At 46.3% G+C, this 234,311-nt stretch overlaps 1 protein-coding gene across 9 annotated transcripts; it reads right to left on the bottom strand.

Annotated features, from left to right (window-relative positions):
- Window positions 1–40,050: 40,050 nt before the first annotated feature.
- On the bottom strand, window positions 40,051–218,545 carry STOX2 (storkhead box 2; the record flags this gene model as incomplete). 9 transcript variants are annotated; one of them, XR_013998189.1, is made up of 6 exons in its annotated part: window positions 218,497–218,543; window positions 217,895–218,332; window positions 61,486–61,638; window positions 51,846–54,111; window positions 46,244–46,530; window positions 40,051–43,163 (listed from the first exon to the last, which is right to left on the bottom strand). XR_013998189.1 is itself a non-coding variant. In XM_081128763.1 (6 exons), the coding sequence occupies exons 2-5, from the start codon at window positions 218,244–218,246 to the stop codon at window positions 51,676–51,678; spliced, it is 2,778 nt and encodes a 925-aa protein (XP_080984889.1). In that variant the 5' UTR covers window positions 218,247–218,332; window positions 218,497–218,545. The 9 variants fall into 9 exon arrangements, 8 of the variants coding, with proteins under 8 accessions (XP_080984886.1, XP_080984887.1, XP_080984892.1 ...); XM_081128763.1 differs by lacking the exon at window positions 40,051–43,163 and adding an exon at window positions 51,634–51,682 and having other exon boundaries at window positions 46,452–46,530; window positions 218,497–218,545; XM_081128760.1 differs by having other exon boundaries at window positions 40,051–46,530.
- Between the last annotated feature and the right edge of the window lie 15,766 nt (window positions 218,546–234,311).

Here is a 234,311-nt window from a genome sequence, read left to right as displayed (position 1 = left end):
TTGGAGTCTATCTTGTTCAGCAAAGGCCTCCTGAGACCCTCCTCCAGCCCAGGTGCTGTGCTGTGTTTGGGGGATACACAGAAAAGCAAAACACTGCTACCGCCTCACATTGCCTACAATGCGGTCACTTCATTTCTTCCATTTTTGAGCAGAACTGGATTATCATTTCTGTGGAATGAAATGTTCTGGTTGCTATAGGCAATGCATGGAGAGAGTTTCAGAGAGAACAGGTCACACAATGAAAGAGGGTGTCCCCTAGAGCAGAGGAGCTGGAGGCAGGAAGCTCACCCACTGTCCTGATGGCGCAGGGTCCACCGCCACCTTTGGGATCTTGCTCTGGGCCATTGGATGTCCGCCCTCCACTCTCTGCTCTTTGCCTGGCTAATTATCTTGCAGCAAAAGCAAAGATGGTCACATGACTCACCTAATTAAAACCACCCTTGTCTCTCATTCCTATAGAATTAAATTCCTACTTCTGCCTCCAACCCATGTTGGTGGTTTGACTTTCCCCTATATGTCCCAATGTGCCATAGCAAATTTCCCAGCCGAGGCCCCTAAATGTGCCATCCTCTACTCTCTTCCACTGTCCCTGCGCCCAGGATGCCCCACCCCACTCTCTGTCTGGCAGACTTTCACTTATGCTTCGTGGCCTAGATTCCTGTGAAGCCCTTCATAGTCTTTCATTGTTTCCTTTATTACAACTAAGTCACAGCGTATTGTGTTTTTCAAATTTTTTTTCCTTTCTATTGAATTGATTGGGGTGACACTGGTTAACAAAATTATACAGGTTTCAGGAAGGTACAGAATTCTACAACACATCATCTGTACACTGTGCTGTATGTTCACCACCCCAAGTCAAGTCTCCAACACTATTTACCCCCCACACTGCTTCCACCGCCCCCTCCCCCCTCCCCCTGGCATTGCATTGTAATAATTTGTCTTTGAGTGTCACCATCTAGGCCATAAGCAAAGCGGAATGCTGGAATTGCATCGACTCATTGTTGGAGTCTCCAAACAAAGTCCGGAGCACCAACGACTCTTCCGCAAAATAACTGATAATTGCCTGGTGAATAAATGAATGAATTATTGAACGAATAAATGAATGAAGTGAAAAGATCAGGACACTCTGGTCAGAAGATCACCTGAGTTTGGACAGAGCTCCCCGTACTAGCGAAGGGTTTGGAAAATCCTGAGGGAGGGAGCGTTTTCGTAGGAAGTAGCAGCATTTGACAAATGACTAGCCATGTGACACGGGATCCCGCGGGCAAGTGTTTCTTTTCCAGAGTTTCAGCGGCCCCCTCTTTAGCCATGAACAAGAGGAAGTGAAACAGATGGGAAGACGGGAAGGAAAGATAAATGAGCTCTGTCTTCACCATGTTTAACTTGACTTTCAACAGGGCTCCAACACAAGCGTGTGCGTCGTTTCCCTGCAGCTGGGAGGAGCTCAGAATCACAGCCTCTGGGCCCCATCTGCCTTGGACTCGGGGGTTGATGGCAGGGGAAGGTGGAGAGGAGCTTTCTGAGGGAGGAGAGCGGTGTCTGAGAAACCCCTTCCTGGGAAAGCCTTGTTTACGCCTCTCCTCTCTCCTCTGCCTTCCTGCCGCTTCAGAAAGTCTGGTCTTGGGGGTGTCAGGGGGACACCAGGGAGCTGAACCTCCACCAACGCCAGAACCAGGTGGGGCTCAGAAGGGCCCCTCCACTCCCACAGTGGGTAGCGGGGGTCAGGGGGACAGGGCTGGGGGCAGGGGCAAGAAACAAGAGACGAGGGGGCCCTCTGCCTGCCTGTAGACAAAAAGAGCAGAAGGACCTCTGGAAGCTCATCATAGAACAGACCACAGTTCAGTTCAGGGCAGTGAGAGGGACTCGGGGCCAATGAGTCGTAACTTTATTTCCCTGGGCTGCGCCATCCCTGGGAAGCTGGTGAAGTGGTGGCTTGTGGAGGCTGTGACAGCCCAGGATCCAGGCCGCTCTCTCTGCCTGAAGCCCTGAAATTAGCATCTGCCTGGTGCCGGATATAAGGAAATGCATTAGACACTAAGTGTCCTTGTTTGTGGCAGGCAACTGAGGAGCCGGGGAGCCGAGAGACTGAATGACTTGCCCAAGGCCACACAGCCAGGGAAGAGATCCTAGTTAGTGTGACTCTGGGTGTGAAGAGAAGCATCTCAGCCCCGGCTTAACGTGCCCAAACCCACCAACCTGCATCAGCACCCCTCAAGCCCCAGCACCCTCAAAGACATGCAAGCAAAGTCAGAGCAGGGTCTTGCTTTGTAAACAGCTTTGGACATTCTCTTAGCGCCCACCACCCCAACCTGTCACCCACACTATTCCTGGAGCTACCAGTGATGACCCCAAAGCCCCATCATATGACCTCTATCAGCTCCTAAAGAAGGAAACACGTTTACGTCTGTGTGGACTGCGCAGCAATCTCAACAAATTCAGTTCCGATTTGGGGCACCGGGTTTCAAACTTGGCCACCTGGAGCTGCGTGAGGAAATTATTTAAAAGTACTGATGCCCAGGCCCCACCCTGGAGATGTTGACTCAGATGGTCTGGAGGGGGCCCAGGTGTTGGTTTTTGTTTTTTTTGTTTTTAAATCTTCCTAGGTGATTCTAACGTTCAACCAGGAATGAAAACACCCGGAAAGGAGAAAAAAATTAGTAAAAGAAGAAAAATATTAGTGGAGATTGGGCCCTTTTAAGAATGTTAAGGGAGCATGCACGGCCTGCATAATGTTATTTATTCATTTAAATGTTCAGATGTCAAGCTTCGATCTTCATTTTTTAATTAATGAATTAGTTTATTTTCCGTCACCATTCCTCCCCTCCCACCTCCACCCCCAACCCGCCACCACAGTCACCACACTGTTGCCCATGAGCCCTCGCTCTTTTTTCTTCTGTTTTGCTCAGTCCCTCCCCTCCCCTCCCCCCTCCCCCCCAACTCCCCCCCCCCAGCTGCGGCCCGCCCCGCTCTCCGCCCACGAGTCTGTCTCTGTTTTGCTCGGCAGTTCACTTCGTCCATAATTTCAGTGCTAGAATGCATCCAGGTTAGGAAACTCACCGTATTCTGCCGTGAGGGGGGGACTGCATCGGCCAGTACACTGGACGCTCTCTGTCCTCTATGAGAGACGGCAAAGCAATCGAAACCAGCTAGAAAACGGCTTCTGTTCTGGAACAGGCCACACTGGAGACAACACTCACTCCGCGGGATCACAGGAACTTCGAGCGGGTCCGAGGACTGTTCCCGAGTCCTGTGGGAAACACCTACACGCCACCCGAGAAACAACCCGTCCACGTGGCCCGGACAAGCTGCTTGCGAGACACAGTTGGGAAAGCAACGGGCCTTGCTCCGGGCCACGGAGAGGAAATCTCGAGAAGAATGAAATTTAATGGGTCTTTGTGGGAAATGGTCTCACCTGGTTTAAACGTCGGTTTGAACTAAGAAAATCAATCCAGCAATGAAATGAACGCGGATGGCATACATCCAGCAGGGACCAGACAACATCACACTGGGAGAGCTACTGAGAGTCAATAAAATGTTCTGTGCAAATACTCAGCAAAGGGCTTTTGTATCTCGAAAAATGAGACCCCCCTACTTTCTAGGGAAAGGCCATCCTGGGAGCAGCTCTCCCATGCAGGTTCAGTGCCGATCAGATCATGCAGAGGGGTCTGCCCTTGGGGGACCCCCAGGACATGGGAAGGGCCAGTGGAGCACAGAGGACAGACGTGTCAGTGTTGAGGGGACTCTTCCCCAATTCATTCATTTTTAGAGCTCACATCACCTGCCTGCCTGCCACGATACACGTAAGCGTCACTGTTTCTGTCCCTGTGAACATGGACTGCTTGTCCCAGCAGAAGGCTGCTACCCAAGCGAGTGCCGTAACGAAACTGAGTCATTAAACCCTCGAACTCTGATGTGGGTGGTGCGAGGGGAGAGATGAACTTTTAAAGCTTAAGAACCAGGGCGGCAACTATAAAGGAAGCGTGCAACATTTAAACTTCTGTGGCAAAAACTAAGCAAATTCAAGCTGATTCCCAACCAACAAAAGAACACACTGAAAAGAATTACAATAAATATGATAAATGGTGAATACCCTCAATCTTTAAAAATCCCGTATGAATCAATAAGAAAATCATTTAGACCCCAATAAGTAATGGATAAAAGGCATAGATTACTGTATACTGGACAAATATCTAATAAACAGATGAAATAATCTTGTAACTTCACAACAGAAAGAGGGCTCTAAATAAATTAGAAAGACTACCTGAGCTACATCTCCTTCTAAAGTTTAGAAAAACTAATTTTAAAGAAAATGTGAAAAGTATTGAAGTCAAATCCTACACTAAGATACTATTTTAAAGTGAAAATAAGGAGCAGAAAAACAGTTGGACAGACAATGAAAACATGCCAGAAAAACATGGTCACGAAACTAATCAAAGCCATAACTACTATTTCAAGATGAGCCAAACTACATTGAAAAGCATACCAGATATGAAAATACAACGTAAATCAAATTATAAAAACTCAGAAAGTGTTAAATTCAAGAACAAATAAGAGATAAACAATTCCAGAAATGAGAGCTAAACTAGATGGAATGAAGAATTAATAATCACAACAGATAATACTTTAAGGGAAATAAAAAGTAAAGAAGGAAAGAAATTTTTAAAATAAGAAATAAATTAAGAGATAAAAAGATTCACAAGAAAGTCACAAATAGTGAAGAGAGGCAAAGACCATCTAACATAAAGTAACAGGAATCCAAGAAAAAGAAAACCAAAGCAAAGAAATAGGACAAATATTACAACTATAAGGCAAAGAGACTTTCCTGAAATTGAAAGGAAAAACACTGACAGGATAGACTGAAAGAACCCTGCACATACCTGAGAACATAAACCAGAACCGCTAATATCAAAACCAAAATGCACTGGATTTTATGACAAAGAAAACATCCTTCTGGCATAAGCAAAGAGAAGTGATTTATAATGAAAAAAACTTTTCAAACCCAGGACTTTATGGCAGAAGAAAATGTACTAACATATTTGGTATACTCATGGAAAGAAAACGTGAGCCAAGGATTTAATATCCAGCAAAACTGATTTTCAAGTACAAAACGTTCGAACTGTTATCAACATGAAAGAATGTAGGAAATAGTCGTCTTTTCTGGTGAATCTATTAGAGAGCAAGCTTCAGACAACCAAAGTGACCCGAGAAACGTGGGCATAAAGCCTAGCGATGAACGTTAAATGAGCAGCTACAACACAGCAAGGAGAGAGCGCAGGACGCAGGGCCTGTACGCACTGACAGCGGAGACGTGGCGTAACTGCTTTTAAATGGGGGGGAGGCAGATGGGGAAAGAATAGGCAAAAAAATGAACTGTTGTGAGCAATCTTACTGGTGCTGGGAATATTTTTCCTGCTAGTCTAAAACCATTACAAACCCAGCCAGCGGGCTCAGCGGTTGAGCAACGACCTATGATCCGGGGGATCCCAGGGCGATTCCAGGTCAGGGCGTGCCGGCTCCACCCCCAGCAGGGGGCGTACAGGAGGCAGCCGATCAATGGCTCTGGTCACTGATAACCTTTCTATCTCTCTACCGCTCCCTTCCCCTCTCTGAAATCAATAGATATATTTTTAAAAAATAAAACCATCACATAAGTAATGTAGAAGAAAGCATATAAGCCAATGTGACATATTTTAATTCTGGAATTCCTGTATTATTGAGAATCAGGATTTTCAGTGTGGAAGAAAGGCCGTAAACCAGAAGGGGTTCAATTAAACCTCTATGTCCTCAATTAGAATTACAAGCATCAGTAAAAACTCCTAGAGATTTTATCTTGAAATATATATGTTTTAGCTCTGTCCACTCAAAAGACTTGGAAACAATCACATTTCCAGTAGCATTTCTAGTGTCTGGGTTGTGGTTTTTTAAACACTGTGCCAGTTCCCACCGAATGAAACCAGTGCTTCTTAAAGAAAAAGTTGATTTCATGTCATCTCGAATATGTACCAAAAAAACCCCACAAAAAAACCTAAAGAAAATAAAACACCAAAATATTAGTGGTTGCTTCTGGGAAATGTAGGTGATTTTAATTTTCTTCATGATTTCAGTGTTTTATAAATTTTATCTAATAAACTTATAAGTGAAAAAATGGAACTTTAAGATAAAAAGACAGGGAACAAAATTATGTTATGAAAACACTTGTATAAAAATTAATATATTAAAGTATATGTTTTGAAAGAGAATCATCAGCCAACCAGAAGATAGGAATTCAACATGGTTTTTAAAGGAGCCCTTCTCTGAGGTCGTTACGCACACATTTGTCTCTCTTGACAGAAGATTCAAGTCTATAGGCAGGAGGGGCCTTGGGAGCACGTTGCAGAATGTGTGAGTCTCAGAGCTCTCCCAGAGCACCGCACTCCTGAATTAATAATGTCCTATCAGCTCTACTGGGGAGCAAGAGAGTATAGACGGGGCAGGACATCTGCTTTCATTTCAAACGCTTCTCAGTTGGCTCCTGGGAATCGGGATCCCTAGAGAACTTTCCAGAAGACATGGTATTCCAAATAAATATGAAATGGAAGAACATACCTCCCACCTGAAGTCTCCCGACATAGGTACAAATATCCCAACCTCTTCAACGGAGCAGAGGCGGGGCGTGGGCACACACAGCATCTTGGGGAAAATGTTCTTCCAGAAGGATTTCCAGGGGGGTTCCAACCGCCGCAGCCGATTTCAGTGGTCAGAGGAGGGAGGGAGGCGCAAGGATGGTGGCCAAGTGGAGGCACAAGGACAGCGGCCAGAGGAGAAGGGATTTGGCCGTTGACTTGAGACCCTGCTGTCTTCACAAACCAATTACCAAACACCTCAATTTCCGCCCCGCGCCACGAGGGCAATCTCACGTGTTGTGCGTTTCGGGGGATGCGGGGAGATAAATGAGAGGCTATCCACAAACACCCGCAGGCCCCTGGGGACAGTGGTTGTACAACCACAAGGTGTCGCACACGCAGGGCGACCTCAGCACATACGAAAAGAGAGGAGCGAGTCTGAAAGGAGAGTTTGAGTATTAAAAACACACCGCAGAGCCATGTCTCAGGACATAGGTCTCCGGGTGCAGGAGCGAGGCAGCTGGAAAACACAGGACAGAGACCGAGCAGCTGCATTCTGAGCAGGCCCCACCTGCCCTGGCTGCTCGTGGATTCAGGTCTAAAGGCATGAAGTCTGTGTCGCATGAAGCGGAACAAAGGCCCCAGTGAGGAAAAGCCACAGTTCCTGGAGGAAGCATCGTGAGCTGTTTGAGGGTCGGTGGTGTGTTCTCAAGCTTCAGGGTGGATTGGAGTAGGCTCCTTCTGGATAACACCGGGGTGCCCAGAGCCCCTTCTTCATGTCCGTCTTAGCAGGAGTGACCAGATTGCAATGGCCCCTCAAGAGAGAAAAGAGGAGACAGGCCTGGCCCAGCTCATTTGTTAGTCCAAAAAGCCTGCCAGACACAAACACCCCCACAATGCAGAGAAAGAGTCAAAGGATATAAATAGATTAATAATTTAAAAGGCAATAAAAACCCCAACAATATCCAAAGCTAGTGACCACTCGTGTGCTACAGAGTAACTCTATCTCCTGGTGGCCTGCTTCCTGTTCTCACGGGGAAGGGGAGACTGGGGAGGGGACCGGTGCCCCAGCTCTAGGGAGGGCAAGAGCAAACATGGGCCACATCACTTTCTCCTGGGGTAGACCTTATACCTGGTACAAGTCCAGCCAGTCCTACCTGAGTGACTTTCAAATATATTTTTGAAGCCATTACATTCTTGCCGAGGTTCTTTTATCACGGGCCCAGATGCCAATAAAGATACGATTAAAGCACCAGCAAAATTATTTGCAAACGAGAGAACAAGCAGAGATAAATTTGTAAGTTATTTGGGAGCATGACAAATTTTACACCCAGAGAAAAGTGTAAGAAAAAGAGATTCTCGCCTTGTTAACTGAACTAGAACTGAAAAGAAAGATTCCGAGGTGTTCTGACTTCCTGGCTGCTCTGGGTGCTGCGGCACCCTAAAATTCTGGAAAAGTTCCCACACCCTCCGCCTTTCCCGAGAGCTGGTTGGGTGTCTCTGACTTGTGCCTTCTGCCCTGGGGCTTGGCAGACGCCACCGTGGCCTGACACGCTCTCCGCCTGCACCCCAAGCTGGTGCGGTTGTTCATCCCTGAGTGCTGAGCCAGTGGCCTTAGCGACTCACTGAGTCACCCAAATTGTAGCTTCTATATTTAGAGGCAAGAGCTGCAATTCATGAGGGGAAACACAACAAAACACAAAATTTCAAAATGCAGAGTTCACAGCATCTTGTCAGGCCTTGGATCCAGGTGGGATCCCATTTGTCCAGCAGAAGGAGCTGAACCAGACTAGAAATTATATGAAATCACAGAGAGGGACACTGTGCTTTTCCTGCCTCAGAGCAGCCACCTCGGGGACAGAGCCCAGGGGGCCGGCGGCATCTCAGCCCGCTTGCCCGAGCTGTCCTGAGCTGAAGGTGGCCGTCTGGTTCAAGCAGCAGCGGACAGGGGAGACACAGACGCGCTCCCCGGCCGTGTCCTCCACGCGGCGCTGAGCTATTCTGTAGCCCTACGGGTCAGAGGCCAAAGGCTCTCCCAACTCCACCATTTTTGTTTGACTTATTGTGGATTTTCTGACAGGAAATGGGAATTTGGTTGATAATTACCAGGCGTACAGATACGGTTTCCTCATTAAAGTCTCATAAAACCATGAAAATAAATCATTGCAAGTGGAAAGAGAAAGAAAATCTTCTGTTTAGACTTTTCCATGACCATTTAGGCCAATTATTTCTGCTCTTCCAGCCTGGTGACTTGATTTTCGGTGAGCACAGGGCCTGATAATCAGAGGAAAGAATTTCAAGACCTCACAGAACTTTCCTGACTCTAAGTTAATGGCTTGGTATGTCAAGGACAGGCCAAGCCTGGCAGAATAAATTATGAAAGTGCAGCTGAGGAAACACAGTAGAGGAAACCCACGTAATATATGTCTGCAGATATGATAGAAACATAAATAAATACTACAATTTCAAGAAAATCGAAGGGTTCATTTGGCCTGTCTGGGAGATGAAAGCTGTCAGGAGTCACAGCAGCAGGGACAGTCCCAAATGAGACTCCACCAAGAAATGAGAACAGATATCCCCTCCCACCCTCTCTCCAAGGGTGTTTCTTCCTTCTCTGAGCTTCAACACTACGCATGAGGGACCCCAATGTAGTTAAGTTCCTCTTCAGGGACTTTTCAACTCAGCCACAAACCCAAGAGCTTTCTAATTTTCCTGCCATAATTTCTCTTGTCTCAAGTCCCAGCTTTTCCAGCATTTTGCTTTCTCCAGAGTTAGTCTGGCCAGCCAATCAGAATGATGGCGACACTGTATCAATATATGTCAGCATGGCCTTCAAGGTTTCACCCAGGGCTCCTGAAAAAATCTGACCCTTACCTGGGTGGAGCTGGTGTCTGTTGCCCTCTTTCTCATTAGAATGCCTTGCAAGAGGGGGTAAAGAAACACACTCTAAAGTCAGTTAATAATTTTGGACTGAAATTAATCTAGATTATTTATAAACTAAGTTATTAAAATGAAGATATTCAGGGCAGATTTCTGGGTGGCAGGGTGACCGACCATCCAGGTTTACCAGGGACTGAGGTGGACTTCCAGGGCTAAAACCAGACAAAGCTGGATGCATTGGTCACCCTACTGGGTGGACCAGCAACAGTAACTAAAACCAACACAGTGCTCATTTCGCTCTTTCCTAAGAGGCTGAAACATTTGTTTGGCAGTGACTACAAAGTGCCCAAATATAGGTTTGATTTAAGTCTATAAGCCTATTTCCTCGCCTTCAGTGACAGGTACAACACAGTCATGAAGCTCCAGCTGGAAGGCTCCATCTGCCTCCAAATGTCTCAGTGTCTAAGAGTTATAGTCTCAGTCTGCTCAGCTGCCATAAGAAATTACTAGGCTGGGTGACTTAAACAAGACATTTATTTTCTCACAGTTCTGGAGACCGAAAGTCTAAGACCCAGGTTCCAGCTAGTTCTGTTTCTGGTGAGATCTCTCTTCCTGGCTTGCAGACAGCCACTTTCTCACCGTGTTCTCACATGGCCTTTCCTTGATGTATAGGGACCAAAATAGAGAAAAGGGAGCTCTCTTGTGTCTCTCAGTATAAGGACACTAATCCTATTGGATCAGGGCCCCACCCTTATGACCTTGTTTGACGTTAATTACTTCCTTAGAGGTCACATGTCCAAATACAGCCACACTGGGGTTAGGGCTTCAACGTAGGAATTTTGTGGAGACATAAACATTCAGTCCATACAGTTATGTCACTCAATCAGAACTGACCAATTTCAAGTCCCCATTTGTAAAGATCCATTGAGAAAGTGGATATGACAGCCCTTGGTGGACCAGAATGCCCTGTGTAAGTTGATCATATTGCTATGACCAGGGTGGTATGGTCAGCCATCTGGATGGTGTTTTCTGTCTTCTACTGAAAACACCCATTTCTTCCTGTCCCCCTTTCTAAGTGTATTAACTACTCAATGGCTTTTATCTGTTGCTTGTCAACTGTCATTGGGGCCTTCCTATGAGCCCTACAACTGCCTCCCCCAGACCCAAACTACCCGGCCCACTGCCACAGACACCCTCTCCCCCCACACATGCTGCTCTCCCTGCCCCCTCTGGTGCTATAACCAGAAGCGTGGGTCAATGGAGAGAGAAAAGGCAGCATTTGGAGTCCAAAGTCATGACCACGCTTCCCTTCTGCTACCCGGCAACACTTCCAGATGCTCTGTCCTGTGCATCCCAAGCTCCCAGCCCAGGAAGTTATTTTCCATATAATTGTATAAAGTCTCCAGCTAACTTGATCCAATTCTCTTCCGGTCTTATTTGATAAGGAGGTGAGCCTATGTTCCTGTCTTTTCAGAAATTTGTACTAATGACAGGTACTAGATTCAAGGAGTTATCACTGAAGACTCTGAAAGAATTACCGAGTATGGTGAAGGGGGCCTGGGCGCCATCTCTCTATCACCTGAATTTATCTTGTTACCCTTTATCTAAAATCAAAAACCTTCAGGCAAAACTTTATTCCTAAATCTAAGTGTCACAAGCCCAGAGTTAATCCCTCCTTTGCCTGAATTTTCATGGAGGTCGCAGTGAGACTATTTTCATAGGTTTTGCAGCTATACCTCTGGGCTACCATGACCTGACATGAATTCCATAAATTCCCTCGCTTTGTTGAGGGTTGTGAGCGACACGGCAGAGGAGCCGTCCCTGTTTGTCACAGGCGCTTAATTATCCAGTTAAAGTGCCCTTGTGGAACCTCGGGCCCAGTGTAGGGAATGTTTGTTGAATGACTACATGAAGATTGGACGCTGCTCCCTGTTCCTGCGTTCATGCTCGGGCTCACAGTGGCTGTGATTTCACAGCCGATACATCTGGCAAGTTTTAGATAAGAATCCAAGCAGAGAAGAGCTGGTGACTATTCCCGGGAGCACGTCTGGAGTGCCAGCAGGACTTAGCTTCTCCTGTGGGGGGTGGGGGTGAGGGGGGCCTGCCCCGAGCACACGGCTGCAGCTGTGGCCTTTCTGAGTACACACAGCCCCTGAACTCGGCAGCCTCTGCTGGGACTGCTGCACCTCGGGACAGACAGCAAGGCCATTGAGGCCTTCAAGGCTGGCTGTGCCTACACAAAGCAGCCATGGTTACATAAGCAGTGCGGTTTAGTCATGGGAAAAAGAGTTTTTTGAAATTTAAAAAAAGCCAGGAAGGAGGAACAAAAGAGTAACCCGACAGTGGAGAAACCTGACAAACGCTGCTTAAGCGAGGTGACCAAGGTCAAGATCAGCAGTCGTAAATTATGTTGAAAGGTGTCCTTGATACGATGTGATGAAAATGGCACTTTACATCTGCGACCTTCCTTTCAAACACCCAGAACCTCGGTCTGATCCTGAGAAAAACATCAAACAGATTGCAACGGGGCATCCTACCAAAACCCGACCAGTACTCCTCAAAACGTCAAGGTCATTCAAAACAAGGATAGTCTGAAAAATGGTCACAGCCAAAGGGAGCCCAAAGAGACAAGACATCTAAATGTAATGTGGGACCCTGGCTGGGTTCTTGGGACAGAAAAGGGACTTGAGGGAAAACTGAGGAAATCTGCATAAACTACAGACTTTAGTTAATAATAATGTACCAATGTGGGTTCATGAATTGTGACCAAGGGACCTTACTGATCTAAGAGGCTAATAAGAGGGCCCGGGGGAAGTCTCTTCCTGTCTTCCCTCTGTCCTAACTCTCTGTACCACCTGCTTAATTTTCCTACAAATCTGAAACTCTTCTACAAATAAAGTCTATTAACAACAACGATATTAAAGCACACACAAGGCAATGGTACTAGCTTGCCAAGGTGGAGGGATGTGTCAAGAATAAATAAAATGCTTGTTTTTAAATTTATTAAACCTCATTGGACCTTGAGGGCATGATGCTAAGAGAAATAAATCAGGTAGAGCAAGACAAATAGTATATGATCTCAGTTATATGTGGAATCTAAAACAAACAAACAAAACCCTACAAACTCAGATTCAGAGAAGAGTTTGGTGGTTGTCAGAGGCAGGGGGTAGGGGTGGGACAAATGGGTGACAGGGGGGGTCAAAAGGTACAAATTTCCAGTTACAAGATGCTGAACAAGTTCTGTTGTTTTGTTTTGAAAGAAGAAGAAATAAAATATCACCACACCCTTGAAAACACAAGTTGGCTGAGGAGAGGGCACTGAATAATCTAAGTTTTAAGTTTTCTACTTTATGTACTTCTTAATGTACAAAAGATGCTTTAAAATAATTCATGGAGAAGTCAGACACGAAGCTCGCATGTTGCATGACTGAGTCATATGAAATATCCCAAATAGGTGAATCTAGAGAGACAGAAAGCAGATTAGCGGCTGCCAGGGCTGGAGGGCCGGAGGAATGGGGAGTGACTGCCGGTGGGCACGGGTTTCCTTTGGGCGATGACTAAAAGGTTTTAGAACTAGACAGGGGTGATGGTTGCCCAACAGTGCGAATGTACTAAATGCCACAGAAGTGTTCCCTGTAAAATGGTTCATTTATGCTAAGCAAAGTTTACCTCAATCAAAAATAATTAACGATCATAAAATAAATTAAAAATAAATAATTTTAAAATAAAATAATGTAATAATGATAATAAAATAGTAAGTAATGAAAGTAAGTAATAATATAAACATTGTGCTTTTTGTCTGTCTGCTGTTTTCTCTTTGTCAGACTCTGAATGTTACTTTAGCATTATTGTAAAACTGTAAATGACCCAATAAAATTAAATGACTCATTTTCATTTGGGGGAAAAAAAAGTCAGGAAGCAGTTATACATCAAAAGGGGATCTGACCACAGGACGCCATTTATGTGGGTGGACGGTGCGAGCAGAGCGGCGGGCGCTGCGCTGTGGGGAGCCAACCGGGCTGGAGTTTCCTGGTGTGGGGCCTTCGATGAACCCCACGGTTCTCACTGTCTTTGTTCATAAATGGAGAGAGGGGGCCAGCGTGCACATGAAAAGATCCTGCCAGGGAGAAATATCCAAGGGTTTTCAAACAAAATGTTAGAGATTGGCCTGTGTGAGTCGTGGTGAGAGGCGGGAACGGGCCTCGCGCCAACAGCCAGATAATTGACGGCCTCGCTGATGGCCTTGACCAAACTGACCGGCCCGTTGTTTTGGCCTCGTGTAAACCCAGCGGGGGAGCTGTGCCGGGCAATGTGTGAGCTATTACCTACCACAGGGCCCTGTCTCATCAACTTCTAGAGGCACTCGGACCATGACAACGGGGCCCGGCAGACACTGAGTGTGCGCCCCGGGGCTGGGGCTGAGGCTGAGCGTGTGCCCGGGGCTGGGGCTGAGGCTGAGTGTGCACCCCGGAGCTGGGGCAGAGGCTGAGCGTGTGCCCGGGGCTGGGGCTGAGGCTGAGTGTGCACCCTGGAGCTGGGGCAGAGGCTGAGGGTGTGCCCGGGGCTGGGGCAGAGGCTGAGCATGTGCCCTGGGGCTGGGGCAGAGGCTGAGTGTGCACCCCGGAGCTGGGGCAGAGGCTGAGCGTGTGCCCGGGGCTGGGGCTTAGGCTGAGGGTGTGCCTGGGGCTGGGGCTGCTCAGGCCTGGTCCGCACCTCCCGCCTCCCGCACACTGAAGACCAGCGTGTGAGAGGCTTGGGGGCCAGGCCCTGGGTGCTCCAGAGGCGGCCGCTTCACCTCCCTCTGCAGCCTCACGCCCTTTTCTGAGAGGTGACGCTGAGTGATGGCGGATGCACCTCCCCTGGGAAGGGAACTAACCCTGAGGGTCTGACGGAGCCGCGGGAAGGAGCTGGGGGCTGGCAGGTCTTTGACCACACAGCTCGGTGCCTCCTCCACACACAGGACTGTTCATGGGCTGAGCTGAGTGCTGACACCTGCTCCCTCCGGGCTTCCTGTTCGTCTCTCATTAGGGTTTAGGGAGGGTTCGGGAGTGGGGAGGATGGGGGCCAATGGGGGAGAAAAAGGGGACATCAGATAAGTTAAAAAATAATAATAATAAAGCAAGGCAGAGCTTCTTCACCAATGGCCGCTGTTCCCTAACTCAGAGGTCCCTCTTCTGTCATCCCGTCTCAGTCCCAGATTTGGAACTGGGAAGAGAAAGCCAGCACTTTCAGGTTCAGGTCAAGAAGTTGGAACTAAAAATCTTTACTGCCTTCAACAACAACTAAACATAACAGAAATCATGCACGGATTTACAAAACTGAGCAAGAGGTAGTTGTAATTCACCTTCTGAAATGTGCCATCAGAAGGTTCCAAAAATAAGCCTAAATGAAAAACTGCTGGATGCTATTAAAATGGGAATAAGTTATATAGTCAGATATAATGGAAATAAGAAAATGTCATCCTTTCAAAGTCACCATAATAAAAAAAAAATCTCAAACACTTAGCATACCTTTCTTCTAACACAAGAGAGTATTATAAGGGTGGCATCTTTTAGATGTGACTATTCAGACTCTCGTTTATTCAGTCATTCAACAAACACGTTCAAAGGTTTTGGATGTGCAGATTAGGGGGGCAGTGGGTCTTGTCACTGCCCAGGCTGATGGAGGCTCTGCCATATTATAGCTGCGCCCACATGAACTAGGGAGAAAAGACTGGAGAGCCACATACATCAAGGCTGTTATGACCAAACCTTATTTCCACCCACATCTCCTTAGTCAGAACTCAGCCACCTAGGCCCAGTCTAACGGCAAGGGAGGCCGGGAAACACAGGAGGGCACATGGATTTTCAGTAAACACGGAATGTTTCCGCCATACCTGAACTGTGATGGGAAAGGTAAGTTGATGAGGTAAATAGGGGCAAGATAGCAAAGCATTTTGATGTCCAGGGGAAAGCGTCAGTACATGGCCCTAGGGGCATCAGACAGGCATAGCCCAGGGACGGATAATAGTGTGGGAAAGTCCCGGGGAAGCGGTGGGAGCAGGGTGGAGGGGGCCAACGGGGGAGGAAAAAGGAGACATCTGTAATACTTTCAACAATAAAGACAAAGTTTTTAAAAAGTGTTGCTTTAGAAAATTTAAACTAATCGCAGTGTGAGGGCTGGATCAGGAGGCGGCGGCCCTGGAGCCAGGGAGACGAGCTAAGAAGAGGTCATAGTCTTGGCATTCGGTAAGAAGAGCTGCATGAGTATGACCGAAGACAGTGGAAAGTAGAGACGGACGCTACGTTTTCTGTACAAGATTGATTACAAGCAATGTCAGGGCTGGAAATCCAGATCTGGGGGTCAAGGGGAGATATTTGAAACCGGGAGAGCCTGCGGAGGGAGAGAGGAAGGAGGCCCACCAGCGCTCTGCTGCCCCTAAGCCAGCGAGGGCAAGAGTCAGCTCCCTCCAGGGAGGCGGGTGTGGAGAGGACGAGATTGAGATTTGGGCATTCTGTATTTTTGGAAATTTCTTATGCCATTTTAGGATGAAGATTAAAGGGACTGAGAATGAACGTTAAAGATTTTTCTTTCCGTATCAGTTGGGGACTTTCTGTTTTTCCCAGTTTATGTGAAAGGCAGATATGTTACCTGTCTAATAAGGTGAGAGTGTTCTTAGTTTTAAAAAGAAGCGAAATGTCAAATTAAAGGTAGGTTCCCTTCCCCACCAACTCTAACACCGATAATTCTTCCCTAAGAATCACAGGAATTTAAGTCCTGCGACTCCCATCCTGACACATTCCTAGGAAGCCGACACCCATGGGAGTGGGTGTGATGTTTCTATACGGGTGACACAGCACATACACGGACATAAACACACACAGCACTGCTAGGGGAACAGTGGCTCTGACAGTCTGTTTTTAAAACTAGATTTACTGAGGCAACATTGGCCAATGACGTTATATAAATTTCAGGGGTGCAGCATTATCATTTGACGCCTGCATAGTTTATTGCGCGCTCACCGCCAAAGGTCTAGCTCCCTTCTGCCACCATCCTTGTCGGTGTTTATAAAATCATTCTGTGACTCATAAGTGGGTGAATAGAAAATATCACAGTCATGGCCTCTATGAGAAATGCCCCCTTTCTAGTCTTTCCAAACTCTCCCTTCAGGCCGCCCACCTCCCATCTTATTTAATAAAGCTACTCTTTAAATGCCGAGCGCTGCGAAATGTGGGCTGCGGGCACCAGACCGGTGGCGCCCGCTCAGAACACAGATGAACAGGCAAAGCCCTCCCACCGCCGCTCGACCGGCAGAGCTGAGACCTGTCCTCACACACGAAGGGTGGCACCCTCGTGGACACAGCGTCCCGCCCTTATGCTGGACATTCTCACGCCCCGGGTGACGTCGGCGGTCTCCTACATCAACGCCCGGGTGAACACGAGTGGGAAAAGGCCAGAGTAGCCCAGCACCGTGATCTGAAACACTGGCTTTGGATTTCATCAGACTGGGACGCAGAACTTGGCTCTGTCTCTGGGCCGGTCGCCGAGCTCTCTGTACCTCTGCTTCCTCGCCTGTGACATGCCAACAGTGACCTCCGCCACACAGGGTGGCCGCAACGCCGGGAAGACACGCGCATGGGAGGACCCGTGCCCCGCACAAGGAGCCTCCACAGGCGAGGAGCCCCCTCGGAAAGGCCCTTATAGACGGGACAGTGAAGCCGGGCTCTGAATCCTTCGCTCGCCTGCCAACCTTACAGCCTATTACAGGCCTCAGGCGGAATTCCAGCTGGGAAAGGGATGGGGTCATGACCATTATCCCGGGAAAGGGGTAGCTATTGGGGAAGCACTGGAGAATGTGAACTGCGGAAAGGCCTCAGGCTCAGTACGCAGAAACCTCTCCCCCCACCCTGCTTCTGTCCATTCTCCGCGCAGGACGGCTCCCGATTCCGCGACCAGCTCCGAGCCGTGGGAGGCAATCTGTAGACGACCAGCAGCGAACAAAATCTGACTCCACGCCCCAAAGCCTTCCCCTTTGCGCATCGGATCCCCCATAACACCATCTCTCGTAATCCAATTTAAAGGCCCTGCTGCCACTCACGTCTCGAGAACTGTGTGAGATAAACATTTCGGAAGACACGACCGTGCACTTGCTCTGGCCTCCTGGCTTCTGGATGCAGTTGCTCCACTGCCTTCCGCCCTGCGGCTTCCTAGCCCGAGAATCCTTCGCGGGACCGCGCGGGACAGATGAGAGTCCGTGGGTGGAGGGGTGACACTGAGGAAGTCACCGCTCCACCCTGCACGAGCGAGCGGGACCCACTGCCCTGCTGGTGGCAGGGACAGCCACTGCAGGGCCCTGCGCGGCGAGGATGTCAAACCGTCTTCTTTAATCGGACACCCGCGCTGGACATGCTCGGAATCTATGACACTTGCAATGAAATGCCCAAGGTTACTAAACGCGAGTTCAGACAGGGCTAATTCAGAAATTACTGTCAAGATTCCCCGAGGAACGGTCATCATTTGGGAGGAAAAAAGTTCCAAATAGCAAAAAGTCCCACACGGGGGCTGTATACACGGTTTTCCTGTTTAGAAATTAAACTGAGGGTCAAAGGCATTCACTTCATTTAGGCTAAAAGTTGAAAAGGTTAAAAGATGTGTGATTAAGAAGAATCTGCAGTCGCGCTTTCCAGAGAAGAGGTGCGATCTCTAGCAAGAAAAAGGGGGAAAATGCAAATACCAAACCTCCCTTCCTCCCTGTGTTTTCCGAAAACACAGAGTTCGCCTCTGACTCACATTTTGTGTTAACGTCGACTTTTTGCTTGACGCTCACGTTGACATTTCTCCCCACACAGAATAAAACTGAGACAGGAGGTGGTGAACGGTAACAGCGTTAGCGAGGAAGCCAAGATCTATCCCACGACACACTCAGACTCTCCAGGAGCCGCAAGTGTATCCCAAGCCGTTCTTTAAAAAATAAGAAAAAAGAGAAAAAAAACCCCACGGAGGACCACTTTTTGTCTCTTACAAATTATGGAAAACATTTTCCCTCGATACCTGACCTGGCCACGTGCAAAATCTGTGGCCCCGTTCACAGAGATCGCCTGAGTCTGTTGCAAATATTAGTGTTCAGAGTACAAAGAGGTAAAGCATTTTTGAGGGGGCGTAACTAGGGGGTGAGAAGGGAGGTTAACACGAGAACATTTTGTGCAACGTAGTGAAAAACTAAAACCCAGCTGAGACCAGACACGTAGTCTTAGAAGAAGAGTGAAACAACCCTGCGCATTAAACCGCAAAGTTGAGTTTTCGGTTCGGCAGCCTGTGTTTGGACGGTGGCAAGTTCAGGCCCCACGCGAAGGTGGACGCGGCACGGAAGGAGACGCCCGCGGAGGGGATTAAAACGTGAAACCACCTGCATCTGCCAGCTAACGACGGCTCCATAAAGACCTTGGGGAGCCAACAAACGGGGAGGGAGGCCGACGTGACAGGTGCGAGAGGTCAGGCTCGTTTCCCAGAGTTTCACACACAAAATCCCACCAGGAAAGAAAGGACTGGACCCACCTGTTCTCCAGAGAGGGCTTTCCCTGCACAGGAGAGGAGCCCTGACTCCAGACACAGGGACACACGGAGCGTGGGGTCCTGGGAGCCAGGCTGCCTACTTCCTCCCGAAAAACCATTAAAACGGAGCTGCTACTTGTGTTAGACATTCCTGTGACCACTTTAAAGACACTATCTCTCCGTTTCAATCCTCAGATTACCAGCTCAAGTATCATCAATGCAGGGTGTGCCTGGGGCAGAATTGTAAAGCAGGCAGCCGGGTTCTTGGGTGGCCCCAGCTGCCTCCATCTGAGCTGTTTTCATGATGTGTCTTTCCTGTCTGCTTCCAATGTGTTGGGGTCTGCATGTGACCCCCCACAGTGGTGGTGGGTAATTTGCTGGTGGCTGTGCGTCATATTCGCCTCCACGATGCTGCTGCTCTGGTCACGTGGTATTGATGTTACACCTTGTGCTGGCCCAGGGCCCCTCCCTGCATGTAAGGGTGAAGGGCCTGGCCATCAGGGGAGGGAGCCCATCTCTCAGATTTGAGCCTGAAATATGTAAGGAGAGCCTCAGACAGGACAGAGAGGGACTCTGGTTCTCTAGGCCTCCTGTTGACAGATTAGCATGCTCCCTGGAGACAAGTCAAGAGCTGGGACGCAAGAACCCAGACAGGGGACTCAGCGGGGCCCATGTCTTTGGGTCTGGAAAGTGGAGAGCTCAGCCTTAGAGGCAGGGCTGTGGTGCTCACCTGGGCTCTGCTCTCTTTTCCATCTGCTTCACCTTTGGGAGCAGTGTCTGAAGGGCCCAGCTGCATTAAAGGGAACACAGAGAAGGCAAGCGTGACAAGGCATGGGCAAGAACTTCCAAGTATGTACCACCCCCTCGGGGACCAGGGACAGCAGCAGAGCTCCAGGAGGTAAGAGCACCAGCAGAAGGTGGAACCCCTGCAGAGGGAGCCTTGGTGTCCCCATCTGCGTGGAGGTTCTCCTAGGCCTAAGTGTGGATTCTGGACTTTGGATTCTGATTCTTGGTTCTGGATTTTATTTTATCTGGATGTTACATTCCAGGCTCTTAGCTCCCAAGGGGGGAAAAAAATCAGACCTATTTAATCAGCAAACATATTCAAAGCTTATTGTGCACCAAGCTCCAGGAATGTTCTGGAGGCTGCAACACAACCCGGGGCTGCACCACGACCCGCAGGAGGCCGAGCCTCCCACTCGTGAATGCTATCCTCCCCCAGCCCCCCCCCCAGCTAATTCCATTCTGAGCCGTGTCTCTGGCTGTGAATGGAAAGGCCTTATCTTCCGTGACAGGAATATCCGATGTCACCCGAAGGTCGAGGCCAGTTTTCTGGCCCCTGAGATCTTTGTGAGGCCACTTTTGGGCACGGGTCCCAGCTGACTGCGTTCTCTTTCATTATTCATGGTAGTTAGCACATCACCGAGTGACTCGATCTCCTTGCCTGTGTGTAATTAACAGGCAGAAACTTGTGGTGTCCCAGCTGCCAGACTTGTAACTGCGCTAAGTCTTAACAGTATGTTGCCCACTAAGGAATGTGAATCGACAAAGAGTACTCCGACAAAGGAAAGCTATACTAAATGACGGTGACTTCTCTAGCCTTTGAGAAGATAAATATGCTAATGAAGGCTTCTTCTGAAAGGTGTGAAGGTAAAAAGGAATTGTTCCCAGCACTCCACGGGAAAGGCAACACCCCAACAGGAAGAGAGTAAAGAGGCACAACTTGAAAATAAAGAAACACAAAGGTATCATCAGCGCAGATACACATCAAAGAACAGGATGTCCCATCCTCCCAGGAGGAAAGTCTCAACTTCCAAGCCTTCTGTAAAAGGTGTCGCTCCCTTTCTCACACCTCCACTTCGGCCTCAGGCTCAGTGCCCCTGCGCTATGCATTTTTCAGTGCTTAGAGGACACTGAAAAATTAACTGCCTTAAAAATGCAAAACTAATACTACATGATTGAATTCACTCAGGTCCAATCATATATCTATCATACTAGTTGCTAACACAGGTGTGGGGCTTAAACACTAGAAATGCATGTTCTCACAGTTCTGGAGGCTGGAAGTCCAAGATCAAGGTGTCAGCAGGGCTGGTTTCTTCTGAGACCTCTCTTCTTGGCTTGTTGATGGCCGTCTTCTCCCTGTGTCTTTCCTGTATGTGTGTCTGTGTCCTAATCTCTTCTTAGAAGGACAGCAGGGAGACTGAATTAAGGCCCATCCATACACCCTCATTTTATCTTCATTACCTCTTTAAAGGTTCTATCTCCAAATAGTCACATTCTGAGGTACTGGAAGTTAGAACTTCAACATGTGAATTTGGGGGAGACACAAGTTAGCTCACACAATGTCCCTATGATTCTTAAATTTAGAACTCACAAATAATTACTTCAAACAGTTTGTAGTTGAAAAGTTCTCACTTTGTAAGAATTCCTGGCTGTTCCCAATGGTTATTTCAAAATTACACCCAATCGTGAATTCAATGAATTACTTGTAGACAGGCATTCACAGAAGCAATTCCTATTTCTAGCCCGCACATCTCTGCCCTGGTAGGATCTAACTCCCCGTTTGACACTGGGCGCCTCTGTGACATCTCAGCCCCCGCAGGAAGGACCCCCCCACCTGCTTCACTTGCAGTTCCCGCATCGTCCTGGAGGCGGCACCATCAGAGCTCAGGTCAAAACCCACGAGTCCAGTTCTGGATGCTGAGTTTTCTCTCAGCCTGAATCGGACAGATAAAGAAATCCTGCTAGCTCCAACTTCAAAGGACACTCATATCTGCACACTTCTCACCACCTCCCCTGCTAGGGGGCAAGTCACCCTTATCTCTCCTGATTGCGGCTTTGGTCCCCTAACAGTCTCTCTGCTCCCACTCTTGTCCCTCCACAGTCTACTCTCAACACGGCAGCCAGAGTGGTTCTTGTAAATGTAACTCAGGCCATGTCAAACCCTGTAATTTTCCATTTCACTCAGAGTGAAAGCCAAAGCCCCAAACTGACCTACGAAATCTATACCGTGTGCTCCCTGCTGCCTCTTAGAGCTCCCGCCCGCCCCTCTCCCTGCCCGGCTGCACGGGCCTCCTGCTCTTGCTCAGTAACTCCCGCCGCAGGGAACAGCCTTCCTCCGGGTGGAGCAGGTCTAACTCCCCAGCCTGCTTCATCTTAGCTCAAATCTAACCTTCTCTAAGAGGCGTGTCCAACCTCGACACGGGAGACGGTCCCCACCCCTCTGTGGGTATCCAAATCGGCCTTCCCCTGCTCTGCCAGTCCTTCCCTCGCGGCCCCTCCCGCCGTCTAACAGGCTGTCGGGTGCTGTTGAGAGTTCTCGCCCCCCCCCCCCCGCCACTCCCTGCCCCAGGTGAGCCCCAGGTGAGCCCAGGTGAGCCCCAGGTGAGCCCCAGGTGTTCTTCGTGAATGTGGCCTTCCCCGATCTGAAGCCGCCACGCAGCGGCACCCGGCAGACGCTGTTAAAGGAATGGGTAGGTGAGTAAATGAAAGGACACAATTCTTTTCAGTACTTTCAACACTACATCGAAAAGTGGCAGTTAGCCTGGCCGGGTGGCTCAGTTGGTCGGAGCGTCATCCCATACAAGTGTCATCCCAGAGAAAAGGTTTCGGGTTCGATCCCAGGTCAGGGCTCCTATGGGACACAACCGAGCGATGTTTTTCTCTCTCTCCCTCCCTCCAAGCCTAGGAGAGATTCCTTCAAAAGAGAAGAAAAATTAAACTGAACTTAGATTTTTTTGGTTACGTTATATACCAGAAGAAATAAAGTTATAATTATAGACATTTTGGGTAATATGATTGTGGCATAATATTTTCATTCTCAGTCCAAAAGTTCTTTTTCTTTTGCGAAGGCATCAGAAAAACTACCCTGTACATTCAAGGACTCAGAAAATCTACCATCTATGTGCCCTTCTTAAAATTTTTTCCAAAGGTACACTACAATACACTGAAAGATACTTATAATTCCAGTCCCAGGGCCAGTAACTTGTTGGATAAAAGGACTGGCCACTTGTCATTAAAATCAATTAACAACGTTACATCTCAAATAATCATTGTAAATAAGTAAGTGCAAATGAAATTTAGATTTCTCATAGTTACAGGTGATACATAATGTAAAACAATGTAAGAAACAACAAGCTGGATTTTGTTTTCATTAGGAAAAAAAGTGTTTATTAAACACCTTGCTGGCTGGCTATTTCAAGCCAGAACTCACCCATGTGGCTGGCTACTTTTCTGTACTTGAATATTAAATTTAAGCATCTGAAAAAACTTAAATGTACTTTATTTTGTCATATCTTACTTATCTTTATATTACCATATGTCAAAATTAAATATATTGCCTCTAATATTTTTTAAATATTTTATTAATTTTTTATATACATATATTTTTAAAACAGTCTAGAGTGTTCTTTTAAAACTCTACATCGCTTTCAGATCTTAAAATTACATAAATGAATGTAAGTTCAGACACGAGTTAACTTGTGACTGCTCAGCAATGTTCAGACACAGAAACACGAGTATACTTGTGACCCAACAGCAAGAGCTATACACTGAACACTCCTATAAGTCTCTGTGGACACACAAAGCCCATTGTCATAGCACAAGGTGAGGACAATGGCAGAATAAAAGATGCTGGGATGGATGGAGCCTGGGAGGCTGGAAATGAGGTAATGATTACAATAATTAAAAACCATCACCCTAAGTTTACTCCTTAAAGCCACACTCAGGAGGAGGCCCTGGCCCTCAGGGAGGCAGGACACAGTGGGGAACAGCCTGACAGGAGGCACTGGGAGCAGGATGGTGGGGAGCTGGGAAGGGCCAGATGAGCACACACCTCGAGGCCCTGGAGAGACCTGAATCCCAGTGCGATACTCCAGACACTTGCGTGCCTGGGAGGCGACCCCAGATCCAGGGAGGATTTTTATTAACAAAATCTGGAAAGCTGGTGATGAAGGAAATGGTAGCATGGGAAATTTCTCATTTTATACTGGGGAAACCAGAGGATAATGCTTAATCTGGACTTCGATAATTTGCGAAAAGTAAGTCGAAAAATAGAGAAAAACTAAAGGGCGAGTGAAATGAAAAGAGAACATACCTGGTGATATGGACAGTCGCTGGTCTTGAAGGAGACTTAGAGCGACAAAAAACTCTCCTGCTGACCAGGGTCCAGAGCAGCAGGGACCGTTGCTAGAAAAAAGCTCCTGACTTGAGAAACTCAGCAGCACTTGAAGGACCCGGGCACATCCCAAAGCTGTTTGGAGCCTATAGAAGCTTCAGGGGAGCATCAAAAGTGAAGGATCTTAAGATTTATGAGAGAAGCGAGGCCTCCAACAAATATTCTTCTCCTTTTGAGGGTAACAGCTCCTGGCTTGCCACTGGGTCCTGGGGGACAACTGAGCACGGGCCACCAGGTGACCAGACCCTTGACACCCACCATTCACAAACTGGGTGTTAACTGATCTACTTGGCCATAAAATTGGAAATCCCAAGAGGTGCTCAACCACTACGAAAAGATGATCTTTACAGGTCAATGCGTGACAGTTTCTGAAGGCCCACAAGCATGTAGCGCACACACCCAGCATGCTCACCATGGCCACACTGGGAGCCTCGCCCATACCCGTGGCCTCATGGCAAATTCCCAACAACCCACTGACTACAGAGGAAAACAATTCCGGCCGGCTTTAGATGGCTCTGTGCTGTATGTCAGCACCAGCCCAAAGTGGACTGTTGCAGTCATTACAGACCCACTTAGGGGTAGCGCTGAACACTGGGGAAAGAAATCCTCCCAGTGGACAGCACTTAGCCTGAAAGAGGAGATGGCCTGGGGTGAGGCCCTGCAATGATCCATGGGGTGGCTAACAGCTGGCCATATGGTCAAAGACAATGTCATGGTTAAAAACCCCACAACTGTATATGTATATTAGTCTGACTCTATTTTTAAAATATATATTTTTGTACACACATATATAGTTCTATATAGTTCTATACCTATATAGATATGTAATTATATATATAATTGTAAAATTAAAATTATGTATGCCATAATGGTAATATTATAAGTGGTTTTTATTTTCTTTCTTATATTTTCCTAGATTTTTTTCCACCGTGTATTGCTTTCACAAACAGGAAAAGAGTTAAATATTGTTCTAGAAAGGAACCTCCTTATGGCTCTGCACCATAGACAGGCGTTGGGCATGCTCTGTGGAGTTTATTTTGCTCTGAAGTCTGTCTTCTGTAAGCAACACTGTGGTCAGTCTGTGGACACGTCCCATCGTGACCTTTTGTGAGTGTGGTTTGGCAGAGCCCATACCACAGACAGTGGAATCATGATCTTTATAACCTATTCAGTCATATAAATAGATGCAAAATAAGAGGCTTTCTGTCCGTCTAAAAGTATCCGAGGCAGCATGGCCTCACTGAGCGGTTGAGGCTTTGGGGTGAGATTGGCAGGCACTTGATTCCTGACTCTGCTGTTCACCAGACTTTGGACAACACTACTGACCTCCAAGTCCAGGCTTCCTCTTCTTGAAAAGTGGAGGATGCCAACCCCTTATCCTAGCCTTATGGTGTGATCCAAATAACTCAAAGTGCTGGGTTAGGGAAGATACCTATCGACTGGTGCCTAGCACATGGCAGGACCTCTGCATCCATTCGACACATACACACAGTAAGGCAGAGTGGATGGTGGAGATGGAACAAGGGGCCAGCCCACCCTTTCCAAGCCCTGAAATACTGCTGACTTTTACCAGCAGAAATGGAGTCAAAAGTCTCAGATTAGCCCAGCTGGTGTTGCTCAGTGGTTGAGCATCAACCCAGGCACCAAGAGGTCGCCAGTTCAACTCCTGGTCAGGGCACGTGCCTGGGTCGTGGGCTTGATCCCTACTAGGGGGCGTGCAGGAGGCACCAATAGGTGTTTCTCTTTCACCAATGTTTCTCTCTCTCCCTCTAAAATCAATAAAAAATATATATATTTAGAAAGTCTCAATTTACCTTCTGCCCAACAGACTATGATTGACTGGGTCACGAGCATGGGTCGGCTGAAAGAGAGGGGCAGGAGAGCCTTGGTGAGCTCCCCCTCCCTCGGAGCCCTGATTCCTCAGTAGGTTGCCCCAGTCGTGGGTGTGACTGAACCTCCAGTCACCATTCACACTCCCCCGGCCAGACGGGAGCCACAGGATGGACAGGAGCGTCTCCAGCTTCGTGAGGCCCAGCAGCGAGTCTACGCTGGCGACAGCCACCGGGAGAAGCGCCCCCCGCAGCCCCTGCCTTCCAGTCTGTGCTCCATGTTAGTCTGGGAAATGCCTTCACTTGACAAAAATAAACTAGCACATTCCATTCAGGTGGGTGAAGCTGGAGAGCAAGAAAAGAAACAGCCTTGGAGTCTGAAAAGCATTTTCTGAGCTCCGTAGCCACAAGCAAGCCCTGCGGCCCATCTCCGTCCGGTCCGTGTCCCTCCCCGACATCGCGAGGAGGCTGCGGGACGGGTCACAGGGACACAGGCAGGTGCGCTGAGCCCACAGCTCCAGCCCCCAAGGCGACGGTGCACCTCTCTGCCCAGCTCTTCCGAAGTCGGCCGCCTGGGAGAAGCCCTTCCCGTGGACAGGCTGGGGCTGGCAGCCGGCTCCCAGTCTACCAGCTTTGTACCCCAAGACCACGTGCTCGTGGCCCTTAGCCCTTCGTCTCGGGAATGAGGGTGATGAGGCCACCTTGAGGTCACCGCCGCCAACCTGCTTCAGGTGCCTAAGAGCAGTGAAGGGGGAAAGGAGGCTGGGCTCTCAGCGAGCGCAGTCCCACGGCAGCCGAAGTTTCTGGAGTCGCCAGGGAGGCCCTGGCAGCCTCGGGTGACGCTCCGGCAGCAAGGCCAGAGCCCGCGGGGAGGAACCGGCTGCAGCTCCCATCCGCAAAGCAGAACTGCGGGGCTCAGCGAGGAAGACCGGGAGCGGCCCCCTCCGCCTTCCCGTGTGACGTCCACGGTGGTCACATCTGAAATAGCTCCACCAAGCAATGGCTTTTAGCCCTCGGCGCCCGCGGTCATGGCTGAGGCGCGGGCAAGTTATTCCATAACCTGAGGCTATCAGTCAGCCTTCAAAGCTTGTGAGTGAAGAAAAGAAAGACAAAGGGGGGGGTGTGAATGTGTGTGTGTGAATGTATGTGTGTATATGTATGTATGAATGTGTATGTGTTTGTGTTTGTGTGTTGTGTGTGTATGTGTGTACGTGTGATTGTGTGTGTGATTGTGTATGTGTGTATGAATGTGTTTGTGTGTTATGTACATGTATGTATGTGTGTGTGATTGTGTGTGTGATTGTGTGAATGTGTGACTGTGTGTGAATGTGTGTTTGTGTATGTGTGTGTATGTGTGTATGAATGTGTGTTGTGTACGTGTGTGTGATTGTGTGATTGTGTGATTGTGTGTGTGATTGTGTGTGTGAGTGTGTGTGTGAGTGTGTGTGTGAGTGTGTGTGAAAGAGAGAGACAAGGAGAACGAGGAAAGAAGGGAGAGAGAGGAGGAGGGAGGGAAACGCACAGCTCCCGGCTGCGGGCTTTCCTGCGTCATCCACAATGCGCGGGGCTGACAGTCTCGCAGAAAGCCTGGGCCCCGTCCCTGCCCTCTGCTGCACCAGAGGAGGGGCGATTTCTGGATGTTAACCTGACCCGGGCGCTCCGCAAGCCCACCGAAGGGGCAGCAGGCCTTCCTCATTTATCGTGCCAGGTGAGAGCATTTAGAGGCCCGAGGGAAAGCTTTCGTTGCCCTGTCAAGGTGGGAGTCTGCGGGCGCCCCCCAAGGTAAGCGGCAGCCCGGGCTGTTCCAGGGGAGACTCGGGCTGAGAAACCAGCTCCCACTCCCTGATCCGCGCACCAGGCTCTGAGCCGCTGGGCAGCTCGAGGGGGCGCGAAGGCTCCTTACAACCGGGCTTCCTTCTGTAGACATTTAGGGTTCCCTTCCATCTCCACCGGTCGGGGACATTCTGAAATTATTTCCGCGATGCCTTGAGTTCCTTCTATACAGGAGGAAGCCTCGGGTTCAGGGCGCCTCCAGGACTATGGTCAATATAATGGATAAACAGGCGATTAATAACCAGAGGAGACGTCAGCATAATTCCCAGGGAGAATAGTATTTGTTCCCTGTGTGCGTAGAAAAGATGGTCTCAAGTCCAAAGGCGGCTGAAAGAGGCAGTCTTTTCTTTTTGATGACCTAAAAAAAAAAAAAAGAAGAAATATTTATAAGGTTTTTTAAAAGCAATCATTTGCTTATAGCCAAGAAATTTATTTGACTGTTATTTTAAATTGGGACAAAAAGGTCTCCAGCTTTTATGTGTTAAAAATTGTAACTGTTTATTGGGGGCACGGGACCAAAAACTCTCGTTTTATTGAAGCTTATGACACATGCTCGGCTATTAACCTTTCCCAGTGAAACGAGAACATTCCTTCTACGTTGTAGCATTCAGCGAGAATCTAAACATTTTCCCCAATATTCTTTTATTACAGACAATTTCTGGTTCAGTGAAAGTGTACTGCGTTACAAGACATTCAGAACGCTAGGGGGGAGGAGTTTTAAACTATTTATCACCCGATGGGGTTTGATCTTCTGCTGGCCGTTATAACTTGAGAACAGAGGGCCTCCTCTGGGCGGAGGGCGCTATTTGTGAATAGTCTGTGATTCGGACCAGCTGCTCTTTCCCGAAGATCGTTCTTTTTTTTATCAGCACATTTGCACGGAAAGTTACCACTAATAAGCGGATGCGGGCTAAACAAACTACGGCAGGGCTGTTACCTTGAAAGAGAGATGTTGGATAAAGCTCCTCCAGCCTTAAGCATCCTTGAGTTTCTTCATAATAAATCGGAAAGCCTGTTGCATCTTGGGCGTCTCATGTCACCGACAGAGAGGGACACTGTTGAGTAGTTTCTATGCGGCTTTCATCATGGGCTAAAATGAAAAACATCTTAGACGAGCGAGGCTGCATCCTCAAGCGAATTAGAAATGCTTTTTATTCAACCCAGACAAACAGGATGGAAATAACTGGGTTGTTTTGTAAATGTTTCCCTGCCGAGCTGAAGCCAGATCGTCCTTGCGCTGTGCTTGGGGACTTGAGAACAAGAAAGTGGAAATAATATATTTTTTTATTGAATTTATTGGGATACAGGTTTTGAGTGCACAACTCAATAAAACATCATCTGCACAGAGTCTGAAGACGCTGCTCCTGGCCAGGCAGATGGAAAAGATGGAAAAGCAAAATAATTACTTTCTCTCAAAATATTTATGGTTAGAAATGACTAATTCAGTTTCCTATGGTATACTTCTAGAGGTGTGAGGGTCAAGGAATCTTTTACCATAAATCTGTTTTACTAAAACTTAAGAAATGTGTGGAATCTCACCTGTCGAAGAGTTTCACGGGTTATACACCAGAATCCAACCCTGGGATGCAAAGAAGAGAGGACTGGACACAGTCGCAGAAGTACCAAAATGAAAGTGACCTTTAAATGTGCTAGGAAATAAATTTTATAATAACTGCTGACGGGAGTGTAAGTGGACACAACACGTTGTGAAGGGTAATTTGACCATATATTTTAAAAGCCTTGAACATGCAAATAGCTTTGACCTAGGAATTCTAATTCCAGGAAGCCTTCAGAGTCTTTAAGGATGTTCGTTGCGACCTAAACTTCAACATCGGGAAAACATCTAAAGAAATGCCTGGCAATGAGGACCAGAAGGCAAACAATTTCAGGAAAGACACACTGTGCAGCCCCTTAGAGGGATGTGGCAGAAGAATATTTAAAGACGCGACAAATGTTCACGAGAAAAAGGCAGTTGCTAAAGAGTTGGGACTGTATGGTCCCAGTTTGTTGAAAAACACACAAAACACTGAAAGGAACTACAGTATGTCGAAATAACAACAGTCCTGTTAGCACATGTGAGCCCACACGTGTGTGCTGGACTCTTCTTGGGCCGTGACCAAGAGGTGGTACAGGGCTCAGCGATTCAAAGACGAGGCAGGGGATCATTCGGGGCAGATTTGTGGTATAAGCTTATTCTAACTTTACTCAAGTTATTTTCCAAATATACACATATGTTCTATCTCAAATACTTTTCAAATATCAGTTGTTTGGTTTAAAAAATATTGATAATGATGCCTCCCTAGGAATGCTGATAAAAATACCCCATGATTATAGCAGTTCTGCAGCCTCAGATTTCACTTGGAAGCTTCTTGGAAGAGTGGACCTCTATCTCACAGGCTCTTCCTTTAGCTATTTAAACTTTATCACAAAACAGAGTCAGAGGAGTGACAGGTGACTGTGACTGACCTGTGACTTTGTCGAAGGTCACCCTCCCCCAGTGCCTACATTACTCTCATGTACACGTTTCTTCTTGCATCTGTTCATTCACTAAATGCTGATGTCTGTGTCAGAGCAGAAAACACCAAGGTGACACAGCCCCTCCCTACAGCAAGCCTGTGACAGACCCCTGGGAAAGAGAGACACCTGAACAGAGAGACCCCTACAAAATTACCTGGAAGGTCACGTTCCCTGGCATCTCCCTATCGTAGGTTCTTCTGCAATATAAACATCTTTAGAAAAGAAGACTTTTCTGGAAAGTGACTGGCTTTCCTCCTGCACACGATATAGGCTATAGGGGGAAAATGAAGGACAGAAAAGAGAAAGGTGGCTCTAAGACAAATTCACCTGCTTCCCAAGTTGATCAGGGAAAGGCAGCCTTGGGCAGGGCTTTCTCTTCCATAGAAGCATATTTAGAGGGTGCGGGTGACACCGAGTCCAGAAGCAAAGGCTCCAGAGGTCCGTGCTGGAGGAGAGAATGTGCCGGGGCCAGCATGCTGCTCACATTAGCAGAACCTTCACATCTCCACGTAGTCATGACAAACCCAAGGCCAAGGATTTCAGTTTAATTAGGATTCTGTAACTGTGGGAAGGGATTTTTTTAAGGATGTCTTGTTCTCAGAAAATGTGAGTGGCCGTTTGGAGAAATCACCACCAAACTTCAAACTACTTCTTTGGTAGTGAAGGAAACAGACTCAGTCTTAGGGACTTTTTTCCAAGTAGCTGAGCCTGGGCACCACCAGACTCACTGAATCGGAATCCTCAGTGAGTAGGGTCTTGTTGGGCCAAGCACGTGTCCTTGAAGAAGTTTCTCCAGGAACTAATTCATGCCCCCCCCCGCCCCCATGCACTGATGAGAACCACGGCTCTAGACATTCGAGATGGGGCGCTACACAGTCTGCAGGAAATCAGCGGTCCATCGGAGAGAAAAGCTTTCACTCAAAGACCAGGAGTAAAACACGGAGTCAAACGGAAAATCAAGACCTCGTGACGTGCAGCTCATGAACTTATTCAGCAAATGTTTGCGGAGGTCCTACTATGGGCCAGGCGCTGTGCTAGGCTCTGCAGGTGCGATGAAGATGAGGGAGTCTCGGTCTTGGTCGCCACAGAGCTCACCGTCCGGGGAGACTGGTCCCTCCTCATCACTAGTCTGAGATGATCTGGAGGCTGCGGGGACCCTGAGCAGCGGTTCTGGCCTGCGCACCAACAGGCCAATGATGGGCGGTTAGGGCAGAGGGAGAAAGGTGGGGACCAGGCCAGGAGGGACCTCATAAGCCCTAGTAAAGAGGTGGGTCTGATTTACATAATTTCGACCACTGAAAGGAGTTAGGCAGGGGAGTGACATATGTAGAGTTGTATTTTGAGGTCAGAATCAAGTTTGGTATTTAACCGTTTCAAGTCAAAGATAAAACAGAGCAAGGTCGTGGCATCTTCACTTTAAAGACTAAAGACTCAGCACAAAACCACGGGGGTCTCGGAAGTCCTAAAAATACACTGGCTGTTTGTCTACCCAAGTACAAGTGTATTGCTTTGTGACTGATGCTCCAAAACCCATGAATGGAGCCCCCGGTGGATCTGACTATCCTAATTCGGGGTCATGTTAACACCAGGCAGGGAGAAGAGCACCAGCCTGCAGTCGCCGCTCTGCCAGGCTCTGGGGGGTGACACGGGGAAGCCTTTCCAACTCCAAGGGCCCAGAACCCAACTGGGGCACACAGTATATATGTGGGAATAGGAAGCACAGCAAAGAACACCAGTGTTAAAACGACCAGAGGGGATGGACTACGACAGAGGACTGCCTGTCGAAAGTCAGGCTGACGACACTGAGGAGGAGGGGGCGGGGTGACGGCTCCATGAGCAGACACAGGCACGAAGCAGTGGCATGCGACAGTGTTCCAGTGCGACACTTTCCAATGACCATTTTTAATATTCTGTAGCAAAATTGGGTTAGCACATGGAATACTATGCAGCTATGAAAAAGAAGGATCGCTTACCCTTTGAGACAGCACAGAGGGACCTGGAGAGTACTATGCTAAGGGAAGAAGCCAGTCAGAGAAAAGACAAATATCACATGATCTCACTTGTATGTGGAACCTAATGAACAAAATAAGCTGACGAACAAAACAGATCCAGAGACATGCAAGCATGGAACAGGCTAACAAATCTCAGAGTGGGGGCGGGGGGCAGGGAGAGAACAACTGAAGAACTTATATGCATATATGTATAACTCATAGACACAGACAATAGTGCTGTGAAGGCCTGGGGGGTGGGGAGCAGGGTGGAGCGGGTCAGTGTGCGGGGGAAAAAGGAGACATCTGTAATACTTTCAACAATAAAGATAAATTTTAAAAAATTGTGTTGGAAAATTTATATGTGATGTTAGCTCCCCTTCTCCCCCACATGCACTTACAGAATTTGTGATGATAAACGTTGAGTCTAACAGATGAATTATGTACACTCTCTGTCTTCCAAATGCATCTTTGCTCCTGCTTTTAAACCTTTGTTATCAATGCCTGGAATACTCCTCAGGCCCCTCGGTCCTTACCTTCCTTAAGGGTCCACCTTAAACCCCAACTGTCGGTAAGAATGTCTCCGCCACCATGATAGAGCTCTGTCCCCTGACCCTTGCAATGGCACAAGGCTGGTTTGACCCCTTACCTAATGCGTGTCGTCTCCGTGGATCTCATGCAATCCTCACAGACGTCCTTGTGAAGGGGGGAGGGCAGAATCCATCCCATTCTTGTCACAGACCAGCACGCCGAGCCTCAGAGGTTAGACGAGCGAGGCTGGCTGCCAAATCCCACAGTTGGTGAGCAGGTGGGACGGCTCTGGAACCTGGAGCTGCCCCAGGCAGGTGCACTCTCCCAAGTGATCGTCAGCACTCTGCACCCTGGTTGCGTCACGCTTTTCCAGGCACAGGGGTGACATTCTCTCCTGAAGGCCCTAGAAGACAATGATCCTGACTTTTACTCTGTGTCCCTGGAAGCTGCCAGGATGCCCAGCAGCCAGAAGAAAAGCACTGACCATTTGCTGCATAAAATACCCATTTATCGGATGAATAATCGAATGATATAACAATACACGCAGATGTATTTGTGCACAACCTTTCTACTCACTTTGGTTCCTTACTCAAATGGTAAAGTATTTATTTCTGAATTTAGAAAAGCAGCATTCAGGGTACCAGCAAATCTAAACTTCCTTTATTTATCCAGCTTTGCAAAACCCTGATCTTCAACAACAAGGCCCTGGATTTTAAAAACGCATCCCCTTTCATGGCCTGCCTTTTGGGGTGGTGTCTCAAGTCTATGATTTAGAGGCATGGATACCAACTGATGAGGGTCGTTCAGCCGCAACGTGAACCGACAGGCCTGGGTTTCAGGGCCCAGTAGGAAGTATCTGGAGATTCACCGTTAGGTTCTAGGGAAAGGGTTAGCTGTGACGAATGGTGTGGGGAGAATGTGTAAGCGCTAAAGTAACAGCTGATGCTGGCTGTAAGTGACTTGCTGGCTTCCCTGCATGGTGGCTTTTGCTCTGTGTCTAAAGGAAGACACTGTCCTTACCTTTAATCCCATCTTTTCCCCTCTGAGTCCTACCTCATAGGACGAAACTCAGGAGCGCACGTCACCGACACCAGGAGGCCGTCTCTGCTCTGGAAAGCAGGGAGCACAGCACGTTGATCTGCAACTTTATAAAATTAATAAGGGTTTTTATACTTGAGAGAAATCTGCGCGCTTCGGGGTCCAGCCCCTATCAGAGGCGAAGCGGCCAGAAGGTGCTGTAGAGAAAGGAAGGACTGAGCTGACCAGAAAGGATTAAAGCAGAGGACACGCAGAGTCACAGCTGGTGACTTTTCTTCTGGGTATGGCATTCATAAACATTTCTCATCAACTGTGTTCTGAGTTTAAGATAACATATGCTTGCTTATTGTAAAAAAGAACTGGCGCGTACAGAAAGCCAAACTTAAGAGGTGTCTTTTTGGCCGGGCTAGTGTGGCTCGCTGGTTAGAGCGCCCGTCGGCCTGTGCACAGACGGGTCTCAGGTTTCCCGGCCAACAGCACGTACGTACCTCAGTTGCAGGTTCGATCCCCGGCCCCGGTTGGAGCCCGTGCGGGAGGAAACCAATCAATGAGTCTCTCACATCGATGTTTCTCTCTCACCCCTCCCTCCCTTCCACTCGCTCGAAAAATCAATGAAAAAAAATATCCTCAGGAGAGGATTCACAACAATAAAAAGAGGTGTTTTTTCACAGAGGCAACGCTCTCAAGAAGTGTGAATTCAGAAGCCTCCGTTCAGCTAACCCACAAGGCCACGCAACCTTTGGGAACTGGGCCCTGTGGTCACTCAGTGCACCCTGACCCACAATCACACCGCGGGGCAGGACCCCAGTCACGGCCTGTGAACCCCGGTGCCTCAGAGAATAACTTCATTCTAGCGCTACTGCTGAACACCCCAATCCCAACACCGCAGGTAACCAGAGCTGGGGGGGTGGGGGGGGACTTGCAGTAAGGTATCAACCCAGAGCAAGGCTTTAACATTTTTTATTTTATTTTATGTTCTTATTTTTAGCTAACCTGAATAGTTTGTTGGAACTCCCCAGTTAAACTTTTAAAACAGTCACACTGCAGCTACAGAATGAGTTAGCCACCGCTGCGGACTGTTGCAGGAAGATGTAACAGAGATTATCAAGAAATCAAAACCAAGAACTTGTTTTAAAAGCTTGTGACGGGCAGAGGGAGAGAAATGGGAACATTAAAATGAAAAATTAGCTGTAGCCAAAATCTCACAGATGCAAAAAGGAGAAGGAGCGGGAGGTTGGGGGAAGAAATGACAAGAAACAGAAAGAAAAACATGTGGCTAAGGTGGGGGCGGGGGGAACCTGAAATCAAGAGGGAGAGAAGGAAAATTTCTTGTTATACTTTCATGGAAAGTTTGCATAAATAATAGTCCGCTGTCTTTAGATTTCAGATATGGTTAAAAGGAAACAGATTGTGATCACGGTCTTAAATACGCCCCCCGCTTTGGGGAGAGCCCCCGCGAATGAACCCTGCGCCCCGCCCCTCAAGGCTGCCCCTCACGCCCACAGCTGGTCCTGACCGAATTCATGGCTCTGACCACCCCTTTCACTCCTCTCCCACCTCCTGCTGCACACACACGCTGAGGATGCTGAGTAGAAACAGTTCCTCCGAGCCCCCAGCCCAAGGGCCAAACCAAGAAGAGGCTAAGGCTTCCCACCCAGCTTTCAATCTTTTTTTCTTTTTTGGTTAATCCTCACGGAAGGTATTTTTCCCATCGATTTTAGAGAGAGTGTGTGTGGGGGGGGACATCTATGCAAGAAAGAGACATCGATTGGTTGCCCCCTGCATGCACCCCGACTGGGGCCAGGGATCAAACCTGCAACCCAGGTATGTGCCCTCGGTTGGGAATCAATCAAACCCGAGACCCTTTGGTGCGCAGGCCGATGCTCTAACCACTGAGTTCACTGGCCAGGGCTCAGCTTTCAATCTTTTAACAACTTTTTGGCATTTCCAAAGCCATACCCCGGTTGCTGGTTTTCTCTTGTAATCGGGAAGACACACTTCCAGCAGCACAGCGAGCCCACTTCTAGGCTGCTTAGGTCAGAAGCAGGCTGGGCAAAGTGCTCCACCCTTTGCAACCCTGCTTGAGGCCAGCACACCGGGCCCCTTTCTTGCACAACGGAAGATTCCAGAGCTCACAAGGGCCGTCGAGAAACAGTGACAAGAGGAAGTGCCTCCCAGGAAACCCAGAAAATGGTGTAAAAGTGGCATAAATTGTTCAGCTGAGGCCATGGTCTTGGGCAGGAGTCTGAACTCCTGACCTTAAGACAAAAATGGGAGAACAGGGTCGGAAATGACAAATGTGAGGGAGGGAAAGAGACCCTCCTTAGGCAGGCAGGAAAGTGGAAAGTGGGGTTCAGACAAGCCCTGGGGAGAGGAAGGCATGTGATCGAGGCCCTGAAATATGGTTAACATTTAGATATGCCGAGGCCGGGAGTGGGAGAAGGAAACGGGCTTACCAGACAGATGGTGTTACTATGAAGTCAACACATCACTTTCCAAGTACTGACAGTGCGACATGGGGTAAGATACACATTAAATAATATTAACAGTGACCCCTTTCGCTCTGAACCTTAAAATTCTTTAGAGCTATCCTAGTGGGACCCAATAATTCCATGAATAAGCGTATGGTCACCGTTCTGTCGAGCTAAGTAGCCACCTACTTGGGAGAAGTTGAGAAAATGTCCTATTTTTTCCCATCGGTCAAAAATATCATCCATATTTATCTACCCGGTTTTATAAAGTGCAGTGGATGAAGTACCATCCACATACACTGCAAGGGAACAGCTAAGTGAGCGAGCGGCAGGTGCGGGGAGCCAGGGTCCTCACGGCTGGGGTAGGAGGCCGCAGGTAAGCGGGGGGAGCGGAATGGTCTGTACAGTGATGGATTAGCGCTGGGCGCATGAGCTCGCGGGGGCCTGCTAGGACACAGAGGCTACACATGGAGATATTTATAGACACGTCTAGATACACAGGTTAGACCTCCTTGCTCTATTTCCTGAAGGGCCTAGAAATATTGGCTCTCCAGAGCAATGGGCTTACCTAGCACCTCGTCTTTGTTTCTAACACCATCCCCCAATAAAAGAAGCCAGGGCTCCTTGGAAAAGTGGCTGATTCTAAGGCTGGGGCAGAAAATACTCAAGTGATCCTAGAGTATTTTTAAGTACCAGAGCCCTGGCCAGTGTGGCTCAGTTGATTGGAGCATTGTCCTGTACACCAAAAGGTGGCAGGTTCGATTCCCTGTCAGGGCAGATGCCCGGGTTGGGGGTTTGATTCCCGGTCAGGGCACATGCAGGAGGCAGCCGATCGATGTTGCTCTCACATTGACGTTTCTCTCTCTCTGTGTCTCTCCCTTCCTCTCTCTAAAATAAATAAATAAATAAAAATAAAGTACCAGAAAGTTCAGAAGTGTAAAAACACAACAAACACATACCCTTATCATCGTGGTTGGTCGGGAGCCACACTGTATCTTCTTGCGTGACAAATCTCTTTCTGTTTCATTGCCACTTACAGACTATACCAACACACAGATCTTTGGTCTAATGCAATATCTATCTATCATCTATCTATCATCTATCTATCTATCATCTATCTATCTATCTATCTATCTATCTATCTATCTATCATCTATCATCTATCTATCTATCTATCTATCTATCTATCTATCTATCTATCTATCATCTATCTATCTATCTATCATCTATCTATCTATCTATCATCTATCTATCTATCATCTAACATCTATTTATCTATCACCTATCTATCATCCAACTATCTCTGAAAGTTGCCAGTGATTTCTCAGGCCTTTGATGAAACAGCTGGTCATACATTTCTATATAAATGTTGGAGAACAGCCCGGCCAGAGTGGCTCAGTGGTTGAGCATCGACCTAGGATCCAGGAGATGGAGGTTTGATTCCCGATCAGTGCACATGCCTGGGTTTCGGGCTCGATCCCCAGTTGGGGGTGTGCAGGAGGCAGCCGATCAATGACTCTCTTTCATCATTGGTGTTTCTATCTCTCTCCCTCTCCCTCTCCCTTCCTCTCTCTAAAATCAGTAAAGACTTATTTTTAAAAAAATAAATAAAAATTAAAAATAAAATAAATGTTGGAGAACAAAATGCCCATAGTGCAAAGGTGAGAGGAAATTAAACTGGAGGAAGATCGTGGCCTGTGGATACAAAGAGGGCAAGGCAATATAAATGTGAAATTTAAAACGCTAGTAATCAACGGCAGTTGTGTACATAACAATTATGTATATGAAGTATACATTATATATATTCCTATATTATTATGTTAATTTAGTAATAAATATTATATATCATTACGTATGTATAACAAAGACCAGGAATGAGTCTAAATAAAATATTAATAGACAAGATAGCGTAACAACAAACAAAAATGACTGGTTTTATGTAGAGAAAAATCGGTTTATTACCTAAAATAAACCCTAGGTAATAGAAAAGTAATGCATGAAACTGTACAACAAAGAGAAAAACAGGGGACACGAAGGAAGGTCACCTGGGAGGAATGTGTTGGATGGAATCTGGGGTCACCCACCGAAGTGGTCGCCTGGACAAGCCTGGCTGCCCCAAGGTGCAGGACGTTCCCTGCCCCCGATCCGCAGGCCTTGGCCCGAAGCCCTCTCTCTGCCGAGAGGGGAGACCGTTCTCTCCTCTGGGCACCAGGCCCTCTTCGCCCTGCGCATCCCAAACTAACTCCGCCGGCCCTTCTCGCCTCATCTGCGGCCTCGCCCCTTAGCATCGCTCCCGGCGCAGCGCCCCCACCCTCCCGCCTGGCCTGGCCTCTTCTGGAAACTCCTGCGGGGCGCTCAACGCGCGCTGTGCATTTTCATCACGCGTGGTGCCCTGTGCGTGGCATGATCGACGACTTGCTTTACAGGAAAAGCCTGGGGCCACCGAGCCCGGGGAGGTGGAGTATCCCCGAGCCCCGTGTTCCCGCGGCAGGCCTGAGCTGTCGCAGCTAATGAGTCACTCAAGGCGGGAGGGTGGCTTCTTTTCAGTCTCCGGTGGCTCCTGATTTCTCAGCTGGAACAGGGCTGGGGTGAATGGCGAGCTCTCTGCTTGGATTGTCTTTATGGAAGGAAAAAACCCCACTGCTCTGAACGCTTAGAAATGGGTTAAAACCAGACCGTCTCCTCTGGCTAGAAAAGATTTTTATGAACTGTGACTATGCTCTCACAGGCGTCGGGGGCCTGCCTCCACCTTCGCAGTTCCTCCCCGCACGTCCTCCACGCGTCCAGGCGACTGGGCCGCTCTGAAAGGCACACAGGCGACCCTTCCTTCCCTCAGCCCTGCGGCCTTGGTCTAGCGTAAAACGCACCACGTGCTCCCAGGAGTCCTGCTCCCTAACTTCATTCTTGAAAAATGAAGTGTCTGCACCAGGACGGTCTGAAATATAGACACAAACTCTTTCAGCTAAAGTAAGACTCGTCCTCCACGGCTGTCGCCTGGGTCGCCCACACGTATCCGAATGGCACGGCCGGGGTTCGGAGCGGTGAGCCTGCTGGGGGTTTTGCCTCCGCTAGGCAGCCAGGCTCGACTTCAGAGCGGCATATTGGTTTTGATTAACAACGTTGTCTCCTAGCTTAATCGTTTGAACAGATCACTTCTGGTTCCAGAAAAGGGAGTCCATTCTCCCAGGACAAAGATTTGCCACCACGGAGGACACTCAAAAGAATGTGTAATAGATTCTGAAGGCAGTTAAACGTGGAGGGTTCAAATCTGTGCAAGGGCCTCATCGGAAGATGGGGGTATCTCCAAGTGTTTACTGGAGAGGGGATCGCATTTATTTGGGGATAGAAGTTGTGTGAAGTGCTAACAAAACAACAACCACATGCCTTTATAATCTCATACAAAAACTTAATTATATGCATCTCTAAAGCTCAGTCTTTTACATTTGAATAGCTACCTAAAAATGTGATTTCTTTCCAACATTCCTGGAAAAAGATTTTGATCGGAAATTTCCGTTTTTTAGTTGTTTTAATTCCAAAGCTCTAATCATGATTGTGCAATAAAATTCTGTTATAAAATCATATTAATGCAGGAGAGGAATAAATTGGCCTCACCTAAAGTATTTTCTGTTTACCAAAAAAAAATCCACTTAGACATATAACCAAATGTTATTTAATATCTTAAAAAGTAACACAATCCAAAATGGATATTTCACACAACACTACATAAACAACATGAACACAATATTACCATATGGAGGGACTTTCAAATATAGACTTACAAAAATCCCTGTGCTTTTTTTTCCTTTTAAGTTATTATACTAAGCATGACAAGTAACCATCCTGTACAATATGGCACACTGACACGATAGAAACCATGTTACAAATGTGCTGTTATAAATCAGTAACATTAGGGAAGACATTTCATGAACTGTAATTATTTCATATGAAATACTATACAATATAAACAGAACATCCATCTTGGATGACCTTTACAGCAACCAGAGACCAAGTAATTTAAAATTTTTTTTTTTTTCAGTGCAAACACATTTTATTCAAGGCAGTCTTGGCTGCAAAACTCCTTTCTAACATACAGTAAATCCCACTTGCACTTCTTAATTCATTTACCCTAATGCAATAGTCACATTCAGTCACTCAGAGAAAGATACCTGCAGAATTATGATCCCTTTTAAACTGAACGTTGAAATTTAATTCTCTGCTAGAAAGCTGTATCTATGTCAACTACTCTAAGGACCTTAATTTGTAGCTGTCGGTACTTACAGGAAGGCGACCCGAGGTTAGCTCTGGAGCTGCCCCGTCACGTGTGCGCAGTACCACACACTATCTCGCCCTTCCGACGTGGAAACCGCGGCGGTGCACGGGTGTCTGGGGGGGGGGGAGGCAGGGAGGACCTGCGGCGAGGACAGAACTGGAAGGCGAGGAGCTGCTGAGCGTGTAGTTCACGACAGGTTTCCTGTAACTGCAGAGGACTGATATTGGAGATCTCAGATCTCAGATTTGGTACCTCTTTTTGGTGGGAGCAAGGGAAGGGGGTGCCAAGGTCAGCCTTTGGCCAGGGAGGTAGGCAGCTGTGCGTGGACCAGCCAAGCTTCTAGCCTCACGTGGGCTTCCGGTCATCACTGCCTCGCTTGGGAACAGCCCCTTCCCTCGTTGGCAGGGGGTGTGCGTGTGGGTTTGCATTTGAAGCCAACAGGAGCGATTTAAAGCCCGGTAACTGATAGTATACAATCATAAGAAGGAGGTTGAGTCCCCCTTGAGCCTCGTAGAATTCTGAACCTTGCAAATCAGCAACTGTAAGTCAGAGAAAACACAACTGTGAAAACACAGGCTTATGTGTTAGGGGAGCCATCACCGGGGAGTCTCTGGGAGGCTGCTGCAAGAGATGCCGAGATTAACTCAGTCGGGGAGATGCCAATGTCTGTTTCAAACGCACCAGGAAATTTAATAATGAATTATATATATATATATATATATAATTTATGAAATGTGTGCTAAATAAAAATCCACGGGAAAATAATGGATGTATCCTTAATACTGTAAACCCTTCTCGGAGAGTGACGGAGTGACAGCTGATTCTTTTATCTTACTTGGCAAAGATTGGACCGATGGTAATCCCTTTCCTGCCCATATTTTACTAACCCAAAGCAAAACAGTATTTTCCATGGCTTTTGCATTCATTTTTTTCTTGTGTTTTAGCTTCCCCAAGCCCTACACATGTGCAGAAGATTCACTTGGGAACAGAAGAGTATTGGCTGTCTTGACAATGGGTGGGACAGTCCTGGGGAGAGGAGAGGAAACAGTCACTTCTGCTGAGGTCCAATGTCGCCTGCCAGCACACAGCCGGCGGGTTCTGTGACTGACCTGTAGCAACAGAGAAGGTACCCGTCAAGGATCAACCTTCTCCTAATTTGAGAAAACACTTGGAACTAGATCGGCTCCCTTGGAAATCCAGATTATTCGGAGTAGAGCTCGATAATTGTACTGAATTTCTGTTGTGCTAAGCAGCACTGTGAAGAGTACATGATACAGTTTTTAACTGAAATTTCTGTCAGCACCTTCCACTGCCAGGAGCGGTCATGCTCCTGAAAGATGGCGTTTTAGCACAGGGATCAGAGAAGCCCGATATGAAACTGTAAACAAGGGTGTATGTCTAGATATACTTCTGACCACAATGGCATTTGAACGGACTGGTTGACTTCCCCACATCATAAATCAATACCAGTAAGGTGTACACTGAGGTGTACAATTCCAAACGCCCTGAACTTTTTGAATGAAAGTGGACAAAGGTGTCAAGTTGTATTTGTTTTCTTTGACTTTATTAGCACACATCAGAAAAAATAGCATTGTACTGAGTGATTTCTCAGGATGGTCTATCAAACAGATAGAAAAGAGATAATCGATAGCTGCCACTGTGTTCTGGGTAATCTTGTCACTCCTTCCGTCTGTTCATTTCAAGTATGGGGATTACACACAGGACCTGCTGGGTTAACTGTTTATGAATCGAATGCTTTGGAAGCACTTTGAGATGCCAAAATGAACTTGCAAAGTCATTATATAGGTTGTTGTTGGTTTGTAATCAAGTCCCAAATACTGCCCATGTTATAAATGATGAGACTTTTCAAAATATGATCGCTATTGTTATTGTGAGCAAATGTCTATCATTTAAATTAAAAAACTTTACTTTCAAGTACACTTTGTGGTGATAAGTGGTTCATCCTGGGTAGAATTTTGCAAAGCTAGCTATGCCAACCAAAAAACAAGAGAAAGATGCTTTCGTTTTCATGGAAGAGGGTTTCTTTTTCCCCAAGGTGACTGCAACAGAATTGAAATTTGCATTTTAGAAATGCTGGTTGGGCTGTGGAAAAGGGAGGCTTGGGAACAGCTGGTGTTTGGATCACTGTTACTCCAGATTAACTTTCAATTTCTGCTTCCTGAACTTGAGCTTCATGAAGTCAGGAAAGCAGTCATTTTCATGTTATCTTTATCCAGCTAGTCCCCTTTCAGCTCTCCCATTTATTTTCTCTATCCGATGGCACCCCCCCCCCATTTTCATATGCTCATTTAGGTCCCCTGAGATGTACAAAATATATAAAATGGAACACAAACTATGTAACAGAAGCTGAATACACAGCACTGCTCTTTTCATCGCAGCGACGTTTGGGCTCGATAGGGTAGCATGGGAGTGAAGGCAGAGAGGACCAAAGTGCTTCGAAGTCCAAATTTCTCATGTGTCTCCTGTTCCTGAAAACCTAGAATTCAAATCAGATTTTTACAGGAGTAAATCGCTTGCTACGTTTTGTTTACCAACGGGCTCTTCACCAGGGGGATCTTTTTGAGGGAGCTTTTTGCAGGGACTGGGGGACTGGGGAGGAGACAAGAAATTTAAACTTCCTATATAATCCATAACAAAATCAAGTGCGCCTCTGTGGGGAAGAGGGGAGAAACGGGCTTACATCTGAACGTGAAATGATGCCGTAAAAGAAAACCATGGCCATGAAGAAGTCATGAGTCCACGTGGGCAAATCGCCGCCACACACACACAGAACGCCACAGCCCAGTGACGCACAAGTTCTGAACTTGGCTTTTCCAAGCAACACACCTGAACGCGCTGCTGCTGCTTCATCGAATTTATGGAGGTAGTTATATGCAAAAATAAAAATTACCATAAAGTAATATGCTGCATCATAATAATACATAAGTGTGCAAAATGCCGGCAGATGGGTTGACCCTTGAAAGTTGAACGCTACACAGAGATTCAACCAGATTCAATTTTGTAAACCTTTCCGCTGATAAACTCTAAGTGGAGACTCTATAAGCAGCCACGGAACACAGAGCAGTCGTTTCACTGGAGGAGAGGGTGTCGGTGAAGCCTGGCCACTGAGAACCTCGCCATAGACCACCCGGGGTCACACCTGTATGTGCTTCCTGCCCCCCTCTTGCCCCCCTCAGAAATCCCGAAGAGATCAGACGGGGCTGTTACTAAATATCTTGTATCATCTCTAAAGTCCATCGTTCCTACGCTAACGGCTGCAGGTCTAAGGGAGTTTTTTGTTTTAATCATGTACCCCACAGCATCAGGCAAAAAGTGTACATGTTTTATCTGAATAATACCTTCTGTAAACCTATTTCTGGTGAAATAGTGATAAATTCATATTTTAAAGCTTCTAACGGTAATGTTTTCTTTTCCTGGTCACACAGCATTTGATTATTACAATGGCTACGTCCAGAGGATCAACCAGAGGCTGATGGACTGTTTCAATGGTTATATTATTTATGAACTGAGAGTATGATAAACACTGGAGAGCAGGATTTTGGAGGGGGGAAAAACAAATCTAGACAGAAGAATTTAGTAACCGTATGGTATACAGCTCCCCAAGGAAGCAGACTCTGTATAGAGTCTCTTAAATACATTATCATTCCTTCTGGACATATTTAAGCAGTGAGACAAATAGTGCATTTCTGAGGAATCGAGGCATGCCTTGCAGGAAATAAGGCATGACACCGAGAGCCAACTGACTTGAGCATTTTAGCGGTGTGGGCATTGACCAAGAAATGTAGTTAGGTTTCACTCTAAGCACAGAAAAGGAATCTAGACTGAACTTGATGCATCCGGTTCCCGATGCAACTTCCAAATATCTGAAAGAGCGTGAGGGAGCACCCTAATGTTTCCAGAATCAGACCGACCACGTGTGCGACTGCATTCTTTCAACAGGCCGCTGGCGATTAAACCTCACACCGGAGCAGCAGTGCTTCGCCAATGCCATGCCGTTGACTGCAATCCGAGGAGAAAATCTTTTAGACTGATTTTGGGGAATATATTTTATGGTCTATGACTCCAAACATCACATGCCACTAAACTAAATAAACCCTTTGTTGGACCCTTTACTTGTGTCCTATGTAACCCTTTTGCAAATAATTTTTTTATTATCTACAGATTGATTTCCTTGTTCCCATAAAATAAAACACGGGGACTTGAAAAATCTCCTTCCTAAAAGGCTGAAGCTTATTTGTCACCCCTCTGCTGCTCACCGGCTACTTTGTATTCAACGTGACACTGTAAACCGAAGCCAAATGTTAACAAGCCGTTTTGAAACACGCTGGTCTGATAACCATACATCCACCTAGAAATGCCTCCTGAAACTGGTTACTAAGTCTCTGTAAACATCACTCTGGCATAGTTCCTATATGCATAATTGCTATCCTGGTCGATTTTAGGGGAGCACAAGTTAGAATCATACCACAATCGCAGAATGAGCACATTCTGTTGTTAATTACATGGGCACATGTATATTTTCTGGTCAAAAATTACTTTAAAGTTTTCTGTATAGATATCTTCCCAGGAATAAAAGGCCTGAAGTTCAACTTTCCCTAAATCTTTCTCTTTTCTATAACCACTAAAAATGATCTCCCACAGCCTAATTTAGGCATTCTATTTAAAACTACATAAAATAGATTTATGTCCTTCCATTAGAAAGAATAGCACCCCCAGGCCATACTCTTCATTTGTATCACAAAGAACATTTTGCTTTTAAACAAACTAATTATCGTATCCACTATAGCAAGATGGGATCGTCATAAGTATCCCAAAGAGGAAACGACCTTCCTCACATATTGGGCTCACACCTTCTAAAAGTCCACGTTACCTCTTCCATCACCCAGCGCTGTGTCCCAGCCGGACCGGGGACCCCTTCCTTTTTACCCCTTCAGATTCAAAGGCCTATATTCCTGCTTGTGATTGTGGGAGGTTAAAACTCAGACAAGCATCCGTGACACTTAGAAACAAAAATCCTGACAACACACACTCCCAGTATCTCCATCCCGACCCCCTCGGACACACTTCCTCGGGCTCCTGCAAAATCGCGCCACGGAAACTCACAGTGAAAATGACAGGTGCGTAAGCGACTCACACACAAAGGGCTGGGGTCTCTTCTCGGCTGTTTGGCATTGATTTCCCTCACGGTGGGCCCTTGCATTTGACATTCTGTGTTGGCCTCATTTGTTTTTGTTTGTTTGTTTGTCTGGAAGTGGCAAGAATCAGTTCTGTGGCACCATCTGCCCACAGACTGGGAGCAACACGCACCTGTGGCATTTAGAAATGGAACTGGCAACCGCATGACATTGAAATGCATATTACACTTACAGTGTCTAGACTCTCCTATGTGTGCTCAGTTACAATTAGTGAAGCAAAAGTGTACAGATCACCCCTACTGCTATTCTGTTGCTACAGAGCCGCAAATGTGAAAAGCAATACTCGGAAAGAAAGACGTTCGTGTTTTGCTCTAGCCTACTTAGCAGCACAGTTTAAGTAAACACGAAAACTGTGGCATACATGCTTGTCTTCCCGAAGATGTAAACATCAGTCCCAGGGTCGTAAACTTGGCCGTATCGAACGAGACAGGAGATCTGAGGCAGAACAACGGTCACACGCTAGTCACAGAAGCTTGCAAGCAGTTGGAAGGTTTCTGTAATTTCTCGGCTTCGCTGGCTGGGGGGTCCGCGCTCGCTCGGAAGCTGAAGGCCGGGCCAGCGCCGCCGTGGGCCGGGCTCAAGGTGGGGTTCTGGCGGCGGTTACTCTCAACAATGCTTGACGTGTTGGAAGCCAGGCTCTCCCGAGTGCTAAAAGAGTAAAAAGGGTTGGTTTTGTTTTGTTTTCAACATAAATAATTATAGAGCGAGCTCCGGAGGAAGAGCCAATGATGCAGTTAATGGATTTCCTCTGTTGGTTCCTAATGTCACGGACAGAGCAGCTCACGCTGATTATTTACACATGCTCCCCGTGGCTCCGGAGCTGCGCGGACGGGGCACCGCAGCACACGGCACAGAGGCTTTTCTGCGGCCCCGTGCACCCTCCCTGTCCTCCCCTCCTGGCCCACTCAAGGAAACTACTTCAAAATCTGATGTGGTCTACAGCTGGTTTCTAAAAACACTCATAAACATACACCTGTACTGATTTCATTTCAGGCTGAACATTCACTGATACAACTGCTCCTTACCAAACCCAATCATCGTACCCTAATGATTCTGTTTCCAGTCTCCATGAGCAGAGTTTGACTTGGGTGGACTCCAAGCATCCTATTGGCTAATTTGCAGCACTGATAGAAATAAAATTTTTTAAACACCTTCCAACCTGTGTTCAAATGTCAACAGGTCAGTGAAAATGCATTTTATTTTCAGAGGAGGAATCTAAGATGTTAGCCATTCATTTGTGAAGTTTACATTTATATCCCCCCACACACCTCCCCACCCCGGACACACACACGTTGGTAGGAATATCTTATATTTTAAAGGATTCTTACAGAGGAGAGGTGACTTAAAGACATTAGTATTTTGATTTCTCTTACTTTTTCTAAGTTAGAAATATTGGAATCTAGTTTACTGCTCCAAGAGATTTAGATATTAAAGATTTCAAATGTGTAGGGCAATAGCAGAAATAGGATTACTTGGTCTGATTGGTGGTAACTGAACGGGTTTCGTGTTCAAGGCCCTCCAAATGGTAAAAAGGAACTCACCAGCTTAAAAGAGGCGGAAGAAACCATAACAATGCTCAAAACACCCAACCTATTGGATAGATTCAAGGTTTATGAAATATTTGATGACAGCTGGTCCCCGGAGCTGATTTAAGCCTGCTGAAGCGAGTCTACGGGTTAGAGTCCTAGGGTGGACATCCTCACTGCCTCTCAGTCTCATCCGAAACTGATGGCAATTTTGTCTGAACCCTAGACCCCGGCAGCCCTTATGAACAGGTTATTTCATCCAAACCCCTTGTGGCCTTGAGTTTGCTTCCATCAAGGAGCCAAGAGTTCACTGTTCAAAAGAAAATGTGTTCGTTGGCTACCAAAAAGACACCTGGGCATTTCATGACTGCAGGGGGCACCTCCCAAGGTTAATACATTCATAGAAATAAGTCAAGCTGTTCCACTGGGCCTATGGTAAATCTGGGCATACCTAAAGAATACATGAGTTAAAAAAAAAAAAAAAAGAATACATGAGTAAAGGGCTGGGAAATGCTGGACTTACCTGCTTACCTGACCCCTTCCCTAAGAAAACTCATCGGTGGCTTGCCAGCCCTACAGCTGAGGTATAGTCAGGTGAAGGAAGGAAGAAAGGAAGGCAATAAACATGTAGACCCCAAGATTGCATGACACATTCTTTCAGTTTCATTCTTAATCATGATAATATCCCCTCCACCCACCCCCCCGTCCACCGGTATTTAACTTTCTCATTTCTAAAATCAGGAGAGTTACATTATTTAGCTACTCACAGAGGAACCATGAAGAAGAAACACGTCGATGAAGAATTGGTACACTGCAAAGCTAGATAAATGTAAATCATTTCTGTTCTATATCTGGCATGTAATACATAAAGTAGCTACGATGGGTTGGCTTGGGAATCTACTCATTACTAATAACATCATTTTCTACAGGGAAATACACTTGAAGGTCCAAGGAACCCACTTTTAAACCAGCTTTTGAGGCATGGGCTTAACAGGTACCTGCTATGTGCCAGGCGCTGTGCCAGGCACAGCAAACACAGCTCATCGCGAGGGATCACCTACCCTGGCAGCCGTCTATGCTCTCGGATGCCTCTTCCCCATGGCCAACATATTAATCCTCACAAATATATACAGTGCTCCAGTTTCTCCAAAGGATACATTTCATTACTGCTGTGATAGTGAGTAGAGTGTGTAAAACTCCTATCGAGGGCTCTGGATCTGATGATGAAAAAGTTAAGGGAGATGGAGTGTCAGCCGTAAAAACATCCCTCCCACTCAGACATTCTTACTTTTGAAGTATGAGAACTAATGGAGCGCCGCTTTAAAAGTAAGATCTGGGGATTTTACAGGCAGAAGCCTTGACCCCAGCTGCTGTGTCATCCGTCCACCGGGGGCCCGTGTTTTGTGCGGCCCCCTGGCACCGGCAACACACGGCCCGTGGCCCGTGAGGCAGACACATCCCGGCAGTGCTGGTCCCTCCGATTCTCATGCTATGTTTATCCACCCGTTTTTGGCCTCAGATTTGGAACAGCAGGCTTTTCATGTCAAAAAAAAATCTCATTTTCAATATCAGATCTATGGCATAGCTTAAGTTTCTAACTTTTCCCCTTTGCAATCCCCTTCCAGTTCCCAAGAAAAGGGACTGAGTAAGCCTGGGAACGTGGCTGACCGTGATCAAGCTGGCGCTGAAAGTTGAGAGTGGCGGTCACCGTTTTTGTTGTTGTTGCTTTTTTAGCTGAATCTTAGTTGCTCAGTGAATTATTTACTGAAAGACCCAAATAAACGGCCCACTTAAGGCTGCCGTATCTCACAGCAGCGGGGAGATAATGCTACTTGGCTAAAATACTCCTCACGCTCGCCAGTAAAACGCCCTATAACTCAAATATTCTCCTCCGTAGACTATCCTCATGCATTAATTAGAAAGGCAGCTCAGTGAATTTACTGAGGTGCACAGAAAATACAGCTTAAACATGGGTATAGGAAATGAGTTTGTCATCTAGCTTCTAACCATGGGTATTAAATATGAAAGGGACACAAGAAAGAATTGCTATGTAGATTCTCAAACTGCGTGAAATTTATGGGTGCGCTACGCATTCCCATAAAGAAAATTCTGCCTAATTAACAGTGGACAGACACATAGCTAATTTGTGAAGGTTGTCTCCTAAGAGCAACCTTTACCTTCTACCATGACAAAGCACTTAAATGCAAATAAACGTATTTCAAGAAATAATCCCATTCATAAATTCTGTATTCTGCAACTCAAATTTAGAAATAAAATATATTCTGTGGAGAGACTGGTTCAATTCTTTAATGAATATTTCTGTTTCTTCGCCCCCAAACAAAAAACTTTCAATATTATGCGGTGGTAGGTTCTTGAGTTAGAACCATTAAGCTACTCCCAATGTCTCCTTAGCAACTATCTCTAGAGTACTAAAGCTTTCTCTCAGAGGAGGTCCCGGGGCCAAGAGGCAACATGAAGGGCTGGAAACTGCTGCGTGAAAAGCATTAGGTGAGTAGGGTCTTAGTAATAAATAGTAGAACATAAGGTAAGGCAAATAAACCACACCTTCCATAAGCGATGGTTTCCAACCTCTACCACTGATTCTAGACCTTCAGTGATGCCTGCATGGTATCCATTGTTAGAAATTCAAGAGGAGAAAAAAAGAGTAGATGAAAGGAAAGGATATACAGAGTAACTGGTAAATAAATTAAGATTTGATTTGGAAAATATTGAGAAGTTATTTCTTACGAAGTCAATTAACAGGCCAGCGGTTTTCAAACTGAGTGCCATGCTCCTCAAGGTCCCTTAGGGCTCCTCAATGATTGGGCAGCAGAGGCTGGGGACCCCTGGTCTCTCACCCACTTTAACCAGAGTGCCGGCTCTGTGGTCTGTTTAGATGTTGGATTTCCACACAGGTTAACTTGGAAAGAAGGTTACATGGCGATGATGATGATGATGATAAATAAAGAACTAGTCCTTTAAGAAATAACAAAGGCCTAATATGTGACAAACAGATTAATGATTCCCAATTCTAATTTGGGGATGCTCTGCCCCTAAATTATCTAGAGATACAAGTGAAATGACCACAATAGAACTCATTATAATTCTTAATAATTAAAACAAATATATGAAATACATAATCACATCTGGATACTTGTTAAAATTATAAATATTGTAAAATCTTGGGAATCCCAGCTAATGAGAAATGTCCATCTCTCAATGGTATTTCTGCATCTCAGAGTCACCAATCTGGAGTAGAATTTAGAAGGGGAATGAGGTCCCGAGTTGCCCTTTGAGAAGGAAGAGTTAAGGAGGGAAGAGGGAAGTTGCATAGACGCTCTTTTGCTTCCTGAACCCCTGAACCACTTCAGTGCCCTGGACATGACCATCAGCATTCCATACTCCCAGCTGTCCACCCTTCACTGAGTTACCCACTGAAAACAAGGGACCACGACCAGAGGACTCTGGTTGGTTGTATCAGTTCTGTAGGAGGAGAAGGCACAGTGCTGGGACATGCTTTGATCTAACAGAGTGGAGGCCCCCACTCTTTCTGTGGCAGGAACAAGGTCCATTTCTCTGTAGACACGTGAGTGGTGAGAGGAAGCTGTGTGAGCAAGGTGGGGCGGCCACACGGAAAGTCAGCGTTAAAGTGGCAAGTAGCTTCCAGATTCACTGGGAAGGTTTTGAGATCTGCTTTTACAGTTGACCCTTGAACAACACCGGGGTGAGGGGTGCTGACTCCCCTGCACAGCCGAAATACACGTATAACTTTTGACTCCCCCAAAACTTAACTACTAATAGCCTACTGTTAACAGGAACCATTACCAATAACAGTCAATTAACACTTACTTGTATGTTATACACTGTATTCTTACAATAAAGTCAGCTAGAGAAAAGAAAATGTTATTAAGAAAATCATACGGAAGAGGAAATACAGTCACAGTATTTATTGAAAAAAAATCTGCCCTTAATTGACCCCCACAGTTCAAACCCTTGTTGTTCAAGAGTCAACGGTACATTCTCACTAGAGGGACCCCTCTTCTCCTGCGTCAGTCAATTTATTCCCAACCCCACTACCTACTCATTCCACTCCACTTTTGAAGGACTTAAAAACAAACACCTTTCTTTATCAGCACGGTGGCAATGGAAACATAGAAGCAAAAATACTGGGAAATGTTGGTCTTAGATTGGACTGAGGCCAGGCTGAGGGGAGGAGCCAACCCACCAGTCCAGATTGGTGATCTCTACAGCTGCAGAAACATTTGTTTCAATTCCTGCAAAAGAAGTCAGAAACAGGTTGTTAACAAAGCAACTCGCGCAACTCTCAGCCCTCAATCACAGAACCGAGGCTGCGAAACCAGCAGCTTCACCAGTTACCCGCATAAAGCCCCAGGCCCCGGGGGGTGTATGCGTGTGCAGAGCGCTGCGTCTTCCTACCGTGGGGAGTTGAATCCACTGTCCACGGTGATGCTGCTGCTGTCCATGCTGTCCAGGCGCGCCGAGTGGGTGGTCCTCGGGTGGCTGCCGCTGTCAGTTTCTTTGGGGGCAAGGAGGGTGAGGTTCTTCTCGAATTTCCTCTGCAAGTCTCTTTCCTTCTCCCTCTCAAGGAGCCACTGCATGGTGCCCACATCGTCTCTGTTTTTCTCCTCCTCGGTGTTTTTGTTTGCCCCTTCCTCGGAGTCGTCGTCATCGGAGACGTTGTAATAGTCAAAAGAGGCTTCCTGGTTGCCCCCGGACTCCTGCTGGCGCTGGAGGGCTGGCATGACCTGTGCCGCCGGGGTCCCCAGGGACGGCTCCAGCTTCTCGCATCGGCCCGGCAGTGTGTCGGCAGGTGTCTTCGGGTGAGATTTGAGGAGGGACAGGCTGGATTTGTGATAGCTGTTTACAGACAAGGTGCTGTGCAGAGGTTTGAACAGTGTGTCTTTGCTGAATATCTCTTTCCTCTTGTCCAGGCTGCTGGGCTCGGCGCTGTGGTGCTGGATGAGCCGCCCATTGGCCATGCCTTCCGCTGCTGCGCCCGAGGCAGCCGGGCCCCCGCCTGGCCCTTTGGGCGACTCCTCCTTGTGGCCTCCAGGCTCCCTGGAGGAAAGCGGGGTCTGCCTATCCGACAGAGGCAGCTTTTTCACCCCTTCCGCCAGGGTCAGAGTGTCATGGTCCTCTTTATTCTTCCCCAGGGGCGACGGCGCCGTGAGCACCGTCTCGCTGGAGGTGTTGCACTGGAAATAGTCGTCCGTCGCTGTTTTTGTCGGACAGGAGTTGAGTTCACCGTAGGACGGCAAACTCTCCGGTGGTTTGCCTGGCTCCATGAGGCTGCAAGCACTGGGAGGTTCCTTGCCGCTGCCGACTATTTCTGGAATACACAGCTCTTTATAGCTTGTGGACAAAAGGTGAGCCCTTTGATGACCGGCAGTCTGCGCAGGCCTTAGAGTGCTGTCGTCAATGTAGGACTGGATGGGGGTTTGGTCATCCTGGCTGCAGCCTTCCGCAAGGTCATCAGGCGTCCCCAGGGAGGACGCGCCCAGAGGGCCCTTGGAGTTGTCCATGGACCTGGACCTCTCCTTGGCTTTGTTGGACCTCTCATTCCTGGACCGTCGGTCCTGGGTATGGCTGTGGCTTCGGTGCACTTTTGAGTGGGAGCTGCCCCTGGAAGGTTCGGGAAAAGGCATCTCAGTCCTCCTTTTGGCCAGTTCCCCGGACACGTCCCACTCCGGCGTCATGGGGAAGTGAGGCTCGAGCACGTTGGGGTTGCTGTGCATGATGAAGTTCTCGCCTTTGTGTTCGATGATGAAGCACCCCTCCCGGGGGGCCCTGGTGAGGGGATCGCAGAAGTCATACTCCCTGTCCCCCGGGATGTCCAGGTGAGAGCCGTCGGACGGGTCTCCCTTGGACGCTCGCGTCTTGCTGTGCGACCGAGACTTGCCGTGCGACTTGCGATGCGTCCTGCTCTTCTTGCTCCTCCCGCTGTGATGCGCGGAGGAGCCGGCTTTGCTGCGATGCGCCTTCTCCTCCTCGAGCTTCTTCATCAGCGCCGTGTGCCGCATGACGTTCTCCACGGTCAGGTCGGGGTTGATGCGCCTGATGATCTCCACCTCCACCTCCCGAGGGATCGTCGTGGGGGTGTCCTCGTCCCGCAGGGGCCACTCCTCGGGGGGGAACTGCGCGGAGAAGTTGGCGAGCTGTTTGGTCTTGTCTTTCTTAAAACTCAGCCGGAACAACTTGAGCCCAAACTTCTTGGACTGCTTCTCACCGTCCTTCGGTTTCGAGAGGGTCTCCGTCTTGTAGGAGAAGTTGACAGTGCTTTTGCTCTTCTCAGTGGGTGGCACCTGGCAGAGGGAGGGTGGGCAGTACGGGTCCTTGCAGTCCTTGGCGGGCTTCCTCTGCAGAGTGGACGCGTGCATGCTGTGCATGTCCTCTCGGCAGCAGTGGCAAGAGTCGCAGTGGTTTCGGGGCAGTGTCCTTTCCCTGACGCAGCCTGAGGCAGAGGGCGTTATGGTTCCGGGCTGTGGAGAGGTGCACTGGGACCTGTCGGGGATCCGCTCGTCCAGGTGGTACCATTTGCTGTTAGTCCTTATGAGGGAGGGCGTGATGAAGTACGTCTGCGGGGTCACGATGAAGTAGCCGTCGGGGGTCGGGTAGATCTTCCTCTCCCGCACCAGCGTGTTCAGGGTGTGCCGGAGGATTTCTTGGCTCGGGGTGGGGACACCTGAAAGCGAGAGAACACACTTGTGAGAACGAAGAGGAAGCACCGGCTCCCGACGGTTCAGCATCTGCTGTGGGCGGAACGTCCGTGTCCCGCCAAGATTCACAGAGGCAAGCCCCGGGCCCCGACGTGACGGCCTCAGGAGGTGGGGCCTTAGGTTTAGAGGAGGTCACGAGGGTGCAGCCCTCAGGATGTGACACTGTGAGGAGAGAGCAGAGCCCTCTCGCCCTGAAATGAGAGGATGCCGCTGTCTACAAGCCGGGAACACGCTTCTCACTGACACCAGAGGTGCGGGCGCCTTGAACTTGGACTTACTTCCCGGCCCGCAGAACTGTGAGAAATGAATGTCTGTGGTCGAAGCCACCCAGTCCGTGGTATCTTGTTACAGCAGCCCAAACGGACTACGACAAAATCCTATTACTTTGGCCAAGCTTCAAGGTAGTATCATATTGCAAGTAAACAGCATTCAGAGGTGTTCATTAAGTTTAGTGGGAATCCCGGTTTTCTCCGATGACTCTTATGGGCATTACCACCTATGAAATGGGAAAATGTAAGAGCTGGGAAGAGGCAGAGGGAAGCTGGGCGAGGTAAGGTTGCTACTGTTGTTACAAACCTTTACTGAGCTGAATCATTAAAAAGGGAATATTTTTAAATGAGGGGAGAAATGAAAAATGTTTTACACGATATGATAAAAATGAACAAAAAAGACTTTTCCAATAGAAGCAACTAGGGAAACAGGGTTGAAACAGCCCTCGTGGTATTGGAAAACAAATCTAAAATATATAGAGGCTACCATACATACCTGGAGGAACTCCACATATTTTTTAAGATTAAGTTTACCCAATGAACTGAATTTTATAAATTATATAAAAGGGCACCTGGACTTTGACCATGGTTTATGATGTAGTGCGCTCCAATTTTCAAATCATCACCTTCGATTTTGAATGTGGATTATAGCCTGGTGGAATTCAGGTCAGAGCTTCCTTCCTCTTGGCATAAGTCAGAAGGATGGACGTGATTTTCCTAATTCGGAACCAGAGAGCCCTAAGAAACACACTCGAGAGAGCTTAAGACCTTCTACGTCTGTCTGATCACTGTTCAAAAAACGGCCATATTTGCTAGAATAGAAATTTCAGAAGAAAACCATAGGTACTCCTTTGTGCAGTAGCTGATACTGTTTCCGAAGGGTTTTATGTGCGTGCTTACGCCCTGTCTACCTTAAGAGACAGAATTACGAGGAGACATACTTAAGACAGTGTCAATTCTCCAGGCCGCAGTGCATTTACTTTATTTCTCAGGTGTTCTCCCCTCCTCATTGCCAGGCACACTGAGGGTGACGATATATTACAAGACTGACCTGAATGACACAGTCACGCATCACTCAACTACAGTGATGTATCCTGAGAAATGCATTGCTAGGCCATTCTGCCATCGCCCGAACATCCCCGAGGGCACTTACACAAACCTGGACGGGACAGCCCATGCACACCGAGGCTGCATGGTGTCTGCAGCCTCTTGGTCCCGGGCTACAGGCTGCACAGCATGTTACTGTGCTGACCACTGCAGACGACTTAACACAACGATAGTATCTGTCTATCTAAACGTAGAGAAGGTCCCATAAATTATGGTATGAAAGATAAAAAATGGGGGGTCAGGGGACTGGGTGAAAGATGGGAGGGCGTTGGGGGAGGGGTGAAAAAGCTAAAAGCACAAATTGGTAGTTACAGAACAGTCACGGGGATGAAAAGTACAGCACAGGGAATGTAGTCAGTAACACTGTAATAGAACTACGCATGCTCTCAGATGGGTACAAGATTTATTGGGGCGATCACTTAGTAAGTTACGTAATGTCCAATCCCTGGGTTATACACCTGACACTAATATAATATTATATGTCAACTATCATTGAAAAATAAAAAGTTATTGTTTTAAACGGGGCACCTGTACAGGACACTTACCATGAATGGAGCCCGCAGGACTCGACGTTGCTCTGGGTGGGTCAGTGAGTGAGTGGTGAGTGAATGTGAAGGCGAGGACATCACTGTAGACTTTAGAGACACTGTCCCACAAGCCCTCTCCCTGTTTCCTTCCCCACAGGGTCAGAAATAGAACATCGAACTGTCGATGCCACTCCATGAACAGGGGTGTGGGCTGGACTGATTGGAAACACCGAGAAGAAACTGCTGGGTAGGGCGCAGATCACCAACATAGTGACAGTCAGGAGGGACTGGAAGGTGGCCTGAGGATCAGTGGGAATGAAAATCAGGATGGAGAGAGAAGGAACATAGGGGTTGCGATGGAGATGTGGTTTGGCTACTGCACGGTGGTGCGGTGGTCAGACTAAGGAAATTGTGGTCACAAAAGGAGGGTGTTAAACATGGAGAAGGTGCAGAACTGAAGGCTCAATATTTTGACTTTGGAAATTTGGTTCCATTGACCTATTGGGCACAAAGGGCTCTCTATGGCCTTGAATTGATGGAAGAAAGAAAACTAATCTATGCTTTATGTCATTACAACCTGCAAATATTTCCCAAGTCCAGGGACAGGATGGCTCCACACTGCCATACAGAGCTTCCATAAAGGGACAGTGGCACTGAATACCTGTTAAGGTAGCTCCCGTGGACCTGTGTCCCTGTATAGGACCTCAGGTTCTCGACAAAGAATTTACAGCAATGTTTTCTGAAGACCATCTGACTAGGTCTGGGAGGCTTCTGAATATGCAGCAGTGGGGGACGGGCTCTTCTGCGCCGAGGCAGGTCAGTGGCTGACAGACTGGGATGTAATCTGTGCACTCAGAATTGAGGTGCTGTGAGCGAGAGGGAATCTACTGCCAAGTCCCACAGATATCGCTCCCATCAGAGAAAAAAATTCTTCCTGAACCACATGTTCTTCCGTTTCTTACAGGAAATTCAACTCCATTATAATGTTATGGGGACCACCATCCTATATATGGTCTGTTGTTCGCCAAAACATCATATGAGGTGCGTGATGGTAGTTTGGAAACAGGTCAGGTTGAATCATACGGCCAATACTCAACGGTGTCTGACCCCCCCAAAAACACAACTTCAGTGGAGACTGAAAGCTTGGGCTCCAGGGCCAGACTGCTGGATAGAAATACACTGCTGTTCATTGATTGACAGGCTGAATTAGCCCCCACCCCCGGCCATTCATATGCTGAAGTCCTAACCCCCAGGACCTCAGAATGTGATCCTTATTTGAAGATAGAGTCTCTAGAGCTAATCAAGTTAAAATGAGGTCATTTGGTGGGTCCTAATCCAATATGAGGACTCAGAAGGGAAATCTGGACACAGAGACATGCATAGAGGGAAGACAAGAAGAGAACTGGGAGAAGACAGCTATCCACTAGCCAAGGAGACAGTCCTGGAACAGATTCTTCCCTCACAGCCTTCAGAGGGAACCAACCAACTCTACTGACACCTTGATCTTGGACCCTCAGCCTCCAGAACTGTAAGACAATATATTCCTGTCCTTTAAGCCACCTATACTATGGTATGGCTGCTCTACGAAACTAATACAGCTGGTATCATCTTAGGCAACTTACTTAACCTCTCTGAGTCTCTATTTACTATCATCAAGTGTAGATCATAATAGTACCTATCCTCACAGGGTTGCTGTGAGTTTAAATGAGTTTAATGTATGTAAACAGGGCCTGACATACAATGAGTTTTTTGTGGTGTTTTTTTTTAATATATCTTTATTGATTTCAGAGAGAGGAAGGGGGGGGAGAGAGAGAGAGAAACATCAATGATGAGAGAGTCACTGATCGGCTGCAGCCCGCAACCCGGGCATGTGCCCTGACCAGGAATCAAACCCTGATCTCCTGGATCCTAGGTCGATGCTCAACCGCTGAGCCACGCCTGGCTGGGCCAGTTCTTAATACATATTAGCTATTAGTAGTCTCAACTTTGGGTCAGGACCCATGGAAACCTAGATTGCCTTCAAAGTACACTGTATAGCAACTTAAGAGCAGCAGCGTAAGCTGAGAAATTTGGGTTCCCCCAATCTTTCCAAAACTATGGAGGTGGGATAGGAACACATTAGAAATGGCCTGGAGTCCACAAGGGAAGAGAGGCCAGGAATACGATATAACACACCGCCGTGTGCGTCACCACCTTCGGAAGGCATCCTTAGTGACCCACGTAGAAAAGGTAACATCGCCCATGAAGAATGTGTTATTTCACAGAATTGTTTATCGACCTGCATGCTTTCCTTTCCATCTAAGCTCTACTCCTGAGAAGCATACATGGTTTTCATGCAAATGATTTCAAGACTGGGATAATCACAATTTTTCCTTAAATTTCATGAGAGTATCTGCACAAAATAAAAACAAAGTCCCACTGAATTACTGGTATAACCTAAACCGTATTTACTCAATTCTTGAGAGCCAGCCTAAAACAAAAAGTGCCTTCACATGAGAGAAGCAACCTAAAAGGGCTGCTAAGCTCTACTGACAATCAGGACCTTCTGCTGAACAACTTCAGGGGGCGCCATTCACACAGAATTCAGTCCCTGGGATGAGAGCGCAGTCTCATTCTCATGAATGGCACCCCCTGGAGCTGTGTGGCACAGCCATCCAGATCACAAACCCACGTGTAAAACTGAGTGTAGCTTATGTGGTAGTACACATGCAATCAATATTAAAATAGGAAGAAGTTTTTCAAAAAATGGTAAGGTCAATTTATAAAACTTCACAATTGAGTTTACTATGCGCTATACTAAAGGAAAGGGCTCAATTCATAACAATAGCTATTACTACAAAACAAAACTTTCACTGTAGTCTAGAATTTGGTGATTGTAGGCCTTCCAAGTGATGGTCTCAGAATCCTTACAAAACTACGCAGAGTCATGACTACAAGGTAATCATTCCTTCCCATTAAGAATAAGCTCTCTGATTGTCCCCAAAAGATGGAATGAGAAGGAGTTTCCACAGGGACTTTGTATCTAAAATGTTTATGTCTTGGATTTGCAAGTATATCAATCCGATTATGTTTAATTTGGAAAAACAAACTAGAAACATTCCCTGTTCAATCCATTTTCTATACTTCTACCTGGGCATTTTTGAAAGCTTTTCCTGAAAGTCACTGATATTGATGACGATCATTTTATCATTTTATTAGTAATGACTGCTATTTTGAATTATCTATGAAATCTAGGGTTCCACTAGGTATCCGGTAGGGGTCACCCATCACCTGAAAGAGATATGGTTGTGATGGATATCTGTAACATTTGCATGTCCCATCACTTCCAGATTCTACCCCCGAAGTTCATCATGAATTCAGATGTTGAGAGTTTAAAGAACAAAGACAAGCTTTTCATCCACGCTGGCCCCTCTCTTACCTTCCTACTGAAAGGGAAGGGGTTTGCCCGAAGCTAACAAGGACAGACAAACAGTCAAACAGGGAAGAACATTCAGAGGTCATAAACTGCTATAAAACTTAAGATTAATTTATAGGTTGTGAGGGTGGGTTCCTGGAGTTTTTAAACAGTACACATAATTTCACACATATTAATTGGAAACCTGAAAGGGAAAATCACCAGGCAAAGTGGGGAGACCGAATATGGTCAATCACTACTTAGTTTAGAAGCAGTCTTTCTGCCCTCTCCCCACATGGGGTCATTTCTCCACACCTTGACTTGGAGTTTGGCAATGAAACGCTAGTGGGTGTGGCATGACCAAAGGGCTGAAGAGCCCTTGTGCAACTGTGGGGGGGGGGCTCTCTTGTGCCTCTGCCGCCTCAGTGCACAAAATAGGACTGTGCTTGTCACCTCTTTCAGAGAGGATGGGGTACAGGTAGAGCAGAGCCACTTGGCTGGGACCCGTCTGAACTGGCTGACTCCGGAGAACCTACAAACACATTAGCTAAATAAATGTTTATTGCTGTATGCCGTTGATGTTTTGGGATTGTTTGTTACCCAACTTTTTTGCAGCAAACCCTAACTGATACAACCAACAGTTTATATAGGATGTGCCAAAAAACGTATACACGCTTTAACAGCTGATAACTCACTGAATCGTCCCTCCTTTTCAGGTTTAACTGATTTGAAATAACAGGTGAGGCCAGACTAAGCTTTGAACAAAGAAAATTTATCCTAAAGTGCCACTAAACTTTTTTATGGGGACATATAAAAGATAAAAGTTTATGGTACAAAACCAACACAGTCGATGAATTGAGGGCGCACAAACACCAAACGAAATGATTCTTGATGTTTGCGATTCCACTGCTTCACATTATCAGCAGCGCCTGGACCAGAACGGTCATCAGCTTGAAAACAGGCACTGATAAAAAAAAAATATTCATTTCTGTAGGTTCTTTTACATTTTGAAAATGAACTGCATGTTAATAAACACTGACTTTATAATCATTCAAGGTATATATACATTTTTGGGGGGCACCCTGTATTTACTAAGGTCTCTTCTCAGTTGAACGAAAAAACACGTGGAGCATTTGTGTTTAATGTAAGCTCTATTTCAACCGAGGTGTAGGCTGCATCCAAACCCAGCTGGCAAGCTGGTGGCCCAATAACATGTATTATTTGACTTGCATGTCATCGGCAAACACGTGGTAAAATGTGCACGCACACGACTGCCAATATTTAGGGTAAAGTACAGATGGCACATAAAGCTGAATTTCCAGATTCCCTTGAAAATGAGATTTGGCAAGTCTGGCAGGGCCCTACATTTTTGGGGGGACAGGGAATAACATACTGCGGCTGAGCAGCGGGCTGCCTCTCCTGAGATGGGCCGCAGTCCTTAGCTTACCCCCGCGCCTAACACCTTCTAGCACCAGAGGCGTCACCTGCCCCCACACAGCAGCTGGGCTATTGCCTTCTTATCATGACCGTTAACAGAAAACATTTTATTTTTTTCTCTCGCCATGAGACCTTAACTAATTTACCAAATATCATCTTCTTAAAGCTCATCCGGCCATGACGTAAGCATGCCAGACAAGTTTATTTTTGACATCGCTCTCTCCTCGGTTGCATCTCTCAGGACTAGAACTTTCCGTCACTTCTGATTCGCTCCCACGAATCCTGACGTTCGTGTATTTAAAGGAGGCTGTGCTGCAGAGGTCACACGGAACCTCGGGAATTTCTGCCAGAATTCCTCACGGATTCCAATCTAATTTCTTTTTCTCGGTGCCAATTAAAGAAGTATTACGGCTGAAGAAGGGAAATTATTTTTGAAGTGACACGGGTGCTTTAATTTTTAATCACAAGACTAAAGAACGTTTCTGGTCAGTTTCGGCAAAGATTTATTTTTCTGTTGGGTTTAAACACGAGGGGAGGTGTCCGTTCGCAGTCCCTGCGCAGCCAGAGCTCGTCCCTTTGGGAAGTGCTGCATGCGTCTCCCATTACCTGGGAAGCACGTGGTCAGGTGCTCCATCAGCGCTTCTTGGGTGACAGGTTTTCGTGCCGAGTTCATTGCTGAGATGGCCAAGCAAAGGATTTCCCCAAGTGGAATAAACTGAGATTGACTGATGGGAGACATACTGATTGGTGATACATCACCTGCAGAAAGACAATTTTCAAGTGAGCGGCTCATTGAAAGATCCGGCCATCTGTCACTCACACACCTCGCACACCCACGCCCCTCCCATGACTCCTGCCTAGTCCCTGTATCATGAGTACGGTCACCTCCAAACACTGACGCCCTTCACACAAGCACAGCCCGTCCACTCAGGTGGAAAGACCTGCCCAGAACAGCGGAGGCTCCAGTGGCCTCGACAAACAAAACCTGCCTTTAAAACCTGAGCGCTCGTTTAAACGGACATATTACCAAAAGGCTCAAAACCGTGAGACTTTGAGAAATGATCTTGGCTTTTATTAACTTGGGGCCGATTTCTTTATTAACTGCCATCCACATCTGGACAGATGCATCTGTGGTAACTTGAGGATTCATTCATTCATTCAAATGGTGAGTGCCCTTTAGGGTCAGGTGTCTGCTGGGGGCTTGGGAACTTTAATAAGGCTCCTTCCCCAAAACACCTCAAGGAGTTTCTATTCGAGTAGAGGAGACAGACAAGTAGAGTTCAAGTGCACCAGAGGAGGCTGAACACCAAGGCTCAGGTGTGTGTGTGGGGGGGGGGGGGCTCAGAAGCAGGAAATGAGAAGTTTTGTTGAGGGTCTGCAGCCTGAATCCAGGGCTGAGGTAGGAGTGTGTGGGCGGCTGGGAGGGGAGGGGAGGTGATGGAGGGGGTGGTAGGCCCACAGGTACGTAGCAACCGTCAGAGGAAAGAGCTGGGTGCTCAAGGCCTTGATGCTATGAAGGATGGTGAGCCACAGAGGGAATTGAAGGAATGACACAGCCAGATGCGAATTCAGAAAGATGACTGTTGGCCGCATAAAGAACGGAGCAAGGGAGCAGGGAAGCGCAGATTCCATCCAGGAGGGGCTGTGGCCTCCTGCACAGGTTTGCATCTAAAAGATGCAAAGGGAGACTGGGGCTCTGGAAGAAGCAACAACAGGCAATGCACATATGTCTTCGTTCCTGCCATCTCCACGTCACAGTGTGGTGATTTTCAAGTTCTACTCTAAGACTTCCCAGCCCCCAAGAGAGGGGGAGGCTGGGAGAGCAGGAAAGTCTGCTCCTGACACCCGGGTGTCCCCTGTTTCGTACTTTGGGGTTCTGTAAGGTTTCACTTGAATAAAGGCACGACAGAAAGAGGGTGAAACCTATGAGCAGAGGAGAGTATTTGTGAGCTTCTAAGTTTATTTCCCACATGTGCTGACATCATCTCTCCTCTCCTGTTTCCTAAGCATGATTCCTCTCTTATAATCAGCTACCACGGCTAGCCAGCACCGAGACTCGGGTCAGCCTGCAGCATTAAGCAACACCATCCCCCGAAGGGGGTGGACCAGCCTCCTCACTGTCAGGCACTTAGAGCTGTGTCCAGCCCTACCCTAGTTTGATGGGAGTCCAGAGTCCCTTTGGGAAAGAATGTGAACCCTGCTTCGATGGGCTGAATGGGAAATGGTTTGATGGACGAAACCAGGCAACAGGGCCTGGGAATGAAAACCACCAGATGAGGGCGTAAGTCTAATAGGTGCACCAGACCAATCATCAGGATCCCAGAGTCAGAGGCCTCAACGCCCCCTGCCCCTAGCTCAGTTCAATGCTCCCCTCTGTCCTGCATCCCTTGGTGCTCCAATCAGCTCTGTGGAGGTGCCTTTCTCTGCCAAATGCATATGAGGAGAGTAAGATACTTTCCCCAAAACCAGAGAGAGCGAGGAGAACTGAAATTCAAAACAGGATAAGGCCAGCAGAGATAAAAATCAGCAGAAGCCAGGAACCAACCTAACTTAGAACCCACAAACTTCGGGGCCTTTGGGATGTAAGCATCATAAAGAGAAGGCCTCCGGCTAGGGAGGGGGTGGGAGTGGGGGGGACAATGGGGGAAAAAGGGGGACATTTGTAATAGTTTCAACAATAAAGATAAATTTCAAAGAGAGAGAGAGAGAAAGAGAAGGACCTGAGAGATTCATGCAAGTATCTGATGGGATAGCAGTAGGTGAAGCTAGAACACGGAACCGCAGGCCGGTCCTGTGGATATGAGTTTTGCTCACTGGCTGGCGACGCTCAGTTCATTTGGTGACTCAGAAATGGCAGAATCATGTGGCTGGACCACTTCAGTAGGCCAGTGTGCTACTCTCTGGAAGAGTAGATTTAAATATTTAAAAAACGGTTGTACCCTTAAATTCAAACAAAATCTTGTTCTAAAGCCTAATGTGTAGGAGATGGACTAGTGGGGCCGTGAATGAGGAGAGGGAGGAGTTTGGAGCTGCACCTGTTCAACTCCCCACTCCCCTTGGGGGGCCTGCAGCTCAGCCACGGCCACTCCAGAGATCTCTCCTGAGACTCCTTCCCTCCCTCCGCCTTCTTTCTGCAGGAGAGGACAGGCTTCCCGATGAGTTGCTAGGTTGGCCATGCGGACAACCTGCACAATTAAGGACTTCTCAGAAGATCCACAATACAAAATTACTAAATCTGAGTTTTTTAAATGTAGGTCTATTTTCTGATTTTGTATATGTTGCAGGGAACTTGATCTCTCTGTAAAAAAGAAATAACTATTAGCAAAATTAACTAGTTTAGGTCGTGTTTGCCCTTGTGCTTTTAGCTGAAATTATTTGTTTAGTTTAACTGCCGTCTTCTAAGCGAATGTCTTTTCGTTCATTGCAGCCACATTTAAGAGACAGCATGCTTTAAGTGTCTGGATTGCATTTGCTTTGAAAAGCAAATAATAATAAAGAATATATGCAATAACTTTTAACTCGGGATATAGGACAAAATGGAATTTGGAGGCTTTTAGTGACTATCTCCATGTCATCTCGTGTGTATACTGCACTCAGATAAATTAATTTCCACTCCCTTCCCACCCAGCCCCATCGGCAGTCCTGTTTACTCTGAGTCCAAATGCTTCCTGGATCTCTTCCCTTTGCTCCATCCCTGCTCCAAACCACCACCACCTCTGCCCTAGCCCATCAGATCAGCTGGGTGCGCAGCTTTCCCTCCTGCCCTGACACTCCCTTCTTCACAGAGCAGCCAGGCCTTCTTACAAAAGCATAAACACGCCACTCCCCGCCTAACACCCTACAGTGACTGCCAACTGCACCTAAAAGATCGGACTGTCAGCTGTCCGCTGGGACCTTCCCCACAGCTCCCCACCTGGTGTCTGAAAATCGCTCGGAGGTGTAGAAAAACCACACACACTGGAACTGGTACCAGACTCTCACCAAGCTGCTGTCTTCACTCCCTGAGAGTGGGTGGGTGCGTGTGTGCGTGTGTGCACGTGTGTGTGTCCTGGTGTACTGTCTGTCTCACCCACAAGAATATAAGCTCCTGGACAGCAGGAAACATGAGCCACGTTCCCACCACTTTCCCAGTGTGTAGAGTAATGCAGAGCTTACATCAGACACCCCATAAAAGTTTGTTGAATGAATGAATATCCATTTATAACATTATAACCCAAGAAATTTCTCAGGGTATTTAAAGGACTATGACTGTATTCATATATTTGCTCAATACCTAAAAAACAAACAAAAATTAATAAAAGACCAACTATACCTAATTTACATGCAATTTCTAAGACTCCCCTTATTACTAATAATAATTCCCCCAAATATAGCAGTTAAAATAGAAAACTAATATATGCTAAGGAATGGTTTAGGACATGCATTTAAGATCTGTACTAAAGAAATCATAGGTATCTTTCAAACAACACAACACATAATTCAAGTTTACCACAATTTTCTGTGGATCTTTTATCAGACTTGCTTAATGAGTCAACTAGTCATTGTTAAAATATAGTACCAGAAAATTCTTCCAACTGGGCCACATTCACACTCAAAGAAAACAAGGGGCTCTGATACTGCTAAAACGCTCTTGGTCATCAGAAACTACCACATTTTGCATAAACTATGAATTGCTGCTTGTCTATAATTTATAAAGTTTCCTACTGTCAGAATTAGTTCTGACACATTCGTAAAGACAACTCATCTAAAAGCTTATAGCTACTTTGTAGGCTAACAAATTCTTTCTCAACTGCAGTAATTCTGTCCGACTGCTCTAACAAGAAGGGGTAAATAGGTTGTATTTCAGCTTTATTTTCTTACAAACATCCATTTAGGTACAGTCCTCGGGGAACATTCGTCAAATCCAGGATGATTCAGATAAAACCAAGCACGGTGCCTTGGACAGAGTAAGCGTTCCATAAATTTCCAGTAAGTGAATTTAAAATGTGAGAAGACATGAAGATGTTACCACGGTAAGTACACATCTCTGCTTATAAGGGCATTTAACCTCAAATGCAAAATACCTCAGTGAATACTTGGATATTGCTTTCCTCTAGGGTGCCACTTAGCTGAGAGGCATGAGGACCGAGAGGAGTTTGCCCAGTGGTAAGGATGGAGACCATGGGAGGTGAGAGAAAACACGTGCGGAGCACAGAGCAGCATGCCGAGCCCCGGGGAAGGAGGGGGGGCTGGGCAAACTGGCACCACTGGGGCAGGCCGGTGGTGAGATGGAGAGAAAAGCAGAGGCCAGATCCTGGTTGACCAGAAGGCTTCAGTCTTATCCTAGAAGCCAGACCCTGGTTGACCAGAAGGCTTCATTCAGTCTTATCCTAGAAGCCAGATCCTGGTTGACCAGAAGGCTTCAGTCTTATCCTAGAAGCCAGATCCTGGTTGATCAGAAGGCTTCAGTCTTATCCTAGAAGCTAGACCCTGGTTGACCAGAAGGCTTCATTCAGTCTTATCCTAGAAGCCAGATCCTGGTTGACCAGAAGGCTTCAGTCTTATCCTAGAAGCCAGACCCTGGTTGACCAGAAGGCTTCAGTCTTATCCTAGAAGCTAGACCCTGGTTGACCAGAAGGCTTTGATCTTATTTTTGATGCTGATGAGGAACCATTACATGTATTTATACAGAGGAATCGCATGACATAGTTGTGTTAGAAAATCACTCTGTGCAACTGTGGGGAGCAAACCAGTGACCATGACAATCACCCAGGCAACTGACAAGAAGGGTCTGGACGACCGGCGGGAATCAGGCGTACGTTGACTTCTCTGTCTTTCACTGTCTACAGCTCGTTACCAACTCATAGCTTCCTCACTCACATACATGTTTACTATTTAAACCCCTCCCTCTTCTCCTGTCCAACTTTTGGCCAGATACTTTAGCTGGAATTATTTCAAAAAATTATCTCTCATATAATTCATCCTTTCAAGAAATACATCTGAGTGCCTATTACATACCCAATACCTTTAGGTACTCAAGCTCCAGAACTGTCCCTATCTTGGTTCTATTTGGGGGTAGGGAAACTCTACAAACCATACAGTAATAAAGCCCTGTCCTTTATGAATGCCATTTTCTTTTTCGGTCATTGAGTTCTCGGTACTCAATCTTTACATACAAGGGAGGACAACAAGACTCCTAGGATGTGACTTTCAGGACAACCTCCATGCATCCCCTCCCAAAAGATACCCATAGCTCTCCAAAAGACACCTACTCAAAAAGCAAACTTAAATCTATCTTCTTCCATCTAAAGTGCCCATCTTCGTACTAATGTATAAGGAACCACAACATAATAAATCACAACCTTGAAGTACCCCAAAGTCCATCTTCCACTTTAGCCTTCTTAATATTTTTATTTTTTGTTAATCTTCACCCAAGGATATTTTCTCCATTGATTTTAGAGAGAGTGGAAGGGAAGGGGGAGGGAGGAGAGAGAGAGAAACATCGATGTGAGAGAGACACATCAACTGGTTGCCTCCTGCACATGCCTGGACCGGGGCTGGAACATGCAGCCCAGGTATGTGCCCTTGACCAATAATTCAACCCTTGACCCTTCAGTGTGTGGGCCGATGCTCTAACCACTAAGCCACACTGGCCAGGGCTAGCCTTCTTTAAATAATCATTTTTTTCAAGCACCAGCATTCCTGTTTCTTTCTCAGTACTATTTTTCATCACAAATGTCAATTTATCCTGTCCTCTGGATTGAACAGTTACCTTTGACTCTAAGGAAGTTCATGAACCAAAGCAACCTAACTATACTTGCAAGTACATATCTGAAACTGCACTGATTTGTAATTGGGAAGTTCCCCATATGAATAGGCACTCAGGAGATGCTGTGAAAGTGCCCCGTCTCTCACAACCACGTACAATGACCACTCTGCGTCTGGCTCCTCATCTGAGACGACAGCTTGGGTGAAACGACTTCAAACATTCCTTCAGGCTCTCAAATGCTCAGATTCCACATCGAGGCAGCAGAATTCAGGCACAGAAACACAACACAGGACTCCCGTCTAGCTGCATTTCCATCTTGCTGGAGACACGATTTTAATGCTTATCCAATCTGAGGAAGTAGGCTTGAATTTTAAAAAGAATAACAAAATATGGGGCTATTAATTTTTCCCTTTTAATAAGGCTTCATAATTTGCACTTTCTAACTCAAAGTCTTGTTCAGCTTTGTTCCTCGCGACCAAAGTGAGCCTGTTTTTGTTCCCTGAACTGCCAGAATTAACACTAAAGTTAAAATTATAGATGCCAATAAAATTACCACATGCAGTAGATGCTGTGACTCATAAAAATGGTCCAACTTGCTTGTAAAATGTGCAGGCGCACAGCAACAATACAACCCTATTCCTTTCAACAAGCCAGTCACAGAACTACTAATGGGCCAAGTTTTACCTTAAATACCCCTGGGCTTGGGGAAATCCTAAGCTCTCCGAGGTTAAGTAAACAAGTTCTCTGATGCCAAGCATCAGACAAATCTTGTGTTTTACAATTTAGTTCAATTTATTAACCCCAATTTTATGTATAAATGTCGTTCGGTTCTTTTAACAGACGGCCTACTACGATAATTTTTTTAAAAGTTGTTCTAAAGAAAACACGTTCCCTTCCTCTGCGCCCTCGCAGGCGGCAACACCCTTTCAGGGCAGAGCGCGCAGCGCCCAGAGCCCACAGGCCGCTACGTTCTAAGCAGCTCTCCTGTGAAACCAAATGACTGTACTTGGCTTTCCAATGTTTGTATTTGAAATTTAAAAGAAAACTGCCACTGAAAGAAGGCACTTTTACCCATTTATGGTGTGTTTGGTTTAAATGCCACTGATCTCAGAAATTTAAGGCGGGGCCCTCATTGCAAAAGTCAGTGGAGGGACAGCGGACATAAAAAGGAATTTCAGGACATTCAGAAATTTTTTAAGAGCTTCTCTAAAGTTTGTGAACGTTTTATTTCAACCCTTGATGGGTCTCTTAAAGAAGATCCAATTCCTAAGCTATTATTTGAATAAATTATTTTAATTCGAAGGACAATGTAAGTAATACTGAAGTCAATGATGTCCGGTGTCAGCTCTGACTTACTAAGAAACTTCTAATGAGAGTAGGTCTGAGCAAGAGCCAGAGAGATGGCATAGGTTGTGCGCACCCCCCCACCCCCCCCACACACACCCCCACCCCTCTCCCCTACAGGTTATGTCTACCACATCGCCTGAATCTTTCTGTCTAACACAGAGAGGTGTCTAAGGCAGCCAGCTGAGACGACAAATCAGTCGGCTCCTTGGTTTGCAAAAGAAACCCATCATCTCCCCCAGTCTATGAGTTTCCACTCGTCACGTTAACCACTGCTCTTGCTACTGTGACTTGACCCCTGATAAACAGCTGTCATAAGATGAGCAGAGACAGACAAGTGAGAAAAAGTGGAGGCTCAGGTAGAGAAGGGCAGGCAATGGGCACTGATGGGTGAGGCCCCCTTAGCCAGGAAGCCGATGCCGCCACCACTAGGATGGTGACTGATCCCTTCTCTAATCATGACCAGCTGACACCTTTGGACCATTCTGCTACTGCAATAGATTTGTAGTTTAAAAGTTACATGCTTCAGCCCTGGCCGGTGGCTCAGTTGGGTGGAGTGTCATCCCGCGCACCAAAAGGTTGCAGGTTCGATTCCCAGTCAGGGCACATACCTAGGTTTGGGCTTGACCCCAGGTCGGGTGCACACAGGAGGCAACTGATCGATGTTTCACTCTCACATCAGTGTTCCTCTCTCACAGTGTTCCTCTCTTCTCCTTCCTCTCTCTCTGTTGAATAATCAGGTACTATGCACAGAGACGAGGCAAGGAAGACCTTGCCAACTGCCAAGATGTTTCCCATCACCAGCTGGCACCTCGCTCTCCAGTCCCTCATCCAGGGCTGAGTTAAAGCCATTTACCACCAAGGATAAAATCATGATGAAACACCAGTCCCCGCTGACAACAATTAATAAGATCTCTCTGGTATCACACCATTCTGTAAGGCGCTGGCTAACGAGTCCCTGTGAAACGCAGTGTCTTCCTTTACTTTATTAAAAGGACGCCGTGCAGAATGGAACCTAAGCTCCGATTTTACCTCTCTTCCATCCCCCCCGGATATCAGAACCCAGCCTAACGCGAGAGACATTAGATGCTCCGATTCCCATGGATGGTATCTCTCAACTACAGTTTAACGAATCAGTCTAGGATCTCCAGGGTCATTTCTGTCCCCTTTCTAAGTTACAGTCACCATAGCTGGTTTTCAAAATTGTGTCCTTTGCTTCATCAGTTTAGGAATCATAACTTAACTGGGACTGATTTATGTAAAACGCAACTGTGATAGAAGAAGGCCTAACTGAGTACAGTTGGGACATGTGTATGTCAGTGGGTCCCAAATGAACACAAAACCACGCTGAATGGTGCTACTGACTCCCCAACAACTGAACGCCCCCCACCCCTTCTGACTGCCATGGACGTGGTTACAAAAGAGCCACACGCTGTGTACAGGGATGAAACGGCACAGAGGGCAGAGCAGACACACAGAGAAAACTCCCGACTAACTGTACCTACAAGCAACCTTTCTCTCCAAAGTTCGGCACCCGAGACTACGGCAGAGGCCATGAACTTTGCCATCACAACCTTAGGTTCAGAGCCCACTCCCGCTCCTCAGGCGTTGTGTGAATTGTGGTAAATTATTTAATTTTTTTTGAGTCTTAATTTCTTCTTTTATAAAGTGTCCATAGTAATGTTTACATCACAGAGTCACTGAGGGGATTAAATGGCATAATGGATGGGAGTGCTGGCACTGTCCCTGAGACCTAATAAATATTTAATAAATGGTAGTTAGTATTGAAAACTGTCTTCCCCTTTAAAAAAAAAAAAAAAAAAGCCCGGCCGGGCGTGGCTCAGCGGTTGAGCGTCGACCTAGGATCCAGGAGATCAGGGTTCGATTCCCGGTCAGGGCACAGGCCCGGGTTGTGGGCTTGATCAATGACTCTGTCATCATTGATGTTTCTGTCTCTCTCTCCCTCTCCTTTCCTCTCTCTGAAATCAATAAAGATATATTTTTAAAAAAAAAGAAAACTGTCTTCCCCAAGGCTATCTGAATTTATTCAATATACTCTTTTATGGTGCTTGAATTTCTACCAATAGAAAAGTCATCTGGTCCTAAAAAGAAACCTGTTTTTTAAAAAAACAGAGACATCTGTGGGAGGGCCAAGAGGCCAAAGGTCTTCCTTACGTTACAATTAATTAGTTCAGTCAGACTGCTCACCTCCTGATTCTTCTCTGTGAGCACGTGCACAGAATGAATGGAATATTTTGACCGGGAGGCAGAAAAGTTAATATTTATAAGACATATAAACATACAGCATTTGGGATGTATTACCGGGCCGGTAGAAAGGGGTCTTAAAGCAAATGAGAAACATGCATCACGTGAGGACTTTGGAGAGAGAAGGGCACTAGGAGATGGGGAAACACGAGTAAAGAGTCACAAGAGTATCAAAAAAATCAAAGAACGTCGGTCTCTTTGGAAATTTTGGCTGGACCAATCTCCCCCCTAAAAAGGAAAAGGGCAACTCAGCACTTAGGTAAGTGCCGTCAGTACTGAGGACCAGCGCACCTGGAGCCGAGCAGCTCGGACAGCACCTGGGTGTCGCAGTCACCTGGGTCCTCGCGTCCAAGGAAAACGTCCGGCAGGATTAAATACGGCATCTCCCACACGGTTTGGGAATTACCACACTCCGTACTCGGGCATGGCCTGCCCAGTACGATCCCTCCTGACTCGGGAAGCCATGACGAAGGTCCACGGCTGAGGGCTGGCCGCAGCGTGTCCCTGACAGCGCTGACAACCCTCTACCAGCGGCAGAGGCGCCGCCCGCGAGCCCGTCTCGGGGGCAAGCACGCGCCTGCCCACGGGGACGCGCGCAGCTGCCCCACGGAGGCTTTTACAATGAACAACACAGGTCACTCTCACCCTTTCTTACAAAGAAACACTTTTCAAACCGCCTCTCCTCCTGATCAACTAGTTACTGAGGGCTTCCCGTGCGTAGGGAACTCGGGAACTCGAGGAGATGTGAAATGTAGGGAAAGGCATAAATCGTGACCCCTGCCTTCAGTGAGCTTCAACTTGGGTGGGGAAACAGGATATAAATGGGTGAGAAGAGAAGCAATTGTACTGTGTTCGAATCACTGTTTTAAATGCCCTCAGAAGACACATAACAAGAAAATACATGAGTGACCAGCAAGTTAATTCCATCATAAAAATTTATTAATATGTAATTATACATATAGGTATATGTATATGTATATATACACACATATATATATATGTGGTCCCCAAAATATGCATACACACTTTGAATAATTATTAATTCCAATGGGTTAAATCTGAAAAGAAACACCAATTGAGCTGTTAAAGTATGTATACTTTTGGGGGGACACCCTGTATATATATACAAATAAAGAGAAATTAACGCTATCAGAGGGCTAAAAAAGGACCTCCAGTTGGGAGTAACCAGGGAAGGACTACTTTGTGTGGGAAGGAGACTTTGAATAGGGTCCTTGAGGATGAGTAGAATTGGTCGGGGTGGGGCCATGATATAATTATATTCTCAACATATTATGCTTGTATTTTTCCTGACCACACATCCTTGGAAATGGAGCCCACATCCTCAGCTTTGCTGTGAAGACGCCAAGTGCGGTGCCCGAGGAAGAGCCATCGCCGCCGCCGAGGAAGGACGCTGCTTCCCCTCCTCCCACGGGAGGGTGGTTAGGGGATGAGATGGGAGCGAAGAGGAAGAGATGCTCTGGGAGCCCAGCGATACACACTCTGCATCATGTTCCAGTGTTCTCATTATTATTGCAAAGTACGTAAGGGCTTTAACGCTCTCAGAAATGTCTTTAATAAAAAAGTGCCAAAGCTATAAATTTGATGGGGTGGTAACACCATGCTTCTAGATGGGCCAAGTTTCACTTCGGAAACAGAGCCTGCAATCTACTTGTGAGGGCCGCACTTTGGCATCTCACTATTCAAAAAAATTGAAATAAAATTCATTAAAAAGCTTTTGTGTGAAAAGCCCATGGATGTTGTAAGAAAACAGCGCTGCTGCAATCTGAACCCTCCGGCAGACATGGATGAAATACCCCCGCTTTCTTAGGGGTTAAACAGCAGCCTCGATGCGATGGCAGTAACGTCGGAAACAGTCCTGAGCAGATAAATCAGGCATTCCTGGATTTTAGTACATTGTGAGCAGGTTCACAGGCCAAATCACACAGCGCATTTCAGAGGCTAGATTAATGGAGAAGAAAACATTTCCAATAATATTTACGAAATGCCTCCCATCAGAGGAGGGAAGAGATACTACAGCTGATGGGAATCTGAAGCAGTTTGATGATTTCCTCTGTGAACATCCCACAGCTGCCTGACTTCCCAGTTCTGAGGTGTCCCTCTGGGAAGCACCACGCTGGCTGGAGAGGCTGCATCTGGAGGGCGGCCTACAGGGGGCATTTGGACTGCTCCAGACTGAGGGTGCGGGAGATTATAGCAGCGAGACCACTTCTCAGAGGACAGTGCACCCTCCTCAAAGGGGCTGTAGGCATTTTACCGTATTTCTTCGCACACGACAACTCTTGAAAGAAAAGCAGGGGCAACCTACCTGACCCTTTCTGGACTGGCTCCATCCCCCAGGTAGCTTTGGCGCTAAAGCCTGGCGCATGCTAGGGGTTTGCATCCAGGCGCAAGAAGGAGCCAGTGACAGAAACGGACGTCCTAGAATCTGGAATAAGAAGAAACAGTAAACTTGCGAGTAATAACATCCGAAATGAGCATTTCAGATTGGCTGCTGGGGGCACGTGGAGCACGACAGGAAGCTGGTACTTTACCTGCGTAGGTCTACTTTTAAAAAATGAGTTCCAGGACTCTCAGCTCTTCTTACAATTCAGGGCTGGAGATAGGGTACCGGTTCAGTTCAAAAGCACCTTCAACAGACTGTGTGCATGGACTTGGCTGGTGACAGTTTTAGGGAATAAAATCCTCTGTACCATCCTTTTATCCTATTTGCATGGCACGGCGGGAGTCTGTCCCATGCCGAGCCCACAGATCACAGCCCCTGCGCCGAGCCAGCATCCCACTGCAGAGCCTGGGGAATCTGCAGTGTCACTCCTCTTCTGCCTGGCTCTCTGCAAAGTGAAGTCATCCGGATGGATCAGCCAACCTGACTTCTCACTACCCTGCCCAGAATCCTTTGTGAACTGGAATGAGTCATCGCTCCAAGAAAAGCTCCGGCCTCTGGTGTGTGCAGGCTCCTTTGTCTGTGCGCTGCGGGGACACGGGGCTGGGAATGCACCCCAGGCCCAGGGCTGCATGGGGCATGTCCTCCGCTCCAAGGGGCCCAGGTCCCCTCGCATGCATTATTCGCACCGACTCTTATTTTTCTAATCATTAAAACAGGGAAAAGGGCACATACCTCCGGAAGCTTGAAGGGAAAAAACACACATTAAAATTGCTCTAGCGTCATATACTCACCAGTCTGTAATGATAGACCTAACACATTCTCTCTCTCTCTCTCTCTCTCAAGCCTGGCTTTTCATTGTAATGAAGGACGACTCTCCCTCCCGTGTGTGCCAGGCGGCTCTACTGTGCACTGGCTCAAAGTTTAGCTGCAGTGAGCCATTTGTCATGAATTCCAGTTGCGTGCAAGTCCTTGCAAGCCTGGGTCTATGGCAGCCGCCCGCACAGCCGGCAGGCTCGGGCAGCCCCGCCACTTCGGCCCCGCGCCGAGGGGAGCGCGGGAATGAGGTCACTATGTCAGGAGCTGCTCGCGGACGCTCCCTGAGCTCACGGCACCCTGAAGCCCACGGGGGCACGAGTCACAGGGCTTTTTTATATCGCTGCTTCATCTGCCTTTAAAAAAATTCTATGTTTAAGATCAGTAAGGCAAAAAATAAAAATAAATCCATCATACATCTGTGTAGAAACGCCCCTTCGCTGCACTGTTTGTACCTCAGCGCTCTCATTATTTGCTCCACACCGAACAACTCCTGCATATACACGTGTGCATACTGTATTTACACACACACACAAGGCACTTCTCGAGGCAGGACACAGAGAAAACGATGTGCCTCTATGCGGAGCACAAGAAATAACCCAAACACCTCAGGAGGAAAAGGGGGGTGGGAGTTGGGAGAGAGGAGGTAACGACAGAAATATCAGCAGTCACATTAAAACCAGAGAAAAATGGAGTCCGAGAGGAAAAGATTAACCCAGAAAGAAATGAATTCTGGTGTGTTAGTAATAACACTGCCCAAACTCCCCCAAACGAAATAACACCAAAGGAGGCGCCTCTCACTGTCTCCATTCGGGAACCAAAGAGAGAGCGGTAAATTAACCGGTACTCAGAAGCTAAACAGATTTGGGTAGCAGCTGATATTTGTACAGCCAGTTCTCCCACAGCCTCACGAACACAGTAGCTAAGTTACGATGAATGCAAAGTGCAGGGCACAGCCAGAGCTGGGAAGAGCAAAAACGTAGCAGCCGTCTCAGTAAGACTGTCCCAAGCCTCCCCCAAGCTAGAATCCCACCAGATCGTACCCTCCCCTAACTGCTGGCACCGGGCCTGTCTTCAGGCCCCTCCTCCCACAGAGCTCTGGTGTCATCCAAGCCAGTGCACACCCTCCTGTGTAACCCTACACAGTGAGTCCCACTCCACTCTCGGAAAGCTGAGAAAATGCACAACCCCCTTCTGCCTGCGATACCTACAAATAATAGCCCAGTCCCTACGGTCCAAGTCATCTCCTCTAGTTGCACACAGATGGGACACTTAGAAGGAAGCAGCACGCACTCTCTACGTCCATTCATTGATCAACTGACGGCACATTTGGTCTCAACGTTATTAAATAATGCTTCGTCAGCTCCTGCAACTCTGACACTTTCAGATCCTTTGCCCTGTTGGCTCCCTCTCTGGTATATCGATTTCTCTCTTCAAATGTGGTATGAAGAACCGGCTATCTTCCAGCTGAGCTCCACCCACGGCCCTGCCCCCTCCCTGGTTCTGGACTCTCTTTCACACCGTCTAAGACCACAGTGGGTTATTGGCTATTGCATCACACTGTCAACCCCCAGACTTCTTCATGTGAACTGCTGTGAACTCAGGTCTCACCTGTGCACTTAAAAAAAAACACCTCACCAATAAAACCTTGTATGTTTTTTCAGAAATGGTTTGTTCTTGACTCTCCCTTCCGTATGATTGTCTCTCTTCTGCTGTGCTGTCTAGGTTCCCATCCATCCTGTAGACTGAGCCCACGGCCCAGCACTAGGCCCCTACCCCGGCAGCTCAGCTTCACTCGACTCTATTGGAGCTTGGTTGTGTCGTTAGTTATAAATCCACCTAAAGCCACCTCACTCAGTCCATTCCTGCCGGGCACTGCCTGATGGCCGCCAGGTCAGAGAGTATGCCCACCAAACACCTGCACCCTAGGAATGCGGCGACGTCGCTATGTAACAAACGGATCAGAGATGAGCATCTGAACAGAGGTATCTTTGGCTCTGGCAAAGTAAGAACCTCTGGGGAAGCTCTAAGTCATTGGACCACTTCTTGATAGCTAAAAACTCAAGTTTCCTCTATGATACAGGAAAGGTTAAATAAGTGGATAAAGGAAAACAGCAAACACTCATACAAAAGGGATGGAAAAAATACAAAGAAAATATATTCGAACTTTCTAATAAACGAACACGGCGCTTCTGTCTATTTATAGACCTACCACACACATATACCGAAACTCATCTAAATTTTACAAGGACCCAATAAGGTAAGTACCATTCATTATTACCCCCATTTAAAAAAGAGGTCACTGCCTTCCTCAAGCTCCCACAACTGTTAAGTGTCTGAGGCAGGAGGCCCCAGAGTCTGTACTTTCTATTTTTTAAATCTTCACCCGAGGATATGTTTATTGACTTGCGAGAGAAGGGGGGGGGGGGAGAGACATATATCGGCTGTCTCCTGCCACAACCTAGGTATGTGCCTTGACCAGGAATTGAACCTACAACCTTTTGGTGGATGGGAAGATGCTTCAACCAACTGAGCCACCTGGCCAGGGCCAGAGTCTGTGCTTTTAACTACCATCCATACTGCTTCTTGACTATTACAGTAAATAACCACTAGAAACAATTTTTTAAAACCTGTAGCTCAATTTTGACATTTAAATTGAAACCCATTCACTCTGTCAGCACGTGAGGCCAGTGAGGTTAGGTTCCCAGGCTCTGTCCCTTTAGTGGCAGTTTGCCCAGTTCTCCTGCCCTCCAGCCTCAAGCCACAGACTACGGCTAAGTGATCATGTAAATGAGTATAATTGACCAGTCAAAACCATAACCATAAGCTGGTGTTGCGGTCTTACCAACAGCAAGATGACTTTTCTGATGGATACCTATTAGCGCAACACAGAAATGAAGGTGAGAAAGACACTGCTGTTTCAGGGAGCAGTCTGCGATGGACAGAGGAGCTCAAGAATCAACGACAGCCGTAATCAGCAGTCCTCCTCCTCTCCCTGGTGCCTCTTGCTCCTCTGAATAACAGCTTCAGTGTTACAAACATGATAGATTTACAAACATCATAGAGAATATTGCAGAGGTGGTGTGCTCAGTTGGTGAGCTGTGGGCAGAGGCTGTGCTTGGCACTTGGCTGGTCCCCGGGCACAAGGTTAAGTAGCAGCAACACACAGTGACACAGTCATTCAGGGTCTTAAAAAAATGTTTTCAGTACTAATGCTGTAGCCCAATCTTAGAGCTACTGTACTTGATACAGCAGAGAGCAATAAAAACCCTTAAATCAATTAAAAATATTCACTGGGAGCCCAATTGCAAATGCGTAAGACAGTTGAGATAATGCAGAACATGTACATTGTTACACGCAAACTTTAACATGAACCAATGACACAGTCTCTACTCTCATGAAGCTTATAATGCAATTGAGGAGCTAAGGTACTCACACAGAAATAGTGCAAAGAATACAAGACAGTGCTTGTGAACAGGGAGGAACAGGTAACAGGCACCCCTAAGAATTCAGGAGAAAGAACCTGAGCTGAAACAGGGAGGAGTGGCTTCAAGGGAAAGGCAAAGTTAACCTAGAATCTGGAGAGGTGAGAGAAAAGAGAAAGGGCATACCACAGGGTAGACCATGAGCTCCATGGAGAGAGGGATTTTTGTGCTTTGTGTTTACGGATGTATTCCTGAAAAGCGCCCAGCCAGTGGTAGGCACTAAATGAATATGTGTCAAGTGAATGAATGAGTGAGTGAATGACTTGGACAAAGAAAGAATGAACCAAGGTATGGGGGTATTGATGGGAAAGGGGTTGAGGAAACATGAGCTGGGCCTGCCTGGGGCAGACGGTTCATACTGGGGAGTTGAGGGAGAGGAGGCAAGAAGGGCGGCCTGACAGCAGATTAAGAACAGTCTTTAATGGATAAGAAAATGACCCACCTTATATTTGCAAATGAACTTCACTTGGCATTAGTTAATCTCCTCCCTAAGAAGCATTATACCCCTACATGAACCCCGTGTTCTCCAAAAACAAGTATTTATAAGCTTATGGCAGCTCGTGTTGACTATGTGGTCAGATGTTGCTTCCCCCAGGGGCTTCTCTGCCCCCATCACCTCGCAGAAGTCTGTGATGCCAAGACTCTCTCCCCTTTGCAAAAATGTAGCAATAGGGGAGGAAAAATAATCTTAATCTGTCCCAATACCAAACCTACCCTAATTCAAAGTAGTTCAAGTCAACAAACATATACTAGATACAACGTGTAAGACACGCTGCTTGCTGCTGAGGTCAGAATAAAGATGAGGCAGTCACAGCATCTGTCCTCAGTTCTGCATCAGTATCTGAGTCACTCTGTGAGTCATTCGAGGGAAAGAGTACCAAGAGAACAAAAAAAGAGGGTTATACGAGAGAGGGTGAGGAAACGTGGGGGACACTGGCCAGCACTTCAGGAAGGATGCGCAGTTGAGGCGGGCCCCAAAGGTGGGCAAGGGGGAGGGAGAGAAAAGTTGGGGTGTCTTTCGGCAGCGAAGCAGCGTGCAGAGACAGTGTGGGTGAGAGCACAGGCGCTCTGGGGGAGGGCCGGTGGTCACCGAGCTTGGCCAGCATGGTCGGACACATGAAGGAGACGGCAGAGGGTAAGCCGAAGACTCGGTCAGGCTGACAGAAGATTTTGGAGAACGTGAAATTGTAGGAGAAAGGCATTCAGGGTGTTTACAAGGGTAGTGATGCTAAGGAGGCTGAAAGTTTAGGTTACTCTGGCAACAGGGTCCAGGATGCATCGAAAGAGAGAAGGTAATTAATTATGGGGACAAGGAAGGAGCCTATTGTGAGACCCTAAACAAGATGCAGAGAGGAGCTCGGGGATAGGAAATGCGTTTCTGTTTCACGGAGGGGCTGTCCAAAATTTCCAGCATGAAATAAGAGGGTGCAATCAGAAATTCACTTAGAGAAGTATCACGTACACCTATGCTGCTTGCCCATAATCTACTCAAAAGACTGTCTGTGCCGTGGGGAGGGTAACATTCAGAGTAGTGCCCGGGGTAGACGAGTAGTTCAAGGTGAGACACAAAGTGAGGAGGAGAAGTCCTTTGAACAGAACCCCTGGGCACCAACAACAGATCAGACTTTCCTGGTTGCAGGAAAGCTGATAAAAAGGCACAAATTAAAAATTCAACAGAAGTGGTTTTTAAAAGAAACAAAAACAGAAAGTTCCAAAGTTTTCAAGGCCTTAACAGCCCAGGATTTACGAAGTTAAGTGCATTTCTGTTATAAGAAATAATTTCAATTACAGTTGAATTAGATGCAACAGGTGTAGACTAGGAAACTAAATACGTAAAGACAAACTACACCTGGTATCCATACAGGTATCAGAGAGCATCGATATGAACACGGAGTGAAGAGCAGGGCTGTTCCTTTACTCACTAAAATTCTCAAAAGTGTTTGGATCGGATCAGTTCTCACAGGGTTGGGAACATAGAATCATGACATTTTAGAGCTGCAGGAGACACTGGAAGTCATCTAGTATGATATTATTTGAAGATAATCCCAGGGTCTAAATGGGGAAGCTGACTTGCCCAAGGTCGCAAAGAGCTCTTCGCAAAGCCAGACCCGGCACCCAGATCTCCCGGATCTCGGTGCGGACGTCTTTCTGTTGCTCCACAGGCCTTATGAAACTTACTAGAAGAAAATTAAACTCGAACGCTTCTCCAGATGCACTTCGGATAAGATATTACACATTAAGCAGGCAGATGTCCAATTTTCCACACTGCGCTTGCTATGATATAAATTATTCTTCTACCCGGGTTCCTCTAATCAATGTCCAAGGAAGTCAAGGGAGGAAAAGATTAAAGTGAGAAAAACTGGAGAACCTGTGAGTTTTCAGTTAAAAAGACAGACTTTAAATTTGAAGTTTTTATAGTAAACAATAAGGAAACTGGGAAAGCATAGGAAACTGAGATGTCACTCGTCTCCATTATAACTGCATTACAATGGCATTTGGATTTCTGGATGCTTCCTTCCTGACCTCCTGGGTGAAAACACCACTGAGTGTGTCTCAGGCATTTCTACTTAGTATTTCCCACTGTGGAGGGCAGAGATGGTTATGTCTGCGGAAGCCCAGAAAAAAAAGATTCTGTTTCCAAGTGTCTCTGGACACTATACATATTAGACTCTGTAACATGCTGCTTTTTGTCTTAATAGCAAAATTTTTAAAAACTGTTTCTATTGACTATCATTCAACACTGCTTTCCAAACTTTACACGTGAACTGACCCTGCAGGCAGACCGTCCACGTTGATCGCGAGGTTGTATAAACCCGCAGCGTGAGGCCCAGTCCCTGGAGGCAAATATGCCCCCGATCTGAGAAGCAACAACAAACATCTGAAAACACACTTGAAAGCGGCGTTTCCCGATTAGTTTTCAAAGTTATGGTCAGTATCCCTGTAGCTTTAGAGGTAGACCATTACTGAGTCCTAGGAGCTCTTTTGGCTGGAATTAGTTAGAAGGTCAAGGGGCAGAGAAACTGAATTACTTTATCACCGGCTTACGTAATTATGGCCAAGTTATCCTCTCTGTGGGTTGCATTCCAACTCTGCAAGATGAAATCAGGAAAAAACTGTATGCTGCCAAGGCTGCCATATTTTTACAAAGGAGACATATCTATAGAACTAACCTCTGACCTCAAGATGCTTCCAATTAACTAAGGAATGAAAGTAAACACACGTGAAAAGAAGGTATCACAATATTTTCCCAAAAAACTATGAATACAAGGGAAAACTTACTGCAAACTAAGTCCAGACGGTAAAGAAAAGAAATACTGGCCAAACATTTGCAGCCCAGCGCTGGCCTCGGTGCGCCTGGGCTGCCCTGGCATCTCCCACAGGCCCCAGCAGAGCCCGGTTGGGAGGGACAAGCCTCCAGCCCAACATGCTCCAGGGCAGCGGAGGGACCTGCCGAGCGCTGCTTCCCCGACACTTCAACAGGCCCTGGCCTGACCCCTCATGTCTACTCTGCTTCTATTTCCACCGACGAGAAAGCGACCAGGATTCAGACTGTATTTCCAGTACCCAAAACAGTGGTGAAAACAGTGGTTTCGGCCCTTCAAACGGTCAAATAATTGTCAACTCCAAAACCCCACATGCTTCAGGCTTTCATTTCCTCCACATGTTCGTTCTCACCAGCTTGTCATCTGCTAACCTCTCGCTGGCGCTGGGCCGGTCCTCAGCGTCACCTTCATACATCATCCCACGGAAGTGGGCTCACACATCTGTATCAACGGAGTGTTTATAAAACCAGGGGGCAGGAAACTGTAACGTCCCGATGTCAAAAAATACAAACCAGTCCTATTCTCCTTTGTCTCTCTCTAATGAATGGATGGAAAATGAACTTCTTTGCCGTCTAGGATCACAGTGATTATACAAGCCCCTATATTTGCTCTGTCCAATACAGTAGCCATTAGGCATGCATGGCTATTTAACTTGAAGTCAATTTATATTAAGTCAAATTAAATTTTTAGTTCCTCTCTTCCAAGTGCTCAACAGCTACATGGTCTTTACCGTATTGGGCACAGCGTATACAGGGTGGGGGAAAAGTAGGTTTATAGTTGGTCATATGGAAAATAATACGATAATTAATAAATAATAATACAAGAATAAACTCTGTTTTTCGAGTACTCACAGCTGTAAACTTACTTTTGCCCCACCCTGGATAGAACATTTCCATTACCTCAGAAAGTTCCATTGGACAGCACCAATCTAGTTAATCAATAAGCAATCACAAGAACATCAGGCACCGTTCGCTTTGACCATGAAAATCTATAATTTTTTTAACATAATTTTAGAAATTAACGCATACAAAATCAAGGCCTTTCTTGAGGCAGGTTCTGTGAGCTTTAACACATATGTAGATTTGTGTAACCACCACCCCAATCAGGATGGCGTCACACAGAACAGTTCTACCATCCCCAAAACTCCATGATGCTCCTTACAAACCCCTAGTCCCTGCAAACAACTGAGATGCTCCTTGACCCTACTGTTCTGTCTTCTCCAGAATGTCGCCTAAATAGAATCATACAGTACATAACCTTTTTATTTTATTTCATTTTCCCCATCACCATTTATCCCCTCTATGGTCTCTTCCACCTTTACCCAACCCCCTTCCCCCACTGCCATTACCACACTGTGGTCCATATCCATGAATTCTCTTTTTCCCCCTTTTTCTCAATCCCACCTCCCCCAACCTCCCCCTTCCCCTCCCCGTGCACACACACGCGCGCACACACACACACACACACACACACACACACACACACCCCCCCCCACCAGAGCTGTCTGTCTGCTCTCTATCTATGAGTCTGTCTCTATTTTGCTTGGTAGTTCAGTCTGTTCATTAAATTCCACATGAGTGAAATGACATGGTTACAGAATGTACCCTTTCGAGACTGGCTTCTTTCACCGAGCACAGCGCTACTGAAATTCTTCATGGTTCACATACTTGGAGCGGGACTGCTGGGTCATACGGTCAGGGTGGTTTTATCTTTATAAGATAAGAGACCACCAAACCATTTTTCCAGATGGGTTGTACAGTTTTTGCAATCCAATCAGCAATGTAGTTCTAGGAGCTCTTTTGTTTATTTCTTGGGATTCTCTATGTAATCAATCATGTTGTCTGCAAATAGGGACCGTTTATTATAATTTGTAAGCCTTTTGGTTCTTTTTTTAAGGAATTTCAGTATGATGTTGAATAGGAATGTGAGAGTAGACATCCTCGCCTTGTTCCTAATCAAGGGGAGAGTATTCAGTCTTTATTAAGTATGATGTTAGCTGCGGAGTTTTGCAGATGTCCTTTATCCTATGTTAAGGGAGTGGGCTTCTATTCCTAGATTAAGAGCTTTTTATCATAAGTGTATGTCGAATTTCATCAATTGCTTTTTCTGAATCAATTGATATTATCATGTGATTTTTCTTCTTTAGTCTGTTAATATGGTGGATTACATTAATTGATTTTCAGATGCTGAATTAGCTTCGCATTCCAGGGCTAAGCCCCACTTGGTCATGGTTTATTATTTTTTATGTATTGCTGGATTCAATTTGCTGAAATTTGGGGGTAGATTTAGCATCTGTGTTTATGAGGAGATTTGGTCTGTAGTGTTTTTATTGTATTGTCTGTCTGGTTTGGGCATAAGGATAATGCTGGTTTCATAAAGCCAGTTGGGAAGTGCTGCTCCTCTTCTATTTTCTAGAAATGATCATGTCAAATTGGTGGTATTTCTTCCATAAATGTTTGGTAGAATTCTTCAGCGAAACTATCTGGACCTGGTGTTTTTGGGTTTGGGTTTCTTGGGGTAAAATTTTACCTATAAATTAAATGTATTTAAAGGATATAGGATTATTCAGGTAATCGATTTCTTCTTGAGTGAGTTCTGATACAATGTTCTTTCTAGGATTTGGTCCATTTCATCTAAATTGTTAAATTTATGTGCATAGAGCTGTTTGTGGCACTCACTTAATACTTATCATTTATATCTTACTTCCTTGTCAATTTGGCTAGATGTTTATGAATTTTCTTTCTATTTTTGAAAAAACCAGCTTTTGACTTCAATGGTTTTCTCCATTCATTTTGTTTTCAAATTCACTGATATCCACTCTTTATTACTTCTTTCCTTCTGCGTGCTTTGGGTTTATTTTGCTCTTCTGTTTCTAGTTTCTTTCAGTGAAGGTACAGACTGTTCACTACAGATCTTTTTTATTTTCTAACATAAGCATTTAATCTATATATTTCTCTCTAAGCCCTGCTTTGTCTGCTTCATATGAATTGTGGTATGTTGTATTTTCATTTTTGTTCACCTCAAAATACCTTTTACTTTCTCTGAGACTTCCTCTTTGATCCATGGATTACTCAGAAGCACGTTGTTTAATTTCCTAGTATTGGGGGATTTATCCAGTATCTTTCTGTTGTTGACTGCTAGGTAAATTCCATTGTGGTAAAATAACATACTTTGGATTCTTTCAATTCTTTTAACTGTTTTTAGGTTTGTTTTATGTCTCAGAATCTCATCTATCTTTGTGGATGTTCTCTGAGGATTTGAAAGGAATGTTTTTGGATATGTTTAGATGACTTACATTCAATGCAGTTTTTAAATGTTGGGCTTTATATCTACCATTTTATTATTTGTTTTATATTTTTACCATGATTTTGTTCCCCTGTTTTCCTTTCCTACTTCCACTTGGATTAACTGGATATTTTTTAGTATTCTATTTTAAATGATCTAAGCTTTTAACATATCTCTTTGTATAGCGGTTTTAGTTGTTGTTTTAAGCATTTTGGTATACATAAATTTTCACAGTCTGCTTAGAATTAATATTTCACTGCCTCAAGTGATAAACTTTACACTATATTGGCCCTTTTACCTTCCTCTCTCTATAGTTGTCATATGTATTACATCTATATACACTGAAAACTCCATTACATTATATCTGTTTTCCATCATTATACAAAGATAAAAATGGTTCATTATATTTATCCAAATATTTACCATTCTTGCTTTTCTTTCATTCCTGATGCTCCAAATTTTCCTCTGGTTATTATTTTCTGTCCATCAGCATTTCTTTTAGAGCAGATCTCTGGCAGTCAATTATTTTTGTTTTATTTTTATCTGAAATGTCATTATTTCACCTTCTTATCTGAAAGATAAGTATTGGATACTTTAAAAATATTGTTCCACTTCAGGCTGGCTTTCGTGGTGTCTAATTAAAAATCTGCAGTCACTCAACTTGTTCTATTGTATGTTATATACCATTTTTCTCTAGCTGCTTTCAAGATTTTTCTCCTTTTTGTTTTCAGTCATTTGTGATATGTCTGAGTATAGATTTCTTTGTTATCCTCTTTAGGCTTATTTGGGCTTCTTGGATCTGAGAGTTTATGTCTTTTACCAAATTTAGGAAGTTTTAGCCATTATTATTTTATACTTTTTCAAATCACACCACAGCTTTGATGACACAAATGTTAGACATTTTTGGTATTGCCCCATATACCCCAAGGCTCTGTTTACTTTTTTCAATATTTTATTCTCTGTTGTTGAGATTTGATAACTTCTACTGATCTATCTTCAGATCCACAGACTCTTCCATTCTCTCCATTCTATTATTGGGCACACCCATATATTTTAATGTTGGTTGTTATATATTTCAGTTCTAAAATACCCACTTGGTTCTACATTATAGCCTCTATTCCTTTCCACTTTCCCTTCTTTTCACTAGTGTTTAAGCACACTTCTTGGACCATAATTAGAATAGCTGACTTAAAGTCTTTGTCTAATAATTTCAACATGTGAAACTTCAGCATTGTCAACCGTTGATTGTCCTTTCCTATATAATTTGAGACTGTCCTGGTTCTTTGTACGCTGAGTGATTTTGCATAATGTTGATTAATATGTTATGAAAATCTGAGTTTTTAGATCGTAAGGAAAATGTTGATTTCTTTTTTTCTTTGCAGGAGGCAATCAATTTGGTTAAGTTCACGCTGCAATTCCCAAATCACCTTCTGTCAGGTGTGATTTGAATGTCACTGTGCTCAAAGCCTTTGCAATGCTATCTCAATCTGTCTCATGTGTATACCATTCAGTGGTCAAGCTGAGGCCTCTGTGGTGGTCTAGTTCGTATTTCAGATCTCACTGTTTGAAATGCTGCTTAGGATCAGATGTACACATGCACAGCTCAGAAGTGTGATATCTCTCTTGAGTTCCCTCCCCTCTGTGATCTCAACACTTTACAGTTCCCTGGGGCCCCCTTTCATGGTCCTTCTGCCAGAAGACTGAGGCTTTAGTTTCCTTGCTCAGCCACGTACTTCCAGCAACTATGTCTCAATCTGGTGCCAAGTGGTGGGAGCAGAGATAGAGAGAAAAAAGTAATGGGAATTCACCCGATACTCTTGGGATCACAGTTACTCTCATCAAAGAGGATTTTCCCTACCTTCACAGGTTTATATGACTGCCCAGACCCCACTGCTACTGTGTGTCTGTAGGACTGAGTACAGGTTGGATGGGAAAGAATGAAAAGAAGGACAAGAGCAGTGACTTCCCTGCACACTGTGAGTCCTCTTTCCTGCGCCTCAGGCCAGAAAGTGAAGAATCCTCTTAAAGATCTTTCTGTCCACACCAGTGTGTCCTACGGGGGTCTGAGTCTATTCCAGGTGATACCAGAGTGAAGATAAACAGGAAACTCACAACCAGAGTGATGGTACTTTGATTTCTGGTCTCCTTCCCCAAGGTGCCTGCTACCACCTACCTTTTACAGTCCTTGGATACCTGCTCCTTGCCTTTGGTCCAGGGTTCCAGCTATGTTCAGGGGGAGAGACAGGGCAGAGTGTGCTGACTCTACCTTGCTCAGAAATGGAATCTTCTCTTTAGTGTAATTACTTTTTATTGTTTAAATAACCATAATAATAATTAAGTACTTTTGATAATAGAAGTAGACATGTTAACTTTGTTTTCCTTTTATAAAGGCTTACTTTTATTTTAGGGAATATTTAATTGAGATTTAAACTTTTTTATTTTAGTCTCAAAAAGATATCATTTCAGTTCATCCATTCCCCACATACCAAACCCCTCCCCCTTTCCCACCTCTGTGATGATGGTAGACAGACACGGTTAACTAGAATTTACTTCCTTTTTTGTGGTCCCAGCCTCTTTGGCCTCAATATATTCTTTAGAATTACTAAGGAGAAGCTAAAGTAATTGACATGAGTGCTGCTATTTCATCCCCCAGCCTACCCTCTGGCACAAGGACTAATGAGTTTTCTTAACAGTATTATATGAACCAGGAGAAAGGAGGCACCTGCAGTACCCACAAACCAGATCACTGCCATCAAGTGTAATTTATGTTCATCGCTTCCCTTTCTGACCCTCTCTTTTATCAGCACAACACATGGAAGAGTAACAGGTACGTCCAAGACCCCTCCTCAGGCTTGGCTGAGGCCATTATATCTGAGACGGGAAATGAGCATGGCCCGAGACTCAAGGATATTCACTCCTCCTACTTTCCCTTCAAACTGTTGCCATTTGTGGTTCCCAGAGGTATGTCATTCCTATTTGTTCAGAATATGAGCATGACTAGCTTCTGAACTCTATCAACTCAAAAAATTCCACCAAAAGAAAAACTCTCAAACATTACATCTCAATAATTATTCTTGCATCCATAAATAACTTGACCCAGAAATTCTCATGGCCTTCTCACTGGGGGGTGGGAGGGTTATTAGTCACTGAACACATCAAGAGGAGTTCTATGAAGACAATGTTTATGTCACATACATCATTCACTATGACACAGCTAGGGCAGGTTAGTCATAGAACAGCAAGTGCCTGTGAAGCAGAAATCTTCAGTGGACGGCACGGTGGGTGGGCAAGGAATATTTATAATGCTGCCTTATTACGAAGTAAAATCTGAAAGTCACATCTGCGGCGCGAGCAGATTTGTTAGAAAAGGCTTACGTGCACTGGACACACTTTCCCGTTCGGTCCAAATGAGGAGTTAGAGTCTGGCTACTGGCAGCAGCACTCTGAGGGGCAGGGTGAGAGGAAGGCCGCTTAGTGCAAACTGCTTCACGCGGATGACCCCTACTGTCAGTGGGGAGTCACCCAAACATTTTCCTTGAGCATAGGTAGTGACCACCCTTCCTTCTGCATGATACCCCCATGAAACTTGAGGGGTACACTTAGGCAAGGACTTGGTGGGGCACAGTGATGTGACCTGGATCAGGGAATGGGGCCCCAAGGGCTCCCGTCACAGAGTGACAAGCTGTGCTTGGTCTGCTCTGCACAGTGGGCCACCCAGAGCAGCTCCCACCCAGCGGAGAAGACACAGCTTTCACCGTTCACCCCGGGGCTGGGGAACCATTTAACTTGAATCAGGTGTGGACATCTCTGATGGGTAGTCAGAGGGCAAAGGCCACAGGAGATGTCTGAGATGTTACACACAACCCCACCGTTCACAGGAATTATAAAGTGAGGAAAATCTGATTTCTAACGCAAATTCAGGACAGAAAACTCAAATCCAATCACACACACACACAGAGTTATACAGGGGGAACAAGAGAGCCAACGGGGTGGTATAAAGTGCTCTCTCATGTCTGGGCAGAGGACAGCGAGGCAGTCTACACTGAGGGGTGGGTGACTGATCAGCTCCTTTATACTTTGTTTTGTTTGGATCTGTACTCCTAGATCAACAGTTTCCACAATACCAGACACATAAACTTACTTCCCTGCCCTGGCCCGTGTGGCTCAGGTGGTTGGCGCCTCCTCCCAAACATGGAAAGGTCACAGGTTCAAGCCCCGGTTGGGGTGAATGAGGAAGGCAACCGATCGAGGTTTCACTCTCGCATCAAAGTTTCTCTCTCTGTGTCTCTCTCTTCCTTCCTCTCTCTCTAAAATCAATAAAAGCATGTCCTCAGGTGCGGAATGAAAGAGAGAGAGAGAGAGAGAGAGAGAGAGAGAGGGCAAACCCTGCAAATTACAAAACCGGAGTAAATACACCAGGAATAAGTACAACTCAAGCTGATCTTAAAGTAAGTAAAAAGTAAAGGTTTCTGAACATTAAGTTGTTAATATAAAGCATTCTAAGTTTATCAAATGTATCCACGAGTTATTCGTAAGCTCCTTTATAATGAAGGAGTCATCGTGTATTTTCCCCCCACATTTTAACTTTTACCCTTTTCCTTGTGGACAAATCACGGCCCAGCTTTTAAACTTTACCATCTTTTTTTTTTCCTAATGTCTTTTTTTAAGTAACACACACTTTGATAAAGGAGACTGTACTCTTAATGATCTGTTCAGATTAGTGAATTTTTCTAACTTAAAAAAAAAAAAATTAGTATGTCTCCCATGTTCATGCTTTAAATAATGGAGTCATTCTCAGAAGAATAGCAAAACTGTCCCCTTTAAAGTCCCACACCCCATAAAATGCTTATTTCAAGATCAAACGACTGATGAAGAAAGATGTGCCCGTTGTGATACTATATACTATTACTTTACGCTAGAATCTAACATTCTTGCGCAAATAGCTTAAAGTCCCATATACTTAATCTCTGTCAGTATTTAAATTGTCACCACCTTGTGTTGTTACTGTTCACCTTTTATCCCTCTACCCTCCCCCCACCCCAACCCAACCCAACCCGGTCTCAAGAAAGAAAAAAAATCCCCCGGTAACAAAGATCCCTTTGATGCATTGGCTTTGGGGCACACAGTGGTCCAGAAAAAGTGTTAGTCTTTCCAGCTCTGAGTTTTAGCAGAAGTGGCAGGATTTCTGTCTCCTGAGCTGTCCTGGGCTGGTCACCTGGGAGCCAGGAAGGTGACAGCTGGGCCAGTACTTTCCAAATTCTGGTCTTCCATCTGTGCTTGTGTGGACAGTTATCTCAACCGGTTCATGCTAGACCTGTTGATTCTAGCATAAAGGGCAACACAGTAAATTTTTCATAAAGAGAACTTTACTTGATTAAAAAACTGTCTTTTACTTATGTTCGTCTTCCCTTTTGCATGTGTGCGTGTGTGAAATGCCCCTGCTTTTAATGTTAAAAGACCCCTCTTTTATGGTAACAGATAATATACATATATTTTAAATCCTCACGCAAGTATATTTTTTCCACTGCTTTTCAGAGAGAGTGGCAGGGGGAGAGAGAGGAACATCAATGTGAGAGAGACACATCTACAGGTTGCCTCCCACGTGCACCCCGACAGGAGCGGGGATCAAGCCCGCACCTGAGGTACGTGCCCTTGGCAGGAATCTAACCTGGGACCCTTCAGTCCACCAGCCGATGCTCTAGCCACTGAGCCAAATCAGCTAAGGCACAGATAATATTTTTTTTGAGTCCTCACTTGCCAGGACTAAAAGCTGGTGATCTTACGTTGGTCCACCACACGTTATTGAAATGTTTTGGTCTGTGCAGTGCCAACATCTTGAGAAGCCTTGGGCTGGATCTCAGTTGGGCAAGAGGGGAAGGGCAGAGGTCTTTACAGTCCCAACACACATTCCACAAGCATCCCCCAGCCCTTTGGTGACGTCCAGGGTTTTGAAAGCCGAGCGTTACTGACCCTGGTATCTTCTTGATTAATGAAAGGCACTGTGTTCAGCTATTGCATTAGTGGGTACTAATCAATTTCTTTTTAACAGGATCACCTCATTATTTTTCCTTAAGCTGTGTGTTCTTCATTTTATCTTCTCTTGCCTTAAAAAAAAAAAAAAAAGGGACTTTCGTATTTCAATTGCCAAGACTGACATTACTGAGTCACTGTTTTATAAGTTTTAATGTTCCATACTTTTTTTAGCAATGGATCCTATATAATCCAAGGCTGACAGTCTTTTAAATCCTAAACAGGGCTCTACCTACTTTCCTTCTGCACATCACTGTTTCACCACATCCCACAATCCAATGTTGTCTGGTTTCAGTAAATGAACAGCACGCAAACAAAACAATCAGAGCACAGGGAAACAAAGGATCTAAAGCTGGGTACACCTTGGGCCCCAAATATCCAACCGTCAGGGATGGAAACGCCCCTCCGGTGGCCAGTGTGTGTTCCAGCGTCTTCCCCACCCTTCATTCATTGCAAAGGACACCAAACGCCATCACATTCCCTTTTCTTCCCCTTGTGCCATTTCCTTTTCGGATAACGCCACCATAAGCACCTCCCCTGTGCACACCCCTGCCCCCCATTACCTTAACCACTTTCCTCTCCCTTCCAACGCCTACCCAGGACCTCGGAATATTTCTCCCCACCCTCCTGCTATTGATAACAATGTCTACACTTTCGGGCAAGGCTCTTTAAACATGCCATCTCACTTACTTGTCATGACAATACTATTATCTCTATTGTATGGATGAAACCCAGGAGAATTAGGTAACTTGCCCAAGGTCACAGTTAATAAACAGCTTTAATGATAGAGATGCATAAATAACTACGCTATCGATAGAGTTATACCGAAGGGGAAAAGTTTTGAAACAAAATTAAACGAAGTAAAGAACAATTTGCTTGATTTAACAGCTCTCAAAAGTAGTTAGGAGACTAAGCCACAATTGCCACATGAGCCCTAGGTCACTCCCTCTTAATTATACACGGATCACTCTGAAGATGGACAAAAGCTTTTCATTCTATGCTCCTGTTTTAGAGCTTAGCACCTTCTGCTTTCCACAGCCATCTGCAGAACCTTCACGGAAGGCAGAGGGATTGTGGTTTGGCCTGAGTGCACAGCCCCCGAGCACAGCTCCTGCAGAGTGCGCGTTTGTCACTGGGAGGGTGCGGGCGGCGAAACAGCAAAGGTCTCCCACTGACTCCGAGACCCACCGGCCTGTCAGTCAAGTGCAGACGGGCGGCATTAGATGGCTGTGCTTCCTTCCAGCTTTGGCTTTTCACTTCCAAACAGTAAACTTATCAATTTCTTTGGGGAAACCAGTCATGTGTAAATCGTTAAAAGGAAATCTAGATTCTAAATTCATGTGGAAGGTCTGAGTTTCTTCTGTCAGTTTCCAGAAAGGAGAGCTGGCCAGGGCTCTGACCTCAGCTCTCCTCCAGCTCCAGCCCCAGCCCCGGCGCAGGCACTCCCACCCACTACCCTAATTGTACCCCACAGCTATGTGCAGTTGATGAGAGCCAAACCTCCCTCTCTGGCCCTAAAACTCTCCCCTGACTTCCAGACCTGCCTCTCTCTCTTTGCAGACAACTTCATCTAGATGTCCCCAGGGCCTCAAACTCAGCAGGTCCAAAACTGAGTGTGTTAGCTTTCTCATAAATCCTGCTACCTCCTGTATCTCCAGCTTAGGTTACACACCACAATCTAATGCAGCCATGTGACCAGATTCCTGTCTTTTCTTCTCTGTCCATCCCCCCCCCCCCCATAATCCAAAGAGTCAACAAAGCTAGTCTACCCAATGTCTGAATGTTGCCGTTGGCCAGCTCTCTGCCTCTTTGGTTTGCACCTGGACCACCAGCAAACCTCCTGCTGGCTTCTTCCACCCATCGCCCTAAGCACAGCTGCCAGCCTGTGCCTCCTGCCTGACGCTCCTGTACTGATGTGATAGCCTCAGTTTCATCCCCTTGAAAGCAGGGATGTGCTCGATATCAAATGCTCTAAATATGTTGATATCCGTTACATCCCTATTTTCAAGTAGATAAAACCAAGAATATTACATAAAAGTAAGTGATAAAAATTACTTATCATATCAGAAAAATCTCTCTCTAGAATAGCTTATCAAAGGTGAAGAAAACAAATCATTTTCTCCTGTCCCAGCAGGAAAGATATCCCATTAAAGCTAAAAGAATGTGGTCATTGTAGCAAGTAAATGCCAACAGGAGGTAAAGGATACTAACACTTACTGAGCACCCACTACCCGGCAGGTACTATATGCCGGGCACTCTATGCAGGTTGTCTTAATTAATACAGCCCCGTGATATAGGGATAATCCTCACTTAAACAGCCAGGACTCTACTGTTCTCTGTCTCCCAGTGAGTAAGTGGCACACTCAGGGTTCAAACATGATTCTGGTCAGTATCCCAGACCCTCTCCCATCCCCTCTCTCACAAAGGCAATGCTGACGCTTTTGGTTTAATTTAAATTCCACTGCATTTCTTTTTTTAAATTTCAGATTTTTCAGAATATAAGACTTTTATGTTAAATAAAAGGGGAATTGCGTAAAGACGAGAAACTCTACTTGATAAGAGGAAAATTCAACTGGCAACCTATCTAAGATTTCATAGGACCCTTCCACTTCCTATGTCTGAGTTTGAGGGTAACTTTTCCATATAAAAACCCACCAAATTTCTTAACAACTAGATAAGATACATGTATCAGTACCTGTTTTATGCTGAGCGCTGGGCAAGGTATTATGAAGACAAAGCCACGATACCTAACCCTACAAGTAAACCACCAACTCAGGGAACCAACAGGAAGATGTAAAATTGATAAAGGCAGCCTTTGCTGCCCCGACATTATACGTTACATACAACCTCACCCTATATTCAACCTAAGCAGCAACAGCTCCAAGAACAAAAGGACTGGACCTATTAACACCAAACAAATGTGCAAATGACACCATAATAAAGGAGAGTAAGGAGATTCTAGATCATAACGATCTGAAAAAAAGTCCTTTCTAAACATATTACCTGAACACTCATCAGCTGCCCATGAGCACCTGCAGAGCCTCGGAGCGCGCTCCCTAAAGCAGACAGTGTCCCCGCACACACGCCCGTGTGGCCAACTCGCCAGGAGACCCCTTCGGGAAGGAGACGGGGACATTTCCTACCGGCCCCCGTTTCAGCGGCTGACTCTGAATTAGCAGGCTGTGGCTTTGGAAGGTCTTATTTTCACCGTATTAGAAATAACATTTTTAAGTGGATGACATCCACATGCAGCACTGAGTTTCTGATTCCAAAAAGTTGTGCCACTTGCGAAAATCGTTTCAGTGGCACCTTATTAACGAAGTGAAGTGGGACACGAACGTGACTCTGATGCCATAAGGAAGCCCCTGAGAACAGAGACCACGTTTTTCTCAGTTGGGGCAACAATCACTCCCCGCTCCTCGTTTCCAGGTGAAGGCGCTTCCCGTGAATGAAGACCCAGGCGTGTACATGGGCCCCCTCACTCCCACCCCCGGGAGGCAGGGACTTTGTGACTGGTGAGTATACCAGAAGGGTCAACTTAGGGAGGGGAAGTGACCAAAACTTCTGCTGAAGGAAGTGGAACTAATTAATTAGGGTTTTGTCATGTAAGTGTGGTGGGCTTGTGATTTGTTTGTCAAGGGTGAATCTTTAAAGAAAGCATATTTTTAATTTCTTGAATCCCTCAATCTAAAAGCATTTTTCTTCCCTCTAGATTTCTCCAAAGGGTCGAATTTTTGAAAACTTTACCAACCACCTGTATCATCAATTGCACATTAGTACTGAGCAAAGCCCTCTGCCGAGCTACGGGCTTCACCTGATAACATCGGCGATGAAAGCGGGCAAAGCAACCGCGTCTGCCATTAATCTCCGGGCGCATCACTCAGAAGTCATTTACCGTGAGCCTGTCGAGGGATATAATGACTCATGCCAGTTGGAACTTGCAATCTCTCCTCTTCAAGAGGGCTTTTGAACTAGTAAAAAGCTCGTGAAACACTAAATTCAACAGGAAGTTTTGGTACTTTTCACTTTACTTAATCTCTAACATGTTCATTTGGCACATGTTAAATGCTCTGAGATGATTTAATAATGAAGATCTGGGGAGATCATAATCTGACCCACAGGGACATATTAAATCACCTCAATAAAAGACTAGAGTTTTGCTACTTGATTAAAGAAAACAAGTTAGCTTATAGTTACACAAAATACAGACGCCTTCTTCCTACAAGGATGAATAAATATGATTTCTAAATTTTAAAGCAAGGATCTTTCACAGCCTGCCAGATAACAAAGGGAACCGATCTTGCCAGTAACAAGTGGACTGTTCTACAAAGCATCCAATCTTATGAAAGCTGAATCATTAATGAACCTGAAAACTGTTTAAACGAGCAAAGCATGCCTAAGATTTGAGACCACACCATTAATTTCTCCCCAGAGACATGAAGGGAGCAGAACATCAAATTTTTCATAGAGGAAAAAGTGCCAGTGTTATCAACAGGTGGATTTTTCCTGCGTTCTTCACGGGGTGGCTGCACCCTGCTTTGTTTTAGACAAAGGACTCCGGCCTCCTCTCAGAGCCTCCCCATTCACGGAGAAGTGCAGGCGGTTGGCTCTGGCGGTTATGCCATGAGACAGAATGGACGTGGCTGTGAAGTCACACCCCACAACCCTATTTGTGCCACAGGTATTTGGAACTGATGACAGTACTTAAAACCCAGATATACTATCACATATATTCATCCTTGGTAAGTCTTCCTTTGCAAAGATATATAAACAGAAACCATGCAGACGGTCAAATTAAAGCAAGCTTTAAATTCTTTAAAAGAGTAAAGAAAATGTGCTTTGCAGCAAGACCAGGTAGTGACTCCTGCTGCGTGGTCTTGCATTTTGTAAACTGTGATGGCTTCAACCGCATGCCCGTGGCCTGACCTCCTGCAAAGCAAGGGAGCTGGCAGAGTTGGCCGGACTATGCAGCAGCAGCCGTAGAAGCCATTCGTTATTGTTCGAGGTGTTTTTATTCTTTGTTTATCCATTTAAAGGCTTATAAATTTTTATGAGCTCTTTGCGAGGTAAATACAACAGGGTAGGAGGATGACAGCTCCACGAGCTCTGTCCAAAAGCTAAGTCACATGCTCTCCATTTGTGGCACGATGACCCGGGTCATCCACTCGGCTCCCCCCCCCAGTGATCCTTACAGCATTGGGAGATGCTCTCCCAACCTTTCCAGGGCACCGGGTCACTGTTTATGAATGTGATGAAACATTCTCTAACCGCCCGAAAAAGCCCTGGAGAGAATCCACGTCACTGCCTCGCAGACGACCAGAGCGAGGGCTCAGGGTTGAGCTCCAGCGTCTCTGTCACATCAGCACTTGGATTCATTTGTTTCACACACAGCCCATTAACATTTCTGATCTCTGCATCTGTAAAAACAGTGTCCCCTTTAGAGCTTTAAGTTTCAACTGTCAAACCCATGATCTAGTAGATAATTTTGGAGCAGTCGAATATTATGTTCAATTAATGAGAAACTATATATGATCAATATTAGGCTATAAACCGGCCAACTTCAAGGAATCTAAAATGAACTAAACCTCCTGACCAAGCAAATCCGACACTCTTTACAACCGCCTTCCTATCTATCAGAAGACATCATAAATAAAAGACTTCAGAAAGTAATCAATGCCCAAATATCCTGTACAAATGAACAAGTTTGCTTACCCAACATAAAAGCACTTTAATATATCATGTATCCATCAACAGCTATTGTCACTGACGCCAGCAGTCAAAAGAAATGTTGACTCTAAGCAGAATGACTAATATGGAGGGTTATCTCTTTTTTTAGAAGGCGCTTGAGATTCTATATGCAACATGCACACGTGTTAACTTATCTATCACATACACACGCACGTATAGCAGAAAGAAGAAAAAGCAGCTGTAAAACTTCTTAACATGTTACAGTCAGCAATTAACGCCAATAGGAATGAAAACACTCTAGACTGCAGTCTTTTGGAGGCAGGAGCTCATAATCCCCAAAGATTCAGAAGCATTACCTCATTGCAGCCTTGAGACAAGCTGAGCATTCACTCTAGGTCTTACCCAGCATCCTCCGGTTCACACAAAGACAACAGAGGCGTGACCAATCACATTGTGGCTCGCAGGCACTGTTTCAAAGCCCTCTCCCAGCATCACCCATTGACATGCTCGCTGGCAGCCTGCTGAACTGGTCGTCATGGCAACACATCCAGCTGCTCACCCAGGCTTGTTATATTACTTTTCCTTTTCAGCACTCACTTAGCTAATTAAAAATTTAGGACCATGTTTTGCATGTTGGACGCACACTGAAACAAGAGTAACAATGCAGGGTCCTTTCTCTCTTTCTTTTTTTTTTTCAATGGAGCTTTAAAAAATGCTGGGAAAAGAGATTTGAAGGACACTCCCATGAAGTCCCAATATAACCAATCAATAGAGAGACTGCATGGAGCTCCAGCCAGATGGAATTTGTCGCCTAACCTAATCTGCAGCAAAGCAAAACCAAACCGTGAGCGTCGCTAAAGATGTTCGTCCTGTTTTGAAATCGCCAAGCCAATCAGCAGAGATGATTTATGTTGAAAGATTCGCATCATTCCCGGTCAAAATGGTTCTTTAGATATTTTTATTTCGCATGATTCTGATTTAAAGCAGCTTTACCCACAATGCCACCATGCACGCAGAGCAAATAAATAAATAAAGCACCGGGGAAAGGATCCCGTAAAACGGGCCAATATGGCAAGTGCGGAAGGAGGCGCCGGCGGAGAGCGAGCCTGTGGACCCGCCGTACGTCTGAGATCTGACCACCAGGACGCACCACTGCTGGGCAGCTCCGCAGCGGAAAAGCCACGGAGGGAAGGTGCCAGCTTTTGTTTACCAAAGCTCAGAGCAATCAATGAAACCTGCCCACTGCTTCAGAGGCGGTGGCTGCTTCACATACATCATCTTTTTTTTTAATCTTCAGCAGAGGATATTTTTCCCATTGATGTTTTATTTTTTAGAGAGAGAGTGGAAGAGAGGGAGATGGCGGGGGTGGGGGAGAGAGAGAAACATCGATGTGAGAGAGACACATCAATTGGTCGCCATCCATACACACCCTGCCCGGGGCTGGGATTAAACCTGCAGCCCAGGTATATGCCCCACTGGGAATCAAACTCGCGACCCTTCGGTGCCGGGACCGACATTCTAACCCCTGAGCACCACCGACCTGAGCTCACATATATCCCCACCCTAAAAATCCCTCTTGTACCCCTAGTTATCCCTGAAATAGGAGTGGATACCAAAGGCATTCTTAGGATTCTAAGGTGAAATTTTACTTTTTCTTTCCTTTTTTTTTTTTTATTCAGCCTTCTACTCAACCTATTTCCTAGAGTAGAAAGAAAATTAAAATTGAAAACGATGTTCACTGTGAATAAGCAGAGATAACAGACATCAAAGTGGTTTTGAAAATCCAAGTGTGACAGTTTATGGGAAAAGTCTGTTCTAATTTCAATTAAGTGAAAAAACCAAGATATCGAAACCAGATTGGAGAGGCAGTGTGGCCTGTGCTTCCTCCGGGCAGGTCTGCTAATTCTAACCCACGTCACCCAGGACGCCCCAGCCGGGAGCATTCAGTCCTCAAGTGCGGTGCAAACATGTCATCAGACCGCGGGCCACATTCCCTCTAGTACTGCCCACGTCTCTGAGCTTTCAGGTGTCACCAAGTACCAGTGAAAAGGAGCCCCACCCCTGGGTGGCGAGAAAGAAGTGTCAAAGGGTGCACAGGATTCTAATTTGCCTGCGAGGCTCCAGGAGAGGCCTGCGGCCGGGGAGGTGAAGGGGGGATGAGGGACAGAGCTCCTTGGGGTGCTGAAAGTAACAGTGCCCACTCTCTCCCTGTCTTCTCACTTCCAGTCGCCCACAGAGGGACCCCCCCGGTGAGGCTGCCGGGGGAACAGGGAGATTGTACACAGGGCTCCCGACGCCCACTGCAACGGCAGCGAGAGCCAGAGGAGAGAAAAGATGAAAGCAGGCGAACCATCGATAATTCTGGAAGCTGGAAGAACAGCAGACGGATGGGCGGGAGCTGAGTGAGGAGAGTGAAGAAAGTTTAAATATACAGCCAGGAGGAGAGGGAGCCACGGAGGCGGTGTGGGGGCGATTCCCAGACACTTGTGTGCGCACAGGGAGGGTGAGGAAACTAGAAAATACCCTGGGGGAGGAATACGGGGAGGCCCTGGGGAAGGACAGAGCCCAGGGACACGCAGGGTCGCGGCTCCCCAGCTGGGCCCACCCAGCGGCTCTGGGAGCAGCGCGACCCCCGAGGCAGGGCACCCACACAGCACTCGTGGTCTTGGGCTCAATCTGTGCCCCGCCAGAAACAAGGCGCTCCTTAGAGAAGTGACTGATCCCCGCCGGCCGCGGGCAAGCCCAGGAAGCAGCAGCGCTGTTCTGTGCCAGGGAGCAAGGAAAGGCTCCACACCCGGTGGGACACCCCGGAGGGCTCAGGGCCAGACTGACGGGCCTCCGCAGCCGAATCGGGAAGAAGCCGGCCGTCAGCGAGCAGCAGGCAGAATACTCTCCCACGCCGACCCAAAAGGAATCCGTGAGCCCACTGGGATGGGAAAACCACCAAAACCACAGGGTGTGCGGGAGAGGATGGTGCTCTTTCCCCATAAACAAAAGCCAACTTCTAACTTCAGAAGAAATTACAGGATTAGAATGCACCTTTGTAACCGCCACTGCGACAAAAGTGATTCGTGCAAGAATTATCGAAGCAAGATAAAACACAGGGTAAAAGATTGTTGGGGGACAAGCTACTCCTGCAGTCTCAAAATACCAACAAGTAGATTACTTTTTATTCAAAAGGGGAAGGACAGTGGTACACCACCCTAACCCAGCGTCCCAACTTAGCCGCACCCGTGACCCAAGACCAACCCTGGGCCTCCACATGTCAAGCACCGAAAACAAGACAACATAACCTGTGGAGTATCCCCCCTCCCAAATGCTTAAACTAAATCTAATCATGAAGAAATAACTAGACCAACTTCAGATGGAGGAATATTCTACAAAACAACTGGCCTGTAATGTTTAAGAACATTAGCATCATAAAAGACAAGAGGGAGCTGGGGAACCGTTCTGGCTTAAAGGAGACTGAAGACACATAACATGTGACGTTTGATTAGAGCTAAGAGTCAAAAACAGACAGGACATTATTGGGATAATTATATGGGGCAAATATGAACTGTACACACACTGTTCATTATATCAATGTTCAACTTTCTGAATCTGGTGATTCTAGTTTCATTACATAAAAGAATATCCTGTTCTTGGGAAATGTACCCTTAAAGATGAAATGTCATGATTTACAACTACTCTCAAATGGTGCAAAAGATGGATACATGATGGATGGAAGGATGGATGGAAGAAATGTAGCAAAATGTTATATATCTAGGGGAAGGGTACACCGGTGTTCACTTCATTTACTTTAAAACTTCTTTGTTACAAGAAAGAAATTAAGAGCTGAAGAGGGAAAAGAAATCCAGAAAGTCTCTGGAATGCAGTTGTTGAAGGTGAGGGATGGGACAGACTGAGAGAGGACTATTGCTTGAAAAACTTTATAAGGCCCAGTCGGGCGTGGCTCAGCGGTTGAGCATTGACCTAGGATCCAGGCGATAGGGGTTCGATTCCTGGTCAGGGCACATGCCCAGGTTGCGGGTTGCAGCCAATCAATGACTCTCTCATCACTGGTATTTCTATCTCTCTCCCTCTCCTTTCCTCTCTCTGAAATCAATAAAGATATATTTTTTAGAAAAAAAAAAAAAAAAAGAAAAAGAAAAACTTTATAAGAACTTAGGGACTCAGTCCCACTCCTCCACCTAATTTAGCTAACTCTCAACCTAGGCAGGCAACAGAAATTTCACTTTCTGCAGAGGTTAAGCCAGACAGCTTTTTAACTTGGGGACCCCAAGCATAGCTGGGGGAGGTAATCAGATTCTGAATAAAATGGGGCTATGTGAAAAGTGCCACACCTCGCTCAGCTCTAAAATACTTGTGGCCGGTCTGGATTCTGCCACACTCTTCTGGGGACACTGACTGGTAGGAGAGAAAGACCCTCTTCACAGGAGCCCCTCCAGGTCTCCCTGCAGGGAGGCCCAACAAAGGACAAGCTCTATCCCACACAGAACTTCCAAACTGCACCTAGAGATCCAAACAAAAACTAGAAAATAAATTTTAAAGAAACAAAGACAAGGCACAGAGACCTTAGAATTAATATTCCCAGGGAGCTCCTGGAGATGCAGCCTAGCAAAATAAGTAAACCAGGAACATGAGACATGGAGCCTAGAGAACAGCGGGTCCAACAGAGGAGTGGTAAGAAGACTCCCAGATAACAGCTATCTGCCAGCCCAGAAAGCAATTAGTCCAGATCGGTGGAGGACAGGATGTTCCCAAAGGAAATTCTCCAAGAAAACAGGGAAATGAATCAACTATTTGAAATACTAGACCACTCTGAAAAAATGAGTACTGGTGAGCATATGGCTCATCTGATGGAGCATTTAGAGAAAAAAATTAAAGACAGATATATAAAAATCTATGAAAAAAAAAAAAAAAAAGACAATCATTAACTCCAGGTAAAACAAATGGCTGTATAAGAAAGCAAATGTTCTCATAGTACAATATTTGGTCCTTTAAAAAACAGAAGTTATACAGGCATCATAATATGAACACTGATTACTGATTTACCTTTAAATTCTTATATAACTACATTGACAGAATAAGGGGAGTATATAAGGAAAGCTAAATATTCATTTATCTTACCAAAAAGACAAAAGATGAAATCCATAATTAATAAAGATAAAGCATCACAAGCACATTATTTAGAAACTACACAAATACCAAAGAAACAACTAAATGAGTCTTAAAGGATTGCCCCTGGGAAGTGGGACTCAGAAATGGAGGGAGATGGAGAGTGACAGGTGATTAGTATTTTTCATTGTACTAGATAGAGAGTAGGGGTGTGTGTGTGTGTGTAGGTGTACTTACTATAATAGTTCTGTTATTTAACTTCTTAAAATATATACATAATTGCCTTTGCAAAAGTCAAAATTAACTTATAAAAACAAAACTATGACGACTAGCATAGGCTTGGGTAGGGTATAAATCAATCCATTAGTCATACCTTCGTTGAGCACCACCTACCGGCCCAGCACTTCCTAGCTTGTGACTTTGGGCAAGTTTTTAACCTCCTAGTGTCTCAGTTTCCTCCTCTGTAAAAGGGGTATGATAGTAGCACATACCTCATCAATAGCATGTGGCAAAGAAAAAATGCTCAATCAAGCAAACTATTATTCTAACCATTACGGGTAGGGCCCTGGGCTTGCCACTGTAGAACATGAGCAAGGGACAGTTCCTGCCCTCCAGGACCCCCTGGGAAGGTGGCAATAAATAAGCAATCACAACACAAGGCCATACAGGGGTAAAGGTGTATGGGGCTGGGAGACAAATTCACATACCCAACTTCTGCTCAGCACCCCACATGAAAGATCAGCATTTCCAAAGTAAACTTTAGAAAACACTAGTCCCAGTAAACATTTCTTAGAAAAAAGTTTTGTGGTCAAATCAGCCTGGGAAACTATTAGTTATACATCCTTTGGGAGAACAAGCACTCGTATTAGCGTATTTATAGCTTTAAGCTTCCGACAGTAAAGAAAAAATGGTTTAACTTGGATTAATCCAATCTTTCCCAAACAAAGTTCACCATGGAACCCTTTTTCTAGTCCAGAGACCCAAATGCCACAAAGCTAGTCCTCCAATGACACATCCTGGAACCTCGGCCATAGATCGTAAAACTGTCTATTTCACAGCCTTTTAAATTCCCTTGTCACATACCCCAATTATTCTGCCCATCTGAAAAGTTTACAGATTTTTAAAGCAGTGAAAGTATTATTTAAGGGAAACTCCCCTAACTACATTACTTTGGTGCAAAGGAACTTAATGTGTTGATGAGATCTATATATACTTCTGAAAATAATCGTATAGCTGATTTCAAATCATTCAGAACCAAGGACAAGCTCCAATGAGATGTCTAGAACAAACACAGAGTCAGTGATCAAGTCTTCACTCTCATGTTTAGAAGAAAGTATGAACCATCAGTCATTTGTGGAATGGGACATGCTATGGCTTTTAGTGTATATGCAATGATTCTGTATCATAAGACTTCCCCTAAAACACATTTTAAAAAAAAGTAGCATGTGGCTTCTGGAGCAATTTTTCTGTTTGAAATATGTACAACTTGGATTGTTTCACATTTACTTGCCTTTTGAGAAAACTCAGGCCTGAAGTTTCCTGAGACAGAGCAGCCAGAGATCCCGATCTATTTACCTCCCAGAAAATAATACTGTTCCAATTGCGTGAAAAGAAAAGGAGTTCTGGGAGGAGCATCAGACAATGAAAACAGCCAGTCACCGACTTTTTAAACACTGGATAAGAGACGGTCTTCAAGACATCACTAACCTGTGGGTCCAGGAGGGACCTCTGCTCACCAGCAGAAACCCCAGCACCTAGACCGCGGCCAGGCCACAGTCAGTCACCATAAAGGGGTGCTGAGTACATGAGTGAATTTTTTGAAGTGTCTTAATCTACCTGGACAAATTAAAAGAAGAAGAAATTCAGTTAGCCATCCTTTCTATGAAACAGCAAGGTAATTAGTAAAGCAGGCTGCTGTACAAAAGGGAGGAGAGCACGCCCAAAGTGAAGATGCCACGACTCCATCCGAGCTACGAGCCAGCCAACTAGCCAACCAGCCAACTAGCCAACCAGCCAACCAGCCAACCAGCCAACTAGCCAACCAGCCAACTAGCCAACTAACGCTGGGAGACCTCAGACCCCTCAGACGGACACTATGTGAGAAAAGGGGGAGCAGGGCCATGGACCGAGGAGGAACATAAATGCTCGATAAAACGAAACACGAAGTGTAAAGTATAATTTGGCTAAACTTCTAAATTTCTAAGACCCTCAGCCTGAAACAATAAGAACTCAAAAAAGAAACATGACTTAAAATATGAAATTATCGGGTGTCCCCCCCAAATGTATACACACACTTTGAATAATTATAAAGGCAGTGTTTATTAAAATACATTTCACTTTCAAAATTGAGCTATCAGCTCTTAAAGTGTGTATACATTTTGGGGGGACCTGCGTTTGGTGAAAATTTGAAATACACTGGTACAAAAATTAAGGAAAATACAGCAAGTCACACATTGAAATTATTAGGACTCTGGCTGCAGGTTCCTGAAATTAAAGATAAAGGAGAGGGGAAGTGAGACGGCAGCTTAGAGAGTGAAGGCACCCTTGCTGTGATGTGCGTACTTGTTGAGTCACTTGGCTCCTGAGCTTTTAGGACTCGAGACCATTCCCGAGCCGCCCTCACGTCCCTTCTTCCCTGGTGCCTGACCTGGAGGCCTGCCTGGCGGCGGTGCGCGCGGCTTCAGCCCAGCCAGGACCCCACTACCTTCAGCTTCCCCATCAGGACATTCAAGAAACGATCAAAACGCTAACCCCGCTCCTGCGCGGAACTTCAGCGGGCAGATGTCACGTACATTCTCTGTCTCGGGACCTCGGAGAGTTAGGACTTTATTTCTGCAACGGAAAAGCTGGGGCGATGGGAAGACAGACCCGAGGTTTACTGAGCCCACTGAAGTACCAGGGCCGGTGCGGCACGTGCTCTCCCATTCATCGTAACAGCCACCCGGGACCTCGGTCCCGTTGTCTCAATTGTTAGAATGCAGCACTGCTGAGCTCACAGCTTGTCCAGAGGGTACCCGGACCCTAGAGGACCAGCCCGGAGCGCCTGGGTCCCCGCCACTCCCCAAGCCGTGCGCCGAACCCGCTACCCAACGCGCAGCCACCCTGGAGAGCACGGAGCCCGGCCATTCTGAAATGCTACCTGCCGGTTTAAGGCCAAACCATAAATGTGCAACCTAAAAACAGTCTATTTATTGGCCTCCGCTTCTGAAAGGAAACAGGCCCCACGCGCCTGTTAAACCTCACTGTCTGCTCACCCTGGAGCACGGGCTTGTTGCGACAGGGCCTCGCTGGAGCCACGCGGGGCGGCACGGAATCGAGTCCAAAGCCAACCAGTGACAATCCAGCCCGCCGCACCACGGTACCGAGACACACGGGGGGACACGCGCCACTCTGCCTGGAAGAACCCTAAAGAAAAATCAGAGGAGGCGCGCCCGCGGAGGGGTGTTCGGGAAGGAGGAACGGGAAAGGCGTGTCGAGCCAAGAGCGGGTGACACCAAAACCGAGCGAAGGACCTGCTCCCTGATTTCCTCACCAGCCAGCGAGGCGGTCCGATCAGGACTCACTCTTCACGGACCAGGAAAGAGAAGCACAAAGAAATTAAGTGCATGCAGCTAGTGGAAGGTGGCGTCTGTGCGTCACTGAAGAGCTGAGACAACAGGGCATATCTGGGGACGTGCACTGGACGGGGCGCAAGAGACAGGCCGCCCGCTGACCACGCAGCACGGAGTGAGAGCGGAGGCGACGGGCGGTCTGCCTGACTCCGTCCTCGCTGCGCGCTCGGCACTTCTCCCAACTCCCCCTGTAGGCCTCACAGCCGCAGCAATCTCCGCGCTAGCTGTCCTTACGACAGCTATTTTACAAAGAGGAAATTACGGTGTGAGACTTGCCCGAGGCCACACAGCAAGTAAATGCAGGATCCGGGGCTTGGAATCAAGTCAGTCTGACTAGAGAGCCCACGGCTTGAATCACTAGGCTACCCTGCAATTTCATTAAACGCTGAGAGGTCATTGCATACAATTAAAAAGTGTTCGTTACCTCGAATTCAGCCAATGCCTCGTATTTGTTCTAGAACAAGACCGGTTAGACCTAGGAAACACGACTGCTCTTGTACCAAAATCATTTACCCTGAGTGCCCATTTACATAGAAAATATTTTAAATTGTTCCATTTAAAAAAAACAAAAACACTGCAGTCCTGAGGGAGCTATGCAGCTACATTCAAAATGTATTATTCAGATTTAGAACATTAAGCATTTCATGACTGAAGTTTTTAAAGAGCCTAAAGAAATACATTCTACAAGAGGACAGGATGACTGTGGTTCGTGGCAAGGAGAGTGAGAGCGATGTGTCCGAGCAACGCCAACCAGAGATAAAAGAATATACGCCGGTGAGGGCAGGAGACCATTTCCAAGTCTTGGAACCTACAGTACAGTGTCCCTCCGTCCCCACTAGAGTGGTATGCTTTGGCCTCAGGGATGCAAAACCTCACTGTTCCATGTTACATGGTTTCCTCAATGCTCTGCAACACTCACAACCCCCCAAGAAAACTGAAGCTTCTTTATTTCCACAAAGCGTTTTCTCCCAAGAAACGCAACGGGTTCCAAGTTGAATGCAGGCCTATCGGCTCCAGTAGCAACCTGTGTCCATTAGAACTAAGGTGAGCACAACTAACTTTTGTTCAAAATACAGATGCAACCTGGAAATGATCTGTAAAATCTAAAGATAAAGTTACTTATTGTTCTAAATAAACTGTTCTAGTCAGTAAATAATCAACATCATGTATCTTTTGCTTTCTCACCAATGAACGGCTGTACTATCATGGCTCTCTCCTCAGTTAAAACGAATTCTGTCTTTGTCTCCCCCACCTCTACCCTCCAAATTCTGCAAATAGGATTCTCCTGCATTTTCCCCTTTTGGAAATACAAAACTGTTGCATATTTTTAAAATTAAAAAAAATTTTAAATACAAGAGAAATTTTTTAAAATAACAAATACCTGGATAATCACCACCCAAAACTGTTGGAAATTTTGTCATAACCTTTTCTAGGGAAAGCATGAAAACTTTCAGGTAACGGTGATGCATTCACTGTCTCCATACCCAGAGGAAATCATGCTCATGAACTTGATGTCAATCTTTGTGGTGCATTTAAAATACTTTTACACATGTGAATGAATGCACCCATGATGTTTGTGGGTTTTCAGGTGCAAAATCAGAAAGTTAACTAAATTGTATCATATTCTTATTGTTCTGCAACTGTGTCTGTCTTCTCTGTTGACGTGCCCAGTATCTGGTAAAAAGTCTGGACATGGTAGATATTAGATTAGTATTTGCTGAATGAATGAAAGACAGGTTTACAATAGGGCAGGTCCATTATTTGCTGAGTACACAGATTTTTCCAAACATTTTTGACTCGCAGACATCTTGGTGCTCAAATGCAAATAGAGAATTTATGCTTAAATGACTTTTTCACCCATTTTAAATGCATGCTCAAATGCTCAACATCACTAATCATCAGGGAAATACAGATCAAAACGACAATGAGATATCAGCTCACACCTGTCAGAATGTGGAGACAAGAGACAACAAGTGTTGGCAAGGATGTGATGAAAGGAGAACCCTGTGCGCTGCTGGTGGGAATGTAAACTGGTGTAGCCACTGTGGAAAACAGTATGGAGGCTTCTCAAAAAATTAAAAATAGAAGCACCTTTTGGTCCAGCAATTCCACTTCTGAAAATTTATCAGAAGAAAACAAAAACACTAATTTTAAAAAGATATCTGTACCCCATGTTTATTGCAGCATTATTTACAATAGCCAAGACATGAAAACAACCTAAGTGGTCCATCAATGAATGACTGAGTAAAGAAAATGTAATATATATGTATTATTCAGCCATCAATAATAATTTATTAAATACTGCCATTCATGACAACATAGATAGACCTACAGGACATTATGCTAAGGGAAGTAAGTCACAGAGAAAGGCAAATATGATATGATCTCACTTACATGTGAAATCTGAAAGACAAAACTAAACAAAACCAAGCTCAAAGATATAGAGAGCAAAGGTAGGCAATTAGGGATGGACACGATGGTTGAAGGGGGTCAAAGTTCCAGTTATAAAATAAAAAGTCATTGGGGATGTAATGTACAGCATGGTGACTACAGATAAAAACACTGTATTGCATATTTGAAAGTTGCTAAGAGAGTAAATCTTAAAAGTTCTCATTATAAGAAAAAAAACTATAACTACATGTGGTGATGGATGTTAACTAGACTTATTGTAGCGATCGTTCTGCAATATACGCACATACGGAATCATGTTGTGTACCTGAAACCAATATAATGTTAATGTCGAGTATACTTTAATATAAATAAATAAATTTTAAAATTTAGAAAAAGAAATGCATGTTCAATAACTACCTGATGAGGAACATGATAATGTTAATTGAGTTTGGAGGACTCACAAATCAGGACCCCGGGCACTAGTCCAGTTGCGCATGGGGCTCATGGCCTGTTTGGGGAGGGGAGGGAGAGCCTGTCTTCACGACACAAGCCTGGCCAAGGCCGGGCAATAGGGATGGACTAACCAGCAGCTACTGCTTTTCTCTGGTTTAGTATTGGCAGCTATTCTTTGATGTCTTCCCCACCTTCCTATGAAGGTGTAGTTCTCTCCTCTCTCCCTCTGTATATGCTCTGTTAGAGCATTTATGACACTCTAATGTAACTGTTTGGGGTACATATCTGTCTTCTGTCCACCAAACCATGGGTTTCTTTAATCCAGGGCACTGAGCTCAATGCTCAGTAGCAGCAACAGTGGCATGAATCTCTTGGCTGATTGTAACATCGTACAACTCGAGAATGATTCTGCGCTTCCATTTCTCCTCATATGTTTTAAATTCTCGATTGCTTTATTTCTCTATATTTTTATTTTTAAAATATTTTTAACATGAAGAATTCCAAATATTCAGAAGTTGAAAGAATAGGACACTGAACACCCCTGTGCCTACTGGCCGGCTTTGATAACTAATACATTTCACCCGTCTCTGCAGACGCTGGAACTGGAAATCAGAGGTGATGTCTTACAGGTATGATTCATTCAAGAAAAACTACACAAACTCATGCGCAAAGAAGGGCCCCTGACCCTACATTAAGAAGAGACTCTCATTTAAAAGAAAATATTTTAAATCTTTAAAAAAATGACTCCATGCTTTGCCTAAGTTTATCGACTGAACAACTAGCTACCAGTCCTATTCATGAAGAGAGTGTTCCTGGATTATCAACCTTGCAAACACATGGCCATTGTCCCATAATATCATCTACCTACAATTAATGCAAGAGAGGTGATTAGATATATTTAATAATGAAGGGTCACTATTGTCTTCCAGCCTAAACTTTCATCTGGAATAATGAGCCTCGTCGTGTATGGAATCTCACGGTTCCTTCTGTGTGCCACTCTGAAAGCTGACTGCATCACAGATAAGCTTCCAGAAGTGTTTTCTAAACGTTCTAACTCACTCCTGCCAGAAGGGATTCAAAGCCCCAGAGATCAGATGAACTGATAAGTAATGCTTATCAAAATACAAGGAAAGAGGCCTGTTTCTTTATGAAATGAAAAGATGTGACTAGGACAGTAATAATAACTAATTTCAGGTCCATAAGAACTGCTTTCAACACTTAACTATTTAAAAAGTGTTTTGTAAAAGCCACAAGACAGAGAAAATCCTTGAAAATGTCACGTCTCTCCATTCCAACCTGACCCAGCCCTGCACTTCTGCAAGGCCTGGCTGACATTTTTCTTAAGTTGAAACAGTCATTGGCCCGTATTTTACGAACAAGAGCTTCCCCCCCTCCTTTTTTTAGAGTGCCCAAAAAGTCAATTTACAGAAGTAAATTATACAATATGGATTTTTTTTAAGAAAAGGAGAAATATAATGGAAGGGGAGCCAGAGGACCAGAGGGGTATGTGTCTAGATTACAGAGATGTTAAGTATCTCACAGACATGTCCTCGGGGGAACCAGGGCCTCTTCGTGACCCTTCACGAAGACCTAACAGCCTGAATCCGGTCCGATGGAGTGAGTCATGAGTGGTCTGCAATGATCTACCTTTATTGTTGTTTTATTAAGCAGGAAGCTTTGCACATATGTATATCACAAAGAGGTGAGAGATGTGTTTTACAGGTGTCTACTAAACTGAAAGGAAATTAGCTGGCTGATCAGTCAATAGTAAATCGGATTGTGCCTCTGTTGACATGTCTACTCCCGGTGTCAAAGTTTATTTGACTGTTGGCTGATGATCTGTTAACATCAAAATTACATCGATTGAGCCAAACTCAGGGTCCTCTGCTGTTTACACATTAGGCATGAAGGCTAATTACTTACTAATCCCTGAGGGGTTTTACCACTTTTGATGTATTAAATATCCCTGAGGACTACACATATTTTTTAATGGGTTGAGGACAGATCCTTCAACACATGTGTAATCTGGAGACTGAAGAGCAATGGTAGGTTGCCAGGCACGACAATCAGACGACTGTCAGCAAGGCAATCATTGTCTCGTCACAGAGGAGTCCCTGTTTCTCTCTCTAGCCAAAGTTTACAATAAAATGTTCATGAGCTATTGATTTATATTTCATCTCTGTGTTCCTTCTGGTAGAGCTTTTTAAAAATATATGTTTATTGATTTTCAGAGAGAGAGGAAGGGAGTGCGAGAAACATCAATGTGAAAGAGAAACATCAATCGAACCCACAGCCTTTCAGTGCATGGGACAGTGCTCAACCAACGGAGCCACACCGGCAGGGCTGGTAGAGCTTTTAATGCATAAAACACAAACTTAATAATAATATTAATTCCATTTGCTGATGACTTACTATGCGCCAGGCACTGTGCTAAGCACTTGAAGCACATCAAGTGGTATCCATCCCTCTTGCTTATTACCATGTGCTCAGTACACTCGGTAGGCACAGGGCCCACGTACACAAACACTGGGCGCGCAGGAAATATTTTCTGGATCAATGAAGGAACTGAAGAGAACCAGACGACTGGGTGAGAATGAATATTATGAACAAACACATATTACTAAAGACGCTATCAGTACGTTGAATCCACAGTTCAGTACAGTCACATCATAATTAACTTGGCCCATGGAAAGATCAACTAAGCGACCTAGTGCTTTTTTACTAACGCAGCACCCCTCTCTCTGGCCTGGTAAAGGAAGCGTATCAGAGCCTGTTTCCTGAAAAGTGGCTGGTCAGCCGCACCAGATGTCTCTGAATGTCACTGTTGGCCTGAATGAAAAGTTGTTTCTACAAGGTACCCATCAACAAGCATTTACGGAGCAAGTATCGTCTGCAGGAATTATGAAACAAAACTTTAAAACATTAAAATCAACGGGGCTGGGAATTTTTAAAAAGCAGTAAGTTTAGAATAAAATATATAAATCACTTAGGATACTGAGGACTAGGAATTTCTTAAAGAAAAGAAAGTCAGACTTGTACACTGCTGACTAGGGAGTAAATTTAGTCTAACCAAATTAGATAACAATACTTGACCTCTGTCAGACGTGATGCCAACACCCAGCCTGGGTTATCTCAGAGCTGGTTTCAGATTCGACTGCGCTCCACTCCCAGCGGCGGCAGCACCCGAGAAGCCGCAGCGCTGTGTACAGATCGACGCTGAACACAGGCCGGGTGGCGGGGCCCAGTCTCCTGCCCAGGGTCGAGGAGCTGTGCAGGGCCCAGCCTGTGCACACATCTCCTTAGGAACTGGAGTTACTACAAAAGATTTTCAAATTCTACTAAGGTTTTAGGACATCATTTAAATACTCATTTCGTTATTTGGATCTAACTAGTAAACAGAACATGAGGTTTGTGGGGGGTTGTTGGTTATTATTATTATTATTACTATTATTTGTCTTAGAAGTGCCAGGAAAGACTCACGCATAAAAGGGACCCTGAACCCACAAAGTCAGGAACCAGTAGTTGATTGATTTCAAGGGCCCCCTTGATTTCAGAAATGATAAAATAAAATGGTCCATCTTCAAATAAGGGAATGCCACAATTATGATCTCCCCTGATGCCTCTACCACACTGTTGGGGGATTTTCAGGAGTATGACATCTCTTCACCATGTCATTTTACACATGAAGAAGCTGAGAGGCAAAGCAGTTAAGAGGCATATGGCAGGAGGACACTAACCCGAAGTCCAACCCAGGACTTACTCCAAAGTCAGCAGTCTTCACCCTACCACAGCTCACACTTCTCCAGCAACCACTATCCCACATTAAATACAACACTCAAGAGATGCTCAGGAATTAATAAAAAACTGTTACCATCTGTGGTGGATTGAGTGGTGGCCCCTAAAAGGATATGTCTAAATCCTAACCCACAGAACCAGTGAATGTGACTTTATTTAGAAAAGGGTCTTTGTAAATTAAGGATCTTGAGATGTAAAGATCATCTTTAAATCCAGTGGCAAGTGTCCTGGAAGACAGAGAAGAAGAAGAGGCCATGGAAAAACAGGCAGAGGTTGAAGTGATGCAGCTGCAAGCAGAGGAATGCCTGGGCCACCAGAAGCTGGAAGAGGCAGGAAGGATTCACCTGAAAACCTTTGGAGGGGGCATGACCCTGCCAGCACCCTGATTTCAGACTTCTGGCCTCCATAACTATAAAAGAAGAAACTTCTGTTGTAAGCCACCCAGTTTATGGTACTTCGCTAGAGCAGCCCTAGGAAACTAATCACCATCCTTCGGTCCAAGTTACCAAACAATTAAGTTTCTTATAAACCACTTAAAAGTCCATATTATCCGGTTAACTACTGATAGCTTTTACAAGTCCACAATCTGAAAACAGACTTCTTCTACCCAGGATACACCAAGGAGCTGACTCGTTTCATTAATTTTACCACATGGCTCTCACTTTCAAAATAATTCATTTAAAGAAAAATACTTGTAACTAGTAGCCTACTAAAAGACCAGCATTTTTCATCAGAGCTAATATAATGTAATACTGTAAGTTGAAGGCTAGAAAATCTAAAATGCAGTTCAAAACAAACATCCTAAAATTAGGCAGATTGTTGTCTCCAAGGTGACCATGAGTTATAGAAACCAAAGTCACCATACAGAAGCCGCAGAATCTGAAAGAACAAACTCCAGGAATAAAATAGATTCTCACTGTAAACAAACTGATGGAAAAATAACTTGAAAAAAACCCCGATTATTTAAAAAGAACAGAAAAAATGGTAGGGACTCTCTATGTCACAGGAAAATCACAAGGCACAGGCAGTCACTAAAAACTCCTAGAAAAAAGAATGTTTGTAAGATGAGGTATAGTCAGTAATATTGTAATAACTACGTATGGTGTCAGCTGGGAGCTACACTTATTGGGGGGATCATTTCATAAGTTATATAAATGTCTAACCACTATGCTGTACACTTGAAACTAATATAATATTGAATGTCAACTATAAATTGAAAAAAAATTTTTCAAGTGCCTATAAACTGAATAGATCCTTATTTCCTCAACTGCAGATGGATTGGTTGTACTAGTGCTTCTCAAACTACCTGTGGCAACGGATACTTTTGTAAAATATAATAAAAATGAATTACTGGGGGGAAATGAAATGAAAGACAAGAAAAGCAAGCCTACACTTTTTCATTTTTCCAAATTTTTATTATTATATGCAGAGATAAAATTACATTTCAATAAACAGGATCAGAACAAATAAAACATAGGAAAAAAACAAAAGACAAAGATTACACACTATTCATTGAAAGTGTGTCCATAGATGATTCATTTAGAGAAATGCTATTATACTCATAATTCTCTGTCATTTTGTAATGGTAATGAAACAAAATTTATGAGAAATAGGAATCCCTATATTAAATGCCTACACTCACACCCTGAACACACTAAGTATATCAATGAAGTTTTTAATGTGACAAATGAGTCTGCTTCGTGCTTGTTAATTTCCTAATCTAACTTGGTTGGATGGCAATGCCATTTGCAGGGATAATGTTATCTAAAATGCTTCAGTGTTTTGTTTTAATAACAGTCATATTTGAGAAGCCAGTCTCACAAAATGTATGTTAATGGGAATGGAAGACGATTTTAAAGCAATCTCAGCCAGCTTGCAATATTTTTTCTAACTTTTACTCAAAAGAGCGCCAGGGATGCTGGATTTTCAAAATTCATCTTTAATCTTTCATCAGTAGTCAATGCCAACAATTCATTCAGTGAAGTCAGAAGTGAGTTTAAATCATCTACTGATGAAATAAATGGTTTGCAAACTTCGTAGCCTTTTGGGTTCCAGAAACTAATGTTAAAATGGGGCATGTCATAATGGCATCCTACTATCTCAGCTCACACATAGCACACCTGACACGGCAAGATAGTCCACTAGCAACGTGCTTAGGTGTTGCTCAGACGTCAAACTGCCATCAGCTTTTAGATGCCTACTTTCAATTTTGTAAATATTTTAAATGACTTTATTGAGGTATGACTGACATACAAAAAGCTGAACATATTTAATATATATAACGTGATGGCTTGGGAGATAAGTACATACCATAGAACAGCATTAACGTCTATAGTTTACAACACTGTGTTGTATACTTAAAAATTTGCCAAGAGGATAGATCCTATGCTGTGTTCTTATCACACACACACACACACACACACAAAAGAAAATAACAACAAATAAAGAGGCAGGAAGTGATGGATATTTTAAAATTTTTATAGCTTTGATTTCAAGTCTGTAGGCATGTAACTCACAAACTAAGGAGTAAAGACTTATGAATATGACAAGAGACAAGACTATGTTTCAGATGACCTCTATGAACACAATCTCCAGCTCTGCCTTCAAAGGAAGACGATCTCTTTTTCTTCTATTTCAGCTTCACCGTAGTGGAACCGACACACACACTCTCTGTTTTTGAAAGGGAGTCCTCGCGGACCTGTCCACCAACCCCACTCCTAGCAGCTCTCAACACAGTGCTGACATCCCTAGGCAAGGACCACGGCCTCGGCTATCAGAGGAAGGGCCATGGCTTCCTGTGCCAACGTTGGGAGTAAGACAAGAGGACGCTTCTCTCCACTGGAAACTCTCTCCTGGTCAGAGGAAGGACTTATTCCAGCCTTTCAAGAAAGCTGTGTACGGGGAGCTGGAATTAACCAGGAGGGCTCTGATTAAGAATGTTCTTAATGACAGGCTTTTATCTCAGCTGAAGCATCACACAGGTTGAATACAGGGTGTCCCAAAAACACGTATATGCACTTTGTATGATTATAAAGTCAGCTTATTAACACACAGTTCATTTTCAAAATTTAAAAGAGTCTACAAAAATGAGTAATTTTTTTGTCAACGCCTGTTTTCAAACTGATGACCGTTCTGGTCCGGGCGCTGCTGATAACTTGAAGCAGTGGAATCGCAAACATCAAGAATCGTTTCATTCAGTATCTGTGCGCCCTCAATTCGTCCACTGTTGCCAGTTTTGTACCATAAACTTTATCTTTTGTGTATCCCCATAAAAAAAGTCTAGTGGCACTTTAGGGTGAATTTTCTTTGTTCAAAGCTTAGTCTGGCTTCACCCATTATTTCAAATCAGTTAAACCTGAAAAGGAGTGGAAATTAAGTGAGTTATCTGCTGTATATAGTCTTAAAATAAAGTAAAATAATTTATTACAATAAAGCAAAATCGTGTATTCCATAAATTTATGATCCACTGTGAAAGAAAAAACCATGCCAAACCCCTACAGGAGAAAGATAAAGTGATGTCCATCAGTCAGAGCCCTATGGACAAAGCAGAGCCATGCGGAGGGCGATCAGAATGAGCGAATCGGGTGGGCAGTTCATCCCGGGGGCTTCAGCAGGACAGAGAGGAAGGGACCCAGATGGACAGCAGCCTCCGCCAAGGCCAGGAGGAAGGCTGCGGGGGGGCCTGCTTAAGCTTAAAGTCCATCTGAGGTTGGTAACCCTTAGGGAGGTGGATTGGAGTGGCAAGGATTTCAGGTTTAATTTTATTTACAAGTGCAGTGTTTGAAATTTCTACAGCAGAGTATTTCTTTTGTAATTAAAAACAAAATAACCTTTTTTTTTTTTTTCCTAAGGAATGTTCTGAAGTGTAAAATCCAAATCTGAAATGCAGAGGGCGCGCTTCAACGAAAATTCAGGATGCTGCAGGGCACATAATGCACCGCTTATCAGGTTTTCTACCTCAGAAATTAAGAACCTAGAAAAATTTCACCTAATTGTCAGTCTTACATCCCCTCCTGGAAATGCAAACACCATCACTATAAACCTCCGCAGGAGAGGGGGCAGAGGAAGCCAGCAGCTCTGAAGGGCAGCCTGGGTTCCAGGCAAAGCGATTACTCCACCACGTTGCCACCCCCTTAATCCCCACAACAACCACATGAGGCATAAGCCACTGTGTTGCAGATGAAGAAAGAGACTCGGAATTTAAAAGGATTTTCCACCACACACCTGTCAGAATGGCACCATCAACAAATCAACAAATGATACCTGCTGGGGAGGGTGTGGAGAAAGGGGAGCCCTGGTACACTGCTGGTGGGAATGCAGACTGGTGCAGCCACTATGGAAAACAGTATGGAGGTTCCTCAAAAAATTAAAAATGGAGCTGCCTTTTGACTCAGTGATCCCACTTCTAGGAATATATCCTACAAATCCTGAAACACTAATTAGAATGAATATATACACTCCTATGTTCATAGCAGCGCAATTTACAGTAGCTAAGGTCTGGAAACAGCCCAAGTGCCCATCAGGAGGTGAGTGGATAAAAAAGCTGTGGGACATTTACCCCATGGAATACTACGCAGCTGTAAAGAAAAAGGATCTCTTACCCTTTGGGACAGTATGGATGGACCTGGAGAGTATTATGCTAAGCGAAATATGCCAGGCAGAGAAAGACATCACATGATCTCGCTTATATATGGAGTCTAAAGAACAAAATAAACTGATGAACAAAATAGATCCGTTCACTTAGAAGCATGGAACAGACTGACAAATCTCAGAGGGAAGGGGGGGCAAATTAACCAAAGAATTTATATGCATAAATGCATAACCCATGGGCACAGACAATAGTGTGGTGAAGACCTGGGGTGGGGGGTGGGGGTGGGGTAGAGGGGGTCAATGAGGGAAAAAAGGGGGACATCTGTAATTCTTTCAACAATAATTTTTTTTTTTTTTTAAATTAAAAGTAAAGGATTTTCCCAGATCACACAGCTCCCAGTGCCAGGACTGGGATTCAGTTTGGTTTGATTTCCCTGAGCTACCAAACCACTCTGCCCTTGTGCCCAGCCTCGGACCACCCACCCCACTTGTGTCCCTCTCACCTCAGTTTTTCTTCTATTTTTGCTGGAAAAGAGAGATAGACTCATTGACCCTTCTCATTCTCTAGGGAGCTGACCCCCAAATGCTACATCCCAGGCTAAGGGAAAGAAAACCCTGAAGATGAACTTGAAATTGCTTCTTTTCATGTTCCTCCCCTCTCAGCAGGATGACACCAATTAGAGAAGTTTTGAACATCCGCAAGGCAACTGTGTTCATCGCAGCACGGGAGAAGGTGCCATCGTACTCACAGGTTAAGGTTCCACAGTGCATAGGGAGGATCCCAGAATGCGTATTCCTGCTTCCCGGTGTCCTACTAAGCATCCACTTTGTAAATATTTATTTGTAACTATTTTCACTTAGGACAGAATTCCATTTTACACATGAACACAAAGCTTTAATAAACACTGCATTTTCAAGGATTACAACAAGAGAGGGAACATCCTTGGCTTTGTTGAAATGTTGCCTGCAGAAAATTGTGTCACCAGTGGCGATGGAGATTCCTGTTGGGGCCACCCATGCAGCTCGGCTGGATCGGCTGCGTCTGAACTTTGTGGTGAGGCCCCGACATGTGCCGGCCTCTGACGACTCCTATCTTCTCACGAAGCCCTAGCTGAGCATTCGCATATTAAAATACACATTCCTTTGTTATGAACTACATTCTCATTTCCCACTTCTTTTACAATTAGGTAACACATTGATTTTTTTTTGAAATTAGGTGTGTTGGTAAAATGATATTTCTGGGTAGAAAAGGAAGTATTACCACGGAAGTATTCCAAAAGCAAAAAAAAAGCAGGTCAGTTGAGGCCAAGAGGATTGAAAAGTCTAAATCAAGGGGTTGTTGAATAAAAGAATTTGGAGACAGTATTTGTTTTAATTAACTGTCACTACTTGCTGTATAACCATATAAATCAGTAAAGGAGACAGAACTAAAGGACAGGTTATATAAAATTTAAAAATAACTATACACTTACATGAAGGTGCTTGAGTAAGTCTTCTCCTGATTTAAGAGAATGGGGGAGGGCAGGGCATTCAGGAGAGAGGGGCAGAGATTATTTAATTAAATATCATATTTATATCTTTACCTTTAAATAGGCTACAATCTGCTTTGAGTTTCTTGTTGCTTCCAGCACTAGATCCCCTTTTTGTGAATTCTTAACCACTCCTGTACTTTCAGTTTACTTTCCTTTTATTCTCCCTTTGTCCATTTTTTTTTTGCCATTTATTTCATTTTTAAAATCATGTTATATTTAAATATTTTCCTAAGACATCTCAAATCCTTTGGGGGAGGAGGAAGAGGGGGAGGTGTAGTATAAATAAGTAACAAATGCTTTTCCAAACAGAAGATACTACAATTTTTACTACAGTACTCAAAACGGAAATCGTTATAATACCCAAGTTGGGCACCATGTATTATGACCTAAAACTCCCTTGTTCTTTGGTACAGATTTTTATGTAATCACTTTAATTTCAATATGATTAAATACTTAAGGAAAGCCATTCCCAATAATGTCTTTTGCAAAACCTACAGTATCAAATTTACAATTAACCACTACCATTTAAAACACATGGGGGAAAGCTATGATATTCAAATAAATGTTGGATGCAATCCAGATAATCTGCTTCTGAAATTATCCAGAAGCTTAAGGAGAAACCCAAACTGATGCACCTTAAAAATGTAAATACCAAAATAATATAAACATGAACCAGTAAAGCACTCAGAATGCACTGACATATTCATTTATTTATTTAGTCATTTAGAATGAGAACCTGCCTCTTGCCAACTTCATATGGATGCTCTAAGGATATATGGGAAAACACAGGCAAGCTCTTTAGAATAAGAACTTTATAAAGACTAGGTCAATTTCTGCAAGAGGCTATAAATGTTCAAATGAGGAGCTCTTGTGTAAGACATTTCTTGAGTTCTGAAGCTGCAAAAACACCCACATCTCCTACGTTCTGACAGGCGGGTGGGAAACGGCTGCTGCAGGAAGCCGGGTCCCCCGTTTCACAGCCAACACATGCACTGGAGAAGTACCACGTCTATTCCGCCAAACCAGTGTATCCTAAACACACTACTTAAAACTGCTCCATACAGGTCAGGGGGATTATAAGTACTGGCACTTAAGCCTTTCCTGCCTCTAAAAAACCAAAAACCAAACCAAAACAAAAGGATATAGCACTAAGAAATAAATGACCCCTTTTTGGAGACCCAAAGCTGCTTATTACCATACTCAGACCATAAGCTAATTATTAATAATAATAACTAATAACTGTCACTGAGCACAAACTATGTGCCAGGCACTATTCTCAAGGTTTTGCATTTATTACGGCATTTAATCCTCAGAACAACCCCACGAAGAGGTGCTATTCTTGTCACATGTTACACACGGGACACAGAGAGGCCAGGCACACAGCCGCTCTCCCAAACCTGGGCCGAGTCACCAGTTGGCGCTGGCTTCTCTTTCATCTGAAAACCAACTTTGAAAAGTCTGTGTGCAAAGAATTGATAACTGGCTAGAAAAAGATCAGGGTCAATGACTAACATTCATCAAGACGTGTTGTTGCCCAGCCGGTGTGGCTCAGAGGTTGAGCATTGACCCAGGATCCAGGAGATCGCGGTTCGATTCCCGGTCGGGGCACAGGCCCCGGTTACGGGCGCGATCCCCAGTCGGGGGCGTGCAGGAGGCAGCTGATCAATGACTCTCTCATCACTGATGTTTCTCTCTCTCTCTCTCCTTTAAAAAAAAGAAAAAAGAAAAAAAAGCTGTGTTGTTTTGATCCTCAGGATATGCTACCTTTTTTGTACTAACCCCCTTTTTCTTTCAGTTAACAGTTTGTTGATGTTTCCATCGCTGCCCGGTTTCCATCTCCTAATTCTCTTACAGATCTGGTTAAAAATCCCATTTGCTTTACTATAATTCTACACTGGAGGGTGAAGTACTTAAGGTTTTTACTAAGAAAACTCAGATCCAAATTTGAATCTTAACTCTGTATACAAAGTTCAAGCTCAGATTCCTCATCAGTAAACTGATATAATCATAGCACCAACTTCATAGGATTGGCTGTTGTGTTAAATGAGAGAATATAACTGACGTCTAATAAGCCCGCAATAAATGGAGGGCGTTATTATCACAAATTCTAACATAGTCTTTGGGGGAAACATTATGTTTATTATTTATTTCTTCTGGGGCATTTACTTATCATTTTGAATGTTTATCTTGAATGTTACACTTTTTTAATTTTTATCATTTGTTTTTACCTCAAACATCGTCTTTTTCTATTTTACTTTTTAAATGTATCTTGAATAATTTATCTTTAATAGCTATTTATGTATTACGTATTTATGTGTTATGATTCCTTAATGTATTATTTGTGAATTTTAAAAATACATCTGCTCTCGTATAGATGATAGCAATATACATTTCTTTTTGAAAAGCAAGCAGAGGACCCCAGATGTCTTTAAGGAAGCAGAATGACCTCATCCTCCAGTATAACAAAATTTCATTTCAATTTGAAATCTGCCAATTTGGAGTTTGGGGATTACGGGATAAGACTAGGCTGAAGGTCATCTTTAGTTAGTACGAATAAGTGGCACAAATAAGGTTTCAAGGGACCGCATTAATAATTGAAGAAAGAAAAAATAACCTATTTTCAAATACTAAAGGCGCAATCTCTTATATGGCAACAATTGATATGCTGATGATAAATAATTTATCCATTCCTTAGATTGCCTAAGGACATGAAAGCAATGACTCCATTTCATTAAACCTTCTATAAAATTTAAATCTTTCAACGTATTTAGAGAAGTCTTCCTCTTAATTATCCCAATTCTAGTCCTGGTTATATTTATTACATTAACTAGTGCAAGGGGGGAATATCTGGCCCCTGGGCTGTATATGGCCTGAGGAAATCATTTGGTCTGGCTCTGCCAAGGCAACCACAGGTGGGACTAGAAATTCAATAAATCTAGGAGTCTTTTTCATAGTTAATTTTTAAGTTGATAATTTTGTATGGCCCGTGAATGATGTTATAAATATCCAAATGGCCCTTGGCAGAAAAAAGGTTCCCCACTTCTGGTAGTGAAAAGTTATATACATAGCAAGTCCCCCATGACAAAGGCCTCACAAGATGATCAATTGTTCTTCGCCAGAGCCAGAGAAGAACACTGGTGGTCCTTAAGAAAAAAGTCCTAGTGACACTATACTCACTGAATTATTCTTGAGACAGCTTTACATGTGAGTTTTGGGTGACTCAGTTTGAGAAAAAGACTCCTATTTTTGCTATTATATTTCTTTCGCATTTAGATTAGCCGCCGTTTCGGTAATCGGAATACTGTCACCAGAAAACCAGCCAGGAGATTAAGCAGAGTCCACGGGTGACCTTCTCATACACCGCCCCGGGCCCCCATCAAGCCCGCAGCCCCGGGTGAGGTGTCCAGCTCTGGCTCCCCTCCCAGGTCCCAGCACCGGGAGATGGGCCTCGGCCTCCCTACGCCTGAGCCCGCTTGGCGAACTGCCAGTCCTAGAAAAATTCGAATGTCTAGTTTTCCTACCTCTGCATTCAGATTAAAGAGCACGAGCTATGAAATTCACTCCATCCAATTAAATTAAATTACAAATGAAATGCCACCACGAATTCACTGCGTCCGGCCTCTCCTCCAACTGGCAGAAGCACTACACGCAGCTCACGCTTTCCTGTGAGTCACACTCACCACGTTGTCATGGGTGACTGAGCTCACACCCTCGACCACTGGAAATCGAGCAGAAACTGTTCAGAATTTCCTCAAACACTGACCCTCCTACGGGGAACTGCAAGGACACTTTGTTCTTTCTCCCCCAAACTGAAGATTTTACAATACCCCTCTTATTTACTCTGAACCATTAACTGGTTCTTATCAAAGATACAGTCTATTTACCCAGGTTTAACCATCTATGTTTTTTATTATATTCACCAAAGTTCCTAGCTTATTAATGTCTTGATTACCTTGGACTTAATCCTATTTCCCATCCTTCAGACCCATGTAACTCCTCCCTCTTTGCCCCCGATACCATTATTTTAAATTACTGCGCTGGGTACTGCTACATTCGACTATTTGGATCCTGGCCTATTGTTATACTCGGAATAATTTCAGTAAAACAACAGAATGCCATCTTAGAACAACAGATGGCAAAGACAGACTGCACTACCTCCAATGTTTCCTTAGGAAATTTTCCTAAGTTGAGAAGAATACAAGAGAAAATGAGTCAGCAGCAGAAAATGGTTTACGAGTGAATGAAATGATGTTCGGAGGGCGGGGGGACTTCTTTTCATTTGAAGTTTCAAATTCTGTTGTCAGCTACCTTTGTGCCAAACAAGTTAAGCCCCAGGAACCGGGCAACGCCAACGACTTCCACTCCACCAGGAAGCAGGGCTGCCCCCTGCACGACCGACGCTCTCTGGTAACACTAGGCCAACTGAGACAGCGGGGGGCTCACGGAGAAGAACCCCACTCCGAAGAGAAGGGAAGAAACAGCGGCAGGAAAATATCCCAGCAATGCCCACTCCCCCAACCCCCAATCCTCTGCCAGCTTTAGGAGACTCTACTGCTCTTTGGGCGAGGCACGGTAATTCCCAGACCTTCAGCTGGTAGAGTAGAGATTATTTTCAAGTAATATACACAAATATTGGAGGTTAGACTCATTAGAATATTCAGGAATTCTTACATCTTTCCTCTCCGTACAACAGAGGCCTCTCAAGCAGGGTCCCTAGAGAAAGTGAGATGAACCCCTGGGGTAGTGAAAAAAAATATTTCATAATTGCTTAAAAATCAGAAGTTAATTTTACTAACAGTTGACATATAAACGTTGAATATATACATGATTTCAAGTACGTGTGTGTGTGTGAATAAAATCTCAGTTTTGTCATCTGTGCTGCTTAAAATATTAATTAGAGATTGCCACTGGGATTGTTCTGAGACTAAATAAGGTCATTCTTCTGCACTGGCTGGTACCAAGTACATGCTCAATAAACAGTGGTTCCCTTCCTTGGAGGGAGGGGAAGGGAATTGGGGGTTAAAAGGCTCCCTCTCAGTATCTGCATTTCAGGAGCCCTCGGGAACTCTATTATCGTGTTAGGAAACCTGTCCCAGGCCCGTCCACCCCTCCCCATCACCAGGCTGAGCAGAAGCCTTGCAGGGCCCGAGTACACAACAAAAGCTGAGTAACCCTTCACACCTCCTGGGAGCCCACAGCCTCAACCCCAGCCTAATGACACGCTACAGGGCTGCCCTGGAGAGACCGTGCTTTCTCACCTTCATCTCATTTGATGATGGAAACTTCTACTTCGGGCCCTTCGGGATGATATACGGCCACTTATTACACCTTCTGCATCCCGAACAAATGTTCTCTGACATTCTCCACATGTGTAAGTCACCCACCCCAAGCAGGGCACAGCACACAGAAAAACAAGGTCTGTAGTCTCCAAAAGCTAGGCTTTAACCAATAAAAGCCAGTGCGTTTGCTGTATTTTGGAATCTTAATTAGAGGAGGCTTTCGAAGCTCAATTAGTGACAACCATGCAAATAAAACAAGCTACTCAACACCCTCTGGTTCTTCTTTAGGTACTTTCCCCTTGACTTTGTGGAAGGGGAACTTGGGGCAGGAGGGGTGGGGAGGGCAGAGTACTGGTAATGAACAAGGGAAATGTAGACACAGGAGTAGTGGGAAGCTGGGAAGCTCCAAGTTCCCAGATCCTGGCTGGTGGTGGTTTCCAGGCAGATTCCTGGTCTGCATGGAAAGTGAGGGGAGGTGGAGGTGGTGGCAGCTCTGAAAACTCCTCCCCCAGCTCAGGCTGTCCCCCTAGAGTCCCAGGTCCTGCTACTGAACCAGCTGCTCTTAGGAAAGCTGCTGATGTAGTCACATGTGATAAAAGGGCCCCTCTATCTCCAAGCCAACACAGAGGACGTCCTGACCTGATGCCACAGGACCATCACTATGAAGGAGGAAAATGCACTTGGTTTGAGAAGAGGCCACTGGGCTTTACCTTCCAGACGGGCCTTGAAAGAGGGACCTGCTCTCACAGCTCTTCTCTCCCACCCTGCGTTTCGGTGACATTTTTAGTGCATACGCCAGCACCCACAAAATACAGCTCGACCCTCAGCTCCAAGAGGCGAGTCTCCATAGAAGACTCTCAGATTAAACAGCTTCCGATCGTGCAGAGCACCAGCTCCCTGGTTTCAGGGGAAGCCAAGTTCTCTGCGATTTCTCTCTCACAGGAATGTTGACTACATGAGATTCTCTACCACTTTTCCTAAGATGGAAATTCAAGGACATGCAAGCCCACTTAAGCAAATGAATCATTCTGGAGATTTCTTAGAGGATCTCATACTCAAATCGACAAGGAATGGAGTATTTGGTTTCTGATGAAATGAGTACCAAGTCTAAGAAGCAGATTGGACTCCAGTTGTTGTAAGCTCTACCTGACCTTAGACAAGGCGCCTGTTATCCCCCCTTTCTCTATATCCTCAGGTGTAAAACATCAGAAAGGAGCCGATCCCGTAGAGTTCTGTCCCAACAGAAATAATAATACAGTAGCAAAAATGGACTAAGTTCTTACTGTGTCAGGCACTATGTTGATTACTTTGAATGTATTTGCTCATTTAATCCACATAACAGTTATAAATCAGATAAAATTTTACTCTCATTTTACAGACAAGAAATAGGGTAAGCTGATCATATGAAATGCCGAGAACACACAGCAAAGTGGGAACCAGGGCACCAAATCACCCAACTGTGATCCAACGCTCTGCTACAAGAACCTACAACTGAAGCCAGTGTTGCAAATGCAGGAAAACCCATCGGACACTATGACCGCACCCACTGTCCGCCTCCTCTGGGCTTGTTCACTCCCTGGCCAAAAAGACCTTTTAGAAGCATTTTTTGAAGTTTATCAACAGCTATCCATCGTCTTCATTATAAACAACCAGGTAGGAACTGTGGAGAAAAAAATGTCTAAATAGTCTTTTCAATTATTTAAAACCACTCAAAATGAAATTTCGAATGAGTTCACTGGGTTAACAGGAAGCCCCATTATAATTATAAACTTCAGCACCTAATCTAAAGTGATGTTATATCTTAGAAGTTTAGCGGACTCAAAAAAAGCTATACTATTTTATAATTTCACCAAAGACTCAAGCTGGAATTGTTAAATCTCAAGACAGAAGTCCATATACGTACAACCGGGGGATCGGTAGATCGCTAAACTGCCTCAGTTCACTCCTCTGGCCCCGTGGGAATGGATCAAGATTACTGATCCGGCCACAATCGCCCTGGAGGCCTCTTATCATCAACCCTCCGGGCACCAACTAGGGCTGTGGTCAAAGAAAGGAGGGAGACACAGAGGTCCAGATGTCACTGTCCCTACCGGGAATGTCAGCATGACAATGGGTCCCCAGATTCAGCTGAAACTCCTACTGCATACCGGCTACACACCCGGCACTTGCTACAACAAAACCAAGCGAGACACGAGCCATGTTCTCAAAGGGCTTCCAGTCTGGAGGGAGGATCAGACAAGAAAAAGAGGACCAACTTGCAAATGATCTCAGGTGTGCAAAGGAGCAGCTCAGTCGCTCCACCAGGCCGCAGTGGCGTCCTACAGAGCTGCGAGCTGGGCTGCAGACTGGAGGAGGTCGCTGGGTGCACAGGAGGGGGAAACTGGGCGTCCTTGGAGAGGCCCTGCGACAAAGGGCCCTGGAAACTTGTTACAAAATGAAGGCAGCCTGGTTAAGTAAAACTCAACCATACTTCTGTAGGTTATATGCAATTCCCCCTTTACGTCAGACTTTGAAGGGACAGCTACTGGGATCCTGTTGAGATTCTCTGTGTCCTCTGGGATTCTCAGTTATGTGAGAGAAACCAATGCTAGTTCTTTTAATAATACGTATGACAAATAATCCAGATAGAATGTTTCCTTTGTGCCAAGCTTTACGTATATTAACTCACCAAAACCTAATAGGTATGTATCATTATTATTCCCATTTCCCAGATAAGGAAAATGAGGCCCTGAGGAAATAGGCAACCTGTCCAAGTTCACCCAGTCAGTGACGGGAAGTTTTGGATCATGACACCATCCAGCTTGTGTCTCTGCTCTAAATCATGGCCTTTCATTTACTGAAATGTCCTGGGTAACTCAGGACTGCAGGGAGGCCTGGACCTCCGCAGCCACCACTACTTCAGTGAGGACTCTTGAGCAGCCACCGGCAGGCACAGACACTGCAACTGGCACCACAGAGGACACTGTCCCCACTGCCTCCGAGTGCCATCCTCCTGCAACATCGCTGCCACCCCGGGGAACTGGGCTCCCAGCCCCACAGCGCCAGATTCAAAGTCTGGAAGGGAGTGTGTCATTGGTGAGACCAAGGTCACACCCATGCACTCGCGGTCAGGCAGTCCAAGAAAGCAAATCCCAGGGCCAGTTCAGCATCTGCACAGAGAGATGAGGTCCTGCCTCCCACCAAGGGTCATACGGTGGGTGCATCAGTTCCCTGATCTGCTGAAACAAAACACCACCTCCGGGTGGCTGAAGACAAGGGAAAAGTACCCTCTCACAGCCTGGGGGCTGAGGTCACTAAGTCTCTGCCTCCATCTTCACATGGCCACCCCCTGCATCTGCGCCTCTTTTCTTCCTATGAGGACACCAGTCCTATTGGATTTAGGGGCCATCTTACTCTGGTGTGATCGTATCTGAATTTCACCTGCAAAGACCCTATTTCCAAATAAGGTCACAGTCACAGGTACCAGAAGCTGGGACTTGAACAGGTCCTTTGGGAGGACAGATTCCACCCATCACAGTGAGAAATTACACAGACATAGGAAGGGGGTTCAGATGACGGGCAGCCAAAAAAAAAATGACAAATATTCAATGTACCTCAATCGCTTTGGGGGCCTTCATTTCATCCACCAATGAAATGATTTCAAAGCAAAAGCTGGATATGCCAAAAGCAATAAAAAGTCTAAGAGCTGTCTTAGGGGAATCAGCTACATAGGAATTTGAGTTGGGGTACAGTGGGGGGTGAACTGTGGAGTTAGATGGCGCCTCCCTCCGAAACCACACCCATCAGGAGGACAGGCGTCCGCCCCTCCAAGCCCGACAGGCATCTGCCAAACACTCTCTTTCATCTTCAGAAAGAGGAGACTTGGCCTGGAGGGGCCATCATGGATTTAAGCAGAAAGATAAATGGAGATTTTAACTGTGAGTATGAGTTGCCTAAGCCATAATTTTTCAAGTGAATAGGTATATGACAGATGTTTAAAATATACATTATTTACAGAGTTGGTCTGGTCTTTTGTGCTGCTACTCGAATTGCTGTAACCCTTTTTAAACCTGACTATAAATATCAAACGCGTATCCCGTTTATCAACAATACAACAGCTTCTGAATGAATGCAAACCCTAGTAAAACAAATCCAAGAATTAAAAAGCACTTTGCTTTTAGAAACAAGAGAGCAGTGGGTTTCCAAGAAATTCTAACCCCCACCGTCCAGGTTCTCAGAAACCCAAGTAGGACTCAAGGTTACGGGCATCCAACCGACCCTCCATCTGCCAGAAATAAAAACAAGTCAGTCATCTGCCCCCCTCTAAGATGCGGAACATGAAGTACAAAAAGCTAAGCTATTCTCATGTTCCCAACTAGCGTGGCGGATGGGTGACCTCCAGCTACCTCTCTAACCTTTACTGTTCACTTGTGTGCCTACAGGACCCCTCTGCTTGGACGATCAACCTGTGATGTCCCAACGTGGGGGTCGGTCCCCCATTGTCTGCTAACTGCTTGGCCCCATCGCCCCCTCAACTGCCTCCCAGGCTCCGGGCCCTGAGACTCTCCTCCCTGCCTCCTGCCCTCTTCTCTTCCAGCTACATCCTGCACACCATGGCCAGGCACCTCTTCCAAAAATGCTCCTCCCATCAGTTTTCTCTCAAACTCACAAACCTCTATATGACCAAACTCATATAGATGTTTTCTCCCCCAGCTTCGTGTCCGGGTTCCCACTGTTTCCACAACCTTGCCCCAATATTTCGCCTTCTCTGTCTCTGAGTCCTCCCAGTCCTTCACAACACAGCAAGTCCTCCCTCCAGGCCGTCTTTTCTAATTGACATCCTTCTGCTCTCTGAGCTGCTACTCCATTTACACCAATCACATCAACCACCCCGCTTGACTCTTGATTATATGCTATTATTTACTGCTTCCCAATGGCCGACTCGGTGGGAGCTGGTCCTGTCCACCACTACGACGAGGTCCTTGAAGAGCAGAATCTTATGCCTTTATATATATTTAAGCACATGAATATTTATGTGTTTTCCATAGTTATGAAGACTCACACTAGCAGTTTAAGATTTCCTTCGTCCAACTTTTTAAGAGCAGCCAAGTTTCATTCATTCACCTAATAAACATTTACTGAGCACCTGATGAGTGCCAAGCTCTGTGGTTCTGGCAAAACGGAGATGTGAACAGAATACGTACGGCCACTGAGGAGCTTGGGGGCTGGTACAGGAGACACGCGTGAACTCCTGATGCCACACAATGGGGCCATGTCGCCATAGCACAAGGACCTAACGAACGCCATGCAAGTGATTCCCTCCAGAGAGGGTCTGGAGGGAGACTGGGAGAGAAGGGGCGAGTGCCCGGTTCTGAAAGGGAAAGTTCCCAGAGCCTGGAGCACAGGGCAGTGGGGCAGAGAAGCAGTAGGAACGGTGGATGGTCACGCCATGAAGAGCCTTGGTCCAGAACGTCATCCCAGGCAGCAGAGACAGTAAAAAGAGATGTAACGTGACCAACTTTGCTTTAGGAGAAATTTTAAAAAATAAAAACCACCTCTGGGGACACGTGGAAGAGGAACTGGACTGGAAGCAAGGTCAGTCTGGAAGGTATTATAACAGAACAGAAGATGTAAACAACAGAGATGAAGAGGGAGGGGCACACTTTAGAAACATCTAGGGGGTAGGAATCATTAGGATTTTCTGACCAATTCATTGTGCATTCCACTGTCAAATAAAAAGAGTCCAGGGATTAACTGATTAGGAACTGACTTATTACCTACTTACAAAATTACCCATGTCATCTCCTTCTTGTGTCACTGTGGCCAAGGTTAATTAAGAGTTGACTATAGTCTATATCCTTACAAGCTACAAGAACCTCTACTTTCTACCGTACAGAACAGGTTCACACAGTTCCTATGACTGATCTACGAAAGCCTGTCCTAAATTCAAAAGGCAACATTTGTCCCAGCAGCGAGGATCTATCCAGATTTTGCTCCTTGGTTGTATCTGCACTAAGCATAAGTGATCTTGTACCAAAGAACATACCATTGTCTGACTGTCCCCACTCTCTAGAGTAGAGGGAATTTAAGCCAGAATTGCTCCGGAGGTGCAAAAATGCTAAGGGTTTTAGACAATATACTTATATTCCTTTTTTCAAATAAAAACATTCACAAGAGTGTAAAAGATATTGAAATACCAAGAGAAGTGACCTTTTGTGAGCACACTCATGTTCTCCTGGGAAATAAAGAATAAAGTCATTCACCACCAGGCGTAATATTCTTCACGTCCACTCGCCCGGTGAAAGGCATCAGCACAGGTAGTTTCAAATTAAAACACAGGAGGCAGCTGGGCTGCAAACGGACCTCTGCAAAGAGGGAGAAGGCAACGGGACGCTGTTTATTGAAACCTGTACACGATCACAACTTACCAGGTCTTTATCCACCATCTCCCCACCCCCATTACTCGGGTCACCAGACCAAGCCCTAAGGTGCAGACATTTAACGTAGCATTTGGGGATGACCAGAAGTAAGATCCCCTTGCAGAATGAGCGCCTATCCCACATACCCTACAGACAGGGGCACACGACTCCAACAAGCAGAAAGGGCAAAGGTCATTTCTGACTAGCATCTTCTGTGTAAGCGCTCGGACATCCTGCCCTGGCTCCTTACAGAGCCACTGCCCAGCCGATTCTGTAGTGGATCGGGGACCAGGAGGACCCGTTACACATGGGAAGGGGGTCATGTTACTCGCCAGGAACACAGCTGGTTCAGGGCAGACCCACATCAGAATCTCAAGTGTCCATTCTCACTCCCAGAAAACTCTCACGTCTCCTAAAATAACAGAACATGGGGAACTGGGACACAATCCACTGTGCCTCAGAATTAGTTTCTATAAAATGAAAACTAATAATCTAATCAAGGTGGCGTGCTGCCCAGTCCCCTCACTGTTTATGTTAGACTGGCAGAAAAAACTGATTTACATTGTCTTAAGATGTCAGTTTGGGGCTTTTGTTTTCTCTTTCCTTTCAAATCCTTTAAAACTATATTATGAAGGTATTTCCTTTATTGTTCTGTTTAGCAGCAAATATCGAACTAAAAGTACCATGACTGGGGGGGGGGGTCTCCTTCATAAGTAGCACATTTTATGAACACGCTCTGTCGAACCTTCATAGTGGAAAAATTACTTTCCAGTCTTGACTAGTAGGATGCCCAAGCTTGGTGGCATTCCATGTGGGAGATAAAGCAGCACCCACCCCCAGGGCTGGGGGAGAGGACAGCGAATACAATGAAAAGTTAGTAGCATCACTCATGCAAAGAGAGGTAAGGTCCTAGTTCACACACTTCTAACAGAGGAGGCTCCCACAGCTCCATCAGCAAGAGGTCCGGGGCCTGGAAAACCCTCTCATGGAGGTACATGAGCATGATTTATCTATAAAGCACTAGGGATCACAGGTGTTTCCCTTGTGGAGGGGAGGTTAACTTTAACTCTAGTTTTGGGAAATGAAGAATGATCCCACATCCACTTGGTCTAACCCCGCCTCTTCTTCAGGTGGTGAGTGCCCGTTTTATTACTCATCCCGAGTTGAACAAAAGGCAAGACTTCCCACCCCCTTCTGCCCAGGAACTCTCATTGGGAAATTAATATTCAGGATGAACAGTGAGCTCATCTCTTGGCCTGTGAACTTGCTGGTTGCCAGGCCTGTGGATTCTTAGGATTATTTTAGATTTGGTACCATCAATTAGGGGCTTACACAGTCCTATAAGGCATGGTCGTCAAGATCTGAAGTTTCAGAATTTTCTATATAAGCGTCCTTTTGCAGGGTATTTTTAAGTTTTAAATGTGCCTACTCCAACCTCTTGAGCTTAAGTGTAGTTTATCCTGAAGGTGTACCAAAAAAACAGGCTAAATGTCAAGGGTACAGCTGTAAATCACATTTCAAGCTGGTAATTACTTATTAGTGGAGAAAAGACTGTTTGAAAGGGTGCCGTCTCATTAGAAAGCTATCACAGAATGCCTGCAATTTTGCCTTAATAAACAGAGTAAAACTTGAAGTACCTACTGTGTGATAGGGACGCCAGACCAGGAGAACAACTATTAATAAAATTCTTAAGGATCTCTCCTTACCTAAAGTTGTTTGTTTTTTTTTAAGTTTTTCCCCATAGTTTTTTAGGAATATTTGTTGGGAGATTTCTAAAAATAGTCTCAATGAAGTTATTTCATTTAGTACATCTCTCAAGAGGCTTATCTTGTCCTTTGAACCCAACAACAAAAAGTCCTTTCTACTTAAAATGAAGTATGATAATACCAGTAGCTATTAGGCTAAATGACTGGACAAGCAGAAAGAAGAAATATGAAAAGCCTCATGTGTTTCTAAGCTGCTTCATTTTCTATTTCATTTGATGTGACAAAGGTTCTGTTTGTGTCCGGAGTGACCAACTTGATACAAGTGAATTTCCTCTACATTCTTAAAAGGAAGAGACCTACTGGTACATGATCTCGAAGTGTTTCAATGTACCATCTATTCCCATCAACACTCCTATTTGGAAAGGAGTCATATTTGAAAAGCAAATTGAGAAGATACCCCCCCCCATAAAAAAGATGCATATGAGAAAGCTTCCACCTACTCTCCCCGGGTTCATTGTAGGTGTCTGAACATTTACTATTTCCTTCCATTAACACTAACACCTTTTCTTACATGAATTAGCTAACATTTAAAATGAAGAATAAATAACAGCCCTTCCTCCCTGGACAAAGCCAGATTATGTCTGACCCTGTAGCCCCAGGAGAATCTAGCAAGGAACCCTGCTCTCAGGGGGCGCTTCCAGAAAATGCTGAATGAATGGCATAGCTCTCCCCCCCCCCCCCTTTTTTGGTTTTCTTTGCTCAGAAGTAACCTAACATTGAATCTGCCACCAGCCAGCCTGAAACAGCATATCCTGCCATAATATCACCATGAGACCTGGTTACCATTGGCAGGTCAAGAAAGGAAATGAGAAGAGAGAGTCCAATAAAAAATGCCTGGCAGAACTGGCAGTGGCAGAGCAGTTCTTTAGAAAAGATTGAGAATGTGACCATGTCTATGCCAACACAGACAAAGTAGGCTCCCCGCGAGATCATGCCCGAAATCACTGAAGAGTCTTACAGGTCTATGGAAGAAATGACGGCCACCTGCCCTCCTGTAGCTTTGCACTTGGTATGAGCACCCACCAGGGGCACCAAGAGAGGGGCACTGAACTATTCAGTGTGGAATGAAGACTTTCAAACCCCTAAGCGTACAAAACCTGGATTATCTGAACACTCAGTGCAGACATGGGTTTATGTACAAATGTGTTTTGCGGTTAGACTTAGGTGTATTTCAAAATTTACTGTACAAGTAGGAAGACGAGAGCAACCACAGCTGTGATGGACTTAAATTACTGAAGTATAAACTGTAGCTGTCACTTCCTTCACAAATTTGGCTTTTCATGAAAGAGAAAAATCAAGGGAGCCTTGCTGCCAACATCCTTGCTCGCCAGCTTCAGCAATAAAAAAGATGGGTCTTTTATTTAGGTTTTAAATTCATGGAAATGTGGTCGCAAGACATTTTTAAAGCATGAGATACAGCCCTGGTGTTTAAAAACTTGCTGTTTTAAGAGGAAGACCGTAGTCCTAGGCTCTAAGTACCAACCACAAGCTTCAGGCAGTCTCCCCAGTTAAGAGAGGACTTGCAATGACTGGGCAGAGATGTGCTTCACGACGCTGCGTTTAGAAGAAAATTAATTCTGCCAGGATGAAAACCAAACAAAAACGGGTGTCCCACACACGATTCCATACAAACGGTCAACAGTCAGCAGGGAGAAAACCAGGGAAGAGCGCCAGCATTTGCTTCCTGCAGCGTTCCCTCCAGGGTCTTACCCCGGGGTGCCCAAGTCGCACGCAGGCCACTCGGCGGCGCCTCCGCGGGGGGCCGGCTGTTTGGGAACCGCTGCGGACAGCACTGCGCTTTAAGATGAAACCTGTTTCGCAGCCCTCACTGCCAGGCACCGTTTCTGCTCGTCCTTCCCGCCTGACAGGCAAGATCCACGATACAGCCTCCATTCTTGCCATACAACCGAACTCAAAGCAACACATGAGAAACCCACGCCGAGGGCGCGAGCACTCGGGCGCACGCACACCGTGGCCCCCCAGGGCGCACTCGGTGAGCTCCAAGAGTTGGCTGCGTGCACGCGGGACGAGCCAGAGAGGGATGCGGGGCTCTTCCCTGACTCGCACCATTCGGGGCTGTGCATGGAACCTGTTCCCTTTTCCAAACGGGGGGCGGGGGGCTGTTTAAAATGCGCACTGGGATAACTGGCCACCATGCAGGCGCCAGCACGCCGGGTACCGCGGGCAGCGCGGGACGCAGGCTCCCCGCAGAGCTCCGGGAGGCTGCTGCTCGGGCGGCAGTCCTGTCTCCCCGCAGCCCTAACGCCGGCGCGCCCCCTCCCTCATTTCACCTACCCAAGAGCTCTCCAACCCCATATTGGGAGGGCCTGCTGTGGATCTTGCGGAGGTACAAAATGGTGGATGTGCGCTCATTTTTCCTGCTCTCCCCCGTAACTTATCGCATCCATCGGCGCCCAGCTCCCCTGCCAAGCACCCCAGGAACGGCGCGCGGGGGGAGGGGGGCGCCCCGCGGCCCAGGCCCGGGGACAGCGGCGCGGTCACCCACCTGATGTCATGTAGCCCCGCGAAGCCTGGGGCGCGAAGGCCGCGGGGAAGCGCTTGTGCAGGCGGTAGTCCTTCTCGCTGCGGGACCTCATGCGGTCCGAGGCCCGGTCCGAGAAATCCGAGCTGGGCCAGGCTCGCCGCAAGGTCGTGCTCCGCGTCTTCTTCATGGTGGGGAGGGCGACCTGCCGCCCCGATCCTGGGGCCTCAGTGCCGGGGCGCAGCGTGCGGCTTCATCCGTCTACGGCGGGCACGACCCGGGCGCACTCGGCGCGCATTTTCCCAGCCCCTCCTCGTCGGCGTCTACACAGCCAGCGCGGGTCTGGCCCTCCCCACGCCCCCACACCCCCCCACGGCGAAGGCTCCGATTTTACACACGTCCCACAATGCATTACACTTCATTTGCAATCCGCCCGGCTTATAGCTTCCAGATTCCTGGGGGGGAAAGGCACGTTAGGAGGCTCCCCGGCCAGGAGGAGGCGGGCAGGGGGCGGAGGGGTGGGGGCGCCGAGACTTGCAGCGTGAAAGCAATGGGAGCGCAGACAATGGCCCGATTCAGCGCAGGAGTGCTTAGCCAACTGTGAGCCCCGGCACAAAAGACCCAAACAAACGAGGAAGCCGAGGCCTCCGGGGCTGCCCCGGGATCGGGCGCCCGGGAAGCCCGAGGGGCGTCTCAGCGCGAGGCGTGGGGATGACAGTGTCCGAGTCGTGTCCCCCTGGGCCTACCAGCCGCGCGGCCCGCAGTCCCGGGCGCGGGCGGGCTCGGCCTCCCCTGCAGTCCTTGGGAGGCGGTCTTCATTACCGAGGCTGGAACGGGGGGCGCGCGCGCATACGGGTCCGGGTCCCGGCAAGCTCTGCAGGCGGCGGCGGCGGCGGCGGCGGGTGGGCTGCGACGGGCCCGGGAAGAGCGGGAGTCGTCCTCGCGGCTGCAGCGGCTCGTCGTCAGTCTCGCTCCTTCCCAGGCTCGGGGCGGCGTGCGTGCCTGCGCGCGTGTGTGTGCGCGCGCGCGCGCGCGTGTGCCCCGACACGCATGTGCCCCCTACACAGGCATGCTCCTACTTACTGGCCGAGGCGGCGACGGGAGCCATGGCCGCCGAGGATGCGGAGCCTGACGATCGACACCCGCACGGTGGCACCGCCGCCCGCTTCCCAGCGCGGAAGGGCTATCCGAGGGCAGGAAGCAGGGCAGCCGCCCAGTCTCACGCTAATCACCCAGCTGCCTTAAGCGAGAGCACGGATCCCGGATCCAGGCAGGCTTCTTATTTTCATGAGAAACACCCTGCGGCGGCAGCACATTGGGACCTTGGCTGGCGCCCCAGCCTGGAGTTGGCGCTTGGATAGTCACATATTTTCAGGATGGTCCCTCCCCCTGGCAGAAAGGAAGAGAAAGCCCGGTGGGAACAGAGCGCGGCGGTGCCCTGCTCTGCCCACCTGCTCCAACCCTGAAGTCAGATACAGCGGGGGAGGGGGCGCCACCGCGAGCTCCTCCGACGGCTGCAAACGCCGGGGCACCCGGTCTGTGCGCCCGGACCCCGCAGCGGAGCTGGCCTGGCTCTTCCTCGCTCCTGGAGCCCCGGGTGGCAGTCGCCGCCGGCCCGCTACCCCGCGTTCAGGTCCACAGCTGCGACTCGCGGCGCCGCTCCGCACAGCTGTTGCTGGTCCAACAACCAATCGCCGAAGGACAACAATGCGCCGCGCGGGAGGGGGTGCGCCGCGCCGCGCTGGGGGGGGATGCGCCGCGCGGGGGGGGGGCGCCGCGCTGCTGGGGGGCCGTGCTGGGGGGGGCGCCGCGCGGGAGGGGGGGCGCCGCGCTGGGAGGGGGGTGCGCTGCGCCGCCAGGCCCAGGCTCGGCCGGGGCTGCGCCGGGGACCCGGAGGTCGCCCGAGCTGAAGGCGAGCGGCCACATGGCCGGGAACACCCCCCCTCCCCGCTGCTGCGCGGCTTCCAGTTCTTCACCAACACGCATCTCCCCGCTTGGGTTTCCCAAAATGCTTTGGTGTTATAAACAACAAAAATAAGCCTGGCTTGTCTTTCTCAACATCGTCTTTTATTTTACATGTTTGAGCGGTTTTCGCATTTGTGACGATGCAACGTTCAAAATCATTTCCTTCATGCTGTTGTTTCATAATCACAGGTGCCAAGGTGCGGAGGCAGGGATGGATATGAAATGTATGTGGCTATGATGTTAGGCGGATACCGCAAAAAATATATATATATATTAATTTTAAAAAGCCAGTGGGTTCTAAGTTAAGATTCAGTTCCAGCACCATTCGGTGCTGTTCCAAGGTGTGAGTTCTTTGGGGGACAGGAAGGTTTTTGGAGAGCCTGCAGCGCGGGCGAGGTGTAAGCCCCAAGCCTCATGGGATCCAGAACTAGGGCTCCCCCATTCAATACTTCCAGCTGCCCTCTGTAACCTGGGGCTAGTGTAACTAATCTCTCTTGGGATACCCGGGGTATAAAAACAAACAAATAGAAATCACTACGTATCATATGGAACTTATATTGACACTAATCAAAATGTATGACTAACTGTAAACCAATTAACGTGTTCAGTGACATTTTTTTTACAGTTAGGAAAAGGATAGTCCCCCCCCCGAAAAGACACATTTTGCTAAAATGTCTTAATGTAAGAGGACTACTAAGAACAGAAAGACCACAGCTGTAGGAGTTGTAGAAGACTAAATGTGTAAAGAAACAAAGGAAATAAAAGATATAAGTGTATTGCCTGGCCGGCATGGCTCAGCGGTTGAGCATAACCAATGATCCAGGAGATGGCAGTTCTATTCCCCATCAGGACATACGGTCGGGTTGGGGGCTGTATCCCCCACTGGGGGAGTGCAGGAGGCAGCTGATCAATGACTCTCTCATCATTGATGTTTCTCTCTCTCCCTCTCCCTTCCTCTCTCTGAAATCAATAAAAGCATATTAAAAATAATAAGTGTATTAATGAATAAGGAAGATATTGACATTTAGGTATCTCAATTCAATTCAAAAAATAATTAGTACCTCCCATGAGCCAAAAGTGGTTATATGAACGGTTACAGTAGTAATGACTGAAGGCTAATGGTGATTGCTGTGGCAACTGTGATATTTATTCATTCAGCACATAATTATTGACTGGTTAGTATATGCCAGCACTGGAATGGGTGCTGGGCAAGCAGAACACCACATAGCCCCACAGATTATGATCTAAGTAGTAAGCAAATAAATACACAAATTGAGTGCATTCTACAAAGAAGAATAGCCTCTCTGGGAAAGTGACAGTTAATCTGAGACCTACAAGATGCAGTGTCATCCCAGCAAAGAGCAGGGAAAATGATGTTTCAGAAAGTGGGCACAGTATATACAAAGGCCCTGAGGTAGGAAAGAGTCTTGGCTTCTGTTGGAAGAAGTGAAAGAAGGCCAGTGTGACTGGAATTGGAAGACAAGAGAAAGGAGTGTGATGAGGTCATGGAGAAAGGCGAGAGCCAGATCATGCAAGGACTTGCAGGCCATGTTAAGGGTTTGGGATTCTATTCCAAGTGCAGTGTGAGCCACTGAAGGATTTTAATCAGAAAAAAAAAAAAAAAAAAAAAGAGGCAATGTTTTAGGATTTCTGTATACAAGGGGCTTGAGGACGGAATCTGTTTGATCGAAGAGATCAGCCCAGGATTTTCTGGAAAGTAAGTTTGAATTGTACTTGACTTAAAATAGAAAATATTCATTGTTCATATTAAAGAATGGGAAAGGGTGGCGTGATAGATATTTTGGAAGGATAGCTATACCTCCTCCACTCAAGCACCTCTGACTGCAGGCCTTGAAGGGAAGTGATATCCAGTGTCCATACTTTCAACAGATGCCCTTGGAGCCAAAGCCAAAAAGCCAGACACAGAAGATTCAGGCAATAAACAGGTTGGGGTGGCTGAATCAGATCAGGGAGTAAAGTCGGAGAGGAAAGGGCAGTTAAGCAATTTAGCCATCCAAATCATGTGACAACATCAAAAGAGGTTGCGAAGGTAAGGCTTGAATCCAGCAAACAGCATGTTGTGAGACCAATCCTTTCTGAAGAAAGTGGATGTGGAATTCCAATTATAGCCACTGTTAAAATCTGACTCCGTGTCCATCTGTCCTGTGGAAAGATTCGCTGGTCATATGCAAGCCTTATGTCCATAGTCCTAGTTTCAAATCTGAGGACCTACTAGAGACCATCTGAACTGTCCATCAGGTAAGATCAGGTGCATAATCCCAATATCCAATAATAGAGAAGTTTAAAATTATATAGAGAAATGACAAAGCAAATCCATTTTGTAGTATTAGTAATTTTTAAAAATCAGACAAGAATAATTTGTACATTTGGTAATTCCATAACAGCTAGATTAGAAACACTAATTAGACACATTTGCTTTGTGATTCTAATTCAAATGTATAATTGATTTTAGACTTGCAGTTTTGAGTTGAAAAAAGTATGAGAATTTTGACTTTGAAATTCTCCTCATTTAAAACTTCAGGTTATCAGATTTGCAAGAATTGAATGAATTGAGGAGCTACAAGAATGCAAACCCCATGAGGGCAGGGGATGTTTTCTGTTTTCCGCATTGTCATTCATTGTTCTCTTGTTCACAGTTGTATCTCCAGTGGCCAGCAATGTCGGCATGCATTTGATGAGTAATGACGCCTGACTAAGTACTCTGGGAGATCTGATTCAACACCTTCCCAATCACACATACTAAGTGCTTTTTAAAAATTAAATATACTAAATTTATAAATGCAATGTAAGTTTCTAAGTGAGGCTGTTGACTCAAGAGACTCTAGTCTTCAGCTTGAGTTGATCAAATGGTTTTCAAAGCTTCCCTGAGAGCTACAGTTTTTATTTTATTATTTAAAAATTACTAAATTTAGCCCTACTGGCGTGGCTCAATGGTTGAGAGTCAACCTATGAGCCGGGAGATCGTGGTTCTATTCCCAGTCAGGGCACATGCCCGGGTTTCAGGGCTCTATCCCCAGTAGGAGACAAGCAGGAGGCAGCCGATCAATGACTCTCATCATTGATGTTTCTATCTCTCTCTCTCTCCCCCTCCTTTCCTCTCTCTGAAATCATTAAAAACATATTTTTAAAAAAAATTTTTTAATAACAAATTTACAAATAGAACAAATTGAATTCAAGACTTCAGGAAAAAGTGATTTTCAATTTTTATCTCTAGTAAAGGAAATTCTGATTTTTTTAATTTGCACCCTAGTATACTGAACCTTAATTAATGACCTGAATATCTGTAAGTGATATTTGCTGTGCACAGAAAGCCCACCTCGGGCACTGAGAAGCCCACACTGACTCTGTAGACTGAAGGATGTAATAGATGAGAGAAACAGAACTACTGAAGTGAGAAGACAGAAGATTGATGTGAGTGAAAATATAAATGTAAGAGGTAATAGGCCTGAGCCTTGACCTTGTAGCCTTGAGAAGATTAATTTCAATCCAGGACCTCCTAGGCACACAATACTCTGGGGTACACAGACACCCACTGATATGACACTAGCAACCCCAGTAGTATATCAGACTCATCAAATTCAGGCATTCCATTTAAACTGTGACCAAAGTTGCCCCCAGCCTCCTTTTTCTGCCAAAGTACAACTTTGGTACAGTAAAAGACCTAAATACGCAGAAAAGAAATAGGTGTCCATGGATGGTTGGATGGATATACGCACCACACTTCGTGATTAAAATATTTGTTATATAAAAATCAGAATTCTAAGTCTGACAGTAATTTATCTTCCTGCTTCTTCCTGAAACAGGATTTGCAAAATATATTAATAGTGTAATTTGACAAATGTGTTGCTAAGTCAGAAAAAATACACATCTACACACCTTGAAGTTGGGAGTTGTGTGGCCCAGGTTACGGAGCTGGACAGAATCTGGAAGACAGCAAGTCTTCAGAGGGTGAAGGCTTTCAGAGGCTTGTGAGGTGGAAAATTGGGGGAGGGTCTTATGTGACATGTGCCTACACCCTTATATTCAGATATGTATATACACGAGCACATCAAGTGGCCTGAGGTATTTTGGCCTCCTACAGCAGCTAACTGGGGTAGGTAGCTGACCAAAGCTTTGTCCCCTGGGCACTTTGGAAGATAGGTTTTGTCTTCCTTACCTTAGACTCCAAACTGTCAGATACAATTTTGTCAGAAAGTTCTAGCACTTGGGGGTCTGTCTTAGAAGATGCTCTGTCCTTGTGCAGACCCTGCTGTGTTTGCCTCGGCAGTGGTCACATGGTAGTATTTGGATCTGCAGCTCCCTATAAGGCTATCTTAACAAAGGTGACTTGAAAAGAGGGTTCCATTGTGAAGTTTAGGAAACGTGTTAACATTAAAACAGGCCTGCTGGACCTCTTAGGGCCATTAATGTGCTAATGCACCTGGTAAATGTGCCAAAAAGTGCTAAGGAAGCTCTAATCATAGGACACTAACTACAGCACATTTTGGGAAACAGATCTGGACAGATAGCATTTGAAACACCCTGGGAAGCGATCGATCCAAAGGGTAAGTCACGTTTAAGAGAATCCCTAAAAATGCTGAGAATGCATATATAGGGTTCTTTCCATCCGTACAAAATCTGAGTTGAATTTCTCTTATGTAGGTTGTCACCTATAACCCACTCCTGACAGGGCTAGAATGAGTGATGGTCGTCAACAAATTCTACTCCCAAAGAAAGCAATGTTTGGGGATGGAAGGACTCACCATGGCGAGGGGCCTGGGTCTTTTGGAGGGCTGTCGATGGAGTAAGTTGTCACAAACCCAGGCTATTTCCAGGCCAGACTAATCGCAGTCAGAGCAGCAGAAGGCAGAGAAGTGTAGTGATGCCAAGGAGGCTGCCACTTCATATCTTTGTTGGGAGCCTGGGAAAAGTTAGTCTTTGAGTTCCTTTTTGTCAGCTGTGATGGTAATAATTCCTCTCTTAAAGAGTTGCAGTGAAGATCTAATATAAATATATCAGTGTCCCAGCTCACAGCTGGCAGTAGAAGGCATCAATAAAAAAAAATTGCCAATCTTATTGTTACTATTGATCACTACGGAGGGAAACTATTTCAAACACTTGAATCCTTTCTAGATCCTTCTGTTCTATAAACTCTGCTTTGTATCAAAAAACAAAACAAGCTGAATTCCGCTGGGGGCCAAGGATGCTGCCAGCTGGTAACACTGACATGTAGGTGGTGTTGAATCAGATAGTTGAGTACACAGCATCCTTAAACTGGTTTAGAAAACAGAAAGACAGCAACACCCAGCCCAGCTAGAGCGTACTCAGGAGCTGTGACACTCGGTGGTGCCCAGCACACCTTGATCCAAGTAGAGAAGTTACTGTGAGCAAGAACAGAACCCAGAGAAGGTGGAAACAACCCAAGTGTCCATCAACAAATGGATACACAAAATGTGGTGTATACATACTGTGAGATAGTAATCGGCCTTAAAAAGGAAGGAAATTCTGACACATGCTATGACATGGTTGAGCCTTGAAGACATTAAGCCAAGTGATCTAAGCCAGACACACAAAAAGACAGAAACTGAGTAATTCCACTTACATGAGGTACCAAGAGTAGTCAAGTTCAGAGACAGAAGTAGAATCAAGGTTGTCGGGGCCTAGGGGGAGGGGGAAGAGGAGCTGGTGTTTAATGCAATGTACAGAGTTTCGGTTTGGGAAGATGAAGTTCTGGAGATGGATGGTGGTGATGGTGGCACAGCAATGTGAATGTACTTAATGCCACTGAACCGTACACTCAAAAACAATTAAAATGGAAAATGTTTTATATATATATATATATATATATGATCAAAATTTAGAAAATATAAAGAACAGGGTGCAAGAATCAAAGCCACAGTTGAGAGGCGGCCTTGTGAGTCCAGCGTGTGGAGGACCAGCTCTTACGGACTGGTCTTTCTCCCCGCTCACACTGGGTGCACATACCCTCCCCTTTATTATCTCTGAAAACAAACAATCCGTTAGGCCCTGGCCGGGTAGCTCAGTTGGTTAGAGTATCATCCTGATAAGCCAAGGTTGTGGGTTCGATCCCTGATCAGGACACATACAAGAAGCAACCAATGACGCAGAAATAAGTGGAACTACAAATCAATGTTTCTCTCTCTCTCCCTCTCTCCCTTCCTCTAATATATATAGTTAAAGCCGGTCGTTTACAAAGCCAGGAGCGACGAGGCATAAGCTTCCTCTAAAAGGATCTGATATTTTTCTGAAACCCAAATAGATGAATGATAGGTTTTCTCATATGAAATCCATTAAGGTTCAGATGAAACAATAGGTGACTTGAGTCACTGTACTTCACAAGTTGAGGGAGAACAGGTAGGAACATAGTGGCCTGATTTACATGAGTGACAGTGTTAACAATTCACTGAGTAATTTTTCCAGTTTTCTGTGTCCATCTCCAGCTTAGCCTGGGGACACAACAGTGAGTGACCTCTGCTTGTAGCGCCGAGCTCGGCTCGGTAGAGGAGTTCCCTACTGGACCACCCAAGACCTCAGCCCCAGCTTCACACAGCGTGTCTGTGGACTTCTTTGTTCGGCTCAGAACTGACCAACCACAGAAGCCTCGCTGCAATCCCAGGGCTGGTGGCCCCGCGGGTCGCAGGGAGGGCACCAACCTTGTTGTATTCAGAAGAGGTAAGCAAAACTGTAACTTCCATCACTTTATAAAGAGAAATGCACTCCTGATCTTTATGTTGAACGACTCCTTCAAGCATTTTCCTACCAGATACCCAGTGGACTTCGTAACCCTCATCACATGACAGAACTGTGACGATCGCGTGAGCTGGAAACCCACTTGCTGAGCTCAGGTAAAGTGCAACAGGCAGTCATACCCTAAGTAACACATGGCACGGGCCACCCAGAAATGGCCTCCACCTGCAGGCTCACAGACATCCCCGGGTGACTCGGGCCCTGCCTCACCCACACAGTGATCCATCTGTGAGCTCCCACATTTTCTCCCGACGGCCCCATGAGTCACCTTGGGCTCTCACTGCAATGGGCGGAGCATACTGAACTGTGCCCCCCTCTCAGCAATGTCACTTGCCACCTCCAGGTCCGGCTGGAAGCTGCCCAGTTTGCCCAGGATGCCTGTCATCTCCCCGGCCTCCTGGAAAGCCCTCATTCACCCTTCAAGATTCAAATGGCAGCCGGATCTGTGAGGAACTTCCCCCCTTCTCCCCCGCTCTTCGTGCCGCAGCCTCCTGGGGGTCAGAAGCCCTGCTCGGCCTGTGCAGGGACCGGTGCCCCCGATCACAGCGCTCGCCGCTGCTTCCCCGGCCCTGTGCTCCTTCAAACCAAATGTTCGCTGAGCACTTGCTACGTGCCAACAATGGCTACGAGTTCTGGGATATGAACGTTTAAACACAAAACAAACTAACAGCAATAAGAACAAAACCTTCTGTCATTAAGGCGTCTACATGCCAATGAATACAAAGAGATAAAAACAAGTAAATTAGGAAATTATACAGAAGAGGAAATAGCCATAAGTATAATGGAAGAAAAGAACACAGGGGAGGGAGGCTGAGACTGGAGGTTCTTGACTTAAAATGGGGTGGCCAGGTAATACTCCATCGTATATATGTTCCAGATTTCTTTATCCAGTCATCTGTTGATGGCACTTAGGTTGCTTCCATATCTTGGCTATTGTAAATAATGCCGCAGTGAAGGAAGGAATGCATAGATCTTCTCCAATTACTGTTTCGGATTTCTTAGGACCCAGACATGAAATTGCTAGGTCCCAAGGTAGTTCTATTTTTAACTTTTTTAGGAATTTCCTTACTGTTTTCCATAGTGGCTGCACCAGTTTGCCAAGTGGGTACCAGACTTATCAGGGGGATCACTTATTAAATTATATAAATGTCTAACCACTACACTGTACACCTGAAACTAATATTCAAAAAATATATTGAATGTCAACTCTAATTGAAAAAATAATAATAATAATTAATAAATGGGGTGGCCAGGAAAGACTTCACTTTATTAATCATTTGAGGCCCTGTGCCTTTCCAGAAGGAGGCCCTCAGCACCTGTGCGTGCATATGCCAGTGTCAGGCCCCCTTCAGTGCTGTGTTGCTAGCCAAAGCGAAACAAATGACCCCGGATTTATACAGTGGATTTGGGACCGTAAAGGAACTAATATTATACCTACTTCCCTTTCCCTCAGATCCATTTGCAGTTAAGGAATAATAAATAATGCCTTACTTTTGCCTAGGACTTTACAGTTTATTGAGTCTTAGAAGGTCTGAGGTCAGCAAGGCAGGAGTTATCATAATTAAAGATGAGAAAAGTCAAGGCTCAGGGACTATAAGGGATTTGGGCAAAGCCATGGTCCGGGATGTTTTTCGGCCTCACCCCGCTGCATCTGTAATGACTGGTGTCAGCAATGTAGGAGTGCTTGTTCATTGCTTTTGTGTAGAATGAGTAAAGTTTATCTAAATCTTTATAGTGCTAGAATGGCCCCAAATTTCTCAGTTACCTTATGAAGTACTTTATGAATATAAGTGCACGTAAAATAGAAGACAAGTTTCTCCAGATGACTCGATGACTCCCTCGGTGGGTTTCTACAGATGACGCCTGAGACTTAGAGTTACATCCACACACACCCTTCAGACTAATCAGACTTGAAGGTTTTCTTCTCTCGGTTCTGTCTGCAGGTCACGACAGACCTGCTTCCCAGGCGGTGAAAACCACACTGACACAGATGGATTTGCTAGGGTGGGTCTTTTTCTAACACGTGGCTTCCTGTAATTTAAGGAAATGCTATACTGGAACAATTAAAATCATATATCAAAAATGAAGCAAAGCTCCTTTCCTTTTCATCAAATTGTAATTTAAATTCCAGACTCTATTTAAGAAGAACTACTTGAAGTCCCAGTGAATAATAGGACTTGTATGTGACATCATTTAACAATTACTAACATTTTTAACTTTAATGCAGAAGGTAAAATACACACATGTAATTATTTAATAATTTTTGCTAAGTCCATCTGAAAGATTTTTTTTAAACTTTCTTTCAATATTTCGGAGTCATCAGGCTAATAGATAATGATCTTTAATCTTCTACTGTTGTTCATTTGGTGTATTAAGATGCTGTGGAACTTCTATTGCAAGCACAGGTAGATTAGCTCTAACCTAACCGTCATTCCAGTAGCTTTTGTTAGGGTCATTCATTATCCAACTAGGACACGTTGTAAAGTTCAAAAGGATGCTGTTGATCACACTAGCACAAAACGCTTAAAGCGCTACCCTTCTGGCAAAGGGGGACATACGGTTACCCTACTTTTAGTGATAGGAAGCTAGTCAAAAAATATAAGTTTTGCTTTATAAGAGGAACAAATAAATCTAAGTGGGGAAACAAGAAAAATTACCAGTAAGATATTTTTGTTGTTGTTGTTAATCCTTACTCGAGGATATTTTTCCATTAATTTTTAGAGAGAGTGGAAGGGAGGGAGGGAAGGGAGAGAGAGAGAAACATCGATGTGAGAGAGGCACATCGATCGGCAGCCTCCCGCACGCACCCCAACCAGGGCCGGGGATCGAGCCTGCAACCCAGGTACGTGCCCTCGGCCAGAATCAAACCCACGACCCTTTGATCCGCAGGCCGACACTCTAACCACTGAGCCACACCGGCCAGGGCAGATATTTTTAAATGCAAAGTAGTACTATTTGGGGGGGTTCTCTATCTGTTCTTCCCTTTCCCCTGGCTGTAAGGGTAAAGATTCAAAGATCTGTGGCAAAAGTTTTACTGGCGGCAAGGCACTGAACTGATTCTGTTACGACCCTGCCCCATGAACATGGTTCAGGTAACTGCATATGAAGGCAAGGCCTTCTTGTAACAAGCACACGGATGCAGCAGACTTTGCATCACCCGGACTTTCTTCCCCTCGCTTTCCCAGCTCCCGCAGGGGCGAGGCAATATGCTCTTAGGGAGCCAGCAGTGACTCCTTCCAGTCTACTGAGGACGCTGGCAGCAGAGAAAGGGACAAGTGCCAGTCCCCACATTACACACGCGCACGCTTCCGAGCACAGGCTGGGCTGGATCTAACGAGCCTCAGGATACAACGGGTTTCCTGCAACCACCTCTGTGCCGGCCAGGAAAACGCTCCCTACCTATCTTCTCAGAGGCAAGGAGGGAAAATATCCTAGAAACGGGAAAAGGCCGAACCCAATAAGAAGCTACAAGAAAGAGGCAGAGGCATTAACAAGAAGAGAAAGTTGAACCCAGAGATAAGGTCGGGGACACAGTTCGAGAAACAGTTTCCTTCCAGAATCTCAGAGACAGGCTTCCCAAGGACATCGTAGCTTGCTTCCAGCTCCGGACACTGTGTTTCAATATCTGCGAGTCCTTGGAGAGAAGCCTTCCCAGACTTTCCCGGAGTCACCATATATAGGGTGTCCCCCAAAAATGTACACACACTTTAACAGCTGATAACTCACTCAGTTTTCACTCCTTTTTGGGCTTAACTGGTTTAAAATAATGGATGAAGCCAGACTAAGCTTTGAACAAGGAAAATTTATCCTAAAGTGCCACTAGACCTTTTTTTATGGGGGATACAGAAAAGATAAAGTTTACGGTACAAAACTGGTAACAGCTGACTAATTGAGGGCGCACAGACACCGAACGAAATGATTCTTGATGTTTACGATTCCACTGCTTCATGTTATCAGCAGGGCCTGAACCAGAACAGTCAACAGTTTGAAAACAGGCATTGACAAAAAAAATTATTCATTTCTGTTGGTTTTTTTAAATGTTGAAAATGAACTGTATGTTGATAAGCAATGACTTTATAATTATTCAAAGTGTGTCTACATTTTTGGGGACACCCTGTATATTTAAACCTAAATTATTTAAGTTTTAGGCACAAGGAAATCCATCCATGTTCATTACCAACAAAAAAAACTATTCATGGAACAGGTAACACTGCCAGTATGATATTTTAAATGGAGATCCAGTAACGATTGCAAAATAACCCACTAGGATGAGAGGCTGCCTACATCCTGAGTGTGTAGTAAGTATAAGAATATCCATTTGCTTCCACATGTCATTACAGACTATTACCTTCATCACCACAGCCTCAGCAGCTTTCAAGAGAAAGTAATTTTATGCACACATCAGAATTCAAGAACTGCTGCCCATGAAATCAGGGCACAGGGTCCCAACCGTTCCTGCTTGGACAGGAGAAGGGAGGGGAGAGGCCTTGAGCCATGAGGGAGGGACACCCTTCTCTCCAGGACCCCTGCAGAATTTTGCCAAGGCAAGGGTTTCCTTGCAAGGATTTTGCTCAGGCAGGAGAGTTCAGGAGTTACAAGTGGACGCTGTGAAATGCATCTGTCAGCATTTGTGTCCCAGATCTCCACCTCCTAGCTGGGCAACCATGACCGTGTCCTAGAAACACGCTTTTCCTCGGGTCTTCCTCTGTCACATGGGAAAACACCAACCTGATGGGGCTGTTCTGAGGATTCAGTGAGGTACATGTGAACAGCTGAGCATAGTTCCTGGAATTAATCAGTGCTCAGTAAATGTTAATTATTTTCATGAACACCCTGTGCCTGCTCCAGGGCTACACACACAGACAACTTCTTACTGGCAGTCTTCTGACTGCCAAGCCAGGTGGCTAAGCCTGGAAAGCTCGAAAAGTTCTTCATCATGTCAAGTTAAACAGTTTAAACCCTCTCTTCCTCTCTTAATTCCATCTCTTCCTCTCTATTCTTTCAGTGGTTACCCTAATATTTTAACATTCCTAATTTTTTTTAATATCTAAAATTAATCACTGTTTCCATAGTATTCCCAACAACACAAAGACCTTAGAGGGACTCGACTCCGTACTGGCTCCCAAGTCACTGTCCCTCCTCCCGCTTCCTTTCCTCATCTCGCCTGCCTTCCTGCCTCCTGCCTCCCTTCCTTCTCCTTCCTTCCTTCCGTTCCTGCTGTGAAGAGTCCAAGTTTGCTGCAATTTCCCCCACTTACCAGTGTCCTTGCTCAGCAGGCCAGTCCTTGGGATCCGAGTTGTGAGCTTAATGGGAATGAAAGGTGGGTGGAGCTGCATTTGTGTTTTATGAGATTGAAAAGCTAAGAAATACTCTGAGATATTTCATCTGGAAGTGTGTGTGTGTGTGTGTGTGTGTGTGTGTGTGTGTGGTGTTGATCTGGGGGTTTTCAGGGTATCTAGTCTGCTATATTGCTGGAAATGGAAGCAAACTGTTCACTTTTTCTTTTTTCTTTTTTTTTTTTTTGGTCTCTAAACAGGAAGAATCCCTTAACAATCAATTGTAAAACTGAATTTTTTCACCCCCCTCCCCCCAAAAAAAAGAAAGAAAAGAAGAAGAAATAACATGAAAAGAAACACACACACACACTCGTGGAAGCCAAGCTCCCAGCCGTCGTGTTTTCAGCCAGCCCTGCGCGCTGTGGTGGAGAGCCAATCTCTCCCCCCCCCCCTCGTGCATTAAGGCTACAGGGCCACTGTGAGACCTCCGGAAAGGACAGTCTCTCTCAGGCACAGCAGGACACGTGAGATGGGCGGGGTGATGGAAGGCACGCCAAGCCAGTCATCAGAGCTCTCAAACTTCTGCTACCAATTTCCTTTGCCACCTGGAGCAAGTGCCACTAACTTCTCCGAGCCTGTGTGCCTCCACCACGGCCCTCAGTGAGGCTCTGGGATCAGCCGGACTCTGGAGCAGAGCAACGAACGTGGGCGCAGAACACCGGAGGCGACTGCGGGAACGAGCTCCGTGCCAGCCTCTAAGGGCCCTCGGATCCAGCACCTCTGTGAGTGGCAGCGTCTTCATCTAGCAAAGGTGGGGGCGTGTCGATGCCACCCAGCAGCCGTCAGAAACCCCGCCGTGGCCTGCTGGCCTTCACGCCCTCTAGAGCCCCTGCTTCTGCCCCCTGCGCCTTAGTCCCTCCAGAACCCTCCGTGTCCAATCCGTCCTCTGGGCCCCAATCTTTGGGGACAGGAAGTCCATCCCTCCGGCCAGGGTCTCAGAGGACAGGCCGGGGAGGCCCGGGTCCCTGGAACTCACAGAGGACTTTTCCAGGTCAACGCTGTTGTAAAGGGGCGACGGTTCCCCTCTGTCGGGAACCTGGTGGTTTGGGGCCTTGCGGGTTGGCCAACGGTAATAAAAGCACTTTCCAGAAATGCGCAGGTTTAAAGGAGGGCTTCCCACAATCCCCTCGGCAGAGTTACCCTCCCGCAGGTTTAAGGGGCAGGCATGGGCAAATGGACACCAGTGAGGGGTACACAGACCCTCCTCACCATCGGGCGACGTCCACACGGCTGAGCTTCCAGGCGCCGAGGCGTTTGCTCTCCCTTCCCCAGCAAAGCGAGCGGGAGGCGGCAGCTCCCGCAGACGAGAAGCCTCCCTGTCCCCTCCCGCGAGACCGGAATCCCCGTGACTCACACTCGGCCCCGAGGCCGCAGACGGAGGCATGAGCACAGGCGTCGGCCTCGGGAGGGCCCAGTGCCCGCCCTCTTCGCAGAACAGCTGTTCCGGCCGTCTGACTTAGCAGACACGTCATTCCTCCCTCTTTTCTTTACTTTGAAACACTGGTGCTTCTTAGACCAGCCGAGACCAATGGCAGAAAGAAAAGGTAAAACAAACCAATGTACAACAACTACAACAACCAACATACAGCTACAAAAACTAACACACAACAACTACAATAACCAATATACAACTACAACCAACATACAACTATAACCAACACACAACTACAACCAACAACCCGACTATAACAACCAGCAACTACAACAACCAACATACAGCTACAAAAACTAACACACAACAACTATAATAACCAATATACAACTACAACCAACATACACCTACAACAACCAACGTACAACTATAACCAACACACAACTACAACCAACAATCCGACTACAACAACCAGCAACTACAACAACCAACATATAGCTACAAAAACTAACACACAACAACTATAATAACCAATATACAACTACAACCAACATACACCTACAACAACCAACGTACAACTATAACCAACACACAACTACAACCAACAATCCGACTACAACAACCAGCAACTACAACAACCAACATATAGCTACAAAAACTAACACACAACAACTATAATAACCAATATACAACTACAACCAAGATACACCTACAACAACCAACATACAACTATAACCAACACACAACTACAACCAACAATCCAACTACAACAACCAGCAACTACAACAACCAACATATAGCTACAAAAATTAACCTATAACTACCACCAACATACAACAGCAACTACAACAACAACAACTACTGTATGAAAGGTAAGGAAGGACTTTTTCCAAATCCGGACAGGCCGTGGGGAGACGGCTAATGACTTGGATGGGGGAGTGAATGGGAGAAAAAATCTTAAGCAAACCACAAGATGCGCCTGTGGCCCCAGCGACTGCCTGACGCTGGTTCTGTGATGTCCCAGGAGTCAGTGTGATCTGGATGGAGCAAGTGTTAAGCTAGTGTCAGGTCCCAGGTGTGTGAGGACTGGGAGGCGGCACCCAGGCGGGGCTGGATGCTTCTTTCCCGCCGGCTGGCTCACCCGGGGCCTTCCCGACGGCCTCTTTCGGGGAAACCCTGCTTCCCGCTTCCCGCTCCCAGGGCCCACTCTCCCTAACCTCCCTCCAGGGAAGCAAACACCTCCAGTGACCGCCGCCGGTCTGGTCCAGCCAGCTGGACAAAAGTCACAGCGTTCTCATTACAGCAGACAAGCAAGGAGGAAATTTCTGTTTTGTCCGTGTCCTGCCACATAAAATTCCCTGCCAATCTGATGTACTAATGAGATGTAATATTCACTGAAAACCCGCTCTTGGCTTCCATCACTAAAGAAATTGAAAATGAGAAGCTGAAGAATTATATGCATTATCAACCGCGCCCCCACAAAGGATCAGCCCGTCTCCCCTAAAATGCGTTTCCTGGAATATGACTTGTGGTGAACAGAATACGTCTCTAACCGTAAAGTATTTTATGTCCCGCGCTAATAAACTCAGCACTAGGGGCTCAGGGGATTCACATCTGCAGACACGAAGGAAAAACCAGTTCCAGGCCCGCCACCAAAAATAACCACAACTCTCTCCTTTTCTGCGGTGACACTGATACTTAAGGGGACACAAAATAAAGCAGTTGCGATGTCTTTGGAAAACATCATACTAAATCTACTAGTTTAGGTAGAAAGAAGAAATAAAACACTCCAAAATCGAGTAAGTGTCTAGTAAATTCCTCAGTGGCTGTAAGTCCGGGCACGTTTCGTTGGTGATACTCAGTCCTTCACATCTCTCTCTTCACTGACCTACAACACCCACCATTCTTAAAAGAGTTTGTTTCACCCTTGGGGTAAAAAAAGAAAAACATACTTGAAAATACAATGGTCACACAACATTTTTAGTAGATTTTTTTAAAGACTATAGGACATTTGACAAGATTATGGAATTACGCTCTAATTTACTTAGGTTAATAGTATCATACTTATGTTTTTAAAAAGCATGTTAATCTTGTGGAGAGGCATAGTGAAATATTTATGGGTGAAATATGATGCCTGGGTTTGCTTCAAAATAATCTGGGCTGGGAGGGCAAGTAGGGATGCTGATGAAACAAGACGAACCATACACTGATCATTGTAGAAGCTGGCTATTGGCTCTGTGTTTCTGTTCTCTCCCCTTTTGTACACATTAGAAATTGCGCATAATTTTTTAAAAAAGGGAACAGCTATGTAAAATCATCTACTTTTTTTAAGTTTTCAATTACAGTTGACATTCAACATTATATTACTTTCAGGTGTACAGCATAATGCTTAGACATTTATATAACTTACAAAGTGATCCCACCGATAAGTCTAATGCTAAAATGGTCTGAGTTTTAAATCCCCAACAATAACATGCATTCCTTGGAAAATGTTCCTCCTGACTCTGGACAGAGGTGAAAAATATCACTAAGTTCTATTCAGAAATAAGTGACCAAAAACACTGGAGCAGAAGTTAGGAAACCGGGGTGCAGGTCCTGGTTGGGTCATTTACTGGTTTTGTGACCTTGAACAAGTCTCTTGACCTCTGTGGGCTTCGTTGCTTCATTTCTAAAACAAATGGGCCAGACCAGAAGTTTTCCAAGATCTCTTCCAGCCATAAGATTCTATGAAATATGAAGCCTACCTAACAATTAGCAGCAAAGTATGTCAGACGAGCAGTTTAATGTGCAATCCCGGCATAGTAAATCCTAACAGCTGCTACAACCCTGCAGTCCATTTGTTCAACTACCAAAATTAAGCATTCAACCTAAATGTTGGGAGAAAGATATTTTTCTGACATCGACCAAAGTCTTGGCTTTGTTCCTCTTCCTGTAGCCAGAGGCAGGCTCCAGAACTGGGGTAGCGAAGGGATAGAATTTAATTGCAATGGGTTTCACAGAACTCTTGCTCTATCCCAGGATTAACTGACCCTCTGGGAAATGAGAGTTTTATGTCTGGGAAATGCCCTGTTTTCTCTTTTATAATTGCTTTAAAAACTGGGAACCCAACACTCAGGAACCCATAAAGATCAGTGTGTATGCAGAGGAAAGGGCCAATGAACAGAAAACTCTACAGACAGAAACACAAAAAAGGGTCGAACTGGGACGAAGGGAATGGCATTTCATCCCAGGGATGCCGGGGCCCAAATTCCATGTCAGGAGTCCTCGTAAAGAGAGACCAGGCTGGATGGAATCCGTTTTAGGACAAACATTCTCACTGTGATTTCTCATAACAGTGAGCTGGGTATTTCTGTACATTAGACACGAAGTCCTAATACGGGTCTCTTGCCCATACCTCTCGCACTGCTCCGTCGGTCATAAAGCACATTACTGAATGGCACTTCAGCAAGAGCCCTCGTTACATGTAATTAACTCAGTTCTAGGTCAGTTCAAGCTCAAACCAGTTAAAATTAGTTATTTTAAAAGTTGTTTGTTCAAATTAAGTTCCACCTCCACAAGGAAGGATGCCAAAACTGTCTCAATCTATAATAATTCTGGTCATTATAGGTCAGTCGTACAAAGCTACCTGTTTGATGGCTCACATGCCACACAGAGCATGAAATCAGATGGAAAATTTAAATTCTGTTATGAAATAGGCTTGAGTGGGGGCCAGAATAACATAATGAAATATAAAAATTATTCTTTCTGCGCATGTCTGCCTAAAAATCATCTTACACAGGGATTTCAATATTTTTATTAGCCCTAGTCAGTTTGCTCCGTGGTGAGAGCGTTGGCCTGTGGACTGAAAGATCCCAGTTTTGATTCTGGTCAAGGGCACATACCTCGGTTGCAGGCTCAATCCCCAGCCCCACGTCTCTCTGTATCTCTCTCTGTCTCTCTCTTTGTCTCTCTCCTTCCCTTCTACTTCTCTCTAAAAAAATCAACAGAAAAAATATCCTCAGGTGAGGATTAACCAAATATATATTTTTTTAAATTAGGTTTTTCTATACACTCCAGGGAATAATTTATGTTGAATTCTAGTTTTCTAAAAAACAATTTTATTTAGTTATTTAACAAATACTTAGCCAAAAATGTGCCACAGTGACGTCCTTTCAGTTCACGGACCAAGCCTTTCCTTGCTGTCCATGATGTGCCCTAAGATTTTCTCTCCCTCTTGATGCCCAAGGTTGTACTTCTCTCCTGGACAATTTCTGAGCTCATGAGTAACTTAAGCAGCCCTTGGAGTGCAGATAAGACAATTTACTTTAGTGCCACCAAAGGCAGAAAGGATCTTAAAGAGGTCTGCACCCCTCCCACAGTATCATTTGTTATGTTTAGAGAAGTTTTTCACCCTCGCTCTTCCACTTAGTATCTGAGGCACGAATAACCCAGCCGATGAGACAAAGGTAACTATTACTCGAGTGGCCAACATCCAACAATAACATGTATCCCTTGGGGAGATTTCTTCCTAAGAGTCTGTACACAGGTGAAAAAAAATCACTAAATTCTACTTAGAAATAAGTTACCAAATAGTCAAAATTCTTACCCTACGGTGTTCCTATCGGTTGGGGTTAAGACGCTAACATTTTCTTTTGAAGGTTCTCGCAGTATCACGCTGGCAGGTGTGGCTCAGCTGGCTGAGCTCCGTCCCCAGCGCGAGAGGCCGCGGGCTGGATTCCCAGCCTATGCCCCTTCCATCCCCAGCTCCACTCCCAGGCAGGGTTTCGGGCTCACTCCCCAGTAGGGGGCGCGCAGGAGGCACTGATGGTTCTCTCTCTCCCTCTCCCTTCCCCTCTCTCTAAAACACCAATTTAAAAAGACTTATTTAAAATTCTCACAGTACCTTTCAATTCTTCTGCGAAACGAGCATAGTGATTGACCCTCCACATCAAGACTTTTGGTTGCCTTGGTTGGTTGGTTGGTTGGTCGGTTGGTTGGTCGGTCGGTTGGCTGGTTGGTTGGCTGGTTGGTTGGCTGACTGGTCTATGCCTGGATTCATTAGTTCAGAATCTAATAGTCTCACAGCCGGGAGAGAAACTGGTAAAGCTCTGCTCCTACACATACACTATGTGGGTGAAGAAACGAGGCACAGAATGACTCCGCCAAGGCCATGCAGCCAGTTGGCAGCACAGAGTGGACTAGACGGTGGGTCTCTGACTTGGGCTCGGTGCCGTGTGCACCATGTTGTGCCACCACTTTCCCAGCCTCCTTCCCATGCCCCTCCCCGCTTCTCCAGAACAACTGGTCCCTGCGCTCCCGATCATCCTGCCCGTCCCCTGAGCTCCCTGTGAAGCCAGCCGCGGTGCCCACTGACCTCTCCACCAGCTCAGCAGCGGTGCCACCTGCAACCCCTCCAGCTGCCCAGATCTCTCCAAGAAGGCAACGCACGCAGCTGGCCATGGGAAACGCGGGAGGGCTTCACAAATGCGAGGGATGGAGGGGGTCGCGGGGCCCACGGAGGTGTAAAGGGCGCAGAGGCCACGCAGCTGGCTTTGACTCGTGGCTACACAAGCCCTGCTGACATTCCCGCGTCAGGACACTGCAAAGTGCATCCCGCTGTCCCGCCGCATTCCCAACTCACTGACGTTGCACAAGAGCTTGTGAAACCACCCACTGAGGGGTCTGTGGTTTCCCCATGGCCTGCTCCTGGGAGTTTTTACTCTGTGGGGACATCGTGTTCGACGTCTTGACTGACAGTAGGAAAGTGTGGGAGTGGTGTGTGCAGGGTCCATGGAGGAGGAGACGGATGGGATGGACAGGGGGTGGGGACCAATGGGATGGACAGGGACTGGGGACAGCAGCTGCTACCCGCGGGTCTCTTGGGCAAAGCATTGGCGGAGGCTGGACTGAGGCTGCTTGAGGCACCACAGCTAATTGACACCAACCCCTCCCCTGTCATCCCCTTCAGACACTGAAATAATGCCTCGTGTAAGATAATTTGAAGGATTTCTGGCCCTTTATCTTTTATGCACAAGCACCCATGGCACAGTTGATCTGTGAGTGTCCTCTGATTGCTCCAGCTATTACTTTAATGACAGACACCATTGTGCAGATTTCATCTTAGTTTAGTGCTTAAAAAAAAAACAAAAACTATCAATATGTACAGAACAATTCCAAAGAGTGGAGCTTTCTCTGTAAGTCTTTGGAGAAAAGAAACACAAAGCAAAAAAAAAAAGAGAAAAATTGGGCTTACCCTTATGGGCTATCCTTTCTGTTCTTAATCTCAACACAAAGGTTAGGATTAAAGGCATTGGCATAAAAATTGCCTGCAGTTTGGGCTTTGAAGTCTAATGATGACAATAGCTGAAACCTTTGGCAACTTTTGAGAAGGCAGAGCCCCTCGCAACCCTTTGAAATGTTAAATATAAACTGAAGAGGTCGTTATGGAGGAAAATTTCTCATAAAAGGTGCACAGTGAGCATGCTTTTTAAATTCACACTCGTTCAATTTTCTTTCAACACCAGGACTGCATGTATGTTCCCAATTTACTATTGTCTGCAATTCTAATCCCAGCTCAGAATCAGGACCCAACTTCCTGGATGAAGCGCAGGAAACCACTGCTAAAACATAGTAATTGGTCCTTATGAACTGACAAATACTTCCCATTTGGGAGCCGCTCTCATTTTTTATTGGGCAAACCCGCCCGTGAAGATCTAAGAAACAGTCTTTCCCACAAAGGAAGAAAAATTAAAATAAAATGAATAAATTGGAAGCAATATTATAAGGCCTGCATTTTAGTCGTTCCTGGAAATTCTACACGTGGCACCTCGGGAGGCAGGGTCACTGAATGTGAAGGTGTCCCCAGCAAGGCCAGGCCGTGGCAAAGGTACATAAAAGAAGCTTAACCTGTACCAGTCCTCGGGGATCCAGCTCTCCTGGGTACAAATCACAGCGCTTCCTCCTGCGAGCAAGTGGCTTCGCGTGGTTGCCAAGCTTCTGCAACCCAGTTTCCTCATCCCCAACCCGGGCAGGGATGGAAACTGCAACCCAGGTACATGCCCCTGAGCAGGAATCAAACCCAAGACCCTTCGGTGTGCTAGCTGACACTCTAACCACTGAGCCACACTGGCCAGGGCAGAATTTTGTAAAACTAAAAAAGAAAACACACACACACACATATATTTATCTTCAACCAGAGGCTCTGAGCTTCCATGTAGCCAATAAATCGCCCAGAGAACGCAGAACAACATGGCAACCTCAGTCACAGGCCTACTTTTCTCCTTTCGTCAATGCAAATCTTCAAATATTTTGACCTAGGTCTTCTTTCACTCAGCAAATTAGTCTGAAGACTGGAGCCACGCGTCATGCGAACACAGTGGTAAGTGTCCACATTGTCCCCCACTTCCCAACGTTTGAGCAGGACCTTCGCTAAAAGGATGGAGCCTAGTGCTTCTCCAGCTACTGCCTGGGATCTTGTTAAAAATGCAGATCCCACAGGTCTGGGGAGGGGTCTGAGAGTCTTCATTTCTCTCGAGTAGCAACGTTCTAGTTCAGGGGCAACAAAAATCAAAGACCCATAGAACTTGGAGCTAAATGAGAACTTAGAGATTGTTTTGTATCGCAAAGACGGAAAACAGGTCAAAACCAACTCATACATTGTTTTAATTTTTTGAGCCTCATAGTGTTTTTAGAAATTGGGGAATTTTTACATATTCACAGCACCAAAAAACGAAAATCTGAAGATCTCATAGCACAGGGCCTTTATTCCTGAATAGCAATGAACGCTGGAGCTGAGGGGTAGTCCTGTGGATGGGCCACGTCTCTCCTGGACCCCACAGCTCCATGGTCCTCCCCACCACAAGGCCAAGGTCACTGGCTGAATATCATGATACCTGCACTGTTGTAAGCTTTCCTCACACTAGAGAGATACTTCTCAATTCCCAAGTCACAACATTACTCAGAGGGCCACGTGTTTTGAGAAACAATAGGTGAAAATGTCCATTTGGGCACTTTACTTGTTTGTATTACCTACCTGGCAACCCCTGATCTGCCCCCCTCACTCTGAAGGCAAGAAAGTGGGGGGCACAGCAGTTCAGGCTGGCTCAGGCCGCAGCTGGCCCGCAGAGAGAAGGGGAGGTCCCGGGGCCCCACTGGATGCTGACAATGACTAACAGCTGGGCAGGCGGCCCGAGGGGTGCCGGTGTGCAGGTGGGGCCTCTTAGCACCTCTCAAATCACTTTGCGTTGGCAACCTCTCCTCCTCCAGGCTCAGCGTGACTAACTACTTTCATTTTTAAAAACCGCCTCTCTGGTGGAGCTCCATTTCTGGTTATTAACACTATAAACAAGGAACAGCAAGAAGCCTGTGTGTCATCCACGCACTGGTCAGAGCCAACCAGGTGGGCTGCTGAGCCAGCGCTGGCATCTCCCCGAAAGGACACGCGGCTCAGGCTCCCCAGGCGGCCGCGCGCCCTCCGGAGGGCCGGCCCTGCGGCTCGGCTGGGAGGCTGCCAGGAGCTTGGGGCCCGGCCAAGCTGGGGGTGATGACTGGGACTGCTTGGAGTCTCCCCTTCATGTTCCAATTACAGACAAGGTCTCTGTCAAAGACACGTGTGGGTTGGGGACAGGGCTCTCGTGTCCCCAAGAAGAAGAACTTGGGCCAACAGGAGGTGTCTGCTTCTTGGGCAGCGCTTGGGGTTCAAGGTGAGCATCTGCAAAATGTGACTTTGAAAATTCTAGCCAACTTGGGGTCTCTGGGTCCACACTGTCTAGAGTATTGACGTTACACTCAAATAAGCAAAACTCCCTCCGACTCAAAAGCCAGATTTTGTTGTTGTTGTTGTCAATCCACACCCAAGAATACTTTTTCCACTCATTTTTAGAGAGAGTGGGAGGGAGGAAGGGAGAAAAAGAGAGAGAAACATCAGCATGAGAGAGACACGTGGATTGGCTGCCTCCTGCACACCCCTGACCGTGGCCGGGGATCGAACCTGCAACCCAGACATGTGCCCTGACCAGGAATCATACCACGACCTACTGGTTCATGGGTCAACGCTCAACCACTGAGCCATGCCGGCCGGCTGTGACTCTACTCTTGAGTATGCACAGAAACCAAAGATAGCCCACAACATGCCGATTTAATTACACTGTAAAACTGCAAGATATATGTGTAGTCTCTGCATCTGCATGTGTGCAGTTCTACAGATCAAGAAAAAAATGCCATTAGAAAGAGCTCCGTACAATTGCTGAAAATAAGTACATTTTAAAACACTCAACAAAGTGATAAAAGCTCTAAGATTAATAATCTTCAGTCCTCCTCAGACTCTGAGCTTTCCAGGAGTCAATCCGAGATTGCAGCTGCTTAGAGAGAATTCTGGAAATCTAAGCTGGGGCCACACGGCTCTCCCCTGCTCTAAGAGCCGGTAAATACAAGACGACTTTCTCATTCAGTGCCCACTGCCGGGAGGGCCGGGGTTGAAGAGGAGAACACGCAGGCGCGCACAAAGAAAAATGACTTAGACAGGGTCCCTCTGCCCACGGGATGAAGACTTTCCCACAGCGTCACTGATGAGGAAATATCCCAACTGGAGTTGCAGCTCCAAACGGGGATGGGTGCACTGATGCCAGTTTTCTTTTTTCCTTCTGCAAGTCTCTGCAGTCTGTCTCCTGCCATCTGCTACGATACTGGTACAGCCACGTCTGAATCGGAACACCCTTGTCTAAGGAAGATGGATGGGCATCCACTCACCGTTCACCTAACAGGAGCCACAAACAAACCAACTCAGATCTCCAGCCGACATGGGAGGAAGGGTGGGCCCGAGGGCCCCTGGGCCCCTGGACAACAAAAGGCAAAAGGCTGGACCTTAGTGGAAAGGGACAGCCAATTTGGAGAAGGGAGGGCATCCACATGCTCCAGTCTGAGATGTCACTGCAAACCCACAGCGAGCACTGGAGCTACAACCCAGGGAAATGAAGCCATTTCCACGCAGGGCAGGACAGTCGCTGCCTCACGGTGCAGCGTCCCTGGGAATTTCTGGGGGAAGCACAAATCATAATGGGGGTGGAACTAATTACATGCCTGCTCTAAGTAGCGCTTCCGGGGAGCTCCCAGGCTATTCACATACATGGTCTTGCCGACCCTTCCACGTACCTGTGCAACAGTGAAGGGGTACGTTATGCCCGGTCCCTGTGAAAAGAGTCCCCAAATCGCAGCATCTCAGAAGGAAGGCTGCCTGCCGTATGTGCGCCTAGGACAGTCACTGCTTAGAAGTTGTCAGGCCGCCTTCAACACCCTCCTGGAAACCCAGAACAGAGCACCCCAAAAATAAACCAGCCCTCCGAGTTTTCCTATGTGCACAATGCAAAATGCTCACAGACAGATCTGAACGCTCCAACAGGATGGAACACGTCGAGAAAAGACATACGACTCCCTTTCTATTAAAAATAAAAAAGGCAGCTTCTGAAAAACTAAGTAACACCTTAAAAGCCTGAGAAGTAACATTCACAGCTGATACACAAATCCGGGAACGCGGCTTTCTAGATGTGTGTGCCTCCTGCCTGGTTCCCGGGCTTGGGTGCCTCTTCAGACTTTCGCCGAGAAGCAAACGGCAGATCTGCACGAGGTGACTGACTGATCGCATTTTCGCAGCTCTGAATTCCTTAGTGTCCGATACACAGATACGGCAGGGTGAGAAAACACAGGATTAAAAAAAATAAACAGACGGTCAATGAATTGTGAGGGCCGGAGCCATGCGTGCGCGTGGGTTCATCTTGCTTGTTGACTGAGCGTCTGGCAGGCGCAGTGCCCTTGCCCGGCACCGGCTTTATCACCTGCTTCTTAGGCTACGATACACCCAGCTTCTCATTTTAAAAACCGCCACTTCGAAATCTGCAAGAAACCCCTTTGTGATGAACGTGAAACATGCTATTTCAAGCCTCGCACACAGAGCCTTTGTATTTCTCCCTTGTACTGAAATTCTTTAACGCACCCGAGTGTGGTTTTTTAAAGTACATATAATGTTTACACATATTCTGGAATCCGACTCTAACTCTCCCTGTAGCGTCTATGCTTCAGTATCAGCCTGGGCTGGAGATATTTCTAACAAATAAGTCACCTTGAAGGAGATCCAAATGGCTCCCCCTTGATGCCATGAGGTCTCGGTACAAGTTAGAGTTTATCCGAATGACGGGGTGGGGTTTTTTACCCTGCGACACTTCATAATACATTATTACACTAATATACGAGGTACAAATTTCCATCCTTACAAAAGTAACCAACTAGGGTCCGTAAGATCTGCTATCTTTCCATTATAAACCCATATTTCTAGAGTGAATTACAGCTGCACTTTTTTTCCTATTGAATGTTTCGTAAGAAGAGCTCACGGTCTGTCGGAGAAATTTTCCAAACGATAACTTATTACATAAGGAACTCATTTCCCCCCCCTAAAAAGAACTGGGCCTGAGGTGGTAGTTACAAGGCAGAATAATCACAAGCAGATGTAAAAATACTTGCACACGGTAAAAAAATAAAATAAAATAATAAAATAAACTTTGTGTGTTTTGCTCCTTTAAAGAAACGTCAGATACGGCAGGCGGGACGTTGGCCCCTGATTGTCATTAATTGCCATTATTATGTGCTGCTGATGGCTCCTAATGGCACCATTTTTCCGAGCAATGGTTTTATATTATTTTTCTGGCACAAAAGCCTGTTCACAGACATCACAGGGTTCTCAGACCAAAACTAAAGTGACTGCGAGATTAAAAGCGGCTCGTGTAATTTCACTCACTGGCATTAGTACTGAAAAGGATCAGGATACACGTTTCTCGAGGTTCAGAAACTTTTTCAAGTTTAGCGAGATTTGAAAACAGAACAGGAAACGCATATCAGAGGCACTAAAATAAGACATGGCCTGTGAAAGGCAGCCGAGAGGAGAGCAAAGCATTCTCACTCCCTGAAGAGATTTCACAGTTGTTAAAAGAAGAAAGACAGCTGAAAAATAAAAACCGAACCCAAAAATCCATGGGCACAGCTGGCAGGCCAGGTCTGACTCCAAGGTTTAGCGACTGTAGCTGCCCTGTAAGGACGACCCCTCTGACACCCAGCCGGGCGTGGTGCCCGCTGGCCAGAACAGTAGTCATGGTGACCCCACGTCAGTAATGCAGATAAGGGAACCGAAGAACAAAAAGCTCATAAATAATTAGGCAACCATCGGTAAGCCACATATAGCCAATATCTGCATGATTTCTAGGTTTCTTAAGTTTTTCAGGACAAAATCATATAAGGTTTCAAGTAATAACATGTTTACATTTAGTAAACTCTGCGAATGTGGGCTTGCGAGGGGAAGTACAGCTGGAACTCACAGAGACCGTGAAATTAAGGATAAAGCTCTGTCCACAAACAAGAGTCTAGTAACCAGCACTTTCCCCCTCAAAATAGTGATAAATGAAACTCTTACTACCCTGCTCAGGGTAACAACTGGAATTCATAATTATGATATAGAAACACCCTCTAACAATAGAAATGCTATGAGAATCGCTGAGTTTTTAATCTGGGGCTTTTTATTATTAAGTGGAGCGAAGTCTCATTCTCATAATTCAAATATGTACACAGGTGTCCCTTGACTTAAAAAATGTATAAACCACAATCCACTGCAGAATGCACCGTCGCAAGAAACAATATTATAAACGGTAATTCACATCACAGTCCAGAGGACCAGAAGCCAACATAATCCCTAACGCAGGCGAAATAACTACTAAAAGCTATTGCATTCACACTGGTTCTAGTTCTAGCAGACAGTCGGAGAGCATTCTAGCTCAGAGCTATTAGCACTAAAACATCCCAGCTGCACACAAAATGAAACAGGCACTGGTCAGCTAGTCTAAAAACTTACTATTTTAAATGTGTTTTTTTTCCGTTGCAAATACCAGTTCTGAAAAGATCCAAGTCAACTCATGAACAAATTTTGGGGAAGATCCACGTGCCACCTTGTGACCTGCCTGTTCATCGGAAGCCCATTCTCTGGCTTTGCCATGATAAAGCCTGGAATTAAGACATCAGGAGAAGAGTAGCAAGGGAAAGCAAAGAGTCTCCTGGACTGCCTTAGACAGACAGGAATGATTTTTAAACAGCTTCCCGGTGGTTTCGAGTACAGGTGACCTTCCAGAGAATGTTCTCTGCAGTAGCTTTCGATAGTCACCAATTGTTCCTGTTTACACAATTATATCACCTAACAAGCCGTTCACAAAACCCATAAAGGTAAGCCTCGTCCCACTTTTATCCAAATAACCACAAAATTTAAAATTAGACCAAAGCTAATGAAGGTAAATTCTGAGTCACTAAGTTAATAGTGTGATAAATGACTATTCTGCGCATTCTGACAGTTCTGCCCAATTCACCTTTACTGAGAAATAAAGCCGTTTCCTATTTTCAAACTGTGTGATCACACGGTTGATATATTAATACACATTACTTCCAACGATGAAAATGTAACTGAGCCAGTTGAAAAGGTGATACATTAACGTTTTTAACCTTTCCGTGGAATTCCTCTGGCTGCGGTAAAAACGAGCCTCGAAAACCCCCGAGAACATCTGTTTCCACCCATCCATCCCCACGCACCACTGACAACAGACATGGATCCCGAACAGTTTCCAGTGACGGTGGGTTTCCAGCTGCGTTTGGTGACGCGGCGGTGGTTTCTGCTTTCTTTATTGTCTGTTTTCTTTCCTTTGGTGGCCAAACGGTGGTGTCAGATCGCAGAGCTTGCTTCTTACGTCTGTCATGGATACTAAAAACAGTCTGCCTTGTATCCGACTGGCGGACTTTCATGTCACTAACCAGAACCTCCACATAGCAAATGAACAAACAATCAGGGTTTCTTTCACGGATTAAAGTTTACAGAAGATCATCCGAATTTACAAGGCCTACATTCTCACGTCGTACCCCGAGGAGGGTACCAAAGTCAAATGAACCTAGAGAAATCCTCAACGCACCAAAACACCGAACGAGAGTCTCGGGTGTTCACTGCATTGTATTAAAGTCATATTTTCACGGACAAGGGCAGAGAAGGGGGGAAAAAAGGTTTATTTTTAATATAAGGACTTGCTCGTTCTTAAAATACAAGGGTTTACTCTTAATAAACCAGAAACTTCAGCGAAGCCAGGCCCCTTTTCTCCGCTCACTTGAGGATTTGCAACATTTCGCGTGTATTGGATGAAAAGACAGCATTGCTGCACTCGGGACACAGCCTGAGCCCGGGTCCTCGGCGGCGGGGGTCTCAGCACAGCTGCCACGGGCCCCGCCCGCTGGATGATCGGCTCCTGGTGTCCCCAGGCCTCCTGCGCCCCTGCGCGCCCTTCGCCCAGCGACGACGCTGACCTTTGCAGGAGCTTCTGCCGCCTCACCGGCGTCCCCAGATGACCTGGGGGTTCAGACGACCCAGGAAGCTTCAAGATTCAGCGAGGTCTTTCCTTAACCTACCTGGAGGTGTGGGAAGGACTTAAAGAAAGTCGTCCATGGCTCTCTGGGCCTCCAGTGTCTTCTTTAAAAATGTCACTACACTGTATTAGCAAAACCGTCTCTGTGATGTATTGGTCCGATGTCCAGACGTTTTCCTAACATTTCACCTGACGCCACCGAGAGGCTGTCGTCATGGTGACCGTGCTGCAGAGAGACATTTAGGTAAATACAGCCCCGCTGAACAAACCTCAAACCCCGGACCTCGGACACGCTCCAAAGACCCGAAGACGTCGGCGGGCGCAGCGCAGTAACCCGACCCCGCACCATCCGGATGCCAAGCTCCGCCAGCGCGACGCTGGAGTGCTGGCTCCCACGGGGTCCTCCTGCCTCGGCGCCCGACTCGCACCTGGCTCATCGCCTCCCTGCCTGCTTCCCGCCACGGGGCGGGGAGGGGTCCCGGGGGGAAGCGACTGCCTCTCCGGAGCCCAGCGCAGAGCCTGCAGCAGCCACGGGGCTCAGTGAGCAATGACAGGCGGAGAGCAATTACACGCGCCGAGAACCAACCGGATGGGGCAGGAGCCTGGATGGGACACATTCCCTGAGTTACCCAAGGGAGATCGCGGCTGAATGGGCCACTGCTCTGAGCGACAGTGACATTTTTATACGCGCTTAACGATAACCTGACCGAGGCAAACTGAGACGCAGCATTCACCGGGAGCTCCTCTGGCGATGCTGCTCTCAGCCACCCTGGCCAGAAAGGGACACGTGGACCCTTCACCCTCTCGGCCATTGCTCCTGGGGCTCTTGGGCTTATTAACAAGTTCTATCCTTTCACTTACTCTTCCTATGTCATACTTTTTTAGATCTCTCTTTAAACCCTCAGTAAATAGTCCCGGTAAGTTTTAAAGGCAATCCGGGAGTTTCAAGATTTTGGTGAAGTTTCATAAAGTGCAACTGGTAAGTGAGAATGGACATTTAGAGGAAGACTGAGGAAGACTGTTGTCTAAACACTCGGGGCCGGGCACGTGGGATATGCGTGGATAGTGAACACACCTGGCTCGATCCACCCAAATCTATCCAGTTGTTTAGAGGCGGCTCTAGGGCTAAAACACAGTGGCAAATCATTTGGCCACCCATTCCCTGACACACAAAAGAGCCCCTATTCATGGAAAAAAGAGCTATGAACCAAAATCCGCCCTTTTTTCTCTGCTCTAATTTGTGCACAGATATCAAATGCAAGGGTGAGTTGCTTCAATTCTAGTCATGTGGATCCACAAAACAAAATCCACCGATCATTCCTATACCACATTTAGGCCTATATGTACTCCCGCCTCGCCTCCCCCAGCTGTCTGTAGCTAATGTTTATACCCCTTAAAGAGAGTGCACAGTTGAGTCCATCAACTCAGCAAAGGAAAAAGTTTAATTTACAACCAAACAGGCAGTCCGAATGTATTAGTCATAGACAGCAAACTTCAAAGGCTTCTACTGACAATGCTTAGGCCCAGGTGATACCATGTTTACCTGTGTCTAAATTTTACTCTATTCCTAGATATTTTTTTCAAGTAATATTAGAGAAAAGTTAAACTTAGAGCAATAAGAAGGGGTCCCAAAGAGGGTGTGAAATGCCATACAATGAAATGTGTCCTTTTTGGTGCCATAATATATCAAATTCTCATATCTTTTTTGTACAGGAACATGTTTCAATCAGCAATACTATAAGAAGCCAGAAAGAACTCTTACTGATCAAATGTTAAATTAGGAATGGGAATAACCAAGGGCTACTCTCATGTCATCGCCACTGAGCACAACGGTCACCAGTTAAACCTGACATGTTGACAAGATGTCCGGCTCAAGTTTAATCTGATCCATAAACAAAACCAACAGTGGAAAAAAAATTCAAACTCCTTTCACCTTTGTTCTTTCTGCGAGGGATCACTATGCGTGCACTAACAGGACCCAGAGACAGAACTCTAGATAGTAGTGATTCATAATCTTAAAAAAACAACATAATTCTATGAAAATGACAAATAGCATGTCAGAAAAATATCACACATTAGTACACAATGAATCTTAGCTAAAGGTTATGTTTCTTTGGGAGACCCCCTCAGCCCTGCTCTGCCTCATTCCACACCTTCCAGCGAAGGTCTGGGAGGTCTGGTCACCCTGACAGGACACAGCCCTGATTCTGAGCCTTTCTCGGAGGCAACTAAGGCCTTTCCCTCCACTCTCCGCCCACCTGAAGCTTTAACACTGAAGTCCTTTTACGCGAAGGGCACAGGCTCTGGAAACGTAAGCACCCTGCACAAGGTCCCACGGCAAAGCCAAGTTGACGCTAATACTGAAGCTCATGTCTTTTGACGTTCAAGTCGCCCCTCTGATTCTATCGCATCCTAAAAACCAAGTCCGCCTGGCGACTTTTTATGTTATTTGTATTTTCCATGAGAATTTCTGGGAAGGAAAGAGATAAACTTAGTGGCAAAGGTGTTGTTCCTCTTGGGAACATTAGATAATAGATATGGATTTCTTTTAACATCTTTCTACACAGCAGCAGGTGTGACCATTACCTGAGGAAAGGTACCACGATGGAGGGTTACGTGCACAGACTCGGATCCCAGACGGCGGACCTGGGCGGCCCGGGTCCAGATCTCAGCGGTACCACTCCTGTTACCACGACCTCCCTCTCTTCCAGGTCCCTGACTATGGACCTGGCAATGGTGATAAGAACACGGACATCTAGTTCAGTGAGTCACTAGGAGAATTAGGTGAGTTTGTGTATGTCTGCATGGAAAACAAGTCCTTGACGGTGGTCAAATGCTATAAAACAGTCAACTCTTTTTATCTTGTAGGGAGGTGGTATATGCATAAAATAAACACTGTAAGGAAAACTCAGTAATTTTATGCAACAACAACAAAAAAGGTCTGAGAGTTCCCAAGATACAAATAGTTGCAGTTTTAGAAACATTAACAAAGGGCTTTGAAACTTTAGCTAAAGAGCAATTAAAAGAAAAACAACAGTGACATCAAACAATACAAACACATCTTTGCCTGGGCCTCTGGCACTTACACGATAATTCTGCTCTAATTAGGAGAATGTAATATATTTGCGTTCCCTCCCCCCACACCCTCCTCTTTCCCAGGAATCACACAAAATGCTGATTCAAGCACATGGCTCTCAACTTGTGCCCTGAAGCCCCGAAGCCCAAACCATCCTACTCAGAGCACCAGGAGGGACAGGATCTTGCGAGTGTCAGAACAGGTTCTCCACAGAGAACATTCTCTCCCCGCTTGTTGTGATGTGATATCTTGGAGGCTGCCAGTTAGGAAAACCTGGAGGGGGACCAGGAGGGGAACCAGCAATCAGGCTTTCAGGCAAGGGAAGAACATGCTCAGGTGGCGTGTCTTCTTGACTAGGCTGAGCACTTGTCAGAGAGCGTGCGAAGGTGTGGCCCCTGGATGGGACAGCAAGAGCTTACGGCACCTGCACCACCAGCCTCACCCAAGGAACCGAAATCCCCTTTGAAAGGACGCAAGTGCTTCCTTCTCTCCCCCGGCTAGGCTGGAAGTTTTCTCTACTCCTTACGCCCAGGTTTGCTGGGTACACGGAGACCGCTGGACCCATGCCATCGCAGTTGGGCCCTCGCGTTTCTCATCTGTGGCCAACTCCCTCTTCTACAGGGTGACCCAATGAATGTAGACACACTTCAGTGTTTACTAACATACAGTTCATTTTCAAAATCTCAAAGAATCTACAGAAATGAGTACCTTTTTGTGGTCAACGCCTGTTTTCAAACTGATGACCGTTCCAGTCCAGGCGCTGCTGATAACGCGAAGCAGGGGAATCGCAAACATCAACAATCATTTCGTTCGGTGCTTGTGCGCCCTCAGTTCGTCCACCGTTGCTGGTTTTGTACCATAAACTTTATTGAGTATCAGCTGTTGAAGTGTGTGTGCATTTGGGGGGGGACACCCTGTATAACTCCTAAAGTGGACATTTGATCACAGCACTTACTGGCTTAAAATTTGCTTTAGTGGCCACTCCCCTGCCCGGGTGGTTAAGAGCTTTCCAGAACCTGACCCCCCGAACTCCTTTGTCTCCCCAGCGCTTCCCCATGCGGCCCACTGCGAGGTTCTCTTGTCTTCATGCTGCTTGTCCCCTGCCCGGGACCCCCCTTCCCTCCTCCCGGCCTCCGGTTCCTCTTCGCCCGTCAGCCTAAATCACCATCTCCTCCGTAAACCTCTCACCTGACACGCCTGACATTCCTGGCACCTGCCTTGCAGCCCTCCTCGCCCGACATGAACCCTCCCCGGGTCTCTATTCCTATAATGGCAGCATTTTTACTAAGTTGTGTATCTCCCCCAACAGCCTGTAAGTGCATTTAGGGGAAATAACGGTGCTTTTTTTTTTCCAGAGCCTGGCACCCTCTCTGCACTTAATGTGTTCGTTTCTTGCAATTTCTACAGCAATCATTCATTCCTTGTCTATAGCGTCCGTCCACCTCCTGGACCAAGAGGTAGGTCAACCAACCACCCCACCCCACCCCACCCCACCCCACCCCACCCCACCCCGAGTATCTAGGGAGAGAGAAGGAATCATCAGTCTTAGCAACAAAATATAAGCTGTCCTTTCCATTCAGTGGAGTTTCCCCTGTGTGTAGAGCTCCACTAGAGATTAAACACACGTGCACACATGCATACACACGCGCACACGCACACACACACACACACACGCATAAGTTTGAGCCTCCCGGAATGGAAAGAGCAGGTATGTGAGGAGGCAGCAGGCAGCAAACGTTCATAATACAGTGCTCACTAAAGGTGTGGTACAGATGGAACAGCTCCGAGAGAGCGTCTCGGTGGATTGGCGGTCAGGAAAGCCTTCCCAAAGGGCCTGGGGTTGAAGCACTGGCATCTCTCGCACACGTCGGGGAGGAAGACAAGCCTTCCAGACTCGCGAGGAAGCATCACTGCGTCATGAAGCAGCCGGGAAGGTCACGGAAAGGGACTAGAAGCGGGAAATGCAAAGTGTCTCAGGAGATTCTAAAACATTTCGTTTTGCTGGGACATAATCAAAGCAGTAACGGACATAGTGCTGGAGGGGTGGTTAAGGAAAATGCAGGTCGAGGTTTGAGTCTGATGGCACAACTGTGTTCTCCAAAACAGGATTCACAGAATAATTTTCCTACACATTGCTATTAAATGGGGTTGGTAGAGGTTGGGCAGTTAAATAAATTTGGAAAATACTCTTCTATCTCCCTTCTGGAGATTAGCAGTGCATATTAGAAAAATAAAGGCACTGAGAAGTCCTGCAGTAAAGAGCCCCATTTTACCTCTGTGTTTCCTCATTATTTCAAAAATTTTGAGGACCTAATTTAAGAAATGCTGAACTCCGGGCAATGCAGAGTATTAAAATAAAGTAGCATTCACATTTTTTAAAATTGTAGAGCACAGAGTTAACAGAATGGAGAAGACAACAGGGACGGAGCTGGAGCTAGGACATGGTATTAAAGATGTGAAAATCTGCGAGGAATTATAGAGCTGCAGTTAGACGCGAACCAGGCACTTTTCCACAAACTTTGCCAGAGTCCAGGGGGTGTCTGTGAGCATCTATCAGGAACATTTCCTGCAAGTTCAGATACGGTTGTGTGAATTCCTAGGTAGGAGCCGGAAAAGAGGGAGAGGGAGAGGGATCTGTACAGACACAGGTACAGAAGATTGCAAGCGATCTATAAATGGACTCTTTTCTATGTAAATATATCTCCCTGTGGATAATCATCTAAAATCAAAGCAGTGCGTGGTTTAGCGAATTTATCTTTTAAACCAGACAGAACTGGTTCCTGCGCTGACATCTAGAATCCAGGAACATACGCCAATCGTGGCACAAAACGATGGAAATGCTGGGAGTTCAAAGGGCAGAGTAATTAGCATCAGTGTTCAAAACAGGAGTGGATTTATGATTTTCAACACTTGGAATCTCCATTCATCCGGGCTCTTCATGCCGAGCATATGGAAGTGCTTACAAATGTGGTTTCTAAGCCTTGCACAGAGAGAGGAGTTTCAGGCTCAGATAATAATTTAATTCTTTCAAGAGACCATTTAATAAACACCAAACAGCAACTCTCTGGGCGGGTATTTTCCTAATGGCATTTCCAGAATTTGCGTTCTTTGAGGTGTCAATGGATGTCGCCTAGGGAAGGAGCTCTCTGGGCAGGCGTGGGGCGTGACAAGATTCATATATTTTGTTCTGCAGAGCTTCTCAGAGACTTGACCACATTTTACAGGGGGAATCTGAGCATCATTCCACATCCACTCAACGGGACCCTTCAGCATGAGGAAGAGAGGTGACCGATCTCCCACAAATAACCTTTTGGAAAACACAAGACTACCTGTCCCCTGCAGGGTTAATTAGTTTTAGGGCAGGAGGATCCTGAGCCATTAGGACACGAATATTCCGAGTGTGAGAGGGGTGCACTCCCTGGCATGCTGAAAAGAGTTCTGCAACAAGCCTGAAGCCCTCACGGTTTCGACCGCCTCGCCTCGGACAGGAAATAACCAGGCCTTCCTCGTGGACCTCACGGGTCTCACGGATCGGGGGGAACCCCACGTGGAAGCGCACTTCATACAAGGAAAGCACACTCTCCAGGGTTCCGCGGACACTGTTAGAAAGAAGAGGCACGAACACGGCCTCTGCCCCTTCTAATTTCCGCAGGGCTTGCTTTCTCTTGGGCACTGATGCCAGGTGATCTTAAAACCCACTCCAGTTAGAACAAAACCTACTCTTCTCCCATAGTTTATCAGGCCCTCATAATGAGGACCTGCCTCCTCAGGGCCCACTTTCTCATGCCATTCAGCCTTTTCCTGCTGTTCAAACACATCCCCAATTCATTCCCACCCCAAGACCTCCTGCTCCTCATGGCTGCTCCTCCCAGGTCTTCCCAGTCGTCACTTCTGCAGCAGGACCTTCCCCAACACCCTTTTAATTTTTTTTTAAAAAAACTTATTTTAAAATACATGTTTTTATTGACTTGAGAGAGAGAGGAAGGGAGACAGAAACATCGATGAGAAACATCAATCAGTTGCCTCCTGCACGCCCCAGGCATGTGCCCTGACCAGGACTCAGACTGTAACCTCTTGGTGAATGGGATGATTCACCACTGAGCCTCACCGGCAGGGCCCTGCCCACCCTTTTAGAAGGACACTCTGATGGCCATTCCCCAGCCCACAGACCTTACTTTCTTCATAACACAGCATTATCTCAAATCATCTTATTAATTTACTCACGCATATTTTGTTATCCAGCTCCTGCCTCTAGACTGGAACCCCGGCTGCCCTGTACCCTGTGCTCTAGTTCCCAGAACCCAGGGGACCGTCCCCTCGCTGAGTGTCTGCCCAGCGCCGGGAGTTTGGGGAAATGGCTACGTGGCGGGAGGAGGGGGAGCCCCGCGGCTGGGGAGGCCTGAGGAGTTTCTGTGATACTGCTAATGTCCTTGTTTTCACCCCACAGTGGTCACGAGGCTATGTTCATGTTGTGATCATTAATCGAGCTGTAACTTTGTGTTCTGGCTCTGTTTGGGGGTCTTGATTCAAACTACAATGGTTTGGGTGTGTTAGTGTTTGCAGAATCACGAACACAGGAATGATGATCATTGTTCCTGCTTCTGAGGCCCCGTGATGAGCCTTACACCCCGCGAGGCCATCGCACGAAATCCTCAAAAACACCCTCTAAGTAACCAGCACAACCCATTTCACAGATGAAGACACTGAGGTGCAGAGAGAACAAGTAAATTCTTTGTGGTCACATAGCTAGTAAGCGAAACTGGGATCCCAAACCGGCTTAATCTAACTCTAAACCTCACTTGTGTAAACACTCCTTAAAAGTCACTTCTAAACTCAGGACTGTCCTTACGTTTCCCTAGGACCTTTTCGACCTAGAAACTGTCGCAGACCAAGAGTGGCTGAATCGCCCCCTTACTCAAACCTTCCCAGGTGCCTACGATCGCCGCAGATGGACAAACTCCACCTTTGCAGCCAACACTCCAGAACTGGTCTAGGCTGGTGCAAATGCAGACAGCGGGCAGGAAGGACACTGACCGCCCCAGAGCAGCAGTGGGGAGGACCTGCCAAGGTCATGGGACGGCCCACTCTCCCCTGGAGTTCTCTGGACTCCCAGGAGTGGGCGACTTCTCCTCTGACCTGGGGGCCTCCTGTCTGCTCCTGAATTTGAAGTCTGACCAAGTTCTGGTGTTTTTTCTCCCCATGTCACTTGGGACTCCTTTGGGAGAAATAGCACTTCTGGTTAGGAGAGATCTGGGGGGACGAGCCGGAGTGGGGAGAAAACACGCGTTGCTGCTCTTCCCCCGATCGATGACTCGCAGCATGGGATTAGTGGACCGTAACAGCACCTGAAAGGGATCTGCTTCTCCAAATAGAGGGTCACCTTGCAGTGACTAGCGTGGCTGCCAATACACAATCCCCTTGCCAACCACTAAGGGTGGCACTCACAGGAAGGAGCTTGGCAGGCGAGGCTGCGGGAGGCCCGGCTGGCCGAGGAAACCCGCGTGGAAACGGGGCTGCTCGCTTTTCTTTCCGCGTGTCTGACAGGCTCCCCCAGTTTCTATGGGGTTTATTAGGAAGGTGTCAGGCTCGATCAGAAATGTGATGGCAGCCACGCATTATCAAATAAATAAAGAGAACCCTCTTTTGTCCCCCCTTTGAAGTTTTCTTAAGTTACTCTGAAGAGCGTCTCCCTCTGCCAAGCTCCCGGCGTCTCGCATAATGAGATGCCTTCTAATTAGCATATCACAAATATTCCCCATCTCCCTTACAAGTCCGAATACATTTTTAAACGTTTCTTTTAAAGCCCATCAGGATTTTTCGCACTCTATAAAGAGACGGGAGAATTAAAGCAACGCGTCGGCTGGATTCTCCCATAGCTTTTCCTTTCTCTCTTCTTTGTTTCCTAACGGGGATGGTGGCGGGGGTGCTGGAGAGGCTGCGGGACCGGCAGGCGCGAGTCCTGGATTCGGGTTCGGCGGGGCTGCTAATTAGCTGTGTCGCTTTAGGCGAACGTTGCGCGGCTTGGATATTTCTTTTCTCCTTATTAAAAACATGGGAGCAAGTTGTTCTTTGATTTAAAAATTCACAGTGAACTAAGCACAAAGACGGTGTAGACGTCAGCAAAAGGGATGTGATCTGAAAGGGACATAGGGCCTTTGTTGCGGAATTCTATATATTTTCTTTGAAGAGCAAAGAGGTTTGCTTCCTCCCCAGACAGGTGGTTCTATTTTTGCCACCTTTAACATGTTGACAAACAGGTAAACACACACACACACACACTAATAGGCCTTTATAACGGTGAATGTAACTGACGTGAATGAATTCTAACAGAAGGAATATTGGAACCAGGAAAGTAACGTCCCAGGTGTCAAAGCGGCTTTCTCGTCTTTTGGTGGGCCAGAGAAAAATCCAATCAGGTCAATAAAATCATTTGAACTGCCCCGTAACATCTGGGTTTCAGGATTTAACTTGTGATACCAAAATCATAAAGACACAGAACTTTATCTTGGTTTCGATTACAAGCCCCCGGGAAGCAAGGACCACACACTGGCGTTACGGGCTTCAGCGTTTCATTTGCCTAATCAAACTGTCTGCCCCTAATCAAACTGCCAGTGGGGTGGATGGAGACTTCCCCATCCAGGCCCTCACCCTGGACCTGCCATCTCTTTTCTGTCACGGCCACACCAACACCCTCCATCTGGCCCCCACCTTCCCCCAAAGGTGGCCCGTCGCACCCTGTTCTGTGGACTTGCCACCGTGTCCTCTTTGATCACTGCCAGCTTAACTCAGTAAGTGCCTGTCAGACCTCAAGACTAGCTCTGTTGTCACCCATCGGAGCCCTTTGCTCCCAAAGCACCATGGTCGTCTTGTATCTGATGTTTACACAGCTGTCTCCCGGCTCCACTGTCACCGGAGCCAGAGCTCGGAGGGGCCTGGTCACATCTGCCACCCAGGACACCGGACAGCAAGGAGAGAGAGAGAAAATGACAGAGGGAGGCAAGGTGCTGTGGCCATCCCAAGACTGTCCCTCCATCATCCCAAGGTCCCACCTCCTGAGAGCAGCAAGAGTGACGGTAGTTCCAAGAAGACTACCAAGCACAGTGTATAAATACACTGAAATGGCCTGAAGATTAAAGTACAAATTATTCCAATTTACTGTGCGGTCATGAAAATTATTACAAATACTTATATGTATAGATGTGGAAAAGCAATCATATAGGTTAAGTACAAAAAAGTGGCTACAAAACAATATAGATAATAAAAGTCACAATTTGTAAGATATTTTCCTATGTGAGAATATTTAGATATATATATATATATATGTAGCTGTATAGAGAAAAGTTTAGGGGGATAAATATAAGAATGCTAACAGGGACTTTATGAGTTGAAATATGTGATTTTCCCTTCTTACTTTCTCTTTAACTGTATTTCTAATTTTTCCACCATGCACATGAACCACTTGGGTAATTTTTAAACATCTCCTCTGAATAAGTAAACAGCCCCTTTATAAATATTAACTAGTGCAGCGAGGAGGTGGTGAGGATTTGGCCGCAGGCGGTGGCAATGGGAACAGAAAGCAGGAAGCTGCGTTGAGAGCAATTAGGAGCCGGAGCTGTCAGAGGCGGGCGGCTGCCTGGTGAGGAATTTACGGGGAATCGGAAATCCAGTGCGATTCCCAGGTTTCCATCACCTGTCCATGAGGGAAACGCTGGCTAAGCTGCCAGCCATGGGGCAGCCGGGAGGGCAGCTGGCCCGGAGGACATCATTTCCTCTTAGCCACGGCCTGTCTGAGGGGCTGGCGGCTCATCCAAGGGAGACAGAAGTTCAGAGGGGAGGGCTCCGGGTGGCTGTGGGTTTAGAAGTCACCCCAACCCAGGTCAGGTGAGGTCCTTCCAGGGGCCCCCATGGGAGCCCTAGTCGTCCTTGGCGGCTGCAGAGGTGACCTGCTTACTTGTCCCTCTCCCTCCCTAGACGACAGACCCCAGAAGGCAGGGACCCACCGTCTGTCATCATTCCACCTCCACACCTGGATCGATGCCTGGTGCGTAGCGGGTGCTCAGTGACCAGCTGGGAAGTGGGTTACTGAGTCCTAGATGGGGCACTGACATAGAAAGAGGGACAGACTAAGGAGCGGGCAAGACTGACACCTGGGAAATGCAGACGCCCAGAAGGAGCAATACAGGCAGCAAAACAGGACAATGCAACTTAGAAGCCAAGGAGAGGAGGCCAAGAGCTGGACGGGACAGAGCTGAAACAAGGTCCTCAGTTACAAGGACACTGATGATTCAGGGGAGAGCAACTTCAGGAGGAAAACAGGAATGAAAGCAGGACAATCTTTCCATTGTGTGCACGTAAAATAGCAGCTCCAGGAGGAGCCCAGGCAGGCACAGCTTCAGAGTCAGAGAGGGGGCCTGCGTGTGCAGAGAGGGGGCCTGCATGTGCAGAGGGAGGGCCTGCGTGTGCAGAGGGGGGGCCTGCGTGTGCAGAGAGGGGACTTGCATGTGCAGAGGGGACCTGCATGTGTTCGCAAGCAGGAGGTAGAGGCTGGACGCAGCTGGCGGTGCTCAGAGGGGACAGCCAGGGGGATGAGAGGATCACCCTTGAGGAGGAAGAGGGAGGCTGTGGGACCTCCCAGTCCCTTAGCCCTGCAGGGCGCCCAGCCGGCAGCTCCCCATTCCACTCTCATTATACACTCACATCATTCACTGTAGCTTCGCCTGTCTTCTCCCCTCATTCAGATGGCACACACCACACCTCCAGGACCTTCCATAGTAAACTCACCATGAGAGTTCAGTAGCTGTTTAAATCCCACAGAATAAGTGCCACAGAGAACACAGCTACAGACATGAATGCACATGCAACCACTTTTACACAGAAACTACTGCCAGATAGACTGTTTTTAAAGCAGCACTTTGACATCTCCCTTCTCTCTTTCCCTAACAGCAAAATGCCCCATTATACTTGGGCAAGGGTGCTAACAGCCCCCAGCGCCCAGGCCAGCTCACTGGGAGGTCAGGTCACGGGGACCACCCTGCCATCAGCCACGAGTCAGCTAGGGACAGGGGTGAGAACAGTGGCTGTCAGTCAGGCATGTCCAGGCAGGGCCCCGGGCTGCCCTTCCGTTTGGATGGAGACTGAGCTGTGACGGGCCTGGTCCGGATCCCAGGGGGCATACTTGGGACATTTCTGTGGGAGGTACCTCCCTCCAGCAAGACACCCCCCAGAACTCTCAGGGAGCCCCCAGAGAGGCCAGGAATGAACCCAGACTGGAAGCTGACTCAGAGCAGACCTGCCCGGGCAGCTGCGGACCTCGGGGAAGATGCCCGGCGCCTGACCCACACTGGCAGCGAGACCAGAGCATTCCCAGAGCATTCCGTAGGTGATGCACTCAAGATCCCTAGCACACGGGCACCTCCAGGCAGCCACAATGCCAAGTGTCACTTCAAAAGGCAGGAGGGATGGAGGTGAAGGGCCTGCATTTGCCCCCCGTTTGCACACTTGCAGGCAGACCTTTAACACTCCTCCGCCCGCCACCCAGCCGTACCTTCCGCGGAATAAAACCTGCTCACTGGCTCGCATCTATCTGGCAATAGGAGAGATCAACTGTGACCTATTTAGCACTTTTTTTCTTACTCTTTAAGATACTTACGCAAACATAAAAAAGGAAATTATAAACACGTTCATAATAAACTTTACCTAGGATTTTCCCACACAGATATTTTCCAAATGTATGGTAAACATCTGACCATTTATTTTTGTTCAATAATGTGCTCAGATGTCCAAGCTACTCCCGCCACAAGTTACACTTTCCAGCCTGAAAGAAGTGAACATGTAGCGATTACATGAACAGTTTTAGGACACTGGGGTCCATTTAATATTCTGAAGCAATAATTTACCAAATAGGACCCAAGTGTCCAGAAAGCCTCATGGCCCCTTTCCCATGTGCTAAATGACTCCCCCAAGACTGGTCTAAGAGCTAAGGCGGAAGGGGCTATAAACCTGAGAGAGCACCCTGCAGTAGGAGAGACTCGAATCCAGGCTTTAATTGCAAAGAGAACAGTTGGGGTGAGTGGTTTTCAGAATTAAACACTTAAACTAGTGTGTGTGATTCAAATTCCTTGCTAACCTGGTGTTTGACAGGTATGGGAATTCATCCGGGTTATTTCTACCCTCCCTCATTTTAATTAGGCCAAATGCTCCATGTTGGGTGATTCTGAGAATTTTAGGTTACCAAAGAAAAAAACTGGGGCAGAAAGTTTCTTGTTAAACATTTAAAATTTTAGGGCTTGCAAGGAAAGAACAAATCTATCCATGAAACATTCCACATCCAGGAGACGAGTCTAAAGTTTCAAAGATGGAAGATTTTCATGTTGCCAAACCAGCCAAGATTTGCCAAGATTGATACTAAATTCATATGCACATTTAAAAAACACTCCCTGTTTATAAACAATCATCCATATGCGTTGAATAGAAAAGCAGTAAGTGACAATTAATTGGCTGACTTCTGCAATCTGTCATCAGTTGCTATTTTCAAGTTAAAAGCACCCAAATACATTTTATCTTCTGTGTTCTACACCAAACCCATCTATAAGAAAGTTTCTATTTCTCAATGAGAATTCAAATACTGTACCTAATGGTCCCATTTACTCTTTTTGTGTAAACATTTTAGATAAATGGGCTCTCCTTCACTATTTGTTATTTTAAAACATACATTCACATTTTATTTTATTTTTAAATCTTGTCCCCCCACCAACACCTCAGCTCCCCAGTAAATTCAGTTTTTTAAGGGCCAGGATTAATCATTTTAGGTGCAAGATCTCTGATCAAATATAAGTCCCTGATTAAAGTACACATACATGTGCGCACATGCAAACTTTATAAGGCTTAAAAAAATTAAAGATATGCAATGTGGGCCCATCTGAAAGTGCCTCATTTTGGACAATAAGTAGAGAAGTCCAAGCTAAGTCATCCATGACAGTGATGGAACAATCCATTATTCGAAACACCTAACTGTGTTTTAGGATGGCCCTTCTACAAGTTTCAGGGAAGAACACAAAAACACACTGTCTAAGAACAATCTGAAATTGGAGAGCAATTTACAAATAATTCTACATTTACAGAGACATCGCGCAAGTAGGAAGGCCTGGTCCAGCGAGGGTTCACAGTCAAGGTATTTCCCACGTGAGGCACACACATAACTCCTCCGGATGTTCCAGATTTTAGACAAATGAACTATCAAGACCGCTGTCGCCAGGAAAAGCTGTCAGGTTTTATGAAGTATTGCACTTAAAAATTCAGACCAGTTCTTTCTGTCTAACAACATACCCCAGAGTTCAATATACTTACTCTCCAGTCTGGGTCCCGGCTCTCTGGTTTTGCGAGCGGTCTGGAAAGCGTACAGATGGTAGTAATCTGCGGCTCACTTCAGGTCCTGGCGACTCCTGCTTCCACTTTCCTGATTCCCTTCGGTGCCAGAGATGTGGCTCTCGCCCAGAGTTACCGCACGTTAAGTGAAACTGCTGTCAACGTTTTATTACAGTCGGCATTTCAGGTTTCCTGAGAGCTAACTCCAAAATTAAAGATAGCCAGGCTCTGCGTATTTCTCACTCCCCTCTTCCTCTCTCCCTCCATGGAGTGGTGCTGGGCTGCCCTCACCCAGCACGGAGACTGAAAGCTGTACGTCTCCAGACAGCATTAAAATAAACACGAATGCAGTTCTCGCCTTCCTTCAGACACGGCTTTCCTCCCTGCTTGCTCTGGCCGAGGCAATTTTCCCACGCTCTCCTGTAATGGCAAAGGGCTTGTCTGGGCAAGTAAGATAACACTTGGGCAAGAGATTAAAACCCACACTGAAGTCATTAAATACCTACAGGGCCGGGCCCCGGATCCAGCCAGCACAGTCTCCAAACACCTTCACCTGACTCGAAAAGCAACCGGGAGAGCCTAACAACCAAGACAATCTCCTTTTGGCACTGCCAGTCCCTGGAGCCACCTGTATTTTATAGATCGAAGCAGTGCTTCGACTGAGCGGCCAGGGCCGGGAGGAAATGCCTCACCCTCATTTCATCTCGCCTGAGATGATGTGAACCGAGAGCTGAGGTCTAGACTTAGGGCGACATCACTTCTATCTCGCCCAGAGCGGTCACAAGGTATAATTATTCTGAACACTGCCTTTCACTCTCCCAAGTGTCCTGGTCTCACCAATACTTGGTTACCTTATCTATAGCTCTGACCTCAGTCCCAGAAACTTCTTTTCATGTGCCGTGTATGTCTGAAAAACTAGCTGACACCTCTACCCCCCAAATCACAGGTTCCAATAACTATTTCTCCATTCTGTTAAGATCTTAACACCTATGTGTTACTTACACTTAAATACTCTTACACCAGCTTAGAAAACCGTTTTATGACACAGGTTTTAGTGATTTTTCTTTTTCCATAATATAAATCTTTTAAAAATGCACCTGTAATTTAATACAGAAAAGAAGACTCCTTCTTGGCGGAAAGGAATGCTCCTTCCCAGGCACAGGGAGTGGTCAGCTAGCTCAACCCAGAACAGTTTCGAGGTGAGCGTGATAGGCAGCCTCGGCCTTTATCTCATTTGCCGCCTGATTACGGAACCAAGGAGAAAGTTGCAACATCTTCTTTTGGCATTAAAAAAAAAACTCACTGAAGAATACTGTGGCTTCTCCATAAATAACAATTACTACAAATGGAAATCATATGGAATAATAAACATGAAGACATATCTGGGGCACGGGGAAGATGAAACTCTTCCTTTTATGTCTGTCTGTCTGTTTTTGACCTTGAATAATCTAAATAGGCTTTTTAGGCATAAGAAAATGCAGATATTTGGGGAAACTGGGTGTAAGGGAAAGCATCAGGGAAGAAGAATCCACCAGAACTAGGAGGGATCTGAAAAAAGAACTCGCAGGGAAATTTCAATGGCTAGGAAACCAGCACAACCAGAGGAGGCAACGCTTCTCCTTGCGGCAGAGAAACAGCGCGCCAAGCTCTTCCTCCAGGCCCCTTCCTGCGCATCGCAGTCCCTGCTATCCCGATGGGGACGCCCAGCCCTGATTTCTAGCTGCGCTCCCTCCCGAGCCCCATCTCATCATCAGTTACTGCCACCCCTACCCACAGGTCACACTCGAGGGGTTCAGCTTCAAACGTGACGGCTGCTTCGACCTCCCATGCTTTTGATAGGGCCGGGCACCGGCTCAAACCCCACCCTTGCTTTCCTCTTGCCAAGTCCTGTGCATGCTATCTCCAAAGATTTCTTCTATCCGTCCCCTAGGAGGCCACATCCTTTCTTCTCCGTCCCCAACCGGGACCACCTGATCCCCATCTGTAGCAGGCTCAGCCTAATCTAATCTTTAACTCCCAAAACCAATCCCACCCTGAGACGGGAGACCTTTCATTTAACCCGAGCCCGCTCCACACGGGGGTCTTAGGTCAGGCAGCACTGACCGCTAGCCTCTCCCTAAAGTCCCAATTTTAATCAAAGAGCTCCTAGTTCCGGATCCCCACTTGCCTCCCACCCTCAAAGAACAGGGCTTCACCTCTGTACCTTGTTCCCAAGCTCCTGTTTTGGTAACTGCCCAGTAAATTGGGCTCCTCCCAGGTCTGAGACTCTTGCCAGCTTCCCAACTTGCCCATCTCCAGCTCCATGCTTGGCCCTGCTGGCCCCCCACGCCGCGTTCACACCCAGAGGTACCGGTCTAAGGGCCTGGCGATGGCCACGCCTGTCAGGAACCAGCTCTTAAACGCAGCATAAACTCCCACCAGGCAAACACCAGGGCCAGAAACCCAGCACTCGGCAAAATTCTACTTGCTCCCTCCGGGCCACGGCGTGAGCTCTGGGCTCCTGGTCCAGCTTGGGACAGGCTGCAGGCTTCAGCCTACTTTAGGGCCAAGTTGACGCTTCTGGTTTCACCCGTATTATAGGACTGGATGGGCATTTTGTACTTCTGACCCTTATTTCTAATCCCCCCCCTTCCCCAATAACATTGGCAGCTCAACTCCAACTTGGGCTTGGCTTGGGACAAAGCAGCCGGCTGCTACACTTCTAAGTAGTCACATCCTCCCTTATCTGCCACCTCTCCTGGTTTCTGCCTGTGGCCACCACTGCCCATTGCCGACCTAATAGCTGTCCCCCTCCCTTTTCCCCGGCTTACAGAACCCCGATCCTTTCATCTCTTGAAGGACAGGCCCATCCTCAGCCAAAGAAAAGAATCACAATTTGTGGTGGTAATCTTATTTTCTTTCGGTCAGTGACTGATATAAGTGGGCATGTGACCTCTTCATGGCTCATTAAGTATAAGAAATCTTCTGAGAAGCATTTTATGTCCCAACTTAAAAAATAAAATAAACGCTATGAAAATGCCTTGTGCTAATTCTCTGCCTGGAATGCACAGGAGATATCTGGAGCTGCAGCAGCCACCTTGAGACCAAAAGGCAACAACAGAGGATGTGGGAGCTACTACTATAATGATAGTGAAAGAAAAAGACAGACAGGGATCGAGTTCTTGGCAGCATCATTAGGCTACTTCTCTAGCCCTTGCCAATCCATCCCAGGTTTCTCATTGAGTCAAGTAAATTCCTATCTGTTTAGGCCAGTGTTAGTCATTTTATGTTACAGGCAACCAAGCACTATTCCCCTCATGGAAAAGACACATGAACTGTCTATAACTTTCTGGGAAGGCTGTAATGTATTCTGGTGCCTAAAGTTGGGTAAATCTATATCCCTCCACTCCCTACTCCCTTCTTATGCACCCTCTCTCTTGTCGGATTTGCTTTATACCAGAAGTACTAAGGTAGCATTTTGCACATAGCTCACACATGTTTTCTTTTACATATACAATATTTTTTTAAAATATATCTTTATTGATTTCAGAGAGAGGAAGGGAGAGGGAGAGACAGAAACATCAATGATGAGAGTCATTGATCGGCTGCCTCCTGCACACCCCCGACTGGGGGTCAAGCCCACAACCCGGGCATGTGCCCTGACCAGGAATCGAACCTCGATCTCCTGGATCCTAGGTCAATGCTCAACTGCTGAGCCACGCCAGCCGGCATAAAGTTGAATAATTTAAAACAATTTACAAGTATTTTTATTAATGATCTTAGCATCTTACCCACAATCTCAACCAGAGGTAAGCAATACAATTTAATGGATGCATTTAAATGACTCACCTTTAGTTTTAACACAATAAGCAATGACTTATTTCACTACCAGCGTCTTTTTGGGTACCCCTCAACGTAAACATTCTTTAAACTCAGGCTTATTTTTCACAGCTCCATAATCAAATTTCAAACAAAAGTGAGAAGAGGAAAACCGACTGCATCAGGCATAGCACAAGTATACCCAGTTGTTGTTTTTAAAGATTTTTAATACAAAAAGATTGTCTGAGTAAAACTGCTAATTTTATAGCAAAATAAAGCAATTGCTCGCCTTGGTTTCACTCACCTACAAATGTCAGACAACCTAAGGAGGGAAATGAGTTCACAGATTTGTTTTTCTGGAAATCAGCTCCTGCCTTCCTGGAGACATTTCTCAGCACAAAAGCATTCAGCTGAACCGTGGGGACTCTATGACAGTGTGGAGAGTCAGAGAGAAAACATGACTGTCATCCTAACAACTACTTGTGATGGGGTGTGTGTTTCTTTTCCAGAGATTGATATTTCAGAATACCAACAAATACTGGCTTACCAAGTGAAATCATGATTATGTTTTTATTTTAAAAATCTATTAGGCTTTTTAGATTAGAAATTGGACCCGAGTATATAAATGAGATTAAAGAACTAAACAATTCTTAAAATTTTATACCTACACTATGTACAATTGATTATATACAAAGGCATTCACTGAGCAAAAACAAAAGTACAGAACTATGGGTCAAGTATAATTACAATTATTAGAAAATGCATTGGCATATGAAATCAATAGATTATGGAATTATGGGTGAGTTTTTTCCTTTTTGACATTTTCTCTCATGTTATCACCATTATGGTAACAAAAACTCAGGCGAAACGAAAATCTAGGGTTTTTTGTTTTGTTTTATTAAAACCAGAAGAAAAAAGAAACTTCAAGCATTCAAGGTAGTGCATTCTGTCCTCACTTTTTAATACAATAATATTTGTAGGAGACCTTTAGGAAAATTACTTTTATTCTGCTAACATTATAAACAGTTCTGACCTTTTATCTGCACTGTTCTTCTGTAAGTTGTTTCTAAAATTTAAATCTAAGACATGAAAATAACTGAAAGATCATGTTCTGTATTTTTTAATTTGGAACAGAAAAATTCCTTAGCCCCAACTTTGGAAACAACCAAGAATTCTTGGGTTTGAAGTAAAACTCCAAATAAAACACTGGGTAATTAATCTTCCCTTTTCTTTCTAATACTGGTGTTTTTCTTTTTAAGGAAAGGATTATAAATTTGTTCCTTTTAAATAACCCTCTCTTAGCAGCATTTGTTTTTTGCAAATAAGAGAGAAACGTGTGGGCTGATTAGTTTAACAATGTTTATTTGAGTTTCTGGTTGACAATCCTGACACTACACTCACTAAACATCTTTCCTCTCATTTTCTATGTGTCCCTCACTACCCTCAAGAAATCAGAAAAGTACATTAATGCCCTGCAATATTTCTATGTCACTTATGTTTAGTCATTTCAGATACATCTTTACTCAAATAGCTAAACATTAAAAAATGGCTAAAATAATACTCACAGATTTACATTTTAAATTTGAAAGCCATCCAAGACCTTCATAGTCTATGAATTATACACTTCTCATCATTGCTATTTATATACTTTTTCCATTTATGTACTTGGCTTTGACTGTTGGCTGTCAAATTCTATTCATTTTTCCACATGAAATTTGATCGTTTAAAAATCTGTTAATAATTCTGAAAGAATTCTCTTGGAACATTAAGACAGAGAGAGAAAGTTCTATAATGCTACTAAATAGTAAACATTGATATGTTGAGTTGGAATTCACTTTATATCTTTTTTTTTCTTAAAATCTTTACATTCCCCACATTTAAATTTTTAAAACTCCACCCAAGACTTGAGCCAAATGAGTTGCTTGCGCTCCCTTAAGTCTGTGGGACAACACTGGAATGTTCCACGAGGGCAAGAATTTCTTCAATTCTGTTCCCTGTTGTATCTTCATCTCACAGCACAGTGCATGGTATACAGTTGGCACACAATAAATGCTTGTCACATTTGTTGAATTTGTGGAACTGAATCACATAAAGTTTCAACTTAGTAGACAAAGAGTTGCAAATAGAAATGTTATCGATTTTGCTGTCAGCAACACGGAAATTATTTCTCATGATCGCTTTCTAAAGCTGCATTGCTTAAATGCCGAGGCTCTTCTACAAAGAGCCCAAGGGCGCATCGTTTAATCCGCGTGGGAGGGGCGCCTGGCGGGCCTCCGGGGCTCACTGACTGCCCCTCGCTTAGGTAGCGGGGCCCATTTAGCAAACTGTTCACACCAGTGACAACCCATTCGCCTGTGGGCGCGGACGCCCCTCCAGGACGCGAACTGCAGCTCGCCCTGCCTTGGTGGAACCAGTCTGTACATTTGAGCCTTTTAACAGCCTTCCTATTTATAATTAAAATTAAGAGTTCTGCCAGTGCTCACACCGCACGTGTCATTAGATTCTATAAATATAAACGCATCCCCTCCGCCTTTCTTCTGTCTCTGCTCTCGGTCTTTGCAGCTCCCGTTTGAACAGTCCTGACCCGTTTGCCAGGAGTCCTAAAGCTTTCCAGTGGCTCAGGAAACGGTATCGGGGGTACCACAGACCCCCGCCCCGGCCCCGTGGCCACCGACGCTCCCCCCCTTCCGTTCCCTTAAGTCACTTGCCAGGGTTGGGCTGGCTATCGAAGGAAAAATAGCCGATGTCTCTCTGGAGTCAAACTTACATGAAATGCAGGAGGAAATCTAAGGTAACGTTGAGTGAGGAATAACTCTCTCTTCCTGGGGACCCCCCTTCACAGCACTGACCCAGGTGTCCTCCTGCGTCCTCGCTAGGCCCCTGCCCGGCCCACGCCCTGGGCCCGGAACCTCTCCTGCAACCACGATGCAAGCGGAACACAGGCTCCTTTCCTTGTGCTTCTGGCCCGGGCTGGACGCCCACTTTCCTGCCCTCCAGCTACCCTCGCCTTCCACCCCTGGGAATGCACCGCTCATCTCCAGTCTCGGGGTCACCCCAGCTGCTCCGGCACAGGGACGTTTTCCGGCTATGACTCTTGTGGCATTTACCTGGTGGCTGCCATCACACCCCTCCTGGGTGGGGTGGGGCCCCTACTCCAACTTCAACCAAAACACTCCCATGCTCGTTTGTTTTATATATTAGGCTCCAGGGAAGACTCAATGTGAAGAAAGAATTCTGTCATTCAAAAACAGAAACCATCGGTCTACAGAGCCAATTTTGGTAAATAACTGGTTACTAGATTATTTTACGTTTAGTTCTGGCTTGCAAACCAAATCAGAAGGTTCTTGGAGGGCAGAACGTATCTTATTTTTTGTAGGTAGCTCCCTCGGTATGTAACGGAACGCTATCTGTGTACATAAGTGTTCTAGAAACCATAGCTGAGTAAATTTAATGTTGAAATTAGAACATATAATACAGACACGCTCTCTGAAAATGAACCTTATGGGGTGCCAGGAGCCCCGCCGCGCTCTGGTTGGCGGTCGCACGGGCGTGCGTGGGCCGGTGGGTGTACGTTCCACACGTACACGAGACCCTCGGCTGCACACTCAGCGCACTACGGGCCTCACTGCGTGATCTTAGCCCTCGATTTCTAAACCAATGAACACAATTGAAAGGGGAGAAAAGGAGTCTTTCCCCAGGGGGCACTGAGTCCGTGTTATGTCCCGGCCCGGGCAAGGCCCCGGGTTCTGCTCTCACTCCTGCCGGCCGATCCTGTGACGATACACAAGCCACTGCGCAGCCACGACATCAACAGGTCCTTCTTCTCGCAGAGCTGACAGTCACGTGAGGCGCATAAACGACCACGTAAGCAACTGTCGTCAAGCAATTGTACTAAACCTATAAAGTGATACAAGCATCTACTATCGATATTCAAACACCGGTGTTCACAGGTAAATGGAAGCGCCCAGACTCCCACACGGGCAGACGTTTACTCCTGTGGCAGGTGTCCTGCCCACGGGTGACTTCGTCCGGGTCCAGCACGAACCCAGCCGCCCTCAGGAGGCAGGACAGGCAGCTATGGGCTCGGCTGCCCCGGGACCCCTGATCCCACACTCCTGGCTCACTGGTCAGCTCCGAGGCCTTTGGGCCACCTTTGCCCCCAAGGGTCACTCATCCTGGTACCACAGGGCAGGAGGTGATGAAGAAGAGGAGCTGCCTTTTTTCGAACAGCTACTGTGTGCCAGTCACTGCACACGTGACACTAGAGGCGTGCAAACTGTTCTCATTAACCCTCAGCCTTGTGTCTGATTCCGTGGCCCTTGTTTCACGCACAAGGAAACTTAAGATTACAGAGGATAAGGCGCTGGGAGGGACAGGGCTGAGACGAAATCCAGGTTGGGGACCAGGACGGGAGCTGCCCCAGGAGTCCCTTCTTCAGGAAGCAAAGGCAAGTCTTGGGGACCCATGTCAATCCTTTTGATGGACCTGAACCTCTAGACGAACGGAAAGCCAGGCAGCTCCCCAGCTGATGGAAACCAAGGAGACGGGCACCTCCGGGTCCTTCCCCATCGCGACCCGAGATACACACGGGACCGACGCAAGTTCGGTTTCCTACAGACGCGGCCCCCAAGCTCCACGCCCGCACCGAGCCTCGGCGTCCAGCTGCTCCGCGTCACGAAGGTGGACGTGCTGAGATGCGCGTCCCCAGAGAGCAGCAAATGCGCATCCTGACTATTTACCGTTCATTTCCTGCTTTCTAAAAAATTGCTCTTCTACCGGCCACTCTGGTTTTTCTCTCTCCTACACAGGTTTCTGTCTCTCGCCACATTTCAAGAAAGCAACATTTTTAAACCCTTTATTTTAAACAAGTCTGTCCAGTGTACCAAGGAATCATCTTAATTTCCTGACCAATATAAGCTCGTCCCTAACGTCCCAGGCGACTTCGTGTTAAATGACTGCGACAGGACAGTGACACTTAAAAGGAAGAAAGATCTACTCCCCCAAATTTCCCCAACACTTAAATTGAGCCACAACATAGCAAGAAGGTCAGTATGACAGAGCCGGCAGGACGCGGGAGCTGAAACAGGAAACTGCTATCCCGCCCCAAAGATAAGGTTCAGACACATGCTTTCCACTGCCCGGGGGGCTGTAGGCAGTAGCTGAGGTGACAGTCACACAGGACGTGAGTTTCAGGCCTCCGGTTCAATCTCAGCCCTGTCACTAACTTGTGAAGTGATCTCGGGCAAGTCTGCCCAACTCCCTACGCTTCGGGTCCTGACCTCTACCGGGGGGTCGCACAGGAACAACACGGACCAAGTGACTTGACAGGGTGGTTGTGAACAGCAAATAACATCGATTCACACTCACACACACACACACACACACACACACACGCTCTATAACTGCCAAAGTCATTGCCATTACACAGCATTGCGTTTGGGACGGCCGGGTAGGAGGAATACATGGCAGGTCCTAAGATGCAAACTTCTGCGCGGGCCCTTACTAACGGGGGTAACTTCAGCCCGCACGTCAATCAGTCAAGCTCTTCTCCCTGCTCTGTGTCTCCTAACCCCTCTTCCAGTCTTTAAAACCTGCTGTTCAGCTCAGAGACACACAAACTGGGGTTTGACTCTGTGGTGACAGATAATGTCAAGTGTTGGCAAGGACGAATGCAGGGACTCACTGGCCCTCCGAGAGCACTAATTTCAGTCCTGCTCTTCTTATAAAAATGGCAATAAGGAAACTGGAGAGTGTCATGGACTGAGTGTTTCACACACACACCCCAAAATGTACATGTTGAAGCCCTAACCTTCCGTGTGACTGATGGTATCTGGAGATGGGGACTTTGGGGGATAATTAGGTTTAGGTGAGGTCATGAGGGTGGGGCCCCTATGATGGGATTAGTGTCCTTCGGAGGAGAGACCGGAGCTCACTCCCTCCTGCCATGCGAGGTCACAGCGAGATAGGACGAGGGGTCTCACCAGGAGCTGAATGTGCCAGCACCTTGTCTTGGACTTCCAGCCTCCAGAACAGAATCCATTTCTGTTGTTTACGCCGCCCAGTCTATGGTACTGAGACACAGGGCAGCCTGAGCAGCCTAATGCAGAGATGATGCAGAAAGTAGTAAGAAAAGTGCTGTTTTTCAAGCTTTAAAGTGGCCATCGTTAACGGGGCGATTCGAAGGAGAGGAGCGTGGCTCTGGTCGGTAGCCTACGCCACACCATGTGCTTTTCCTGGTCTCCCCCTGCCGGCCAGTGAGCACTCACCACGGGCATTGTGCATATTGTCCCAGGTAGCCCTCACAGCTCTTCCACTAAGCAGCGTTATTTTCTCCACTGGACAGTGGGAGAAACTGAGGGAGCTGGGTGCAGGGGAGTTTTCAGAGTCCTGCCAGTGTCAGGATGCAGCGATCTGAGCCCGCCTCTGCCCAGGGGAGGGCAGGGTGACATGGCTACCCTAGGCTGGCATCTTTGCAAACCTCATGCAGCTCACAGGTGGTACCTGCACTGTGTCCACTTTATACACAGAGATGGTGGGTGGCAGGGCTGGATGTGACCTCGGAGCCTCTGACTTCAAGGACATGCTCCCTCCAGACAGCCAAGCTGCCTTCATCTGGAGAAGAGACAGCCACGCAGCCTCTGGACCGGCTCTTCGTCCTCCCTCTTCACATTCAACCTGTCCCCCAATTCTCCCATATCCCTCAAAACCCTCTCATCCATTTACGCCCTCTTTCTACCCACAGCCATCTCCCGAAGGCAGATCTGCGTCGGGGAAACAGCCTCCTGGCTTCCCTGCCTCCTGTCTTTGTAACCCAACCTCTAAGAATAATGAGAATTCGCCTCCTGAATGATCTACTTTCTCAAGTCACTCCCATGCTCAAGAGCCTGCAGTGGCTCCCATTTGTCCATCCCTCCCGCTCCAAAGTCCAAGGCCACCAGCCACCAGCCTTGTCCCCTTAGCCTGACGCTGTCCATCTGTCCAGGCTCTGGCAGCAACAGCCTGTGCCCCATCTGGGGGACACCCGGGGTCACCGAGGGAGTCCTCCTCAGTATACACCTGCTTGCTCTGCAGACTGCTCCCCAGGGAAGCCTGTGAGAGGGAGGGCAGAGGGCGAGGGAAATGCAGGAGGCCGGGTCATGCACAGATGGGGTCCTCTGAGCTCTGACCTCCTGCCTCAGGCTCTCAAACAGGGCCAAGGAGAGGCAGGGAGGAGAGGCCTGGCAGCGCCCCCGGGGACATGCCACCTGCCCGCCTAACTCACTGCTGTCTCCTTCTCTTGCACGTCACTGTTAACAGTATCTCCCCCTCTTCTCACGCCTCTTACACACTCTGGTTGTGACGGGAGAGGGTGTGGCCAGGGAGATAAACCTACGAGACCAGAAGACCCTCGTTTCTCTAGTCTGGGTTTCGACGTCTACTCCTGAGAAAAAGTCTATTAGGAAGGAAACAGAAGGCACTGGGAAGAAATCAAACATTACACGGGAAGTAATGGCTTTTTAACTGTACACATAGCAGCTTAGCGACGCTGTGACCCAGGTCTGTCGCCTGGATCTATATTTAACCGTCTCTTAGCACAGTGCACTCCAGAGAGCGCTGATACCAGGAATTAGCAGCCTCTGAGACACGAAGCAGACAGGTCCGGTCGGCGGCGAAGGGAGAAACGGGTTTCAGAGACGCAGAAATTAAACCCCAAGGGCCGGATCTGAGCTTCAGCTGAGCACGTATCGTTTCCTTCTGTGAAGACCCAGGAGAAGTAACAGCCACGCAAGGACTAAAGCAGGAATCAGCCAACTGGCCCCCAGACAAAGCCACCTCACAGCGCCATGGCCCAGGAGCTAAGAACTGTTTGTCCATTTTTAAATGGTTGGGGGAAAAATCAAAACAGTAAGCTCTCATCACATGTGAAAATCACATGGAGCTCCAGCTTCGGTGTCCATAAATAGCATTTGCACACGTCTAGGCTGTCGGTGCGCCAGAGACCCTGTGGCCCATAAAGCTGAAAATATTTACTCTCCTGCCCTTTATAGGGAAAGCCGGCCAATCGCGACCTAAAGTTCAGCTCCCAGGGAGGCACACAGACGCTTCTGTACACGTGTGCGGCTGAACAAGCACTGGAAGCGAGTGGAAAACGCATAGAACTTTAATCCAGACACAACCTCATCTTCTGTTTCAGTGTTTCCACCCTGAATTCTGCGGGGCCCTGCAGGCCCGGGTGGCGTCCTTTTAGGGGACATCTGGGCAAGGCTCTCAGATTCCTACTCCTCCCAGAGAGAGTAGTTTTGCTTTCGTCCTAATACATTGGGATGTCGTGTGCAATTTTATTTTTAAAAGGGTTTTGTTTCCAAAAAAAAAGGAGAGGAACTTGAAACTCATGGTGATCTATTTTATCTATTAGCGACGCCTGCAAACTTGAGCCCCTTTCAAAGGCCATGAACGGAAAGGAACCACTATGTGTATCTGAAACCCACAGGCCAGGAGCAGAAGCCAGTCAGCCCTATTTGCTGAGCACACGTCCAACAGAATGGAGGCCCACGTGGTCTAAGGAGACACGATTCTCCAGGCCCATGTGCACACAACCCTGCAGTACATTTTATTAAATATATAAAATTACAAAGCAATTTGATTCACATGCCCGTATTATTGCCACACACCCATCTTCCTGGGGGTAGCCCAATCAGAAACTTTAAGGAAACTACAAGCAGGGTTGCTGAGTACCTATAATTTATTTTTATAAGTAATAAGTCATTAACAGGTACTTCAGGAGGTAATTAAAGGAAAACTGATAGGAGCTGAGAAGGCTCGGAATTCTCGTGTTTGCTTTCTTTAGGAAAGCAATAGTCTTCTGAACTCCACTCAGAGCGTCTGAGAAATTAGTTCAGTCCTGCGGTGTGGAAGGGGAAGGCGGGTCCAGGCCGGGGTCCATCTGCTGGCGCGCTCCCGGGAGGACGGAGTCCTGCAGAACGCCCGGGGGGCCCAGGGACACTGGCTCCCACACACTCACGTCCATAAGGGCTGTGGGAACCACTAGGGAAAGAGGGAATTACCTATGCCCCCCATTTAATGAATATATGTTGTGATGAGTGTGAAAAGCCCGCCTCATTTTTATACAGCGATGAGATGCGAAAACTGACCCCCTAAGCCACACACTGGCGAGGACCGGCATGTCTGAGAGCAAGGCTGGAATTCCCAATTCCACAGTCGAACTGTTTTTCCATAGGAATGACTCTGAAACCCTATGACTCCACGGGAAAATAAAATCCCCAGTATAAGTATTTTTCTTATCCATTATTTTTCAACATCTTGGTTAACGCAAAATCAACGCTGTGTTTGTTTTCACGGCTCATCCGGTAACAAACTCTTATACTAGAGTAGTGCTCTACAGTCATCTGGTGTATGTTTTGAAATGCCTTGCCTGTTATTTATTTTTTCCTGCCCCTATTAGTCTAAACTCCTGACCTGCTCTAAAAAGATGTCCTATTTTTCGCACTCTAAGTAGGTCAAGTCATTACGCTGCACACCTTAAACTTGTACAGTGTGGTATGTCGATTATATCTCCGTAAAACTGAAAATAAACAAATAAATAAATGACTAAAGATGCTCCAAATGTTCTAAGATAGTGGGCGAGGCAACTACCAAAAGATCCTCCCTTTCCGATACGAAGCTGGTTAGCCAATAAGAGACCGAACAGGGACCGCACGCTAGAGAGGGTCCTGATTATTTCACAATATGACGCTGAAGCCTGTCCACGGGTCCCCAGGGTGCAACGTGTCTGGGCACACAGTCGTCACATCTCTGGAGTCGGTAAACAGATTGAGACCAAACCTCAGGTCTCGGAAGAGGGGCTCTGGCAAGTCCGAAACAGGCACCTGAGACAACCCCACGGTGTTAGAATTCTCATCGAAACTGCTATCTGTGCTGTCATCGTCTTTAAAGGAGCTCTGAGCGGCGGAGCGGAGAATGTGGCGATTTCACGCAACCAAAATACAGCAACCAGCGCCGCCTGCCGCCCGCTCCACACGCGCTCAGGCGTCGAACCGCCGTTGCCGCAGATGCGCGGGGAAGCCTCACCGCAGTCTCCAGAGCGGGTCACATCAGAGGAGGCTGAAGTCCTTCGCTTGCCCCCTGGTGGGGAGACTAAACCTGAGCAGCCAGTTCAAGGGGAGACAGGAACAGCTAAGAGAATTCATTCTTCAGACAAGAGTTGGGTGTAAACCACACAAAGACAGAGATGCTTGAAACAAATCACAGAATTTTCCAAACAGGTATTATTTTAAATCACCCATCCATTCTCAAAATATTCAGCCTGACATACACATTGCCTACTGCTAATGATAAGGTATTAGAATATTCCAATCTAGGAATATTCTAAAAAGGACAATTATTTTTTGACAGGCCCCTTTCCTCAACCACTCCCACCGCCAACACACACCACAGAGAAGGCAGGAATCTTTACCCCGAGTCTCCATGTGCCACAAGCCTCCCCTGTGTTCCTCAAAGGCAATAGTTTACAAAAAAAAAACACACACAGAAAAAACAGTACCCTTACAGTGTTCATCAAAACTAGCTATGGACCCAATGCAAATACAACTTGGGTAGCCTGAAAGTTTATCATTTCATAATTCACACTTCAAAGTTATATGTATTCTTAACTCATGCAATCAGCATAATATATAGATGCCACTTGAACATATGCATCTATGAGAACCAAAATAACTCATATATATTTCAAATCATTAATATTTAATTTACATTAATTATTATATAAGCCATATAACTGTTATATAAGTATTAAGTAAAATTATTATTAATTAATAGAAATTGTTAGAGTGCCCTAAAATGGAAAGAACATGAAGTGCAAGGTCAAAAAGCCACAGTTTTGTCTCTAGCCCTGTCATTCATTTGGTGTGTAACCTTGCAATGTAAACTTGCTCACAGTGGAAGTAACCTTCTCAACTGCAAAATGAAGGACTTGAACAGAGAATCAGTCCTAGGGATCCTTGCAGCATTGATGCTGGTTGTTCTCAAAGGAAACCACAGATAAGCCACGTCTTCCACTTTCCTTGTTCGTAGTGCCCTCTAGTGGCTCCCAGAAAACACCAAGTAACTTTTTTTAATACTCACCCAAGGATATTTTTCCATTGCTTTTCAGAAAGAGTGGACGGGAGAGACAGAGGCAGAAACACCGATGTGAGAGCCACATGGAATGATTGCCTCCCGAACACACCTCAACCAGGGCCGGGATCGAACCCACAACGTAGGTGCATGCCCTTCAGAGGTACATGCCCTTCAATCCACGGGCCAACACTCTAACCACTGAGCCACACCGGCTAGGGAAACACTAAGTAACTTTTCATTTTATTTCTGCATACATGTAGGAGAATGTTAAACTCGGTGGTACCCAAGCTTTTTAGATCAGTGTGATGGTTTACATTACGTGTCTACTTGGCTAAGCCATGGTACCCAGATATTTGGTCAAATACCAGTCTACATGTCGCTGTGAAGCTGTTTTTTAGATGAGATTAACATTTCGTCAATAGACTTTGAGTAGAGCCCATTAACCTCCATAATGTGGGTGGGCCTGATCCAATCAGTTGAAGGCTTCAAGAGAAAAAGACGAAGGTCCCCCAGGAAGAAGGAATTCTGCCTCCAGACTGCCTTGGGACTCAAGGCTGCAACATCAACTCTTCCCTGGGTCTCCAGCCTGCTGGCCTCCCCTGCAAAATTCCAACTTGCCGGCCCCCGCAATAATGCGAGCCAATTTCTAAGATTAAACATATATATCTTTCTGTATACATGTATACATACATATATATGTATATACACATATGTACATGCATATACATATATATGCACACACCTATATGTACACATACCTACCCACACATCCTATTGGTTCTGACTCTCTGGAGAACCCTAATACAATCAGTGATTCCCAAGTGCTTCCCAGAAACACTCATGCAGCTCTGTCTCCAAAGTGAAGCTTGTGCATGGAGACATGTGGATGGTGAGGGCGTGTAACTCACGTGACGAGGTGGAGGCAGAATGAAGGTTGAGAGCCACTCTCGCAGACAAGTAAACAGAAGTCTGCCCCCCTCCCATTATCTGCCGATCCTCACCTGTCACAATAGGCTGTCCCAAGTGGGGGCAGCACATAACAGAGGCCAAAACTTCTGAAACCTTTTGCACAGTTTTGAGCAAGAGCACGACTGTGCTGGCCTTGAAGAGAGAGGGCCTCTTCATACCCTTCCACGGCCGTGCAGAGCTCCCTACAAAGCAGCCTGGCCACTTAGATGCTCCTTGAAATGTCTGCCTCTTTGATGCAATAATTTCACTTCTAAGTAAATAACAGACTTATCAGCAAAGGTTTACACAGATATATCCATCTCAATATAATTTATATTAAATCTCAAAGTGATCTAAAATAATGAAATAAGTTGGCACACCCACAAAACTATCTTGTATAGTCATTAAAATATTTTAAATAATTCTAATGATCACAAAATAATGCTCAAAGAAAAAGCAATACAAATTTTATCATTCTTAATGTAAAAATATCACTAACTATAAAAAAAAGTTACCAAGTGCATTTCTGAGTAATGCCATTATGAAGGATTTTAATTCTAATTGTCTTCATCTTCTAAATGATCCACAGTGAATATGTTATCTCATAATTTAAAATAAAATGTTTTAAAAAGAAAATGCCATTCAAACATATATCTGCGCACCCACATTCACAGCAGCATTAGTCACAACAGCCAAAACGTGGAAACAACTCGTATCCCTCAACGGATGAATGGATTGATAAGATTTAGTGTAGACATAAAATGGAATATTGCTCAGCCAATAAAAAGAATGAAATTCTTACACTTGCTACCACGTGGATGAACCTTAAAAACACTACTCAGTGAAATAAGACAGACACAGAAGGATAAATGTTATATGATCCCTTTATGTGAGGTACCCAGAAGAGGGAAAGTCATGGACAAAAAGGAGAAAGGGGTTCCCAGGGGCTGGGGGAGGGAGAGTGGGGAGTTAGCGTTCAAGAAATACAAGTTTCTGTAGAGGGTTATGAAAAAAAAAAAAAAAACAAACACACAAAAACACAAAACAAAACAAAGAACGGGATTAACAAAATGTATTAAAAGTTTTGTTCTTTTTACAACACAGTCGAGTTTTCACGTGACGGTGGGTTAATGCTTCACTGCACCACAAAATTCCAGCACCTAACAAAATATTTCTAGACCATTCTTTTGCCCAGAATTTAAATCTGATATTCACAAAACATTGTAAATTTCTAAATTTTCCATCGGGGTCGTTAAAACCTAATTTTCATGAGCCACACAATTATTTGTGTTTTCCGAAACTGTGAAACCACCTGTTTCCTGAGAGGAGCTGCCATCTGGCAACAGCAGGACAGGAAGGTTCCAGTCCAAGGCAGAGGCGGGGGCCAAGCCGCTTTCCTGCCAAGCTTCTCCCCGCATTCGGGCACGTTCTGCGGGCGTGCTCTTTACAGGACAACCTTTTAAACCTCTGCATCCTGCCCCTCAGGTCCTCCGCTCCTGTCGACCTCCAGCAGCAGACAACACCCACTGAAACCCACGGTCCCTCGGCTGCCCACCCCCCACCATCAGGGAAAAAAAGCCAACGCCCTGCGAGCCGCTGCTCAGGCCTGACGCCAGCCCGAGCCCCTGGGCATCTCCGCCGAGACGGCCCAACCCGGAGCCCCTGTCCTCAGGCCGGCCTAGGAATGACCTCGACACCAGAGGGCCCGCTTCAGGGCCCAGACAAGTTAATTACACGCAGCCAACAACAACGAGAGAATGATTTCCTAAAAATGCAGACCTGCCTGTTACAACCACCTATTAAAACATGTCACAGCATTCTTACCCCATAGCCCCTATTACTGTGACTTTCCCAGATGTGCTGATGGTGGACCACGTGACGCTGAAACCGTAACCAATTTCCTATTCTTGGAGAAGGGCTCTAAATTATTGCGTCTCAGGTGTGAGCGAAGCACGTGACTAATTCTTCTCAATGAGCTGCTGGCTAATTTTAAGCCAAAGATTAACCCCGTCTCCCTCAAATCCCCTCTTCTAAGCTCTGCTTGAGGAATGACCAACGACCAGGCCAGAGCAGCCCTTCACGCAGGGAGAGAGTGGGGTCCAAGGTGAAGCCAGCGCCCAGCTCAGAGCACAGGGACGGTCATAACCGGCTCTCCCAACCCTGGCACCGAGGCTTCTTCCTCTCTGCTCAGGGAGGAAGCACATGACTACGGCTACCTTCCCTGGCCCTGTGGAATTCAGGACACAATGTTGTCACCCATAGTGGTGACCTCTCAGTGGATCTAGAACGTACCTCGGCCAACTGAGAATTTAATAAACCGTATCTGCTTGCATTTGGCCAGTGCTGGACACACAGTAGGCACTCAATGATCGTTCACCTGTCTTCATGTCTCTTTGGTACTATAAGTTCCTTGGTCCAGAGAGCAGAATTAATCTGTTTCAGTAAGAAACACAAGAAGCTGAGTTTACGGCTCATCACCATTAGGACTAATTTGGTGCTTTTGATGGCAAGGAACAGAAACCCCAGTGGAACAGCAGACACAGAGGCGGGCCGGAATCAGGATGGGCGTGGCCTGCGGCTCAGGCCTCGTGACCAGAGACCAATTTCCAAATGAAATTTAAAATGTGTACTGTGACTCACCCTAATGATTTACACTTTAACACAAAAAGACAAGAAAATGAGGAGCAACAACTTCTTCCTTGGAGAAATTTTCTAGTTGTATACAATTTTCTAGTTATATACAATTTTCTAGTTATATACAATTTTCTAGTTATACAGTATTGGTGAGTTCTAGAGGCTGGAAAGACCCATCACAGCGAGAAATGCAGGCGAGAGAATGACAACGGACTAAAAGTTCAAACAGAAATGCAATGGAAACAGACTTCTGCGAAGTTTTCTCTTCTCTCTGCTGCTAGTATACTTCACAGTCCCACAGCAGTGTTTTTATTTATTGTTAATTACAGTTGACATACAGTATTATATTGGTTTCAGGTGCACAGTGAAGTGATCCGACATTTATATCGTGATCACCACAGTAAGTCTCGGAACCATCTGCTGCCTTTAAGGCCGCGGCTGTCTTAAAGAACACTGAATGCAGAGGTTAATATTTTTAATATTCCAAAAATAAGAACCTGTATGCCTAAAGTTAACATCAAAGCACAGCAGATTAACTATACAACTCACCAAAAAAAAACAACTAATAGTTTCACAATTCAGTTTTGAAAATACCTTTTAATGAGTATAAAAAGTGACTCAGACGTAAATCAAATATAATTCTACAACCAAAGAAAAAGATGACAGATTTTAAAAACCTGAAAACTACCCCCTTTTGAATAGGAAAAGAGTGAAAGTTTATTTCTAAAATCCCTTTCTTAATGCTGGTTGGCAAAACATCTGTGGAAGAAATCAGCCAACTTTATAAATGCTGCTAATAAAACAGCTGAAATAGGCAAATTGCTATTCTAACCTCCTGGTTGGCACCCACGCCAGAAGGCCTGCTTCCTCGTGCCAGTTACAGCGCCCGCCCACCTGATGGAACTCATGTCCGCAGCAGGTCTCGGCAGCAATTTCACAGCACGCACATGATCGTCCGTCTTGTTGTAAAGCGCGATCTTGGTTAAATACAGAAAAAAGTCCATCAAACACAAGGTGAATCGCAACACTTTACTTTGAAGTCAGCAAAGTTCCCCAAACAAAGGAATGGATCATTTCAGAGCAAACAGAACTATTCCACCCAAGTTCCCGTTTCCAGGCCTCTGGATGCTTACTCATTTGACAGGACATTTTCCAGTACATTAGAGCCAGGCTGAACAATAAGAGCATGTATCTTCAAACTCACATCTGTCACCACTGGGATTATGCCGCTAAAATGCATGGATTTACCCCAACACACTTATTTACTTTAAAGACTCATCACTAAGAACATCCAAATTTCTATCGTTGCTTTTTTTTTAGGGAGAAAAAAGAAAACATAATGACATTCCAGTTGCCACTGAAAGGATTGAGCAGAAAGGCAGAGACGAAGAACGGAATTCAGAAAACAGACACACAGGACAGAATGTGATTTTAGATTCTAATGACAAACCCAGGCCACAGCCTTCATATCTTCCTGGGTGGGGCTCCTTCTTCCTCTCCCCTTCACTGTCTCGGTCAGGAGCTCTGCCCCGTCACTCAGCCAAGGTTATAGCCTTGGAGACAAAATGAGCCGCGTTTTCTAAACCCAGTCAGTCACCACGGCCGGCTGGCAACTCCTTGGAAATGTCTTTCATCATCCTCGGACTGCACCTCGCAAAACGCAGACGTGCGATAAATATTTACCGAGTGAGTTAAGTATACCATGTTCAGGTACTTTGCTTTAATAACCACTATTAAAAATGGGCAATCTTTTGTTTGGATCCTGGTTTGAACAAAGGAACGGTAAGCGATGTCTGTGTGACCATCAGGGAAATTTAAACACAAACTGGATAGCTGATATTAAGAAACAACCTATAACATTTTTAAGTGGGAGAAGTGCACTGCGATCATATTTTTTTTCAAAGCCATCCCTTAGAGGTGTGTACTTAAGTATTCACACTGAAATCACATGATGTCTGGGACTTGCTTCAAAACCATCCAAAGTGGAGGTGGAGATGCAGGAGGTGGTCCAAGTGAAACGAGACGGACCTCGTGGCGATTATCAGGGAAGCTGCCCAAACAGGAATTCATCACAGCACTCCCTCTATTTCAGGGCACGATCGACATGGTTCATAGTAATAAAATGGACTTTTGTCCTATTTAAGGCCCATCAGAGTTCAGAGGTTGCAGCCGGGCTTTCCGAGTTTAAATGCTTGACCCTGGACAAGTTACTCGACCGCCCTGTGCCTCAGTCTCCTCCTGTGGTAACAACAGCCCCTCCCTCAAAGCTCTGGTGAGAAAAGCGAATGAGTGACGTCATAGGCAATGCCTGGCATGTGTCAAGCGCCTAGTAAATTTGCCATTGCTGTTACTACCACTTCCACTGCCACTGTTCTACTTTGTGTGTTATTATTACTTATTGGCAGTAAGCTCTACGCTGAGAAGAGAGAGACAGAAAGCACAGTCTTTCTCTTTCAAGGGTCTTTTGGTCCAGCTGGGGATTCAGGACGCAAAGCTAAAAAAAGAGAGAGGGCATTTACCTGCACACCTTCTGTGCGCCAGGCACGGGGAAGTCCCCTCACGCGCATCTCCCCACAGGGCGGGCTTTATAGGGGGTTGGGGGTGGGGCTTGAGGCGGATGAAGTGACCTGTCCAGGGTGACGGGGCTGCCTGGGTCGAAGCTCTCGCTCTGTCCACAAGCCGGCAGCTACACCGCATCACAGCTAAGTCGTGTAGATAACAGAGGCCACAGAAATGGAAGGGAGGCCGCCACCTAGCCAGCTGGGAGGCCAGGGCAGGAGGGGGGTCAGGAAGAGGCGCAGGGCCGAGCCTCCAAGGCTAGTGATGGGCAGGGAGGCACTCGGGCCAGAGGAGTGGGATGGACACCCTCGGTGTGCCCTGGGGTAAAGCTTGGGCTCTCTGGGGAGCCTAGTGAGGGTCAGGAAGCAGCTGAGGGTCGAGATAACCGGTAACAAACAAAAAAAAACAATAAAAGAACAAAAAACTGATCAAACCTGACATCAAAAACTGGGTCAGTTTTCTCAAAGGCAATAGGTCCTCAGATCCACCCCAGAATTACCTGTGATGCAAATGAAAAATGCAGATTCCTGGCCCCGCCCGGGCCCCACCTGGCCCCACCTGGCCCACCTGGCCGGCTGCATCAGTCCCCAGGCACGCGGCCCAGGAATCTGTGTTTCCACTGTGCCCCGTGGTGGCTGCGCTGTGCACTAAAGCTCAGAGCTTCCAGGTTAGAGAAACGGGGGACAGAGAAGTCAAATTTACCCAAAGGGTCCAGTACCTTAAATGACGGCAATCTTAGCTCACACCCAAACGATGCGCCACTTCTCCTGCCCTCTCACCATTTGTCACCCTGTTGAAAGACTAGGCTTCCCCAACACCGTTTGCCTCATACCCCACCTCTGCTTGGTGCCCAGAGCAGCTTCCCACTGCTCTGGCATCACACCCGAGCTCCCCTCCCCTCCCCTCCCCTCCCCTCCCCTCCCCTCCCCTCCCCTCCCCTCCCCTCCCCTCCCCTCCCCTCCCCTCCTCCGAAGTGAGCCCCTGACGGACCTGCAGTTTCCAGCTCCTGAGTGTGCAGCTCCGTTTAGGCCCCGAGCTCTCCTCTGAGACCAGCAGCGGAGGCAGGCGTTTGGGCTTTAAGGGAGGCCTGGGCACAGAGGGGGACACGGAGGAGGAGGGTGGCACCCTCCAGCCCACGTTAGCAGGGCAGAGGCATTCTAATACCCCTATTCGCACAATGGAGGAATGTGGCCCAGCCCCGGAGGCGGCATACAGCCCAGGGTGAAGCTTCGTCTCCCTTCTGCCTTCTCGATGCCCAGTGCAATCCTAAGCCACTGAGACAGGGATGCCAGCAGGTGCTGGAGGTGACCTCTGCCATCCCCAACACAACCGTCACACGGGCCGAGGGAGGTGACAGCCCCCGGGGCCAGCCTCGCTTGCACAAGCCACTGCCCCTCCTTAGAATAAGTGCCGCTTCCTTTTCGCCCACGGCCTCTCCACCTCCTCCACGAGTAATAACAACAGCTCAAGATCCTCAGAGCGTACGAAGGTGGCAAAGACTGTCCCAGCGACCTGGGGCTATCCACCTGGGACCCCGACACTGGACAGTGATCCCAGACCCCAAGTTCAACCCCTGCCTTTCTTTAGCAAGTTTTTTTTGCTGTGCAGCCTCCTTGGTCTCTAAGAGCTAAGGTTTGTCCACCACAGTTCTCCCCCTGTCCCCAAGCCCACAGCCGTGTGAGAAGAAAAGGGCCACGGAGGGCATTCTGGGGGTGCAGGCCAGGAAGGAAGCCAACTGGGGGTCCCCCAATTAAAGTCCAGGCTAAGAAGCCTGATCCAGCTGTACTGAGCTGTCCCCTTCCAGGGACCCGCGGGGCTCACCCAGCAAAGCCTGCTCAGTCCCTTCACCCCCAGCCGGTCCTTTCCTAGTGAGGCCATGAGCCCCCCCAGGAGCTGGGACCAAAAGCCCCCCCAGAAGCTGGGACCGAACGCCTGACGCCTGTGTTTCTCCTTGGGCCGAGCATCTGTGCATTGCACATGTGCATGAAAGAAGCGCTCAGGCGGTTAAAGAAGTTATTTTCACAAAAGGTACATTTTTTTTCTCTTTGCTTCCCTCTGAAGTTTATCTCACAAGTCAAATAAATGGGAGATTTTATCAACCAGTTTGTCAAGAAGTAAGAAATTTTTTTTTTACAATCACAGTCATACTTTTGTGATCGTTTATTTGAGAAGCTGTTGAAGTTTATCAAGATGGTTGGCTGTTCATTTAAGTCTCTCCAGTATGTTTTTGCACCAAATGTCACTGAAATTTAGCTAAGGGAATTACAAGGCCCATGGCCTAGGAAAATAAAATACGCTTAAATGAAAGTAGGAGGTAGGTGAGAAATTATTTACATTAAAATATGGGGAACAATGGGAGGTGGCAAGATTATTTTATTCGTTTTATGACCCAGAAAAAAAAGGAAAGTTTTATACGAGAGTATCCCTGCTTAAATTTTCTTGTTCAGGCCAGTTTGAATTTATTATGTGATTCTTTTAATCCAAAATAACTTTCAAGTAGGTGTCAATTTATGGGATGAAGCTCAACAAAACCGTAACATAAAACTGTCAAATTACCACGTTGCTACTCGAGGCTGCCTCAGGTTTGCGAGGACACAGCGAAACGCGCCTCGTTCAAATCACTTCTCGTGGGAAGCGTGGTAGAGATTTTACAAGGTACATGGCCCTACACGCCTGCATATCTGGCGAGAAGATCGGGACCCGAGGCTGCGTTTGAAGGACAAGGCTGTATTGTTGTCCCCTTTTTAATGTGCGGCGAACCCCACCTTTTACAATCGCAGAATGTGCCAGAGAACAAAACCTTGGCCCCAGAGCATTTCCAGTCTAGAGGCACAGAGGAAGGAGCCAAGGACCCGGGAACGCTGCAGTCACTGGGACTGAAGGGCCTGCCCATGGGCGGGCTGTCCAGCCGGCTGGACTTGGGGACACCCACTCCAGTCCCAGGCCCTGCCGTCTCTCTGGCCGGGGAGCTGTGACTACGTGCTTTGTCGCAACCTCGTGTGGACAAAGGTGTGGAGAAGAGATGAGGGAGGACAGGCCAGGGCCTCCCAACTCCACGTCCGCTTGTGTCCAGGTCCCCGAGACTAAGGAAGTCGACAGGCTGGGGAAGGAAGCCTTCTATCGTACAACTTGCCTTCGACAATCCCCTTCTAGAAAGCTCTGGCCTCCAGATAATAGGGTTTTAAAAGGAAAGGGCCTTTATGAGGTGATTGTAGTTAAACGTATACTGAAGGGAGAAACTGACCGGAGAAGCTCTGAAGAGCGCCTGGCGGTCCCAGCAGAAGCAGAGGGTCCCGGTCAGGCGAGCGGGAGGGCGCGGGCCCGGCGGAGGCCGCGCGGGGAACCGGGGACCGCTCGGCGCAGAGACGGGCAGCTTGGGGCTGATGTCTCAGCGCTGATGTCTCAGCGCCCACTCCACCCGTCTGCCGTCAGACAAGACGCTCCACGACTGAAATTCTTGTCAAATGGAGATAAGAACTGAGTTTCTGTGAAGATCGTGTCTACAAATGGGCGACTTGGGAATCTAACAGGGATCCCCTGGGACTCACAGTGTGTGGGGCTGGCCCACCCAGGCCGGGGCTGGAAGAGCCATTTCACTCCCAGCGCAGAGTGACAGACACCCCAGTCCAAGGCCTGCAAGGACACCGGGAGGGAAGGGAGTCCGCGGAGGGTCCTCCCTTGAGGGCAGAGCTGAGAGTCCAGCTGCCCCTGGGCCCCTGGGCCCCAGCACGCTGGCTGTGGGACCCTACACAGATCTATACTTCAGTGCCCTGCTGGTGAAGGTGGAGCAGGGACGGGGAGACACTGAGCCCTAAGCTCTGTCTGGATGGAATGTCCTAGGCTCCCAGTCTGTGAACTAGATGCCCGCTGACTGGCTCACAGACCCCTGAGGCAAGGGTGGGGTCAACAGGACAGGGACAGGGGTGGGGTGCTCTGGCCCTTGTGAGGGCAAAGTGTCCCCCTTCCCTCCAGCCAGGGTCTGGAGGGGGCCTGAGAGGACATGGGGGATGGGGGACTGGTGCCTGGACGATGCAGGGAGGCACTGCCAACTTCACCACCAACACCTCCCAGCCTCCCAGCCTCCCTAAAAGGCTCAGGGCCCAACACTTGTGACATCAAAGCTGAGGACACAGAAATGCGTGAAGCTGTGACCCTTGCCCTTTAAGGCTAGGGTCCATCACCCCCAGTTCTCTTTAGAGTCGGGGTGGAGATTTCCAGAAGGCAGTAGGGAGAGAATGACCATTTTCTGCACAGATGAACAGCCGGCCGTGCTTCGGCATGAATAATGCAGGTCTAACGCTTTCGTGTGTACTTCATCTACCTGCTGGTACAGGTCTCCAGCTATTAGAACAGACAGGAAAATGAAGCCATTATCTGCATTCCGCGAAGGACCGTATGGGTACTCACGGGCACCCAGCCAGGGGGCCCTAACCAAGCCTGTGGGCATGATTCGAAAGCAAGATAAAGTCGTTACACCACATTGGATTAGCATCAGGAAAGGAGGGCCAGGGAGCCAACAGGGCCAGGAACAGAAAAATGCTTTAGCTTAGTTATTTTATCTTCCAGGCTCAGGGCTTCCTTGAGAATCTCCAAAACCACACTTGGACTTGGCCAAATTGTACTCTACCCACAGCTTGTTACTCAATCAGCATACCTGGAAGGCCAGGATGAAAAATTCAGTCCTTTGCAAGATATGTAATAACCTAACAACATACTGTTCTGTGTAAATAGGGAGACCAAATAAGCAAACCCAAAATGATGAAGAATAAATTCATACATTTGTATTTTTCACTTACTTTAATTTCCCAATAGAACAAGCCACTGTGAGCACTACACCTGGCTGGAGGTCTTGACAGGGCACCCAGGTCTATCATGAGACAGAGGCTTGTCTCAGCCGGCCCAAGGAGCTCCAGGGACCTCTCCTGGCACCCAGAGCCCTTCCACATGGGACAGCAAAGGCTGCTAAGATAAGGGACAGCTCCTTACTAGATAAGACCCTAATAGAAGGGATGAGCAGTTCAAAACAAAGTGAGAGGCGTAAGCACAAGCTGGTTATCAGCCTCAAGGACAGAGAACATCATTTTCAGAATGAAATTAAAATAACCTGGAGTTTTCAGATCTTATTAACTGTGCAGCTAGAACACACCTCGAAATAGAGTAACGGGGGAACTATGCAAAATCACTTCCTAACCACTAATATCGATCGGGGTTTCCCTTTTTTTTTTTCTTACATCCTCACACAAGGATATTTTTTCCTATTGCTTTTCAGAGAGAGTGGGAGGGAGAGAGAAACACTGATGTGTCTTGAGCCTGACCTGGGGCCAGGGATTGAACCTGCAACCAAGGTACATGTCCTTGACCAGGAATCGAACCCACACCCTTCAGTCTGCAGGCCAACACTCTAACCACTGAGCCAAACCGGCCAGGGCTGGGGTTTTGCCTTAAATTCTGATACAGTTCATGCATTTTTTAAGTACTTCAGAGCTCGACTGCATTGCATTGCGAAGCTGTTTTCCAGAACATTTAATACCCTACTTAAGAGCATAACCCTGCCACCTTCGCTTCCAGGGACAGTTCAAATGGGAAAACATAAACCCATTAACAGCGCTGAAGTCAGCAAGTCAAATGAAGGAACTTTATTTTCTTATTTATGATTTACTCTGGTATTATTTTTCAAGCTATCTCAACTCACCCCTCCTTTCAGTAAACATAGAAGTCTCACGCTCTCCATTAATTTTACTTGAACTTTCAAAATTAATTCTATCAATAAAAAATATCAACACAATATTTTCAACATATATTTATTTATAGTAACCTTGAAATTGACATATTTTCTTCATCATACAATATTTTTAAAGAATGCTGAGGACGCTTGCTCACCAACAGCACAGTGAGAGTCACTGTGAGACAGAGGGACCTGCTGCTTTTTGCACAGTTAGACGTGAAGGGGAAAGAGCAGGAGAGCTAATGTACGTAATGGAAGAAATCAGGTAACACCTGGAAAAGCATGCCTGCTTGTTTCAATGCAAATAAGGAGATCGTCATCGTGACCTGCAAAGTATGTCTGAGGCCTGAATCAGATCCCTTTTCCAAACCCCTCTTGGAGTTCTCTTTTCACAAATATCGGTGAGGAAGATCTCTCCTCAAAAGCCCACAGATGCGACTCTCCACCAGTGTCAGAGCAGATTGTCTGACTGCATCCGACAGACTGATGCAATGAAACTTCTGAAAAATCACTTACGGGAGCCTTGAGAGTGTCATCAAATCAAAAAAATGAAGCAGTGGTTTTAACATTTTTAAACTGGCTATAAATGTGTGGACTATAACAGTGGTTTTGTAATCCCTTGAGCTATCCATTTCAGTGTACTCAGAGTTTCAAGTTTTTCACCAAATATGCCATGCTCCAACTAAAAACTGTTCCTAAGTGCAAAGGAGTTGGTCTTTCCCCTGGCATTCCCCGAAGAGGGCCGCTCTGTCTTCTCACTCACAGACTTGGCAGATGTATTCATCTCTGATGACCCACCCAAGGATGAGCCCTGGAATCAGCATTCACTGGCTGACAGAGAAAGGAGCATCCCCTTATGCTGGGCACACCCTTTTGGAGGCAACGAACCACCTCACTGGTAAGGACTGAGGTCTTCTCCTAGATTACTGAGCAGATCTGGAAACCAATGTTTTCTAATTCGGCCCCAAAATAGAGTTGTATGTTTTTTCCCATTGATTCGGTCCACTAGCTTCCAAGAATGCTGACGCCATTGCAAAGCCCTCTCGGAGGTCTTCCTCGAGAAAACAGTGCGGTCTGTTTTTCTCCTACCATGGCTTCAGGTACAGATCACACCAGACCAGGTGAACACAGGTCGGTCATCACAGCAACAGCACGTGTGATGTCTGGCCAACGGCTGCACTGGAGACGCAACAGCTTTAACTGAGTCATCGACGCGGCCCATCGCACTGGCCTGAGAGTTGGACAACGACACGGGCTGGAATTTCTTCTCCACCTCCTCTCCAAAGAAGTTTTGACAGATGTAAAAATGCTGATTTTCATGAGAATATATTTAATAAGGACTTTTTTCTTAGCCCTGGCTAGCGTGGCTCAGTTGGTTGAGTGTCCTCCTGTGCACCAAGAGGTTGCCAGTTCAATTCCTGGTCGGGGCACATGCCCAGGGTTCGAGTTCCATCCCCAGTACAGGGCGTGCAGGAGGCAGCCAATCGATGTTTCTCTCTCTCTCCCTCTCAAAAATCAATTTTAAAAAAAAGCACGTATTTTTTAAAAAGAAGAGATTAATATAAAATGTTCCCAGCTTTTGTGGATTTCTAGTAATGTGGTCCAGTTCCATCCGATCTCGTGTAGAAGACAAATTTTTTCAGAGAAAAAAAGAAACTTCGCCATTTTTTTAAATAAGGCTTTCATGAGTCCTTGCTAAATGACATAATTACTCAGCCTTTTGAAATATATACAATATGTACCTTACTCTTTACAATATACGTTCGTGAATCCATATGTGACAAATGCCTCATCAAATTATCTATCTTCTGCATTGGTCCAGGAATTCCAAAGCTCATTGGCTAGTCCTGCAAAGTGAAGAAGATGCTGACGCTGGGCCTTGGAGGCTGAGCCGCTCCAACATCCAGTCATGGGAGCAGACCTATTGATCATTTCATGCATCCTAATTTATACAAAAATATAAATATACATTTTTTTAACAATTTCTTTTTAGGATATGCATCCATAAATTGTCTAATTTTGACATTTTCCTCTGTGCTCCTAAAAAAACAGAAACATTTCACCCTGGCGAGTGTGGCTCAGTTGGCTGAGAGGTCACTAGTTCGATTCCCAGTCAGGGCACATGCCCGGGTTTCGGGCTCGATCCCCAGTAGGGAGCATGCAAGAGGCAGCCAATTGATGCTTCTCTTTCATCAATGTTTCTCTCTCTCCCTCTTCCTTTCTCTTCCTCTAAAAAATCAATAAAAACATATTTTTTTAAAAAACAAACATTTCAGCATTGCCTTTACTTTACTTGAGGTACCACATCGCTACTCTTGCCTCAGGGGGGCCCATCGGGGCAGCTCGCACTGTTGCAGAGACCAGATTAAAAGGCCCTGTGTTCACCTCCCCACACCGGCGTCAGCGTCACGTGGCGGAGCACGAACAGTGAAGTCCATTATTTCCTGTAATTATGGTCTCACTTCACACCTTCTGCTCTTGAGTATGAGAAAGAGAACTCTTTTCCCCTTCCCCAACAATGAAAATATTCCGCGATCACTTGTGAAAAAGCTAAACAGACCAGTTTCTCCATGGCCTTTCTTAACCACACAATTTATTTTATTTTCCACCAGAATACAATTAACATACCATCTAATTTATTTTTCTCATTTAGTACAGGCCTTATTTTCTAAAGCAGTGTTGTAACTCAAATTTAATACATGCTATGAACTGTAATCATCATTAGGCTGATACATTTTATAATATTTTGCCAAGATTATGTCTCTTCTGGATGTAATTCCATTTTCCCCACTTAGCACCCTCAGACCGGTCATCAGTCTTCAACTTCTGCGACTTGAGGAGGCAGCGTCTTAATTGAAATGCCTGGGCAATCTTATTGGCACAAGGACAAAGTGGCACAATGACCTACCTCCTTGGAAAATTAAATACATTAGCCATTCACAAAGGGCCACATTCACACGCTTAAAAGTCTCAGAACTTGTGAGTGCATGGGGTCAGGGCTCAGGGAAAATTGCTCACATTCTCTCTCTTGCCACAACTGCACATACTCTAATTCCCTCCCCCTGAAAGTAAAAGCACTTTTTTTGAACAGCTCATACTCTTGACCTTCAGATTGGCCAGTATAGATTCACCTTCTAAAGAGGAGTCATGCCCAGCTGGTGTTGCTCAGTGGTTGAGTGTCAACCCATGAACTAAGAGGTCTCTGGTTCAATTCCCAGTCAAGGCACAAACCTTTGTTGCAGGCTCGATGCCTGGCCCAGGTCAGAACACGTGTGGGAGGCGACCAATTGATGTGTCTCTCTCACATTGATGTTTCTTTCTCTCTCTCTCTCTCTCTCTCTCTCCCCCCCCTCCCCCCACTCTCTCTGAAAAAGCAATGGAGGATTTCAAATCCTGTAAGAACTGGGTAAGTCGAAGATGTGAGATGGCGGCGGACTGAGTGGGAGCTGCACTGACACTCTCCCGGGACCAATCTGGAATTACAACTAAAACATGGAAAAACTATCCTGAAAACCAACTGAAGACGAGCTGGAGGGCACCCTCATAACCAAGGAGGAAAAGTGGAGACCACACAGAGACTGGTAGGAAGTGCGGGTGCGAGAGGGCTGGCTGGGCTCCCACAGGCAGCAGCTGAAGGTCCCGAGGGAGATCTCAGCTGTGGGGGTTCCCACTGAGGACTCTGGGGCCTAAACCCCAGGCTGGGCTCCCACAGGCAGCAGCTGAAGGTCCCGAGGGAGATCTCAGCTGTAGGGATTCCCACTGAGGATTCTGGGGCCTAAACCCCAGCTGGGGTAGCAATACTCATATCAGACAAAATAGACTTCAAAATGAAGACCATAATGAGAGACAAGGTCATTACATAATACTAAAGGGATCAATCCAACAAGAGGATATAACCCTGATAAACATATATGTACCCAATACAGGAGCACCTAAATTTATTTAAAAATTTCTAGAGGAATTTAAGGGAGAGATTGACAGCAATACAGTCACACTACGGGACTTTAACATCCCACTGACTTCACTGGATAGATCTTCCAGAAAAAAAATCAACAAGGAAACAGTGACCCTAAATGACACATTAGATCAGATGGATTTAATTGACACTTACAGAACATTCTATCCCAAAGCTGCAGACTATACATTCTTCTCAAGTGCACACAGGACATTCTCAAAGACAGACCGCATGTTAGGACACAAAACAAGTCTCTACAAGTTCAAGAAGACTGAAATCATATCAAGCATCTTCTCAGACCACAGCGGCATGAAATTAGAAATCAACTACAATAAAAACACTAAAAAACATTTAAACACATGGAGGCTGAAAAGTATGTTTTAAACAATGAATGGGTTACCAAAGAGATCAAGAAAGAGAAAAAACTTCCTGGAAACAAATGAAAATGAACACACAACTCCAAATCTATGGGACACAATGAAAGCAGTCCTGAGAGGGAAGTTCATAGCACTATAAGTCTACCTTCAAAAAACAAGAAAAACTTCTAATAGACTCTCTAACCCTACAACTTAAAAACTTAGAAAGAGAACAACAAGAAAAGCCCACAGTAAGTAGAAGGAAAGAAATAATAAAGATCAGAGCAGAAATAAATGACATAGAAACTAAAAAAAACAATACAGAAGATCAATGAAACCAAGAGCTACTTCTTTGAAAAGATAAACAAGATTGATGAACATTTAGCCAGACTTATCAAGAAACAGAGAGAGGACCCAAATAAACAAAATCAGAAACGAAAGAGGTGAAATAACAACTGACCCAACAGAAATACAAAGGATTGTAAGAAAATACTATGAGCAACTATATGCCACCAAGCTGGACAACCTGGATGAAATGGATAAATTCCTAGAAAAATACAACCTTCCAAAACTCAATCAGGAAGAGTCAGAAAGCCTGAATAGGCCAATAACTGCTGATGAAGCTGAAACAGTAATCAAAGGAATCCCAGCATACAAAAGCCCTGGCCTGGATGGCTTCATAGGGAAGTTTTACCAAACATTCAAAGAAGAATTAACACCTATCCTCCTCAAACTATTTCCAAAAATCCAAGAGGAAGGAACACTTCCAAACTCTTTTTACAAGGCCAGCATTAGCCTAATTCCAAAACCAGATAAAGACACTACAAAGAAAGAGAATTACAGGCCAATATCCCTGATGAACACAGATGCTAAAATCCTCAACAAAATATTAGCAAATTGAATCCAGCAATATATTAAAAAGATCATACACCACAACCAAGTGGGATTTATTCCAGGGATGCAACGCTGGCACAATATTCACAAATCAATAAATGTGATACATCACATAAACAAATTGAAAGACAAAAATCACATGATCATATCAATAAGTGGAGAAAAAGCATTCAATAAAATCCAACACCCATTTTTGATAAAAACTCTCAGCAAAGTGGGAATAGAGAGATCATACCTTAACATAATAAAGGCCATATATGACAAACCTACAGCCAACATCATACTCAATGGGCAAAAACTAAAACCATTTCCCCTAAGAACAGGAACAAGACAGGGGTGTCCACTTTCACCATTCTTATTCAACATAGTACTAGAAGTCCTAGCCACAGCGATCGGACAAGAAGAAAACATAAAAGGCATCCAAATTGGAAAGGAGGAAACAAAACTGTCATTATTTGCAAATGACATGATATTGTACATACAGAATCCTAAAGACTCCACCAAAAAACTACTAGATTTGAATTCATTGAATTCAGCAAGGTAGCAGGATACAAAATTAACACCCAGAAATCGATGGCATTTTTATACACCAATAATGAACTCTCAGAAAGAAAAACTAAAAAAATCCCATTTACCACTGCAACTAAAAAAATAAGATACCTAGGAATAAACTTAACCAAAGATGTAAAAGACCTTTACTCGGAAAACTACAGGACACTGAAAAAAAAAAAAATAGAGGAAGATATAAACAAATGGAAAAATATACAATGTTCACGGATTGGAAGAGTTAATATCATTAAAATGTCCACAGTACCCAAAGCAACCTATAAATTCAATGCAATCCCTATTTAAATAACAACAGCATATTTCACAGATCTACAACAAACACTTCAAAAATTTATATGGAACCAAAAAAGACCCTGAATAGCCACTGCAATCTTGAGAAAGAACAACGAAGTTGGAGGGATCATAATACCAGATATCAAGTTATACTACAAAGCCACTGTAATCAAAACAGCCTGTTACTGGCATAAGAACAGACATATAGATCAGTGGAACAGAACAGAGAACTCAGAAACTGACCCATGACATTATGGTCCATTAATATTTTACAAAGGAGGCAAGAACATACAATGGAGTAAAGGCAGTCTTTTCAATAAATGATGTTGGGAAAGTTGTACAGTTACATGCAAAAAAATGAAACTAGACCACCAACTTACACCATACACAAAAGTAAATTTAAAATGGATAAAAGACTTAACTATAAGACATGAAACCATAAAAATCCTAGAGGAAAACACAGGCAGCAAAATCTCAGACATCTCTCATAGCAATATGTTTGCTGATACATCTCCTAGGGCAAGAGAAACTAAGGAGAAAATAAACACATGGGACTGCATCAAAATAAAAAGCTTCTGCACAGCAAAGGAAACCATCAACAAAACGAAAAGGGAGCCCACTGTATGGGAGAACATACTTGCCAATGACACATCGGATAAAGGGTTAACATCCAAAATATATAAGGAACTCATACAACTTAACAAAAGGAAGGCAAACAATCCAATTAAAAATGGGCAAAGGACCTGAATAGACACTTCTCCAAAGAGGACACATAGATGGCCAAGAGACATATAAAAAAATGTTCAACGTCACTAATCATCAGAGATGCAAATTAAAAACACAGTGAGGTATCAGTATCACTTCACACCTGTCAGAATGGGACCATCAACAAATCAACAAACTACAAATGCTGGCGAGGGTGTGGAGAAAGGGGAGCCCTGGTACACTGCTGGTGGAAATGCAGACTGGTGCAGCCACTATGGAAAGCAGTATGGAGGTTCCTCAAAAGATTAAAAATTGACCTGCCATTTGACCCAGTGATCCCACTTCTAGGAATATATCCTAAGAAACCCGAAACACCAATCAGAAAGAATATATGCACCCCTATGTTCATAGCAGCACAGTTTACAATAGCTAAGATCTGGAAACAGCCCAAGTGTCCATCAGTAGGTGAGTAGATAAAAAGCTGTGGGACATTCACACCATGGAATACCATGCAGCTGTAAAAAAGGATGTTTTATCCTTTGGCACAGCGTGGAAGGAACTAGAAAGTATTATGCTAAGTGAAATAAGCCAGTCAGAGAAAGACAAATACCACATGATCTCACTTATATGTGGAATATAATAAACAAAATAAACTGATGAACAGAGTGGATACCACATGATCTCACTTATATGTGGAATATAATAAACAAAATAAACTGATGAACAGAGTGGATTCAGAGACATAGAAGCATAATACAGACTGAGGGATCTCAGAGGGAAGGTGGGTGGGGAGAGATTACTCAAAGAACTTATATGTCTATAACCATAACCCATGGACACAGACATTGGTATGGGGAAAGCCTGGGGGTGGGATAGATGCAGGGTAGAGGGGATCAATGGGGATAAAAAGGTGTCATCTGAAATATTTTCAACAATAAAGATAAAGAAACTTTAAAAAAAAAAAACAATGGAAAAATATCCTCAAGTTAAGGATTAAAAAAACCCAAAAACATAAAAATGACACAGTGATAACCAGCAAATTTACTTCTGAATGCAACAGGGAAACACACATGCGCTCAAGATCAGAACGAAGCCGTAAGAGGGAAAAGTTACCAATCCTGGCAAAGCCTCTCATTTATCACAGCAGGCCTGGTCTCCGAAGTTCATTCTAAATGCTTTACTACAATGAAACTGACACACCTCTACTGGAAATATCTTTGAGCTGAGTAAGGTGATTCATAAAAACTTTTTTATAGCTAGCTGGAAATTAATAAAACTTGAAATGCATTATTGTTCACTGTTTAGACTTAACCCTGAGATTTTAATACGAGAGGGAAGCTTTTCTGAGACGGAGGCCAACGTCGAACTTTTCTGAACATTCTACAGACCCCATCCCAATACTCTCTATGTATTGGGTGCTCAGTGCCTTGTCACTGCAGAAGAAAATCCCATGACACCCCACAAGACCTGGGGTCTGCCAGCCCCTGGACCTCAGCTCCTGCCACACCTTCTATTCCATTGGGACTCATCAAGCCCCAGGTCCCTGGCTTTCTTTTCTGTTCCTCCAGGGAGTCAAGCTGATTTCCATCTGCTCCTCCTTCATTCATTGTTGGCCAGCTTCGCATCATCAGTCAAGAGCTATGGGATAAGAGGCCTTACAGAGCAGTCACTCAATGTACCATCTCCCTGCCTGGGTCCAGGTCCTAGCTCTATCGCTTACTAACTAGGTGTTCTTGGAGAAGTACTTGTCTTTCTGTTCCTCAACTTTTTCATTTGGGTAAAATAATACAGGTGCAAATAGTATAGGTGTCTTAAAGATGAGTCAATAAAAAATAAAGCACTTAGAAAATAGTAAATGATCAATAAACACAGGCTATGATCTTGTCTCTCCCCACCACTCTATCATCTGCTTAATTTTTACAGCACTTAAAACTACCTTCATTTTCTTTGTTTAATTTTTGAAATGTCTGCTTCCCCACTAGAATGAAGCTCCAAAAGCACAAGGACTCATTTTTCATGTCAGTTCCCAGAACAAATCCCCCAGAAAATAGTAGGTGCTCCAGTTGTTGAATGAATCAATATCTCTAATTCGAAAAGTTTTGCAACATTTGTTAAACAATCCCAGCCATCGGCCTAGGAATATCACTCAATTTTAAGTCGACTTTGGGGAAGAGCATACAAAATATTTTGGAATATATACATTTAAAAAATTAATTCTGTCTTAAAATTTTACCACTTAGAGAAACCACTTTAAGAGAGCAACTCTTTCTGAGAAAAACAATAAAGATACTGGAATAGAATAGTGGAATAAAATATCGATGCTCACATGTTCTAAGCAATTTGATAATGTAAAATATAAGTTCTGATTTAAAGTCTAAAAACCATTATTTACTCCTAACTATTTAAATATCAAAAGATAAACTGGGAGGGTAAAAGAGCCACTGGAGGGGTCGGACACACTAACCTATGCTCCCTGAGATCTGAAGTTAGGGGAACCCATGGAGATACTGCAGATCTGACTGTGGCTGATGGGTCCTAAAGCCCTTGAGCCCCAGGAGGGAGGAGCACCTGAGCTCACACAAAGGCCTGTGGGTTCAACCCAGCCACAGTGATATCTCCCCTGACAATGGGAAGGTAGCCGTGGTCACACAGGGAGCTCTGACACTGCAGTCATCGCTCCCGCAGCTGTTTCAAGACTCCAGCTGGTGTGCCTGTGTCTCATCCTCTCCGGTCCCATCCGTCACCCTCGCGGGCCCCAGATCCTCATCAGACAAAAGATCAAATCACGTCACCCCTCTCCCGGATTAAAAACCACCAGTAGCTTCTAAATCGTCACACCAGGCCCTAGCCACCCTTTCCACTGTCTTATCACACCACTCTCCCCCACACACCCAAACCAGCCAGTTCCCAAACATGTCAGGACTCCCCAGCCCGGGGGCTTGGCTGTGTCCTTGCCGGGTTGGAAAGCTCTCCTGCTCTGGGTGAACCCCTCGCACCCGGCCTCTGCACAAGGCCTAGCTCAAGGCCTCGTCATCGATGCCTGACGAGAAAGTTCTCTGCCAGTTCACAGGGCAGAACTGTTTCTTGCTCCTCAATGCACTTACCACACTTAGTTGTTGACAGCTTCCCAAGGAAGACGGCCTGCCTCATGGTCTCTAGGACATCAGCAGTGACAGGGACCGGCACTAGCAGGCAATCGGAAAACCGGCACGGGGTTAACTTAACGGGGTTTACTCAAAACATACAGTGCAACTTGCACACATTACTAGGTTTCCTGCCCACATATCCCCTTTGTTGGTTCTGGAAATCAAAGGCCTGACACTTTCCCACATGCCCAGGGTCGGTTACTGCTAAATTGTGAACTTGGCTGTTCCAAGTGAGAACTACTTTTCCTGTTTGAGTTGCTTAATTGCCCGCTTCCTGCTGAATCCAGTAATCATCTTCTTCTTGTCCAACCCCCACCTGAAATTTTTCAGTTGGTTGGAACCACCTACTTGGGAATTACAGGCACAGAGTGCTCACCAGGTCAATACAAATGTTTCAAGTTACAAAACAAAATACTAGCTCCCATCCGGCTGCTGTGCGCTGTGGGCTCGCCTCCACCGCGCCGCTGGGCCACAGGCGGGCCGTGCGCAGACCCCTCCAGGGGAGAGGTGGGGGGCACACCCAGGGGAGCGCACCTCAGAGCCATTCCTCTCCTTCCTTACTGCGGGGATCTAACGGAATGACTTTATTACCCCTCTCTAAGAGACCACCCGGAAAACAATCACATTGTGTAAATAATAATTTACCATTAGAATAATAAAATTGAAACTGGCATCTGCTCACCAGTTACTTAAGAGGACGACTAGAGACTGTTTAACTTGAGTTCAACGAGTGGGAATATAAAGCCTTCAGTAATGTTCATCTGTGTGTCTGATTTTCTGGCTGTTTCACAGACAAGATAATTAGCCCAAATCACAAAACCACATCAAGGTGCCTGATAGTAGTGTAAATGGTACTGTCTGGGGGATCAGTTGAAAGGATGCTGCAAGAATTGTATTACTAATAGCAAAGTATCAAAAAGATGGTGATTCCTGCTTGTGAATGGAAACTGGTCAGACTCAAGGGTATCCCTATATAATGTCACTCACTCTTCAGAGTAGAGTAACAGCCAGGCTCTGAGAACACCCTTGGGGGGCTTTTTGTTTTTCGTTAGTCTTGGGGTTTTTTGTTTTTGTTTTTTGAGCATATGAACTTGACAACACCTCTACTCCAGCTCAAAATAAAAGGCAGTGAGCCAGTCATCAGTGACTCCCAGACTGTGGAATTTCAAAGCTCAATAAAAAAAAAATCTTGCAACAAAAAATTAGGAAACCTTTGCAGCAGACACTGCGGTTTTCTTAGAGAATTTTTATAGTAGATAAACTCTCTCAAACAACTCGGCCTTTTACCATCATTACTGTAGCAAAATTCTAGGAGAGATCCTGAACCCCCAAAAGCTCAAAAGAAAGTTAGCACTTGGATGCCAGCAGGCATCACCCCTGCTGGTTATCTGATGCCCCCCATTTTAGGAGGTAGTCCCTTTGCTTCCCATCGTGGTTCTGACTTAAGGGCTGAAATGAACAATGCAACGGCCGCCCCCACCCGCTGCTGGGCACCTTGAGACACCTAGGCTATCTACCCACCAGGATCTGGGCAACAATCAGCTACCGCAATTTGGAACCCTTACTGCCAAAATATTTTCCTTTGGTTAATATACAGATCACCAATGCCTATGAGTTTACCGACTCTGCTAAAATGAAAAAGAATATCAGCAACTGAAATATTTACACATCAGATAATACTGATACAATGTCTGCCAATTTCAAAACGATGGAGGGGACACGGGAGTATAGACAAAAAAGGATTTGGTCACACGCTGATAAATTCTGAAGCTGGAGAAGAGGTATGGGGGAGGAGTTCAATATACAGTTGGATTATTCCATTTTTCTGTATGTTTGGAATTTGCCAAAATAAAAAGTTAAAGATAGGCGTGACACCAAGATTAAAAGGAAACTATTAAAACGCAGTCTAGAGAGCGCACAGCCGCGGCTCCACGTTTTCTTCCTTCCTCACGTGCCCCAGCACGGGAGCGGGTCGAATCTCAGAGGCATTCATCTTGGCCCCTGTACTAAGGCAGCTTAATTACAGGGACGCCGCTGAGGTTTTTGCTAAAGTCAATAAAAGAGAAAATTAAGGCACCTTTTGAAATTCGGCCCAGGTTACAAAACAAACAATTTGCAAGCTTTACCAGGTGTCCGTCAATTCCATTCAAGGGACGCTTGGTCACGATTTCTGCTACGCAAAAACAGACAAAACACAACGAAAAGTGTTTAATGCTATAAATGCGCCGTCTGCCTCGAGGGGGGCGCATTAGCAAGTAAAAGCGGGTCCTCTGGAGCGAGGCGGCGCAGCCCCCGGGGGCGGGCGGGAGGCGGCAGCACCGGCTTAGCTTTTGAACTTCTGACCTCCCCGGCGTCACGGGAGGATTCCTAAACTTTGGGTCGAGGAAGAAAGCTTTCTTTCTTGAAATCCGTTCCTTAAAACACGACTACTTACTACCCGCGCGTTTAGCCACCGTGCCCAAGGCACAAAACTAAAAAGCTAAAAAGCATGCTCTAAAAGAGATGATAACGCGGTTAAGAAAAGCCTGTAAAGAGGCGCAGCAACGGCCAGCCAGCCAAACTCCGAGCGCGCAGCGAGCGCCGCCTACCCCGCTCTGCTCCCGGATACATTGTTTTCTCTCCTGTTGCGGAGCGGACTTTCCAGCCCTCCGCGCGCCCCTTCCTTCCTCCAACACACATAACGACCCGAAGGCAACGTGCTGGAGGCAGGATGCGGAAAACGAACTCTCTGCAGCTCTGCCCCGCGCAGAAACGCCCGCGCGTAAAAGGCGACCGGCCCCCGCGCCGCCCGGCGCATCCCCGGAAAGGACGGCCCGGGGCGGCCGCGCACCTGAGCCGCCCGCCCCGCGGAGCGCGCGGCCACCTGGGACGCCCGGGCTCCTCGCTCTCGGCTGCTCCGCGGCGCGCACCTCCCGGGGCCCGAGCCGCGCGGGGAGGGTGGCGCTCGCGGGCCCCCGCGCCGCCGCCGCCGCCACCTGGCCAGCCCCCGGCACCGCCCCGCCGCCAGGGAGGCTCCGCGGGCCGGCGGGAGGCGGGGGAGGGGGAGGGGGGAAGCACAAACCCGGGTTTAGGTGCCGGGCACTCCCCCAATCCCGCGCGCGCCGAGGCCGCCGGCCCCTCCCCCGGCCGGGCGCGGAGGTGGAAGGAGGCGCGCGGCCGCCGGGGGGGCCGCCCGGGGAGCCGCCGGGGCTTCCCGGGGCCCGGGGCGCGCGCGGGGCGGGGCGGGGGCCCGCGGCGCCCGGACTCACCGAGGCAGCGGATGTGGAAGCCGGAGGGCGGCCGCAGCGCCCGGCGCGTCCAGCCCTCGCGCAGCGCCTCCAGATGCTCCTCCTTGCCCTGGATCAGCAGGACCTGCTCGTCGATCCAGCCCAGGAAGAAGGTCTCGGCCACCGCGGCCGTGACCTTCTTGTTCCAGAAGTGCTGCATGTTCTCGGCTTTGAAGTCGGCGAAGACCTCGTAGCCGATGCGGTGCCGGGCCAGCTGCCGGGGCTGGGCCGGGGGCGCGGGCGGGGCGGCCTCGGACCTCTCCCCCGCCGGACCCTCCGCGGGGCCCAGGACGATGGCCAGGGAGTGAGGCGCGATCTGCAGAAACTTCTCCATCTTCAGGGGCAGCGGGGCCGCCGCGGGACCCCGCTCACCGCAGCCGCCGCCTCCCGCCGCTCCCGGGGACCGCCGGGGGGGCGTCGCTGCGCGACAAACCGGGAGCGTTAGTGCCCCCGGCCGGGCGGACCGCCCCGCCGCCCTGCGCCCCGCCGCCCTGCGCCCCAGCCGCCCCGGGCGCCCCGCCACCGTGCGCCCCAGCCGCCCGGGCGCCCCGCGCAGCCCGCTGGGGCCGAGATCCGCGCGTTACCTGCAGCTCCGGGCCACCCTCCGGGCGCCGCTCATTTTCCCGCAGCGGCACCCTCGTCTCCCTCGGCGCCCAGCGGCCCTGGCGGGGGGCGGAGACGCGGGAGGGGGCGGGCAGTTGGCGCCCAGCCCCGGGAACCCTCTTGGCTGGACTCGCCCGAGGAATCCCCGCAGTCCGATGTGGGAGGTGTCCAAAGGCAGGGGTGCGTTAGGTGGCGGGGCCCTAGGGAGACAGACGGAGAGGCCCCAGGGGACGGCCGGCGACACGAGGATTCCGGAGCTGCGAGCGTCGCTCCTCCCCACTCTCCACCCCCGCCCGCACCTCCCACCTCCTCCTGGAACAAGTGGATTCGCTGACTGGTTGAAGTGCCCTTGAAGTGGCTTTTTTAAAAACTTAAGTCAACCAGGAAAAAATTGTCGTTAGTTCCTAATCCCAAACTCTGGGGTACCCTCCTCTCGCATCTCCATCACGTACGTGGGTCTACTGTAGAAGAAACTCCGTAATTCCCAGTGTTATCTGCACAACTCCCCGGTGACAAGGGGATGCAGAAATTTATCAGGAAAGTTACAACTGTGCTTTAAAAAGAGGAAACGTCAGCCCAGCTGGTGTGGCTCAGTGGTTGAGCTGGACCTATGAACCAGGAGGTGACGGTGGGGTTCCCTGTCTGGACACATGCCCAGGTTTCTGGCTTGATCCCGAGCAGGGCGCATGCAGGAGACAGCTGGCTGATGATTCTCTCTCCTCATTGATGTTTCTATCTCTCTCTCTCCCTCTCCCTTCCTCTCTCTGAAATCCTATTTTTTTAAAAAGGAAACTTCATTAATCTTGTTTCTGTACCTCGATTCTGTTTTGCTTATATTTCATTGAGAAAGTCTGTACAGGCACACCTCGAAGGTATTGTGGGGTTCGGTTCCAGACCACCACAGTAAAACCAGTATTGCAATAAAGCAATACTGTTTGGTTTCCCCATAAGCGATATTTACACTATACTGTACTGTAGTCAACCCTAGCTTATGTCTAAAAAGAAACAATGTGCATGCCTTCATTTGAAAATACTTTCTTGCTAAAAAATATTAACCATCATCTGAGCCTTCAGTGAGTCCTAATCTTCTTGCTGGTGGAGGGTCCTGCCTCAGTGTTGATGGCTGCTGACTGATCAGGGCTGTGGTTACTGAAGGTTGGGGTAGTTGTGGCAATTTCTTAAAATAAGACAACAGCGAAGCTTGCCACATCCACTGACTCTTCCTTTCCTGAAATGCGATGCTGTTTGATAGCATTTTACCCATGGAAGTTCTTTCACAATTGGAGTCAATCCTCTCAAACCCTGCCGCTGCTTTATCAATTAAGTTTATGTAATATTCTAAATCTTTTATTGTCATCACATGAAAGCAACATTAATCTCGTTGTACATCTCCATGAGAGCTCTTGGGTGACCACGTACATTGTTAATGAGCAGTAATATTTTGAAAGGAAGCTTTGTTTCTGAGCAGTAGATCTCAACGGTAGGCTTAAAATATTAAGGAAACCATATTGTAAACAGATGTGCTGTCATCCAGGCTTTGTCTTTCCATTCATAGAGCACAGGCGGAGTAGAATTAGCATAATTCCTAAGGTCCCTAGGATTGTTGGAGTGGTAAATGAGCATTAGCTTCAACTTAGTGACCAGATGCATTAGCCCCTAACAAGAGAGTCAGCCTGTCCTTGGAAGCCAGGCATTGACTTCTCCTCTCTCGCTATGAAAGTTCTGGATGGCATCTTCTTCCAGTATAAGTGTATTTCATCTACATTGAAAATCTCTTGCTTACTGTAACCACCTTCATTAATTAATTTAACTGGATCTTCTGGATAACTCACTGCAGCTTCTACATCTGGATTACTTGCTGCTTCACCTGCACTTTTATGTTATGGAGACATAAACCTCATGAACCAACCTCTGCTAGCTTCAAACTTTTCTTCTGCAGCTTTCTCACCTCTCTCAGTCTTCAAAGAATTGAAGAAAGGGCCTTGCTGTAGACTGGGCTTTGGCTTAAGGGAATGTTGGGGCTGATCTTCTTTCCAAACCACTAACGCTTTCTCCATATCAGCAATAAAGCTGTTTTGCTTCCTTGTCATTTGCGTGATCGCTGGAGCAGTGCTTTAATTTCCTTCAAGAACTTTTCCTTTGCCTTCACTATTTGGCTGTTTGGCTCATTCTTGGGGTACAAGAGGCCTAGCTTTTGGCCTATGTTGGCTTTCAACATGCCTCCCTCACTAAACTTAATCATTTCTTGCTTTTGATTTAAAGTGAGAGACATGTGACTCTTCCTTTCACTTGAACATGTAGAGGCCATTGTAGGGTTATTAATTGGCCTAATTTCAATATTATGCCTCAGGGGTCAGGGAGGCCTGAGGAGGAGGGGAAAGATGGGGAAATGGCCTGTCAGTGGAGCAGTCAGAAAATACAATTTAAGTTCATTGTTTTATATGGGTCAGGATCCAGGCACAGCCCAAATGGGTGCTTCTGGCTCAAGGTCTCTCATGGAGTTGCAGTCAAGCCAGGGCTGTGATCTCATCTGAAGGCTCGACGGTGTGGATTCACTCCCAAACTCGCTCACGGGGTAACCGGCAGGACTCAGTTCCTTGAGGGTTGTTGGACTGAGGGCCTTAGTGCCTTACTCTCTATAGACCCACACTGTTCCTAGCAATATGAACCTCTTTACAGGGTGGTTCACAGAATGCCCAATGGCTTCCCTTAGATCACCCATCAGAAATCACAGTCTAATCTTGAAAGTGATACTCCAATACCTCTAATGCATTCTGCTTGCTAGAAGAGACTAAAGCAAAACCCCGCTCAAAGGGAGAGGAGTGCACAAAGGTATGAAGACAAGGGGGCTGGGGTAATTTGAAGTCATCCTAGAGGCTATCTACAACATTTATAAGGAACCATGGACATGTTCCATTCTTAAGATGTTTGCAATGAAGTATAAATTACAAGAACAACTGTCAACATCAAAGCTCTCACAGATAGCAAGTTCTTCACACACACACACAAGAAAAAGTACTGATCCTCTGAACAGGAAGGGCCCTCTCAGAGTCTGTACAATGGGAACTCAAAGGGATTAAGATGAGGAGCTACTTTATCGAGTCTTACCACTGTCGTCATCTGCATTATCAACCTCATTAACATCATCATTGCTGTTTAATGGCTACTCAGTAAATGCCAGGCAGTGCCCTAAGAACTTTTTATATGAGATGCTATCTCTCTAATTCTTTTTTTCAGGAGATAGATACAATGACAATAATGTTTTTGAGATATGTTACCCAACATAATTTCATTTTCAGTAATCCTCAGTTCCCAGTGGTCCCATAGCACCCTCCATCCACAGACTCAGTTGTTTCTCCTCCATGTCAGTTCATCAGAATTTGCCCCTGAACATAGCTATCTTTCCTTCCTCAATTTTTATCTCTCTACCCCCTCCCCCCTTTCCCAGTCTCTCCCCTTGTAGCCCAGGATCTGCAGCTGCTGCAGCAGCAGGGAGCTGGCACAGAAGTGAATTCCTTCAAATGCTGTTCTGAAGACAAAGAAAAACCAGTCAGGGAAAAATAAATAGATACAGGGGAAGCAATAGCCCAGTGAACAGTCATCGAGTAACTATAGCATGAGATTAATGCTTTGAAAGTGTCAAGCAGGTGCAGCGACAGAAAGAAGCAGGGAGGACCTCCAGTAGGTAGGACACTGAGGGGAGGCCCCCGGAGGAGATGGCATTTACTCCAGCCCAAAGAATACGGAGTCCAACCTGCCGAGACGGCCATGACCCCATGTGGATGTCACTAGAAAGGCCATGCTGGGTACTACATCCCTGTCAGAAAGGAGCTTGTGTACGTTATAACAAAGGACAGTGCAAATGGTGCTTGGCCAGGATCTCCTTCCCTAGGTTCAGCATCTGAGGCCTTTATGTTGACCCAAGTGGTGGAAAGGTCTCCTGGTTATTTTCCCAGGAAAAGTACTCAGCACTAATCAAATGCCCCATTCTTACAAAATTCAGTAAAGAGGAACAATTATTATTCTAATTTTTCCAATGAGAAAACTGAAGTTCACAGATGTTCAGTAACTTTCCCAAAGTCTAGACTAACAGCTGACAAACCTAAGATCTGGGACTCCAGGACACATGCTTCTTCAGCACACACGGCAGCCTCCAAAGACACTGAGGACCTGCAAGATCAACCAGTTGTGTTACTTCATTCAGAAGAAATTCTTTCTCCAATTTACTGGAAATATTCAGGAAAAAACAATGAAGAACTGCTTGACTATCTAATCAAATAAGAAACCCTCAAACCCAACTCAAACACCCCGAGGAGAACATTTGCCTCAGTTGTCTCAATACTGAATTTCAAGATCGAGTGGGAGTTTGTGCAGAATGGCAGAGCACTGTGGGAGGAATTCTTTGTCAGCATCTCTCCCCATTGCCTGCGGTCAGCTGCCCACCTTTTTGCGGGGAAAGAGGGTTTTGCTAAACCTTCTCTTGTCCAAGCTTATCAATTGCTGGTTGTCCTCTGGGACGTAACAGAAGCTCAGACAATCATCACTCAGGGGGGTCCATTTCAGCCTAAGGGCCTTCAGCTTAGAATTTCTGTTCATGGCAGATAGTGTTTTCTAAAGACAGCTGCCGCCAATATCTCCTATGTGCACCCATTTCTATTGCATGACCTTGTCACTCCCTCAAGAGTCTCTCCAGCCCCTAGACTCCACCCCTAGAATTGCTTTGGCCAACAGAGTAGAGTTGAAGTGATGTTGAGCTATTCTGAGGGTCCATCTTATTGGCCTCTTAGAAGCCAGACACCATGTAACAAGTCCAATTGCCCTGAGATCATCATGTTGGGAGGAAGCTCAAGCTAGCCACATGGCGGGGGGGGGGGGGGGGGGGGGGAGCAGGGGTGGCCAACTCCCAGCCATTCTTGCCATCCTAGCACCAGACACATGCCTGAAGGAAACATTCTAGCCCCAGCAGACACCACATATAGAAGAACCAAGGACCCAGGCTGACATCCCTAGTTGATCTGCCCCCAGACAGCTCTGGGCATTCATGTCACCCCAGCTGAAGCTCCCAACTTTGGTAGCAGAGGTGAATCATCCCCACTGTGCCTGCCTGAAGTCCTGACCCATAGAACTGTGACCATAATCAAGTGGAAGCCACTTTCATTGCCAAGTTTTAAGGTAATTGGTTTCAAAGCAACGGGTCATTGGACCTCTGTTGTTCTTGCAGTATTTGCATGCTTATTGTGAAGGCCTAATGGGTAAGAATCCAAGCAGGAAATAATATTTCAATGGCATCCTGATTGTGACACCTGTAGAAAGTCAACTTTTATAAAGGAAAAGGGAAATCCTGCTGTTATTTTTATATCACAAGTCTTATAGGTGGATTTAGACTCATATGTCCATAGTTTAAGGCACCCATCGATTAAAGTGTCAGAAACAGTAAATCTGCACAGGCCTCTCAATGAAACCTCACTGCTGTAGAAGACCAGAATTTTCACAGAGCTTCTCTAGCCATGGGGTTGCCACCTGTTCTAATTGAAAGCCTCATAAGGGATTCTTTCAAGGGTGATCCACCTGCACCTTAATTGTGTCACACAACTTATGCAGTAGTTTTGATTTTGCTTGATGCTTACGATTGCACACTTACCTGCTAGCTGGAAAGAATAGCATCAATTATTAATGTCCCGAATCACATGTCTGTTATTGCTTGTTTCAGATTAATAATAAAAATAGCTGATACTTATATAGTGCTTCCTATGTGCCATGTAGCATGTGAGCACTTAATGTGCATTCATCCATTTAATCCGCACAACTCAAGGGGGTAGATACCATTGTTACCCTGACTTTATAGATGAGAAACTGATTCTCAGGGAAGTTAAGCAACATGCTCAGGGTCACAGATATTAAGTCACCAAGTCAGGGCTCAACTCCAGGCAGTCTAGCTCCAGGGTCTGAGCTTTCAACAGTTACCTGGCAAGGCCCCCTCCACTCCTTATCAGTAGCTAGTGACCCTCCGGTCATCGTAGCCACATGTGTATGAATCACTTGAGACTATTGGCTACATCCTGTGGTTGAAAAATAATTTGATATTGAAAAGACTGAGAAAGGACATCACATACTTCACTTCTGCCAACGACCTACCAAAGACACCTGGCTTAGTCAAGAACTATATTGGTCTTCCTTACAGGGGAGACGTTTTGCCTTCCTGAGACACTTTCTCAAAATGACTCCAAGTGCTCCCAGATGCTACTCTGATGCCTCACTCAGTTTTACCCAGAGAATGGATTTTTATAGGACAAAGTTTAATATTACCACCATAATTACGAGCCTCATATACCCTAAAAATGAACTCTAAGTGGTTCTTCAGATGCTCCGACTAGCCTCTGTTGATAGCCACCCAGCGGCGACCCCTCTGTACTCTGGCCTGCCTATGGCTCCAGCCGTAGCATCTTGACCACAATGGCAGGAGCCTGTCCCAGTCCAAAACCAATTTTCAGAGAACAGTGTGCAAAATATATGTATTGTTTTGTCTTACGTTTCTGTTAGTGGTTCGTTCATGTCCAATCCCAATAGCTGTGCATAGACGCAGATAAGAATAGAAACGAGTCTAGAGTAATACTTTTCCCCATTAAAATATTCTGCTCTTTTCCTGCCTGTTATTGTAAACTCAACACACCCAAAATTTCTTGTTAAAGTCTTTTTTATTTGAACAGAAATTCCACCAGCCCCACTAAGCCATTGTCTTTTGTCAGAAATGTCTTACAACGCTGGATGCCCACGTCATTAGCATGCACTCCTCAGGCCTTAACAGAGTGATTGGCAGTTAATAATCTTGTTCCCATTCATTACCAATCACATAGCAAACTACTATCATGTACTAGGCAGTGGGCTGAGTACTAGACATAGAGAAATAAATACAACATAGTCCTTACTTGAGGGGAGCTCCCAGTGTGTAAGAGGAGACAGACCAATAATCCCCCCAAAATGAAATCATGCCATATACATACCACACGGGAGCACAGAAGAGTGGGCGAGGGGACGAAGGCATGGTCTCAGTCCGGAGACATTGAGAATGAGGTAAGAGCTCGGCCAGTGTGGCTCAGCGGTTGAGCATTGACCTAGGATCCAAGAGATCAAGGTCCGATTCCCAGTCAGGGCACATGCCCGGGCTCTGGGCTCGATCCCCAGTGGGGGTCCTGCAGGAGGCAGCTGATCAATGACTCTCTCATCATTGATGTTTCTATCTCTCCCTCTCCACCTCTCCCTTCCTCTCTCTGAAATCAGTAAAGATATATTTTTTAAAAAAAGAGAGAGAGAAAATGAGTTAAGACTTCCTACAGTGGGTGATGGGGAGCTAACAGTGGAGAGACCCGCGCTTATTGTATGATATTAGTGTATTATACACAGCACTTTCTAACCGGAGGGACATGGCCCACTGGTGAGTTTCTACCACTGGAAAGTATGTCAAAGAAAATGGTGATTAATAATAGAGTGTCACCTAGGGACTGACTCCTTTTACTTTTTCAGTTAGGGTAGATTCAGGATTCCTCCAATAAATTTACTGCGTCTCCTTCACCCAGTGCTGGGCTCTCTTAGACCAAGGGAAAGGGGCGGAGTTCCAGCCATCCTGCCAGGATCTGTGCATTTCCCCAACGCCCCGTGGGGCTGGTGTCCCTCATGCAAATGGCATCCCCGAGAGGGCTGCAGTGAGGGGGGAAACGGGACAAATTGCTGCTGTGATCCATACTACACGGTCATTAATGTCATAAGTATGCAGATGAACATAGGTAACACCTTGCTGCTGGTTCACCTGAGATTACAGCTGCTCTTAACAAGAAAGCAACTTGGAAAAACAAACACAACTATTTTCTCCTACTCCCTGGAGTGGAATCAGTTCTATCTGTTGATTTTTTTAAATCTAATTGCCAAGTTCTACCCTTAATTATGTCTCCTTCAACTAAGGAAGAGGCGGCTCCATGTCTGAGGCCCCCAACAGTGGAGATTGTAACCTGCTAGGGCCCTGCCATCTTGCCCAAAACAAGTGTTCTCCAGGCCCTCCCTCCTCTGGATTGCTGCAGAGGGAATGGCGGGTCTCCAAAGGCAGGAGAAAGGCCAGCTAAAATTAGACAGTTTTAGGAAAATGCTCTGGTTAATCAGATAACTGCTATCTGAAATATGCAGATATCAAAACAGTTTCAAAAGGCAGAAACACAGTCACTCACAAGAGAAAGCTCAGCGATGTAATTCATGTTGTATTTGTAAAAAGTGGAACTTCAAAATCATCTATATCTGGCATTCACTTATAAACAAAATTAGATGCTTATGCTGTTTTTACTTTAGAAATGTGACTAACCAAAGAGTTTGAAAAGTGTTATATGGAGGTGGTTGTTCTTGATGATTCAAGATGAAGTACTTAACTTCTACACATGTATTTGTTTTAGATGAAAAATATAGATGGTCTCTTTAAAACAAAATGAGGTAATTTTATTTGTCCTATGTTCACATTTCTTTTATACTATCAACAACAATAAATTTTTACTTATATCATTTTAAGGGTTGTACTGAGAGATCTTTGAGATATCTAGTGTGCTTATTGTTAGAAATGGAAGGCCTAAATGCACTTCTGTCTTGATAGCAACTATGTTTGCTATTAAAACATGCTGTCTTGACTGTATGTATATATTTATGATATGAAATAAAACATTTAGATGGGAGTGCTTATCTAATTACTTTTTCAAATTGCATTTATGCCTTTAAAAATATTTAAGTAGGATCAATGGGATACATTAAAAGTGGTGAGCTGGAAGGGTACCCAGGTTGGTAATAACTGTCACCGATGGCAAAGACACCTTGTTGACTTGCCACTATTTTGTGCTTCTAAGTGACCAGCACAATCCCCACAACGAGCAACAAGGAGAAAGCGTAATAACACGGCAGAGGGGAGGCCCAGGAAGCAGCCACTTTCCCTGCAGACATTGGTTAACCCAATTCCCGGGCATGAACAAGCTGCCAAAACTCCAGGGTTTTCCCGGGGAGAGCTGCTTCTGGTTGATGGAGAAGTGGGAGGCTTTGGGGCAGCTTTACGCAGGCGGAGCGACATCATGGAAATGGCTAAACACGGATGGAAGAATAGTGGCTCAGTGGTTGGGCATCGACCTAGGATCCAGGTGATGGGGGTTCGATTCCCAGTCAGGGCACATGCCTAGTTGTGGGCTCGATCAATGACCCTGTCATCATTGATGTTCCTATCTCTCTCTCTCTCTCCCTCTCCTTTCCTCTCTCTGAAATCAATAAAGATATATATATTTAAAAAAAAAAAAAAAAAAAAAGCTGAGCTGAAACCCTCAGAAAACCAGCGTCTATGCAGAACTGTCTAATATCTATACTATTGTTCCAACACGGTGAAGTCGGGATGGGTGACAGCTAAGCAAAGCACCGCCGTGGTTCTAAATGTGGTCAGACCAGTCCCGCACTGGATTCCCCGAAAGGGAAAGTGTTTCTCTGTTTTATCCTGCGTTCATTAAGAGCTAAGTGCTCCCTAATAAACCTTTGCTTGGTGGCCCAAGGATCTAAGTGATTGCCACCTGGATTTGATGAGTCAGACTCTGAATGTTAACACATCGCCGCAGGCAACGCCTGCTGCCCAGATCTGCCCTTCTGTGGCTGGAGACTGTTGGGGAGGCTCAGGTCCCCAGGCGCTTGTCCACCCTGCTGGCTCTCTCCTCTTTAAGGGACCGTCCCCCAGGAATCTGCAGATGCACGGGCTGTGGACTGGGTGTCCCGAGGCTGTGAGTGAGCTCGCTGAAGGACTTTCCCCATTTCTGCTCCACCCTCCTCTGTCCTGCTGTCCCCGCAGAAGCCCAGCAGCCATCGGCTGCACCAACAGGCTCTCCTGCCCTCTTACTTCCAGCTGGATCTGGCCAATGGCAGAAATTGGCAAAAGTTTCGTGACCAAGAGAAACATTTGCTAAGTCCTAAGGGGTATGGATAGTGGTGTGGACAGGACAGGATATTTCACATGAAGGAGACATGATTAAGTAGGAACATGCGTGGAGCTGGATGGGTGAGGAGATGAGCCCGACTCTCGTAGGGTTGGGGCGCAGAGCACCCGTGCTGCGCCCTTCTGATCTCTATCTCCACCCACCCACCCGCCAGCACCTGGCAGTTTACAGGTCTTAGCTAATGTTTTCCAAACTGCACCTCAAGACAGGAATACAGAAGCCAGGGAGAGGGATTTGGACGTGATCCTGGAGGAGATGAGAACATGAATGTCTTGTCGACTGGGGGCAGATGTTCTGGGGCTACCAATAAATGCTCTTTGGGGAATCAGTCCACAACATAAGTCACAAGGCGGACATGGGACAAAGAGGGCCGCAGGCACGTGTCCTTATAAAAAGCACTGGTTCTGGGAAGACCTCCTCTGAATTATATACAAATGGAAAAGGGCAAGAAGTCCACTCTAGACAGTGGCCATAGCACCAGAAACAAAATGGTCAGACACTTTCCCGTCAGTGCCGTGAAAGGCCTCGGGCAGTATTTCTCCTGGAATAAGCAGCAGGGAGTTGCTGCCCCTGTTCAGAGCGTTACCAAAACATTCACCTAATGTGAGTCTTCCCTTAGAGAAAAGAACCGATTACCTTGACTTTACAAAGTCCTCATTTATTACGGACACTACGTTTTTCTGATCGCATTGGTGCTGACCTTACTGACCTCGACATAGGCGTGCATCAGTTCACCTTCCCCTAACGTGATCATTGATCATAATGACAAATTACGTAGAACTTACGTTGATTCATTTCTCACCTTACAGTCCATTTTTATATCATTTACAATACAGAGGAGATGGGCACCTGGGAAACCTCTTTGTAACAGGGTCCCCATGACACACGTGCAGAGCCACATGTCCCGTGAGTGGGCCTGAAGCAGCACAGGCTTCTGTGACCCAGGGGCTTGGCGGCACCTCACCTCTCCTGGTGAAGGAAACTCTTACATCGAGCCCGTGGGTGCCACCTCCTTATGTCCCCGTTGCCGGGCACCTTCCCAGCACAAGGCCGCTTCTTTGTCCAAGACCTGACGTCATGGCCACGACACAGCCATTTTGCACAGTGCTCTTTCCAAACTCGAAACTCCAGGGGGCAAATGGTGGCAGTCGCTGTGCTGTCAACGGTTTCACCTGGGGCTGGCCGAGCTCACCTGCCCAGGAATTCTAGAGACATTACATTGCTGTCCTGCTGCTTTTGCGCTGTCGAAGGCTTTCATCAAAAAAGAGTAAGTCACCGTTCAGGCCTCAGATTTCAACTGAGAGCTTAACTTGAAGCTCTTACCACTCTGGCCCCACTTAATTGGGTGTGAGAGCCCCCTTGTGAGATGCATTTAAGTCTGGGAACCTTAGGCTCCTGCCCTGAGCTGGCTGTGAGGCCCAGCGGGCTGCCCTCTGGGCAGCTCTCCCATGGCCCAGTGATCCTGGGCTGACCTGTGACTTCCTTCTGGTTCCCCACATGCTGGAATTCTTCTCATGAATTCCTTCACTCTCATTAGTATTTTTGTATCTTCTCCAACTTCCATTTTTTTCCTTTTACTTTGCTAAGTTCATTTTTTTTCTCAGTAAAAATAACTTTCTTCCCAACACTCATGAGTGCATTTCCAAAATAAAACCCCCCAAAAAGGCATAAATGGATCAGCCCAAATAATAGAAATATTGGTTGAGTTGTCCAGAATCAAGATGATTCTTTTCATACATCACAGCCACAGTAACCACACACACACACACACACACACACGCACACACAAATTCCACAAACACTAGTGTGCGAAGCACTTCATTTTACATTTAAGGCAGGTATAATCCTCATTCTAGGAGCAAGAATCAGGTCTAATTAGAGCAGCAAGAATAAAATCCTCTATATGTCTATAGCTAGTCTGTATCTCGGTATGTTTTTTCTTGTACACCCAGATGTGTAAGAAATGTAGCTTTATTTTTCTTTAATACATAGTATTTTATCTTTTAAGTCACCAATGTGAAAAAATAGGAACCCTGGTGCACTGCAGGTGGGAATGTAAAATGGTTTGACCACTATGAAAAACAGAATGGTGTAGTTCTGCAAAGAATTAAAAATAGAATTACCTTAAAACCCAATAATTTTGCTTCTGGGTATATATTCAAAAGAATTAAAATCAGGTTCTCCAAGAGATATTTGTGCACCCATGCTCATAACAGCATTATTCATAAGAGCTAAGAAGCAGTCCAAGTGTCCATCAGCAGATAAATAGGTAAACAAAATGTGGCATATACATACAACAGAATATTGTTCAGCCTTAAAAGGAAGGAAATTCTAAAAATAAAGGGAGGAAATTCTGACACATGCTACAACACGGATGAACCTTGAAGACACTGGCTAAGGCCATCAGTCACAGAAGGACACATGCATAGCTGAGCCACCTAGAGTAGTCACACTCATGGAGCTGGACAGCGGAATGGTGGCGGTCAGAGGCTGGAGAGGGGCAAATGGGCATTACTGTTCCCGGGGCAGGACCAGCGAGTTCTGGAGGTGGATGGCGGTGATGGCTGCACAGTGAATGCGCTTAACACCACTGAACTGTACACTTATATGCTTAAAATGGTAAATTTTATGTTGTGTGTATTTACTACAATTTTAAAAACAAAATTTTTAAAAGGTTAAAAATGATAAATTTTAGGGGGCAGGGCCTGGGTGGAGGTGGGCAAAGGGGGTCAAATGGAGACATCTGTAATAGTGTCAACAACAAAAACAAAGTAAAAAAATAAATTTTATGTTATGTTTATTTTTAATTAAAATATACATTATTTGGGGGGACCCTCTTCCCCTACAGAGTGGGAAAGACCTGCTCAGGCTGTATGGAGCTTTGGCTTATTTTGAACTCCCTGGGACAGTCACCACAATGCTGGTCCTGGGTTCAAGTCCAGCATTGCAGTGACTGCCCCGGGGGTGGGGGAGGTGCTGGCCATGCCCGTGTCCCTGGGTCGCCCTCATACTTTCTCCATCTGCTGTCTTGTACCCTCCTTCCCTGATGACTTCAGCACAGAGCTCAATAAAGTCTTTGTTTGGAAAAAAATCCATCGTTAGCTCCATAAACATCCCCTTGGGCCACCTTCCAACCTGCTTAAGCCTCTGTCTTAACTGCATTGAAGTCCAATTCCCCTGGTTTCAGCTACCTGCCAACCTCTCTCACGTGCCTCTCACTCCTGAAAAACAAACCGCAAAATAAAATCAAGACACACCCGCCACCCTTGCCTCCGCGTGCATTTCGGCCTTACTACGCCCGATCTTTGTACGTTATGGCTTCTGGTGGCCGATTCAACGCGCATTACTGCGTGTCTGCTGGTGGCAGGGACTGAGCTCAGTACTGAGACTCCGAAGGCAATTAACACACAATTTCTCTCACTGTGAACTCACTGGTTCAGTGGGGGAGACAAATACATACACAGGGAGTTACAGCTCCGGTGAAAATGCAACTGAAGAGTAGGCCCTGGGAGGGTGGGGTGCAGAGGCTGGGGTGGGGGTGAGGGGCACCCAACCCAGCTGGAAAGATGGGAGGAAGGGTGTCCCAGAAAGAGGAGAAAGCCTGTGCAGAGGCCCAGAGCCAGGGGTGGCTGCCACAGTGGCCTCAAGGTCCTCGCGCGTGGAAAGGCTGGGAGCAAGGTTTCCCTGTGTAGTGCTCTGGCTCTTCCTATGAGTCCGCAGCCCCAAGTTAACTTTTCCAGCTTTTCCTGTTCAAAACTTCAAATGAAGCCTCCAGTCAGCGTGAGAAAAGCCACGCCTCAGCTTCTGAGCTCTAACTCCTCGGAAACACGCGTCTTTGGGGGTGCCCCGTGCCCTTCGTGGTCTCCCTCGCCCTGTTCGCTTCCTATTTCCCTAGCACCGGGCAGGGTGACACTGCAGAAAATAAGCATGATTCGAAAGCCACCTGAACGCTCAAGTGTGCTCAGTGTGGGTGAATCACGGGAGTTAATGACAGGGTGCGCTGTAAGTGGTAGGAGCAGATCTGAGGTTTGGAGCCCTTGGATCGGGTGCCCCTTCTCCGACTCCGGGGCCTGGAGTGACTTCTAACCTCTGGGCTCAGCGCCGGGCCATTCCCTCTGCCTTGTGCTCGCCTTAGAGGAACCTTCACCCCAACCATGCACACGCACACGATGCAAATGCGGGGATGTGTTTAAAAGGTTTTAATATGAATGGTATCTGGGGGGCAAATATATTACTATTTAAGTTTTTCTGAATGTTTGAAACTTTTATGATAAAAAATTAGAAAACAAAACTCCTATCCTCCAACTAGTCTTTGATGTGTGACCTGGGACTTCGCCTCCGTCCAGGGCACCCTTTCAAGGCCTGTGCAACTTCACGCCACCTCTTCCCCTGGTATCAAAATATGCTCAGAAACAGACGGTTACCCATTGTTACCCCCCCCAACTTTTGGTATATTTATGCTAACTTCCTATCAACAACTGCAATGTAACAGTTCCGTGTCCCCTTTAATGCAGGGATGGAGAGATGAGGGGATGTCTCCCCAGAGCCCCCTAAAGCACGTCATAGAGGCTATATCTGCACCCACGTTCGCACAGCACAGTGTCGCTCTTAAGCACATGTCTCAGACGGGTTCTGCTTCAAACTGGCTGCGGGTCTGGGTCCCATTACCGCTCAGATCACCGACTGCTCGCTTGTGAAATAGGCCATTGACCCGTCTGGGCATTGGACTAGCTCAGCTGGGCGGCATGTTAAGCATGCCCACTCCTGGGCCCCACCTCCGGGTGCACGCGCGCGGTCAACAATACAAGGAACACTGGACCGGGTGACCGCTAGGGCTCCCTGGAACTGCAATATGTCCTAAGGTTGTGACAAACAGTGTGGGTTGTGTCACCGCAGGAGAGCGTCTCTCCCAGGCCTTCTCTGCGTTCTTCCCCCTCGCACCCTCCTCCCTGGTCCACTGCTCACAGCGTGAGCGGGACGCTGTCCTTCACTCCCCAGGGAACGGCTCTCCTGGACCTGCTCACACGTGAGCCTAAAGCAAGAGACTTCAGAAGACAGCGGAGTTCAGGCAGATATTCTAAAATCCTAAACATTTTTTTGGTCATTTTTTAACACAAAATTGCCCATCTCTTTCTCATTACTTTATAATACGTTGAGTAAACTCAACTGACTTAACTACAGTTTAAGGGTATTTTCTGTTGTTCAGAACTTTTTTTATGCTTTCTTTTTTTTATAGAAAAGCTTTGTAAAAGCAGATTTCAGTCTAAAAATATGAATACTTTCCTTTAGGAAGTCACCGCTCCCTTCCCCTCGCATATTTGAGGAAATACTGCAGACCTAGCGGTAATGATGTTTAAAAAAAAGAAAACTCAACCAACCACAAAACACATTCCCTTCCAATGTTTTCATGGGAGCCAATAACAGTGAATGCCAAAATGATGGCAGGTGGGTGGGGGCCTCTTTCCCCTCATGTCATGGGCCACCTTCCGTTTTCCGCGGGCTGAACGTTAAATAAATCTAAATGAAAGTCAACAAAGGTCCTTTTCTTTCTGGGGGCAGGAAAACACAGGATCTAGGCCTGAAGTTTCAAGTCTCTCAGACCTCCCCTCGGCTGAACGAACTACAGGAATTCATAATAATCCTCTGGAAGGATCGTTCTCAGAGCAGGTCTCAATGCTGAACACCACCTGACCCGGTCAGCGCTGACCCTCGCTCTTCCCGGGCTGATCCTTGCCCCGACTGGCCTGGGTTATGGGGTTGTCACCAGACCAGCACACGGTCCTCTAAGGAGCCCTGACTGC

This window comes from Miniopterus schreibersii, assembly GCF_964146895.1.
Source record: "Miniopterus schreibersii genome assembly, chromosome: 2".
Lineage (NCBI taxonomy): Eukaryota > Metazoa > Chordata > Mammalia > Chiroptera > Miniopteridae > Miniopterus > Miniopterus schreibersii.
This window is presented reverse-complemented; position numbering and strand designations above follow the sequence as displayed.